The sequence below is a fragment of the Ixodes scapularis genome, unplaced genomic scaffold (assembly GCF_016920785.2).
Source record: "Ixodes scapularis isolate PalLabHiFi unplaced genomic scaffold, ASM1692078v2 PGA_scaffold3__209_contigs__length_174095766, whole genome shotgun sequence".
Classification (NCBI taxonomy): domain Eukaryota; kingdom Metazoa; phylum Arthropoda; class Arachnida; order Ixodida; family Ixodidae; genus Ixodes; species Ixodes scapularis.
In genome coordinates, this window is record NW_024609868.1 from 125443872 (window position 1) to 125648823 (window position 204952).

Genomic DNA, 204952 nt, shown 5'->3' on the forward strand with positions numbered 1-204952 from the left:
AGAGCTCCTTCCAACTCGGAGTTTGCTCTTCAGTCAGTCTCGAAGCAGTTCGTGACCGGAGAGAAATGCGAGTCGAAAGAAGGAGCCAATTGTTTAGCTTCAAAGCTTCAATGGTTTTATGTTTCACACTTTATTTTTATTGTATATTTGTTGTGATTGAACCTGGCAAATAAATGCTTTTGACAAAAAACCCACTTCGCCAAGGTAGATACGGTGTCCGAGTGCGTTAGCGCAAAACAGCACGGAGCACGCGGAATAAACGCCAGTGCTGCAAAACCCAGAGGCCAGACCTTTAGCCCGTTTCGATATGGATGGCCATCGTACCAGTGTGCGGTCGTGTAATTACGACTGTCTGATGTATGTTAAAACCTCGGGTTAGCAGTCGTATTGCACTGGAAGACTACGTACCTACGGAAAGACACAGTTGAATTTATTTCAAGGGAGGGCCGACCTCTGGCTGTCTAAATATCAAAGCATTATATTTGCTTTCATCTAGCAAAAGAAAAAAAAAAAAAGAGGCCGAAAGCTTAATTTAATTACAGCTGTGTTTGAAGTATCGCTTTTTTAGTATTTAAATGAAATCGACTAATACATTCACTAATACGCAAATAAATATGAAACACTCAATGTATTCAAAATGCGCGCTTAAAATTATCGTATTTGAAATAGTGCCCATGCTTGCATGATAGCTAAACAAATATAAATGGTACGCACGAGTCACTCCAGTGTTCACTTTTCGAAAGAATGAACCTCAGTGCCAGATCCCTGCAAGAGCGCTTCCATGCTCTTTCGCAATCCGCTTCTCGGGAGTGCCTTTTCCACCCCACAACGGGACTGTTGAAGCCATGGACGATAGTTCTGGTTTAGGTATATCGAGCGTCAGATGGTCTACGTCGCTCGTGTGCTACAGGTGAATATCAGCAACCAGAGAGAAGGTGAGGGGGCCACCATTGCCATACCCTCATCCTCACGACTATTCGGCAAAAAGTAGAGATGCTGCGAACTTCTTTCGAACTTGACATTCGAAGCTTCAACCAAGGTTTTCGAAAGGTGTGATATCTTTTTTAACTTTCGAACTTAACCCGTTGAAAAGTTGAACGGTTTTTTAGCTTTTGTTCTTTTTAACGTTCGAATGTGTCGCGCTAAGAAATTCGCTACTTGGAAGCTTTCGAACATGCGAAGGTGGAAAGTCCAATGTTTGTTTCTTTGTTCGAACAAAGTTCGAACAAGCTTTACTTTTCGGGTAAAGGGTTTTTCAGCAACAAATGATCGTCCAGCGCCCCACTTGAACTCGGTGCTGGCCAGTTGTAGCGGTCGTCGATCTCGCCAACTTTTTCGCCGATTTTCCAAGTTCGAGCTCCCATATCAGCTATAGACGCTTTGCAGCAGCTGTGCATGGACGCCGCCATAACTGACCTTCAGTTTTTGTTTCCTCTTATTCCGTTTATTTCACTTCATCATTACCATAGCAGGCCAGGTTATTGCCATATTACATTCAACCGCGTCCTTTTCTAAAGCATCGGCCTTTGTAGAGGATCGTCAACTACCATTTAAGTTGCTCGGCATATCGGTAAGACAAGAGAAGGTCAGCAAAGGCGGCTATAATTTGGCGCGTGCGTAAAACGTCCATATACCTTGAGCAGAACCCCCCCCCCCCTTCCCCCCTTCCCAAATTTCTAAATAACGAGCAGTACCGTAACTACCACTGTACTTAAAAGGAACGAGTAGCTACGTCAAAATTGAAGTGTGCAACGTTTCTGACTGGTTGTTTTTGCCCTTTTTGCAATTTTTGGAAAAACTGCAGAGTTCAATCTTTGTTCATGAGAGTCGGAGACTTTAAACTTAAATTCGAAATTTTTGCACTTTTCGAACATGAATCTCACAGAAATGAATAATCTTGGAATATTTCGGCCTTGACCTGTAAAGAAATTTGGAAATATCAAAGCCAATCATCTTTGACATTTTCGATTTCGAACTTCAACCGGGTTCAAAAGTTTAGAATTTTTCAAAATCGAGCCTGAACAAAGTTTGAAATCTTAAAACGTTCTTGAACTCGAACCTCTGAAGGTTTGTGGCTTTCCTAGCACAGAGTCTAGCTCCTTCTAGAGGAATGCTACGCACTCAGATTGCGATAGAAGCTCCGTGATCGTTGGACCAGGGATACGTCTATCTTTCGCCACGTCATCAAGCTCCCGGCCCCGGTCTCGTACCCACGCACAGAAAGCGGGTTCAGGTGTAAATAGGACGTGTGCCTGGAAATGCGCCGATTCTCACGCGCATTAAACTGCTCTAGTGTGGCATAAAGTCACTGGATCTTGGGAAAGTAACGCCAAGCTCCCCGTGTGGTCGCCATCTTGGTCCGTGAAATCAGCAATTTCTCCTTGGCCCCTCCGTTCTTGGTGAGCCGATCTAGATCCGCTGGTGACGGGTAGCTTTATGGAGGGGTTTTTTGTATACCGAGATTATGCTAACCAAACACCGGTGAAACAAGCGTGCACCGTCGTACCACCACCAGATGCAGTGTCGGTGCTTGGAGGCAGTGAAAAATAAGTTTACCGTATTCAAATACGCAAGAAGAACAATATAATTGTAAGAGATCCATGGAGATGGGCATGAATAATAAGTTAACTGCAAACAGAGTGCCAAAGACTCTTATATTGGCGAGGAACGCCTCCAGTACGATGATGCTTCATGGTAATCTTGGCGCGACTGGTTTAGAACGACCCACTGGAAGCTTCGAAGATTTCAATGGACCAAGATGGCGATTTCCATGGCAACGTAGACCGATTAGCCAATCGCCTTGCTACGTTTGGGTAGTCTGTATGTTAGTATCTGTTTGTGTCCGTCTAGCATGTATGGAAGGCAATGGCGCTACTTTCCCAGGATCCAGTGACTTTAGTGTGGCATAGGTAAAAAAATACTTTTTATTGTTGTTGTTTAGTGTGTAAATACTACGTGCAGTTGAGAACGAACGCCTCCCACCTGCTCCGGCTATACTCCGTTTCACCTAATGTTGTACCGCAGACAAGGCTAGAAGCGCGAGCTCATAGCGTTGGGAGCTACTCTTAACGCACGAGAGCTTGTGCCGCCGAGATGTGCCCTATAGCAAAGAGCTCGCGCTTGTAGCTTTTCCTGCAGTACATCATAAGGTGAAACAGATTATATAGCAAAAGCACCACGAACATCTGCGCACTCAGCGGTTTAAGAGGGATTCAACCGCTCGTCACTCAATGGGCAAATTTCGCTACACAAACCCGAGTTTCAGGAATGCACGATAGTACTCATTCTTTCGGAGGTTACTTATGATAACGTAATGAAGGTTGTACGGCCCTTGCATTTTTCTTTTAGAGCGCTGGAGATATTTAATAAAATCCAGAAACATGACCGTTTTCACTGTATTTACCGCGTTTTGAGGCATTTTTGAAAATAAAATTATTTAGAAGAAAAACGGGACAAAACGCTTGGCCGTACGTAGTAGGGGTGCCTCTAATAATAATTTTAAGACCATGACAAGAAAGAACAATATGGTTGTATTTGCGTATTTGTGTAAATAAAATCACCCTGTTAATTTTATTTCCAACTTGTTGAACAAGATGGCGACACTAGTACTAAATGCCTCAAACCGGAAATTTTCTTGCTGTTGCTGTTGTTTTTCTCTCGAGCTTGAATTCAACCGCCATGTCTCGTTGCTCGTGGATCGGTAGCACGTGTAGCGAAAGCTTGCGCTGTAAAGCTCACTGATCGTCGATTCAATCCACCGCCTCTGCCCGTTTCAATCTGGATGAGCATCGTACCGGCGTGCTGTCATGTATCTCTATAGCGTGATGCACGTTAAAGTCGTTAGACAAGCAGCGGTAGACTACGCTGTCTTTCATCTCCAACGAAAACACCAGACGCCCTCGGGGCTGACTAACTTCCCGCTGTCTAAACATACACACAACAGAATTACAATTGATGGCTCCGTTGGTCGGCACTTTTTGAATGTTGCAAAAAAGTGTAACGAGTCATCAGCAGACTCCTAGCGAAAGGTCTGATAAGGCTCTGAAGGCGATGCTTTTGTTGAGTCTATTCTTTTGTGTGTGTGTGTGAGGGGGGGGGGAGGGAAGAAACAGATTCGCGCCCCGGCTGGACGTGCTCCGTATGGGCTCCGCTTCCACCTGGTTATAGCTTTGTACCATCGCAACCACACCAATCGAATTGATACCAAAGTGTTCCTAACGTCACCAGGACCACATCGGTGCCAACATCTTCGCCCATCGATACCGGGTACGTGAATCACCACCGAATTATGACCAGCCACGCCGGCACTCCTCGCTAAGCCTAACGTCGCCTTCGCCTGGCGAGGTGGCCGCCGGCTCGACGTCAGCCCTTACTGACAGAGGCAGCAACCACCTGCGCATGTGCGGTTCGCTCCACTCAGCGCACCGACATGAGCGCGTACCAACCAGCTGAAGAAGCGGGAACTTCAAACTCTCCGCCGCCGCCTACCACCAACTCGCCGCCGCAGCAGCTCCCAACTTCTCCGACTTACACCTCCATTCTAATCACGCCAACGCGTGTCGAATACATGGTTGAAGGGGACGAAATCGATCCCGACATCCTACGTGAACCTGAATGGAAGACAATTCGCTCCCGCATCGCACCAACAACCGCTACTTCAGCCACTACCACACCCGCTGCTGAACCCACCAAGCCCCAACAAAAACGCCGACAACATCGCAAGAAACCTACCACCCCGCCAGAAGACCCGCTCCCCCCTGATGACTTCAAGGTTGTCATTCGTCCTCAGGGCGGTCTGGACCTCACCACAACTAATGCAGCCCAGTTAGCCGACTGCATCTTGCACCAAGCCAAGATAACAGACTTTGCTCAAGACCAAGTACGCATAAACACCCGTTCAAACTTCATCGTTGTGAGTACCCCCGATGAACGCAGAGCCCAACAATACATGGACCTCAATGCAATCACCTGGAACGCTACCCACTACCCCGTCCAAAGCCACATACCCCCACCCAGCATCACCACGCCAGGAGCAATATTCCAGATCCCAGCTGAAGACTCCGAAACACTAATCATGGAAAGCCTCACGCGTCATAATCCCACCATAACAGTCCTCGACGCCCGTCGCATCAAAGACACAGGCATCGTGCAAGTCCTCTTTTTGGGGCCGCATGTACCCTTCTAGGTGCGGTACCGTGCGGTTATTCTTCGTTGCTACACCTACAAAAGGAAGACCGAAGCATGCATGGCCTGTTGGTCAGCTGGCCGCAGGCGAGACGTCTGCCCCAAACCCTCACCGATACCCCACTGTACAATTTGTGGTACACTGGGCCCCACACCAAATCATCCATGCCAGCCTCGCTGCATCCTCCGTGGACAAGATCACCTGACAGGTGCAGCGGGATGTCCTAAATGCTTCCAGCCTCGCCGCACCCTACCGAAAACCCTACCCAACATACCCCCCTTCACCCCCGAGACCGGACCTGACCGCAACACCACAACCTTCACCACACCCGGACTCACCTACAGCCAAGCCGCTCAGGGCCAGGTGCGCGCAGCTCTGCTCCCAAATCCTCCAATTCACCCACCCCCACCCCCGCCCTCCACATGGCAGGACGAAATGCGCCAAATGCGCCAGGAAATGCAGCAATTGCGTAACACTATCACCCTCCTTCGCGCAGACAATGAGCGTCTACAAGCGGAAAACTGTCTCCTTAAACAGCAACTCCAAACCTCCCACAACCCTCCAGCCCCGTCACCCGATCAGCTAACCACCTCCCCCCCCGAATAAGAAACGGGCACTGCCCGCCAATACTGACCCTCCCCCCACATCCTCAGGCAACACAGAAATAGCCACCCTACGCGCCGAAATAGAAACGGCTTTCGATAACCACCGCCAACACACCTCTGCCCAAATCAGTGCAATCCAGGAATCGGTACATTCCCTACATCAAGAAGTCCTATAATGGATGCACCTTGCCGTTCCAGCTACCACACCCCTACCAATAACCCACGAAAATGACCCGGACCTCTAACCCACAATACATCTGGCAATGGGACTGCCGCGGTTTTCGAACTAAAAGAGCCAACCTCCAGGCACACATTGCATCCATACCCAACCCCCCCCCCCCCCCCCCGAATCCTCATAGCACTACAGGAAACATACCACTCACCCAAGCTCAAAGACTATGCATCTCACTCCCTACCGGATTTCCCCCAGATAGCCACCCCTGTACATCGCAATTTTGCCACCCAGCGCCTAACTTTCGCCTCACCGATCCCACATGTACCCCCCACACTCCACCTTCCCAAATCCCCTGTTACACGCCTGCATGTTCTTAATATCTATAGCCCCCCTAAATCCAAACACATATCCTTCAAATACATCTTCCAGCAGGCACTTGCTTTCACTAAACGTGACCCACTCCTAATTGTAGGTGACTTCAACGCCCCTAACATACAGTGGGGCTACTCTTACACTACTCGCAAAGGCCACCTACTCTCTGAACTTAAACACTCCCCGAACCTCACCCTCCACACCAACCCTTCCTCCGCCACACGCATTGGCAACAGTGCCCAGCGCGATACCACTCCCGACCTCACCTTTAGCACCGGACGACGCACCCTTCACACATCCACAACACCACACACACTTGGCAGCGATCACTACATCATCAGCACGTGTCTTACCCTCAAAGGCATCTCCACAACCCCCCTCCCCCCTTCCACCACCAACACACACAGATTGGGATCTATTCCGTACCGAATGCCCACTCCCACCCACCACCACCTGTGACTCCGACCTTGAACAATGGACGACCCACCTTCTCTCATCTAAACATATTGCAACCAAAACTATCGACCCTCCTCCCCCAGCGGAATATGTAGATACCCACCTCCGTAACCTCTGGGAGGCCTACACAAGCCTAGAGCAGCGCTGGCGGAAACATAGACACCTACGCAACCTTCGCCTCAAACTACAAACTCTCCGCACTAAGATCGAGACGCACGCACTCACATTAGCTAGGAACAACTGGAACAATATTTGCGACGAAATGCGAGGCCAGCTCTCCACTAAGAAGGTTTGGCACATCCTCCGTGCCCTACTCGACCCGCGCACTACTAAGACCCAATCCCGCCACCAAACCACACAAATTATAGCGGAGACTCAGCTCTCACCCACCGCCCTATGCGACGCCGTCCGCTCCATATACATCCCACCTCCATCATCACACACTGTTGGTCCTCCACAATACACTGGCAACCCCAACCCAGAGCTCGACACCCCCATCACCTTTGCAGAACTACAAGCAGCGGTGCAAGCCCTCAAACGCAACACTACACCAGGACATGACAACATCACAAACACCCTCTTACGTCACCTCAATGAGGAGGTCCTAGAACACCTTGTACAGCTCTTCAACCAACATTGGCTTAATCACACCCTTCCCTCCACCTGGAAACACTCCAACATCACCCTTATCCCCAAACCTGGAAAAAAAACCTCCATACACAACCTTCGCCCCATCTCGCTCACCTCCTCTCTCGGCAAACTTCTCGAACACGTCCTGCAGAATCGCGTCAATGCGCACCTTGAATACACACAAACCTACCCACCGAATATGATCGGCTTTCGACCCAACTTATCCACGCAAGACGCCCTTATACAGTATCATCATGATTTCCACCAAAACCCCCGGTAACGAGATCACACCTCTATACTCTCACTAGACCTCTAAAAAGCCTTTGACAATATCTCACACCATAGCATCCTTCAGGCAATCTCATCCCAAAACCTAGGCCTACACTTCTACCACTATATCTATAACTTTCTCGCACAACATACCGCTACCATCCGTTTGGGCCATGTCCAGTCTGATTCTTTCCACGTGCCAGACCGCGGAACGCCACAAGGAGCGGTCCGCTCGCCCATGCTCTTTAACCTCACCCTAATCCCACTTGCCCGTACTCTCCTCACTATCGCCCCACTACGCAGCACACTGTACGCAGATGACATTGCCCTTTGGGTCCACTCTGAATCCGACCAACAGAATGAAGCAATACTTCAACACGGCCTCAACCAAGTCCTACATCACATCGAACTTTTGGAGCTCCAATGCTCCCCACACAAATTCGCTCTCCTCATCTTTACGCCACCTCGTCACAAACCCCTCCAAACCCCCCCCCCTCCAACTTTTTATATACTCTGACCCAATACCACACACACAAGTTCGACTTTTAGGCCTCACCCTCACACACAACAGATCACCCGCACCCACCCTCCAACACGTAAAGAAATATGTTACCCAAACCTCACACCTCATTAGAAGGATCGCCACTAAACACCACGGCATCAAGGAACAGGACCGCCTCCGACTCGTCCACAGTTTTCTACTCAACCGTATCCTATACCCGCTACCCTACCTTAACCTTACACCAACCCAACTCGACTCCCTTGATGCGCTCCTCAGGAAGACATATAGACATGCTCTCCTACTCCCCCCTCACGCCCCAACGCACCGCCTGCTCGACCTCGGCATACACAACACAATACGCGAACACCTAGACGCCCACCACATGTCCCAACTCACCCGCCTCGCATCCTCGCCCACAGGGCGCATTCTTAACACTATAAACATACTCCCCCCCACCATCCCAATCCCCCCACTCCCCATTCCACCGCACATACGTAACCGCATCCGAGTCCACCCAATCCCTCGCCACATGCACCCAACTTTCCATAAAGCCCGGCGACTAGCACGAGCCAACATCCACGCCAAACTATACCCACCATCACCATGCACACTATATACTGATGCCACACCCTACCCTCAGAAACCTGCACACTGTGTAACTGTTCTCGGCCAACATTTACCACCAAACGTCACGGCGGCCACCATCCTCACTACGAACACAACCACGGCGGAGGAAGCGGCCATTGCCCTTGCGCTCGCTCAGAGCCCCACCCCCCAAATCGTCCTATCTGATTCTCAGCAGGCCATCCGCAATTTGATTCGCGGCAATACCTTCCCCATGGCCTTCCAAATTCTCCCCAACAACCCTCCATCCGACACCGTGACCCTGCTGTGGACACCAGCCCACACAGGCGCTAATGAGATGGTGCACGATCGTGCTCGCGAACTTAAAGGGGCACTCAAGTGCTTTTTGGAGAAGCTTGTTTTTGGAAGCATATTGTTTGTTGGGCTTCAGTCAATAAAAATGACCAGTTCTAAATGGCAAGGCGCCCAAGTAAACTCACAGCAATAGAAATACACAGGCACTATATCCTCTTGCGGGGTCCATCCCGTGTCGCCACCACCTCCATAGAATTCGACCAATAGAAATAGCGAACTGCGAAAAGATTGCTAAAGTTATTATTATTGCTCTTTTTAGGCACATGCACATTATATTTTGACAACAACGTCAAATCTTTGGCTGTAGGTGACGTAATACAGCTATTATTGTTTGAAAAAGAGCGAACTACGTTTTCTCCTCGCCTTGTTACGCGGGAGTGATGTGCCCACGCGGCTCCGTCGTGGAAAGCGCGTGGCTCGCAGCTTATCTCGCCGCGAGAACGATAAGGAAGAGGATCTTCTTCCCGAGGCTCCTTTGTGTGTTAGCAAAAGATCCAATTTTAGCTGAAAAGAATGTCAAGTAAAGATGCCTTTTTACTGGGTAACTTGTATGTGCATTGCAGGAATAAGAGCAAGAATTCCTAATTAGTGTTCGAGTCTTCCTAGCCAATTTGGCTCCGAGAACACAGCACTTGGCTAGGCTTTACATGAAAACAATCTGTCCATGCTCGTGTTCTCCAGTCTTTCCCTTCGTCTGTATCTAGTGGCGTTGTTCCAAAAATAATGTGTTATTCACAAAATCCGTCAAGTCGGTAAAAAAAATTATCTTGAAAAAACGTGCTTTTTCTCAAAGGTTATGGGAAACTCTCAAAGTGCCTTGGATTCGCCTCAATGGCTCGTAGCATCCACAGCAGTCGGTTGTTAGGTGACACGGAGTATAGCAGTAAGTGCTCAAAGGCGCCAAGAAGATGGCAGCCAATGAAAACTCCCAATGTTCTCGCTGAAACATGAAAATCGATAATGACATTGAACTGGACAAAAATAAGTTGTCATCTGGTTCTAACGCCTAACATTACATTTGGGCGAAGAACGACTGCTGGGCAATGCATTGTTTAGCGCTTTTATTTTTTTAAAGGGAGGGGTACCGAAACCCGGAGTAGGTGTCGCTGGCAAAGTGACCTCTAATTGCCTTGACCATGCAGGAGGGCAGTGGTCGCCTGTTCTTCTGTCCAAGTCTCCGCCACAGCCAAAGCACACACTGCCTATAGGCAGCGAACCGGATGCGCCTGAAACAATGTCCACATTTATTGAATGTAAGGAACACCCACCAGCCATACACCTGAGGCAATGACCAGACTAATCAGATGTAATAAGCAATATTCGCTACTCTGAAATCTACACCTCTCTTGTGATTGTTTCCCCGCGGAAAAACCATCATATATTATGGTTCTTTTTTATGTTTACTTTCGCTGTGCATGTGATGTATTTGCAAACAAACAAATGATCGGCACAACTAACTATACACCAACTCATGTTTATAAACAAACTGGAGCGCCCCTAGCAGACGCCACCGGCGCCGCGCATGCGCAATGGAGTGTGGGCAAGAAGCTCGCCTTTGCCCATAAACAAACCATTGAAATGCAATGTTGCCGGCGCCTGTGTGACTCCCCTTGTATTTTTTTTTTGCGTTAGAATAGTTGACTACGTTTTCCTTGCAATGTCTGACTACTTGAGCAGCCTCAAGAACCGACGAGAGACAGTAGTCCAACTCTGACTCCATGTCAGACTATAAAACCACGTAACATCTATTGTCCCGTCAGCCAGAAGAATAATTTCCCCGAAATTCAACCGGCAGTTGACTCCCATTGGACCATTGACTGTCGCCAAGGGAAAGCGGAGGCGAAGAGGGGGGGTTTAACACTGGCCCGAGGGATACACGCGCGATGAAGTGTCCCTACAGCGTGCAATTCGCGTAACGAGTGTCGATGAAACGTCAGCGTCGACAATACGTGTCCAGGAAAAGTTGTCCATGAAACGTGTTTCCATGAGATGTTGGAAGAACAAGAAAATCAGCATTCTACCGGCAGTTGTATGATTTCAGACAACCAATGGGAGGCGATCGTCGGTAGAATTTCGAAAAATTATTCTCCCAGCTGCCGGGAGAATAGACGCTGTCATAAAGCTACCCGTCCTTATCCTTGGCCCGCGGCTTGGGAGGCATGGGCATGGAACCAAAAACGCACGGCAAACAAGAAAAAACCAGACACGCAAAGCGAAAAACATTCAAAAGCAGTTGAACGCTAATGATGATTTCTATTCAAAGCTATCACGCCGCTTCAATGCGTGCGCCAGAAAAACGGGGGCCGAGGCAGAACAGCAAGTTTCGCGACCGGTAACACGAAGTTGTACTCACTCAAGATAACTTTCAGGGCGCCAAAAATACACAAGGACAAGATACAAGAAAGGAGACGTGAACAAGGCGCACTCGCAACTGGGATATCGAGGGAGCTGCACGAGGCCTTCGAAATAAAAGAAAAGGGCAAGGACTGCATCAGTGACACGTCTGTGTCACTATCGGCAAAAGAACACACTTTTCTACGAAGGGGGCTACACCGGACGTAGTATGACTGTGTAGTATGACTGTGTAGTATGACTGTGTAGTATGACTGTGTAGTATGACTGTGTAGTATGACTGTGTAGTATGACTGTGTAGTATGACTGTGTAGTATGACTGTGTAGTATGACTGTGTAGTATGACTGTGTAGTATGACTGTGTTGTTTTCCATGAGTATATAAGAGAGTGGTTTTTTCATAAACGCCAGTTGCGAGTGCGCCTTGTTCACGTCTCCTTTCTTGTATCTTGTCCTTGTGTATTTTTGGCGCCCTGAAAGTTATCATGAACCAACTAGCCCAGATTGCCATTCTAATTGTACTCACTCGTTCGAGGTTGCCCCCATGTTTCTTTCACCATAGTGGCGCATGTTCAACAAGGCCAGCTGTAGCACATCCGGATCGAGGCACAGCCCCTCGAAATCCGGGTGGCTTGTCACGCAGCTCTGCCGGCCCTGCTGCTTGCGAACGCGGCCGGGTAGTCACGGCAGCAGACACACTCTGCGACGGTTTCCATCGGCACGCAGCAACTGCATTGGCACCTTAAAACAGAAAACCAGCATCAGCTATACATATGAGAGGTATAATAAACAGCTCATCACCTACCAGTTGGTGTTCCCAAGCCGCTGGGTTGCGTCGTCGGTTTCGTCGTCTTCCTCCGGTGTCGACATTGAGCATCGCGAACAGTCGTCCGAGTCCGTCGCGTTCGAGGCATCGGCGTCGCGCGTAGGAGCGGCGTCGTAGGAGATTGAGCTGATATCTGCCGTCCGCCGAAGAATTTCCACCTCCAACGGTGTTAGATTTGGCAGGTCCATCTCCGCACGACGCAAGACCCGAAGTAAACAAAATGAGTCCCAACGAGAATCCATCAAATACGCGCACATTCGGAAGATCACTCCGCCGGTTCGAAGGATCAATCCGCCGGGAAGCCGTCACTCGTGATTGGATGGCGCACGCCCTTCCCTGCTGCCTTCCCGTCCGACAGCGCCCCTGACGGCGTGCGCCTAGGCGCAGAACAGCGATCTTTGATTGGATTTTTAATAGGGAAATCGGCCGCCCTTGAATGTAATTTTGGGATTTCTAGGATGCTTAGAGCCCGCAGATTGAGTTATGACAATAAATAGACGACCTCAGAATCCACTTGAGTGCCCCTTTAAAGGAGCTGTGCAACGATATCCAATTGTAATGTTTCTCACTTGACACGACCTTACTGGCACTAGTGGGACTCAAGGATACTCACACGCAACGCCATTGGCCAAGGAACTCCATTGTTGCGGTGTAATTTCAAGGACAAAAGCGATCATTTTTATTCAATCTCTCCTTTGCAAAATTTTATGACGTAACTCGGGGATCGCAGTACACCGAAGTGACGATATTTGAATGCGGTTCATAGATTGGACCCGAGCATTGCGTGGGCACTCGACTTGGGCTCGTGATAATTGCTAGCTCGAGAAGCATTCGGGTAGTGACCCGTGTCCAATCGCTGCAACGACGACAACAGCCGAGCCATAACAATATCTGGAACTCAGCGCGTGTCCTGCGCTTTGCCAACCCCAGCGCGTGGCTATGATCAACACTGGCGGCATATAATCCGCTCCAGATCACGTGGCCGCTTGTTCTGGCTGCGAGTTGAGGGGGCGAACGCTGCTCGTTTTTCTTTAATTTTTTTCTGGGACTACTATTGCGTTGGGTGAAAAACGAACGCGTGTTTCATAGGTCATTAACGTTAGGGATCCGTTTTAAGCGGTATTTGCGCAAAGTACAAAAATTGTTGCATAGCTCCTTTAACGACCGAGCCACCGTTTCAACTGCGCCTACACGCGATGCCCCTGCAGGTAAGCCTACCTCCCTCCTGCAATACAGGGATATTACCCTACACTACCGCCTCCTCCGCCACCAATACCCACCTCCGCACCCCCACCTATCCCAAGAGGCAGCACACATGCTGCGCCTCTTACAAACACACAGTTTCCCCCACCGAACACAACTAATACACACTCACCCACACCTCTTTACCCTCCCCCGCCTGTCCTGCCTGCGGGCACTCGACACTCACTACCATTCCCTTTGCGAATGCCCCGCAGACCCATACCCCCCTCTTCCCTCCCCTCACCTCTGGGAGCAGATGTTGCGCGACCCGGAGGAGTCAGCCCAAGTCCTGACCACCTCCCGGGCCCTGCATGGGGATCGCGGCGGCCCTCTGGGCCACCACCACCCCCAATACCTGATCCCGAAAGAATGATAAAGTTTCCTCCTCCTCCTCCTCCTTTTGTGTGGGTGCAATGTTAGCGCGCGTGGTCAAACGCTTCCATACGCTACAAGCGTTGCTCGTAAGCACGGTGCACAGTGCAGGGTTGAAGATAGATATCCTAATATGTAGGGTGCCTCAAAGTCATTCTGCTTAGGGTGATGCCACCCTTTGTAGTACCCGATGGCGACCGACAGCACGCGCTCACGGGTAGAATACAAATAAATCGACGAAAACGAAATGTCGCCATAGCACAGTCAGCGCCACAAATGTGTGCCAGGACACGCTTTTTCACGCGTTTCTGAACAAAAGAAAAAGAAAAATAAAAGTGTGGGACAAAATGGCCAGATGTCTCCGCCCTAAGCAAAGCGCACATGAAGGCACCTAGCTACTAATATGTATTCGGAAATTTAAAAAAATAGCTGAATGAGTTGCAAAGAAGGCTGAAATAGTTATTCCGAACAACATTTATTTTATGAAACATTATTCCAGATATTTTCATTCTCCGTAGACCTTGTTTTGTGGCTAGTGGATATGAAAAAAAAGAAGCATGATTTCTATTATTTTGAAAAATTACAATATGTTTTCTTAACCAACAAACAGGTGCTTACTCTGAGATGCAAATTAAATTTTGATGTTAGCGTTTTGGCGCCCGAAACAATTTGTTTTTGTAAATTTAACACTTCTCGTTTTGCGGATTACTAAGAAAACCAAACGGGCCATCAATAGGTAGAAAATACGTTTCTACCTAAAGGTGAAGCGTACGTTTCTTTCTTTCTTTTTTTTAGTTGCCTTTGAATTTTTAGACAAAATCAAATAAACCACTAAATAAATTTAGTGTCTTCATAAATAACCACGGGCGACGGCGGTTCACTATGCTATTGTCCGTTATGAACACCTCTTTCAACAGTGATCGTACTATGTCACGGTGGAATGAAGCGCTGCTACCTTACCTGTCTGGGTATGTTTATACAGCCTAAAACGTAGTCTGCCTCAACGGGCGACTTGTCTCCCAGCTGTAGGTGAGCAATTTAGCCACTGCAGTACAACCGGTAGTCTGGGGTCTTTAACGTGCACCACGCAGTAGTGATACACGACCGCACGCCCGTACGATCGGGCGTGCGGTCGTGTAACAGACGTGTTCCAGACCGAAACGGGCAGGGGTGGGGATTGAACCCAGGATCCCTGGGTTATACAGCACGAGCTTTCGCTTCACGTGCTCCGAGCTGGTGTGCTCCAGAGCCGTATATGTAGGGAGTTTGGCCATTCGTAGGGAAGTCTAGGAGACAAATGAGGAGGCGCCATTGGCCGAAAGCGGGCTGGGCGTGTTCCAGGGCGTCTTCAGAAATTCGAATGTGACCAACCAGAAGCCGGAAATATTATCCTGGCGGAGGTCGCGAGAAACAAACCTTATAACTGCATCGGAGTGTCTCTCGATGACTGAAAATATGGTGCACGTGATGTTTCAATCACGCTCATCCAAAATGACGGTGGAAGAGTGCGGCTAGCAGAACGATCGACATAATCCTTACGCCAAGCGGCGAGGGCCGGGAATCTGCCGTCCGAGCGGTCACACTCTGGCCGAGCAAAACAGAGTTCAGTGGCGCATTCGTTTCTTACATCTTTCTGCACCATTATGATCAAAACAACAAGTGCACCTTATTTTCAACCACGAAGAGTTACTACACCACACTGTTACGTGCTTATTAAAACCATATACGAACATATACCTTTGATCAGAACTGTTTCTCGCTACCACCGCTAGAGGATTCATTTCGGTTTCTGGTTGGTCAAGGGGGCATGCCAAGCCCTCTTTCCGAGTCAGGCGCACGCCCTGGCTCTACCCGCAGCTCCCATTGACCAAAATCTCCGAATATGCGGCTCTGGTGTGCTCTAGCCCACTCGGCCACCGAATCTTTTTCGTTTCTTTATTGCACGTGGCCACCGATCCCTTCTTATCTGTCTGAACTAAAGCCCTTTGATGTGTTTGCGTTTGTCTAACAAACGGCGTTAAATGCGCCAGTGCACGAGGCCCGTGTCTCGAGCGGCCCTTGGAAGCGAATGGCGGCGGAGAACCCGCTCGTGGCACGTGTCTTATGCGTTTCCACAACAACTAATGGTTGGCGGTACTTGTAAGCGTTAATTTTATCAAATGAAATTGGTCTGCACTTGCCGGGCAGCTCCTTCAACTTTTAGAATTTTCCAGGATAACTCGAGCGCAACATGGCTTTGTGTATTTGAGTGGTTCTTTTTCGCTGACAGATAGACAGACGGGCAATGTCCTTTCTCGCCATACCCGTTGCCAATCTTGTCAGCTGCTGTGCACTTGGCGCCCGATTGTGGACGAGTAGTAGAGCCGCGCCACTCGCTTGGACAAAGAACTCATTGGTACAGTTCACGGGTGGGAAACTGTTGCTTCTTGTTGCTTTTGACTCGACGCGCAGATGTGTGGACCTCTTCTAATGAGCTATGCTTAGGGTCGGCACTCTGTTCCCCAATATTGCTGTGGGCGCCGCCATTTTGGTGTTGTACAAAGCAGACGCAACTGTCGATCGTCATGATTAAAAAGTGCGACTTCCTCGGCATTTGATTTGGTGTTAGGGAGCTCATGTATTGCTTTGCTCCGTCAAGAAGCGTTTAAACATTTGTGGAGGACGTAAAAGCGTTTCCTCTGATTTCAGATTTATTTTCACATAACTGGCAGTCATGATTTTAAGCCACAATATAGACAAGTGTCGCTAACCTGAAGCGTAGCTTATTTCTTTCCAAAAAACGCTTCTAGGCCGCCGCCATGTTGCTGATGCTGATGTGGCTGGTGCGACTTTCGCGCCCTCTATCAGCTAGAAATTTTCTGCCACTTTTTTGGACTGTGAGGACCCGCTCAGCGTGGTTCTCTACCTACGTTTTGCGGTTTTGCATTCGACGTTTTCTCGACCATCTGGAAAGTTTCCACTTAATTTTGTTTATGCTTTCCGCGTACCCTTTCTCTGTTATCTTCCATTGTGAGAAATAAGGCTAGTAAGTGCCTGCCATTCAAGTTTTTCTGCTTTACATTCACGGGAAACGAAGGAGGTGAAGGACGTCGAACGACCCTCGATGCGATTTGGCAAACATTGTTCTCCCCCCTCTTACAGATAATTCACGTAGAATCCTCAGTCGTCTCCAAAAATAGTTTTCCGGGTTGGGGTGGGAAACGGGTCAGTAGCGTTCGTTCCTTTGCCTTGGTGGGGTTGTGAAAAAAAGAAGCTCTCCCCCAAACACTTGACCCAAAACGAAGTCATCTCGGATTCCGTCCGGTCGTCAAGATCTGACTGTCGTCGACTGTGACTGTGTATTTGAAATCTTTCTCAAATAAATTCTTTTCGGATAACGCTGCATCCTGTGGTACGTACGATATATTGTTCGATTGTTAACACTTCCTCAATTGTATGTCCGTGTCCTGTCCATCGGTAAGCACGTTTTTTGGCAGCGTTTTTGGCTTTCGGCCCTCTTCTGTTGCAATTTATTTTTGACAGCAAAGCGCTTTGTCGTTTCACATGCGGCAAATCCCGCGGCGCCTTCAAAGCTTGTCGTAAGAAAAAAAAAAAAAAACTCCAATCGCATTCGTTCGGTTGCGCGCGTACCCAACAAAAATATTTTACAGTTTTTTTTTTTTTTTGCTTTTTTGTTTTTTTCAAATGTGGTACAATGCTTTCTCAATGTCCTCCGGAAAATACATGTACCATGAAACACAAAATATAGCGGGAAAATACGAGAATTCAGCCGCCAGCAGCGTTTGAAACTGCGCCTATTGAAATCACAGTCCACTCGGTGAGGGTTAGGAGGGACGCCGGTGAGAGTCTAGCCTCAAACTCAGTGACTGGGCTCAGTGACTGGGCTCAGTGACTGGGCTCGAAAACGGTTTGTTGCCCCTGGGGTCGAGTGTTTTTTGGAAAGGTGTATCATGGCGGAACAGCGCAGCACTTAGCTTGATTTCAGACGCCATGTTCTATATATAGTGCACTAAATAAGCTACACTTCAGAGTAACGACACTTGTTCATATTGTGGCTTAAAATTATGGTTGCCAGTTATCTGAAGATTTATTTGAAATCACAGGAAACGCTTTTCCGACTTCCACAAATGTTTAAACAGTTCGCGACAGAGCAAAGCAATATTATATGAGCATACTAACACCGAATCTAATGCTGAGGAAGTCGCACTTTTGAATCATGTCGATCGGCAGTTGCGTCTGCTCTGCGCAAGCACCAAAATTTCGGCGCCGACAACAATGTTGGGGAACAGAAGGCCGATACTCTAATCCTAGCACATTTAGTAGGGAGTTTTAGTAGATCGTTTTCAAAGGCCCGCTACCGTTACGAGCGCGCGCTTCAGAGCATGCATCGAAGTGGCAGCCCGAGCTCCCGCTACGATTAGCGTGGCCTGAAAACACGATCTACTAAAACTCTCTAGTGGCTCTAGTTCTTCCCAGAAGTGGCGCGCGGCACGGGTCTCGAGCATTTTCACAAAAATGACTGGCGCCACTTTTCTCAGGATAGATGCATCTATCCAGAGAAGTGGCGCCAGTCATTTTTCTCAGGATAGATGGGCTTTACTCCACACATCCTGGGAGCGGGTTTGCAAACCAGTATTCAGACAGAAGTGCGAAACTGCCACTTTATTTCTTTTTTGTTTACTGGCTTCAAATTATAACTAAATTTTTTTTTTTTTTTTAAGGCAACGTTTGCGTGTTAAATGTGGTGGTCCAAACGACCGCAACGCCGCACCATGTGCTTTCTATAATTTCGAACGTGGACGGAATTTCAAATCTATTCGAAAATCAGAGCTTATTCTACGTTTTGTACGCCACTTTAATCTACGTATGTACTCACTCGCATCTCGCGCCGCCTGTTGGCCGCTTTCTGCAGTGGCGGACGCAGAGAGAAGAAGGTTAAGCTCGAGATCGGCAGCGAACAGCCCGTGGCCCGAGCCCACCTCGAGCGCCCGACCTGCATGCGCAGCTGCGAACATGCAACTCGTTTGTTCCGGAAAAATTCTGCGCCATCCATGAGGAAAAGGGTACAAATAAATAGCGGTTGAAATAAATAGCTTAAGGCACCTTATTGCAACGAGCTCAAAACTGCGGCATTTATTTTATCGCTTAGATCCGTCCTCGCTTTATCGTCCTGCTTTGTGTTTATACACTGATTTCCGTGGCTGCCGTACTACATTGGTTCGTAATTCCCACAGCCCAAATCCGGGCTTCAGCGCAGACTGTGAAAGTCTGCTCTAGCGATTCAAGTGCAACCATCGGGGCTAGCGAATGCGATTTCCGAGGGACACGTTCGAGAATATATGGTTTAGCGCTTGTCAATCAACTGGCAGAGGCTATGCACTATTCAACCGTAGGCTGAGACTGCAGTCAATGATATAAGTTCGAGAGCTCGTTATCGGGTTTTTGAAACGTTCTTCAACAGAACAAAGTAGTCGCGGTGAAAAGACACTTCTTGCAGCCAGGGGTGCTATGTCGCGCTTTCTGGACTCCCAGGAGACTAGGGAGAAGGAAGTGACGTCAACGACACAGCAAACGCAGATTGGGTGTTGATTTCGTTTTCTTCTGTCAACATCCAATCTGCGTTTGCTGTGTCGTTGACCTCACTTCCTTCTCCCTAGTCTCCTGGGAGTCCAAAAAGCGCAACATAGCACCCCAGGAGCAAGGGCTAGCTAGCTCTATTAGTTTGTCTGTATTCTCAGCCAGAAAAGTATATAAAGAGAATTTGGTCAATGGAAGGAGCGGAGATTCAGGGCGTTCAGCAGACGCAAATAGAAGGCTGGACATGCTGTCTTGGCCAGCCGAAATCCGCAAAGAATCCCATAGCGGTGTTAGCGAGAAACATTTTGAATAACGGCGCAAGACTTTAATGTAGTAACTCTTTACGGCTGAAAATACGGTGCACGTGATGTTTCAATTATGATCATGCAAAAAGTTGGAAGAAACGAATGTGACGCTCGAACCAGAGAGTTATTATAATGTACGCTAGAGGTTCAACTGGCGCTAGTGTGCTGCTGCAAATTGAAGCAGACAGCAACCAGTCCGAAATTGACTTCCGGGAATGCATTTCTCTGGGAAAAAGCGAGTGCATTTTCTCTCTGTGCTCGATTATAAGGGCAAATATCACGAATAATTCGTACGTACTAGACACATTGGAACATTTCTCAGTCACGCAGACAAAATAATTGGTCACTTACGGAGTTTTTATTTTGAATTCGTGGCCTGAAAAACGGTGCTAAAACCGCTTCGTACGTGTATTTATGGCAGTGTTGTACGGAACGGCGTTCCAAGGAACGGCGTTCCTGGAACGCGTTCCTTTTAGGAGGAACGAAGGAACGCTGCCGTTCCATTTGGCATCGCCGGAACTGGAACGGGAACGCGTTACATTTCTACTGGAACGGAAAGAGTAACGGCGTTCCATTTTTTCGTCCAGTGGGGTAATTTTTTTTTTGTTTCGAACAGGCAAATTTTGAAAGTACAAAAACAATATCCTTACAAAGAGCAGGATCTCGTTACCTTTTTGGCTACTAATCTTGTGGATTATTTTGTGTGGTCCTCGATTGCTAACAGTTTCAGGTGCAGGAGAGCTGTTGGTAATTGATTCTTTTTTGAGTGCCCGAAACCGCGGTACAAAAAGCAAGGTTTTTAGTCGTAGGAAAAGACAAAGAGGGTTGTTTCAAGCTCAGCTACTTTCTTTGGTTACATGAATCCTCATACACCCAAAAACCTAAGGTCGACTACAGCCACTTGTGAACTTCTATAACGAGACCTACAGTTACAACAAGATCACAGACTGCCAGACATCGAACGCACCCTTGTATCCCGAACATTTTTCACTTAAACGATACACAAAACAAGTAACCATTATTTCATCTCTTGTCCAACCCCACCTTCAAAATGAACGACAAATCAAACCTTACAAAGAAGTATTTGTAGTTTTTAAGACTGACCTTCCAAAAGCCCTACCCTCTCCTCGTCTTGCTCGTCTTGCGGACAGCAACATCGAGAAGCAACTGTTATTAAGTTCGAACAAGGGACTTTGCTCATATGAAACGTGTGAGGTTGCTGTAAAACGCTCGTACAATGTTGGGTAAAAGTACATTCGGCTCGTCTGAATTGTCCACTACAAACATGAATATGGTTAAAAACTGAGATTTTTAACTTGAATATATCAACAAATGAAACCCTGCCTCCGCATGTTTTCTTCTCCTGTTGCCCTTCTATAACGACATACAAACTCGTATGTTGACTACAAATGGGATAGATAAAAAAGAACTCTGCTTGAATAAATTAAATATAGTAATTAGCAAAATACAACTGTAACTTATATGTCACGATACGTTCCATTTTTCAACTGTAACGGGAACGAGTTCCTTTTTTACAGATGTAACTTGTAACGGGAACGCGTTCCAAAATTCAGAAGGAACGAGGAACGAGGTTTCGTTCCTTTTTTGCGGGAACGTGTACAACACTGATTTATGGTGCACTGTCGGACACTGTTAGCGCGAACACGGCGTCGGCGCTTTCTAGCATCGGGGATATAAGTGCCAAACGAACGAAGGACATCTGGAAAACCAAAAGAGACGGCAAGAACTTCGCAGTAGCACTTGATGAGTAACTCCTTGTGTAAGCACACAGACAATCAAAATAAATTGAAAACCACGGAATAAAGTCCGATTTCAATTAAATAAGTACTGCTTTATTCCGTCTACTCATGTGCGAAGATGCTTGTTCTGGGTTCAAAGCGTCACCCGCACGCTCCAAATCTTTCCAAATAGGGAGAAACCAGAGAACAGGTGCCCGATAGAAGCTGCCCGACATAGGAAATAATAAAAAGACACACCTTTTGTGGCCAACGCACTTTATTTTTTATGTTCAAATGTTTTTTAACCGATCGTAAAGATGCGCACGACGGAGTCATTTTCATATAATGACAGGACGGGCATATTAGCAATATATATGCGCCACCGGAATGCTAGCGAAGCTTGAACACACTCTGGATTCCTTTCCTTCGTTAATTTGCTTAGAATCGTCGCTCGTTTTTACATACCTGCCGCGGAACAGAGGTTTGGGCCTGAAATATAGCGAAGTAACTTCGTTCAGCGGTAAAGAAAAATGCTGTAACTAAAGCGATTACACTTTCACAATACCAATAAAGGTACATACTATTCGGTACGACAGAAATAACAAAACTTATTCATGTTGTTTTCCGGCGAAGAGGCAAAACGCACGCGCGTTTTCCCATAGGAATGCATAGGAGCACCGCAAAAGCAGACTGGTTGCTGTCTGCTTCAATTTGCCTCCCGGAAGTCGCATAGACACTAGCGCCAGTTGAACCTCTAGCGCACATTATAATAACTCTACGGCTCGAACTCTGTTGTGCTCGGAAAGACACCGACCACTTGATCGGCAGATGCCGGGCCCTCGGCGCCTGGCGTACGGATTGCGCGCCGTCATCTAAGCATCACGTGCATTATATTTTCAGTCACCCAGAGTGACTCCGACGTACTTATCTATTTTGTTTCAGGCGTACACCGCCAGGGTAATATTCGCGGCTTCTGGTGAGCCGCATACGAATTTCTGAACGTGAGTGCATTAATCAATGACTTCGCGCATATACTTCGTTTCAGCTTAAGTTGAGACACAACCAACACTACCAGCAAATGGGACCAATCAAGCAGCATCAAAAACGAAAGTCACTGGGCCTTTTATTGTTCATGATTGGTTCAGCAATAATACGACACATTCAGAAACATGACGCACACTATGATGGTTCGCTTTTGACGCTGTCTGATTGGTCCCATCACCTCGTAGCGTCGGCTGCGTCTGGACGTAAGATGAAACGAAGTAAAGAATTGCGTAAAAGATTGTACTTTAAAAAGTGTACCTTTTTTTTAGCCCCGGGAAGAACGTGTAACCAGTAACGTAACTACGTTACCCGTTACTTGAAATAAGTAAAGCGAGTACGATACCCATTACTGTTTTGAAAAAGTAACTAGTACGTTACTACGTTTCTGAAAAAGTAACGCGATACCGGTAATGACGTTACTTAAAACGCTTTGACGCCAAGACTGTGCGTACCGCACATCGGGGCCTTTGAGGCATGCTTTTAAGCGCGCGGCCGGGTAATTCCGTGAACGACGGGCGCGCACTTAAATCGCGACGAGACGAAAGCGCCGCATTTCGGAAGCGCTGCACAATGGAGCCACCGCCACTGGAGAGTTTCTTCAGAGACCCTAATCTAAAAATGTTGGCATATATCATTTTCGCTTGGCACGAAAACAGAGCCCTAACATGGTGATTCATGAGGCGCTGTAAAACCTTAGGCGAAAATTGTGAATCACGTAGCAGATTCTTCAGGTTTATAAAAAAGGTGCAAACTTGGGGTAAGCCCGTACCTAAATTCTCCTTTTACTTCGCCCTTACGGATTAAACCGGTGCGCACACAATGGGGGGTTTCGCTCGCTTCCCCACTCTCCCGCGCCTCTTTTGAATCATCTCCATGACATCAAATCAGGTGACATTGTCACACAATACGGTCTCACCTTTGGCGTAGCAAAGTAACCATTGCTTTAAAATTTGGTAGAGCGTTGGGCTTGAAATCTTTGTATGCTTACGTCCATTTTCAATGGAGAACGTTCGGTACTTCGCTTTTCCTTTTCAATTATCTGTTTTTTCCCCTGAAGGTGGCTATGCGTTTCTGACTGTTTTTGGCGGCTCCCCGTCACGCTTTCCTCGGCGATCCTAACCATAAAAGACATTCTGGGCTAAAATTAAAATAATTTGCCTATCTCTAATGCCCGTGTCCCACTAGAGCGATAGATAGAGACAAAAGACAGCGACGAGCCTCAAACCCATGCAGCATGCTCGCAATGGCACCTTTGGCAGGCGTTAAGTCGTTCGGTGCTCGTGAAGTAAGCACGAGCGATTGCATACCTGCCAAAGCCACCCTCGCGTGCATGATGCTCGTGTATGAGCATAGCCTCTTTTATTCTACAAAGCCTCTCAAATCGCGAAAGACTCTGGTTTGAGGTTTGTCGTTGTCTTTTGTTTCTGTATGTCGCTCTAGTGGGACACGAACATAAGAGATTCCCGAAATCAGGATGTCGTAGCGTAGACAGCCTGGACACAATAAAAGCAGTACACGATAAAAGCGCCAAATGTTCCTCATCAGCGTCTCGAACCTCTCCGAAGCTATTGCAGAATTCACACCACGGGACGCACGGCTTTCCCTCCGCTCTTATCTCGAAGAGGTGAGTGAACGGGAAGGACGAACAATGAAAGCGTGGGAGGAAAAAAAAGAGAAAGGAAACCAAGTATCCAAGCACGCCGGCCTCTGCCATCGATTCGGCCCCGCTTGGGAAGCGGCTTTTGTTTTCTTCCCGATAATGATACGCTGTTCGTGCTGTTCGGTCAAAAGGAACGAACGGAGTCCCAATTGCCCTGTTAACAGGCCCCGCCGTACGGTGTCCCCTGGCTCGTGAAAGGCGGGCACCCCTCGGACCCTGTCTTTTTCTCTCACACCGCTAGTGTCGAAAACAACACTTGCCTGGGTGGCAGCTAGTTTTTTGGAAAGGAAAATGCGCGGAGGTGCTGTGCCGTCTTTAATGATCCCGTTTCGGGGGACGCCGATCACAGACGTCTGATAACGAACCATCCCACCCGAGACACCACAGATGTGGTGTCTCGGGTGCACCTAAAAATATTCAGACACAAAATAAAAAAAAAAAGAAAAGAAAACTCTTTGCATCAAAGCAGCTGCAAAGCAATGGCCGAGGCGCATTCTGGGACATTTGCGGGCCAGAAGGGACATCTCTACACTTCTAGCAAAGCAGTTTCGATTCAGAAGGTACCGGACAAGCGTCAGACGGAAACACTTTATATGCATTCTTCGATAAGACCGGAAGCCATCCTCAAGCAGGTCTAAAATTGTTCAACCATTTTAACCAGGACAATATAAAGTATAAAAAAAAAAAAACGCTTGAAGGGCACGGTTTGATAAAAGGGGAGAAAATGAGCAGTGACTCTCAACTTCTCAAGCAAGAAAGCCACCATTATAAAGTTCAAATGTGATGTAGTCGGTCACCAGGTGTCAATAAAATTAACTTTCTTTTTTGGTTTTTAAATACTGATGGCTGGAGACGCGTTATATCTGCCTTTGTTGTTGTCGACTGTGCTTCCAGAACTTCTCTTGCCATAATTTATGGCCCCTTCTAATTACCTTGGTATCTTGGAAGTTCAGGTGCCAAAGACTATCCCCGCAATGAACGTGAAGGCGTTGGTTCTCCAGTCGTTGAGCGGGCAGTCAGGCCATGCTCGCGCATTTCTTTTTCACACAACGTACTGCCAGACTGTCGCATGAAAACGGAACTTTATTTACAACGACCGTGGCGAATTCTACAAACTTCGCATCAAATAAACGCCTTCATCATGCGGCAAAATATACATCGATGAGACACTATTGGATAATGCATTTAGTAATTACCAAACACAAATTGTTACTAAAGTAACTAAGGCTGGAGTATCTACACAGTAATAGTTATACCTGGTTTTCCTTGAGAGCAAAATAACTGAGCATGATGTTACTATCCATAATGGCATCTCAGATCACAAACGCGTTTTACTGTGTATAAAACAGGCTTTGCCAAGAAAGCAAGCGAAGAGGTTCCCTGACTATTAAAGTCAGAGATTTTTGCAGGTCAAATGATGTAAGCATTCTAGAGCGCTTGGGAAAATCTTTGTAATCATTCAATGGGGTGACGGACGTCGATACACTGTGGAACCAATTTAAAGACATAGTTAACTTTTGCCTCCAACATTTACTTCGAAGCCGGACAAAGGAATAAAACAGCGAAGTATATGGATTAATCGAGCAATGACTCAATTAAAACGAAAAATAAGACATAGAAGGAAGAACAAATAAACAACAAAAACCGAGATCTCAAGCTTTTCATTTATCCTCAAGGATAAGTTGGCCGCCGCTCGGGAACATTATTAATCAGACACTAACTCAATTTATGGAATTCCCACCCCAGTCGTTTTGGCGCCTCCTTGCTCCATCGCACAAAATAATCAGCAATTCGTCGTCGATACAAAAAAAAAAAAAAGATTAGCGACTATAAAGAGGTTTCTGAGAGGTATAACGTGTACTTCCATTTTGTGTCTGTTTCTCCGGGATGATCTTTCTCTCTCACACACAGCAGAGGCGTACAGTGCGTAGCCATCAGCCATGGAAAACATTATTTTATCAGAACATGGATTTTTTTTCACTCCTAAATAATATTGATACAAAAATATCTGCTGCCGCCACGTTGATTCTTGAGGAAATTCGTTATTATGGCTCCCAGTAGTTATATTGCCGCCCGCGTTGCCGAGCGAGCGCGTTGCCGAATGCTAACCGTGCTTTGCTATCACGCGAAGGCTCTGGGTTCGATTCTCAGGGTAGGGACTCCTCTATTATTTATCCTTTCAACTTGATATTCTTGTAAGTTCGATAACCTTCTCGTCTGATCGAGTTACGAATGTTCTACGCACCGAACGTTTGTACGCCGAAGGTTCCAGAAACCCACGCGGGTACAAAAGGTGCTCCGCGTGGCGGTTCGGGATCAGTCTCGCCCCAGCGTTTGATCCTGCTGTTACTCCGACTTCTACTCCCGCAACGCTGTGTTGCTATCTTCTGTTCAATTTTTGTTTTGGGCACAAGTTTACCCCATATAACGTCTCAGTTTCCTCAGTTACTTTTTGTTTCGTCACCTCGGCATTCGTTACAATATATAACAAAGCATGGTGCATGCAGACTCTCAGCACTTTTTCGCGAGGTGAACATTCCCGAAACCCCTGTTCACCCTGGGAAAACAACGATATACTATTTAGACATGCGCAAGTTACTCAAAAAAGTAATTGATTTAAGTTGCTGAGTGTTAGCCCCAAAAGTAATTTGAGTAGACTAGAAGTTACTGAAATGAAAAGTAATTGAGTAAATTACTAATTACCATAAAAAGTAGCGAGTTACTTTTAAAATTACTTCTATATTTTTTATTCTAACAAGGAATTACATAGGTTTTGATCCGTTAGCGAAATTCTGCTACCCGAATATAAAGCGGCTCGTGTTTTCAGAGAAATGCTTTACTGGCTGGTTCTGCTTCGGCATGCCTAATTGTTTTGTACTTCTTTTTCTTTTTGGTCAGTGACGTACTGCGAATGTGTCATTTCTCCTCAGAGGCTTATCCCTCCCTGAGCTTGATTTTGCAGACAGTGTTTGCTTGTTTACAGTGTTGCGTAAAGTACCTCTAAAGATTACTTGGAAGTACAAAATGAATGAGAGGGTATGTACTTCAAGTGAAGCAGTAAATACGCCAGGTGCAATGTTCTTGAGGTAAAGTGTTATAAATACAACGTGCTTTAAAACTAAACTAGAAGTACTTTTTTTTTTTTTAGAGCGCAGCTCTTAGGGGCCCGTTCCCGGCTTGAGCGGCGTCGCCGTCGCCGTCGGCGTCGCCGTCGGCGTAACCAAGGTCATCCCAAGGTCACTTGACCCCCAAGGTCATCCCAAGGTCACGTGACCCCAAGGTCACCCCAAGGTCACGTGACCCCTCCCCAAGGGGCATCGGGGTCACGTGACCCCAAGGTCACCCCAAGGTCACGTGACCCCTTTCTCAGGGTCACGTGACACCCAAAGTCACGTGGCTCCCCAAGTCACGTGACCCCCGGGGTCACGTGACCCCGATGACGTCATCAGTGACGTAACTGATAACGTCACCGGCATCCGCATCGTCATCATCACTGATGACGTCACCGGCATCCACATCGTCATTGTCATCATCACTGATGACGTCATCAGTGACGTCACTGATGACGTCACCGGCATCCGCATCGTCATCGTCATCATCACTGATGACGCCACCGGCATCCGCATCGTCATCGTCATCATCGCTGATGACGTCACCGGCATCCGCATCGTCATCGTCATCATCGCTGATGACGTCACCGGCATCCACATCGTCATCGTCATCATCGCTGATGACGTCATCAGTGACGTCACTGATAACGTCACTGGCATCCGCATCGTCATCGTCATCATCACTGATGACGTCACCGGCATCCGCATCGTCATCGTCATCATCGCTGATGACGTCACTGGCATCCACATCGTCATCATCGCTGATGAGGTCATCAGTGACGTCACTGATAACGTCAATGGCATCCGCATCGTCATCGTCATCATCACTTATGACGTCACCGGCATCCGCATCGTCATCGTCATCATCACTGATGACGTCACCGGCATCCGCATCGTCATCGTCATCATCGCTGATGACGTCATCAGTGACGTCACTGATGACGTCGGCGGCATCCGCATCGTCATCGTCATCATCACTGATAACGTCACCGGCATCCGCATCGTCATTGTCATCATCACTGATGACGTCATCGGTATCCGCATCGTCATCGTTACTGATGACGTCATCGGCATCGTCATCGTCACGTGACCCCCCTAGGTCACGTGACCCCCACCCAAGGTCACTTGACCCCCCCCAGTACCCTTCCCTCCTCCTCCTCAAGAGCTGCGCTCCAATTCGGCGTTACAGGGAGTTGTAAACGGCTTTCACTTTTTTAACACGAGCTTCCGGAATACCTTTTAATTTCCTATAAAGCGTTTTTTTTAAACTTTGCTTTAGCGAAAATCGGAGGTGCATCAGTTCTTTTTTGTTTTCTTTTTTTTTTTGCGGAAAGGGCGGCAAATTCGGAGGTGCATCGTCTTTCTTTTTTTTTTTTTTTGGGGGGGGGGGGGTGACGGCAAGTAATATATGTCGCTAGGGAATAATTCTTTTATTGTCGCTGACGAATTATTTAACACAAGGAACTTATAAGGCGCTTATTTGTATCGGTCTTATAGCCGCATTATTTCACTCAGAGAAATGACCAGATGATGTCTCGAAAGACAGTAATAACTGTACTGGAGCACCAGATGAGCTTGAAAGCAGGTGCTGCATTTTGTTATCTCCTTTGAGTTAGGATGCAGTGTGTAGACCTATTGTAGCAAGAAAGAGTTGCTACGTTGGGGAGAAGCTTGGATAAGCCATTTCTTCACATGCCTCAAGTCTCCTAGAGCTTCGGGACACATATAAACGCCAGTCTTCGGCACTAATCCCGCAGTTATTCGGCCTCATTTGCGACGTGTCTGTCCGATCCCTGCGCCTCGTTGCAGGATTGTTGCAGTAGGGTGCTCGTGAAAATTTAAGGGAGTTTCGGACCGTTCAAACTACTGCCCTTCTCTCCCCCCTTGCATACGCCAGATGTTTCAACCTCTTTGCAAATATCAACTAATCTTCCAAACCTATCTCTTTTTGTGCAGGAACGCGTTTATAAGCAAGCCTACAAAGGGGGGATCGGTGGCCGAGTGGTCTAGCGCATTCTGTGTCCGGCACTCAGCGAGTTCGGACGCAAGAATGGCTCGCTCCGATAGAGCGGAGATAACGGCCCTTTCGGGCCGCGGTTTTGTTGCTGACGACGTGTCCCAGGATTATCAGATTGTGACGCCTGCCCTACCAAGGGGCGTTGCTTTTTCAAACACCCTGTTCCTTCACTGTGACATCGCCGGACGGCCGTATAGGATTGCGGACTTCAAGACAGGACTCGAGACCACAGGTGTGCTGCAGGACCTGAAGGCATGTGGACCGTACCAGATGAACCACTTCTGGGCGGTCACATTCCACCCCTTGGCCTCGAAGCGCAAGCTACTGGAGGCAAAGGAGCTCCAAGTTAAGGGTAGGCGTTGCCTTGTTCTGGATCCAAACAGAGCCGAAGTGCGACTGAAACTTCATTGGCTGCCCACTGAAGTCCCAGACGACCTCGTTCGGAAGGCACTCGAGCCGCTCGGAAAGGTGGAAGGTGTTGAAAGGGAGACCTGGCGCAAAGAAGGCTTCAGCGGCGTTGAGACGACCACAAGAAGAGTGCGCCTCATACTCAAGGACGGCGTGACGACAGAACGACTGCCCCACCAGCTGCGGATTCTCAACGCCAACACGCTTGTCATCGTCCCAGGTAGGGCACCTATGTGCTTGCGCTGCCGGAGGAATGGGCATGTTCGTCAAGACTGTCGGGCGCCGCGCTGTGATTCGTGTCGACGATTTGGCCACCTCAAAGAGGACTCCGTGCAAACCTACGCAACAGTCACCAACGTGGAGCCCGAGGATCCCAACTCTGAACTTTTAATGGACGAGGTTGAGGCCGAGGCGACTGTGGGAGAAACAAAGTCCACGGACGCTGCACCCGCTCAGAGGCCATCCTCAAGCACTGAGGAATCAAGCGACATGTATCCGCCGCTCACCGTGCCTTTTACGGAAGCAGCTTCGACAGGGGTGACGAAGGAAAGCAAAACCATCGATTTCCACCTGATGCAGGCAGCGGAGGATACCAAGTCATCGCTGACGAAGCGCGGCTGAGACAACGGACAGATTGACGAAACTACTATGGACGTTATAGAGGGAACCACTGGAAAGCGACCCCTGGACCTGACAGAGAGTGAATACACCGAGGGCGAGGACGACTCAGACGCGCCACTCCAGCGTCCGCCATGGCAACCGGTAAAAGCCAGAAAAAGTCGCACCATCAAAGCCCGAGGACTAACAGATGACCGATGTTAGCCCAACTCACTGTAGGTTATATTCTTGATTGCCTCAGTCCTTTTTAAAGCTCACATTATTTCTCAGCGATGTATAAGCTGAAAGTTGTAACGCTAAATTGCGTTAGCTTGATTGTCCAAAGGCGCAAGCAATGGGTCCTGAATACCCTCCTCAAAGAACGAGCGGATGTTGCGCTCCTGCAGGAAACGAAGCTCACGCCCGGACATGTAGAGCACGGAACTAAATTCTTTGAGCGCCTTTTTCACTTCCGGCACTCTAACGCTATCTCACATAGCGCTGGCACAGCGGTTCTAATTCGCAAAGATAAGGAAATTTCGGTGTTTCCAGAATGGGAAACTGATCGCAGCGGCAGAGTATGCTCAGTGGATTTGCTGTGCCACGGCGATGTGCTGCGGGTCGTATCAGTGCACGCTCCGAATGATCCGGCAGAAAGAAAGGTCTATTTCGACAACTTAGCGCAGTACTGCACACACCGGCCAAGGTGATAGTGGGCGGCGACTTTAATTGCATTTTAAATGCAAAAGATTCCTCGCAGGGCCTGAGGCAGGACTCGAGTATGGCGGTGCTTCGGAAATTCCTTACAGTGCATGACTTGCAAGATGCTACTGGGGCGGTAAACGTCCCCGATCCCGGCTATACGCACTGGCAAGGAAACTGTCATTCGCGTTTAGACCGGGTTTACGGGTCGAGTGACATAGCAAAGGTGGCTGCAGCTTATCACGTTAAACCGCTGGCCTTTTCCTACCACGCATTGGTCGCCGTGCGGTTCGGAAAGAGAGCACTAACGAGACAGGAGCCTTGCTGGCAATCGTGGAAACTTAACGAAAGTCTGCTTGACGATGACGAGGTGGTCAAGGAAGTGAAAGGGCTTATCAAAAATGGAACCGAGAAACAAGCAATGAATGCCGTGGATTGGGAACTGTTAAAAGAGGAGATTAAAATGAAGCTGATATCAGTCGGGCCGGAAAAGGCGAGAAAAAAAAAGAGCGGAAAAGAAACTTCTATCGGATACTTTAAGAACGCTTATTCACGCCGAAAATCAGACTCCGCGATCTTTTGGAGACGACATAAAAGAATGCAAGTGTAGGCTACTATCTAAGATAGAGGAAGAATACAGAGGTCCAATGATTAGGTGTAGAATGCAAACACTAGAGCGAGACGAAGAGCCTACGAAAGTGTTTAAAACGAAAGAACGTGAATGAGTAACAAAAAATAAAATCACGGCCCTAAGAGTTGGGGAAGTTCTTCTTACTCGCCAAAAAGATATCGAACGAGAACTCGTCAAATTTTATGAGGAGCTATTTAAAGGAAAGCGAAATTCCAATGACCATCTACAAAAAAGTTCCTTAAAATGATGCCGCAAGTAAAAAAATTCAGTATCAGAATTGGTAAATCAAGATATCACAGTTGAAGAAGTAATCGAAGCAATTAAAGAATTAGCACCTCGTAAGTCACCAGGCGTGGACGGGCTTGGAGGCGGCATTCTACAAAACATGTTCAGAGCAAATAGCGCCGATCCTGTGCGAGGTCTACGCAGATATTTTGAAAAGACAACTACTCCCACCCTCCATGAGACAGTCGGTAATGGTGTTAATACCAAAGAAAATAAGCTCCGACAATATTCGATCGGCCGATGACTATCGGCCAATAAGTTTGCTAACGGTTGATTACAAAATCCTCGCCAAGATACTAAGCAAGCGCCTCAAAAGCGCCCTGCAAACGGTCGTAGGGGAGCACCAAACGTACGGGTTTAAAGGGAGGACGATTGGCTCAAATCTACATATAATGCGTATGATCGCGGAAACTGCAGAAGCAATGCAAATGCCGATAGCTGCGCTGCAAGTCGATTTAAAAAAGGCATTTTACAAGGTATCACACTCGTTTTTATTCTCATTGCAAGAGCACTGCGGTGTAAGGGAGCGACTATTGAAGTATGTAAAGATATGCTACAAGGATATAAGGACGCGCCTCTTAGTAAACGGTCGTAAAACCACGTCAATCCCAGTCTTTTCATCGGTCAGACAGGGGTGTCCGATGTCACCAACACTTTTCGTTTTGTACTTGAAGCCTCTCTGTAGGGCAGTTCTTAGTGACGTTAATATACGAGGGGCCGGCCTGGCGGTGTCGCATGTCAAACTTTTAGCCTACGCAGATGATGTGAGCGTAGTATGTACATCGCAGCCAGAACTATACGGCTTGCACTCCGGCACATACAAGAGTTCTGTAGTGTGTCGGGGGCCGAAATGAACACGAAAAAATTCTCAGGGTCGTGGCTGGGGCCATGGATGTCCACGCCCGACTTATGCATGGGAATTCCATGGACTGTCTCGTTGTCAAATTACTTAGGGGTCAGCCTTGACCGCACAAAGTTAGGCAGCGGCGAAGGTGGCACGAGGCTACAGGCCGTTAGAGCGAAAGCTCGGAGTGGCACGGAAGAAATATCTCTCTCTTAAATCGAAGTTATGTTTGTAATGCTGTTTTCTTCTCTTGTGCATGGTACTCGGCACGTGTTGTGCCTTGTCATAACAGTGAAGTGCAAAAAATTCAAAGAGTATATGCGACTTTCGTGTGGAATTCTTGTTTTGAAAGAACGCGCCGCACCAATCTTTTTATCAGCCCCCCCAAAGGCGGGCTAGGGCTAATTAATTTTGACATTAAGTTGAAAGTTCATCGGTTTCTGCTTTTCCGAGACGAGGAAGCCCCAATATCCGCCGCAGTACTGCGCTCGCTAGGAGGGCGTTATCTCTCTTCGTGGATGGACGTCAACGTTGATGATGATGCAGTAAAGAAGACACCCGTTCTGCGATACTATAAAGAGATAGCAGAAGCGGTGAAGTATTTTGAAAATAGATATTCAATGGAATACTTAAGTAAAGTGACAGGGAAACGTTTGTACTGGGACACGATTGACCTAGTTATGCCGCCGCCCCTCTACCGATCTGGCTTTACTGCAGAAGCGAACGGATCCCATGTCTTCAAGCGGCTGAGGAGGTACCCTATCCGGCAGGGAATTAAAGACTTTTTTTATAAGGTTTCACATGGAAGTGTTACCAGTGAAAACCTGGAAGGAAAAGAAAGGTTTTTTCCTCCCATAGGGAACAAACTGTGCCATTTGCCCCTTTGCCGAGACGCTGCAGCACACGTTCTTGTATTGCACGAATGCCGAATTATTCTGGGCCCAGCTGCGAGCGGAAGCAGGAACTCCTTTATATCCTACATGGTGTAGCATGAAGTTTCTAGATGTCGGGAAGCAACAGCATAGCCTCAGCCTTGAAATATTAGCTCTAATTGGATTACACGCGATTTGGAGTTCTCGTACAGATCACACTCTGGTAAGAGAAGGTGGTCAACCCGCATGGAGGAATTTGATTCAAGGAATTAACTATGTCACCTCTTTAGTTAAGGAGATAGAGTTCCCTGAGAGCGACTTTTGGGAAACTCTTAAATGCCGATTAAAAATAACGAGATGACCACATAACAAGTCACTGAAAACAAGTGCGGTGTTACTATTGTCGGTTGTTGTTATTCTTTGGCCCTCTGTTGAAGTGTACTGACCATGCAAGTGTATGTGACTGTGAATGTATTCGGAACTGTTACACCTCATGGGGCAGTCGCAAGCCGCCGACACACCCATTTTTTTTTTTTACTTTGTAAAGAAATGAATCTTATCCAATAAAAAAAAAAGAAGAAAAAAAAAGCCGAGTGGTCTAGCGCACACCAGCTCGGAGCACGTGGCGCGAAAGCTCGCGCTGCAGAACCCAGGGATCCTGCGTTCGAGCCCCTCCCCTGCCCGTTTCGATCTGGATGAGCATCGTACCGGCGTGGCGGTCGTGTATCACTACTGCGTGATGCACGTTAAAGACCCCAGGCTAGCGGCTGTACCGCACTGGCTAAATTTCTCATCTACAGCTGGGAGACTTGTCGCCCCTGTGAGGCAGACCAAGTTCTAGGCTGTATAAACACACACACAACCCAATTTTTTTAGCAAGCCTACAACTAAAATTCGAAAGTAATTTGTAATTGGAGTACTAGTTACCGAAATAAAAGTGGGAAGATGAGTCGCGACTCGTGCTATCTCTACGGAAGACGCGAGAGACGGTTCGTGCCGGGCAAAAGGTCCGCAAAGACGAGCACGGCAGGTCGACAACAACAATGAGAGAGTGTCTCTGGCGAGTCATTGACCAGCGTCCCCCAAACTCCCTCTCGAAAGACGGATACAAAGTGAACACAGCGAGCTGAAGAGCGGCGCTCTGCTCGGCTGCATAAGGTTCCCCCGAGGTGTGGCACGGAAAGAGGCCCCGAAAAGACCGCAAGCTCGGGCTCCAGTCCCCTACTCTTCATTGAACCCCAAAACAACACCTCCTAAATAAGGAAGCCTAAGTGCTTTCTTGCGTCACTAAAGGAGGCAACCATAGGCCAGAGATTGGACCTCAAGTGCTGCGTCAGCTCACTTATTGGAGTTCGCGTCCAATCAGTGGGGTACTGTGGCCTTCTTTAGGGCCGGTTGCACCAACGCCGCTTACCTTAACCCAAAGCGGCACTTTCCTAAGCCGGCTTAGCGCCTTAAACCGACCTCAGGTAAGCACGGGTTTAAATTCCGATTGCACCAACGTTAAGCCGGCTTTACAGACGCGTCCCTAGCTAAACGCTGAATTTGCCTAAGGAATGTAGGGACAAACAGAGCGAACTAGGAAACGCTCAGAGGGACGAATACGATTGGCGGAAAGAAATCACGTGATGTAAAAAAAAAAAAAAGAAAAACTGCCGCTGTAGGCGTCGTAGGCGTCTGCTTTTCGCTGTATTTCTTCGGTGAGTAACGCATTAAAGGTCTCCAAATTTAATTATTTTCTCGCTTTACTTTCAAAAACAGGAGTCAGAGCTTTAAGTAAACAGGTATGCACTTTACATCTGTGATTGTGTGTTTAGTGTCGGTTGATAACAGAATATCTTGACAGTAACAGTAGTTTTCGTGCTCACATTTTGATCGGGGGCCCCAAATCTCACTGAACGCGAGAAGGACGCTCTACTCGCTACATCGCTGAAGACAAAACATCGTCGAGAATAAGTTGGCAGGTAAGAGGACTACTAAAATCAAGTCATGCCCGAGACCGATGAAGTTCAAAACAGTGACGAGCTCGCCACGGCAGCTGCGAAAATGCCTAGAAATCGTCGAATAGAAGTCGTCAAGAGATCGTCGCGAGGTCCTTGCATCGACCGTACTCGTTTCTATCAGAAAGGTGACAGAACGGCACTGTACCGTCGTTGAACATCCGTTGCAGCCTCAAACAGACTTCAGTTTCACTGTCGAGTTCACAAAAAAACAAGAAGTTAATTTTTTACTCGATGTGTCGCGCCGCAGGCACAGATTACTTGTCAACTTTATAAATGCCCCAGTACGCCAATATCCTGAAAACGGCAACCACGGTGAGCGGTTTGAGCAGCCTTAGGATCCCCAAACCAATAACTAAAACCCGAGTCGTTTGGTTAGCGTATAATCGAAGAACGCACAAGACAAATTACACAAGACTTTCCCTGTAACTTCTTTGTGACCTCGGCTGCATTTATTGCAAATTGAAAAAGGGTGAGAGACGGTAGCTAGGCTGTTGGCGTACAGGAACAAGCTAAAACATTCACAATCGGGAAAAGTTTGAGCTTTCTCGATCACTGAAGCTCTTGGATTATTGCCACGCTCGTCGGCGAGCGACCGCGCGCGTGACCGAGTGGTTAGCGTGCTTGACTGTCGCGCAGAAAGTCTGGGTTCGATTCCAGTCTATGGAATGATCTTTTATTTGTTCTTTCAACATTGCGTTCTCGTGTGTTCGAGAACATTCTCGTATGATCGAGTTCCGAATGTTCCAGTCGCCGAACAATCTAGGCCGATTGTTCCAGAACCCAACGCGCGTACATAAATGACTCCGCCTCCTGATCTGCAAGCAGTTTCGCACCAGCGCTCGACTCTGCTGTCTCGCCGACCTCGACGCTCGCGACGCTTTGTTATTATTTTCTATTCCCCTTCTTGTTTTCGGCACAAGTTCGCCACATTAAACGTTTATTTCTTCCTGTTTATTTATTGTCATTCTGGTCACCACCCGTGACATTATGAACTTGAAACTCTCCAATGTATGTCATGTCAAAAGGTGGTTTGAACTAGTCGGAATAAAGTTCTTGTCGTTGCTTATTCTTATGGCTTTAAACATAAAGGATCGCCCTTTATTGAAAGCTTCATGCTGTGTTTTTATTTTCATATTTGTCTTTCTCACTGTTGCCTTTATTTGTGAATTACCAACTCACCCAAGTTACCATTTCATAAAAAACACATTTGTTGAACTATGGAAATATGTACATGTCTAGTGTATATGTAATTAAAGAGATTTGATTGTCCATAAAAGTTACAGACACTTATATAAACAATTATGTAAGCTTCCTTTGATGGTTTGTCTTATTGCACACTCTTGAAGTGAGTTATACGAACTACACAATTGAAATTCTACTTATCAGGCAATTTTCTAGATAACACTGTAGGTCTCGCTTACAACATATTGCTTGGTCAGTCATAGGCACCCAATAGATTGAAATATAAGCTAACAACCCCCAACACTTTCTTCAACACAGTTTTTGTTTAACAGCTATTGATGAGTAGCTTCATGAATTTATTTTTCCACGGCCCAGGTTAGCGGTCTCTAAGGTTTGTTCACTTGATTTTTACCGTGAGTAGCAAGTCTTGCACAGAATGCAGCTCGTACAAATTCAGTATAGTTTCATTACGGGAAAGGGCAATTCAGGCTAAGCCACCAAATATCAGAAACACCTAAGCACAGTGAGATATTACCTAGGGAAACTTAATGTGCTTAATGTCAGTGTTGCATCTGTAATATGAATTGAAGTAACTCCTGTCTTTTCAGTAAATTTTACATGACCTAGTTCTGTAAGCATCTATATGTTTGCACCATGTTAGGATTACATTTTCATGTGTAAATAATTTTGAATAATTTTAAGTGATCACACTTTTTATTTCAAAAATGAATCTACAATCTGTGGTCGATGACCATCCCATAATGGTTCTGCTTGCCTCCAGACGGTTAGTGCCGTCTGGAGGCAAGTTGGGTCACCAGATAAAAAACTTTGCTGTAAAAGTACCGTCTAAGACCAATGACTGACTACAATCTGAGAATGATGACCATCCCGTGGTAATTCTCAGCACTTCAGGGCCGTCTGGAGGCATTTGGGTCACCAGATAGAAAACTTTGTTGTAAAAGTACCGTCTAAGACCAATGACTGACTACAATCGGATCATGACAACCATCCCGTAGTAATTCTCAGCATTTTAGTGCCGTCTGGAGGCAAGTTCGGTCACCAGATAGAACACTTTGTTGTAAAAGTACCGTCTAAGACCAATGACTGACTACAATCGGAGCATGACAACCATCCCGTGGTAATTCTCGGCACTTCAGTGCCTTCTGGAGGCAAGTTGGGTCACCAGATAGAAAACTTTGTTGTAAAAGTGCCGTCTAAGACCAATGACTGACTACAATCGGAGCATGACAACCATCCCGTGGTAATTCTCAGCACTTCAGTGCCTTCTGGAGGCAAGTTGGGTGATCATATAGAAAACTTTGTTGTAAAAGTACCGTCTAAGACCAATGACTGACTACAATCGGAGCATGACAACCATCCCCTCGTAATTCTCAGCACTTCGGTGCTGTCTGGAGGCAAGTTGGGTAACAAAATAGAAAACTTTGTTGTAAAAGTACCGTCTAAGACCAATGACTGATTACAATCTGAGGATGACGACCATCCCGTAATAATTCTCAGCACTTCAGTGCCATCTGGAGGCAAGTTGGGTCACAAAATATAAACCTTTGTTGTAGCACCATCTAAGACCAATGATTGACTACAACCTGAGGATAACGACCATGCCGTGGTAGTTTTTATCACTTTAGTGCTGTCTGGAGGGACGTTGGGTCACCAGATAGAAATCTTTGTCGCAACAGCATTGTCAAAGACCAATGATTGACTATGATTTCGGGACGACGACGATCACGTGATAGTCCTCATCATTTCAGTGCTCTCTGGAGGTCCCCCAATGCCCTGCGGATGTGTCTCAGCACCTTCCAAAACGATGCTACAAGAATGGTAAAATCATGTCCAGCCTCTAGAGGCACTTAACACGACTATACTGATCTTTTCTCTCACTGTGGCAGTTGCAACTATCTATAGGGAAGAGGTTACAGGTTCCGAAAATCACTGGCCTAAAACAAAAACTTGTCTCATTGAAAGAGAACACCATTCAGAAATGGCAAAGCACAATCTAGCATCCATGATCTCTGGTGGGAGCAGTAAATCTGTCAATAATAAACTGAAGAAAAAAAGAGGAAAAACCTTAAATACAAGGGTGATTAAGAATGATTCATGCCTGTAGATCTTATTTAGATAAAAATGTTTCAAAACCCAAGCCTGCCATGAATTATGACATGCGAAAAGCCTTGGCTGATTCTCAAATTATTTATCATATCGTTTACTGCCACTCGCCTATCCGGCAGAATGAGCTCACAAGCATGCTCATTGCCGTCATCAGTCATCAACATGCACGGGCATAAGCTCCGTTATGGCTGACACTTGTGGATCCTTCATATAACTTCTGTACCCTTTCAAACACACACTTTTTGCAACAAAACTTTTCCATGATATTGCCACGCATCGTGCTGTGTCAAGCCGCGAGCTGCGTAATGTTATCTATCCTCCTTTATGCGCGCGCCATGAGTGCGCGCTTTTCGTTCATACGCTTATCGAGACGCTGCTCTCGAAACAGCACGTTGTTATCCGAAGATTCTAGAAAGTTCGATGAGCGGGTAAAAAGATAGCAGCCGGCCGACCGCTTCTATTATTATTCTCTTCGCCGACTACCGCCCACACTCGCCTCCCGCCGGTCTTTCTTTTCGGAGGGCACAAGTTCGCCCAATAAACCCTTCGTTTATGTTCCTTCAAGTTGTCCGAGTGACTTCGCCACGTGACAACTGGTGGAGGTGCGGGGTATAGGCACCTTCCATGTACCGCACCCCTCCTGGAAGCCGCGACTCTAGCCCAAAGCGCACCCCTCCCATCGATATCAGCCCGGTGCACCGGAGTAGCCGCCGGAAGCAGGGCCTGGTCCCGGAGTTCGGACGCCTCCCGGATCCAGCGAGAACGCGGGCCAAGTCGGCGGACAGCATCATGCAGGCACCCGCAACCCCAGCGCCAATTGTGCTACAGCAGCAGAGGGAGCCTCCACTCTTCCGCGGGTCGCCATGTGAAGATCCCGAGGACTGGCTGGAAACATTTGAACGTGTCGCCCAGTTCAACAGGTGGGATAACGAGGCCAAGTTGCGAAATGTCTTCTCTTCCCTTGAAAAGGCGGCGCGCACGTGGCTTGAAAACCGCGAGAGCTCCTTTGCGACGTGGGAAGCCTTCAAGTCCCAGTTTCTTCAAGCATTCACCACGGTTCTGCGGAAAGAACAGGCAGAGCTGCTCCTTCAAGTGCGCGTGCAACACCCCAATGAGCGTGTGATCGTCTTCGTTGAAGAGATGACCCGATTGTTTCGACGTGCCGACCCCAACATACCCGAGGACAAGAAATTACGATATTTAATGAAGGGCGTAAAAGAAAACCTGTTCGCGGGATTGGTCCGGAACCCCCCAACCACCGTCGCAGATTTTGTCGCCGAAGCCAGCACGATGGAGAAAACCCTTGACACGCGTGCAAGGCAGTACGAACGTCCTACACATGTACTGGCGACGAACTACACCAACGTGAGCACCATCAGCCCTGCAGCCTTGCGGGATACCATACGGGAGGTGGTACGCGAGGAGCTAAAAAAACTTCTTCCGCAAGTGGCCCAACCTCAGGTGTCTTCCCTCACCGATATGATCCGGGAAGAAGTAGAGCAGGCATTGGGTACGTCGACGCCGCCGGTACCGCACTCACAGCCGAATGTTGCAACCTACACCCCTGATCCGAGAAGCCCGCCCAGCCCTCGTCGAGAGCCATTCACGCCTGCATTTCGTCGCCCACCGCAAGCCAATCACCACCCCGCCGTCGTACAACACCCTGGACCAAGGAAAACAGACGTTTGGAGAACTGTTGATCGCCGCCCACTCTGCTATCACTGTGGCGAAGCCGGACACGTTTACCGCCGCTGCCCGTACATACAGCTAGGCCTCCGTGGCTTTCCCGCCGATGCTCCTCGACCACAGCCTGGTCAAAGACCCCGAGACATCGAGGACTATTTGGCCCTGTCTGAACGCACACCCAGGCGCCTCTCCCGATCGCCCTCGCCACGCCCATCTGCCTCACCAAACCGTCGTCCGTACGCCGGAACTGAGCGAGGGAGGTCGCCAAGCCCCCGCAGGGGAAACTGAAGACAGCAACCTCTGGAGGTGGGGCTGCTGAATGTCGAGGAACCGAAGACCCTCCAACGACGCAACGACGCAGCCGTGACCGCACGTCCCGACGCAGCTACGACGCGACGGGCCGACGACATCGCAAGATGACAACCCCCACGGCCGACTTACAAGTATCGATCGATGGACACGACGTAACCGCCCTCGTCGACACAGGCGCCGATTATTCTGTCATCAGCCGACGTCTCGCGACTCAGTTGAAGAAGGTTACGACAGAATGGAACGGTCCACTCATTCGCACAGCCGGAGGCCACCTAGTGTTGCCGAGCGGAAGGTGCACGTCAAGGGTTTCAATACGCGGACATACGTACCTCACGACGTTCGTCATCCTAGAACAGTGCTCCCGCGATCTCATACTAGGAATGGACTTCTTGACCGATTACGGCGCCATAATTGACCTACCATCCAAGTCTGTCAGCTTTTCCACGGACCATGCCCTACCGTCGGACAAGAAATGTGAATACCGCTCCACACTCAGGCTTCTCGAAGAGCACGTAACCCTGCCGCCGTATTCCAGTCGGCTAATCGCTGTTGGAACCGACTCGTCCGATGATGTCGAGGGAGTTGCAGAAGGCAACCGAAGTCTGTTCCTTGACAGAGGGATATCCGTTGCCAGAGGCGTCGTCCAGCTTCACAAAGGACAGGCACACGTCCTACTCACTAGCTTCAGCCCGGAGTTTCAGCACCTCAACACGGGCACAGCACTGGCTTTTCTCGAGGGCATTACCGAAGCCAGCAGTGCTCTCAATATCGTGGCTTCGACACCGAAAGTCCCAAGTCCCGAAAATACAGACACCTCTTTCGACATCAACACCACCCTTCTCGAACGACAGCAAGACGAGCTACGACGCTTGCTGATTCGCTACCGAGACTGTTTCTCTTCCTCGTCAAAGATTCGGCAGACCCCCATTGCAAAACACCGCATTGTTACGGAAGAGGGAACGCGGCCTACGCGTCAGTCGCCATACCGAGTGTCACCGAAAGAACGTAGCGCAATTCGACAGCACGTAAAGGAAATGCTGGACGATAACATTATACAACCGTCCAAAAGCCCTTGGGCATCGCCGGTGGTACTCGTGAAGAAGAAGGACGGCACACTAAGATTCTGCGTCGACTATTGCCGACTCAACAAGGTCACAAAGAAAGACGTTTACCCTCTCCCGCGGATCGACGACACCCTGGACCGCCTTTGTCACGCAAAGTACTTTTCGTCCATGCACCTGAAGTTTGGTTATTGGCAAATTGAGGTTGACGAGAGAGATAGAGAGAAGACCGCCTTCGTCACCCCAGACGGGCTCTACGAGTTCAAGGTCATGCCGTTTGGGTTATGCTCCGCACCGGCAACATTCCAACGCGTCATGGATACCGTGCTCGCACACCTCAAATGCCAGATGTGTCTCGTCTACCTGGATGACGTCGTGGTGTTTGCCCCGACCTTCGAGGAACACCTCCAAAGGCTTGAGACGGTACTCCAGGCGATTAAATCTTCAGGGTTGACCCTCAAGTCGGAAAAATGCCGCTTCGCCTACGAGGAGCTAAAGTTCCTGGGCCATATCGTGAACAGTGATGGTGTTCTACCAGACCCGGAAAAGACTGCTGCTGTCGCCGAATTTCCGCAGCCCACCGACAAGAAAGCCGTGCGCCAATTCCTTGGATTATGTGCTTACTACCGGAGATTCGTCGAAGGCTTCTCATGCATTACAGAGCCTCTCACGCGGTTGACGAAGGACGCCGTACATTTCACCTGGGGCCAAGAACAAGAAGCTGCGTTCCGAGAGCTTTAACGACGCCTTCAGTGTCCACCCGTGCTTGCGCACTTCGACGAAACCGCCGACACTGAAATACACACAGGTGCAAGCAATGTCGGCTTGGGCGCCGCGCTGGTCCAGAAACAGGGCAGTCGTGAAGGAGTTATCGCGTACGCAAGCCGTTCCTTAACAAAGGCAGAAGGAAACTACTCGCCAACGGAAAAGGAATGCCTCGCCATTGTGTGGGCAACTTCGAAGTTTCGCCCCTACATCTACGGCAGACCCTTTAGGGTAGTAACCGACCATCACGCTCTTTGCTGGCTCGCTGGCTTGAAAGACCCTGCCGGCCGTCTCGCGAGGTGGAGCCTCCGGCTTCAAGAATTTGATATTACCGTGGCGTATAAATCCGGACGAAAGCACTCCGACCATAGAGTAATATAGTAAACGTAAAGAGAGGACACAGGAGCCGATTCGCGGCCCAGATAGTGCGTTTCATACCCTCCGCTACGTGGCGCTTTTCTGCAATTTGGTTAAAATCAATTAAAACTCTTTCTGTGAAAAGTATTTATTTTTTAAATGGCAATGCTTTAAAATTGTTTAAAGTACTTAAAACGGCTAAATAGTTTAAATCAAATACGTCACAAAAACCACGTGATGAATGGCGCCTGCCATGGCCTGCCTGCCTGCACGCCGTCGCCTCTGCATCATTCTGCATGGCCTCTGCTCGTCCCTGCGTCGTTCGTCTGTACCGTGCGTGCCGTCCATCTGTGCTTTCTGCTGCATCATGTTCGGTCGACTTTGCATCAATCAAGGTGACGCATGACCGCCCGCGTGCTCGCATGCTCGGCGTGAATCCGTGGAGCCGATCGGTTCGAGCTTCTCGCGCTGTTGTTTCTGCCGGGCTGTCTGGCTGCACTTGAACGTGTGTGCATGTTGATTTTCGATGAGATTGTTTTAAAAAAAAGAATTTAACTTACGACCCTGCACACGACATTGTCCATGGGTTTACAGATGACGGTGTTGAACGAACCTCTAACATTGCAGATAGAGCCTTGGTTGTTATGCTGTCTGAAATTTCCAGGAGGTGCGCTTAGCCCCTTGCCTACACTGTTGTGCACTCTGCAACAATGTCTTCTGTTTAACGCAGTCTCCTCATTTCTCACATTCGGGAGCTTAAAGGGGCGGTGCAACGATATTCAATGGGAATGTTTTTCACTGTACACGAGCTTACTGGCACTAGTGGGACTCAAGGATACTCGCACGCAACGCCACTGACCAAGAAACTCCTTTGTTGCGCTGTAAGTTCGAGGACAAAACCGAGTGTTTTCATTCAATCTCCTTCGGAAAACCTGATGACGCAGCTGGACGGTAGCAGTACCACCCAGTGAGGATATTTGAATACGGCTCATAGATTGGACCCGAGCATGGCGTGGACACTCGATTTGGGCTCGTGATAATCGTTATCTCGAGAAACATTCGGGTAGTATCCTGTGTCCAATCGCTACAATGACGGCAACAGCTGAACCATAACAATGTCTGGAACTCAGCGCTTGTCCTGTGCCTTGCCAACCCCAGCGCATGGCTATGATCAACATTGGCGGCATATAATCGGCTCCAGATCACGGGGCCGCTTGTTCTGGCTGCGAGTTGAGGGGGTGAACTCTGCTCGTTTTTCTTTATTTTTTTTCTGCGACTTCGATTGAGTGTGGTGAAAACGAACGGGTATTTCACAGATCATTAACGTCAGGGATTCGTTCTAAGCGGTATTTGCGCAAAATACAAATATCAGTGCATCGCCCCTTTAAGACTGTTGGCTTTACAGTAAAGGCTGTGGTCTGTGGTTAGGGGGCTTCAAACGTAAGCTTGGTGTGTGTGGTGATAAGCCATTTCTTGAAGTTAACAATGAACACGTTTAATGTGTCTTTGATGTTACACACCTTCCCAAAACAACCAAGAGCGATCTCCATGCCCACAAACTTTGCATTGGAAATGAGGTCATTGAGCGGTCTTCTATTGTTGAACTTTATTGTTCTATCCATGAGATGAGCTTGCAATTGGCTCCGAAACTTACTGACAGACACATTTTTTCAAGAACCTTTCTGTAGCATGGAAGAAAATTGTGCCCCACAGGTACTGAGTGCCTCACTCTTTCTTGCAATCATATCCCTTGTTTATGCCAAGGAACTTTCTGAGGCATCCATGGCTACAGCCTATTTCTGTGATAGGATGTGCATACTTTTCGATTGTCTAAATAGCTCAACAATTCAAGAAGACAGGGCAGAAGTTGCGTCGTGCCATTTTGAAGGGAGAATCTGAAATACTTGATTTTGTCCACCAATAACTCGGATGGATTTCAGCATGGCAGTTCCAAAGTAGGAGGCAGCCATAAGCCATCATTGGGTGGCAGGCTACTATAAAAAGTGTCGTCATGCTCTGGGATGAGCTTTCAAGCAGCCATGACTTTAAGTTCTTACTTACACGACGCCTGCAGTAAGACACACTTGAGAACGTTTTTGGAGCTATATACGACAAATGCTGGGCTGCAACATAAACCCAAATGTGGATCAGTTCACCTCAGGACTAAAACACCCCTGGATAAAGAAACTGTTCAAACTGTCGGACAATGAAAACGTAAAGGATGACAAGGCTGACCTCCTAAAGGAGTTGCAAATATCTTCGCACCATGAAGGTTTAATTTCAGACATTGAGCAATGTCTTGCAATTGATAACTTCCCGCCCCTAGAGGATATTTCTGAGTTGGCATCAGACATCTGTTTTAACATAATTGATGACTCGTCCACTTTTTTTTATTACGTTTGGGGCTATTTGATCAAGCTTTTACTTGAACAGACAACTTACAGCTGTGGCTGTTCTCAGCTGCTATCGGATGAGTCTAATAACTTGACCAGGCCTCACCAGTACTGTATTGTTCCTAAAGCGCACCACGTGCCTGGAAAATTCTTCGGGAACTTAGTAGTACCATCAAAGGCTGCCTTTCATTTCATTCAGCAACTAGAAAATCACTTTCTTCCCATAATAGAGTGTGACACATGTTCGAGGAGTCTGTGGTTTTAGCCTTTGCCCAGAGGAGTACCACAAAGGGTTTTTAAAATTGTTTTGCAGAATACGCTTGTGTTGACATGTTTGATTTCTTAACCGAAATTTGGACAAAGTTTGGTTGCACTCTTCAGTGGCTAGAAAGAACGAGACAGGTTTAACTGTTAATAGTGTATTAACAGAGGCGTTTGCCAAACCAAAAAAAAAGTGCTTATTAAGTGGGCGGTGCAGCTTGCTCTCCAAATATTTGTTTCCCCGTTTTCCTGCGAATGAGTATCACGGCTCCCTAACAAAAATATTTGTCCACTTTCTACAAAATTTTGATAGAAAATAGTGTATAGAGGATAAAAATATTTGAAAGATAATATATCCACTTTTGTATCCACTGTCCATAGTTTTTTAGCCGCTTTTTTCTGAAGCCATATTTCTTTTCTGAACAATTTCGGGGAATGTTTAGGGACGTTGAATCTTGTCAGATTTCGAATAGAGTTCTCATTGTTTGGTAATGGCTCGCCCGCAGTGAGTTTGAGGCTATGCAAATTGGTCTTTGCTTTATATTTGCCGGAAATCGGGAATTTGTACTATCCGGCGTGTGCTTCGCACTGATATTATACACTTATGACTGGTAATGATAGCAATGTCTTATTTATTTTTGCACTTACTTCCCGTACCCGGGTCGGCGTGAAAGTGAATGTATCATACAGCATGTTCTCCGTGGAAAGGTTTTGTTAACTTGGTTCCGCTAAGAATCTATTACGAAGTGTACAATATGCCGAAGTCCTTCATATTCATTTATTTTTGTGAGTATCGATCTCTTTCGTATAAAACATACAGAGCTTCTGAAGTAAATCATGTATACATGAATGTGGTCCAATAAAATGTGTTCGAATCACTTACTGTTGTAGACCCCAAAATGCTCCAACAGCCAGGAGTCAATGCTGCGATTGTATAACTTCAATGCTTTACAATAGAAAAAGAACAAGAAATATGTATATACTTATGCTTTGTGAAGTAAGTTGAAATATTGTTTGACACATTTTGCACGGACTCTATCGTAAAAAATAAAGCAAAAATGCGTCAGTATTAAAAAAAAAAACAGCGGTTTTGGGAGTCAAGGAGCTCCCGAGAGCCGAGCGAGGCGGGGAGGAAAGAGAGAGAGAAGGGTACCGGAGAAGCGGAGCAGAAACGCCTAAACCGAAACCGAAACTAACTTGACCGGAAACGGAATCAGATTATACTTAATACCGCCCGCTAGGAGCGCTACCTGTCACTGGTCTATCTGGGCCGCTGGGGCCTATGGCAGTGTCCGCTCTTTACCTTGTGTATATTACTCTATGCTCCGACGCCGACTGTCTTTCGCGCGCGCCGGTGGGCTCTGCAGCAACAGAGATAGACAATGACGAGGATTTTCTCGGCACACTCAGCGCAGCTGACTTCGCCGTACAGCAACGTGCTGACCCGGAACTGCGCGACCTTATCGACTATCTGCAAGGCCGAGGCACCGAAGTTCGTAGACCATTCACACATGGTCTATCGACGTTTTGTGTGCATAATGGCGTCCTAGTTAAAAAGAACTTCAGTCCTACACGTACAGAGTACCTCCTGGTCGTCCCTTCAGACCTACGCAATGAAATTTTTGAGGCATGTCACGACGACCCAACATCGGGACACCTGGGACAAGCGCGTACTCTTGCGAGGATCTGAGCACGCTACTACTGGCCACGGCTTGCGTCCGATGCTGCCAATTATGTCCGCACCTACCGAGAGTGCCAACGCAGGAAAACGCCGCCAGCGAAGCCCGCGGGCCTTCTCAAGCCGATTGAGCCACCCTCCAAACCGTTTGAGCAAGTTGGAATGGACCTGCCTGGCCCCTTCCCTACGTCGGAATCTGGCAACAAGTGGATAGTTGTCGCAACGGACTATCTCACCCGATTCGCAGAAACGAAACCCCTGCCCACTGGCAGTGCCATGGAGGTAGCCCGATGTTTCGTTCACGAGATTCTTCTCCGACATGGCGCACCTGCGGTACTCATCACTGACAGAGGAACTGCTTTTACAGCTGAGCTGATGCAACAAATTCTGCACTACAGCAACACGAGCCACCGCAGAACGACAGCGTACCACCCTCAGACAAATGGCCTGACGGAGCGCGTCAACAAAACCCTCGCGGACATGCTGTCAATGTATGTGGATGTGCAACACAAGACGTGGGACGACATCCTACCATACGTCACTTTCGCTTACAATACGGCGGTCCAAGAGACTACGCAGACGACTCCGTTCCAGCTGGTTTACGGCCGACAGCCCACCACCATGCTCGACACAATGTTACCTCACGTCGAAGACGAAGACTTGAACAGTGATGTCGACTCGTTCTTACAACGGGCGGAAGAGGCGCGCCAGCTTGCCCGTCTCCGCATCAAGGACCAACAGCGACTCGACGCCAGGCGCTACAATCTACGACGCCGCGACACGGAATACAAGCCCGGAGACCAGGTCTGGGTCTGGACGCCTGTTCGTCGACGGGGACTCAGCGAGAAGCTACTGCGGCGTTACTTCGGACCCTACAAGGTCGTCCGCCGCATTGGCGAACTAGATTACGAGGTCGTCCCCGATGGAATTCAGAGTTCACAACGACGCCGCTCCCGACCCGACGTGGTTCATGTTGTTCGCCTGAAACCTTACTACGCAAGATAGAGGACTAATTGTTTCCTTCCTAGATTTGTATTCCTTTTTTTTAGTAATGGTGTAGCATCGGACCGATGCTACTTTCAGGGGGGGATTATGCCACGCATCGTGCTGTGTCAAGCCGCGAGCTGGGTAATGTTATCTATCCTCCTTTACGCGCGCGCCATGAGTGCGCGCTTTTCCTTCATAAGCTTATCGAGACGCTGCTTTCGAAACAGCACGTTGTTATCCGAAGATTCTAGAAAGTTCGATGAGCGGGTAAAAAGATAGCAGCCGGCCGACCGCTTCTATTATTATTCTCTTCGCCGACAACCGCCCACACTCGCCTCCCGCCGGTCTTTCTTTTCGGAGGGCCCAATAAACCCTTCGTTTATGTTCCTTCAAGTTGTCCGAGTGACTTCGCCACGTGACAATATACTATGCACAAAGTTTTTGATAGATATTGGCACCAGACACCCGTTCAGACCACGGAAACAATGACTCCTCCACTTGTGGATAGACACATAGATATTTATTTCGGCTCAGGAGAGCCGCGTACAGATTACAGATGGGGCAGCCATTCTTTCTTGCACCACTGCCACAACTACCACAAAGTCACAACTGCCTGCACAGCAGTGACCGTGTAGACAGCAACCTTGTACGAAAAGGGCTGACAAGACAGAGTGACCAACTCTAGGTGCAAGATAACAGAAGTGCTAATAATTTTTTAATCACTGTCGTATAACATGAATTCTTTTTAGCGCCTATATTCTGGCTCCAACCGTACATATATCTCGATTTCTTTATTTCATGAGCCAATTTTGGTAACTGAATACATATACCAAGGCATCCTTGTATGATCATATCCACTACATATGCAATTTATATCTTTCTATAGATTCAAACTTATCTACTTTGACTTTATTATGATCATAAACGTCAAAATCAAATGGGTTGGTTAATCTTCAGAGTGTGTTGAGTCACTCAGCTATGAAATTAGATGGTTTCTGTCACCGCTGTAGAGGGCAAACCTTCCATATGTAGCACGACTGCTAACTTAGGGTTTTAACATGCAACTTTCAAACCTGACCTTCCGATCTTCTTTGTACTAGATGAGTGATTATGGTTCTGCTAGCCCGTGGGCCACGGGTTGCCGACCCCTTACCTAATAAATTATTCTCCCAAATATATAATTAAGATGCCCAAATCAGCCTTCATGAACATTTTGTGTCTTTGCTAATTATGCAAATCACTTTCGTAAGCAATTTGACAATCAAAAGTTTGAATAAGCAAGGCATGACTCTTGGGCTAGTGCCGAGCTATTAGCCAAGAATAATTTAAGCACGAATATCTACTGAAATGCGAACTGCAGCCAAAATACTAAAATAATAACTTTATTACAGGTATATGAGGAAGGTAGTTTGAGGTGGCCCGGGGCGGGCCACCTCTCACAAACAATAGGTCGGCTCCTTAGTTTAGGTAATCATGTCCTTCAATATATTCCATTTCATTATAAGTGTTAAATCGAATTTTTATCTCTGGGGCATGCTTTGTTGCAATGCGCAAGTGTTGTGTGGTGAAGTAGGTATCATGAAAACACCCTATACTCGGCGACAACTTTTCTTGGCAATGCAGTGAAGAGGAGGAGAGCCCGCGCACAGCTTTATTCAGCGCTCAAAATGAGAGAGGGAACGCGTGCCTGCGCCCTCCACTGCATTGCCAAAAAAAGTTGTGGGCCAGTGTAGGGGGTTTTCATCATGCCTACTTCACCACACAACACTTGTGAATTGCAACAAAGCACATTCCATTGGTGAAAATTATATTTAATTTTAATAATGAAATTAAATATATTGAAGGACCTGATCACCTAACGATTGTTAGCTTCTACGATACTGAACAGCATATGGTAACATGTGTACCGAGAGGCCCATGGCATGTATGCTGTGGCACAGTACACTGACCACAGGGTGAATATGATCCTGGTACGGTGTGGTTCTAGGTACACATATGAATGCTGAATTCATTATTGTACCATTCAAGACGGTATTCTACATTAGCATATTTCCCACACTCGTCACTTTTACTAGAGGCTTGTAGGTATGAGTAAAATGCTGTAACTATAGGTTTGGCTTGTGCCACATTGAACTTTGTATATGCAGTTTGGCACTCATGCCATCACCTATTGACAACAATATGTCTCACGTGCTTCTAAGCCCAGTATGAACCCGATTTTCACTTTCACAGCTTTCACATATTTCCTAGTTCCAATAAACTAATGGATTCTCCTAAGAGTTGCTGACTACTCTGTTGAAAATACAAAGAAAACACCTATGGTATTCCTAACATTATTTTTACTATATGGTTAGGGAATTGGTAACAGCTACAGGAAGAGACCGAGACAAACAACTGATAGCCTAGAGACAAGCAAAACACCACCAATAGGTGAAACACCTATAAAAACTGAAGTAAGCACTTACAATGTTGACAATCTAGTGCTCCATCCCAGTTGTTTCCTGTTTTTCTTTAACGTTCCTATCTCCAGTGAAACACTTATCAATATGAAAAGTAAATAGTTATTTATGGCAGCAGTTTAGGTAGAAGCGGGTGAATGCCAAGTTTTGAAAAGTGGCTCTAGGCAAGTATGTGATTCAGATATACGAAACTCCAAGTAATCAAAGAACACGGATCCAGAAGAAAAAAACAGAGAACGGAGGAGACACTGACCAATGATTACTAGAATATATTGATAGGAGTAGACGCCTTCATAAAGAGAATTGTCGACTTCATCCAGACTGATATGTTTTGTGCTGCTCTGCTTGTCTGTGGGGTACTGCACCAACAAACAATTTTCATCTTGCTTGAAATGCATCAAAAATTACTTTACTACAACCAAGTCCAAACTTTTGCGCATCTCATCGTTAGACGGCATTGTAGACCATAGTAACTTCAACCTCATACAAGTTGTTACAGAGGGGCTGTTGGTAACCACCATCAAGAATACCCTAGAACTGGGGTGAAACAATCTGTGCGCATGTATGTTTATGCGAGTGTAGGGGAAAGGCGGCACTTCTAGACTGCCTAGGGTGGCAAAGTGTTAAGTCCCCACTTCCTTTTTGCAAATATGAGACTAGCCCAACTTGGACTTCTGGTCTATGAATTACAAAATGAGATTAGGGACAGTGACACTAGTGCAAATGATGTACCAGACCACTCGCACAAATGAATTGTAGGAGAATACAACTGCAGAAGCTGCCCCATTATACATGAGTACCGTAAAATGTATTACTTATAAAAAAGCTAGTTGTGAAATTAATAACTAAAGGTAAAAATGATTCTCTACAATACAGAGCATCCACTTCTTGACCAGAAAACTTGTCAAAGGATGATGTTGCTCATGATGCCCATCCAGCATTTTGAAGCCATGCCTAGGAGCACTTAGGCTTGTTGTAAACACACAGTTGATGAGAATGGTCTTAGTGTTGCTCTTATCAGAGCCTGCAAGGCGACTGTTCGGTTGGCATAGCTAGGAAAACACACCAATGCCTTACAGCAGTGGTTCTTAAAGGGGGGTCCGCGGACCCTTTGGGGACCGCGAAGGCATTCTAGGGGTCCGCGAAGCCCAGCCTCATCAGTCAAGCCCGGAAATAAAAGTCCTCTTTTCTCTTTGAGAAGAAATTTTCCAATTTTCGGGTGCGTTTTCTCGTGTATATGTCAATAAGAGTAGTTTACGTCACATTAGCTCTTAGTTATAGCTTTTTACTAAATCACTATCATAATTGACCTGTAATTTCCCTTCCTTACACCACGAAGGGGTTCCTCTATCATCTTTGCCCATCCACAAGGGGTCTGTGAAACATCAGTGGCTGAGAACCACTGCCTTACAGCTACAGATCCACAGGAAGTACTGCTTCGATCAGTTCAAGCACCATGTTATGAAGAATTGCTGTTGCCACAATGCCGGAAAGTGCAGTGTCCAGTTGTCAGGCTGAACTTGAAATCAGGAAAACAACATTTCAGTACATCCTACTGCCGTTCCATAAGGTGGATATGTCTATGTATGGATACAGACAGCCACTGGTGTAGCAGGAATTGTATTCGGGGGGGGGGGGGGGCGTTCTTTCATATTTGCGTATAGTAGTCAATGTACTGTACGACTGACGGATACAGGCACAGCCGTCCCGAACCTTCGGGTGGTAGTCCTTCAATATTTGTCTTGCTTTACTAACAAAAAAAAAAAAAAGGAAAGAGTGATGATTTCAGGGAGGGGGTTTGGGGGGGGGGGGGGGAGGCAGGTTTGACCTTTCAAACTACCCCCCTGCCTGTGCCACTGCACACAGCATTTTAAGCATACAAAATGGGAGCGCATAGTTGAAGGGATGTTCAACAAAACTTTAATGCATGTGATGGTCACAGTATGCAGCTGTTCAAGGGGGGTCTTAACCACCAATATTAAGATGCAAACATGAGCCCTGTCTTTCCTCCTTTAGGCAATCGTCTCTGGTGCTGCAACTAGTGTCATGATGTCGTGTAAGCAAGCGAAGCCTTCATTTCATAGGAAAAGACCAAACCTGATCTCTTTCAACACCTGCCTTACAAGCCAATTTGTTAAAAACAATGCTCCTATCCAGCGATTTGGATACTGTGCCAGAATGCTTCCGATCAACAGCTGGTGGACCAACTATTTTTTGCACAGTGCACCTACCGCAACTGAGATCGACATGTTCTACCGATGGTGACTGCATAGAAAGGGGTGTGCAGTCACCACAGAAATGACACCTTTAAAAGGCTTGATTGTGGCAAACCCTTTGGTGATGGAACTACGTATATTTCGTTTTAGTGAAGGGGAAAGAAGTTATAACTACCAATACACCAAAGCGATACTACTGGTAGATACCTTGATGAACGTACAAACTGTCAATTTTTGAACACGCAAAGGTCACCCAGAACCGTTTTTGTTTTCTTTAATTTTCTGCTGATAGAGAACCAGAAGCTCGTTCGCGAGTGATAATAGGCGCATCTGGAGTTCATACAAATAGACGGCGGCAGACTTCGAAGTACGAAAACTCCCACTAGTACATCACATCATGCCGATGAGAACGGTCGTCTCTTCGCATCACCGGCCCCAGCCTGCCCCAATACAGCGCTGAAGGAATTTCGCATTGTAGTCGTTACGGTTTGTCGTCGCCAAAATATTCCTAGAAAGCGCGATCACCAGAAAACTTGCGGTTATGGAACGATACAGTTTTCTGAAGCCAAGATTGTACTCGCGAGACAAGGAAAATTCACTGAAGATTGTCTCGAAACTCAGAAAACGAAAAAAAAATGGAATTTTTGCCATTTTATTATTTAAAAGAGCCGCAATCCGATGCAAACGGCAGAGGTGTCGACAATCAGCTGATCGCCGAGATCATGTACTGCCACTATTCAACGCGCTGATCGAATTGAAGGATATTCGTTGCAAGCAGAAATAAACAAAGTGGTAAATAACAATACGTTACAGTTATGCGAAAATCAGAAAGTATATACGAATAAGCTCGTTGACAGAATAACCAACGGCAAGACAAACGTGAGCCCCAAAGCTCCGTACGTATCCCAGTTAGGGCTAACACGCATTGAGAGTGGAGAGCCAACTTGAAAAGAGGCATAGATAAACACTTCACGCGACAATATTTTGCATCCTTGTCACAATCGAAGGTCATTCTGTCGAAACTCTCACGCTGTTGTAGCCTAAAACACTTTGTACAACCAATTTTGTCCACCGCGTCGACCGCCACAAACCAGCCTCTATGTTTTAAATCCAGGATTAAGAAACAACCAAAAACTAAGCGCCCAATGTTGAGCGCTTACGATAAGCGTAGTTTAGTGCTAGGTTTAGCGATAAGCGATTTTGGTGCAACCGAACGAAACCAAAACTTAGCTTAGGTTCCCGGCTAAGCTCCGCTTTGCGCTAAGCGGCGTTGGTGCAACCGGCCCATAGTGACGCAGGAAAATTCAGCACTTCGGCTTTCTTATCTAAGAGGTGTTGCTCAAAGCCTCTCTGCGGATGCGCGCGGAGGGCGAGTAAGCGCGGACGAAATGTGAAAAAGGAGAGGGGGCAAGGATGGGAGGCCGTTAAAAGGCGTAATTGGAAACACCAACGCTTTCGTCGTGCGGCCTTGCCACTTTCTTTATTGCGACCTTTGCTTGATATATTGCACCTATACATTAGCCGTCCATGTTAGGATGTATACGCGCTGGAGACGGCGTAAACCTCAAAAAGCGCAAACATTAAAGCGTGGCGCGAGAAACCATCATCTTTCGCATCACGGACGATCTGAGGGTGTCAGAGGTGAAGCTCCCTTTCCTGCTAGGATGACTTCGCAAACAAGGTGAGTAAGGCGGCTCGGAAGGGTCACCGAAGAAAAAACTGGCGGTTCCTTTCCGTGTTCTGTAAATAAATTGCTGTGGCGATAGCCGAGGCGCTGCCCACTCTGCTGCACTCATCGAGGGGCTTTATGCTGCACACAGTTACGCTGCCCTGTATAAATGATGCGGGCGTTACACTTAGCAAACATTAGTGAGTTTTAGTGAGGAATTGTGGTAGACCGTTTCCGCCGCCCGCTAAGCACACGGGTAGTGCTCCGTAATCCGCCACGAGACTTTGAACTATGCAGACAAGGCTGGCAGCGAGCATGCGCAGCTGCGGCGTTTTCTTCCCGGATACCGTAGCGGAGGAGAAAAACGGTTTACTACAATTCCCTAATATTACGTATACGAGCGAATGCAAGTGCTGTGCGTTAGCGTTGCGTTCTCCACGCTGCGCATGCGCGAAGTCGCCATCCGTCAATTCAAGGCCACAGTTTGGGCTCCGAGCACGCGTACTGTGGAACACGCAACGCTAACGCAAACGCGCAGGGCTTGCGTTTTCTCGTATACGCAATACTAAAACTCACCGGTGTTAATGTGCGACTTAACGTTACACTATTACGTAACGTGAGATTGCGCCGTATCATAACGTGGCCACGTGACGTCACGTCATTGTGTGTCGGAAATATTTCCAGCTAAACTTAGCGGGAAAATTGCGACGTCATGTGTGATTCCCCACTAAATCTAGCGAATAAAAATTTCTGCAAAATTTAAGCGGGCCACGACGGACACACAAACACAAACCGCAAGATTCACCACAAATCCAATATTAGGTATCGCGTACACACACCGTGAGCATTAAATGAAACTTCCGCGTCCTGGGCGGTCGTTGGCTTCAAAACTCGTGCTCCTGGGCCCCGAACCTCCAGCTGACCTGGGGCACGGCGTATAGGAGTGGTCACAGACGACTGCCTAGGTCTCTCGAGCCTGACCAGGGGCCAGCGGCCTTTGCGTAGCTAGAACGTGGCAGTAGCGGCCTTGTCACGGGCTGCCGGTGGGCCCCCGCACGTCACAATGTCCATCCGGACGGATTGTCCGACGAACCGGGACGTTCCATTCGACATCTCTCCAGAGAGAGGCACTCTGTGACCCGACCGAACGGTGTGACCAAGCACGAATGAAAAACAAGTGAGGACCGTAAAGGCCCGTTCACACTCTTGCGACCTCTTAAACCTAGGTTCCTTAAAACTTCTTAAACCAGCGAACACACTGGCGCCATCTATTGGGAAGCAGTGTAAACTCGGCGGTCCGGCATATTTTGTTTTATTTCTCGCGCATTATCCTTTCTTTCTTGGCTCGAAAAACTTTTGTCAATGTTATAAACGAGCCTTTCTATGGTTATTACGCACATTTGACCTCGGAAATCCCGCAAAACCTTCGCTCTTGTGAAATGCAGTTCCAGGGTCACCGCATAGATGGCGCCACAATACCAGTGTGTTCCCTCATTCTAAAAACATTTAAGAAGTTTTAAGAGATCCTCGTCTCTCTCAGTCGTACTCGGTCGTACTCGGTCGCAAGAGTGTGAACGGGCCTTAATTCGGCCTCGGTAAGGATAATCATATTCGGGCCCGTCACATCTTTGCTACGTTGTACGAGATGATTAATGGCTCGGGAACCATATTAAACTTCTTCGGAGCAACTCGGAGCAATTTGAGGCGAAAGGTCCGGTTTAACGAACGCCAAAAAAAAAAAAAAGGGACAGATAGAAAACGCAGAAAAAAAAAAAACGGATGCGTTTGATACGTGTTTTTGTCTGTTTTACGCTAATTGCACAGCCCAGAATGTTTAGCCAATGGTCTATTTTTCTTTTAGAGCGCAGCTCTTAGGCGCCCGCTCCCGGCTTGTGCGGCTTCGCCGTGGTCGCCGGCGTAGCCGCGCGTTGCATTATGGGACGTTCGCCATAATGACGTCGCACGTGACGTCATGTGTGACGTCACGAGGGTCATGAGTGACGCCACAAAGGTCACGACTGAAGGTCACGACCTTCACGAGGCCTTCACGAGTGACGTCCCAAGGGTCGTCAGGAGAGAGGAGGGAGGGAGGGGGAGGAGGATGGAGAAGGGGAGAGGGAGGAGGAGGGGAGGAGGAGCAGAGGGTACGAAGGAGGAGAGGGTACGGAGGAGGAGGGGTATACCCTCGTCTCCGTATCCTCCCCCTCCTCCTCAAGAGCTGCACTTTAACTTTTTAGAGCGCAGCTCTTAGGGGCCCGTTCCCGGCTTGAGCGGCGTCGCCGTCGCCGTCGGCGTCGCCGTCGGCGTAACCGCAACCCTCGTAACCCTCGTGAGGGTTACGAGGGTTACGAGGGTTAATCTCATGAGGGTTACCCTCACGAGGATCACGAGGGCCACGAGGGTTACTTACCCTCGTAACCCTCACGAGGGTTACGAGGGTTAGTTACCCTCAAAAGGGTTACCTTCACGAGGGTTACCCTCACGAGGGTTACTTACCCTTGTAACCCTCACGAGGGTTACGAGGGTTAGTAACCCTCGTGAGGGTAACCCTCGTGAAGGTAACCCTTTTGAGGGTTACGAGGGTTAGTAACCCTCGTGAGGGTAACCTTCACGAGGGTTACCCTCACGAGGGTCACGAGGGTTATGAGAGTTACCCTCACGAGGGTTACTCACCCTCGTAACCCTCACGAGGGTTACGAGGGTTAGTTACCCTCACGAGGGTCACGAGGGTTATGAGAGTTACCCTTACGAGGGTCACGAGAGTTACCCTCACGAGGGTCACGAGAGTTGCCCTCACAAGGGTTACTAGGGTTACCCTCACGAGGGTCACGATGGTTACCCAGGTCGTGACCCCCCCTGGGGTCACGTGACCTCGGGGGGTATCCCCAGGTCACGTGACCCCCCGTTGACGTCATAGGCACTGATGACGTCGTCAGTGACGTCACTGATGACGTCACCGGCATCCGCATCGTCATCATCACTGATGACGTCATTAGTGACGTCACTGATGACGTCACCGGCATCCGCATCGTCATCATCATCACTGATGGCGTCATCAGTGACGCTACTGATGACGTCATCGGTATCGTCACGTGGCCCCAGGTCACGTGACCCCCCGACGTCACGTGACGCCCCAAGGTCACGTGACTCCCACAAGGTCACGTGACCCACAAGGTCACGTGACCCCCCGCCCCCGAGGTCACTTGACCCACCCCCCAGTACCCTTCCCTCCTCCTCCTCAAGAGCTGCGCTCTAATTCGGCGTTACAGGGAGTTGTAAACGGCTTTCATTTTTTTTTTAGCTGCATTTTAATTTTTTTTTAGCTCACAATTGATCACTACTGTTGACTCCCGTTCCAACGTAAGCTTTTAATTTAATTCTCAAGCACCATGAATTGTGTGCTGCACACTTTGCATAAATTCGACCTCTCCCAGGGCCACCGGATAGCGTGGGAAGCTAAAGTAACTTGTTTGTTTCCTCAGAAAGAATATTGCCTGGCAACAGAGAACTAAACCGTGCGCTCTTCGAAGGGCAAGCACGACGGGAAGTTGGGATTTATTGACGAGAAATTTGTCACTGGAACCAAAGTGGACTAGCTGGTAGTGCCTAGTGATTCCGTGAAATCACAAAAAATATTTTTCTTGTTATTCGTCTTTCATAGACCTCTTGAAAACCTGCGTCGTCAGTACCAGCACTGGGCACCCACAGGCGTGCAAAACGAGGGGGAAGCCAAGTATGCTATGCCCCCCCCCCCCTCCTTTCCTTAATGGGGGTGCAAATTCAGTAATGTTTTACTTGTGTTGTGTTACAGAAGAACTTTGCATGAATTTTCACCCCTCTCAAGTTATTAGGGAAAGCCACAACTTCTTTACCCCCCCCCTCCCCTTTTCACCCCGCTGTGCACGCCCATGCGCGCACCTACGTTTGCAAGCGCATAAAATACAAAGATGCACACACAGACACAGAACAAAGTGACTCCCTGCTTCCAACTCTGTCGAGCACAAAGAGAGGGAAACTCGCAAAAGCAGGCCGACGCCGGAGAGGAGATCAAAGCGGGCTTTCTGTTTTCGAGCCGCCAGAGCAAGTAGAAACGAAACCGTTGTCCGAGGTGTCACTCTCACTCACACACGTGAGGCAACTACCGAGGCGAGCCGCAGAGAGCACGTACGCCCGCGTGAGCGAAATGGACGGCGGTCAGCGACGCCGATCGTCCGGGCGCCTGGGGCAGACAACGGGGACGACCCACGCCCTCGCCCGTGCCCAGACGGAGAGCGAGAGAGACACTGCGGAGGGTTGGGAGAGACCACATGCGGATAACTAACGACCCTACAAATAGTAAAAATACAAAAAAAAAAAGAAATTGCGTGGCTTTTTTAAACAGAATTTATAATCTTCGTAGTAAAACAACCCTTCTTGCGAAATGCCAGGGCTTGCAATAAACACACAAAATGTACGCACAAAATTTCTGTGTAAATCTAAAGAAAAACGCGAAGTTAAAAAAAAAAATAGTTGGCCGGGGGGGACTATATAAATGCTCTTATGCTCGAAATTTTATACGACCCCGAAAGGTACTTCACTCGGCGCATTTCTGCCAGCGTAAACATAATATTTATGAGAAGAACAAAGAATAGGAGGGCAGAATAGTTGCAGAACGCGTTCGCTGGTTTTTCCCCTCTAAGTTTTGTTAATTCCTGTAAATATAAAAGGGGGAGAGACAAATTTTTTACAAAAATGTTACTATGCGATTCCATATGACGACATGGTAGGAGCTGAGATCTTTATTTAACAGAAGAAAAAAAGGAAACCTTCCTTGTAGTCTTTTCGACATCATTTCTTCGAAAATGATGGCCGCTCAGTGCACCATGTCGTCTTTTGTTTTAAGGGCAAGTTCAACGAGAAATAATTATTTGCATTATCTTACAAAGTTTCCAAAGTTGATACAGAGACAAAAAGAATTGAGGGTTCGCTGCCTAAAGTAATTTTATTGATTTTTATCGCAACGCACTCCGTACTGAACAACTGGTCGTTGTGGCCTAGCATATCAACATAAGAACAAAATCAAGTCGCACCGTTTATCACAGTGGTCATATCCCCGACATTTCTCAATCTGAACAAAAAGCGTAATTATCAACTCCACTTCTAAAAAAAAAAAAAAAAATAGGTTTTGGTTATTTTTTGCAGATCAATTTCGGTGTACTCATATTGGGGCAAAGAATCGCAACTCCAGACCAACGCTCGCAATCTCGCGGACGAACGAACCACCAGAGGAGCGGGGAGGTGGCGGAGTTGGTGGCAGGGACTGTCGGCCTTGGTGCTGCTGTTTTAGTCGGCGTGTTCGTGCATCATGCAGTATTCACGGAAAAAGCGAGTGCGGTAAAAAAGAAGTTGTCGTGGTCCGCTTCGCAAACGCGTTGCAGAAGGGAATCGGGATGTCTCATTTCATTAGGAACTTTCGTAGACCGCATAGGCCGTGGACTTCGAGTCTTGCTGTCGCCAACACAATCTGTATTCAAGTTGAAGACAAAAGCTCCGACAAGTAGTGCAAAGCTTTCGCGTAGGATCCACGAGAACTTTATTCTTTCCAGAAAATAAGACAGAACTGCTCGCGCAACGGTGTATCGAGCGATATACATCGGAAATGGGCTCGCATTTTATGCGCCGAAACGCCGTGACAAGAAACATGACAGATTTCTCTAAGCACTTCCAAACCCAGGTTGGGCTGAAATACTCCAAAATATACTTGAAAATACAAATACTGGGATACATGAAAATGGTAGCTAATATACTGATACTAAAATATATCTGTAAAAATGTATCGTGATACGCATCGGAAAAACATTTTAAAAAAGGCAAAAAGTCTTCAGAAATACAAATAGAGGAGTACATTTTACGGAGGGCAGAAATACAAATACTGAAATACTGATATTGCAATACATTTTTCAAATTTGTTTGAGACGCCAACTGAGATGAAGCTTGAAGTTTGAAGTGGAAGTTTTTGATCCCGAAATTACTTTCCCGTGGGCTTGGCACTTCGCCTTGAAGGTAGTGGTTCCTGTGGAAGAGGAGTCTTCAGTGGGCTCAAAAAAACATTTCATCAAGGATTGGCCGCGGTCCCTTCCCTTACATCCTGTCTGTCTGACTGGTGATGCGAAAAAACTTAGACCTCTGAATAAATTCCATGTCAACCAAAATCGCATCAAAACATCACGACGCTCCTGTCTAGTAAGGGCGCCCCTGTCAACAGTGATCATATGACGTCACGGTGCAATGAACTGGTATTCTTGTATCTGTAGGTGTGGCCTTGAACATGAAACTTTATTCACGCTGCTGTATGAAAGGACAATACGTACTTTCGTTGTAGGTGACCTCATTGAAGATCGTGCAAACAGTGTCATTTGGAATTTTCGACAATAGTGGACCACCTGAAGCATTCGGGAAAACGTCTTATCTTTCGTTACGGTTGAAGAAAAAAAAGAACAAAAAAACGATACGGTGGCATTGCTGTTGTGACGGTTCTTCCTGCCGACCCGGCGGCGCTATGACGCATGGATGGCAGTCCTCAAGTTTCGCCTAATGTAGTAGTGTCATCTAAACAGTGTTGCCAGATTGGGCTATATGTAGCCAAATTGGGCTACATTTTTTTTTTAGTTGGCGTCAAATTTTTGTGGTTGGCTATGTGGCTATTTTGGGCTATTTCTAAGAATGCGGCGAACTTTTGTCGAACCTCAAGTTCGACGTCGAACTTTGAGGTTCGGTTAGTTAATTTTCGAACTTTTAATCAGTTTTGAAAAAAAGAATTGTTTTCTTTTGGCTGGTCGAGAGGAGAGAGAGGAAGAAGAAAGGCTTCAAACTTCTACAAACTTCGGGGTTTTCACAATGCGCTGTGAAGCAATGCTTGCAGAGTTCAAGCGGTCTCCCTACAGTGCAGTGGAGCAAACCAAACATATTGCACTATTACCACAGGCCCGGTAGCGTGCCCATTGCGAGAATCCTTAGGCACGTACCCAAGTTTGTAAAAATGAGAAGTCCGCAGTTTTACCGCGAAACAATTGACTACCTTCCAGTCGTTGTCCACCCCAAGAAAGGACAACACAGTCAAAAATAGCGTGAACATGAATAGGTGACACTAATATTCTTCACAAAGCAAAAGAGACGGGTGGGATATTGGTAAGGACCTGAGATATTGGGGTTCTGGGTTGAAACACCCAGTGTTCTGACTGTTCTGCTTCTGTATTTTGTTCTTTTACTGTATGATCATATCTCCCGGGCTTCACAATAAAGCTGTCTGTGTGTTTTGTACATCTGAAAACCTACGAAGGAAGGTCCAGGTTTGTACGGATTTTCATTCTTTCGAAGCTTTTCGTGAAAAATTCACAAGTAACATAATGTACGCAAAAGGCGGTGCATCTGAGACTTGAAACATAGATTGTAACGTGTATTGTATGAGTGTCAGAAATTGTCAATATAAGGCTTAAAAATCATTGTTTTTAGTCTTGGCTATTTTGGGCTATATTTTTTTTACGGCTTTGGCTATATTTGGGCTATACCTCCCAGTCATTTGGCGGTTTTTCGGTCGGACCATCTGGCAACACTGCATCTAAACAGAGATCCTCGTGGGTTGCGATCTGAGATGTCCGACACACGCGCACATTTGCGAGCTCTCCGAGAAACAGCGCGCACTCGAGACGGGTCGAAGGTGTACAAAGTCTGGGTCGGCGCAACAGGGCCACATCAGACCTCCTTCCTTGGTTTCAAATCACCAGAGCAGCGGGTCCCGTTCACGTCGATCGACTGATGACTTACCCTTGAGCCGTGCAATATTGTGGGCGCAGGCGCATTCGGATATGTGTTGAACTTCACTGCGTGAGGCATCCTACTATATTTCAAGTCAACCACCGCCACGCTCGTGCTGCAGCGGACTGTGCCTCAGCTTTGCCGGCTCGGTGTATTGTGTGCACTAAGGCAAGAGAGACGGTTAGTAGTGGGCATTGGATGCCAGTAGACAATGACTTATGAAATCCCTACCCAGAGACCTGCGCAGAAGGTGCTCACATTCAACTAAAGGCACGCTACCCGGTTCGAGTACCCGACTACGCGACACTTCTCAGAAGAAAAAAAATTGTTTGGAGAATCGGAAGGGATTTTGGTCAGCATAGTAATAATTCCCCAGAATTTCCTTAACCCTAGTGTCCTTAGAAGTAAAAGACAACCGCATCTCCACGTGGTGAATGATGTTGGTTGGTGCGAAGCTCTGGTGGTGCTTGTCTGCGTAGACAAGCACCACCAGGGCTTCGTTCATTTTCATCCATGTCACGCTGCGGTCAAATGCTCAAATGCACATATAACCACGTTCCATACCACACATTCTCTTTCTGACATGGATGAAAACGAACGAAAGGCTCAGCATGCTGCGGCTCACCGTATACGCAGACAAGCACCACCAGAGCTTCGCCCCAATCAATATCATTCACCACGTGGAGATGCGTTTTTTTTTTTGCCATATGGGAGCACGTGCTCACGTGCTCGTGAGCACGTGAGCTCACGAGCAGGAGAACGTGCACCCGAAGGCGGATGGACATACGGACATGGCTAGCCCCAACGTTACTAAAACAATCAGTTGGGAAACTCGCCGTCGAAACCTGGGCCGCTGGCGTCCACCGAGACCGAGCTAAATACGACAACTGCGCCACTCTTTATCATTTGTCTGTACTGGGGTCACATTGAGCTTTTAGAAAGCATGCTTTTGTGTAAAAACAAACAGAAAAGACTCTTTTTGTATGAATTTTTTTGGAGATTAGCACAAAATGAAGGGCACGTGATGTTTTTTTAATCTTTAGTTTGCAGGGTTTCGCGGAACAACTAATATTGTTTTTATACAACCATGCCTCAGCGGTGCTTTCAGGTAGCGCGTGCCGACCTAGGTACATTTTAACTTCGGTAGAAATTCGCGGCGCGTCCGCTGGGGAGACGGGGGTGGCGCCCCTGTAATCTTTTCCGCTGTATCTGTTTAGGCGCGAAAATGGCCGATTAAAGCCAAAATAGAAGTAACGTGCAGTTCCTCGAGTGGCCGCTGCGGGAGAAATGGCGGCGTTGTGTTCGCCATTAGCTTGGTTCTGGAGGACAGATCGGGGCCACTTTTGCAGAGCAGTCTCTAAGGCAGTTTCCCAACTGAGTGGTTATAGCAACGTTGGCTAGCCCCTAAGGAGCTTCGCCCCTAAACATGACCGCATCTCCACGTGGTGAATGATGTTGATTGGGGCGAAGCTCTGGTGGTGCTTGTCTGTGTAGACGCTGAGCCGCAGCATGCCGAGCCTTTCGTTTGTTGTCATCCGAGTCAGAAAGAGAATGTGTGGTGTGTAACGTGGTTATATACGCTATTGAGCATTTCACCTCAAGGCCCTCTCGTCTATAAACGTTGAGCCAATGCATGCAAAGTTTAACGCGATTATATACGCATTTGACCGCAGTGCCCTCTCCTGTATAGACGTTGAGCGGCTACATGCAACGTTTCATTCATGACATCCCCAGCTCTTGAGTTACTACCACATCTCAGAGCCCCCTACTCGTCCCGCAGTCGTGGGCGAGAGGTTAAGGCGCTGGACTAGAAATCGATTGGGGTCTCCCCGTACAGGTCAAATGCAGTCGACTGCGCAAACATTTTTTTTTCATCATTTCTTTGCCCTACACGATAACGTGAGCTCGCGAGTACGATCACGAGCACGAACACCAGCAAGATCAATGTGAGCACGGACACCGGACAGACATGGCTAGACCTTAAAAAGCTTCGCCCAGCTAAAGAAAAAAAAACAAAAAAGACGTTCGGACTTTTTTTTGTGTTGGGGGGGGGGGGGAGGTATTTTTTAAGAAATGTAAGGAAATACGTTTCATCCTGACTGTATCGCAATGCAAGGAAACATTCCAAATGTATTCCGATAGAGGAATACAGATACTGGCAAAAAAATGTACTGCGATACAGAGATACAGATACGAAATGTATTTCTGAAATACTATTGCAATACATTTGTATCGCGATACTGCCCAACCCTGCTTCCAAAAGACTGACTACGCGTACGTGCTTTCAGTTAGTTAGAAAGGCTAACATAGGACATTTAAGCGCGTCTGTGTGCCGATCGTGAGGTGTGCTTAGAACGGGCAGTTTTGGCGAGGCCGGTCTCGACAATGCGAATAACACGGCATACAGGTGTAGCATACCATATATTTGAATATTTTTGTTGACACTGCAATATACAAAAACCCCAAACAGGCCGATGGCGTTATTATGCAGTTCTTGCATAGCGTTATCGCAGGCCTCCGTGAGCACGGCAACGCTCCAGGCGAGCGCTGAAAATCATGCTTCAAAGGTGCAGTGCGAACCTATGGTCGCAATGCCTCACGTACGGTAGCCTGCAGCTGCGCTGTGCTAGAGATGCCTATTAGTAAAAATTATACAGGTTGATCACGTGTTCCAATGCACTAAAAGTGCAAAACTGTGGAGTGGGCTCACTGCACGCCTTTGAGCGACGCTGCCTCTGACTAAAAGAAGTCAATAATGTGAATGCTGCAGTACGGGTTCTTTCGTTGCTCGGTCACCTTGCGCCGTCCGGATTGCCAGGTCCGGATTAGGTGACGGATTTCGTTGTGGGAAGCTGGGCGGGTCTTGCCGGAGACGAAGCTGCTTTTCTTGGCCGTCGACGGCTAATTCGGTTGAATTTGGGGATTGCTTTTTAATAAACAATTTAATACTTTACAGCGAATGAAAATACAAAGGGAAATAATACTGCAAAATGATAACTTCCCTGTGCGGGGTTGGGAAGGAGGTGGGCGGGTGTTAGCTTACCCAAGCTCGGGAGTTGGCTGGCTCGTGGGATTACGTCCCGATTACGGGGGCAGAAGTCCCTCGGAATCCCCCGACCTGACTCGATTACGGAGCGACAGCTCTCGAGCCCCAGCACAAACTAAACTCACTCACTGAGTTTCCCATCAAAGTCACTCGTTGGTCCGTCCACGTTTAGTGGACCGGCGAATCCTCGACGCGTCGTGAGACATGCGTTTCCCACTGCCAACCAATCGGCTCACTTTCTCCCCACGTGGCAATTGCTTATATTCCCGGGTGGGAACCCACGGTCTGCGTACATTTCATAATCAAAGGTCGGGCTGGTTCAGATGCAAGGAAAACCATTTCTCGCAAGGCGAAGCGGACAACCGACCCCATTTGTGGATAGCGCCGACTAAGTGAGCTATCCCGTAATTCATTCTGCCAGACGCGGTCTGACGTTGCCGTTCTGCCGCGGCCTCCCCGCACTCGGGCGAGGAAGACTGAACCGATGTAAACGCGCCGTGTAAACAGCGCCGGCCAGAGCCACTGCGTTCAGGTGGTGGTGGTGGTATAACTTTATTTTCCCGGCCCGGAACGTACGCTCCGATTCTCTCGGCAGAAAGCGCGCGTTCCGAACCTCGCGTCGTAAAGTACGCCTGTCTCTCGAAGTCGCCCGCCAAGGGAAGTGCTTACAACAACGCTTTCCCCCCAGCCAAATCTCCCTGGTGCTAATGGGCCACCCGCGGAGCCCTCGTCGATCCTTACAGCTGGTCTATCAAAACTTGACGGTCACCATGCCCGGCTCACATTTTAGAGCACTGGTGGCTAGGCACAGTGCAAATACCACAATATTTTCCCCGTCCACAAAACTATTTTGCCGCACACAATGATGTGACCGGCGCCCAAAACACACTCGCCCTTCCTGCCCTGGACTGAGAGCCCCGACCGGGACTCGTCGGTGTCCTAACCTTTTGAAAAATAAAGTTATACCACCACCACCACCACCTTCCACAAAGCATGACAAGTTTCAGTAATGTTTCCACAGCATCTAAAAAAACATCACGCTGTTTTTCCTAACGTATGTCAACATCTCGGTCCATTGCGAGACACTCCTGTCCCGATCGTTCCGCATGTGTAGCCAAAGAAATTAATTTAAGCCCACTGGCCAGCGTCAGCGAGCAAGCGGGCGAAAAATTTATCCCCGACCCTTCCGCCATCTTGGAACTACCGCCGCGCCATCTATAGGGCGTTGGAGTTACGAATAGGGGACGCTTGAATTCCGCCTGTCTACGTGCTTCCCGATGCGCACAGCGATCGTGCACGACCAGGCACGTCCGATGTACTCCGCAAAGCAGGAGCGACTGCCCTATCCGTTACAGGTCCCCGTCGGAAGCCAACAATAAGGACGCGTCATTAGCAGAGAAGGGCCGCCCGAGAAGAAAAAGTGCGTCGAAGGCAGTTGGTAACTGCCGAGCAGCGCGCGCAAAGTGAGGGACGTCTGACTGAACGCCAAGCAGACACACACGGTAGAGGGACCGGTCGATGCCTGCCCCGGAGCGCCGAGGGGTGCTTCGCCGGTAGGCACGAAAATTATGCGGGAAACCCGACGACACTCTGGGCACGCAGTGTCTGAGGCCACTCGGGAGAACCGCGGCTGCTGTAGCTCGGGGAGGGTGCTTGAATACGGACGGCGTCGACACAATGATTCTATTAGAGTTAGGCTAAACAGAGAGCGGGCTTCTTTTCTCTGTGTGTATTCAGTCATGTATTCCTTGTTGATTTTTACAGCGAAAGCTGTCATGGAGCTCTTTCCACCACTGTAAATAACATCAATAGTAAATGTTGTAGAAACCAAAAAAAAAACAAAAAAAAAAAACATTCGTAACAAAGTAGAACAAGTAAAATACTTTCGGATCAAAGCAGATGTTCATTCTGCTCCCGGGAGAACGGGTCGCCAAGATCATCGTTCAGGCCAACCTAGTATTCAAGGTGGCGTACGGAGTGAACTTTTACAAACTCGGCAGCCACCGCAGAATTAAGCTGGAAACAAATACTTTACTAGGGGAACCGCAGGACTCTCCCCGATAATAAAATCGAAGAAGTCGACGAAGAACTGCGGAAACACGCTTGACGGCAGCAGCGGTACAGTCTTCGCATCCGCGACCCCGTCAACCACACCGCATTGCGAGGCGTCGCTTGGTCACGTGCTCTGGTGGTGGGAGGAGGAGGGCGGGAGAGAGAGGTGTCGCAGAATCAACCACTCCACCAGGGAAGCGTTTGGTGCGGCCATCGTTCTGTCTAATAAAAACGAGGAGAGGGGCTTACGTTCGCCCCCACTAAATTATTTGGTGGAAAACCTATTCAGCGAGGCGAGAAGACGTACCGACGCCTTTAAGAAGCTGTGCATGGGCGTCGCCATGACAGACCTTCAGTTTTTGTTTCCTTCTATTTAGTTTACCTCACTTCTTGATTAACATTGCAGGACAGTTTAATGCCACATTAGATTCTACTGTGTCCTTCTCTTCAGCAATGGCCTTTTGGGAGGTTCGTAAATACCCGTTTCAGCGGGATCTCGGTAAGACAAGGTTAGAAACGGCGGATGTAATCTGGCGCGAGTTTAAAGCGTCTATGTCGGGACTTCTCAAGTGCTCAAAACCTAAAGAGCTGCACAAGGCGGTGCCGATGTCATCTGTCGACGACATCGCGATTCAGCAAGAATATAACTTTAGGTTCAAACCCATGGACATTCCACCTTGGCAGGGCAATCGCGGAACTCTTCAGATGGAAGATGGACAAAACGGCGCGGATATTTCCCCAGATACTTCCGTGGGACCGGATCGCGGTGAAGCCGAATCGCCCCATTCCGTGCAAGATGGACGCAGCACGCAGCCCCCCCCCCCCCCCCCCCCTCCAAAAAAAAAGATTTTTTTTACTTCTCTATTTAATCGATACTGCGGTTCTCACTTGAAAGCCTTTGCAGGAGTGCAAGTTCTAATAATAATATATACATAAGGAATACACAATCGCAATTTGGCCTAAACATATACCTGATCAAGAGTGTTAACAAAACTGGTGAGTGATGAAAGCGTGATAATTTCACTTGACTGGGAAATCTTGAATTCGCCGGACTAAAAATGAATATTTGAAAACATTATGCTTAAATCTGTATTGCTGAATTGATCTGATGTGGTTGATCCTTGCCGATCCGGTCGATGAAAAGACGATTTATTGTTCAATGCAAATATTAAACTTGCCGTAAATAAAGGAATACATAGGTTTTAATATATTAAATTTTGCCATAAATTCCAAAGTGGTCATGAAAACTTTTGTAAGCACGTGCGCCCGAAAAATCCAGTTTCTAAATGCGTTGAATATGAACTTAATAGCTTGTTTTTGGGCGCGTTCAAGTATGCTTATCTCGTCTGCTGTGTGGGAAAACCAGAAAACGTTAGCGTACTCCAGCATTGGTCTAATTAGTCTTTTATATGCAATCGTTTTTGTCTCGGTATCTGCAAATTAAGCGTAGGCCTAAGTGTAAGAAGTTTACATCTAACCTCTTTCACAATTTGTTCAATATGTTGATTTCAAGTCAATTTTTCATTAAACGCAATGCCGAGGTTTTTATAGCATTGTACATTTTTTTAAATATTTTTCCGTTTACAGTGTAATTAAGATGCAGGGGATTTTTTTAAAGTTATGGTCATTGCTATTGTTTTCTCACATTTTGTTTGCAGTTATTGTTATCATTTATTTCCAGAGTGACATTTGGTCTCCTTGGAATCATTAATATCTCTCTAAGTTACAATTAAATGTTATAATTAATTATCATTATTTTATCATTTCCGATCGGTTAGACCATTTTTTTATTTTCAATAGTGCATTACCCAGATTTATTTGACTTTGGAGGGGGTTGTTAGTATTTCAGAGTGAATGACACTGTCATCTGCAAATTGCTTGATTGGTACTTGTACGTCTTTTGAGATATCATTCACAAAGGTAAGAATAAATAGTGGACCAAGTACTGACCCTTGGGGTACCCTCGAAGTGAAAGGAAGGTGAGTCAAGGATATACCATTCATTTCGACATTCTTACTGGGTTCGCTAGGATAAATAGACAGCAACCCATTTTATTAGTAGGTCATTTTTAAAAACAAAATCGAAGATATCTTGATAAGAAGTTTGGGATATGAAACGCGATCAAAAGCTTAATAAAAATCTAGAAATATAACATCTGTTTGCCCCCGTTTTCTTATTATAGTAGCAAATGAGTGCACGACTTTTGCTAACTCAGTGACAGTCGAGAAAAACTTTTTGAAGTCCCTCTCGACTGTCGCCGAATCGAGAGGAAACAGGCAGGATAAACGAACGGAAACCCCGGCCAGGAGAACGAGATTCTACTACACGGACGCGGCATACGCAGGAGATGATGGCGAAATTCGAGTGGCGAAAACCTGGCACTCTCCGAGCATGTAAGTCACGGAAGCCAGGTTTGACGGCAAGAAGATATTGACCACGGAGGAGGCGGGAGTGGTTTCGTTGCTGGAGGGCCATCAGAGACGCTGATCGAAGCGCAGAGAAGGACTTAACCCTGAGAATATTTGCAGAATCGCAGCACGTGGTAAGAACGCGCAGAACCTATCAAGAAATTAACCACACCACCCAGTAGATCTTCCGACTGGCCGCCAAACTCGTCAGGATAAGTAACGTAAAGACCTATAGAATAGATCCCAGGCCATGCAGGCATCGCCGGACACGAGGCAGACGACCGAGCTGCCACCGAGGAGCTATCGCGCTCCATTCCTCGAGGGAACAACGGCATCGACGGCGCTGCTGGACACGGCGGCGCAAACGGGATGGGAGATCTATCCGAGGAATGCATGCCGTCCAAGGGAGGTTTCCGAAGGTTTTAAACCGTAGGAATTCGAAGACTTGGAGCAGGAGTGGCAATAACATCCGTCCCTCTATTTAATGGGACGACGCCAAACATTTCAGAAATAACATCGAGCACTTTCAGCGGAAACAGAACTCATGCCCTTGCTGCGAGGCAGACGTAGAAGCTGACGAAAGACACGCCCCGTGGGAACGTGCAACTTTCTCAGAAGAACGAGCTGTGACTCTCGACGCGCTCGAACTGAAGGACAGGCCTCCCACACTCGATGCCTGGTTCCAACCGGTAGGGGAAGGACAGAAAAGACGGTCTTGGACAACCTACTCTCCTTCCTGCGAGAGTTCGGCACGGGGTCCTAATCTGAACACATGGCGAAAAAGTCGACGAGATATCTGGAGACCGTGATTGTCCAACGCCGGACACGAGGGCCATTCATAGCCGCCGGGTTTCTCTCCGACGTTTTCGTCAAGTACCCAGATTAAAGCGCCTGGATATGCACATATAGAGTTGCCCTCTCTCTACACCCGCATTTGCTTCCACTTCCCCCCCCCCTCTTTTTACCTGAGCATACCGTACATTAGATCATTAGCGCAAGTATCTCCCGGCCTCTTCCTCTCTACAGGGGAACAAGTCCAGGCAATGTTCGTTGACTTTGATATTCACTACCACCTTGTAAAAAACCAATAAAATGTTTTTTCACTCATTCTTTCTATTTTGTCCAGAACGCTTGGGTTTACGCACGGTGCTTGAAAGCGGCGCCAATGCCCAACGACTTAGCCATGACGTATCGCAGCTGTCGCTGTGACTGTACTGTGGATTAACACAGAACTGCGGAATTTTGTTTTAAAAGGGCGCGTTTCGTTTATATTTCTTTTAAGAAAAGGGACATGAAGAACGAATGCAACAGCATCTCGTTATTCTAGAATCGACTCTGTTCGCTGACGCAATGGCTCAATGCGACAGGCACAGTTCGAAAAGCGTCTACACAAAAGCTGGCATGTGACACATCGTCTCAGAGATCTGCACGTAAGGACCGAAGGTTCAAATATGATTATGTTTGAACATTAACAACACCTGTAAACAAAAATAAAATCACGGGACGAAAATTCGGCCATTTAACTTACGATGCAGAACACATAGCGAAACGTATATCTAAGCAAAAAATGCTATACTTCGTTTCAGCGCAAGTACATACGCACCCTACGCTACGCGCTAATGGGGCGAATCAAGTAGCGTCAATCGCGAATGTCACGGCGTCTTTTCTGCTTATGACTTATTCAGCGATGAAAGAACATGTGCGAATGACATGACGAAATCTATGATGGTGCCCTTTTGACGCTGCCTGAATGGTCCCATCAGCATGTAGCATCGGCTGCGTCTAAACTTAAGATGAAACGAAGTATAACGCAGTGGTTCTTAACCAATGATGTTTTGCAGACCCCATGTAGATCGGCGGAGATGATGGAGGACCCCGTTTGTGGTGAGGGGAAGGAAAATTTATATGTCAATTATAACGATTTAAAGAGGTGAATATAACTAAGGGCTGGTGCAAAGTAGATTTCTCTTATTGACATACATACGAGAAAACTCACCCGAAAATTGGAACATTTCTTCCCAGTCTGATAAAAGACACAACCTCTGTTGCCGGGCCTGACTGCTGAAGCAGGGCTTCGCAGACCCATAGATTGCCTTCGCGGACCCCAAAGGGTCCACTGATTTCAATTTGAGAACTGCTGATATAGTGCAACAAAACGATCTTAAAGGTACCCTAAGAACTACAATGAGACAATTTTTATCCGAGATATTTTCCACGGATTATATGGTCACCTTATATTCACTGACGGGACAAAGAGCGTAGGGCGACTATCTCGGATGCTCTTCCTCTAGGACGCGCTCGTCACCATTTTTCGTGCTTTCGCTGCGCGTGCACACTTGAGCCTCACGAAGCGCCGAAGCGTTACCAAAGGTAGGAAGTTCTCACTAAAGGCGGAACAGCTGGAAAACCTCCCTGCCGTTGCTGCCCTATCATGGACTATATATAGCACAAAATACACGCCTTATAACACGCGGGCGGGAAGCACCAAAGCGCCGACAAAACGAGCGTCGTAAAACCAGATTTGAGACGGGTACAGTAATGGCGTACCACACGAAGCAAAACACTAACAGCGCTTACAGACGTGCCAATCTCACGCTTGAGCGTCCCAATCCGCGACAAAAGGACACACTAGCTGAATATTGCTCTGGTCCTCATACAACTGCCTTGTCACTGGTGGACAAACAGTAGATGGTTTGTCATCAGTTGGGGAGGAACAAATACGGACATTTCGAATTTCAGTCTCCATATATTTTTTAAAGGTTTATGGGCGGCATTTTGCAGAAATATTGAGCTCGTGGGCTGTCGTAGCCGCTGCGGAAAAACCCTCCTCTCCGCTCTTGGTGCGAGGCCAGGGAAGTCGGGTTTTTCGTTGGCTGCGCAGCGCGGTGAGAGAAAAGAGGGCAGCCCCGGCATCTCGCCAGTAGCGACTCGACGAAAGAAGAGTCTTCCGTGTCGTCTGCTTCACACACTTGTTAATGTGAAAGCATTAACTGTCCCATGGTGCGAGCCGAAGTTATCAGCTTTGAAGCCGCGCCAAACGGCACCTTAAATCCCTTCTCCAAGTGATGCCAGCTCCCAGCTTTGAAACCACGCGAAAAGCCTAGACAACGACACCTAGTTTCCCTGATCCCAAAGGAGTGGAGTAAAGCTGATGGATTTCGGCTTCGGGCCCATATCCTGGCGCGCGTCGTAGTTTCAGGGAACATGGCTGCCATTGGCAGCTGCGCATCAGTTTCAACGACCGCCACCCCATTGCGCTTCATGTCCGTCAGCGCGGCGGTAACACGAGCCGTCCAAGTTCAGAGCGGCGAGGAGAGGGCGCGCTCTGCCGTCGACGCCAATATTCCGCAGACGAAATAAGGGAGCGGAAGAACGACGTTCATGCTTTCGCATTCACAACTCATAAGAAGTGCTTAGGTGTACCTCGAGACGTTTTTTCAAACATAACTCGCGTTATGCGAAATACCACTTTGGCAGTACCCAGTTGCTACGAGTAAGGAATGATTGGATGGTTTTAGAAACTTCAAACCGCGCTTCACTTCACGGATCGCCGGTACTGGTGGCGGTCGTCAGTGGCATCCACGACTCCAACCACGACGGCTATGAGAATTGACCACGTCACACGTCCGTCCTGAGGTACGTGGCAGCACCACTCCACCCGCATTGCGCGACCGTGCTACAGCTATCGCCGTTCAATTCTTCGCATATTGTGGCGAAAAATACGACATTTCCTTTTCTCCCGAGTGCATGGACCTTTTGTTTTGTTTACAAACACATAATAATAATAATAATAATAATAATAATAATAATAATAATAATAATAATAATAATAATAATAATAATAATAATAATAATTATTATTATTATTATTATTATTATTTATTTATTTTTTTTGCATACATGCCGCCTTTTGACTTCCGAACGACTTCAAGTTACTCCTTTTCGACTTGCATTCCGAGATTGTTCATGTAACAATTGATGGGAAACCCAAGTGCTAAATAATCCCCGACTTTGGAGATTTAGCAAGGTAAATCTGCTGCGTTATTCAACCTATAAATGGTGATCGGTCATCTCACGAAAGTATTAAAACATTCCCGACAAATATGTCGCTAAGAAGTCCTTTAACTAAGCACCAGGATAATTTGTTATTAAATAATTCATGGATGTTGCAAAGAGCGGTGTTATAGTGGGAATCGTTTGTCCTCACCCGACGCGGAGGTTCGCGAGGACGCAAAATTCCGCAGCGCCTCGTTGCCGCACGTACCGGGATAGGGTCATTTGATACGCGCTAACAAGGGGGACCTTCTCTCCTCTGCCTCCGATAAAAGCGGCTGCCCAAAGCGGCGAAAGCCTCAAGGCCTATCCAGACAGGACACTTCAGAAATCGTGAGGCGACATGACTCCGGCAAAAATCGTAAAAGTTGAAGCGTCGGTAGTCCGATGTCTGTTTGAACAAAACCAAATTAAATTCACGATTTTCCTCCTCGCTTCCTCCGCTTCTCGGTGACCTCGGTGCTCGTCAGACATGACGTCAGACGCCACCTGCCAATGGTGTCCATCTGTTCTGCCGGGCTCTCGTATATTTGGACGTGTTTCAAAATTTACTCCATCTTATTCCAGGCTAAGGGTTTTGTACAGCCGCCGGCCATATGAGCTCCCCCGGCCGAACGCCGACCGGAGCAGCGAAAATTCCGCATGCGGCGCTTCGAGCGTTGCCGCGTTCTGGGAGCCGGGCTATTGGGACCAAACCATTCCGTTATCGAAGGGGTGGACGCAGGAATTAATAGCATTCCGCGTTTTGGAACGTGAATCTGAAGCACGGCCGATTACAATCCCGCTTGCGGTTGTAGGTAAACAAAGACGGCTTATCGAAATTCTTCACAGCATAATATCTCTGACGTGTTTTATGCTGCTTTTTTTAGTTGCAAAACCGGTTTTTTATTTGAAATATTTCCTACCCGAAGATTAATCCTACGCACAAGCCTTTACAATTGAAAACGAGCGTGTTGGTTAATAGATACAAAACTTGAAAGTATAAAACAGAGAGGACGAGGACGGGAACCGGACATCTCTCGAAACAGCGAGAGATATCCGGTTCCCGTCCTCGTCCTCTCTATTTTATACTTTCAAGTTTTGCACAAGCCTTTCGTTCAATTTTTCTTAAACTTAGACTACACAATGACAAGTGATCTTGAAATAATTTATTTAATTTATACGAATGTGCTATAGATAACAAAAAAAAATTGTGTCGAAGCAGAATAAAGATTCAGGGACTTTTCATGAACCCGTTTTATCAAGGAGACTCCACTGTTCTGCGCTACGTAGCGTGTTGCTTCGCCAAGGGTACTGAGAACGTCTCGCAAGCGTTTGGGAAGAGAGTCATATAAAGTTGGGCACAGGTCTCGGCCCTCTGTCAGCTTGTCCCATTCTTCGCGGACGGCCTCCCAAAGTTCCTCTTGAGAAGCGTGGTGCAGATGACGCTTCGAGAGATTCCTTTTCATAATTCCCCAGAAGTTTTCAATTATGTTTAAGTCCGGGGACCTTGACGGGCCTCGGAAGATGGGAAATACACAGATCCTCGAGCGTTTTCTTGACATGTCTCGACGTGTGCACTGGGCAGTTGTCCTGCTGCAAAATGAAGAGTCCGTCCGGAAATGGCCCATTCAAAAGAAATGGCAGCACGTCGCGACCTATGATTTCGCCGTACTTATCTGCAGTCAACCTTCCGTCAACTTTAACCAGGGGGCCAAGTCCCTGGCAAGTGGCGGCGCACCAAACACTACCAGAGGAGCGCCCGCTCCGTTCGACCGGCAGTGTGTATTCGGCGTCGTGGCTGTGAAGTAAAAAACATAGGAATTAGCCGCAATAATATTGTCCCATAGTTATCAAAAACAGCGAAAGAACATACTATAAAACTCCACCGTAACTCAAACATATGTTTGATCGTTGCTTTGGTAGTCTTTCGTGCTTTGCTTTTACGTTCCGGAGACATCGGTTAAGGACACAATCTTTAGTATAAACTAAGGCACATAAAATAATGCTTTCATGAATTTAGACATTATTTAGATCGACTTAAGAACTGATAAGAACAATGTCGCAATAAATTTTGTTCGCTTTCAGCAGCTCCCACTGATAACCAACGGTTTATGCTTTTTGTTTAGTTCAGTCTCTGATATGATTGGGTATTTTCTGAGGGTATTATGTTAACGAGATCTCGCCGCCTCAAGTCCGGCTGCCAAACACGCCGTTGCTGGTCCCATACAGTACAAAAGGTGCACTCGTAGGTGAACACGATCATCTTCCAACGATCTAGTGTCCATGTGAAATGCTCCCGGGCAAACTCAAGACGCAGTCGCTTGTGCCTAAATGCCAAAAATGGTTTCTGGCGTGCCACGCGCGAACGAAGTCCAGCTCGTCGGAGTCTTCTTCTTATGGTCTTTTCGCTCACCCGAAGTCCGAGCTCCTGCTGTGTCTCCTTAATTGTGATTGTAGGTTTGTCAACCACAGCTGCAATTATCCACTGATCCTCATCTGGAGTTGTAGATGATGACCGACGTGCGTGTGGTGCATCGTTAATGCGGCCTTCGTCACGGAAAGCGCGGACAATCCGAGTGACGGTATTCACATCGCAACCAATTTTCGAAGCAATGTCTTGCCTGCTTTGTCCAATTTCAGCAAGCGCGATTATTTTATGTCTTGTCTCCTGCGGAACACGTGACATGGCACTGCAACTTTGTGGCAACCGGAATAATGCTTCGCCTTTTATACCCCAACACACGTCTAAAATAGGCTATTGACACGGAACGTGAATCGTAAGCGACCAGTAGGGTTGCACCTTTTATTTAAATTCATTGTGAATCATCTCAATGATCAGAGCCAACCGTGCTTATCTGTGACAATGGCACCAAAATTGCACGACGATATTCAGATGCTCAGGGGTGTGTAAAGTCCGGCCGAAGTGACACGGTCTTTTGTGTTTACAAAAAAAATAAAAAATCAAGAAACCAAATTTTTGCTTTTAGGGGGGACGAGTTGCATGCTCTAAGAAAATAAAATGGAAACATTTGATGCGGTAGGCATGATAATATTTTTATGCACATCGTGATTACCTAAGTATTTCATATTAAGCCCAATTATTACCGCTTCCCCCCTCTTCCATATCGATCAGATGATGGCCGTCACGTGCTGCTATTGCGACACCTTCACTACACGATGACTTTGCAGATGGCTTCCTGTTCAGCCCTTCTCGCTTGCCAAAGAATCATTGTTGTCTCATGCCCAATATCAAATCAAACATAGGTTTTTTTCTTCTTCATTTGTATGCATTTATCGAACACTGCTACTTCATCTACCCTAAAGCAAGCTCCAGTTTGTCAGCAGTTATAACATCATCCCCGAACACTTGGAGCCAACACCCGAAGGCGGCAATTCTAATCGGCCATGCTTTTGTGATTCATCATTCACGCTTCTAAAGGCTGGAATCCCGATAAAAGCTATGCGTCCACCCCTTTGTTACCGGAATGGTTTGGTACCAATAGCCCGGCTCCCAAAACACGGCAACGCTCGCCGCGCCGCGTGCGGGATTTTCGCTGATTCGGTCGGCGTTCAGCCGGGGGAGCTCATATGGCCGGCGACTGTACGTTTGTGTTCAAAAACCTACCCGCGTCGAGCGTCGCTCTATTTGTGTTATTACATGACACGACCCGCCGGAGTTGCTCGGATCTATTTGGGTAAGATTTTGAACACAGCCCTTCCCTTTCCCGTTTTCGGGACCTGAAGAGCAGCGGAGGTCTTCAGGTGATTATCCGACAGCCAGCAGAGCTTGTGAGTGGCTTTCCGGACCCACGTGATGAGCATGCTCAAGGCCCCCATGGAGGACATGGGCGAAATTTGACAATAAAAACTAGCCCCCCCCCCCCTTTTTTTCTGGCAAAAGAAAAAAACAATAAGAAAAAACGGATGGAAGCGGATTGCCGTACAACTTATGACAGAGCCGTGTCGCCTCACAATTCTTGTTGGGACAGGCCTTCACACGAGGAGCAAGAGTTCTTGGCATCCGCTTTCCTCCGATCTTGCGAGTACGGGCATGTAAGCGAGTAGGGACAAACCGATATGTCTCCTGCGCTAAAAGGAAACCCAGATTAGTGAGTAAGCGGACCTCGCTATTCGCGTCCCCAGCTCGACGCTCGCCCTCCCGCGGCGGAAACGGGAAGCGGTCTAGTGAGGGTCTCCGATTTTTCCGCTCAGCGGGCACGGCGGAACTGCTCGCGATCATGGCTCGCGAAATGTCATTTCCGAATGCAAACAACACTCTTCACTGTCCCAACATAGTGCTGCTGAGGGTGTGGGATTATACCTTAGTGGAGAATTTTAGTGTTGCGCATAAAATGCGCATAGAAGGCAACGCAAGTGGTGTGCGTTTGCGTTAGAGTTGCGTGCCCCACGTTGTGCGTTCGCCTTATTGCCATGCGTGACCTAAGACCGCAATTGTGGGCTCCGCGCACGCGCAGTGTGGAACAAGCAAAGCTGACGCGAACATGTAGAGCTTCCGTTCGCTCGTATACGCAATACTAAAACTCACTACTGTATCGATGTTTATTATTGCGGCATCATTACCAGTTCGGTGTTATGTCCTACAGTGTCCAGCGTATGTCCATTCAGCCCAAAAGCTCCGAACGATGTACCGGGCGCTCGCGTTGGTAGCGCGAGCACTTCATCGCTTGGTCACGTGGCTATCTTGTATAGCGCAATACGATACATCCCCCCCCCCTGTTTTTATTTTTTATTTTTTTTATAAAAATGTTTTGCGATCACGTTAGTTAAAAAAAAAAAAAAAAAAAGAGAGAACACATTAAGGCACTTGATTAAAGTTACAGCCATAGTGTAGTCGCATAGGAGGCCTTGTTTGCCGCTGGGGTCTTCGTGGAGGATATTGCGAACGCCTGCTTAAAGGCACTAAAGCATGGCCCGGTGATGCCACCGACGGTAAGTCTGTATGAGTTTCCTCGTCCGGGGTGTCATCTTGCAGTGTATTCGGTCTGAAAGGCTCGCTGGTCGGTGGCAGATGTTGCCTGTTCCTCCGAATAACCCTGCCGTCCTCGGTAAAACTTGGTACGACCTCGGGCGTGTCTTGGCGACGACTTTTGCCTTCTTAGACCACCATCTTTTTTTGACTTTGACGACCTGACCCTCTTCCAATTGCGGAAGTGGACCTCTGGAATACTCGGTCTGGACGTGCTTCTGCACCTTCAAACCTGGCTGGTCACCGAAGTCCGGAAGACTTGACCTCAACCTTCGTCCTTGCAGCAGCTCCCCTGGCGAACGTCCGTCTTCTAGTGGGGTTGATCTATAACTCAGCAAACCCAGCCAAAAATCTTCTCGGCTTTCTTTTGTCTTCTCGAGGATCCGCTTCACAACCTGCACGCATTTCTCTGATAAACCGTTTGACCGAGGGAACTCCGGGCTTGACGTTATGTGTCTGAAGTCATACTTGCGAGCAAATAAGGTGAACTCTTGAGTTCAGAACTGGGGTCCATTGTCACTGCATACTTCGACTGGGATGCCGTATCTCGCAAATATGGCCGCCATCTTCTTAATGACTGTGCTTGACGACGTGTCGTTTAGTTCCTCCACTTCTGAAAAGTTGGAAAGAGCATCATATACGGATAAGTATGATTTTCCTCCGTACTGAAACAGATCAACGCCAACCCTGTACCACGGAAATTCCGGTGTCGGGCTCAAGATAAGGGGTTCTCTTGGCTGACTGTACGCGTAGCGTCTGCATATCCCACACTGTTTTATCAGAAATGTAACATCTGCGTTAATACCTGGCCAAAATACGAATCTACGTGCTCTCGCTTTGCACTTATTTAGGTCCATGTGACCTTGATAAATTCTCTTCAACATCTCGGGTCGCATGGCCTCGGGAACGACAACTTTTGTGCCTTTCATCAGAATACCCTTCACCACTGACAGCTCGCCTTCAAAAGGCTTTAGTTTTCCTTCTACTCTCGTGCCGTTGCTGACGCTTTGTATTACGGTGCGTAAATACGGGTCCTTAGCGGTTCCCTCGGCAATGCTCTTCATTGTGGCAGCGCTGACAAAGGCTGTTACTACACTCACGGCGTGCACTTCGACCTCGTCCTCGCTTGTTGTGTCATCACCTGACTTGTCATTCGTGGCCCTCGAGAGCATGTCAGCCAAAAGGAGCTGTTTCCCTGGAAGAAATTCCATAACGAAGTCATATTTTAGCAACCGCAGAAAAAACCTTTGCAATCTGGGTGGCATTTCTCCAATTGCCTTCTGAGCGATTGCAATCAATGGCCGATGATCTGTTTCCAAAATTACCTTGCGGCCATAAACAAAGTAGTGAAACTTTTGACACCCAAAGGTCACTGCTAGAGCCTCCTTTTCAGTTTGCGAGTAACGCTGCTCGGCTGAAGTTAACGTCCGCGATGCGTACGCCACGGGGCGCCAGTTGTCGCCATGACGCTGTAAAAGAAATGATCCCAGACCATTCATTGATGCATCCGACGTTACCTTCGTTTCTTTACGCGGATCAAACATTGCAAGAAGTAGTTCTTTGCTTAGGCATTCGCATATGCCTTGCCACTCTTTGGTGCGGTTAGGAGTCCATTCAAAGACAGCGTCGTGCTTAATTAAGCTTCGCAACAGAGGCATTCTCTCGGCCAACGAGGGAAGGTACTGGAAAAATAATGGGCTACACCCAACAGCCTCCGCACGCCTAGCTTGTCGGATAGAATCGGCATCAGTTTCATAGACTCGATATGTTCCCGGTTTGGCTTTATTCCTTCCTGAGATATTGTATCGCCCAGAAATTCAATTTCCGACACTCCGATTTTACACTTCTCTGGATTAAAAGTTAGTCCTGCTTGCTTGGCGGCTTCAAGCACACCTTTTAGTCGTTGGTCGTGCTCCGTCCTGGACGTTCCCCACACCAAGATATCATCAACGTACACGTGAACACCGGGCAGAGAGTCAAAAATCTCGTTACCTCTGATGCGGACGAGATTCCGAAAGGCAGTCTTAGGAACCTGTACCGTCCAAAAGGAGTAGCGAACGTACAGATTCTCGATGTTTCTTCATCAAGAGGGATTTGGTGGAAGCCAGCCTTCGCGTCCAGCCGGCTGAACACTTTCGCTACTGATAATTCGGCTTCTATATCTTCGCGTCTCGGCATTTCGTAGTGCTCCCGCTTAATGCACGCATTGATCATTCTTGGATCCAAACAAACTCTAAGTTTTCCGTCTTTTTTTTTTTGACAATCACGAGCGGACTTACCCAGTCCGTTGGCTCGTTAACTTTTGTTATTATGGCAGCCTGCTCCATTCTCTTCAGCTCGTCGCGCAGCTGTTCTCGTAAGGCCAGAGGAACGCGTCGAGCCGTGTGGTTAGCTGGGGTTGCGCCGTCGCGTAGCACCATCTTGTATCGGCGTTGTACACACCCTGTGCCTTTAAACAGGTCGCTAAATTCCTCCAGCATTTGCTCAGAGCTGTTCGGTGTTACAGAGGCCACGTTACGGGCGACCAGCCCAAGACTTTCGCTTGCCTGGAGACTTAGTAGCGCCTGACGTCCTTTCTTTACGACGAAGAAACCGAGGCTGCAGCATCGGCCATCGAAGGTCACCTGCTGGTTGATGACAACCATGTGTTTGATCACACCTCCGCTGTAGGACCGCAAGATGGAACCGCTCTGGCGAAGGGGAGCCCTGCCCTTAATCTTCCTGTAGACTGAGTAGGGAAGGAGGTTCGCTTGGGATCCCGTATCAACTTTTAACACCACTTCTTCGCCGGCAATGACTGCCTTCACAGTCCAGTCTCGCTGGCTCCTGAGGCTGTCAACTTGTAGGTCGAGAATTTCGAAGTCGTCGTCTTCGTCTTTCAATTCACTGACTTCCGACGCTTTTTTACAGCAGGCTGCGAAGTGGTTTTTCGCTTGACATGCCCTGCAGGTCTTCCCGTAGGCGGGACAGCTACGTGGCTTGTGCTCCAGGCCGCACCTGGAACACTTGAATTTCTTTTGTAGTTCTTTCGTTTCCGTTTCTATCTTCACAGGATATACGTGTTCCTCTTTCCGCCCCCAGGCTTCGTTTTGAAGGGCTGCTACTTCGGACGCTTTGCCCATTTGTTCGGCCTTCGCCAGCGTAAGTTGCTTGTCTCACAAGAGTTTCACCCTCAGGTGGTCGTCGTTGATTCCGATAACAACTTGGTCGCGAATTATCGACTCCGTCAGCCCTCCGAAGTTACATGAACGTGCTCGTTTCTTCACGTCTCGAAGGAACTGCTCGAAGGTCTCTCCTTCTGCCTGGATCCTTTTTCGGAACATGTACCGCTCGTAAATTTCGTTCGTTTGAGCGTCCCAGTAACTGTCGAGCTTGTTTACGACGGTCTCGTAGTTGGCGCTCTCCCCTTCGGCGAACGTGAAATTATTGAAGATCTCGATGGCATCTTCTCCCGCCAAGCTTAACAGTAGCGCAGTCTTCGCATCGTCCCTTAACGGCTTGCCGTGTGGCTCCGTTACGGTGAAGTATAGCTCCAGATTTTGCTTGAACAACTTCCAGTTCTGGCCTACGTCACCTGTCATACGAAGTGGGTCGGGGGGTTTGAGTAGGTCCATCTCTCCAGGTTGTTGCTTCTTAAGCGCTTACTTGTTGCGACGTGTCGTGGGATGGTCCGGCTACTTCTGACACCATGTATCGATGTTTATTATTGCGACATCATTGCCAGTTCGATGTTATGTCCTACAGTGTCCAGCGTGTGTCCATTCAGCCCAAAAGCTCTGAACGATGTCCCGGGCGCTCTCGTTGGTAGCGCGAGCACTTCATCGCTTCGTCACGTGGCTATCTTGTATAGCACAATACGATACAACTACTGTTTCTACGGCTTCCAACGCCAACTAATCATGCTGCAATGAGCAGACGTGCAGGCAGGTAGGCGTTCATTCGAACTGGAAAGGCTGAGATTGGCAAAACGACGGAGCGTGAAAATGAAAGTAACTAAATGTTATAAAAAAATTAACAATATAAAAAAAAGTTTGTTTTTTCTAACTTTTGGGCATATGGTCTGAGATATTGACGGCGACTTTGGAGGTTTTGCCGATTGTCAAAAGTCACGACTTTGGTAGCACAATATACCTTACCCGCAATTAATGTAATTTTACGTGAATTTCTTACATTAGCTAGAATGTTTTAATTGATTTTAGACTATTTTTATTTTATTACTTGGTAAGTAAAAATGCTGCAATTGGCAGCAGTGATGAGAATTAGTACACTTTTGATTGCCATATTTGTTCGCACGTTTGAAATCAGATCATAAGCAACAAATTATATTAATGCATAAAAATTACGTAATAAAATATCTGAATTTTAATATTATTATTATTAATACAAATCGCGACAATGTATGCCCCCAATTAACGCCAAGATCACGAAAATACGGCATTTAACCACAATAAACTTTCCAGTAAGGTATCATTTTTTTGTTTGTTTCTTTAGCATATGAAAAACTCTTGACATCGTTATCAAGATAGACAAACTGTCAAACACTGGATGTAATATAAAGTCCTATGCGCCATGCGTTGCAATAAAAAACGCACACATACTTCAGCTGTCTGACTCGGATCCCGTCTTCGAGTTGTTGCAGTGAGAACAGCTTTTGTTAATTTATACGTTTTGTGGACATATCGTATAAATTTGATTTATTCTCTTATTCTTGTGGTGGGAATAATGTTAAATCAATTAATCATCTAAATACCTAAAAAAACATTAAAAGGCCCGCAGTTCATTAGTTTTCATGACAATTATCCGAGCGAGAAAAGGCAGTGAGAACGCACAAATATCAATACTGATTTTTTCAACAACTACAAGTATCACCCTGGATGGAACATGTGTGTCACAAAATAAAGTTTCCGCGAACAACTTGTCCAACTAAATAATTACGATGTGAGCCACATCTTGAGTTATGAAAGAATCCGAATTTAAGACCTCTACCGAGAAATTGAATTCAAAATAGAGGTTGGTTTCGGTTGCGCTCCAAGATTAAAATGCGCATCCTTGCGTAAATATTACGCTAAACACCGTTCTTGTTTTCAGGGTAAAGAGGTGACTTGCACTCATAACACCCTAGCTTCCTCGTATTACCATGAATAATTTGTGTCGCCCAGTGAAGCCAGCACACTAGACAGGCTCAGCAGCGGCACGCATCTCCGACCCTCACTATAACCGCCATTTTAAAAATGAGTGGCGCCACCTATAGACTCCGTGCAACGCGACCGGCGCGCCGCCGCGTGGCCGTCAGAGAAGACGGTTGACGTGAATCCGAGCAGACGACGCTTCGCCGCCGCCATTCCAATCCGGCCGCCGCGGTTCGCTCCTGCGTCGTTAACGCGCTGTTAATTCGTGTCATGAATTGTTGCGTGGTCGGTTGTACCAACAGGTACACATCGCGCCCCACGGGGACGGCGTTTCACCGTTTTTCAACTCGTCCGTGCTTCGTCGGGCAGCGGCAGCAGTGGATCACGGCCGTGCGACGAAAGAAGTAAGTTGGGTTTCCGGGTTCCCGCGCGATCGTGTCTGCGGTGTCTGCTGTCGCTCTCTCTGCCGTCTCGCGTTCTGTGGTTTTGTTTCTCATGTGTTACTAGGGTTCCCGCGCGATCGTGTCTGCTGTCGCTCTCTCTGCCGTCTCGCGTTCTGCGGTGTTGTTTTTCTTGTGTTACTAGGGTTCCCGCGCGATCGTGTCTGCTGTCGCTGTCTTTGCCGTCTCGCGTTCTGCGGTTTTGTTTTTCTTGTGTTACTAGGGTTCCCGCGCGATCGTGTCTGCTCTTTGCCGTCTCGCGTTCTGCGGTCTTGTTTTTCTTGTGTCACTAACGTCTGTATATTTCAGTGCCGACGGAACAGACTGGAAGCCCACTCGGCACACGAAGATATGCAGCGTCTATTTCGTTGGAGGTGCGCCGTCCAAGGATGTGTCTTCACCGTCGTACGTGCCGACGATATTTCCGGACGTGTATCTTAAGCGGTCCGTGCTTCCGGAAGATAAGGCTGTACGCTATGAGGGGTGAGAACTCCGCGAAATAGGCACTTTCTTTTTTAACTAGCATTTTGGGTGTTGGACAATGTCTGGTGGTCGCGGCTCCACAGAGAGTTCCGAAAATTGACACAGAAATAGGGCGGGGGTCGCCGGACGGCACTCGGAAGCTTTCAGAGGTTGCGGTCCCACAAAGTTCCCGCACAGCTTGGCTTGCACGAGAGTTCGCTCAAGAAAAGAACAGCTCAGTGAGCTCGCGCAAACGAGGTAGCCAAGAGCGCACCATGAGTGGTGGATAGTTCTAAATAGCAGTGCATGTAGCCATTCTTGGAGCAATGAAACGTACAAAGTGTACAGCAAAAAGACAAATTTGCATGCGGAACAGAAATCGAGTCTGTTCCTCTTAAGAGATTTGTTGAAGTCTTTGTTTTGGTATTTTGCCGGTGCCCATCTGGGAGAGAGGGGGAGGGGGGGGGGGAGCATATTCATATATTCATGATACCTGTTGGCTGTAAACGAGATGACGAGATTGCACCAACCTAAAGCAGGGGGGCTATGTTGCACGTTTCTGACTCCCAGGAGCCTAGGGAGAAGGAAGTGACGTCAACGACACAGCAAACGCAGATTGGATGTTGACAGAAGAAAACAAAATCAACATCCAATCTGCATTTGCTGCGTTGTTGACGTCACTTCCTTCTACCTAGTCTTCTGGGAGTCCAAAGCGTGCAACATAGCCCCCTGTTCTACTGCCGCACTTCAGTCTGCGCGTGCTACGTCAGTTTGAGGCAGGCATTGCTGCTTACAACTGTTTGAAAACTTACGTCAGTTGCACCCACCCCCACCCTAATTAGACTGAGAGGTTTTCTCATTCAATGTCAGCCCGCACAGTGATTGATCGGGGAAGTGACGGTGTGAATTTTTCTTTTGAGAATGTAGAAGCGGAGGACGGCCGCAACAGCTGTTGCGAATCTCGCCCACTCCTCAACATCCTCGCCGAACGTGCCGCAAGCTGCACCACCTACGGCCACCATGGACGTGCCAGCTTCTCTAGCACCAGCAGTCACACCCCCGCTGGAGGAACCTGAAGGCACCGATGAGAATAATGAACCCAGAGAGCTGCAAGGACTTGAGGTAGATTCTCCTGTACTACCGTAAGATACCAAGCAAGTGCCCACTCAAGATTTGGAGATTATTGAAAAAAACCGTAGGATGGGTGCTTCTCAGGTTTGAAAGCTAAAAGGCAGAACAGACATATTGTCACGAATGACAAATGATAAAGTAGTAAGTAACTCCGTTGTCGTTTGTCGCATCGCCATAATTTTTTGGAATTTTGGGATGCTTAGGGCAAGTTATCACCAAGAACAAACAATCTCAGTATCCTCTTTAGTACACATTTAAGGCCGGTTCACACATTTCCGTTTGACTGCACTGTGTAGCGCTGCGCTACGCTGCGTTGAGCAGTGCATTGCCTCCCCACGGCCTGCTATGATAACCGAGCATCCGGCAATGCATGAGCACATCCACGCCAGCCTGCGACTCCTTGCGTCGAGTTAATGAGGAGCAGAAAGCGAACCCACTCGCGGGAGGTTCGCCTCTGCCGGGAATGCAGGTACAAGTACATCGCAGCAGACCCTTGTGCTATATAGGCCCAGCTCGCGTAATTGTCTGAATGAGCAATGTAACCCCAAACGCACTCAAAGAATAGATCTCTCAGCACATCAGACAAGTTTGGCGTGGTCGACATCGACTTGTGCTCAGCTGCGGCCATCTTGCAAGATGAGCGGATGGGAGCAGCGATGCAGGGCACCGAGCTTTTCCATCACAGAGCTGTCTGGGCAAGTCGCTTGCTATTGGCTAACTCAAAGAGCTTCTTTATGGTTTTCTATTGGTTGTTGACTGCGCACGACTGTGTTTGGATGCACGTCAATTTTTCTAGCACAAGTTGACGCAGCAGAGAACAGCACACCGCAGTGAAGTGCTAATGTGTCAAGCAGCCTCTACTGCCTCCTTTAAAAAGCGCATCGCCCGATGCAACACAAAACAAAACCAAGTAAAACAAAATAATGGTGCACTGAAAAGTAATCTGGAACAGGAAACATTTACAGTCCTATTGAGCGTAAAACAGCTTGGGAAAAACAATGTTGACCACCTCGGGCGGCAAATGGCCACAAGAAAAAAGCTGTGTTTTGTCAGGCGCCACTTCGTAGCTGAAGTCACCCAGGCGGTGAAGAACCTTGTAGGGCCCAATGCCCGCTGCTGTCTTCTCCCAATTAAAAAAAAACCTGCGATGGTAGTTCCCTTCTCGTTCGCCACAATAAATCTTCATTCAGTTTCACATAGTTTTTCAGGGATGCTGTCGCCGTAGGTGACCCTTGTGAGGGCCTTCGTGTCTTGGTGTGACTGGTTAGGGCTTTTTGAAGTGGCGTATAACTGGTGTTCTAGGTTAAGATAAAGCTAGAAAACACCTTGTTCTCTTTTTGGAAAATTGTAACATGCCATCAATTTTATGCAGGTCTCAACTCAGACTCAACAGACATCGCAAGCCCAGAGCGAAGGGGTCCTGCTGATTGCCTGCACCCTGTTCGCCGGTGCATGCGAGGCATCCACGCAGGTTGCGTTCATTGCATCTGAACTACCTGCAACAGCCGATGCAAGTGTCACAGCATTGTGTCTGGAGGACCACCAGCCTAGGGGTTTCTATGGCTACCAGTCCTTGGCAGACAAAGAAAAGGACGATGCTCTCAGAGACCTCACTGGAGTGACCATCACGGTGTTCCTGGCTCTGTTGAGCCTCTTACCACGGGTAAATATTAGATCTGCCTCCAAATTAGATCAATGAGGGCATATTCACAGGTTGCTCAATTTAAATTGGACAGAAAGATAGATATGGGGCTGATGTCCTGCTTGTTCATCTAAAGCCGCAGCATTATTATATTTCAACGTTTTGCCTTAAAAGTTTCAGTTTTCTTTTTAGTTTTTTTTTTTTGTTGTGGATAATGGATTGCACAAATGCGTACAAGATGTCTAATAATGATAAACAAAATATACACCGACCAAATCCTCGTTTAAAGGCGAAACCCTACTTTCGAGACCTGCTCGGTCTCTTCTTCAGGGGTTGACTGCGGCTATGGCCAATGAGGAGCAGTATTCTGTTTTCTTCTTCTTCTACGACAGTGTCTATCGTTTTGCATCGGTGAGGTGGCGAAGTCCATTCACGTAGCCGGTCGGCAGAGTGCCGAGGGATCTATTTACGTTTTCTGGCGTCGTTTGTATGTGCCAGGATTCAAGAAAGAGTCTATGTCTGGGATTCGTCTCAACAGCCAGGATGCTGGTGTTGGCAAAGTCATTTCTGCGGTCCTTGACGTCGCAGTGCTCAGCTACGGCGCTTCGTTCATGGTCGAACTTTCGGACATCGTTCTTATGCTGGCGGATTCTCTCCTGAAAGTTCTTCGTTTCCCCGATGTATGTGACCGGGCAGTCCTCGCAGGGAATTTTATAAATGGACGCCTTGTGCTTTTTCCTTAGGCGGGCGATCCTTTGGACGGGGCATGAGTCTTCCAAGCGCAGACAGCGGCTTGTGGGCCACCTGGATCCCCTCTTTGGGCAGTACATGCGCCAGCGCCTCGCTTGTACCTTTTATGTAGGGAATGCTGATGCGTGAGGTAGGACGGCTCCGTGTACTTGCTGGGAGTTGCAGGTGTCGGCGATCCCGGGCTTGATGACGTGCAATGCGGCGGATGAAGCTGCTTGTATAACCGTTACGTTGTAGATCGGCGAAGATGGTGTGTTCCTCTTTTTTACGGTCAGCTTCGGATGAGCAGATATTTTTTGACCTGGATAAGAACGTTCTGAGCACTGATGCCTTGTGACAGGCTGGGTGATTGGAATGGAAATGGAGATAACGTCCAGTATGTGTCTGTTTTCTGTAGGCAGAAAACTGAAGGTCTTCATTTTGTCTGCTGACGAGCACGTCAAGGAAAGGTAAGGTATTGTCCTTTTCATGCTCCACGGTGAATTGTGTAGACGTTTCAATGGAGTTGAGGTAGGTAAGGAACGTGTCCACTTCTGACGTTTTTAGGATGCGAAAGCAATCATCTATGTACCTCAAGAACACCTTGGGGGCGCCAAGGTGCCCCCAAGGTGTTCTTTTAGTTTTGTGAAAGGACTGTAGCGCCTTTTCCTCGATAGCTTCCATACATAGGTTCGCTGTTGTGACGGAAATGGAGGCACCCATTGCAGTTCCACTGGACTGTTTGAAGAATTCTCCCTTGAAACTAAAATAGGTGCTGCTTAGGCAGAACTCAAGCAGGCGGCAGAGTTTCTCTACGCTAAGTTCTGTCCTTTCGCTCAGGGATTGGTCTTTCTCGAGGGTGTTCTTGGCCGTGGCGACAGCCAGGGGAACCGGGACGCTTGTGAATAGCGAGATGACGTCGAAGGATACGAGACTTTCATCAGTGGTCACCTTCAACGTCGAAATCTGTTCCACAAAGTCGTTGAAATTTCGTATATAGGTCGTCGTTTTGACCACGAGAGGCGAAAGAGTCTGGTGAAGGTAGTTCGTATATAGGTCGTCGTGGTCAAAACGACGACCTATATACGAGGTGATTGCTTTCGCATCCTAAAAACGTCAGAAGCGGACACGTTCCTTACCTTCCTCAACTCCATTGAAACGTCTACACAATTCACCGTGGAGCATGAAAAGGACAATACCTTACCTTTCCTTGACGTGCTCGTCAGAAGACAAAATGAAGAGCTTCAGATTTCTGTCTACAGAAAACAGACACATACTGGACGTTACCTCCATTTCCATTCCAATCACCCAGCCTGTCACAAGGCATCAGTGGTCAGAACGTTCTTATCCAGGTCAAAAAATATCTGCTCATCCGAAGCTGACCGTAAAAAAGAGGAACACACCATCTTCGCCGACCTACAACGTAACGGTTATACAAGCAGCTTCATCCGCCGCATTGCACTTCATCAAGCCCGGGATCGCCGACACCTGCAACTCCCAACAAGTATACGGAGCCGTCCTACCTCACGCATCAGCATTCCCTACATAAAAGGTACAAGCGAGGCGCTGGCGCATGTACTGCCCAAAGAGGAGATCCAGGTGGCCCACAAGCCGCTGTCTACGCTTGGAAGACTCATGCCCCGTCCAAAGGATCGCCCGCCTAAGGAAAAAGCACAAGGCGTCCATTTATAAAAATTCCCTGCGAGGACTGCCCGGTCGCATACATCGGGGAAACGAAGAACTTTCAGGAGGGAATCCGCCAGCATAAGAACGATGTCCGAAAGTTCGACCATGAACGAAGCGCCGTAGCTGAGCACTGCGACGTCAAGGACCACAGAATTGACTTTGCCAACACCAGCATCCTGGCTGTTGAGACGAATCCCAGACATAGACCTTTTATTGAACCCTGGCACATACAAACGACGCCAGGAAACATAAATAGATCCCTCGGCACTCTGCCGACCGGCTACGTGAACGGACTTAGCCACCACACCGATGCAAAACGATAGAGACTGCCGTAGAAGAAGAAGAAAACAGAATACTGCTCCTCAACGGCCATAGCGGCAGTCAACCCCCAAAGAAGAGACCGAGCAGGTCTCGAAAAGTGGGGTTTCGCCTTTAAACGAGGATTTGGTTGGTGTTTATTTTATTTTTCATTATTGTTGCTCCCCAACCAGAGAGACTTCTCTCAAATGTTCACCTTCAAGATGTCTAATGCGCTAGAGCTTTGTTTCAATTTTAACACACCGTGGAATTCGTCAAAGCATATGGTACTGCAGCATGGTAGATTCCCCCTCGTTTTTACAGGCATTGTCTGCTAACGCGATTTTAGCCCCCTCAGTGCAAGCCAATTGAGATATCGATCTCAACTGACACAAAAAAAAAATGAGTTCCTCGTCTGACAATATTTAAAGTTTGTGATGGAGAAAATCTTTTAGCATTGATACTTTAGGACCATGTTCTTAATAGGAGAACACACGTTTAAACTCAAACATTAAAAAATGCTGATTGTATAAGATGCACAAAAATATTAGGTGCTGGAGAAAATCAGCCTTCGGAAAGCCTTTATTTCACCAGACGATAGCCAGGAAATGGAGTCCGTTCTTGCTGGGTTCAAATGCTGGCTTCATACGTACAACCATTAAACTTTTGATGAGGTAGGACATGGCGGTGCAGTGAGATCAGGTGTGTGCTTAAAACATTTCACAATGCACTTTCATGGGCACGAAAGGTATACTTTTTTGGTGCTCCGGCCGCTAGGTTATTTTTACCCATAGCATGGTCCTCGGGTATCAATGTGGCATTTTTTTTTTATGAAAACAGGCTTTGAGTTTGGAATGCTGGTCTCAGGAAAGTTTTGCGAAAGCGACTGAACCTCGGGCGTGTCGGATAGGTTTGGATCCAAGAAGCCAGGAGTGTGAGCTCCCCTGGTCTCGGACGTATTCAAGCCTAAAAAGATTTCGACAGTGGACAAGGTTATCAACTGCATCAAGGTTGTCAGTGTTTGGATCTGTGGTTCGAGAATGAATGAGAAACATCTCTGAATTGATACAGGAGGAGGCCTGGGTACATTCTGGTGGTTTCGAGCTTGCATTTGACAATGCGGTTGCACTATGTACCACGGGTACAATCCTAAACATCATTGTCAACAGCGACATTCAGATAAATGTTTGTATGAGACACGAAACGGCACTGCACAGGAGTGTTTGTATCAATGTGCCAGATGCACTGGGCCGGAGGAGCTGGCAATAGTCTCCTGCGAAAATAAGGAGGTGGCAATCGTCCGACGCAAAATCAACAAACTTGGGAAGGACGTCTACCCACGCCAAAGTATCGCCTGCTTGTGTTTTGACATTACCGTAGAATACCACACATCTGCCCATTCCACATTAAGCGCCCATATCCAAATTTTTAAGATCTGAGGAAATATGCACAGTACATTTATATGTAAAATTGATGACCGGATAAGCGCCCACCCCCATTTTTTCGTTATTATCTCTATATTTTGAGTGGGCGCTTGCCCGGTATTTTATGGTAGAGGGTTTGCAGACATGCGTTATACACCTAAAACACCAAATAAGCTGAACATTCGTTGTAAAAGTTTTCAAGTTTTTGATTTGCTCAGAACCAAAAAGCTTTCAAGGTTAGTTTCATCACTGCTGTAAATGTTGTGCTCACAAAATATTTTTCTTTTACAGGTGCGTGGCGAGAGATACTTGGACCTGGCAGTGGACAGCAAGCTTCTGCTGTTTCTCATGAAGATGAAGCATGGCCTCACGTTCTCTGCGTTAGGAGTTTTATTCAGCATTCATCGGAGTGGCGCGTCGCGCATTTTCTATGCCACTCTGGACGTCCTGTATGTCAGCACTCGAGGGTGGATCCAGTGGTTTTCGAGGGATGTTGTACAAGCGTCAATGCCTCCCTCCTTCCGCTTCAACTATCCCACTTGTAGGGTTATTGTGGACTGTTCGGAAGTCCGAATCGAGAAACCAGGTAAAGTCGCAGACAGGGTAAACTGCTGGAGCAACTACAAGAGTGACTTTACACTGAAATTTCTAGTTGGGATCACACCGTCGGTGTACATAACATTCATTTCGGATGTGTTTGGTGGCAGGTCAAGCGACACATACATCATCGCCAACTCTGGATTGATTAGCCTGCTGGAACCGGGGGATATGGTGATGGCGGACAAAAGTTTTCCTCATATAAAGTGTGACTTGGAAAGTAAGGACGTCACACTTGTCATGCCATCATTCGCAAAAACCAACCAGCAGTTCACTGAGGCGGAGCTGAAAGAGACCTACAAGGTTGCATCTCACCGCATTCATGTCGAGAGATGCATTCAGCGCATCAAGAGTTTTGCGATCTTAAGTGAAAGGCTAACACCAGAACTCAGATTTCACATTGACAAGATAGTACATGTGTGCAGCACACTGGCCAACCTACAAGGTCCTGTCATAAAAACTGTGTGAGTGCTTTGAACAGAAATAAATGTTTGGAGACATGTTTTTATTTTTCCTGTATTCTGCAGGCATGCGCGCATTTCATTCCATAAATAATTAAAAAAAAGATTAACAAATCAACACTGCTGGAGTTTAACACAGATACAATTGAAAACGAGCGTGTTGGTTAATAGATACAAAACTTTAAAGTATAAAAACAGTGAGGACGGGGACAGGACATCTTTCATTTAGCAAAAACACAGAATAGCACAATGATAAAACCGCCCCCCAAAGGTTTCAACGTTCTCAAAGAGGGAAAGGAGATAATTGTTATAACGTATAATTGTTAGGACGGGGACAGTGTCCTGTCCCCGTCCTCACTGTTTTTATACTTTAAAGTTTTGTATTTAACACAGACTTTGGCGCCTCTGCACAGCTGGGAAGTAGTGCCTAAAAAAAACCACTCTAATTTCGGCACAACTTTCTTCAGGAAGGAGTCATTCCTTCTCACTTCTACACATTCTGACCCCTTTGGCGAATACACATAAAAGTCGCATATCCTCACACCTAAGACATACATGCTTATTTGTACTTGTGTGTAGTAAACATGACTTTCCTGTAGTCGTAGCTTTTCTCCTTCGTAGTAGAGATAGTCCACATTGATATCCTTACTATGGGAAGGAGCTGAGCTAGTTGGTTTGACGTTTTGGAGGTTGATATCCCTGTTGACTACAGGCTTGGCCTCGCATCTGGAAGGGCATTTTATTTCTAGGAGTCGGATCTCCCCGTCTTCTTCTACCAAGCCGTCAGGGCTGCAGCACAGCCATGGCTGTGGGGCACAGACAACAAGTCCTACTTGGATAACCTTGTGTTTCTCCAACGACTCGTACTCCCTCCGGGCTTCAGGTTCTTTTTCAATGCCATAAGCACATGCAGCACTCTTGAACGACCGCGGTGTTGCAAGGTCTTTCGCCAGGGTTTCAAAGTCTGCAGTTCGTATTTTGATTCGGTGAGCCTTGGAGCTGGCAGAAATTCTTGCTGCCCTCTCATGGTGCCACTGTGGGCAAGCACTCTGCAGCATCGTGTACTTTGCAATGTCCTTGCACTCATCTTAGCTCACCATAACCTGAAGAAGGATATTGTCGCATACCTCTTCGCATGAAATGTTTTGTGCTCCAAATATTACCTCGGGTCCAAGTTTTGGTAAAAGCTTGTCGAGACCTGCGAGGTTCTCCTTCACTTGCGCTTCTTGCCGAAGCATAATGCCCAGAGGGCAGTTCGAGTCAACGATCGAAGCTGGTACTGGTTGTCCCCGCAGTTTGCCATCTGGTAGTTTCGGAGCGTACATCTCGGAAAACGGAACACCCTTGTTGTAGATGCCCAGCTGCTTGGCTGATGGCCTCTTCCACACGTTCGTGATGGACGTCTTTGTCGACGTGTCCTCCTTGTTCACGTATGCCACAACTGCTGCTGCATGCTGGCACTGGCCGCATGTGCCACCTCTACAGGTGCAGTGAGCTTCCACGATTCTCCTGCTGTTGTCCAGCTAATGACAAAAGGAAACCATAGATGTAACACTACTTAATGGCCAGTCAAATTTATTGAACATTGTCATTATGAAGATTATCAGCCCTACACCTTATTCTCTCAACCACAGCAACAAAAAAACATTTTCACAAAATATACGTCAGAAGTGCGCAGGAATTTATTTTAGTTGGGACGACCAACGTGGAATGAGATGAGTGAGACAACTGTACTACAAATGCAGGCACATTTATCCCGTTAATGTCCCCCCCCTCGCGAAAACAGTTTGAGGAGACCGTTTCTGCTACTGGTCAGACGCTCGATCCTATTTCAGCCAGCGGTGAATGATCCCTCTTTTATATTAAAGGCGAGAACGCATTTTGTAATGAGCTTGGGTCTAGCAATTGGTAGCAGTGACAGAAATGGTTTCCAAAAATCACCGCCAAAGTCTCACAGGCGCTGCCGAAATTTCCTGAACGAATGAAGGTTGGAGGCTTTGGTAACCGTAGCAGTCGTTCACAAAATTTTGTTATCGCGGCTCTCTGGGTGCTCAATACAATCGAGCTAGCTACGACAAAGAGATGGCGTGTAAACAAACTACTTCCAGAAAAGATAAAGGCAGGATAAGCAAAGAGAGAGATCGTTACACAGAGCAACGAAGTGAAGCGAAACATTGCGCAAACTCGACGCCGTGCGAATTGCCATAATCGGAAGCAGTAAACACAGCATCTCTACGATCTAATCTAGGCGATCGGCAACCCCGGATAACTCCAAGATTCTGAAGGATGGACGGTTAGTAAATACGCACAAAGTACTTTCTGAGCACTGAATAACGGCAACTTACTTTGATTGTTATGGAGTAGGCTTCTTGGGAGACGCTTGCCTGTCGCACACACCTCGCATTCAGGACCGACGACGCAGTCGATACTCTCTCGTTTACATCGAAGACATGTCCACTTTCATGCAGTTTTTCGCCCTTCTTTGTAGTGGAATCGCGAAATAGGGAGTCAGCTAGGATGTCTCTAAAACCGGCCCGAAAAACCAAGCCTCCGACCGCGGAAGCTTGCGTCGCCATAGCTTCCAGGTGTACGAAGCCGTCTGCAGGCTGCCGGACAACTCTCGCAATCTAGCACCGGCTCCGCCGCTAGCGGCGCCACGCGCGTTTTTTAAAGCGCCCCCTATAGTTCCCGCACGGAGTGTATAGTAAGTTGGAGTCGCGAATAAGGGGAAGGTATGCTGGACGTCTAAATTCCCTCCCTCCGACGCGGGCACTCGTCGTCGCTCGAGCGCTTACGCTGCCCATGGGCGATTCTCCGGGCGAGGCAGCAATCATCTACGGAGAGGCAGCAAAGTGCTAGTATGTGCCTCCCGCCGAAAGAGAACCTTGATCTATTAGGGTCGATGTCGCGTATTCAGGGCACAACGCGATGCAAATGTGCCTGTGAATCAGAGGAGACAGGAACAGGGAGCGTTGACAGCCGCAATCATTCTTCCACTCCCCTGTTTTACGCAGCCACACGCACGTGGAGGTACGCTGCACTCCGCGTTCTCTGTCGTAAACAACCCGTCCCGTGCCTGTCACAGCTAAGGTCTTACACTACTATCTCTGCGAGAGTCCACTGACACAGATGAGAGGCGCAGAAACGAGACATCGCTCGGTGTCCCATTTCGGTCGCAGTTCAGACGAACTGGCGGCGTTCGAATTGTCATGAGATATTCGGAACAGCCCGCAAAAAAGACGAGGACAACGAGAGTAGAGCACAGGACAAGCGCTGACTATCAACTGAAGTTTTATTAAAAACGGCTCAAACAAGAAAACACCACAAAGTCAACCAACGCCGAAACCACCAATGACGTGTCGCTCACCAAGCATCTATAAAATCGATTTCTTTTTTGTGAAGATAAACCGAAGGCCGGCTGACGCAGTGCCCCGAGCCAACTTTTCTGATAGCATGCGCCTCCAGCACCTTTCTTTGCTCTTTTGTTCGCCCCCTGCCAATGATTATGGTATCTTTGAAGACGGGGTGAGACAAGCAGTCTCTGCAGTGTATGTATACGTGTCCTCCTGTCATTGACCGCATTCTCTCATTGATCGTGGATTGTGTGGTGAGTGCCATCTATAAAATCCCGTTGTCATGCGGTCGGGTCTATGTAGGACAATCGGGACGCTGCGTCAATAAGAGAATGCGTGAACATGCCCTTTCCCTGCAGTCGATGACAGGAGGACACTTATACGTACAGTGCTAATCACACTTGTCTATAACGCGCGAGCGTGCGGCTTTCTCCGGGGAGCGCAAGACTGGTGGCATTTGCGGAAACTAAGCTAGCCACGTGGCGCAACATGGAACGGCCCTCTCAAGGGGTGTCCTGCCCACTCTATCAGCTACCGGCGAACGCGGAAGGATGCTCGCACGCTTTTTACAAACATCATTGCTCGAACAATAAACACGCTAAAGCATGAAGGCGTATCAACGATGTCATCATCAAAAAACAAAAATATCATAAAGCGCTTTACTTTTATCGCTTATCAAGCTGATGGAGTGGGCAGGACACCCCGCTCGCTCGCGCGTTTTAGACAAGTGTGATTAGCACTGTACACTACCGAGACTGTTTGTGTCACCCCGCCTTCAACGATACCATAATCATTGGCAGGGGGCAAACAAAAGTGCAAAGAGAGGTGCTGGAGGTGCATGCAATCGAAAAAGCTGGCTCGGGGCACTGCTTAAGCCAGCCTTCGGTATATCCTAACAAAAAAGAGATCGATTTTATAGATGCATGGTGAGCGATACGCCATTGGTTGTTTCGCCGTTGGTTGGCTGTGTGGTGTTTTCTTGTTTGAGCTGTTTTTAATAAAACTTCATTTGGTAGTCAGCGCTTATCCTGTGATCTACTGTCGTTGTTCTCGTCTTTTTTGCGCTCTGCTCCCAATTCCTCAAGTCATGAACCAACTTACCTTCATCGCCACCTTAATTCGATTGTCAGCTTGTTGGCGGCTAAAGTGGTTCCGCTCAATGTGGAGGGATGACAGGGAAAAAAACGGAGTAAGAGGGTTTTTATGCGACCCAATTGTACGTGTCCAATTGTGGTCTCCCGTTCCATAGACGAAATGTTAAGGCTTTAAATTATTTTTTTTATAGAAGATGCTGATACAAAATATATAGAGGCCTTAATCACGCGCAAGATTGAGCCGCATTGCCGTCCTTCTCTTGTTTTACCGAAATGCCGAGCCACTGAAGCGGGCATTGATAAACCTCCACAAAGGCCTATGCTGGGGAGAAGGGCATGAATATAAAATGGCCATAATCTGTCCTTCTGTCGCAATGATGAAGTGAATCGAAGGGAAAAGGAGGAAACAAAAACTGAATGTCGGTTAAGGCGGCGCCCATGCGCAGCTGCCTGAAAGCATCTATACGCTCTGTAATCGTCAAGCGTCTAACTTCAGCAATTTGATTTGTCACATGGTCGTGCTGTTCTTTCTCTTTCTCTCTTTATTTACTTAGTAGCTCTTATTTTTGAGTTGATGACTGCTTTGGCTGCTCTTATAGGACAGGGTGGCTTTCTCGAACAGTTTTGAACTGTTGTCATCTTTCACTTTTCTCTCTATTCTTTTATGGACAGGAATTGACAATCATAAATCTGAACTATGGTTCTTAACTTCCGCCGTCGGCGGAGCCAGTCGCCACGTTTCTGTGATCAACCAACGCCAAAAGCTAAGCTGACGATAAATCGCTGAGACGCAGACGGCCGCTGAAAACAGTCGGGAGAGTTCACCGGCAATGCCACAGACGGCTTGTCGGAATTGGAACGACGGTCCTTGAAAGCTCCACTGAGAAGCCCACTTTTGACGACGTTTGAATATCCATCACGACTTCCGCGCAGGTCTCAGCTAGTGCTACACAGACTCCGATTGGAGTTGGCGTTTAACCGACACTTTCTGCGCCGCGTAAAAAGAAGAAACAACCCCAATCGCCCAATCTGCGACGTTTCAGAAACCGTGAGTCACCTCATCTCTGAATGCTTCATCTACGCCGCGGAAGGAGAAGACTTCCAAAGGGCAGTCCAGAGCCCCGACACCAAACCCTTTTCCAGTGACTAAGTGTTGGGCTCATTGCAGTGCGCAGATCATTCAGTGAGAGCCACGAAAGCGCTTGTTTAATTCCTACAGGACACCCGCCTAATGCAATCGCTATAGGAAAAGTGGGACTTGCAATTTGAGCTGATTCGACCTCTCAACCCCTCATCCCTTCATTTGTTCCTCCTCATAGACATTACCTCATCCCCCCTTTCTATTCCTTCATGCCTCCCTCTGTGCAAAATAGCCACCTAGGAAAAAAATCCAGGCTCACCTCTCTGCCCTTCAATCATCATTGTTAACAAAAAAGTGAATTGGTGTGTGTTCTATATATCTACGCGAAAATGTTTAAAACGTTCTTGGTCATACGCTGAACCAGTGTCTGCGAGATAGAGGGTTGTTGCAGTGCTCGCACTCTGGGACATCCTCTCCACGCAAGATGTGCCCTTGGTGCGACGGGTGTGACCAATCTGTAGCCCGCACAGGAACACCTTGTAGATGCGTTCCCGACGCCTGGCACTCTCCCGTTCAGTTAAAAAATAGTCCTTATTCTACTGAAGCTGCCACTTTGCTCGGATGCGGCACTTCAAAAGGGATGGTAGCTTGTGTACGGTGTTTTATATATATCTACTTGTCTCTCATTAGCAGAAGTTGCAGTGCAATCCGCTTTTTCATTTGCCGGGGTGCCGACGTGACTTGGGACCCAGCAGGAAATGATACCTGTGTGGTTGTCTGAAGCAGAGATATCCTCATTTTGTGGTTCTAGAACAAGTGGGTTTGTGGTGCGCTTTAGTAATGTAAGTGTTCTTAATGATCTTAGAAAATTTGTTTAAACAGCTAAGTGGCAAAGCCTCTTTTAGTTACATAATCAAAAGCATACAAGAGCTCACAGAGCTCTGCTGTTAGTATAGTAACTGTACTGTTAATTCTCCTGACCCGCTTCACAGATGGCCCTTTCATAGCGCAGCCATGAATCGAGTCCGTTTTAGTCCCGTATATGTCATGGCTTTTGTACTGTTCATAGTGAGCATCGAGTTAATTCCGGCTTCTTTACTTCACTCTGTGTATCTCTATTGGGATGTTCGGTGAGTCTGAGCTCGCGATAAAGCCAAAATGTGTTCGTTTTTTTTTATTTGTAAACAAGATGTTATATAATTACACTTATTCAGACGGGGGTCCCAAAGTTTTCAATGAAAACTATTGAAGGGACCCCTTGGTAATAAAGGGTTAGTCAGCGATCAAGATGGCACAATTATTAATAAAATAAAACAAAAAATCGGAGAAAAACAAAACAAAAACGAAACATGCTTGCGGTATGTGCAGAATCAAAATAGAAAACCAACTGAAAAGAGAAAGAAGAGAAGCTAGAAGGTCAAGGAAAAAGGAAGGGACAATATCAGTGTGTGTTTGTGTGTGTGTGATTGTGGGATTGTGCGAAAGGTGTGCGTAGGAGAAAAGAATGAATCGAGGGGGGGGGGGGGCATGGAAATTGTTGCTGAATCATGCTGATAGCATGTGTGCACGCATGGCTTGTTTAAAGATGTAAAATGATGACATGGGAGTAAGGCTGCGTGGTAGGGAGTTCCACGTTTTAGTAGCAATGTAAATGAAGGTGAGCGCGCTATAATTAATTCGTATGTATGGTACAGACAGTAACGCTTGGTAATCTGAACGCAGAGGATACATGACATCTTCATGAGTAAAACTAATTCAAGAGCATGTTATTTGATTGGTGATGAACTTAAATGTTAATAATGCTATACGATAATCGAGGCACTCATGAAATGTTAAAATGTTAAGGAAGCGGTATGCAAAATGAGCACTTTTGCGCCTATTAACAAACTGCAGTGCTCGTAGTGCTGTGTTCTGGGCAATTTCTACGGGGTTTAAAGTTGTTTCATATGCCAATTCATTAATGGATAACCCGTACGAAATGTAAGTATGCATACCGCTATGATAAAGCATTTAGAAGATTCATAAGGAAAATATGTGCCTTTGTTTATATAGATTTGGTATATTTCGATATATCTTGTTAGTGGTGTGATTTACGTGTTGATGCCACGTTAAATGATTGTCAAGTGTTACTCCTAAACTTATAGTATGGTGCACTCGAGTTAGGTTCATACTTGCAAACGAAAGCTGAGGTGTGTTTTAAATTAGTCTGTTTTTCGGGGCAAAAATTATGTAGTTTGTTTTCGCTATATTGGGAACTAATTTTTTATAGGTTAGCAATCTAGCTAGATTTTTTAAAGTGTTACTAGCTTTTATGTATAGTTCTGTAACGCTTGCATTATATATAAAAATGTTTGTATCGTCGGCATTAAAAACAATTTTTGTTTGTAAATAGGCTGCCAGGTTAATAATATATGTATATTAAAAAAAAGAAAGGGACCTAATATTGAGCCTTGCGGAACACCGACGGTAATAGGTTTAGTTGTTCAAATAGTGCCAGCTAAAGTGACAAATTGACAGCTGTTAGATAACTTTCGATTAGATTGAGAGCAAAACCACAAATTCCGTAAGCACTTACTTTTTGTAGTAAAAGTTCATGATTAACAAGGTCAAACGCATTTGTTAGGTCTACAAAGATGCCCATCGTTACTAACTTCAATTTAATGTTTTGCTTTGTTTTCTCTAACCTATTTAATAACGCGAATTCTGTTGAATTCCCTTTAAAAAAGTCATATTGTGAAGGAGTGATAAAATTATTTTGAGAAAAGAACAGGTTCAGCCGCTTTAGAAGTAGTTTTTCAATCACTTTTGTAATAACAGGAAGTAAGGTGATTGGTCGAGAGTTCTCTGGTTTTAGTTTGTCTCCTTTTTTAAATATTGGAATCGCTTTTGCTATTTTTAGTGAGTCAGAGTAAGAGCTAGCCGTGAAGATTTTGTTGATAATATCAGCCAAAGGCTGCGCAAAGATGGAACCACATTTTTTTTATTATTATCGCCTGTATTCCGTCGCACCCCGACGACGAAGTATTTTGTATCGTGTTAATTGTATTATGAACTTCTTCTGGATCGACAGGGTAAAGTAAAAAAGTAGTGTCAATACGAGCTATGTTTGGTGTGCCAGTGGATAGATTTGTGCATGAAAAATATTGTATGTTTGTAATGATATTTGTAAAGTAGTCGTTGAGCGTGTGAGAAATTTCTTGTTTGTCGTAATTATGCCTTGATCGGTGCTTAAGGCTGATACAGTTTGTTCAGTAGTGCTCATATTTAGTGCAGAGTTAATTATTTGCTAGGTTTCTTTGGGATCCTTACTGGCACTATAAAGTTTACTAAAAATACTACTGTTTAGCTACGTTAACTAATCTCTTTAAACACACATTATACGATTTGTACTTAGATTGAAGGCTTATATTGAATGGATTGCGTTTTAGTTTTTTAAGATGGCAATCCCACAGAACTATAGCCGCTAAGCATTGAACTACTGGAAGCTTTGAATATAACCTTACAAACCATCTGAACACTGATTCCACAATTCAAAATAAAGAAAAACTGATGTTTTATTTTGGAATGTTCCGCTTTCAAGGTTATCCCGAGTAGGTTGCTTATGAACGGAGCGAACTCTGACAAAATGCATAAACCCCAGCGTAAGTCTCGTACTTTCAAGGGGTGGCTAATTAACCTGTAGTACCAGAGAGGTGCTAACGGCAACAGCAGAGAATAGCTGTCCGTGGTGGAGTATGAGATCCAACATATTTATGACTGATGCACGGGCAGAGCAATACACAATGCTACCAAAGTCAAGAAGTGAACGAACTGCACGGTAGGTGCGTAGTGGACAAAATATGTCTGAAACCCTTGATACTTGTAATAAAAGCTAAAGTATATTCAGTGATTTAAAACATTTTAGTTTTGGGTGCCTAATATGTGAATGAAAATTCGATTTTGAATCGAATATCAGACCCAAATACTTGTGTTCACTTTTTGCGGCAATTGGTATTTAACACATATTTAAGGAAGGTCCTTGAAAAACACTATACGGGCGAGAGGAACACTCGCGGCTTATTTTTTCAAAGAAAATACAAACCATTTGTGTCAGCCAGTTTGTGTTAATTGTTGACTGAAAGCTGGACCCGACTTTCACATATCGATGGATTACAAGACAAAACAAGAATTTGAATGTCATCTACGTATACAGAATATTATTAGGGGGGAGGTATCGAACGGGCAATTGAATTTATATATAGTTACAATGAGAAGGTGTACGCTAAGAACACCTCCCTGAGGAACTTCATTTTTTTGCAATAAATCCCTGGAAATGGTGGTTCCTAACATTACGAGAATACGGCGTTGAAAGTAACTCTGAATAGTACATAGAATTTGACGTCGAACACCGAGGTTTTTACAAATTCTCTAATATTTCAAAATGCCAAACTATATCATACGCCTCTTCAAACTAAAAGAAACAACAACAACAGGAAAACAGTGTTGTCTATTTACAAATTACCCCGCACATTAGACTCAAATTGAGCTAGGTTATGAAGTTCGGATCGAGCTGAGCGGAAACCGCACTGATACTTGTCTAACAGTTGTTTTTTTGGCAGATCATCTTCTCCAGAGTTTTCCAGAAACAAGTGGTTAGTGGTATCGGTCTATAACTGGAAGCACACAAAGAATCTTTGTTTTTGCTTGAGCAACTGTAAGACGATAACTACGTTCCAAGACGACGGAAACTGACTTTTCTACCAAACTCAATTGAACAAACACAAAATGATTTCGAACGCCGAGGTATGTAAATGGCAGACATTGCATAGTGGGTGACATCAAGGCCAGGCGCCGTATGCCTGGAACAGTGCAATAGTGCCTCAAGCTCATGTAATGTAAATGGTGCATTATACGGACCTTGATTGCCGCCTGAGGTACTTAGAAGTTTTTGTTTTTATCGGCATGAAGTTTATATTGAATGAACGATGATATATAATGATCAGTGCTTTGAGACACTCAAAATACTCTCCTACTCCTGCTAGGTTAGATTTTCGCTCAATACTTTCATGACAGATTCCGTGTCTGCAGTAAAATCCCGAGAAATGCCCCACCCCGAAAAGATAGCCACCACTATTTTTGGCTTGATTTGCTGTTTTTTAAACACCGAAGTATAGCCCACTTCTAGTAATCGTACTCTTGGGATCAAAGATGGCCTCGGCGTAAATGCGGCTACTTCACTATTGGGGGGTATAAGCGAACCTTCCTGACTGGAAGGTTCGCTTATATCCCCCCCTATTTGCTTCATTGCCCCTCACCACCATAACAAGATTGGAAGGAACACGACCTATAAATAGCAATTTCTTAAGACGCACTTTTCTTGATTGTGCAACGAAAGTTAGCCCAGTCCATAATTTCAGCCGATTGGCTCTTGATGTTAGGTGGGCAGTCTCTCGGGATACAGTCAAAAAGGGGGTAGAGTATGCAAGGTAGCAGCCCTTGACCTTATGCACACGGTCCCAGAACCGCCTTGCACGATGCACAACTGTTTATGAAAGATGTGTATCATTTGAAGAAACCTCGTTTAGACTACCTGCAAATAGACCGGGTGTGAGATTTCATTATCTTAAAGGTGATGTGATAAGCTTGCGCAGGGTATCGCCGGAAAATTCCCCACGTTTTGTTCCTTTATCTGCAATGCGACAGTACTTATTCCACCGTGGTTTTGGTTGCTTTGGGATGTGTTGATGTCATAGGTATGGCACTGATTGAAACTTTTGAAATATGCATGGTGATAAGTTCAGTTACGCAATCAATGGAGAGCTGATGAAGAAATGTATAGGCTAACAGAGATGCTTCCTTCAAATATGGTCAGTTTGCTGCGTCAAACTTCCAGCAGGGAGTTCGTGTTCGAAGTGCGACAGGGCGACGAATGCGACTTAAAATTAAAAGAAAATTGTCCCTTTCATATTGATTACGATTGACTTGCAATAAGAAGATGGGAAACAATGTTGGGTCACCAAACGAGCGTTCAATGAAGGTGAATGAGTGTGTTTGAGTGCTGAAATATCTAGCGTCTGATTTGTTGTTGAGCGAGCATAAATCCGTAGAAGAAATTACTCGTTCAATCACACATAGTGTTATGAGCGTTAAAACCTCCAAATAATAGAACTGGTTGTGGGAGCTGGTCATAGAGGCACAGAGATGATAGGTTTGGTCCGGTAATTTCTGGCAGACACGTACAAGTTACTAAAAAAAAGTAACTAATTTAGGTTACTGAGTATTGGCCTCACAAGTAATCTGAGTAAAGTAGAAATTACTCAAATGGAAAGTAATTGAGTAAATTACTAACTACTGTCACAAACTAGCGAGTTACTTTTAAAGTTACTTTTAGATTCCTTTTACTAACAAGAAAAAACATACATGTTTTGATTCGTTAACGAAATTCTGGTAGACAAATATAAAGCGGCTTGTGTTTTCACATAAATGCTTTAATAGCTAGTTCCGCTTCAGTATAATTCATTGTTACCTGCGCATTTCTACTTTGAGGTTTAGCAATGCATGAGCTTGATTTGGCGGACAGTGTTTGCTTGTTAAGAGCGTAGCGTAAAGTACATCTAGAAGTACTTGAAGTGAAGTACAAAGTGAATTAGAGTTTATGTTCTTCAAGTATCTTAAGTACACCGGGTGCAATGTACTTGAAATAAAGTACCATACATACAACATACTTGGTCTTTCAAAGTAAAGTACAAATACTCTTTAACACAATCTTTCATGATGCCCTTTCATACCGTATTTGTTTTTACTTATTTCATCTGCTATGTATTGCTTCAGGAATAATCAGGAGAGCATCAGTTTTTTTTTTCGGAAATGGCGGCAAATCTTGTATAAAGTCAAGTCCTCACAAAGTAGTTCGTTTACTCTCGCTCACGAACTATTTAACAAAATACACCGATAAGACAATCTATTCTTATCGGTTTTGTAGCCGCCATTTCTTCACTCAGAGAAATGACCAGATGACGTCTCGAAAGACGACAGCGCGTTTTCACATAAGGATACGCCATTTTTTATTTCCGAATTTGGGGAATGGACTTTAAAGTCGTGAATTTTACTTTCTTCAGAGATTACCGGAAAAAAATACTTCAGGAAAGTGCAAGTAAATTCTCAGAGAATGTACTTCAAGTACTGTACAAGTATTCTGATTCTACTTGAAGTAGTACTTTATGTACCATGTCCTCAAGTTTTGAAAACTTAAGTCAAGTTTTCAAAACTTGATAGTTTGTTTTGTGCCCAGTATAGCTCTGTATCATCGGACTGATGACATGCACTCGTACACTGGCTTGTACTCGCAACGCTTTCATCATTGACCTCCATCACGTCGATGCACTGACTCTTCGTCCTCAACATTTACAGCACGCAAACTAACCAACGGTGCAGCGATAAAGAGCTAGTGGAACTGAAACTTCGTTTTCTACGATCGCTCGTATAAAGAGCAGAATAAAAATTTAAAAAAATAAAATAAAATGAAGTTTTAGGCACGGTCGCGGAGAGCACGACGAGTGAAACTCACGTGACTCCCGGCGAACCCACTTTTAGTGACGTAGGTCGATGCCTCCCTTCTGACCACCCCGACCCCTTGAGGTACACTGTTACGTCACAGTGCACTGGCGGGAACTTTGGATTGGGCCTCCGTACTTCTATTTTTTATAAAAAAAACTCCGGAACTCTATAGTGAAACAATTTTGGTGTAATATCCTGATATGCCATTTCAACGCTTAGCACGAAAAAAAAATTTGGGGGGGGGGGGGGGGGGGCGTGTCAGTGGCTCTTTAAGACCTACAAACCGCAGACATTAAATTATGGGACGAACACCCGCCGTATTTCTCAATGGCGGCTACTCTCCACTGCCCCGGCTTGCTTGACCCTTACGAGCTGGGCACGTTTTAATACACCCTGGGGTGTTTACCCGCATCGTTCCTCGTCTCAAGGACGTTGCAATTTTCTCCCGGAGCTGCAATACGCGCCTCTGATTTCCTTACTCCAAGGCCATCACTCCAGGATTGCACGTCTGTCGGATGTGTCGTATCTGGCCGGTCTGCGGACGTATCACTTCTAGAATCAGGTCCCGAGTGTCTCATTGAATGACCGGTTTGTCGTGTCGCGTTGAAGCGCTGCGCCGCTGCTCGCAGTAGGAAGCTTTAACCCGTGTTCGGTTGACAGCAGCGCAGATGGGTGAGTCCTCCCTTCTTTTTACGCTACCTCGAAACGGGCAGGAGATATACGCAAACATGTCTAAAGATAAAAGTACCGCGCCAACAGGTCCCAGGTGACCTTTTGTTATATGAATGTCTGGTAAACTGGAAGTTTACTTATTTATTCGAGTACCTTCATGGCCCGATGGACATAATTGGAGGGGCGTTACGCCAGAAAATAGTGATACAAAAAGGAATACTTGACAGTTATTAGTATTCGAGTCCCAATAGTCCGACAAACAGAAACAGTTGACACCGACAAGCCTCAAACACGTGCAGCATGCAAGCGAAGGTACCTTTGGTAGGCTTGCAACCTCTCGGTGCTCATAAAGCAAGCACGAGTGATTGCAAGCCTGCCAAAAGTACCTTTGCGAGCATGCTATACGAGCTTGAAACTTGTCGCTGTCGGTTGTTGGTTTTTGTCGCTCTAGTGGTACTGGAGCACAATCGCTCAGGTGATGCGCTGAGCACATCATCCCACACCCTGAACAATCTAATCGGTGATCACGGTTTTCTGCACGACACGAAGACGGCCAACCACGGCGTAAAAATATGGAAAGTTCTAAGCGAATGACAATGCTAAGAATACTGCGAGGTTCGAAAATTGCCATTGCGCAGGGACAATATGCAAGTTAAACCTCATGTTCATTGCTCCTGCGAATGTCGCATTTTTTTTAGCCCCTAAACGTATTCTGAGCTTCGTAAGTGGATGGGATACTCGTCTATTGTTCGCCGTGATTGGCTGCCTGCGCGTTCTGCAGGGAAGTGGACTGGCGTACCTTTTTAATAGTGTATGTATGTCGCACGGAGGCGATTTTATTTAGATTGGAACACTGGAACCTTCTGTGATGGCGGTACCGCGATGTGAGAATCGCAAGCCCTAGCTCCTGGATGATGTGCTTCACGATAAACGTGATTGCCAACACCTTGCTGACATGAAAAAATAAAGTAAGGTTGTGAGACATACAGCTCGTACATGGAAAAACTAGATTTCCTTACGCGTACAGAACAGTACAGAACAGCACTATCAGCCTGGTAGTGCTGTTCTGCTTCGATCATCTAGATGACAGCACTTTTGATGTAAAGTCACTTGATAAAGTTCATGCTTTCAAGTACTGCCAACCTTGTCGTGGAAGCGCGTAAGACACGTGCCACGAGCGGGTGCTACGCCACTATTCGCTTCCAAGGGCCGCTTTAGTGACACTAAATAAGCTACGCTTCAGAGTAAGGACGCTTGGCCATATTGTGTCTTAGAATCATGGTTGCCAAGCTTTATGAAAGCTTCATGAAGCTTTATCTGAAATATTAGAAAACGCTTTTCTATCCTCCACAAATGTTTAAACAGTTCGCAACGAAGGAAAGCAATATCACATGAGCTTTCTGACACCGAATCGAATGCTGATAAAGTCGCACTTCTTAATCATGACGATCGGCAGTTGCTTCTGCTCTGCACAAGCACCAAAATGGCAGCGCCCACAACAATGTCCGGGAACGGACTGGCTGATACTTTAAGCGCAGCTAATGTTGTGGCTCTAGGCCGTTTAATAAATAAAAATAATTGGGGTTGTGTGGATATTTATACCACGTGTAGTTGGTCAGCCGTTTCAAAGTTGCGACGAGTCACTCGCTGTAGATGAGCAATTTAGCCAGTGCGGTACAACCGCTTCTAGCCTGGGGTTTTTAACGTGCACCACGCAGTAGTGATATACGAAAGCACGCCGGTACAATGCTCATCCAGATCGAAACAGGCAGGGGTGGGGATGATTGAACCCTGGATCTCTGGGTGCTGCAGCGCGAGCTTCGGCTCCACGTGATCTGGCCTTGTGTGCGCTAGCCCACTCAATCACCGATCTTCTACCCCCCCCCCCCCCCCTTCCCCGCTCATTTCAGTGCTTCCCCTCAGCGTTGTAGGAGTTACCGAAAACAAGTAACGAAATACGTGACTCGTTATTCGGAAAGAAAAGTAACCCTTTAACGATCTACGTTACCTCAAAATGAATGGAACGCGTTAACGTTACCGATAAAATTAACGCACGGTACATTTACGTTACTTTTTTCAATTATGAATGGACCGATCTCACCAGCCAGTTCGAATACGCCACCGCGGGTGTATCTCGAAACAACCCATTCTTATTTGAACCCTTCTCGTTTTAAGCCATTCGCAAAACGCCCTTCTCGTTTTAACCTTTCGCGTTTCGACCCTTTCTTATTTATACCCGTCTCATTTGAACCCATTCTCATTTGAACCCCTCTCGTCTGAACCCATTCGCAAAACGCCCTTCGCGTTTTAACCTTTCGCGTTTCGACCCTTTCTCATTTGAACCCGTTGTCATTTGAACACCGTAGTGAGGTATAGAAAAAAGGAAAAACAGTTGAAGGATGAAGGTTGAAGATGAAGCGAAGGGGCACCATCTCTTGCATAGCACATGAAACAATTTTCCCTATGCCTGCGTGCCACCCCGAGTCTGTTGACGTAGCTGCGTGGTCACATGGTGACGTGGTTTCAAAAGTGCTAGCGCAGATTCGGTACTTCATCTCTCTTCTTCCGCTGTATGTTGTTAAGACGTCGTGTGGAGCGGATGGATCCTTGTGCTAGTCGTGTGTTATTGCTTGTAAAGGCCAATTCGGGTGGTCATTTTCCCTGAAAAAAAGTTTTCCCATATATTCGGCAAGGGCGTTCGCGTGGTCAAAGGCTGGTGGGTGCAAGCTTTTCGGGTTGCGCTTCTCAGGCGTGTACCGGCAATTCACCAGCAGAAGTTTTCCCGAGCTCCAAGAGGTCGGGCAGCTTGTCTGCCAGACTGTATCCGGTATCGTCACATCCGAATCGGGATAGGGAACCAAACGAAATATTGCTCGCTGAGGCGGCAAATAGCGGGTTTGAGTGCCAAACGAAGCCATCGAGACAGGCACCCTTTTGTGCTCTGAGACAAGATAGCAAAAACAACGAAGAGAAAGATAAGTTATGTTTCAAAGAAAGTAAACATTTTTGGAAGAATTTATCCAGCCTGAGCAAGGTATGTTTGCCCTGAGACACGGGTTGCATCATATATCACTTTATTTTACAACTCTGTAATAGCAAGTTGTTACACCGCTGAAAAAAAAAGTATGCGTAGTGATGCAGTTTGAAACTTGAACACGCATTACAATTTCAAGGAGGGTGGGTGCAATGAGAAGACTGAGGATTCCAAAAAAGGTACTAGAGAGTTTTAGTAGATCGTTGCGATACCCCCGATAGCCCCAATAACGATGCTATGCATGCGCAAGGGAGGCGGTGGCGGAGTATCGGGTATCGTTATCGGAGTCTTGGGAACGATCTACTAAATCTCTCTACTAACATTAAACAGAATATGGAAAGCGACGCTGGCAAGCCTCCGTGGCAACAGTTAATCGAAAATCCAAACGAAGTTTAATAAAATTTGACGCGCGTGCGGGCAGCACCACACTGATTTATACATCTGCCCTTTCATTGATTTTATATTTAATATTCTGTCAGCTGTACGGACTGTGGTAATGCCAATATTTTGAAAAGTTTTGTGGAGCCGCTTCTGTTTACACACATCTCAAAGAGTCGTAATTTATGTTGTTGGCGTATGCAGCGTGCTCATGGTACCATAGAATGATCGAAGAAGAAGTTAACAGAGCTCACTCGCCACCCAGTCAAATAAAAACGCCAGTTCATTGTGCTTTGCATTCGGGTGGAGAGGGTCACGTGATGCGCCGCTGGCGCGTTTTTGGTCACCGGTGCCACAGGCAAGGGCTCGAAGGCAATTAATTACCCGAATTCGCCATAAATACCGCAGAAAGATGGCGAGATCATGATGTTGGATTAATTTGGGTTCGAAATGAGAGAGGTTAAAATCAGAACAGTCTTTCTGACAATGGTCAAAACCAGAAAGTATGTTTTGAGAAAATTTGAAATGAGAAAGGTTAAAATGAGAAAAGTCGTTTTGAGAAGGGTCAAAACCCGAAAGTTTGTTTTGAGAACGGTTTAAATGAGATAGGGAGAAACGCGAAAGTTGTTTTGCGCTGGGTTGAAATGAGAAGCTAAAAACGAGAAGGTAGAAATGCGAACGGGTTCAAATGAGAACCACCCCGGCCGTCTGCCTCCTGTGCACTAAAGTTATGACGGCGTCACGCATGCGCCGAACGCTTAGTGAGATCGGTCTATTAACGTTTTACGCTTTTGTCGGTGCACATATGACTAAGCGCAATAATTTAAGTAACATTATGTTCCTGAAAAACCTGAACATAATTATTTTATCTTTCTTAGGGTTTCACCTAAACAGTCACAAAAAAAAACGCAAAGAAAACACAAAAAGATTCACGTAAATTGGCGACAAAAGCAGAACAAAAAAATTGAAGTGTAATTTTTCGAAGTTTTGGGAAGAAGTAACGAGTAACGTAACTACGTTACCAATTACTGTTTTAAGAATGTAACGAGTACGTTACTGCGTTACCGGAAGAAGTGACGCGTTAGCGGTAACGCCGTTATATGTAACGCGTTACCACCAACAATGGCGCCCGCTATAGGTCGTGAAAGTTTCGGCTATGAGGGGGGTGGTTTCGACTAATGTCACTCTATACTGAGGAGGTACCGCCAAGCTTCTTTTCCCTCGCGAAATCCTCACCCTTTCCTCCTCTCCACAATTCTCACACGCTTCCGTTTCGACGCTAGCGCCGCCTAGGGCGGCGCTAGCGTTGGCTCGGCAGGTTGCCGCTGGAAATGCTGCGAGATTGCGTGTTTCTTGATTGTTTTTAGCTTGCACGGTTCTGTTTTCTCCAGAGTTTAGTTTGCGATCTCAACGCTATATTTACCTCTGGGTATGTCTTGTTATTGCCTCACGTTTAGCGCGAGCACGTCTTCGGGTGTGCGTTAGATTACGCTGCTAGTTTTGCGTATACTCGGATCGTTTGGTTGTTCGGGATCGTATGCTATGTTTCGCTGTATGAACATTTATTCAACAAAGTTTAACTTCTTAACAGATACCCATAACATCATTCCTCCGTGGTCGGACATTTGAGCGATAGGGCGAAGGTGATAAGAGGCAATTAGTGCGCGCTACTCAAGTTGGAATGCGAGGCGCATTCCAACTAGCGCGATATTTCAAAACCGCGTTCTCGCGCTGTGGACAGACATTGGCCTTGTTGCTGATTGTTTATACGTTTCACGTTAGGGACCAGCAAAGTGAAAGCTTGCTACACTCAGTGCCTCCCGGCTGGCATGGGAGCTGGTGCAGTGCGGGCACCGTTTTTCTAGGCTGCGTGATCGCGCTCGTAGCTTTTGCCTCGTGCGCAGGTGCGGCGAAATGAAGCATAGTTGTCCATAAATAGCTTGCAGCAGTTATCAGATCGGTGAAACGTCTGCAGCAACCACCATTGTGCACCGTAACGAAACGGAAACTACAGATTTTATTTTGTAAACATGTGCGAGTAGGGTACTGAAGGCTGATGACTTCAGCTTGCTATTAATTGCGTAATTATACATACCAAAGGGGTTATGAGGATATTTAAGCATTAGTATTTTCATAAATGGATTTTTCAGTATACTGGTGAATGATGTCAGCGCAAACCTTAGGGACGGAATTTTATCATTCACTTGTTAGTGATGGAATTAGTCTCCAACTGGAAGATTGACATAGCTTTAGATAGGCTATATGTAAACAATACAGTCCCCTACTGCACATACATGCTCTAGGGCCAACATTCCAACATTCCATCGGAAAGCTCAATGCAAACCACGAGTCATTTATTAGCACTATATGCATTTTGACAGTATACAAAACGAGGAACAGATCTAACACACAAAAATTGTTCTTTCACCTGATTTGGCTCGCCGCAGCTAGCGTACCGGCACTTCTGCGCCCACATTTCTGACTATGCATGCGAAAAATCGGCCTATGGATTTCGCTCTTTCTTTATTTTTAAGACACCAGTGTATTTCGGGTTATTGTCTCTTGCGGAAGCTAGAAGTGGCGACCAAACGGAGAAAGAAAATACGAACAGGCAACACTACTAAAACAGAAAAGATTTCGAATTCTACTTATTATGCACGCGCGCATACTCGCGACGTTAAAGCGGCCTTCAAACATACCTCGCACGTATGATAAAATAGAGTGTAATATTGGAACATATAGTAAACAATACTCTCTTAGGAACTTCAACTTACGTCACACAGCCTGGACGTGGGTTTGAATACAAAATCCTACCTTCGGACTTGCGACAACCAAACCTTTTTTCTTTTCTTGTTTCGTTCCCCACGTGGAACCCCGAACAGCTTTTTCTCCCGTTCCTTGCTTGTTCGAGTAGCCCACAGCGCAACAACACGTCATGTCGGCGGTCACATATCGTTATCATGGAAAACAAATTTTCCTAACGCGCAAACGTAAACTATGCAGAGAACTTGGTGCGTCGCAAGCGCCGATGGCAGAGCCAGCCTCAAAGTCCGTGAGACGGGGGGCACGAATGCCGTACGGAAGTCGCAACCCGAAACCCATGGGCCGCTCGGCCAATGAGATATAGTGGAGAGGAAGATTTTCACGTGGGGGAGACGGATTTTGTAAAGGGCGAGAAGGTTTCGGCGCAGGAATTTTAGAACAATGAATGGCGTTACCTTCCCAGTATAGAGTGACCTTAGTTTCAACACGCTGTATACATATGATATACCGTGAGAGATAACGGCATATTTGTCTCAATAGCAGTTTTTTTTTTTTTTTTAACTGAACGGTAGCTGTGGAATAATTCAGTAACTCGCAACGCATCTCTGATTGAAAAGTTCCAGCCTAGGGACATATTTAAAAAGTAAATATTTAGACCTTAGGAAATTAATTACCTTGCTGATTATCACTGCGCACTCTTTACCCAACGTACGCCGCGGTCGATAACGTTTACGTAAAGGAATCGTTAATTTTGTTTTAATTTTAGATTAAGCCAAAATAATCTGAATCGTTGATGAAACACCTTAGCCATGGTGAACCATCTGACTTCCTTCTCTACACGAGACACAGCTTGGCCGACCAAAATCTAAAATACTAGGCGTTCTGTTTTAAGTAAAAAAATTGCAACACTCGGCGAAACAGTTTCCTGTCATTATGAGAAGCAAGGCGACCCAGAATGCAAATTTTTTTTCGCAGCAGCCTAATAATGGCCTCACGACTAGTTGTTCTCAGCATAGATGAGGGCGTTAGTACTGTTTTGCGCAAACTCAGCAGCTTTATTTTCCTTTTTTTTTTTTGAAAGATTATCTTTTTTGTTGCGACGTCACAGATTTGAACAAAACGGGGAGTCACCAAAACATCTCGTCACCAATAGAGCCGCTTTATCCTTCTAGTGCCCGCTTGAAATTTCGCTTTTTTTGCACAAGTGCTGGAGAAATTACGACAGTCATGTTTCGCGCCACTTTGGTGTCGCAAGCTCTGACATGTGAACTGCTTTTTTCTCCGTAATCCCCGAGCACGCCGTCGTTTGTATACTGTTAACGTAAATTTGAATCTCTAGACGTGTAAACCTGTAGAGGTGTCCCACCCCAAAATGGGTTCATTTTTCACGCTAAGTCGCGCGTGAGGTCTCGTGTAAAACTAACAAATTTCAACGCGGGTACATTGTTGCGCGCTTACACGTCTAAGGATGCGCACTTTACACAACGTTTTGTGCTTAGTCCCCGCAGGAATTCGCCACCAAGCGCTGACACCGTATTTATTACGCGTACGGACGACAGTGGGAGCGAATGCATAAAGTACTGTCTTTACCTACCTTCCAGTTCAGCCGACGTCCTCATGCCGACTACTTTTCACCGAGACCGGATAATATTCCAAGGAGGAAGACACTTTGCGTGTGCGTTTCTCACCGGCTTATTTCGGTTATTTACTTCTGCGCATGTGCTTATGTTTTCAGCATTTCTTATTTCGCTCAAGTAGTTTGACAAGACATATTCGTAACTCCAGCGTGCTCTAGGTTACGCCACTCTCGACAAACATGGCGGCTGTAGACAGGTTATGCCGTGCCACGTCTGAACCCAACGCATAATGTTTTGGTTTAAGAAGGCAAGTACCGGCTTCGAAGTGGTTCGTCCCAATTTTCAATGATTACATTCAAAACCTGCGTCGGCGGTGGGTGTCTTGGCTTAAGCCACCTTCCAGAGGCTGTCTTCGTTGTGGAACCGGTGGAAGGACCACCAACTGTCCTACCGCACTGAAAAACGTTAATAACGCACAATGTCTGGCTCACGCCGTCACGTAGGTTGCCTTCAGAGCGACCTGAGCAACGCTGTGATACGACGGTAATGTCTGAAACACCGAGAAAACTGTTCGTCTCTACACAACCTGAGAAGCAATGCCAACAGCACCTAATTCGTTATGCCATTATGAGTCACGTCTTTGCCTTCGTCTTCATCCTGCTGCCGTTTTGGTCTCTATAGGCACAGCCAATGTGACTCCCTTCACTTGACTTCGACGTTCGTCGCGACAGCTACTGAAAACATGTAATCACAAAAGTCACAAAACTCAACCAGAATTTTCGAGAAGACCGGTTCGGGCCGGTTTGGTGTCTTCCCTCTAAGTGTCCTCTGTTTTCCTGGAGTGTCAAATCTTCTATTTCATGCGGAATACGAAACAAAAATGCCCTTCCGACGGAAGGTTATAACTCGAGGTGCATATATTCACGGGATCCTGGAAAAGTAGTGCCATCGCCTTCCTAGCCTACTAGCAGGACAAAGAACGTTACTAACATACAGACGACTAACACCCTGCAAGGCAATTGGCTGAAAGGTTTTCGTGCTCATGGCCCTCGCCATTTTGGTACTTTCTACTTTTTGAAGCCTTGAAAGGGTCGTTCTAAACCAGTCGTGCCAAGATTGTTATGGAGCGACATCATACTGAAAGCGTTCTTCCCCAATGAAAGCGCTTTTGGCACTGTGTATGTAATCAACTTATAAATCATGCTGATCTCCACAGGTCTCTTACAATGATATCTCTCTTACGTAATGACTCAAACCTCCGACACCGTATGCAGTGACGGTACGAAGATGTAGGCTTGTTTCGCTGGTAAAAGTGTTTTTACCGACATGATTAAGTCTACCATTTTTTTTTTCATGAGCAGTCTGGTGCGTGCAAAAGCCGAGCACTCCAAAGATGCACATGACACCCTCAAGAAGCTTATAAGTTTCATCACGCTGACATTTAACTAAAAAATGGCCGATTGGCGTTATGTGAAAACACCCTAAACAAAAAAGCTATCAAGAAAGCTACCTGTCACCAGAGAATGTAGACGTATATCGGCTCGCAAAGAATAGAGAAGTTAAGGAGAAATTGCTCATTTCATGAACCAAAATTGCGACCATATAGAGACCTTGGCGCTACTTTCCCAGTAGCCAGTTACTTTAGGCCTAAGTATACTCCATTTAAGCTTTGCAGAGACTATAGAACTCCGCATTCAGCATGAGGTCGCTGGCTTCCGCCGTGCTTTGGTTGCGCGTGTCTGCGCGTTCACATTTGTGTTAGCAAGTGCAGGAAGCTCGCGCTGAAGGCGAAACTTCTATTCTCAGCTAAAGGGTGAACTGAGTATAGAAAGAGCTGTCTCAAAAGAACACTGACAGGATATTTATGCTCGCCAAGGTTTTTGTTTGTACATGACATATGAGAGCCAATTGCCAAAGGCACAGTTTGCGGCGCGAAATTTGTTTTCTTTCCCCCTGAAAACCGCCGATCGAGAACTGTCTGGTTTGAGTCGCGCTCACACTCTTCTCCATGGTCACGTGCCGTTTTTTATGGTTTAGACACAACCACCACAAATAATCAAAGTCGTGGATCATCGAAGGCTCACACTCCATATTAAAATGGAAAAAATAATGAAACCCATTTTTTGTGGCTTCCAAAACACTGCAAATACGTCGACTAAAAAAAAAACATATGTTGCCCAGCCAATGACTTTTGGTAATTTTCTCCTCCTCTATATTTCTTCTTCATCTACAATCCAGTTTCGGTTATGGTTTCGCGCAGTTGCGTTTTTTCACTTTATTAAAAACATACGTGACGCTGCAGCAAAATATGAATTGAGTCGTTTTCTTAGACCATAATAGATGGCCTCGCCAAAAAATGAACATTGTTTGGGGGTGTAAGGGGGTGTCAGTGTCCTTTTAATGCTCGGGAGCTCGCGTATGTCATTTTTTTGTCTCAACGAGAACAGTACAACGCACCTCCCCGTGTTTTGAGAGCGTTTCACCTTCAATAACACTTGGGTGTCTTGTGAGCACGCGTAGTCAATGAAATACGGAAGCAAACGAACACGTGCCGGAGGCGAACTCTTTGCCACCTTGCAGTGCTTGCCACGTTGTGTAAGGCTAAAAGATCTCCCGGTGATTTGAACGCTGCTGTCGTTTCAGTCACTCGGGCGTGAAGGCGTTCAGACATTTGCGTCAGTTATGTCCGCAGCAACCGAAGCGTCGGGAACGATCCCGATCGGGACACTGGGAGAACCGTAATTGATTATGGTTTGACGAAACTTCTCGCGTTGCCTGCCACGTTGTTTACGGCAAACACCTATACTGGCTACCTTGATATTACTGTCGTCTCGGTTGTTCCCCACGCAATCGAGGCAACTGTCTGAAGCAGGTTGGACGCTGTGCTCCAGTCTCCGCTGGAGGGCACAGAAGCCGGAGACCTGGAGCAGTCCTGCGGTCGAGTGCGAGTTGAAATTTTTGTGCCAAGCACCGACACCCTCGGTCGTTATTAGGACTTCGTCGAGACTCGGTGTAAGTCGGACCGCAGCCAGCCCTACGATGAGATCGAGCCAACCAAGCAACGCCAAAAGTGGACCGTCATGTCGCTTGTCATCTTTGAGTGTCTGCCGTCAAAGTCGAAACCAATCAGGCATAGAAAAAAGCGCAGGATTAGACGGTGACAGCAGAGGCGCCAAGGCGACGAGCGCCGGGAGGATACACTTTTGCCGCTTCCATCGAATCGGTTTGCTGTGAAATCGAAACGGAGTCAAGTTTAACTTATCCCGCGCCCCAGGTAAGAGCCGGGGCACCGCCGCCTGGAAGATTCAAAGCCTGTGCATTTCGACGCCATCACGGTGAGATCGGCCGCAGACAAATTGGACGAGAGTGCTGCGTCAGCGTTTGGCTCGGTTTTATGTCCAGTTTATGATGAGATTTAAAAGCCAGCTCCGGTCAATAGGCCCTTCAAAAAGTACGCCCTCTTATAATCGATCTGAGAATACTGCAAAGTGGCATGCGCGAAGGACGCAATAAAAATGGCGATCGATGGCCTTATTTCAAAACTCGAAGTACCTCATCGCGACGTAACGCCACGTTATGCATTGTGGGAGTGAGCGGGAAGCAAAATACACACGCGCTCCGCTCCTGGCTCACAGGTCCCCAGAATGCCAAGCGCGCGCAGTGACTGATTAATGGAAATAGTCAATTGTATGTAGTCTATTGAAAGTGAGTATTATATAATTTATATACTTGTCAACTTGTTGGTGTTTCTTGTGCACGCCACTTTGCAGTATCTTAAAATCGACCGTAAGAGGGCGTAATTTTTGAAGGTGTCTATATTGAAAATTTCGATATTGTAGATAATCTTATTGTGAAAAGCGTCTTGGAACAAACCCTACGCCATTGGTTTCATTAAAAGTAACGCTGTGGCTAGTGTTACGTCCGGACGGAGCACTGAAACGCGTATACCTAACCCCCCCCCCCCCCCCCCGCTCTCCCCTCCCCTCTCTCCCCCGTGAACCTAGGGAAGGCGGAGATTTGGACGTAACTTGGGTTACGTCGGACGTAACGATAGACACTTCGTAAAAGTAAAACATTTTTTGTTTAATCGTGATATAGCCATAATTGACTTTTCTGGAAACTCCAGTGCGAACAGGGAGCGCTCCGTCGCATTATGGGAACTGTGAGGGTGTTGTGCCCTTTAGCTAAGCCAAGTCTAGCCTAGTCGAGCTCCTTACATGGAAGGGGCGAAAGCCACCGACCGAACTGCAACACTATTCGTAATCCACTCATGCACCCAGGCGAGCTAACGCTCTTCGAACGTTGCAGCAAACTGCGTTGATTTTTTCTTTTTTATTGGCGCAGAAAAATTGATTATACAAACTAGCGTAACTGTTTCCAGTAGCAAAATAAAAAGAAATAAATAAAGATCTAGGATGCGCAAGTGATACCTCACTTTTTTGGGGGGTCGCCCATTAGGCGAGGCTCACCATAAACCTCGTCCTGCAATGTTCGGGATAAAATCACTTGCAGCTACGAGAATACGCTCAACAGAAACGTGAGGAACGGTATCTCACCTCATGTGGGCAACGCAGCGAAGCACAGGGCGCTGCAAAGATTGCCGTCTGCTGTACACAGGGACCCAACGCGAGCGTAGGCAACGTGGATCTCACTGGCGGTACGGCGGTAGTAGCAGACGACGAAGCAGCGAACCTTGCTCTTCCCATCATGCCTCACACGCGCCAATTGAGGGCGCGAGAGACTTTCCAGGAAGGTCCATTGCGAAAGCGAAATCGAAACTTGGGCAAAGGCGAGCAACATTTTACACCCAACGTCAAAAGTGGCGGACACCACGTCCTTGCTCACGTGCAATACGAGGTGTTGCGCGATCTACCATGCGGACTTGCGCTGCGAATACCTTGTCTGCACCACGTCGATCCTGCTGCAAGAGACAAGTTTTCGGAAAATTAGTCGGCGTTTATGGAAGGCGACGCGTAGTAAAGTGCACATATGTCCTGACGAGTCTGAGGGAGAGAATATCGCCAGCAGCTTCGCTCGCACTGTGCCGAAACGATGCAATGTTTGCGCTTGCTAGGACAGCATAGAATGCACATACTTTCATGGTAAAATATGTACTCGGATCTGACGACATTGCACACATAAGTTTTTGACTGTTTTGGAAGGCTGCGAAGATCGAGGGCACGGCCTCAGGTTTTTTTTAAACCACGCGCGCTTTGTTGAGGAGCTATACTCCGTTTCACTTTCAGTTCGAGCGAAGCCGAAGGTACAAGCGCGAGCATGCGGCCCTGAACAGCGCTTGCACTGCACGAGCGCGCGTGCTTGGCAGGAACGCTGAAAGCCCGGGGCTCGCTCTTGTAGCCTCTGCTACGCTCACATCTAAAATCTCAAGGCTCGTGTGTAGCATTCTGGCAGGATGTCATCTGAACAGATCACTATAAGGGCCGTTGGCGACTTCCTGGGTGGTCCAATCGGTGTACGGCGTCCGTCTCAACTTCGCGGCGCTCACTGTCGGTAGTGAAATTGATTGAAAACAACTTCTGGGCTGTTCTGCGTATCCCGAGAGCAGTCAGCGACACTACGCCGTGAGCCACGTCTGCACCCTTTAGCCATCGCAAACACGAATTGAAGATAAAAATGCGCACCTCGGCCAGAAAAAAAAAAAAAAAGACTAGACAAACCGAACACTAGCGGACTGCGCGACGTGTCTCCGAGCAGTGTCTCCTCCGAGTTGCAGATCACGTGACTCTGCACCGAACGCGCTGCTTGCGCCGCCTATAGGCTTTGCATAGAAAAGAAATTACAAAGAAACAATACTGCTCCCCAACTTTAGATATTACAAAAACGGGAGAAGAGGAAGCTCTCGGAGTAAGCAGACGTGTGCACGCAAAGCTCCTGCTCCCGCCTGCTAAGCCTGACGAAGAATTCTGTGGTGGCCGGCAAGGCCGTCATGGCATGCCCACCAGAAACGGACCTCAAGCTTGAGGAAACAAATGATGCTACCATCACCACCTACACCACCGCCCACCCCGTAAACGCATATAGAGAAAGGAACACCAGGAGGGACTCAAGACTCCCGGACCACCTCTACTCAATGGAGATGGACAATGAGAATGGCGACGACGACAAACTCGCTAGGATTGCAACAGGCACCCATTGCTACCGGCATATACCAGGAAACAAGGTTGACTTCTTTAAGGTCAGTCACAAAAATGCACAATACCTTATTGAATGTCTCAACCACGCCGCGGGCATTAAGGAATGCATGAGCAACCTCCCGATCATCACAATGGCCATGTAACTACTTCAAGCCCTCGACCTGGAAACGCTGCGCCGATTCACCGAACACAGGACTGAAGGAGAAAACTTTTTACAAAAGGGATCTTCCAGAGACCAACCAGCAGAACTGTCTACATTTGACCCTAACACAGCGATGCAAATGGCTAGTGTGCCTACACTAAAAGAAACTGATGGCGTGGTGATGACAATACAGAGTTCTGAATCGCCCTTGAAGATCCAAGGAGATGAAGACAGCTCACAGCTGGCGTCGAAAAGAAAGAAGCAAAAAGACACCAGTGTGCTTTCTCAAGAACTGCTTCAAAAAGAACAGGTAAGAGAAAGAACCGACATTACGACAGGCAACGACCTGACTCCAAAGACGCTGTCACAAGCAGTCCTTATTAAACTAACCTGCAAACGTGACGTGAAGAAAGCTCTTACCGAAGCATATTAAAGGCGCAGCCCACACGACGGGCGTGACGTCATGAAAAAACATTGCTATCAAATACAATAAAAAAGCCCACATTATCGCACTGGTCACTAAAGTCAAAGAGAAGGCAGAACGACTTACACAGATCACCGAAATCGGCACTCCAGACGGAGCTCTGAAGGTGCAGGCACTGCAAGCACAAGCCCTCAACCAATGTAAAAGGGTCGCATACTTCAGATACGCAAAAAATGACACCAACGAGACTATTTTCCCAGAGCTCGAATGCAGGACTCGTAACATTCTGGGATTACGCATCGTAGGACCCATCAGGTCCACAGCCATCCTCACGTTCGAAAGTAACACGAGACCGCAGTACATCAGATACTGCGGAGTAACCTGTAAGGTCTACGAGTACAGACCAAGACCGATGCTGTGCCTAAATAGCCGCGCGATTGGGAACAAAGCTGACATTTGCCCCAGCTAAACCCGCCGCTGCGTAGAATGTGAAAATGCACACAAAGAAGGCGAAAACTGCGGAATGTCGCCGGAATGCTACGACTGCAAAAGTCGTCACACTGCGATGGACGGTAAATTCCCGAAACAAGCGATTCCGCCGCCCAGAAAGAAGATCCAGCGAGCGAAAAAGTCACAAACAAAACGCGAAATCTAACAGTTTAACACAGCTGAACATATCTGGCCTCTGCTACCGTACACTAGCGATTCCGACACGACAACGCCCGGGGCGTCGGGCAAGCCATGGACAATGTTAGTGGCCGGTACTTCGGAGGGAGGCAGAAGTTCATAATCGTTTAATCGTTTATTTCACCATAAGATTTTTATGGTGGCGATCAGGGACAAAGAGCTGTAGAAAGCAGCTTGACGAGGTCCCCGACCGCCTACAAGCAGCAGAGCAGCGTGATACTCACAGTATAAAATACATACAGAGCACAAGCTATAGAAAGGATAGCAGAAAAGACCTTCGTCATCACACACTTTGTTAAGGCTGATTCACAGGACTGTTAACTTTTTGTCACTTTCTAGTTTTTGAAAAGAAGAAAAAAAGAAACGTGATACAATCGCGACATAACTAATAAAAAACAGGAGAAAAGGATTTATGCACACGATCGACATCAAACAGAAGGGTCCGAATATCCTTGACAGATAATTTCTCCCAATCGAAGTTTTGTTCGGGAAATAAATTTAATAATTTCGGAATAGTGTATCGGAGCATTTGTGTACCTTAGTTCGTTCTGGGAGTGACCACCTCCCAACAGCTCGCAGAACCAGTGGGATAAGGATGAACATATTGGGCAAGGCGTCCAAGGCTCACTAGAAAGCTAGTATTTCTAATTTCTTCCACTTTTAGACTAGTGGAAAGTCTGTAGTCGTAGAGAGAATATATACTAATAATGTGGAACTTCTTGAATAGATTGGCTGTAGGATGACCAAAATCTACATTCGCGACTGCCCTCATGGCTTTTTTTTTGCAAAAAATTTATTTTATCAAGATTTGTTAATGTCGTCTTACCCCAGACTAGGTGGCCGTAAATTAAATGGGAATAGAACAAGGAGTTATATATTAATAATCTAACATTTGTTGGCAGTACATAGCGGTTGCGGTTTAGGATACCGACTATCTGTGATAACTTCGAGGTAACATAATTGATGTGATCGTCCCAAGACATATTCTCGGAAAAAGTGACACCAAGCAGTTTAAAAGCATTGACGATCTCAATCCTGGTTGAGTTTATTACAATATGTTTGGTGATATTTACAAGTTTGCTCTTGGGACGAAAAAGCACAGCTTTTGTCTTTGCAACGTTTATTTGTAGCGAATTGATGCGGCTCCAGACGTTCAACTTAGAAAGCGCCAGGTTTGCCGATTCGAACAGCAGATAAACGTTTTCCGCAGTGAAAAGTAAAGTGGTGTCGTCGGCGTAGTTTACAAACTTTGCTTCGGAAGTAATGTTAACAATATCATTTACAAATATATTAAAAAGAAAAGGACCCAATATACTACCTTGTGGGACACCAGAAACGATCGGTTTTGTAGTTGAGGAGTGCCCATCAATACAAACAAACTGCATTCGGTGTGCCAGGTAGGATTTTATTAACTTCAGTGCGTGCCCTCGAATACCGTAGGTGTCTAGTTTTTCAATTAAAATTTTATGACTTAGGCAATCAAATACCTTCGTGAAGTCTACGAAGATACCAAGAACCATCTTCTTTTCCTCGAAGCTTTGAAGTATGTGTTCTTTCTGAACAAGCAGAGCAGATTCCGTTGACTTTTGTTTTATGAAACCAAACTGTGAGGCTGTTATTAAGTTATACTTATTAGAAAAGTTAATTAGTCTTATATGAAGCAGTTTCTCGAGTATCTTCGAAAACACAGGTAGTATAGAAATTGGCCTATAGTTTCCCATATCGTTAACACTCCCTTTTTTATGTAGGACGGACACCTTTGCTATCTGCTTACGTTTAGGAAATACACCTGTGGTAATACAAAGATTAAATATATGGGTTAGTACCGGCGCCAACGCATGAACAACATGCTTCACTGGCCTTATCTGTATGCCATCCGCATCACAACTACCACTATTTTTTAGTTGCAAAACTACAGAAATTAATTCGGCGTCAACGACTGGCTCTAAAAATATTGAGTTATTATTTCTGGTGTTACGAAACAGGGAAGAATTTACGGTGTTAGTTTTATCTGCAATACTTATGAAATGTTCATTAAAGGCGTTCGCTAACGCATGCCCAGTTAGTTCAGCACCGTCATTGACAATCTTAACAATAGAGCCGCGGGAGCAATTTCGACCTAAGAGGGCGTTCAATTCTTTCCATATGACATCGGCATGACCCTGCGCTGCTTTGAACACGTTAAAATGATAGCTTTGTCTAGCTCGCCGCAACTCTTTTGTCAAGCTGTTGCGATATGTTTTGAAGACTCTTAGATCGTTTTGATCTCTGGACTTCGCAAATCTGGCATATAACACATTTTTCGTACGAATTTTACAATGCAGTTCGGGCGTAACCCACGGTTTTTTAATGCGTTTAGAAGTTTTCATAGATTTGAGGGGAAAGTGTGTCAAATATTGCTCAGAAAACAATTCCTTAAAATATTGTAGGCCTCTTCGGCGGTATCCTGGTTGAGTACGCTATCCCAATTTATATCTGATAGAGCGGTTAAAAAATGGTCTAGTCCATCAAGTGTTATTTTTTGGAACATTATACACTGCTTCTTATTTGCCTCACGTTTCATATATTTATCAGAAATAAATATTGGGAGGTGGTCGCTAAGATCGCAACATACAACACCAGCTTTTATATGCTCTGTCGAGCGATTTGATATGAACAAGTCTATTAGTGTTTTGGATTGGCAGGTAACTCGCGTGGGGCTGTTGATAACGTTTCTGCATCCGCCAGTATTAATTAAAGTCGTAAATGTGCGTTTAACAGTAGTGTCCGTACACATATCAATGTTAAAGTCCCCACCACAGGTAATATTATACTTTCCTCCATTGACGAATATTAAGAAGGATTCAAAGAACTCAAAGAAGGTTTCAAGACTGCCACTAGGGTGTCGGTATATAACATCAAAAATATTATCTTTACTACGAACACAAAGCATCTCGTAATCCTGTGTGACGCAGCTGAAATCTTTTATTAATTCACAGCGAGAGTCTTTGGTCAGGATGGCCACACCGCCACCACGCTTCTCTGAGCGATTGACGTAAAAAGAACGATACGACGGCAGTTTCAAAACATCAGCTTCATCCGTGTACCAAGTTTCGGTAAGCATTATAACATCAAAATAAAAACCAAATTGATCGAAAAGCAACTCAAGGTCAACAGCTTTGTTTTTGGCTGACTGAGTATTTAAATGAAAACAAGTCACGCATGACATTAAATCTTCACCGAGATAGCTTTTCACGTTTTGCGGTAGAAAAAAGGCGCTTTCGGTCATTCACCCCAAAAAGGACAAAGAGAAAAAAACAGTAAGAGATATTCACAGAATCCTATCAAGGTCGGCAGCATCCGAGATTTTAAGCGCCCTCTCGCCGTCTTGTTTCCTGATAAACACCTTATCATTCCGGTGCCAGACGTATTGATAGTTATTTCACTTTGCCCATTCTTTAGCCGCCCACAAAAGGGCCTTACTCTGTCTCGTCAAGTTTTCTTGGAAGAAAACGTTGCTTCTACTACGCCTGAGTTCTCCTTTTTTGTCAAGCCACCGGTCGCGAGTGGTCTGCTGTGCGAAACGCACAATTACGCCTGGATTTCTATCTTGCTTTGCCGGGAGCCTGTGTATATTTACGATATCGCCGTCAGTCAGTTCTGGAAGGTTTAGTCTTGCTCCAATTTCATTAACATGAACCAAGAGGTTCTCTTCTTTAGCTACAGGAATCCCATAGATTTCGAGGTTGGGTCGCCTACTGCGCCATTCCATAACGCTTAGATCGCGTTTTAACTGTTCAATTTTCTCGCCGGTTTTTAGTCGTTCAAGAGATTCAAGACGCTTTTTCACTGCCTTTGTTTCATTGTCCTGATCGTTAATATGCTCGAGAATCTTGTCGTACTTATCAGATAGCATCTGCATTGACGTTTCGATTCCGGTCACGGTTTCTTTTAGACTCATTAGACTGTCTAGTTTGGCGTTGATGGTTACCAATAGTGTAGGCATGTCGACCACTTCTCCCTTTCTACCGGATGGGCCTCCTCTTTGTTTTACTCTCTGGCAAGTAGAACATTGCCAACTTTTCCACGCGCTTGCGCTTTTAGACTTGAAGGCTACGGCTGTGACGCCTGGGCACGCACCAAGATGGTAAAAAGAGTCACATTCACAGCACGTAATAGAAACTTCTACGTCGGATAACACCTCTTTACATACAATGCAGATTGAATCTAGAGGCATTCTAGCACATCAACAAATCAAAGAAGTTTGCTTGGCAGCAGCAGCGGCGTAAATAAACAATAATTGGCCCAGATCCCACACTAACCTGTAAAGGTCAGATGAAATCGTAAGCGGTGTGCCACGAGCCGCTGCCGCTGCCAAATGGTCCTGCAGAGTCGCTGGTCTTGCTTTTATAGCTGCCAGTCCTTCTGGTCTGGCAACTCGTGCAGCGTGTTTGCAGCTCCTCCTGGTACGTAGGCTTGATGACTCGGCGAAGCCGCCTCGACGACGAGCTGTTCGTAGCACAGTCACTGTAAAGGTCAGATGAAATCGTAAGCGGTGTGCCACGAGCCGCTGCCGCTGCCAAATGGTCCTGCAGAGTCGCTGGTCTTGCTTTTATAGCTGCTAGTCCTTGTGGTCTGGCAACTCGTGCAGCGTGTTTGCAGCTCCTCCTGGCACGTAGGCTTGATGACTCGGCGAAGCCGCCTCGACGACGAGCTGTTTGTAGCAGAGTCACTGTAAAGGTGAGATGAAATCGTAAGCGGTGTGCCACGAGCCGCTGCCGCTGCCAAAGTGTACCTCCAATAAAAGGGAACGCGACCCTTTTCTGACATCATCAAGGCAGAAAGAGAACGAATAGATGAAACACTACGATCTCTTGAAGACAAGATGACAGACATCTACGCAAAGATTACGGGCCTATATTCAAAGGCATGACGGGACTCATCAAGACTTTCAATTCCAGAGCATAACTATGCGAAAGGCGAAAGCTGCAACAAGAAACGAAGGCCTCCGTGGACCTTCAGTGGAGCTGCAACGGCATCCGTTCCAAAACAGCTGAACTAAAACTAAGAACCGAAAGAGCGGGTAAGATCGTTCCTCTTGCCCTACCAGACAAAAAATCAATACTCAGAACATCAACATTATTGGGTACAAAGTATACCAGATACCGACAATCCTAAATCATCAAAAAGGACAAGACAGTCCTAACGGGACAGCTACTATTCTAGTCGAGGACAGTGTCCCACAAACGCACATCAACACGGCGCATATTTGTGACGAACACCAAGAAATTGTAGCAGCACGGCTACACACCGTCAAGGGAAGACTCATACTAGCCTGGGTCTATATCAGACTACAGAAGAAGGAAGGCGAAATTATGAATTGGCTACAAACCTAATCAAAGAACGAAAATGCGATAAGGAAGTCATCGTGGAAGGTGATTTTAGCGCCAAGAACACTATCTGGGGCTGTCGATATAACAACGTAAGAGGAAAAAAACATAGCAGAATAGGCAAAAACCGCTACTCTGAGACTTCTCAACAACCCGCATATACCCACCCGCATCGGACAAACATCAAGACAGAGTTACATCTCACCAAACCTCACTTGGGCTTCAAGTAACGTCAGGACGTGGTGGACCGTCCTACCCGACAGTATGGGAAGCAGCCATCTTCCCATCCAGATTAAACTGACGGCGGAAAGACACTCAGACGCCAGGAGACAGTCAAAATTCATCAAATGAGACAAGTTCCGCAAGGCATTTAGTGACCTCGCGGACGACGGTGAGCTAGGCCTCCGAATCACGGAAGCCCTCCGAAGTGCCACAGAAATTCATCAAATTAAATCAGACGACGCCGACTCAGACCTTCACCTGCTTAACCTCTGGACTAGTCGTCTTCAAGTCCAACAGCACTACAGAAAGAACAAAAAAGACTGGCGATTCCGATTTAAATTCAACGCGGCGACGGCGAAAGCCAAGAGATACACCAACTAGCTCAAGAGATCTCGGTGGCGCAAACACTGTGACGCTTTTAACACCAAGGGAGGAGCAACCAAGATAGACCTTTCGCGCCTTTGGGGGCAAAAAAAAAAGAAGGCCAAATGCAGCACCGAAAACCTCGCTCTCAAATTGTGCATAACCGAGCAAAAGTTAGCTCAAATAGCGAGCGATTATTTCTTCCCACAACCACCAAATCTCAAAGACATTCCCGCAGACAGACCGGAGTACCATGATAAGATGCACATGGATGCTTCGTTCAACATGGGAAAACTACTAGAAGCATTGCACGCAGCCAAGAACTCCACACCTGGCCCTGACCATATCACGGTTGTCGCCTTACGCAACTTACCTGAAGCGGGAAAAGAGCAGTTACTTCGGTACATCAACAAAGTATGGGAGACCGGGGGGACACCGGCGGGGTGGGAGCACTCTACCGTGATACCTATCCCCAAAGGAGGCAAGCCAATCGATTCGATACAAAACCTGCGACCGATATCCCTCACTTTTAATTTGTGTGAGCCAACCGCACGTATGATTCTGGCTAGAATAACGTGGCAGCTAGAATACAAGAAACAAGCAGACGGCGAAGAACCGGCCTTTACCTTCATACAAACGGGGTTCCGGCCCGGTCTTGCAACCGTCGACAGTATCACCCTTATTCACTGGGACATACTGGCAAGACCGCCGAACATGTACCCAAGGACAATAGTTGCAGTCGATATAAGAAAAGATATTCGATACCGTGCCCCACGATGCAGTGGTGCAAGGCGCCATCAATTGGGGCCTTAAAGGCTGCTGTCCAAGATTTATAAAGTCGTTCTTGGAAGACCGGACGTACGAAGTCGTAGTTGGGGAAGAGCATGCACCAAAAGAGAACGTAATTGGAGTACCACAAGGAGCAGTGTTATTACCAATGCTTTTTAACATGGTGATGGCAGACTAATATTTTGCACTAGAGAAGGTTGAATGTCTGGGACATTCCATTTATGCAGGCGACATTACTATCTGGTCAAACGAACGGGACGTAGAAGACAAAAAAAGATCCTGCAAGAAGACCTGGACACAATCTACTCTTTCCTACAAAGGGTGGGAATGAGGCTCTTCCCAGACAAGACAAATTGTGTTACCGTTTCAAATAAGAGAGGCAGGAAAGAGAACGGAACCTGCGGCAAAATTCATATAAGTGTCAGCGGCACCCGCATACAAAGAACCGACTCTGTCAAAATACTGGCAGTAACCTTTCAAGAGGATGGAAAAACAAGCAAATGGTATCGTGGAATTAAGAACCTCTAGAAAGCTACACTGGGGAAAATCAAATTTGTTACGAGCAGGTTGTGGGGAGCGCGAAGGCACACACTAAAAAAACTAGTCAGAGCCTAGCTAGTAGGAAGAACCACCTACGGAATTAATCCCATTGCCTCAACAGTGAGCAGCGGAACGGCCTAGAGGTACTTAACCCTATGGTGATAAGAGTCGTCACCGGTTACCGAAATGCGCCAATATAAAACTGAAAACAATTGCCGGAATGAACTGTCTCAGAGATATTGCTCAAGAAGATAAAATAAGCCAAACACGTAAGCTGCAGAAAACTACAGCTGGCAGGAACATCCTGATGAAATTGGACATTGAGTGCCCGGACACACCTACCTCGATCCCGCCGCCACCGTGGGAGGGTGAGACAGTCGTGAACACGATGCCTTTACCATAGAACGTAAGCAAAGAGCAAATGGGGAGAAGAAAACCAGCAGCTAGGAAACAGAGCTATGACCTGCAAAAACTTCTTGAAGACCCCAAGGTAGATATATATTACACCGATGCATCAAAAGTGGAGCCTCAAGTCGCCATTGCAGCACACAGATTCAGGGACCAATTCACGGTCACAAGAACGCTACCACAAATAACGGGAGTAAAACAAGCGGAATTAATGACCATCCAGCTGGCCATCGAAACCGCAGCTTTCAGCCCACGCAAGAAAAACATCTACACAGACGCCAAGAAGGCTTTCTAGGAGTATCGTAAACCCTCGAGCAGAAGTAAGACGGTGCAAACCGTTAAAGCTACTGCAGGCATATACAGAAGCGAAGGAAGTCAAATAACCATGAGGTGGGATCCCGGGGCATTAGGAAATACCCGGAAACGACGCCGCGGACGTTGCCGCGCGAGTGTCCCTTCCTCCTCATCAATTGCCCGGTCTTGACACTGACAGCGACGACGTACAAAAATTTAACACTGGATCTTCAATCCAACCGGAAGCAGAAGAAAAAGTCGACCCCTTGGCGCTCAAGGCTGTCGAACGCCAGGTATGCGGCGAGCGGCTCGGGAGCCTCCTCCGAGAAGACCCGCATCCCCTCCCAGCGGATAACTACACCCGTTGGGAGAAAATATGCCTTAGAAGATTACGCACACATACAGCAATGATTCCCAAACACACAGCCATTTTCAAGAAAAGCAGACTAGCAACGAAACACCAAGAGACAAAATTTCAGGACTCACAAGCAGGACCCTCGACCCCACCCAGGAACGAGAGCCTCTTTGAATACTGCGAGGAGACCGCCTCGGAGATCCACATCTTCTGGGACTGTCCCCGCACTCAAGAGGCGAGACGGAAAGCTCTAGAAGCATTATCACATCAAATGCGACCGAATGGCCTTGAAGAATGGGTCCTGCCTATTGGATCCCCCGAGCATCGCAAGACAACCCTCGATTCCCTTCTCACATAAGGGAAAAAAGCCACTCACAATTCATAAAAAGAAAATAATAAAAAAAACAAGACATAAACTTATTTGGTTAAAGAAGATGACTTCAGTCAAGATCGGTGAGCGTAAATCACCCTTTAATAATTATAATAAAGACATTTTCAAACTTGCCAAACAAAACGGAAGTACATGGTTGACTGCGTCGGACGTCACCCGCTTAATTAGCAATTTTTTTTTTACTCGGTGCGACACAGACTTTGTTGGCCAATTTAATAAACTTGCAGTTGGTATTACGTTATAATAATTCACCGCCAGTCGTTCCAGATGGAACTAAATAGGACCGTACTGTTTTTTTCACTACTGAAAATGAAGCCGAGTTGCCCTTTTATAAAAGGGGCCCCAGTGTTTCGGGTCCCCCCAAGAGCTGGGGGCGTCGCACAGAACTTGCGCAGATCTTCTGCGCACGCACAGTGTGGTTCCCCAAGATACTCGGGTGACCAAAGCGTTGGATTACCCGAGTGTCTGTTATGAAACTCTCTAATCTAAGGACTGTAAAGGCCGGTTCTCACATACAGCGCAGCGCTCATGTAGCGCTGCTTACGTGGCGTAAGCTACTTATCGTCTGCCATGAGCAACAGTTTTGACGGTGCGATAAAAAACTGGTAAAGGCTGCCGTCAGCACGCGCTTAGCGCGAGGTCAGCGCTGTGTTTGTAACACTCCGCTGCATGTGTGAATAGGCCTTAAGTGTTATAAAACTCTCTAATCTAAGGAGTCTAAGGACGCTAGACGTCGGTCTTGGGTTCAAGTTTAATTATATAAGAAGCAACGCCCATACTTAACATATCCCAGAACGTCTAATGCAGGGTCACTGGCAAGGTTACGTGACCTGGGGAAACCCTTTAGAAGCAAACATCAAATTGCTAAGACGACTTTCCATAGCACACTAAGCGACCGCCTAAAGAGAAGTCCCAAAGAATATTGGAAGTTGGTAAAGAGCAACAAGAAGGATCAAGTTCCAATCCCGTCTATTGATGTATCTGGTCAGACCCTGCACGACGACCAGGGAAGGCAACAAGTTTCAGTAGCTATTTCCAGTCAGTCTTTTCTTCGCCTGGCTCTGATGATTGTTCCGCTACGTCCCCTACCGCTACCCTGAGACACTATATGGAGGAACTTATGTTCAATTGTAATGGTCTTGTTAAACTTTTACAATCACTTAACCCCGAATGATCGTCCGGTCCTGATGACATCCTAAATAGGGTCCTCAGAGAACGCTCAAGTGTGATCGCTATCTTTTCGTGTCTTGTTCACTAAATCACTCTCAGACAGTCTTTGCCTTGCGATTGGAAAGAAGCACATGTAGTGCCGTTCATAAAAACGATCCCGAAGACAAAGTAGAAAAGTATATGCCTATCTCTCTCCTTAGCACGCCCTCCAAACTAATGGAGCATATCATTAACACCAGCATTGTAAAATATTTAAACCAAAAAAATTGTTCTACCCCTTTCCACTTTCCAACACGCTTTTCGCCCGCGATTATCTTTTACAACCCAGACAGTGGAGTTTTACCATGAATTGGCATATGCATAAGACAAAGGCCTTCAGACAGATTGTGCTCTTCTTGACGTTCGGAAGGCCTTTCAACTTGTACCACACAAATATATTCTCCATAAATTATCAGCCCTCAAAATATATTCTCACACTTTTGGATTGCTCGTTGACTATTTAAGTTGTAGAAGCCAAGCAGTGGTAATTAAGGGCAAATTGTCCAATTTTACCCTAGTTACTTCCGGTTTTCCCCCTCGGACCACTTTTATTTTTGATATTTATTAATGACATTGTTGAAAACGTCTCATCCTCTATACGGTTGTATGCAGATGAATGCGTAATTCACCGCTCGGTAAGTTTTCCCGAAGACTGTGTTGCCCTCCAGGTGGACATCGATCGTATCGCGAGTTGGTGTTCCACTTGGGGGATGGAACTGAACGTGGCGAAAAGTCACTTCGTGAGGTTCACGAGGAGAAAAAACCAGTCATTTTTACGTACAACGTAAACAGTATCGATATCAACCTATCACTGCATATAAAATACCTGGGCGTTTACTTCTTTCATAATCTCTCGTGGAATCACCATATAGGATATATGACTGCGCAGGCAAACCGGATGTTAGCATTCATCAAGCGCAACTTTGAAGATTATCCACGCCCGAAGTAAAAAATACACTTTACCTCACAAACATCAGACCGATTCTTGAATACGCCTCCGAGTTCTGGGACCCTTACCAACAGTACCTTATAAATAGCATAGATAGTATTCAGAACACAGCTGCTAGGTTCTGGCGCCAAAGTGTGACTGCCTTAAAAGATGAACTCCAAGTGGCAGCCTCTCCATACTACTCGCCGTCTAAGCCTTCGTTTAAAACTTCTACATGTGATTCATTATGAACTCTCTGGCATTGATAAAGGAACGTATTTACTTGAACTACACTTCATTTCCTTGAGACGAGATCACTCGAGGAAAATCAGGCCTTTCTCATCCAAAACTGACATTTTCAAACATTCTTTCTTCCCGAGCACCATTCAGCACTGGAATGAATTACCGTATGAATTAGCCTTGGAAAACAATAACCCCAATTTGTTTTAAGCTTTGCTTTGCCTTTAGCTCTGAATATGGGCTTTTTTCTTTCTGCTAACTCTGGTTTAGTGTGTACTTGTGTTTCAATGTGCGCGTTTCACTGTTACGTTTCTTGTTGCGCTGGTTTCCGGTGATCTGTGCCTAGCTGCAGGCTAGCGTGCTTTTTACTGATGTGCTGTGGCGTCATTTGCTTTTCTTCTGTTTCGCCCCTCCCCCACTATAATGCCCTCACGGGCGCTGTGGGGTACCTGAATTAAATAAACAAATAAATAAATCGCTGAGTTGGCGCAGCAGGATGTGATGACGTTACGTAAAGGTAATGGAGGCTGTTCCCATGCTTTGATTATTCTAGATCAGGGGTCTCAAAAACGCGGCCCGCAGCTCTCTGGGATACGGCCTGCCAGCATCCCACGGCTGCGAGCCCCCGTTCCCATGCCTCGAGCGCTACATGCGCCGTATAATTTCATGCTGGTCGAATCATTAGCGCTCTAAAGGAGCTGTGCTCATGTAAACTGCTGACACATTTTGCATTATTTTGTGTTCGTCGGGACTGAGTATTGCTTCGTTTAAATGTTTGCATCTCAGCCCTTTTTCGCGTAAATCAACTGGAACGACAATACCATGGACTACTAGGCTGCAAGCGCAAGGTTTCTGCTTAAGGTAGTACCAACAACTTTAAAAACAAAATAGTCCTTAGTTATTTTATACTGCAGGAGTTTAGTCTGCCAGAACATGGCGGCATTGTTACCCACCGTAAAGCCTAGTTCACATGCAGCGGTTTTGGCCCTAGAGCGGCGCGATTTCTGCCGTCGCGGCGCTCGTGCCGCAGAATTGCTGGTGCTGGCCAGAGCGCCGCGACGGCAGAAATCGCGCCGCTCTAGGGCCAAAACCGCTGCATGTGAACTAGGCTTAAAAGAGCAATTTAGCCAGTGCAGTACGACTGCTAGCCAGGGGTCTTTAACGTGCACCACGTAGTAGTGATAAACGACCGCACGCCGGTACGATGCTCATTCAGATGGAAGCGGGCAGGGGTGGGAATTGAACCCAGGATCCGTGGGTTCTGCAACGCGAGCTTTTGCTCCACATGCTCCGAGCTGGTGTGAGCTAGCCCACTCGACCACCGAACCCCCCTGCCAGCCAACTACTTCAAAATATACAAACAAATTAGCCGTTAGCTTTTATGCAGCAGGAGTTTAGTCTGCCAGATCATGGCGACATTGTTACCCACTGCAGATAAGCAATTTAGCCATTGCAGTACGACTGCTAGCCTTGGGTCTTTAACGTGCACCACGCAGTGGTGATGCACAACCGCACGTCGGTACGATGCTCACCCAGATCGATACGGGCAGGGGTGGTGTTTGAACACAGGATCCTTGGGTTCTGCAACGCGAACTTTCACTCCACGTGCTCCGAGCTGGTGTGCGCAAGCCCACTCAGCCACCGATCCCCCCAGCTACTTTACTGGGGGGTGCAGGGTACTCCATGAGAATACATCGAAAAAGACGACAACGAAGGTCCGCTCAAACGCGCTATACGGTGGCCGCTGTACCCTATTTGCATCCGCGATCCCGTTAACCGTACCGCATTCATTGGCGTCACCTGCTCACGTGTTCTGACGGAGAGAGGGCGAGTGTGGGAGGAGAAGGGTCGCCAAAAAGCTTTCAGCCTTTCCACTCTGGTGAAGAAGAAAGACCAGCGAAGCTGTACTATGGTGAGAATGAAGTAATGCCCGGCCGCAAGTCGGCAAGGCAAAGTGGAAAGTCTAGAAAGGTTGCCCCCATCTATGAGCAATGGCGGCAACCAGGCAACCGGAAAGCCAGTTGTCTGGTTGCCGCCGTCGCTCATATATGGCTTTAGCTGTCCGGAGTGTTGTGTCGACTTTTATTTGCTGGCGGACACGATCCTGGGGAAACTAGCCCTTAAAAGCTCCGCTTAATAAACCACTCTACTAGGGGAGGATTCGGCACGGCCGTCGTTCCACTCTTATAGGTGGTATTTGTAGGGTGCACGCTGTAAGGTACTTTTTAGGTGGGAACACGCAACACAACGAACGCTGCGACGCGATCAATGAGATAGCGTCCAACTGGCGTGCGCCCGAGTAGCCAGTGTCGACAGCGTCTCCACCAACCAGAGTGCGCAACTGAGATAAAAAGGAACAAATGAAAATGAAAGAGTGTCTTGTTGCCATGGCACCCGGTTGCTGGCACTTTCCGCGCGTAGCGTCTCATCTGATTTCGGTTGATGCTGGCTTCAACAACTCTTGAGAGATCTCCGCTTCAACGCTTTAATTAAACTGTCTCGTCGCCATTGAGGGCCGAAACTAGGGTCAACGACGAGGCTGTGGGCGCAGCGCAATGCCAAGTTCTACGCGACTCGTTGCACCTCAAAAACGGCTTTAAAGACAATCATCCGTCAGATTGCTGGCGCCTCGGCCGGGATTCCAATCCGCCATCTCAGGATCCTCATAGGCCGACGCTTTGCCTTGAAGCGTTTCGGACAGTAAAGAACATATTAAAAATATTTCGTAGAATGTTCACAAAAGGTATGCGTCGCTAGTTGAAGCCTGTGCCGTGGCGTCGAGCACGGATCGAGCATGTCCCCGTAGGGCCCACTATCCGCGGCCTTCAATTTACGAAAGAGCCTATTAGGGTCTTTTCGTTGATCGTAGGCCGCGGATAGGGGGCCCCGTTGAGCAGCACGCCTTAAGAAAAGTGCACCGTCGGCGTCGTCTCTTTTCAAGGTCGGTTCCTCGCGGTGGTCCTGTTAGTGCACCTGTGGGCCTCGGCGGCGGTGGCGAGGTACGAGCCAACCTGGGAGTCTCTGGACGCCCGTCCGCTGCCGGCCTGGTACGACCAGGCCAAGGTGGGCATTTTCCTGCACTGGGGCGTCTACTCCGTGCCCGGCTACGTATCCGAGTGGTTCTGGTGGTACTGGATGGACCAGGGCTCCCCCACCAACAAGAAGGTGCCCCAGTTCATGAAGGACAACTATCCCCCGGGATTCACGTACCCGGCCTTCGCCAAGGACTTCACATGCGAGTTCTTCGACCCCAAGGAATGGGCCCGCATCTTCGAAGACTCGGGCGCACGGTACGCTTATTTCTGGACAGTAACACGAGAGGACTTTCGCGGCAAAGCCGTTATTGGCAAGATTTCACAGCAGATCGCTGTATGTGTATAGTGTGGCCCGCCATATTTAGCGGGAAATAACAGTGACAGTTGACGCTGTTTCGCGAAGGGGGCTTGCCCCGGGCACAAATGTATGACGGCAAAACGCACGTTCTCCCGCTACATTGAGCGGGACATAACCTAGCATGGTAAGTAACACGCCGAGCTCCTAATGTAACCTCCAGGATGCCATACGTGCGTTCCCAGACAAAGAAGTTATTTTGCGTCCTACGGGATTTGTCTTCACGACAAAATACAGGTGGTTTTAAGTTTGTTTACGGCATTCACAAACAATAAATTACCATACACGGCTACTTTTTTATATAAAATGAACTGGACTAATATGTTGATTCAATTATATTTCAGACTTCTTGTGTTGTTAGCGGCTAAGATAGGGGACTAATAATCTGGCACTTTTAAATTTTGGCAAAGTTCAGTTTCGAATTATTTCATTTATATGGCCCGCAGAGCTACACATTGAGCAGACACGTGAGAAAAATAAAAATTGTCCGTTCCTTGCTGTGTGTTTCAAATGAAGGGAGGTGACAGCCTGGTCGCTGTATCACCTCTATTAGAAATTATACTCTCGATTAGTAAGCTTTAGAATAGAAGCCCCCAATGTTTTGAGTCTCCAAAGAATCTTGGGGCCTCGCACTGCGCTTGCGCGCAACTTCTGCGCCTGCGCAGTACGATGACGCACACTCCTTGGAGCTTGGAATAGATTTTAGCGCTCAAAAACAAGGACAAAAAGACGAGAATCAGACACCACAGCGCGTTGATTCTCGTCTTTTTGTCCTTGTTTTTGAGCGCTAAAATTTAATCAAAGTTCCTAAGCTAGCTAGTCCAACCATCTACTCTACTCCTTGGAGGACGCAAAACACCAGGGGAATATTTATTTATCACCATTTAAGTTTGGCAAGGGCACAACGATTATATTCTCACGCGACGTTATTTCCGCGCTAAATTAGTGGGAAATTCTGCAGTGACGTGACATCCTGTAACGCAACACTGTGACGTCACGTAATTGTGACGTCACATCGTTATATGGCATCACATTGTCTTATACCGTAACAATTTTTTTCGCATGTCTAGCGGAGACGTTATTCCGATGAATGTAACTGGGAAACGCTTCACGTGTCGTCACAGTGTCATGTGACGTCATATGACGTAAGACATTCCTCGCTAAATTGAGCGAGAAAATACCTACGCTAAATTTACGGGGAAAAAGCTTCGCGTGGCGTCACAGTGTCAGGTGAGACTGTGATTCCCTGCTAAATATTGTCACGAATGAGAAATTATGAGATGAAGAATAACTAAAGAAACTAAACGTTTAATGAGGCGAACTTGCGCCCAAAAGAAAAGAAAAGTAAAATAGCGTCGCAGGCGTCGATGTCGGCAAAACAGCAGGATCGATCGCTGGAGCGAGACTGACTCTTCTAGCCTTGCGGAGTCCCTTATGTACCCTCGTGGGTTTCTGGATCATCCGGCGTAGAACTTTCGGTACGTAGAATATTTGGAACTCGATCAGACGAAAATGTTCTCAAACTTACGAGAAGGCCAAATCGAAAGAATAAATAAAAGGACAGTCCGCTGACTGGAATTGAACCTACAGCTCCCGCGCGAAAGTCAAGCGTGGTAATCACTCGGCCATGCACGCGCTTGTTCGCCAACGCGCGTGGCAATATAGTGCGTCACTCTGTACACAGACGGCGATCCGCTGCGAAACCACCATTGTGCAACCTCGCCAATAACTTCTGTTGCAGTGAAAACCTAATGTCAGCACATTTTTTTTAATTTTTTTATTATCTCGCTTGATATGAGCAACATTGTATGGCGACTCGTGCCGTGCACAGGGCCGTAGATATAGATAAGGTAAATATATTAAATATATCTCACAGAGAGACGAAGACGGAGAGAAGATCGCAGGACGAGCGCTCAACTAAGAACTGTGCTTTTATTGACAAATAAATTCCTGAAGAGAAAAATCTATAAAAAGCAAAATTAACTGTCAAAGGTGACGTATGCAATCGCACGTTCACACTTAGCAATAAAATCAACTTCTTTTAGTGCAAAACAATTGAGGGCTGACTGACGCAGCACCGCTCCAGCACCTCTCCTGCCACTTTATCGCTGCCCCTATAAATGATGCAAGACTTTTTTTTGGAAGAAGTTTTGGACAACATACTCACCAAAAGTAACTAAACTAGCTTCAGAAAGTATTTAGAGTCGTAATCAAGTTACTTTCAGCACAAAATATCTTGAGTAGATCACAAATGCTTAGAAATGAAATTCAATTAACTTCGAAAGTACTTCCGCATCTCTTGATACCGTAATAATAAAAAAAGGTATTAGGTCTGCTTTTAATATTTCCTTATTTTCTTCTTTTTTTTTTTGTTTTGTGGATGTTGGTATTTTGAGCTCGTATGTTCGTGTCTTGTTTTTCTTTTTTTTTTGTGTTCAGTCATTTGCGGTCCAAGTTCGCTACGGTTCAGCTTTTCCTTGGGGTGTGCGGATTCCTATTCCCGAAAAATATTCTAGCGACACATTTCGAGCGCTAAAACATGTCATTGGAGTTGATCATTACTAGATAATAAAAGAAAAAAAAACCCAGTAGGATAGATTAGCAAACACTCTCCGTCAAATGTATTTACAAAAAACCAAAAAGTATACCGAATGTATTTGAAATACAGTTTTTCAATTAGCGCATTTGAGATAGGCTCAAGACTCTATGGACGTCAGGGTGACACAGGCATCCCGACAATGAATATGTAAATGTCATCCTGTCGCTGACCGCAGTGGCAGGTCATGCTGGCGCATTCCTTGATATGACAGATCGACCTGTTTGGCCGATGTGAACCCGGCCGCACAACAAAGGAATTTTGCAAACAAACAACGCCCATGGCGCAGTCCAGAGACTTATTTGCGTGTTTGACAGCACTTAGAAGCCTATCTGTGGTATAATTTATTCGCGAATACAAGCGGTACATTAAAATGTTGCGTCACCCGCTTTAGGTTGTGTGATGCCTTGTGCAAGTGTTGGGTGACCTGTATTCTCGACACCACGCAGGTTGGCACAACTATGGCCGCGAATATATAAAGTAACCAAACATAGGCTTCCGTGTGCTGTCAAACACTCAAAGATGTTTGTGGACTGCGCCGTCGTCTTTGTTTGCATAATCCCTTTGTCACGCGACCAGGTTCACATTGGCCAAACAGGCTGATGCGTCAATGAACGGATTCGCGAGCAATACCTGTCGGTAAACGACGGGCGAACACTTAATTGTTATCGGGACTGCATATATGTCACCCTAACGTAGTACATAATGCTTGCATCATTGGTAGGGGCCACGATAACGTAGCAATAGAGGTGCTGGAAGCATATGCAATAGAAAAGGCGTGCCACTGGAACTGCGTAAGCCAGGCCTCAATTTTTTGCACTAAAAGGAAGTTTATCTTATTTATGCGTTTGAACACTGGCGTCACCTTATAAAGTACATTTCACTTCTTGTGTTGTTTTTTTGCTGCTTGAGCCGATTTTTTATTACAAGACGAGTGTTTATTTTAGCGCTCGTCTTGTGTTATTCTCTCCGTCTACGTTTTTTTGTGGCCCCTATAGACCAGTGTCCGCGCCAATTCCGGGGCGCCGCCATGTTTATCTACGCTCGCGCCACCACGCGGAAAGAACTGGCAGGCAGGGAGGGGGGGCTGCGTTGGCGGCGTTGCTTTGGGTAGCTGGATGCGGCAGGCTGTCCGAATGCACCGACACATCGTGAAAGATGTCTTCACCAGAAGCTTCTGCGGCCCGTTCTTCAACAGGCAAGATGTCGTGAACATTCGAGAACCCATCTCGATTAAGGAAAATAAGGGAAAACCTTTCTTGTTAGATGTTCTCGGTGTCTGCTGACCCTTGACATCCGCGTTTCAGTCCGGCTTCATTGCGTAGTAAATATTTCGCTACCGCTTTTTTGTAGCTTTCAAATGCTTGATTGTTGGCTTCTTGTATACGACATTACATTCGTGGCACGTTTGAGACCAATTTTCGCGATCTGCTTGCCTTTCTGCGGCAGCGCGGCTCTGCCGAGCCGAAATAAGTGGGAGGCGTTCACTTGATCGAACGCAGTTTTAGCGAATGAAAACGAGACCACGACGTTTCATCGAATGACTAGCGAATGGGTTTAGTTACATAGACAGCTCGGATTAGCTTTCTTTTGTAATGTGGCGCCTTGTCTGCAGCTGCGAAGCGGCGTAAACGAGGGCTCCGAGTATGTTAGCACGCGTCCCGCGTCCCGTCCCCCCCCCCCCCCCCACCCCCCCACCCCCACCCACACACACACACTGCGAGCGTCTGGGTTCGAAACTATTAATTGCCAGTTCTAAAGGATGGTACTTACTTGAAGTGGGAGCTGGAATTCTACGAGGTACCAGGAGACACTTACTATCGGGCAACGAAGCACGGTGCCTGTGGGGGCGGAGTCTAGGAACGCTACTGATTAATATTGTGACAGGCGATCAGTTATGATAGCAGACGAAACTTCGACTCGTTTGTTCAGAAGTTCGCGGTGATATTTTATTAGCCCTCGTTACAGCACACCATGGATCTTGGGCAGTGAAATTCACATCACGCAGGCTCGTCCGTCGTAGTCAAATGAGCGCAGTCGACGATGAGGTGTAATGAGCTACTAAGCTTCACAAGGAAAATGCGCGTGAGAAAGAGTTTTGAGGAAGTCCAAAACACCGATCCAGCAGACGCACGTACGTACGTTTACTCCGGACTTCATGAACCCGACGGCGCAAGATCAAAGAGCACCGCCGCCATCGCCACCCGCTTTTCTCTGCACTTTGCGCGACGACGGCGCTGCAACGGAGGGCACTCGCCTCGGCGTTAACAATCCGCGAAATAGATTAATTTCCCACTCTTGAAGCCATTCCAAATGATAAATGAAAATACCTCGGCGTTGTTGAACATCTGACGACACAACCAACACAACTGTGCCGCTGGCTGCGTGAGCCTGACACAAATGTGCCGAGCGCCTGCTCGGCACCGTTGTTGCTCGTGAAGGCCTGCTTATTTGTAGTTGAGACGATGATTCCACATCTTTCGTGGTGCTTGCAATAACTTCGAAGAGCAGGGGAACCTTCTCACGAGGACGTTGAAGACACTCAACACCGGAGCCACCAAAGCAATCGCACAAACCGTCGCCATGTTTGCTTCTTCGTCACTCGCGGCGCGGTCAACTCGTCGCGAGATGTTTTCTGGCTCGGCTAGATGAAAACCAACAACGGCAAAGTGGCGTATGGACACACGGCTCTCACATTACGGGCACTATACTCACATACCGCGGTAAACAGGACCGATGCCGGCGAAACGGCAGTCGGCACACCAGCGAAGAAGCCCTCAACAGGAACCGGCGGCGCAGGCCGACGCAGCCCCCCCTCCCCGTGAGCGTCTCGGTTCGAGATCATTGTTCGCTTTTGCTCCTTGCGGACGAGGCTAAAAAGAGCACTTCCGGACAAAGGTCTATACACCTCATCCATAGTCATGAACCAGCTCGCCTACATCGCCACTTTAATTAGTTCCGTATATAAACTTCGCTCGTTAGGAGAATCTAGGAAATGTCTACATCAACACTGCCACCGTTGCCCCGCCACCCCGTATTTCACAAGCGGTAATATTGCGAACAAAATATAGGCCAAACGTTCGATATTCCGCCTCCGCGATTAAAGCAAGGAAATCTAGCGTGAAATGACTGAAAACTGCATAAAATAACTTACATCGTGAGTCGATAGATGCACGCTTCATTCCTTTATTCCACCTTTAAATAAGGCCTTATCCCAAACTTAAGTTCGTCATCTTTTCTGACGCCAGTGCCACTGAACTCGTGAAACACACAATTGAAACCGAAAGTTGGCGGGGCGCGCCAATTTGACTTCGGCGACAAAAGTACGGCGTCATTGTCGCGAGAATGCAATCAAGGCGCTCTGTTAGCTTTGTCCCCCACTTTGTCTTTAATGAGTTTAGAGCCCCAAGAGTTAGTAATTTCAGCTCCAGTGAAAATGAAACTCGGAAATCAACGGATATTTGCATTTTATCTACGGATTGAGGTTGACCAAATTGGCCCAGATGGAATGTTTAGAATCCACGTTCAGACAATAACGCCCCCTGTATTTTTGTGGTAGCTATCATAATTATCAGGCCACTTTCGCAAATTACTGCACGTAACGCTGTGCGCGTCGCATTTTGGGAAACAGCAAGCCATGGAGGGGGAGTGCACTGGTTTCTGTGTAGATAGAAGCGAAGAGGTTGCGAGACTACACGCAAAGCATGAACCATTCGATGGCCGTTGGCAGAAAACACTGAGACGCAGAGGAATGCAACGGTCGTATGTCTTGTGGGGCGAACGAATTAAGTTTGAGTAGGGTACGTTGTTGGGCTAGTTGGTTCATCTTACGTAAACATATAAAATACCCCGAAAAAGACAAGCACAAGAAGTATACAGGACAAGCGACAACTTTCAACTAGGTTTACTGAGAAAAAGCGAAGCATATATACACACCACAGGCGAAGCAGCAACACATAAAGGTTGATCAATTTAGTAGCCGATCATTGAAAAACGGAAATTAATTTCTATGCAGCACAATAGAAGTGTCGCTAACACATGCCGCCCCTCTTCTTTTTGTTTATAAAGAATGCCTCCAATAGCTCACGAGTGACCGTCTCATGGCTTCTCCCTAGAATTCTTATCTGCTGAAGTCACGGACCACAGCATCACGTGTTGGAATGTATAGGGAAATGCGAGCCATATTTATTTTGTGCTGATAGTGCGAGCTCCCGTGCTCGGTCATTCATGCGCCGCCCCGTCTGGCCGATGTATACCTACAGCAACTCAGTGGGATTTCGTAGACCACACCCACTGCGCAGTGTACGTGAGGGGTAACGTGTTTCTTATCACATAGCCTCTTTGCCTTCTCATCAAAAATGCGGGAGCACAACCTAGCCCACTTTTTTGGGGCAGAGAACACCACCGGAACATCGTACTTGCTTGCAACGTTCTTCAGATAGTGAGCAACTTTGTGGATGTACGAAATAACTTCTGGTCTTCTTGTTCTCTGCCTCGTTGGGACCTTTCTTTTAAACTCCTTCATTTTTTGTAGGGCGGTCGCCCGTGGTGTGTATATAAGCTTTGCCTTTCCTCAGTAAAACTAGTTGAAAGTTAGGGCTTGTCTTGTATACTTCTTGTCCTTTTCTTTTTTGCTCTATTTTATATGTTTAGCAAAGTTTTGCAGAGCACGCGGAAGCTTAAGCTTTTTTGGAAGTCTCATTGTTGGATTTATGGTCGACTCTTGTTACAGGTATGTTGTTCTCACTTCCAAGCACCACGAAGGCTACACTCTTTGGCCCTCTAACGCGAGTTTTAACTGGAACTCCATGGACATTGGACCGAAAAGAGATTTAGTGGGTAGGTATATTTATTCCTGTGCTCCAAAAATGAATGAGCGTTTTATACGTAACGATAGATTACGTTGTTTTTTTTTTTGTCGAAAACATGAGTTTGTGGAAATATGGCTGGTGGCATAGCCCCCTATAAGTGGTAAAAATACTGCGCCTTCGACGCCAGAGCAGGCCGCCAAATGGCGGGGAGGGCAGAATGATAAAAGGGCGGTAGCGCCCTTAGATTCTTGGACACTTCTTAAAAAACAAAACGACGTACATTTCGTTTTAGAGCGCAGCTCTTAGGCGCCCGTTTCCGGCTTGAGCGGCGTCACCGTTGCTGACGCCGTCGGCGTCCGCGTCGTCGTCGGCGTCGACATATCCGCGCGTAGCATTATGAGAAACTTCCCATCCCTTACAAAAATGTCCTATGGTCGGTTACAGAAAATTCTTTGTGTGGTCGGCATTAGCTATTTGGCCCAATTGGCTATAGAATTTTTTATTGTTGTCTGTAGTATTTTTATGGTCGCCTTTATGGGCCTCTTTAGTTTTGTCTCTGCTCCCATCACTGTCCAGCCATAGCGCTTTTTAGCCTTTTTAATAGCTGATAAAAAACTTGTATATAGCTTATTCAACAGCTTTCTTAGCCCGACATGCTATAGCTGTCTATAGATCTTCCTTTGGTTACTTTAGCGATCTATATATTTTTCTTTGGTTGCTTTATCCATTTCTAGCTTCTTACGTGTCCTGGGTCGTCCTGTGGCTCTCTATAGACCAACTCATGTTTACAAACAAACCCGAGCGCCCCTAGCGGACAGCACCGGCGCCGCGCATTCGCGATGGAGTGTGGGCAAGAAGCTCGCCGTCGCCCAGAAACAAACCATTGAAATGCGAGGTTGTCGGCGTCAATATGAGACCCCCTGCCCTTTTCTGCGTTCGAATTGTTGATTCTACGTCTTCCTGGGAACGTCTGACTACTTGAGCGGCCTCAGCGAAATGACCAAGGCTCGTTACATTGCAAAAGGTCGCGTGAATAATGTTACATGCGGCGATTCATGCCGCGTGGACGCCGCAGAATGCACGTTAAGCGTGTTTCACATGCAGCGGATTTGGCCCTAGAGCGGCGCGATTTCTGCCGTCGCGGCGCTCTGGCCAGCACCAGCGGTTGAGCGGTACGACCGCCGCGACGGCAGAAATCGCGCCGCTCTAGTGCCAAAATCACTTCATGTGAAACACGCTTTAGAGCCTGATTCGCATGATGAGATTTCACTCTCAATTTTCAGTCGCGACGTCACTCGGGCTGCAAAAGCGTGAACCGTAGCTGAGATGGTCGACGTCAACACTGAACATCGCAAGCAGAATCGGACCAAATGAATCAGGCATAACAAGTTTGTGATGGCCACTGGTAACAATCAACAACATCTCCTTGTATCTACTGTTTACCTTGAGCCTGCTTACCAACCTTCAAACCTAAGTCTTTTGAGGCATGCACTTATTCGTTATCGCAAGTACCGGGCCAACATTTGGTTTACGGGCCGATGTCGTCTAAAAGAGCAGACGACAAGCAGAAGCGTTTGAAAGAGCAGACGACATTTCGAACGATCAGGCGGCCGTTTGAACTTGAAGACGAACTGAACGTAGTCCACAGGTGGTCCGTACAACTTGACGGTTTTCCGGCGTTCATGTTGGAACAAAACAAATAAATCTGATGGACACAATATCCGTGAATTCAACTCAAAGTGCTTCCCGCCTAAGCAATCGTGGTCCGACGGCGTCTGGTTTTCCCTTTTCACGGCACATATCAACGTTCTCGGACGAACCGAGCACATGAAAACTGACCTTCAAACCTTCTCGACTCTTCTGGCACAGCCCCAGTCGCGGCCTTTTGACGAGAAGGCAGGTTTTTTTTCTGTTTCCTTTCAAAACAACGCAGGAATACAAGTCTTACATGGGGACTTCCGCCCACAGCCCCAGACCGGAAGTGCGCCTGACGCGCCACCACCGCGCCGTGACGTAACAGAGTTGAGTTCGAGTGTAGCTTGCACGCTATAGCTGCCTATGGCTTTTCTTTTGATGCCTTTAGCGATTTATATGGTCAGTTCCTCCGACTTTTGAACACTGTTACCTGGTAGATGCACGTACATCACTGAACACACAGAATACACAAAACACAACCAGACCACCCCCCACCAACAGCAGCAACGCAGCGACACTGAACCCCCACCCCCTCTCTACGTACGCTAGGTTCGCACTAGCTCTATAAATAGGCAGTCTTATTTTAGAATACGACTTTTCCGGTGACTGCCATCATTTGTCGTATAAACACGGAGAGGCGGAGCAGAGATGACTCGTACTTAATACATTATTTGTAATTTTCTCTTGGAATTGCCCCTAATACCCTGAGCAACGAAAATCCAGATCATTAGGCTAATTAACTAAAATTTAATATTTATCTATTTAATAAGTTTGATGAATCATGTTGACAATGCAGTGTTGAAATGTAGTACACTAATGCTGAACGTTGTAATCAAGCTATTGCATTATTGCTGTGTTCAGTGCCAGTGTAATCTATTTTCAGTTTTTGGGTAATAAATGATTTAATTGTTGCATAAATATTTCAATGAATTTTTCATACAAACAATATCACTGGTTTTAAAGAAGCGTTGCAACAGCAGACAACATACCTTGGGTCATGCGTTGTCATCGGTATAACAGAAATTTAGTATTGTTTTAATTTTCTAACCTGGAGCGTTTTTCCTATAAAAAGTAAGTGCCGGGAGTGATAAACACCCACAAACCATGACTGGTATCGCAGCGGACGACTAAAATTCGACTGTCTTCAGTGACATAATGCAACCGCTTGAAAACATCAAGTTGCCCAAGTGAGAAAGTTAAAAAGTCCGTCTTGAGAGTTTTAGTAGATCGTTTAGTCATTCCCGCAACTCCATACGCAGTCCGTTATGGCCTCCGCTGTATTTACCGTAGTAGTGAGACCGCTCTAGGTGACGGCAACCAAGCCCTCAAGATACCTTCACCGCCTAACATGTTCACGGCGGCCGCGGAGGTTTTTAGACTCAGGGCCATAAATTTTTTTGTAGACGAGTAAAGACAATTTATTGGTTCCCAGTTTTTAGAATCGTGGCGATAGAATTTTTCATAAGCGGCTTAAGAAAATTCATTGCCGCCCAGTCTTTAGTCACAGGGCCATATATTTTTCTATGGCTGACTGCAGTTGCATTTATGGATTTCTATGGCCGACCATGGAGGGTCATAGGAAGTCATAATCTGCCATAGAATTTTCCTAGACGGCCACAAACCATTTTTGCACGGGATAATGCAACGCGCGGGTCTCACTCGTGACCCGCGCGTTGCATTATGAGACGTTTCCCATAATGACGTCACGAGGGTCACGAGAGTTACAAGTGACGTCACGACGGCCACGAGCGACGTTATTAGTGGAAACGTCTAATAATGCAACGCGCGGGTCACGATGGTCACGAGTGACGTTACCAGGGTCCCAGCGACGTCACGAGGTTTCCCAGTGACGCAACTAGTGACCCGCGCGTTCCATCACGGGACGTTTCGCATAATGACGTAACCCATGACGTGACGCGTGACGTCACCAGGGTTGGGAGGGACACAAGTGACATCACGATGGTCACGAGTGCTACGAGTGACGTCACCGTCACTCGTGAAGGTCACGACCTTTAAGTGACATTCACTCATGAAAGTCACGACCTTCACAAGGCCTTCACGAGTGACGTCACGAGGGTCACTAGGGCATGAGGAGAGAGGGGGAGGAGGGCTGAGGAGGGGGGGAGAGGGAGGAGGAGGGAGAGGAGGAGAAAATGAGGAGGGGGAGGGGAAGGAGGAGGAAAGTAGGAGGGGAGGAGGAGAGGGTACGGAAAAGGGGGAGGGGCATACCCTCCTTCAGTACCCTCCCCGCCTGTTCATCAAGAGCTGCGCTCTGATTCGGCATTACCGGGAGTTGTAAAAATCTTAATTTTTTTAAACTTTTACTTCCGACGTACCCTTATTTCTCAGTCCCTTACAGCATCCTCATACAATACTTCCTAGAATCAAGGCCGGAGCTCTCCTCCCGTGACGTCACCGTTGGAGGTAATCGGGTCAGGCCGGGCTAGCATGGTGCAGCTGTAGCCTCCACCGTGGTATGGAAAAACTAGCAATATGAGGCGTTGCGGCAAAACGGGGAGCTAGGTCTCGGTAGAAAGCAAAATCTTCAGTCAGTCGCGCAAGCAGCTGGGGCTACATGCAATGATTAACCAACCGTAATGGACTGATGTAGACCAGATAAATTAATGCACTTACCTGGTTGTTACTGTAGCGTATTTTGTTTTGACCCATATTTCTCATATTTCTCGAATTTATTTGCCGCCTGCAATTGCTTAGAAAGAAAAACTACGGCAAGTTCATTCGGCTATTAACGTTAGGGAGTGATCTTGAATAGTATCTAGCGAAAGTAGAAAAATCGTTTCACGGCGCCCTTAAAGTAACCCACGTTCATTCTTTTTACCGTCTGGCTTCATTTAGTAGCGCGAAAAAGGTAATTTCGGTTTCTCTGGGAGCTTCCATCTCAATTCTATGAATATGTCACAATAGGTAACGAAAATTGCGAAAATCGAAGAAATAACAGTCATGTTGGACGAAGGCGGCACAACCCTATCTTTGAACTCGCAAGAAGAAAAAATGTGGCTTTGTCGTCTTCTCCCAAGATGATAAATCTTTCTTCAATCTTGTTCCCCACCAACACAATCTTCTTCTACTCGTAGGTAACCATTTTGAAAATTATTGTTGTCTGCGCAAGACGCCCACGTAGACTGGAGTCTATGGGCGAAGCCAGAGCGCCGGATATCGTTCCAACAGCGGCACCATAATGACGTCACGCACGCAAATGAACAGATGACATCTGACGTCCGATATTATGCCCTGATAATTGAAAGCTGGCCGACCTCGTCGACCTCTCGCCGGTCTACCGCCAACTATTACATCAGGTCAGCTTCTAGGTTTCGAACGGTACACTGACACCGTATACGTTGTTTGTGCTACCGTATGTCGTGCTACAGAGGAGAGTTTGTGAAGAATCGTTTCCAACTTGGACCGGTCAGGCTGCAGCTTGATGCTATCATCGAAGGATGAGCTGCGAATACGTTCTCGCTTCGACCAGAGAAGTGCTGTTCTGCTAGCAGAAAAAAGACGAGAAGGCTGAAAATATACGCGAAGGTTACTGCTGAGGAAAATTGCGAAAAAGAAAACTATAAAAAAAAAAAAGAGCTCGCTCTGGCCGGTCGCGGCAAACACCGAAATATTGCGTCCTATGGCAAGCCTTCAAAATAAGCAACCTGAAAAGGAATGTGCAGATGGTGAACTTGTCACGCGCGCGCGTTTCTCCTACCAACTGTTTTCGCGAACTTCCACGTTTGAATCCCGTTGGGTTATATAAGTGTATGTTGCTTAACTCGATTTTTTATTATAATTATAATCATATATTCAGGTTCCACAACCGTATTCTACAGTGAATGCAAGCCGCGACGGGACAAGCAGCATAGTTTCGAGGGCTACCAAACGACACAATGCTTGGATCTGTATGAAACCGAAAGTGTACCGCGATCACGTGATGTTTTGGCGTACAATTAATATAAGAACGCCACTGAATAGCTGCATGGTTTCATTCCTCCCAATTTATTGTTTTGAAGATTAAAGTTGAATATATGTCGAACCCTCTTACATAGTTATCATGACGTTTTTTTTTTTTTTTTTTTTTTTTTGCTAATGTTGCCAAGGGGTGTCGCACGTCGTTTCAACAAGTAAAAAGAAAAAAAAAAAAGTGATTTCGAGACATTTTTATAAAATGCAGATGCAATATTTCGGCGTCACACTTCGAAATCCACGTCTCTATGATTTCATGAGTATAAGAAAATTAAGGACCGGCAGATACATTTTCTTTTCATGACAACTTTAAGTTGTATATAATAAAAATACAAAAAAATGACAGGCAACCATACAATGTCATATATAAAAAGAAGCATTTATTAGAAAGAAAATAGAATATAATTTTCAGTTTTTCATTACAATTAGTTTCAACTGAAATGTGGCCGCCGTCATTCCTACTCCTGCCAAATGTTCATGATTTATCCCGCTAACGCAAATATGGTTCCTATCGTTTGTTTCCTCAAACACTGACTCAGCCGAATTCCTTCTGCTACTGTCTTGTTTGTGCATGGACCGTACAATATAAGCAGATTTAACCAGCCTTCTGCACGTGACTGGAAAAGTAATCCATTACAATTACTCTCGCTTTAAAAGTATTCAATTATATTACTCGATTATTTTGGAAGGAAAATATTTCGCCATTACTTGGAAAACTAACCATTACTTTTTCGCTTTATTCAGATTCTCAAAAGGACACATTTTCCTCCAGGTTTGAAAACGGGTATTTCGTACTCCATTACTGGATTATAATCACTGAATTATGAACCACTTATCTTTTTAATTCACCAATATTTCTCTATCACCCTCATGTGGAACGCAGGGTTTGAGAATTATTGTGTTGAAATCTTGTAGACACAAAGGGTGACTATTAAAGATAAGAGGGAAAAATAGTGACGGTAAAAAGTAATTGTAGTACTTCCAAAAATAATCGGATTACTCTTGTGATTCCTTTCTATTAAATTTATTCAAGGAAATACAAAATTACTACGAGAAGTAATCCATTACAAATAATGTGATTACTTGATAACCAGTACCGTATAAGTCTGGATTTAACCTCCCAAAAGTAGCAAAACAGCGCAATATACTTTGCGCAACAAATACCCGTTTTTCTTTTTTTTTTTTCTTTCTCTCTCCATTACAAAACACAGGTGAGCTGGCGAACGCCATCCAGTCCAAGAACAATCTCGTCTTCGGCTTATATTATTCCTTATTTGAGTGGTTCAATCCTCTCTACCGGCTGGACAAGAGCAACAACTTTACGACGGATTTCTTTGTGAAGGTAAGCAATATTGCGCTATACACCCACATTTTCCCTTCTTTTATCTTTGAAGAATGCAGCCTTGTCGCATTCGGAACGAAGTCGTTAAAAATAATATTATAGTTTTTACGAGCGCATTTCAGTATTGCGCAAAGTGTGCAACTTACTCGCGATAGTCCGATAAGCCTCGGTACGAAAGAAATTATATTGGATTTAAAATGCTATAATATTTAAAATTCAGTCGACAGCTTGCCTGCTCAGAAATACATCTCGTCTAACTTATTTAGAGAGCTTGCCCAGTGCACGCATCTAACACGCAGAGTAAATAAGGGCTATGCTTCTTCAGTTTCCGAGGTTATGATGATTTTTTTTTTATGATCACTCTTTCTGAGTCGAGCCCAAACAACGTCCGGTCAATACTCTTGACCTTGGAGGGCCGGCTGATCCGGCCCGTCGACCGTATGGGACTATAGGTGACTGTCCACCCTGAACGACCCCACAAGTTATACGCGGGCGAACGGATCAGCAAGTTTCGCTCCCAATTCCAGACGAAAACGATGCCGGAGTTGTTCGATCTGGTCAATCGATATAAGCCTGAGGTGGTTTGGTCAGACGGCTATGCGGCGGGACCAGCGGACTACTGGAAAAGCCGGGAGTTCCTCGCCTGGCTCTACAATGACAGGTGTGTTGACACGGATGAAACAGTTGGTCAACCAGCTTGTCTACTATAAAGAAAGATTTTTTTAACGTAGAGCCAATTTGTTACACAGTGAATAAATTTGTGCACAAAGTGTGGCACTATTGGCACGATGAAGCGATCATCGGTTTATCCTGCTATTTTCTCTGGTCAATAATCTAGCTGGTGAAATATAGGTTTCGTCAATAACCTCTCATAGGAAAAAACAACAATATCGTGTTTGCATTAACTACATTGTGCAGTCTATATGTTTTTATTTTCTGCCAGGAAAACTTTATTATTGCGACTCTCTCAATACATTTTGGACTTGTCACCTCAGCTTTAAAATTTGGCTGCTGCCGTAAATTTTTGGTAGTGCCACACATTTTTTTTTTAAATATTTAGAAAGAATCATGCTGTTTGGGTAACCAGTTATGCTACGGCTTAGTGTCAAGACGTTAAGTGTACATAGCTTTCGTTTATTTGGGACCACCCAGACATTTTGCCCCTCTTGCAGTTACGATATAAATCTGTTACCAAGTCCGAAATATTTTTGGCTGGAATAGTCTACAGTGACTGGAAGTTCTAAGCCTGTTTAAAGGGCATTTAACCAATCTTAGTTGTAGCCGAACGCTTCTTTGGTAATGGGCCATTCACAAGGCAGCGTTCAATTGCGTTTGATCCACGTTTTTCAGGTTAAAAGCGCTAAAAACAATGGACAAGTAAAAGAAACAAACAACACAAAGCGAACAGAAACTTACAACTGAAGTTTGTTCTCGGAAAACTCACACATGACGACGCCACCTTTCTCACATCACAAGTGTGAGAAAGGTAGCGTAGAATGCAAGTTATCGACAACATCGGCGACTCCTTGGATCAGTATTCACCCTTCAAACAAATCACGGACGTCCAGATCACTCCCGTTCATGTATCTGAATGTCTCAGAAACGTATCCAGAAATATGATCAAACGCTATATTGTGAAATGGGTCTTCAAACTTTTCCGTTGTCTTTGTTACCTTGTATTGCTTTGTGCCCCTGGCGTTTCACTCCAACGCTTTGCTCATCTCGCGCGGCCTTCTGTCGCCATTGAAACCCGGCAGAGCATCTCCCCGGAACCAATCGTATGCGGTTGTGTAGCGCAGTTGGTGGCACAGCAAAGTCTTAACTGAGCTACCGTTGCATTTCTGGGCTTCGCCAGGCCGTACCGATGGTGCACAAGCGAGTGACGCAGCGGCACTGATCAAGGACGGCCACTTAAATTAGCTCTTGCCAGCGCACGCAATTTGCACTCAAGTCTACGGTTCCGTGACCGCAAACTCGGCAAGGAACGGTCGCGCGGACATTTTTTTAGTGTGGTAATAGTTTATTTTTTAAAAGGAAGAGAATGCAAGTGCACAGTCCTAGGAAGGGCCATGTTCGTCCTCTTGTTTATAGGGAAAAGGGAGGGGGGGTGTATAACGGATATTGACGGTGTCGCATTGTGCAGCCCAGTTAAGGACACGGTGGTCACCAACGACCGCTGGGGCAACGATTGCGTCTGCAAGCACGGGGGATACTTCACCTGCGATAATCGCTACAACCCCGGTAAGATAAAGACGACGATCATCCCCCCTAGAAGACCGCTTGTTACAAGGCTTGCTGCGCCCTATTTGTTTTTACCAGGATTGCCGGATTGCCTCCAGCCTGTGGACACATGCTAGATTCTGGAATGTCCGTGCTTCCACGAGAAGCACCTGTGAAACAAGTTACAGCAATTTACGGACCTAATAATAATAGGGACATTTAGCAAACCGTTACCGTGTTTCCTCGCGCACCGCACTACCGGAGCCTTTGAAGCATGCTCACTGCCAACGCTAAGGCTTACTTTGACGATGAATCTGTTCTTGACCTCGCGAATTGCCAAGGCCGATTGGCAAGGTTGTGAATCGCAAGAATGGACTTCTTGAAGAGTTCTAGAAGTGAGGAGACCCTCCTTCAACAGCGGTGAAAGCAGCAAGTGCGACTGGCGTTCGGAACGCGAACCGCCTTCCACGCCAACCGTAGTTTACTTTTTTGCGCTTAGCGTCGTCTTTAAGCGACACACGGTCCATTGGCTTTCCAAATACTTCATTTTAAAGCAGATGTACGGGCATTTTTCTTTGGCAGAAAAAAAAGGTAAGATAAATTGGGCATCTACAGCGGCCTCGTCTAATGCGGCCCGAAGGAACCAAGAAGACAACAATAACAACAACAGCAATCTATCGTGGTACTATGCATACAATTGAGTGTCCAGTTATGGTATAAACGGTGTGCTAACGCTTTAATCTTTTTTTATCTGGGCGGTAGTTTGAACCACCTATACCATATTTTAACAACGTTGCCAAAGCTACTGTAGTCAATGATAGCATCAGAATGGCAGGGAGGAGTTTCAGTTGACCCGCCTCCAACGCGCGCTCGCCAAATTCGATAAAGCTTTGGCGTCTCTTGAGCCTCGAGCGTGCACCCGAAGCCGAAGCACGACGTAAGGCAACAAGCACGTGCTGGAGGCGTTCAAAAGGTATGGCATGCCGTTCCCGCCTTATCAGTGACTATGAGTCCACAGGGTCGCGCCAGTAACCTCAACAGCGTTATGCACAACGTTCTCCATATCACACATGCCTGGCATTGACGTCACATCTGCTGTCATTGTAATGGTGTTCTTTTTTTTCGGTCAGTATGTCCCTTCTGTGTTTCGTTTTTTTTTTTTTTTTCTGTAGGAAACAGCAAGTACTAATGGCCACCAACGTGGTGAAATTACGGCACGCGTGAAGGTGGTTTTCGAACATACTCGGTGACAGAATAGCGCACCGCTCTGCCATTTTATAGCGTATAGTATATGAAATATTTCGTTGGTCTTCAACACAGGCGTCCTCCAGCCGCACAAGTGGGAAAACTGCATGACGGTCGACCAAAACTCCTGGGGCTATCGAAGGAACGCCAGTCTCTCAGACTTTCTTACGACTAAGAAGCTCATCGCTACGCTCGTTGAGACGATAAGGTTTGCTTTTTATTTGTACCCTCCATCAGACTTTGTTGCAACGTAAAGATTAATGTCGCCGTTGTCATGAATCGTCTTTGCGTTTTTACGAAAGGCTTCGCCGTATGAAATCAGTAAATAAATAAAAATCTTTATGAGTCTGGAGAGATGTCACCTCTCCATCTTGCGTTTACTACACTGTCGGTAGTCTGTGTTATTGATTTTGCTCGTTCGTCCTCGTGCTTTCTCTCATCAGTTGCGGCGGCAACATCCTCATCAACATCGGACCAACGCACGACGGCAGAATCGCGCCCATTTTCCAGGAGAGGTTGGCTCAGCTCGGCAGCTGGCTCAGGTTGAACGGAGAAGCCGTCTACGGTTCCAAAGCGTGGAAGTGCCAGAACGACAGCCTCGCCAAAAATGTCTGGTAAGAGCGGAACTCCGGCCAGTACGCTTTACACTGAATTAATTTGAGTTGATCTAAGTCATGTTCTACGACCCAGCTGGCATTTGGTATAGCCGCTCATGGCGCCCTTCGATGACGCTACATTGTGCTCAAAGTTTAGAGTGTAAGCCTGGTTCTTTAGTGCCATTCAGAGTAGGGGAAAAGTATCATTCTAACTGTGATGCTCCCTCTTTGGTTGTTAACTCGTTTAACGTATGCAAGGCGTTTTACCAAAGACTAGCTGGGAATATAGAAAAATACCAGTCAGAATGTAAAAGAAATGTATATATATATATTTATATGAGATCTAGGTCTCGAACTTGGCGAATATCGATGTACGAAGTAAAAGTAATTATTGGCCATTCTTATACCGAAACTTTACTAACAAACTTTTTACACAGTCGGCTATTGTGACATATTTTAATTAGAGACTTAGCCATCGTCGAAATGTGCTATAGCAGCTGTCAGACGCTGGACAATTAAAATTCTTCTCGGCACTATTCAATGGCAAAGCTAGGATGTTCGTATCTCGCCACGTCGAAATTAAGGGAGGAAATGCGTCGGAAGCTGGGCGTTCAAGAACGCGACAAAGTGCGGTGCACCTCTCGCACGACCACGTGAATTTTATGGTATATTCGGCTGGTCGTTTTCTTGTGCTCCAATCTTCTGAATCTAATCTGAGAAATCCGGAAGGGCCTCTTCAGATCCGAGCTAGGGGAACGGTGCGCCAGCCGAATGATCGGCAACTTTTCTGAGCGGCTACCAAAGGTGTAAAGGTGGGTAATGAGGAGTGGTAAATACTGTGCGCGGACATCTGAAATACCGAGTGAAAGATCGCGAAAGAGCGCGACAGAACACGAAAGAAAGAAACCAATGTTGCCAACTGAAGGACGACAGTCGGAATGGTAATCGCAAAGACTGAAAACTCTTAGCAATATAAAAATTGATAATTTAACGTTGAAAACTAAATTCTGAGCTATTTTAACGCCCATAAAATGTAATATACTCATTACGCTGCAAGCTGTGTCGTCTGTTTCGTCCTCTTGTGTGTTTCTTTCGTTTTAATTCAATGTAGATTACCAACACGCTCAAATCTATAACTTTCCTTCTGTCGAAATCTCGGGAATTTGGTGGTTACGCGCTTTCGTTTTCCCGGGGCGCGGATATCAAAACCATAGCGCGAAGCTCCTTACCTGGTTTAGTTTTGTGTTGACGCGATGCCATACGCCTGCGCGCTATGCAAAAAGAAGGCTTCGAAAGGAATGTGAATATCTTTCCACCGGTAAGTACCTGGATTGTTGAAGTTCATTAAGATGCTCTAATGATAACCATATTCGTGAAATCGAAGGCAGTTAAAAACCTCCAAAGGTCTGTCTTCATGCTCTGCCGCTTGTGGCAGCCAGAATGCATGGGAAAAAGGCGGACCTTTTCCTCTATAGTTAGCAGATATGAACTCTAAGGCGGCCACAGCGCCTACACGGAACCGGGTACCGGGGGCAGCTTCCGGAACCATTCCAAAGCCATGACGCATGGTACCGCCCAATATGAAGGGTTTAGCCGTCGGATATCTTTCGTCCTGCCATTCAACACCGCTGCATGTTGCACCACTTACATGGCCGCAACATGACCGCATACTTGCAGGAAAGATGGCAGCCGTCAAGGTGGAAGCTAGCTTCTACAGCGAAAGTCCAAACTCAAGCGCCGAGCACCTCTTGCACTTACAGCACAGCACAGCACAGCGGGACCGCTGCGGTATCGAAGCGCGGTGGCGTCCGGCGCTAAGCATCTCGGCCGCATAGGCTCCTTTCTCCTTTATCCCGGCAGCGTAAGCGACAGGATTCACGGGAACTGTCCTCTAGTACACGCTCCCACCACTCCCACCACTAAACTCTATGACAATAGAATGCTTACACAAATCCCTGCATGCAACACTGCCCAGGTTGCGTCATAGGACCTCATTTGCTATGGAGAGGGATGGCATGATTTCGATATCGATTGACGCGTTGACGAAGTTCTGCATCTAAGCACTGCATCAAAATAAAGTCAGCGCTCGCTTGCATTACGCCCATTCGTCCTCGTGAGATCACCCGTTAAAACACGAACCTCGAGCGGCGGTAAGGACCGAGCCTAGACTTAGCATGGAGCAGCGTCCCGGCCGCGTCCCATACCTCTCAGGTGGCCTGGTTACCACTCCAGAATGCAGTATGACCCTCCCGGCTCATGGATCATTTAAAAAGCCATGGACATTGAGATGATGAACACGAGATAATCACCCCAGTACACTTATTTTTCTTCCTTTGTTTACCTGCGCACAAACTTTTATACCTCGAGAGCCCCAAAAACTTGTCCAGCATTTTATCCGTATTGGTGAAGACCATAAATTTAAGGAACGTCACATATTCGAAAACGCGTGCACTGTACGTGGTCGTGACGGGATGTCGTGAATGGAGGTTGGGAAATTGAAACCGAAACGGTGACCCAAAGGTAAACAATATACTTTGCGCGAAACTACGCCGCTAGGGTTACTTCGATTTTGCAAAAGGTATATTTGCTGTTTCGCGCTTCCCCACTCCGTAAATGCCGGCACCGGACGTTTATTTTGGTTCTGTTTAAAACTAACGGGCGAAGTTTTGCAGATGCTGGGCGGCCGCGTGCTGAAATACACTTTTTCTGCTCGTTCGCAGTCATTCACCTATGAACATTTTCTAAACTTTGTGCAAAACGTCGCAGCTGCCTTTGAGAACAAGTGGAATTGTTTACGATAGCGCAGCAGTGCAGGAAAAGGCACAACTCGTCGAACGCACGTCTCGATGTTAGGCCCCGTGGTCAAAGGACATACCTTGGTACGCAAAGCGCCGTGTCTCTGAGCTTTCGCACACTTAAAGGAGCGATACAACAATTTTTGTAATTTGCGCAAATGCAGCTTAAAACGGATCCCTAACGTTAATGACCTATGAAACACGCGTTCGTTTTTCACCCCACGCAATAGAAGTCCCAGAAAAAAATTAAAGAAAAACGAGCACCATTCACCCTTTCAACTCGCAGCCAGAACAAGCGGCCACGTGATCTGGAGCCGATTATATGCCGCCAGTGTTGATCATAGCCGCGCGCTGGGGTTGGCAAAGCGCAGGACACGCCCCGAGTTCCAGACATTGTTATGGCTCGGCTGTTGTCGTCGTTGCAGTGATTGGACACAGGACACTACCCGAATGCTTCTCGAGCTAGTAATTGTCACGAGCCCAAATCGAGTGCCCACGCAATGCTCGGGTCCAATCTATGAACCGCATTCAAATATCGTCACTTGGGTGTACTGCGATCCCCACGTTACGTCATCAAATTTTGCAAAGGAGAGATTGAATGAAAATGATCGCTTTTGTCCTTGAAATTACACCGCAACAAAGGAGTTTCTTGGCTAGTGGCGTTGCGTCCCAGGTTGCCAGTAAGCTCGTGTCAAGTGAAAAATATTCCAATTGGATATCGTTGCACCGCTCCTTTAAGCGTCGATCGAATATCGACGCCGTGTGAATGTGTTAACCCTTTCAGAAGGCTTCACGCGTGCAGCGTGCGTGAAAGTGTATTCGTCTTTGGAGCATCGTTTTACTTTACTCTGATGACTATATTTGCAACTTTCTGCATTCGCAAGCCAGAATCAAGGTTTATTCAGTCGCAATAAAACAGAGATCGAAAAGGGTGGTTGGGGGGGGGGGGGGGGGGGGGGGGGGAGGGGAGACAGCGGTTCTTTTTTGCCTTCCAGATATTTATTTTCAGCAGTATAATTAGTAAAAGGAAACGGGACCCTTTCTTCTCCCCTTCCACCACGTCCCGATCACTTCCTACACCCCTGAACGCCAGTGCTCAAAAGCAGCCATGAGATGTGAACCCACAGTTAACTGCTTAAAGGAGCGGTGCAACGATAATCAATTGGAATGTTTTTCATTTTACACGTGCTTACTGGCGCTAGTGGGACTCAAAGATACTCGCACGCAACGCCAGTGGCCAAGAAACTTTTTTGTTGCTGTGTAATTTCAAGGACAAAGGCGATCATTTGCCTTCAATCTCTTCTTCGAAAAATTTGATGACGTAACGTGGGGATCACAGTACACCTCAATGACGATATCTGAATGCGGTTCATATATTGGACCCGAGCATTGCGTGGGCACTTGATTTGGCTCGTGATAATTACTAGCTCGAGAAGCATTCGGGTAGTGGCCCGTGTCCAATCGCTGCAACGATGACAATAGCAGAGCCATAACAATGTCCGGAACCCAGCGCATGTCTTGTGCTTAGCCAACCCCAGCACGTGGCTATGATTCACATTGGCGCCATATAATCGGCTCCAGATCACGTGGCCGCTTGGTTTGGCTGCGAGCTGAGGAGGTAAACGCTGCTCGTTTTTCTTTATTTTTTTCTGGGACTTCTATTGCGTGGGGTGAAAAACGAACGCGTGTTTGATAGGTCGTTAACGGCAGAGATCCCTTCTAAGCGGTATTAGCGCAAAGTACAAACAATTGTTGCATCGCCCCTTTAAGGGAAGGAAGTTACGCCAGAATCTTGGTTTCATTGGGCCAGCTTTGATGCTCTCGCTTTGTGCACCGAACTATTCATCAAAATACCCCGACAGGTGAGCCTTTTACTGGAAATACTGACTGCATCGTACCCCCCCCCCCCCTTTGCTTCCAGCCTCAGCTTGACACCAACATAATAGGTGGTCAAAATATTTGGATCAACTTCATCTTTATCTCTGCGGTGACGGTAACGCCACTCGTTCAGACGCCGCAAACATCGACACCGACCCTGACTCGGCTCCCTTACTGAAAATCTCCATCCAGATACGAATCACAGATGGATTATGCCAAGCAAAAACTGAGAATATTGCCTTGTACCGCGACCGCAACATGAACTCCACACAATCGTTGTTGGAGTCCCCCAGACGCTCCGCTCGGAACACATCAAGCCGTATGCAATCTTATCCGTCTTTGTTTCACCTGCGTCAACCCCCCCCCCCCTCCTCTTTCCCCTGGAGCATGCAATGATCTCACCATACTCAATCGCTCGCTACTCTCTGGCCACACAGAGCCATCCTCCTCAAGACCCCCCATGAAAGCACAGCAAAACGACTCGCCCAAGTCGGCGACATCCCAGTTAATAATCAGATCAACCTATTCACGACCTACCTTTCGCACAACTTAACCCACACAAAGGCGTTAACATGGTGTCAAAATGGATCTCTCCTTGGATGAATAGACCGATCTCACTAAACCTTCGGCGCATACGTGACGACGCCATAACTTTAGTTCACGGGAGGCCGACGGCCACGTATGCGAGGGCTCGCGCCGTCTCGTGCTTTACACACGCAGAGCTCCAGCAATGTTGTTGGGCGTGCAAAAAGGATAAAGTTCCTTGGATGCATTGCGGTAGCGGTGGCGTAGTCAAACTGGCTGGTGAGGTCAGTCTATGAATGGGCTCGCTAGAAAGTTGTCAAGCCACCATCATCACAGTAAGAATGACGGAGGCTACCGATACAGTCATCATAATCTTCGAAGGCACCGGAATCTCTAACACCGTCCTCTTCCTACGAGCAGCATACAGGTACCGCTTTCATCAACCAACAACCATAAAATGCGAACGCTGCAGAGCCAACAAGCCCCGCGATCTCAACTGCCCCGAGTCTTCTACTTTCTAACGATGCCCCACGTGCACCACTTCTCTACACCAACAGCAAGTCCCCATCCATGCACCCCTTGGGGCTACCCTTGCAGTGGTGAACACCCATCATTTGATCCAGAATGCCAAGTCCAACGAAAAAACGGACAAAACAGCATCAAGGCAGCCTACGACCAGCGACTCCATCTCGGTAAAACCCTGTCGAGAGTCACACCACGGTCGTCATCGTCCCCCATGAAAGGCTTTCATAAGCATCGGGTGGCACCGACGCACACTGCACAAGTCCTGATGACATGCACAAAAAAAGAGACGCTCCCATCTCCCTAACAGTCAGGGCAACCGCAGCAAATTATCCAAAGCCAAACGTCGACGCCCGCGGCAACACCAAACCTCCCCCGTACGGCGGAATCGGGACGCCGATCTCCACCACCCAACCCCGCGGCACACCAACCGAGTCAGCATACCACCCAATGGTGACATCTCCGTCTGGCCACCCTACCATATCCATCCAAAGATATTACAACATAGGTTTCAGCATCGCCGCCGGCGACTACGCTACCGCCAGCATACTCCCCGAGAACAGTCCCACCGCTGACGCCACCAGGTACTCCACCTCCACCACCTGCTCTCCTCGCCACTCTTCCACCGCCCATTACTCTTTCCTTCCCCCCCCCCCCCCCGGTAAATATCTCCCTATTATGAGCAACGCTTTGACCCCCCATTTACTTAGTTAGTTGAGCGGTCAACAGACCGCTCAACTAACCTAGCGGATGATAAACCTGTAAAACGTGCTGTCCGAAACATTAAGTAGAGTCGACTCCTTAGTTTCCCAGATTGACGAGCTCACGAAGGCGGTAACTTCTTTTGAGAAGACCTTACTCGCGCTCACATCGACACCCACGACTATGCAGGCCCAGTCCCGATTCTTTCAAAAAACGATTGCGCCGAGCCAACAAAACAGCGCCCCCTTTCCGCAACCACCACCCCGACCGTACAATAACACCGTAATGGTCAAAGATACTGCATTCCTGCTCATACAATAAAACTGCCGGAGCATTAATTATATCCAATCGCACTCCCCTTCAACAATGGCTTCTAACTCTGGATTCTAGGCCCTATATTCTGCTTCTCCAGGAAACAAGTCGCGCGGTAAATGTCCCAGGCTACTGAATCGTAGGCGCCAACCCTAACGAGGCCCCCCAGGTCTTCAAAACACATCCGACGAGGTCTCAAGTACGAGCCGCTGGATATCCCCTCGACACTTTCACATAATATAGTGGCATGTGTTTATTATCCGTCCCCAAAACATGAACCCATCCGTTTTCTCAATTTTTACAACCTCCCTTTTGTTTATTTAAGCACCTCTTTGACTTTGCTGCGGAGTTGACATCCACGTACGAAGTCCTCCTGGGCGGAAATTTTAATGCACCGAATATTATCTGAGAATAGATCGGTCAACACTCCGCACAAAGAGAGTTTTATATTTTTTACATTTCACAGCACCACTTTACCATTTTGAACAACTCTGACACCCGACAAGATTGTTGGCGATTCAAATGGTCGCCAACAATCCCTTTTGCCGGACTTGACATTTCTCCAGGGCCAAATCGAAGTCACCGAGTTCCACACCCAGGAGATACTCTTCAGAAATCATGTTGTCCTTTCTATTACACTTAACACCTCAATACTCCCCCGAAAAGTCATAATTAAGCACAGTATCTGGAACGCCTCTCCGAGAACCAGTCGGACCCTTAGAACGCCTGGATATGCTCAAAAAATCACGCTCAAGAAGAAACCGCTAAAACACACACAACGCCGGCACACAACGTGGTCTTTACCTGATGCGCCTCCGGAGACTGCGAAAACGTATTCCAAAACGCATCAGTCAAAAGCCTCCTAATCACTAACTTTGAGAACAATCAGGCAACCTCAACACGGACATATGGGCTGGCTTGCTAGAAACAGCGTCTCAGGTTAGACTGGGTGAAAGAAAGCACTGCAAAAACCAGCGTACGAGCTGAGCAGGACTCAAGCCGTGTCTCAAGGTGGTCGTTCGCCCAAGCCTTTGCAGTGCTTTCTTTTACCCGGTCTCAGCTGAGACGCTGTTCTAGCGAGCCAGCCCATTAATCACTTCAACGTCTCAGATATCGAACTGGAATCATGTGTGTGACCAAATAAAATCGTAGCTCCTCCGAATATCCACATGGATCCTAGTACAATAGAGAGATGACAAAATTACTTACAAAATTATTGAAATTGCATTACTAATTACTTTTCTGAAAACTGCAAAAATGTTATTAAATTACATTTCAAATTACCACAGACTAAAAGTAGTGACATTACATTACAATTAATTTCCAAAAGAAATTAAATTAATTACATTACTTTTCAATATCTTGAGGCAGTAAGTTGTGCTAATTTTTATTTCCAGTATATGTACCAAAACTTAGATGTTCCTGTTTACATCGGAACAGCCATACTGAACAGTTGTTTTGCGGGCGCACACGACATAAGTGTTAAACATAATGAATAGCTTCTTTAGATGTCACTCAAAAACAACCGACTTAATCAATTCACTGTTCATTCAACGCTGAAGGGTCTTAGTTAAAGGGTGAAATGTTTCCGGCATCCTTATTTTTAAGTAGTTATAGTCCGTGTCAGGATGTTACGTCGGGTCATGGGAGCTTGTTCTTAAAAAAAGTCGTCACGCGGAACGTTTCCCTTCCGCCTGAGACGCAATCTCGACCTATTTTCTCAGAAGCACTAGTTCTAGTATTACCGGTCATTCCACCCAAGGGGTACTGTTCTAAAACACTCGAAGAGCCCAGGTTATTGCGCGCTGTCGCACCAAGGGCCGAATATTCGCCAGGCCGAAGCGTCGAAAGTTGAGAAAAGGGATGAAAAGGGATGGCGCGAGCTTCCTTAGATGTGTACTTTCCCAACAAACTCGTGGCGATATCTGCTCGAAGTCTTTATTACCGAATAAACCAGTCTTTTCTCACTACAAAAAGCACATTTACTTAACAAGGCCAAGGATCCGCACGAAAGGTTCTGGGGCTTTGACAAGGCATTTGGGAGTAACTATTTATTCCGATCGTGTGTTGTTCACAATATTTGAAGCTTAGAGTTTGAACTTCCTTGACGAAGGAGAAACAAGGCTGGGGACCTGTTTGTCTTATAATTCTTTCAGGTTTTAAAATGTGTTACCCCAATGGTGATGTGCCGTTCGCTCTGTAGAATATAAGCCATTCATCCCCAAACTGACAGTGCGGTAGAAGCTACGTGCTCGTTGGAACAGTCGTATGTCTATATTTCGCCACGTAACCACGCTCACGTTCATACTCAAGCGCAGAGAAAGGGACGGGTCAGTTGATCAAAAGAAGGTGGTTGGTTGGTCCTATTGAGCTCGTAGCTCCCACCCCACTGTCAGCTTAGGAATGAACGAAGCATAGTATTGTAGTGATGACGTGACGCCCTGAATCTGTTTTGCCTGGAGTTCCTGAGCCGTCGTCTTCCAGCAATGTCTTCACAGATGAGCATTTTCTCCTTCGCTTTCCCAGTCCGCCTTCGTGCGCATGTCGCGTCTATGTACGAGGCTTTGTGCTCAGATTACCGTCATTTATTTGCTCTGATGCCTCGTTCACAACAATTCACCATGAAAAATATATTTAATTTTTTTGTTAATCTTGCAAACAAAATTTTTCAATTGGGACAAGTCATTTCAAAAGTAATGAGTAATTTTCTCGAAATTACTGCCTGAAAGTAATTTATTATGTTGCTGAAGTAAGAACCTAGAAAAGTAATTAATTACACTATTCATTACCATGAAAAGTAACTTTTTAACTGTAATTCCATTACAGTAATGTAATTACTGCCATCTCTGTCACGATTCCGGCTAGGTTTCTACCCACCTACCCTACCCACTATAGTTACATATCTCCCCGTTCAAGGCTCTACGCAGATGACTCAGACACTACAGGATTTGCTCATTTCGACACCACCTGTGTAAAACTACCCACTCTACACAGGCCCTGAAAATGTCTGGCTTGGGTCGTACCTTCACCCTAGATATGAACTGGCCTAAACAGTTTAAACAAAACAAAACAAAATACAAGCTCCCGGAGGGGATGGAGTGGCATTAACGCTACTTCGCAGCCTTCCCAGTATGCAAAAAGTACAACCTATAGATCATATCAATATACACTGGTCGGAGGACACATCCCAAGAGTTGAAATCCTGTATTGTCACCATCTAACTCTCTTTTTTATTACATATGTTTTTCTTATCCGATAGCTACAGCAAGTTATCAGTTAATATTTTCGCAGGCACCCATGGTATCTACAAAAGAAAAGCGCTAGCCTCATTAACTTCATTTTACCGCGCTACCACTCTCATCCGGCGTTTTGAACCCGGATCTACTACTTTTTTTTAAGGCGACAAGGGTGAGAAGTTACAAAATATCTAGAATTTATCACACTTGGGGGGGGGGGGGGTATTACCTTCACGGTTTGCTTTCCAGGGTATTTCCATTCTCACAAACAATGACCAGATAATCCAGTTTGCTCTCTTTACAGAAACTGTTCCAATAATTCCACAAGATTGCAAGTCCCGCTCAGCACTCTTCTTTTCCACATTTCTATCTTTCCATTTCTTTTTTGACAGCTGTACCTCCCCCTCCTTTACTCTTCCACCATGCCGTCCTCCTTTTTCCCACTTACTATATATTCCTGTAAGCAATGATGAAAAGGCGCGCTGAAGAAGCTAAGTCTCCTAGTGAAACATCGGCACGCCGTTTTGAGGTGTATCAGAAGGTCCCTCCGCATTACTCTGCCTGCTTCGCTCCCCTCGTTGTTTTGTTTAGATATCACCATGATACTTCAACCGGGAAAGCTCCCCTCCCTCAGCAACCTTCATTCCGTTTTCTTAACCTTTTAAGTGGGACAAACAATGAAGTGGATGAGTCCTCAACAGTTACCGGGACCATCTGGAAGTCATCTCGGTCTTCCCACATAAACAAATGAAACTCCTCCCTCAAATATTAACCCAGAACCCGTTTATCCTCCTTCTGCATACCTTTTTATTACCACCCTTTGTTCAGGTGCAAGTCCTTGTCACTATTGACCTTTGTAAAATATTCGATTACGTCGGCCACGAGCACTTATTCGTTTTAGTTCGAAAAACAAGCTACGGACACAGTCACACATACATCTTCAGATTTTTCGAAAATCGCAAAGCCAGCGTTTGTAAACCTGATGAGACGTCCCAATCAATTACACTCCCACGCGGCGCCCCTGCAAGAGGCGGTGCTTTTCCCTACCCTATTTCACCTCAGCGCGCCCAGCTGGCTGGTCGCCTCTTACAAATTCCTCAGCGGTCACACCTCTTCTACGCGGACGACCTAACTCTATGGTGCACCCACGCGTCACCTGCAGCAGGGACTGGACATCATAAGTGAACACCTCGCACATCCGGCCCGGCCAAATCAGGACTCCTTTTAGAGCGCAGCTCTTAGGGGCCCGTTTTCGGTTTGAGCGCCGTCGGCGTAACCGCGAGGTCACATGGCACCCCAAGGTCACGTGGCCACACCCCGAGGTCACGTGACCCCCCTGACGTCACACGACTCCTCGAGGTCACGTGACCCCCCGAAATCACGTGACCCCCCTCAGTTAACGTAGCCCTACCCCGAGGTCACGTGACCACCCTCAGGTGACGTGACCCCCCTCACGTCAGACGACCCTCCCTAACGTCACGTGACCTCAAAGAGTCGTTTATCCCTCAGTACCCTTCCATCCTCCTCCTCAAGAGCTGCGCTCTAATCCGGCGTTACAGGGACTTGTAAACGGCTTTCATTTTGGCACATACAAAGTATCAGCGCTATGTTAATCTTAACATATCTCTACCCATTAGTCAACACCCCATTCCGAGAGCCTCATCATGTTAGGCGTACAATCACAGGAGAGGGCAGACCACGCCAACGCCATTTCTGATAAAACATGTCACACGGTTACTTGACTGGTACGCAGGGTGGTCATAAAGCACACGGGCCTCTATGAAAAGCAAGCGAGTCCACTAGTTCATGCATTACCTCTTAATAACATTCTCTATTCTATACTATATTTTACTCTCACACAACTCACCAAACTCTGACTCGCGTAGAGCACCCTATACAAGGCTTCCTTGAACTTTTCTACCTCCACCAACAGCCAGAAACTCTACGAAATGGGATTATTTCTCCCTCTGACCTCTCTTCTGCACCTACATCTAAAGCCCTTCTATCCTGGGAAAAGTGACGTCATTCATTGTTGTGGAAATGCTCGAGACACGTGCCGCACGCCACTTCTGGGAAGAACGTGGCGTCTCTGAAACCTAGCTTAGCTCAGTGCTGCGCTGTGTCGCCATGATGTTCCCAAGGGCTGCAGGCTGCACGTACCCCATGCATTGACCCACCTTGCGCTGCTTTTAAAACATGAAGGAGCTTTACCTACGTCGGGATTGACAATTCGCAACTTCCAGCGATGGTGGTACTGCGCTGTGAGAATCGCGCTCCCTAGCTCCTGGATGATTGGCGTCATAATAAAGGGGCTTGCCCACACCTTCCTGACTTAGAAAAATAAATTAAGGCTCTAATATTCCTCGTATATAGGAAAACTACAATTATTCACGCGTCGCAGACCCAGCCTCGTACTGCTGTTCTACGACGATCATCCAGATGTCAGCCATTTTCATAGGCGCCAGTGCGCCCCTGGAGGTCATGAATGTTGCGAATAGCACCCTCTTTGAGAAAACCATAGTGTATGTGGATCCTGGAGCAGGCAGAACTTTCTCCCATTGACCTGCCCTTACAACCCAACCCCTACTCTCAAACCTGCGCTTTGCCATTCTACCTCACCGTATGTCCTTGGACATTGACGATGAACGCGGGAGGGCGCAAGCTAGCTTTAACAAGCCATCCTTTCACAGACAAACCATAGCTTATGCTAATGCGTCTGTCTCCGAGACGAGATCCACGCCGCAATCGCCAATCCCCCATGTTCACACCAGCAGTTCATACGGCAGTCCCTCCCCACCCACCCCCACTGTCCTCTCACTAGAATTGGTTCACATCCTACATGCTAGCAAATATTTGTCCATCTGCCATGCACATCAGTTTACACGCTCTATACGAACTTCCAGGCTGCCATTCGCGGCCTGCTGCCAGAGCAAGATCCCCTCAGATCTCCAAGCAGAACGAAAATAAAAAGCGTGAAAGACATGGACAAGAGGAAGATTACACAAGACAGGCGCTCACCCGCAACTAACGTTTTAATTCGGAAGATGATGATTTTTATCGACCGCGACCTGACTTGGAACTCCCAGTTGGCTCGTCTTCACGCCAAATAGTCATCACTTACTAACCATGGACGGTTCATAAGTGGCACGACCGGGGGAGCTACAACAAGTGCACTTCTCTGCCTCTATAGCACCTTGTTTGTTGGCATTCTTCGTTACTGCCTTCCTGTACTACATGGCCTCAGTCCGACTAACATGAAAAAGCTCCAGTCACTTCAAGCACAGGCACTCCGAGTATCTCTTGGCGTTCCAAAATGCACATCCACCACAGATACAATAGCAGAATCCCGCAGTCTCTCCATAATATCTCTTCGAACCCAGGAGACGCTCCGGAATCATATGCGACATCTGGCACGGCATAAGACCCACCATCTCGAACATCTCCGAAAGATGCTTTTACAACCGTATTGCCCAAGTGATCCTTGATCACAAGCACGTTCTCCCAACATCTTTTAGAGCGCAGCTCTTAGGGGCCCGTTTCCGGCTTAAGCGGCGTCGGCGTCGGCGTCGGCGTCGGCGTCGCCGTCGGCGTAACCGCGCGGTGCATTGTGGGTAAATTTCCCCGCTAAATCTAGCGGAAAAATTTCCCCGCTAGATTTAGCGGAAAAAATTCCCCGCTAAAACTAGCGGAAAATTTTCCCCGCTAAATCTAGCGGAAAAATTTCTCCGCTAAATCTAGCGGAAAACATTTCCCGCTAAATGTAGCGGAAACATTTTCCCGCTAAATCTAGCGGGAAAAATTCCCCGCTAAATCTAGCGGTAAAATTTCCCCGCTAAATCTAGCGGAAAAATTTCCCCGCGAAATCTAGCGGGAAAAATTCTTCGCTAAACCTAGCGGAAAAATTTCCCCACTAAATCTAGCGGAATTTTCCCCGCTAGATTTAGCGGAAAAATTCCCCGCTAAATCTAGCGGAAAATATTTCCCGCTAAATCTAGCGAAAAAATTTCCCGCTAAATCTAGCGGAAAAATTTTCCCGCTAAATCTAGCGGTAAAATTTCCCCGCTACATCTAGCGGAATATGTCAACTTCTTTTTTATCTAGTTCTCTTGATTGTTCTGTTTGGTTTTATTATATATTCAACAGCGGCAAACAGGATGGAAGTGAAGTAGCCTGATGCCTTGAGCCGTGATATTTGCGCGTCAAAGTTCTCCCTTGCTGAATGAATGCAAGACTTTTTCAGGGCAGCGCTCAAACAACTAGATAAAATGCCCCTTTTGACAAGTTTTGAGTGTGGAGATTTTACTGGAGGTATTAGTTTTTTAGATCTAGGTGAATACATCCAACATACGTGGTAATTTGAAAGGTAAGTCGCATATCAAGAAATTGGAGGTTGTTGTAGTTGGAGATTCCTGGGTGAAGTTCAGCCCTTGGGCTTTACCTAGAAATATATTTTTAATGGTTTTAATGTCGTTTCCGTCAGGTATTTTTGTCATGAGCACAAGATAGTCGTCAACGTATCTGAATATGCGTGCGGCTGGCTAGGGTGTCAAACCCTGGAATATACCCCTGTCACACTTTGAAAGAAAAATGTCACACAAAATGGGAGCCACGCATGACCCAATGCAGGTTCTTTCCTTCTGCAAGTTTCCCCCGAAAATGTGACAAACGTCGAGCAGAAATAAGATTTCAAAACCTCGAGGAAAGATGCGACCTGTATGCCACAGGTGTTCTGAAAACCAAGGGCTCCATTAGAGTTGATGAATTCTCTGACGGTTTCAAACGATTCTTTGTGTGGTATTGAATAAAATAAGCCTTCAACATCTAGAGAAAACCCATACAGTGTTCGGGTTGAATTGTCTGTCAGGTACTGAATTACTACTTCTGAGTTGGATAGGAAGAAGGTGTCATCAATTTTGAGGACGGACAAAGGACGCAGAAGGTACGGCGACATGTCACCCTGCCAAGATCCTTTCTCAGTTACAATTACGTGAAAAGGGCGTCCTTCCTTATGGGTCTTGGCCCATAAGGAAGGCCCATAAAAAAAAGAAGCTTCCAATTCGTTCCCTTTAGACGCGATGATTTGTTTTCTTAGCGTTTCAAATCCAGCGTGTGGCACAGTTGAACAGCCTTGACCTTAACAAGTTTCGATTTGAGGTCAAATAAGCGGTTGAAGGTTTTTTTTCCAAGGGCACCTCCGCCTTTTCCAGGTGATGTCCTGAGGCGCCACAACGAATCCTCTCTTTTTGCCGGACGTTAACAGAATTTTATTGTTAGGATGAATGTGATCCACAAAGTCTGATAGTTTCATTTCGCTTGCGTGATTAGGATTCACCTTAGTAATACATCAACGCAGTCATCGATGCATCGGGACCTATTATTTTCTGGAGCTTTCGCCGCGGTGTCGTTAACGGTATATAACATGTAAGCGCTCTGCCTTTTGGGCATTGTACAGAATTTCGGACCCTTCTCAAGTACCTTGCCTAGGTGTGCAGGAAGTGATGTATTCCACAGCAGGGTGACAGACTCGCCTTGGCGTGCCTTGTTTTGAGTCCGGAGAAGTTTCAGGGCCGGGATGTAGGACCACCAGAGTAAATCATTCATCTGGCTTGCTGAACGCATACAGTGGATGTACCTTGACCACTGGGCACTGTTAGAACACCCACAGCCAGCTAGAACCTTGAGGCACACGCGATAAGTCGTACCTGTCTCCACATCTTGGAACGAACGATCTTACATACCCTCTTGGCATGATGCGTTCAACGTTTTCCGTAGCCGAACAGTCCGTTGATGTCTTGGGGATCTACATGGTGTCGGATGGCGAAGGAGTAGGACCTCGACTTGCATAATGAGACGGCGATTAAATTAATGTAAAAAGAAACAGGGTCCAACATAGAACATATTGAAGACTTATTTTATGCAATACAACACAGAAAATTGTTTGGAAGCGTCAGCGAATGCGTCGACTCTAATGGCACCCATGCTTTCAGAACACCTGTTGCACGCCGGTCGCATCTTTCTTAGAGCTTTTGAAGTTTTATTTGTGTTCAACGTTTGTCGCGTTTTCAGGAAAGGCTTACATACAGAAGAAAGATATCACCATTGGGCCATGCGTAGCTCCCATTTTGTGTGACATTTTTCTTTCGAAGTGTGACAGGGGCATCTTCCAGGGTTTGACCTCCTATGCAGTCGCCCGCATATTCAGGTAAACGTTGACAACTAGTTCGTGCACATGACAAAAATACCTGACGCAAACGCCATCAACGCCAAGAAAAATATATTTCTAGGTCAGGCACAAGGGCTGAACTTCACCCACAAAACTCCGACTAACAACATCCTCCAATTTCTTAATATGTGACTTACCTTTCAAAATGACCACGTATGTTGGATGTATTCGCCTGGATCTATGAAACGAATATTTTAGTATGAATCTGCACTCTCACAGCTTGTCAAAAGAGGGATTGTGTCTGGTTGTTTGAGCGCCGCTCTGAAAAAGTCTTGCAATCATTCAGCAAGGGAGTGCTTTGACGCGCAAGTATCACGGCTCAAGACGTCAGGCTACCGCCTTACATCCTGTCTGGCGTTGTTGAATGCTTGATAAAAATAAACAGAACAAGCAAGAGAAGTAGAGAAAAAATAAGTCGACAGGCGGTCGTCCCTTATATCCTTAATATAGCTCGTAACTTTAAGAGAATTGCCTCCAAACACGATGTGCCGGTTGCGTTTTCAGCCCTCGAGAAGCTAAAAAAGCTCTGCCCCAGAGTCAACACCCCGTGCACAAAGCCTGACGAATGCGGTATTAGACACTGCCACAAATACGTCAACTGTTGCAGCGGGGTAGTGTATTTGATCCCGTTCACCTGTGGGAAGGTTTATGTGGGACACTCGGGAAGATGAATCAACGTAAGGCTCAGAGAACATGCGCTATCTCTAAAATACTATTCGTCTAGGCATCTCGCTCGATATCTGAGGGACTGTGGATGCGCTTCGCTGCTGTCCAGCACAAGGATTCTCAGGAGGCGTCCTCAGAAACAAACTCGCGAAAGTTTTGAGGCTGAAGCCATTGCGACCGAAGGAAACGCCTGCATTAGTGCTCCATCGGTGACTTCGTCACCACAATAATCGAAGTACATGAAATCTTTTTCTTAACTATTTAAAAATTTTCTTTACCTTTCTACTTTCTCTCTCTTTAATATTTTTCTCACTGTTACTTTAATCATGCCCACCATTTCCTTTCGTTTTTACTATATTAATTTTTCACCTTTCTTTAATTTTCAATCTCTTCAGATCCTTTCGCGCCTTCAAAATATGAGTGGCTTTTAACGTTAAGGTTTTTTACTTTTTCGTTCCTTTTATCTTCCGAATTAAAACGTCAGTGGCGAGTAAGCGCATGCCATCTGGAGTCTTCCTCTTGTCCTTGTCTTTCACGCATTTTATTTTCGTAATGTTTAACCAACTAAGCCAACAAATTATTTTGCTCCAAGCAGACCTCCAAGGCCGTTCTACACACACTTCAACCATTCTCGGTCACCATTTGAATGGTCCCAGGCACGGTGGAAGAAATACATTTAGGTGATGACTTTGGCCGCTCTTCCCGCGGCGAGCGAGCGACCAGATCGTGTTCGGAGCTAAACCTCGAACCAGGACTAGTTAGTTCCGCGCGGCCGCGGAGGGCGCTGAGGTAAGAGGTCTCTCCTCGGCCGCCACTGTTTCGGCGTAGTAGCGTGCTCGCCTTTTTCGCGGTGTGGTGGCGGTGTGGTGGCGGTGTGGTGGCGGTGTGTTGCGAGTGGCTGGCCTCGTGTTTTGCTTTGGTGCTGTGTCGATCACAGGTGCCACCATCATGCACGAAGTTGAACCTTAACCCGGAGAAGAAGACCAAGATCGAAGAAAAAAGAGCTAGAACACAGATTTACGGACTCTGACGACTTGACGGTGGCGTGGCAGCGGTGAGGTACAACAAGAAGCGATGAGCGAGGGGATGCGGGACCACCGCTGGGAGAAACAATCGGAGCGGTCGGTTTGGGAGGGACCAGATACTTGGGCGCCATCTATCCCCGAGCGAGTGAAGCGCTCGGTGCGCCGAACATAATGTGATCGCCGCGTCGGATGGAGGGTCATCACCTAAATGTTTCTTCCACCACGGTTAAATGTCATCAGGGATTGCAGGTAATAAGCTGGTCCACCAACTCGCCCGCGAAATGCATATCCGGGCACCTGTGATCACCTAGCCTAGCCCTCCCCCCCCCCCCCCGACCAGCGATGAGGCTTTAATTTCAAACGCTCTATCTTATATCACTATAAACAGCTCTATAACTTTCAGCAACGCCTACCTCGGTCTCATCATAACCTTAATGTGACGCAAACCCATACCCTTAGAAAGTTACAGACAAATACCCTTCTAACTCCCGCTAGGCTCTATCACTTTCGATGCCGTTCCGATCCCTCCTGCCCTAACCTTCCCTCCCTAAACACCAATATCAAACATTGCCTGCTAGAGTGCCCGGTTGCCCCTATCCACCCGATTTCTCCCTTACCCCCTCCCACTTCCTGGGGTGCCTGGCTACCGTCTGGAGAACTTTTTCCCACACATGACGGTTTTGCGGTGTGAGTGTTTGTCATAAAAAAAAAAAAATAATAATCGGCGTTTATCGCGGCTTAGATTGAAGGAAGTAAGGCACGGGCATCGAATGCCTCAACCTCCGGAGAACATGCGATTGACCCGACTACTCGGAAAGCGTTCCGATACCGAGGCAGAAGCCAACCGACCAATGGGCGTTGCTCCCCAAGAAAGCAGCGTCGCCGAGTGTGCAGTGGGGGCTGCGTTTCGCGTGAACACACACGATAAAGGTATCGATAAGGTTTTCCAAGGATTTGATTTAGCCGGTACTAGGGTTCTTTTTCAAGGTGTCTTTGTGTATGCCAAAAACACTTGCGTATTTATTTTCCCTGATCCCATTAGCCTGCTAGCTATGGCGTTCCACTTATCACACAGTCAGTTTCCGTGGTAGAGAGAGATCGCTTTTTTTGCCCTTAAAACCGCATCGCTAGACCGCGCTACCTCAGCCACTTCTCACTGATAGAGCTGATTGAAGGGAGATCGATACCTGATACTTCGACTGCATGTCAGGGTAGTATAAATGTTGTCATAATCTGGTGTGAGTATAGAGCACTTTCGTGCGAGAATGATTCTGCATTCGCCCTCCCTGTGGCTCCATGGAAAAGGCGACAACCGCAATGTTTTTTTGTTTTTTTTTTACAAGGGCGAGCAGAAAAAATAAACGCGGTTATTCCACCCGCATCAATAAACTACATATTACACATAGCAGTCTTTTACACATTAATTAAAATTAGTAACCAATTACGAATACGTTTATCCTGGGTTAAAAAGTATTCGATTAGATCAGTTGATTACCTTAGCAGAAATAAATCAGTCGTTCCTGGGTAAAAAAAAAAAAAAGTTGCTTTTCCGATTATTTTAAATTTTCAAAACGACAGATATTTCTCTGGGTTTGACAACGGTTAGTTTTTCGTACAGTTAATTATCGGAGTATAATAACCGAATCATAATATTCTCATTTGTTGAATCTAGCAATTTTGGTAGACCATCTTGCTTTCCGATACTTGGTCCGAAGATGGGAAAAGTTTACGGAAAGAGCCATTAGAAACGGGAGGGGAAAGAGTAACGGTTACAAGTAATTCTAGTAGTTACAAAATAATCAAATTGCTCTTGCGATTACCTTTCTAATAGATATAACCCAACTTTTAAGGCAATTACTCGTAAAAATGATATATTACAAGTTACTTCGTTACTTGTAATCTGGTAATTGTGCGCAACTTATTACGAGACATTTAATTATTTGTAAGAAGTAGCGCACAAGTCTGGTAGAAAGCTACAGATTTGTCAGAATATGATGCTAGCGATGATGATAGAATGCAAAATTTTGAGAACATTGCGTTATCTGGATCAAAAGGTAAAAGTAACGATCATTTGTTTATGAGCCAATGGTGGGTACGATGCTCATCTAAATAGAAACGGGGAAAAGTACGAATTTAACCCACGGATACTAGGTTCAATCCCCACCCCTGCGAGTTACGATTTCGGTGAGCATTTTACCGACGTGCGGTCGTGTATAACTTCTGCGTGGTGGACGTTAAAAGATTCAGGCTAGCAGTTGTACTGAACTGGTAAAACTTCTCCTCTCAGCTGAGTCGCCAGACACCAATGAAGGCTCAATAATTTCCGCCTGTACAAACATACATACAACACATTTTTATTATGTCCGTCTAAGCCTAATTTTGTCAAGAAACATAAATAAACAAATATCGTGGGCGTCTGCACCTTTATTTCAGTGGAACAGACTTGTCATTAAGAAATATGATATTATTTTCTTTCCTGCTGGGGAACCTCGTTGTACTAAAATAAATGTCACAAGCGCCCACGATATGATGTCATGTTTCTATGAAATTACGCTTTTGGAGCACATCGACTCAAAAATAAATTTTTCTCGTTCCTTTTCATTTTTTTTGTTCCAGGTAATGTATGGATTGCTAGCAAACTTTCACGTCCCATCTCCATCGGCGATGTCATGTTCTGAGAAAGTTGCAGCATTCATCAATCTGTAGTTTATTTATGAGGATCGTAGACCCGTGTTATGTTTTGTCGGTCCAACCAGGTATACCGAATTTATTATGTGTCTTTCAAAATGTTCTACACTGCAAAAAAAAAAAAAAGAAAGAAGCCAGCGCATCTATTTTGGTGGGCACGCTAAAGTATCCATTTCAGTCTACAGCAAAACCTAGGGAATGACCAGGCAGAAAAAAAATGAAAATATGTTTATTAAAAAAGGAATTAGCTTGGTACCACCGGGGTTGGGGAGAGATACTGGAAATGTATCCCTGAATACAAAAACTGAGATACATATATTTTGAGGTCAAAATACAGATCCTGAGTTACGTTTGTCTTTCATGTAACGGGATGTCCCTAAGATACTTTTGCAAAAAAGGGCAAAAACGTGTCCCGGAATATAGATACAGATACACATTGAAATACCTCTTTCCCGAAGGTGGTTATTCTCTGCAAACACATGTTATAATGATGCAGTGCATGTCAAACAACTTCATTTGTATAGCAAGTATAAAATATGGCATGAAATAGAAACATTTGAATTATCAAGCAATAAAGATGCTTATTTCACCAGGAAATGCATTTCCAAACTTCGGAAGTGAACTTAACTACATTCAGCATGAATGGCTTTTCAAATAACTTATCATCAAGGTAGCGACAATTCGGTCGCCGTTCCAGACTAGCGAAAGAAAAAAGCCTCCCTACCGCCGCCAGAACTTCCACCTCAACTCAAACGCGAAATGGCATATAACGTGGTTGTGTCTTATATTTCACCAAATGCTAAGGCTTCAAACTCCCACGGAGTTTTTTTTTTTTTTTTGGCAAGCCATGAAACGTGTTATTCGCAAGTGATAATAACTGCAGTCCCATATCTCATTGGACACGAATGCGAATCCAAACATACGTCCACGGATTGACTGTTGACGAGCGCATACGTCTGAGTGACGCAGTGCTCACGTCCAGTGCGTGAGCTGGGGTCGGCCGATGTGCTTTTTTACCGCGGATGTATCGCAGTGAAAAGGCGGAGAGCTTTCGAAGGAAAGGGGGTACGAAATAGTCCGCCATATTTTCGCGATTTCGTCCCGAAAAACAGGCTCTAGACTTTCTAACCTCTTTCTTTTGGCCCATTAAACGATATGCGATTATAAAATTACAATATAAAATCATTTATCCCAGCCCATCAAGCCCTTCACTCTTTACACTTTAGCGAGCGATCGCTGGAAGGAAAACAAGACAGGAGGCGACTAAAGTGGAAAGAGTTGATCGAACATTGAGACATCTTTACGTGTGGTCGTTAAGGTAACGAAGGACTTCTGCATTCACAGAGGTCTGCTCTGGTCTGGTTAAAGACGGGGAATTACCGTCTCCGAGGTCGTAAATGGCGTGAAAGTCGTCTGCCCGAAATGAGCCCTGTTTCGCGTCATTTCCGGTTTGGAACATTGTGATTTTTAGTTTTGCCGGGTAACTTGAAATAGGGGGGGGGGGGGGGGGGGGGGGGGGCGAGTGTGCGTAGCGAATTGTTGAACCCACGGAATCTACAGTAAATTAAAAACCAGGAAAAAAATGACTACTGGCCATTCTTTGAACCACTTTTTTTAATTTTGGTGATTCCTTTGCGCAATATGCAAGGCAATTTCTCGCCCCCCCCCCCTCCCCCCCTAAAACAGACACCTCCCCCACCCTTTTTTTTAGAAGATGTTATGTGGCGGTTTCATATGAATATTGGATCCCTCGCACCAGTCAATTCACATCAACTGTATCGAGATATCTAAGCCCGGCAATTTATTGCGATACAGTCGATACATCGTACAAGTATTTAATCACTGAAATACAAATACGTTTCTCAAATGTGTCCCGATACGGAGATACAGATACTCAAAACTATCTCTAAGATATGATCGTGAAACATTTGTATCGCGATACTGCCGAGTCCGGGACCGCACACACCTCATATCCCAGTAAAATTGTCTTCTGGGCTGTCTTTTTCGCCGTTATAATAAGGTCGCAGCGCATCTTCCTTTTCGTGTTGTGCTGGGAATTAATCATGCTTGAATTCTCAAGATTGTATTGCAACTTTATATGAGCGAAACCGTCTTTGCTCACGCAGGTATACTCAAGGGCAGCTGGACGACGGCACCAAAGCGGTCTACGTCTTCGTCCTTGAGTGGCCGCGGGGAAGTGAGCTCCGCCTGGGATCTCTGCATATCAACGCGGACACAGAGATAACCATGCTGGGAGTGGAGTCGCAGACTGTTACTGTTGTCTCGTCCAGCGAAACGGAGCTGCGTCTGAAACTGCCGGCCCTCACGCCTGACCTGTTGCCGTCGGCCTGGGCCTGGGTTCTTAGGGTGACGGGAACCGCCGATTGTAACGCTTAAAGAGTGTTACTCGGACGTTTCAATGGACCTTTTTACGTCAAAACGACACGATGCGGTGAAAGCTTGAACTAAAGTCGGCGTTTAAAAGGGGAGTAGTGTTTAGTCGCCTGCCCCCTCTGGGACTGATTTGTTCCCATCTTGCTTACAACTGTCGAAGATGAGGCAGGAGTGGTAGCACAACTTTCCTTCCGGACGCCGATCCTAGTTCGAGTTTTGGCCGATACGTGAGGAGGACCTCCACATGCGCAAAACTCTACTTGTAGAAGGTCCATACTCCTACTCGAGGTGCCAGGCTTATGATCTCAAGCGTGTCAGTACTTTTCTTTTTTTATTACTCTCTCTCTCTCTCTTTCTCTCTTGGACACACTTTTTGGTAGAGCAGTACCATATAAGCCAGTGCTGATGCTTGTGGGTAATTTGCGATATGACGTGAATCTTTGCATAAATGTCTTTGTGGAGAAGGGCTGGAATCTGTTCATTTTTTCTTTGAGTTGGTTTTGTGGTTTGGCGACTGCAGTGCTCTCTGGAGGCAAGCGGGTAGCTCCCGTCATTTGGCCTCCACGATTTATGGCGGTACAGGTTTTCCTCCTGATGTTTCAAACTTTCAACTCACCGAGAAAAACTGTTGTGCAAGAAGATTGACAAGTGTTTCACGCTGCGTGCTTGCGTTCGCTACAGCATCAGTGAGCAAATGCTCAAGGCAGCGCATAGCAGCCGTGCTCGACGGTCAGACAATGGAAGTACGCCTTTTCGCGCAGATTGTACTCGCTGATTTAGAGTCAGTGATAGGCCTTCCAGAGCACGGAAACTGACAAGCTTCATCTGAGAACCGCACACTGACGCTCAAATTTATCCCTATATGTGCCGCCATTTTCGACCCTTGCTCAGCACACTGTACTTACTACGCATGGCCTCCGAGACTCTTAGGCCGTGTTCCAAAATTTACTCGATCTTACTCCAGGGCAAGGGTTTTATACCCTTGGCGTTCTAAAACCTACCCGCGTCCAGCGTTTTTCAATCTGTGCTGTCACGTCATACGATCCGCCGGAGTAACTCGGATCCATTTGGGTAAGATTTGGAACACAGCCTTAGCGTGCGATGTTCTTCTACGATTATTACTGGGAGACAGACATAGATAAAGCAATTGCTCTAGGCTGTTCCCGCTGCTTGGTTGCGCTTGCTACAGGGACTTAACTCATCATAATCAAGCTTGCTCGGCTAATTGCCCCCGCAGGGGGCACCTGTGAAAACAGGTGTTTGGAGAGTGGCGTCTCCACGGACCCCGAGCTCCGCAGGGGGCGCCTGCACCTTAGGTGCTAGGTGCTTGGTGAGTAGCGTCACCACGGACCCCAGCCGCGTGGGCCACCATACCCGCACGCAGGGGGCACCTACTTTAGTAGGTGCTTGGTGAGTGGCGTCACTACGAACCCCGAGCCATGTGGGTTCGCCCACCCACGTCTGGCTGTGCGTGGCGTACCCGTGTCCGGGGAAAAGGGGACCCTGGTGGTTGAGCTGAGCCCGGGGTATGTTTGGACCCTTCGGGGCCCCCTGGGCGAGGCAATACACTGCTTCGACCCCTGCTTCTCGTAGACGGGTGTCCTGGCTTGGCCCGACCAGGATGATTCAGTCAGTCGCCTCTTCTACCCTCTTCTTCCTTCTTTCACTTTTCCTTCCACCTCTTTCTCTTTTCTTCTGCACTCTCTTCCTTCCTTTTTCACCTTCTTAGGCGGCAAGGGCTAACCTTGAGTGGAAACAGGTCCTGTCCCTGCATCCACACTCGGTTATAGTGCCCGGGCAGCACTGGTAGAGTAATTGTGTCAGCCAAGCCTTTCTTGTTATGGCACATTACCTACCCCCTCGTTGGGCTCCGTGGTGGGCGGTGCACCCGGGCACTGAAATTCCTTCCCATCTTTAGGGGTTCTCGTACTAAACCAACTGATCGGGCCCTGAAAAGGACCCGCACCGAAGTCCTTGACATTCCGACTAAGACTCCTGATCTTTTTAAATTCTCAAAGTTTCTTGTTTTGCACGCTGAGGGTGAAAAGCCACTGGCTAAACTTTCTCCATTTCTAGTATCTAAAGTGCTTGAAAGTATTATTGGTGCGAACTTTAGCGCCAAAAAGATGGCATCAGGCGACCTCCTTGTTGAGGTGAATACAAAGAAACAAAGTGAATCACTCCTAGCCCTAAACTCTGTCTCAGACTATAAGGTCAGTGTGACCCCTCACCGAAAGTTGAACACCGTCCAAGGGGTCATCTCTGAAGATGACTTGCTCGACTTGACAGATACAGAGCTAGTTGAGGGTCTCTCCGGACAGGGAGTGGTTGCAGCACGACGCATCACCATCCGTCGCGACGGCATAGAACGTAAAACCAGGCATGTCATTCTGACCTTTGACTCCACGACTCTACCCACTAATGTTAAGGCAGGCTACCTTCAGTGCCGTGTCCGGCCTTATGTGCCGAACCCTCAGCGCTGCTTTAAGTGCCAAAGGTTCGGCCATGGATCGCGCAACTGTCGGGGCAGCGAGACCTGTGCCAAATGCTCTAGTAAGGAGCACGTCGCTGATGTGTGTGAGAACGAAGCTCAGTGCACAAACTGTAAAGGAAAACACCCAGCATACTCCCGATCTTGCCCGTTATGGAAGGAAGAAAAAGAAATTCTCACCTTGAAGGTTAATGAAAACATTTCCTACATTGATGCCAAAAAGCGTTTTGCCTTTGTTTCCAAAGGCTCGTATGCCCAGGTCGTACATAGGGGACCGGTACGGCCAATGGTTTCGACTGGAACACAGACGTCTACGGACGATCTGCGCCTCCCGTCGAGGTCTCCTGCACCCTCGGGAGCGGTGCCAGTGACACCGCTTTCGAATCGTAAGGTGGATGCTGCCTCCTCAGCATCCACCTCAGGGCAGGGGCTGACCCCCCCTGCTCCACCTGGCCCTTCGGCCCCTAAGGGCCGAGGCCTACCCCCTCGCACCTCTGCTCCCCAGAGGAAGCCCGGGGAGTCGCCGAAGCAGACGACCTCCAAGGGTCAACTGCCGGCGGCAACAGACGAGCTCATGGACGTAAGTGGGCCCAGGTCCGAGGAGGATACTCCCCTCTCAGGATCGGAGTCGTCTCTTTCTGTTGCCAGTGACCCCACTTGTAAACAGAAAGATCCTCCTAAAAAGCAGAGTACCCCACGTGTAAAAATAGATTTTAAACCTTAACGGATCTCCCTTTTAGGTCACTTTTATATATATATATATATTTATTTATTTTTTTCGTTTAAATGGCAAAAAACTATAGTATTATGCAGTGGAATTGCCGTGGTCTTTTCCCTAATATTGATGACATAAATTTTTTTCTTGATGAGCTTCGACCTGTCGCTATATGCCTACAGGAGACTCATCTCAAGGACACACAAACAAATGTTCTACGTCGTCATCAGGTTTTTAGAAAGGACCGTGCATCCCATAGCAACTCCTCTGGTGGAGTAGCTGTGGTTGTGCAGAGTGGTATTGCCTGTACTTCTGTTCCTCTCACAACCTCTCTAGAAGCAGTGGCAGTTCGTATTCTTCTTGACCGCCTTATTACGCTTGTTTCACTTTACTTGCCACCAAATATTCCACTGCATTTACATGACCTGCATGGACTTGTAGCGCAGCTTCCGCAACCTTTTTTAATCTTGGGGGATTTTAACGCCCACCACCCCATGTGGGGTAGTGCTCGCCAAGACTCCCGTGGTGGTGTCATTGAAAGATTTTTATTGTCATCCGGCCTTTGCCTTTTAAATGGACATGATCCTACATTTTTCAGTGCAGCTCATAATACTTTCACTTCCATCGATTTGTCTCTTTCATCCCCAACTTTACTTCCCTGTTTTTCTTGGAAGGTTTTAGATAACCCTTTTGGGAGTGACCATTTTCCTGTCTTTTTAGAAAGTACTGTAGCACCTCCATCACTTTCAACACGTATCCCCAGGTGGAAATTAGACAAAGCTGACTGGGCTCTTTTTGCATTGGAAGCAGTGCTTGACCCAGCTGAACTTTTAGCTATGACTCCGGAAAATGCCACCTTGTACGTTACGGACCGTATCATAAATGCTGCTTCAGCCTCTATTCCACAAACATCTGAAAATCTTCCTAAGCGCTGCAAGCCTTGGTGGACCAAAGACTGTTCTGTTACGCTTAAACGTCAGAACAGGGCCTGGGGCACTTCCTGCCACTACCCAACTGTCTGGAACAAGATAGAGTTTAAAAAATGTAAAGCAAAGGCTCGTTGGACAAGGAAACGAGCTAAGAAAAGCTCATGGATGAAATATGTTTCCAAGGTGAACAGTTTTGTCACTACTAAAGAGGTGTGGGACCGAGTGAGAAAAATTCGGGGTAACTACCTCTTTTTTAGGACGCCTCTTTTTCCCTCGGCTTCGCCAACCTTGAAAGGCCAGGCAAATGTTCTTGCGGAACATTTTTGTAAAGTGTCTAGCTCATCTAATTATTCGGCAAAATTTAAGAAGTTCAAAGCTGTAGCAGAAAAGCAGCCAATTGCTATGTCAGGATCAGACACTCTTGTATACAACCAGCCTTTCACAATGTGCGAACTCGAGGTGGCCCTTGGGTCAAAAAAGCAGTCGGCACCTGGTCCTGACAAAATCCACTATGAAATGTTGCGGCACTTGTCTCCTGAATCTCTAGGCCATTTGTTAACCTTTTTTAATCATTTGTGGATGGCTTCTGCCTTTCCTCAGTGCTGGAAGCGGGCACATATAATTCCTCTCCTAAAACCCGGTAAAGACTCTACTCTACCAGCAAGTTATCGTCCCATTACAATGACCAGTTGCCTTGGGAAAACTTATGAAAAACTAATAAATAGACGATTAGTACACTTTTTGGAGACTGAGGGAATTTTAGATCCCAATCAGTGTGGGTTTAGAATGGGGCGATCAACATTGGATCATCTTGTTCGCCTGGAAACTTTCATACGTGAAGCTTTTGTTCATCGACAGCACTGTGTTTCAGTATTTTTTGACCTAGAGAAAGCTTATGATACTACCTGGCGTTACGGGATTCTAAAGGACTTATACACACATGGTGTCCGTGGCCGCATGTTGCGCTGCATAAGGGAGTTTTTGACTAACCGAACTTTTCAGGTTAGGTTTGGTTCCACACTTTCGGATGTTTTTCCTCAGGAGAATGGCGTCCCTCAGGGGGCTGTATTGAGCGTCACTTTGTTTGTGGTAAAGATAAACAGCCTTGCTGCAGTGATACCTCCATCAGTTTCATATTCATTATATGTAGATGATGTGCAGATTTCCTTTTCGTCCTGCAATCTCTCAAGTTGCGAGCGCCAGCTTCAAATCTCAATAAACAAAATGAGCAATTGGGCCGATGAAAATGGTTTTAAGTTTTCATCTGAAAAAACTGTGTGTGTGCCCTTTTCACTACGTCGTGGTCTGGTGCTTGATCCTTGTTTGCAGCTCTATAGCGCTGCGATACCTGTAAAATACGAGCACAAATTTTTAGGGGTTATTTTCGACAAGAAACTTACCTTTCTGGCTCACGTCAAGGAGCTGAAGCAGAAATGCTTGCGGTCGTCTAACATTCTCAAAGTACTTTCACACACATCATGGGGGTCTGACAGGCGATGTCTCATCCGATTGTACAACTCACTGGTCCGTTCCCGTCTGGACTATGGTGCAATTGTGTACGGATCAGCACGGCAATCTGTCTTGAAAATGCTGGATCCGGTCCATCACCTTGGCCTTCGACTTGCCACAGGAGCATTTCGGACATCGCCTGTTTTGAGCCTGTATGTAGATACACATCAAATGTCACTAGAGAAGCGCAGACATTATCTTAGCTTGTGTTATGGGTACAAAGTGAAATCTGATCCTATGCATCCATCAAATAATTCGGTTCACACCTCCATGTTTTTGCGACTTTTTGAAAACAAACCTAGCATAATACGCCCATTAAGCTTCCGGCTTCAGAGCATTTCTTCCTCCCTGCAGCTGGCTCTTCCTGAAAGTAACTTGATTAAGGAAACACAAACTGTTGCCCCTTGGAAGGCAGTAAGATTGTCATGTGACTGGTCGCTTACAAAATATAACAAAAGGTCAGTTAACCATCAGGTTCTCCTCAAGGAATTTTTTGCAGTACAAGAGAAATATCAAGACTATGTGCAATTTTTTACCGACGGGGCCAAAAGCCCGTCTTTCGTAGGTTCTGCAGTATATTCGGAACACTTTAGTAGAGCGAAACGTATTGACTGTGTTGCAAGTATTTTCACTGCTGAGCTTTATGCTGTGCTCATGGCGCTTGAACACATCATAGAAGACCGTGTGAGGAAGGCTATTTTGTTCGTAGATTTCCAGAGTGCTCTACTGGCTTTATGTTCTCTTACCGTTACGAAGAATCGCCTCGTTCAACAAGCGCGTGTCCAAATGAATCGCGCTCTCCTACTTGGCCTTGATATAAAACTATGCTGGGTGCCAAGCCATGTAGGTATTCCAGGTAATGAGGCAGCAGATAGATTGGCTGCCTCTGTTAATGGTGGCCTAAAGGCATCGGTCGGCCTACCTTATGAGGATTTTAAACCAGTTATTAAAAAATCAATTTATGAACTTTGGGAGTTGGAATGGAATCAAGAAACAGACAATAAACTACACAATATCAAACCTTGTTTAGGATTATGGGAGAGTTCCCACCAGAGGAACCGGTTCCACGAGGTCTTGATGTGCCGCTTGCGTATTGGTCACACTCGTTTAACGCATCTATATTTACTTTGTAATGATAATACCCCGCGCTGTGAGCATTGTGGCAAAACGTTGACTGTCCTACATATTCTGTGGCACTGTAGGTACTTGGATCAAAAACGACAAGTATGTTTTTCCACTATTTTCAAATCCCATCTTCCATTTCACCCAAAATTTTTGCTAGGAAATGAACCTCTTGTACCTTTTAGTAAAGTTTTGGAATTTCTTAAAATAACAGGCTATCTACACCTGTTATAACCCCTCCTTTTTCACCATGTTTTTTATTTTCAGATAATTCCTTATTGACTATAACTTTTATACTTACCTGAAATTCATATCCATATCTTTTACACGATTCATGTTCATACTTTTATTGTATCACCAGCTACTATAGCTCTGTCTTCTCCTTAACCCTTTTCCTGCAATAGTGTATGCACCTGGCGCATTTTGGCCTAGTTGCTCTCGCGCCATAAGACTCCAGTCAATCAATCAATCGGCTAATTGCCCGGATAAAAGGACACGCGTTTGCCCGAATTAAGGTGGGTTTACACAGAAACATTTGGTTAAGTTTTTTTGCTTTACATAATGATCTTTACGTTAGTCAACGGGACATGCCTGCTTCGTGTTTCACGCCCAAAGCTAGTCCCTAAATTGTTTACCACTTTTCATACGGGGCACAGATGTCGCGTTGACTAAGGGTTGTAAGCAGACGTAAGCTCCGTAACATGATGCAACATAAGCAAGCTGCGTTGTGTGAAAGGGCCTTTTATTGCAGACATGTACAATTTACAAAATAAAAAGAAATAATTTAGGTAAATATCTAAGTATCGGCCTCAAAAATAATTTGAGTAGAGTAGAAATTGCTCGAATGTAATGTGACTAAATAAACACTAACTACCGTAAAAAGGTATTGAATTGTTTTTCAAATCACGTTTTATGTTTTTATGGTAAGAAGAAATTACACAGATATTTATCCATTTGCGAGACCCCGCTAACCAAATATAAAGTAATTTCCTGGTGTGCTTTCACCATAATGCTTGAATAGCTGATTCTGCTTGTGCGTGCCTTATTGGTTTTACTTTTTTTAGCAATGATATACCGCGGATGTATCATTTCTACCTTAAGGTTTTGCACTGCCTCTTGATCTTGAAGACAGCGTTTGCTTCTTTATTATATATTTTATTTAAAACTTTGGTGGAATTCCCAGAGTTTTTCGAGCCATTTTCGAATCTTAAAAGACCTGCATAGTTTTCAGAGGAGAGGCGATGTGTACAATTACAGCTTTGGTTTGACGCTTTGCACGGAATTTTTCATGTAAAGCAGAAACCACAGGATCCACACATGAACAAATTAGTGACACTTGTTGGCCTGTTGCAAAAAAAAAAAAGAAGTTCCAAAACACTTGACCGACCTGGGGCCCTAAACTCGCCAAACAGAAAGTTTGAGCCTAAAGTTTGCGGAGCACGCCGATGGGACGCTGGCGACCAAAGCGCCAAGCCATCGTCATGATAGTCCAATAGGAGCGCTCCGTGAACTTTGGCGCTAACTTTGTGTTTGGCAAGTTTAGAGCCCCACTACTAACCCTTCTGGTTTCATTTACAAATTGGTTAAATCGAAGTCCCTCACAATATTCGAAAACGTTGAATACAGAGATAATCAGTTACTAATGACTGGCCGGTAATTAACCTAAAGAGCGTCATGAAGATTAAAATCGCCACCCAAAACAACATGACCCGGTGCCACAACAAACAAAGCCTTTTACAATGAAAGAAGAGGCTGATCCGTACTCGATGGAGGTCTGTAAAACGATCAACTGTTAAAATTTCATCTTGAGAAAGAAAAATTCTACAAAACACTGATTCGCTCAACAGACCGGTAGTGTTTACGGTAGCTCCATGCAAGTTCTGATTCACAAGTAAAAATACACCACCACGTTAACCATCTCTATCGTTTCGATATACTGAAAAGTTGGAAGCTTTAGTGTTAAGAATAGTCGAGTCGAGCCATGATTCAGTTGCGATAAGAACGTCTGACGCGGTTACTGAGAGAAGACTTTTAAGATGATCTTACTTATTTCGACAAATTACAAAGTTGATCTTATCAACTGAGGTTGTTAGCGTCCGAGAATTGATTTGTAATGGCTATCGACGGCATTCCATAACATAATGCTTTCGTCATACGTATACGACATCTTTACAATTGAGAGTATAAAATCTTCGTTAATGAGAAGATTTTTAACTTTAGCGAAGTCTAGCAGTTTTGTTTTGTTCCATATGCACTCTCGGTAAAAAATGCTCACTAAAATGGGCAAATAATTTATTTTATTTTTTTTTTTTTGGGGGGGGGGGAGGGAGGCGGGGCTTTGAAAGAAAAGGTCTTGCTTTGTTTTGAACAACATAAACTTAACAAATATAGATATGTTACTTTGTGAACAGAAGTCACCTAATCTATGAGCACGCTCTACAGCACTGGCTCGAAGACGTAATCGAAACAATCACGAGACAGCTTTACTATATTCTGTTTCTGAAACTAGCACCATCATCAGTTAAACAACTAGCCTACACTACACTCGTAAGATCGCAACTTGAATACGCGTCATCCATCTGGTCCCCTTGGCAACATTCATTGATAACAAAGATAGAGGCACTTCAAAATCGCGCAATCAGATTCATTTTTTCAGATTATTCACGAGACACCAGCATCACTTCTTTACGAATGAAAGCTAACCTTGATCTCTTCTCAACCAGAAGGAAATTATCACGCCTTTCTCTTTTTCACAAGATTTACTATCCTAACCATGACATCAGAACTTCACTATTATCCCCAGCCACTCGTATATTTCCTCGCATTGATAACGTCTGTAAAGTTCGTCCAATTTTCGCATCGTCAGTTTCGTTTCTTTACTCCACCTTGCCATTCACAATAACGGACTGGAATAGCCTGCCTAACAGTATCGTGACCCAGACAGATTATAATACTTTCATATCCCAACTGACCATCCATCTGCATTTACACTAATAGCAAAGTCAACTCGTGTTTATAGAAATGTTTTATTTGGGTATTTTTCTGTTTCATCAGCTGTTTTTCCATAAAAATGTTTTAAGTGTGTGTGTTTTTTTTCTTCTGTTTTTGCTATAACAATGTTTTCCAGCAAGTAACCAACTTTTTTGTTTGTTCCTTTATATGTTTCTTCAGCAGTTACACCCACCTTGTGTAATGCCAGCGATGGCCTTCAAGGTTTTAATAAATGATGATGATAGATCAATCTCCGAGTCGGGAACACAACAAAAAAAATCAAATTACTTCTACACTGATTTTCAAGGTTATCTTGCTGCACGGAAATATATGGCACTTGCTTCGTCAATATCAACACTATACGCAGGTCCTTTCATAGTGCCTTCAGTGTGGCTAGGTCAGCTTCCATATAATTGATTTCTGGCGATTAAAAGATTCCAATTTCTTATCCACCGTCTTGTGATTCGTTTACACGTTTCTAAGTTCTGCTATAAGCGTTAGCTGTCTCTGCTGAAGCTGAGGTAGAACGGATAACGCTGCCATCATCTCTTTAATTTGACTTTACATGAAGGGACCGGGGATGGTTTCCACATCGCCAGATGCTAGTAGCAGCATTGTGATTACGGACCGAGCCAAAGCCAAGAGGCTGGTTCAGACATGTACAACGAGCGCGATGCGTTCGTTGCAACCAGAGCGACCGGAACGACCGCTCTGCGCCGCGCGTACACACACTCTGCAACCGCTGTAACAAGCGCCGCCGGTCGGCAGCACGGCGACCGCTTCTACGCCGCCGTCAGCTGTTTCAGCGGTGCCCCTAAAAAAGGGGCGCACTGCCACTCAATACCGTAACAGAATATAGACAGACAGATTTCTATAGCCTAAAGCTTTATTAATATTTTTTTTCATGATAGGCTTGCAGGGTACAGTGGATAAAAAAAAGAAAAGAAAAAGATGCAGTACGCCGTCTTGGACGATCACGACTCTAATACACGACTTTGCTAATAGACAAATCTCGCCACACGCCTTTTCTACGATTATAAAAGATGATGTAACCTTATCAGCGATATAGCAACGTAGAAATATGATTTCGTGATCAGATAGACGTTGCGAGCGTTCAGGATAGCTAACACTAATCACTTTTCTCCGGTGATGAAAACGCGTAAAAAGTCGCCATTTCTTCGTTTACCCTGAGACTGTTTTTTTTTCAAGAGCAGAAGTAACAGAAAAAAAACTTTCTGTTACTTCTGCTCTTCAAAAAAAAAAAAAAACCAGTCTCAGGGTAAACGACGAAATGGTTGACTTCCACCAGCTAGCCTGTACTTTGACTCTTTTCTCGTAAAAAGTCGCATCCTTTATAAGGTACGCGCCAGTAATACCTTGAACTTGAGCACACGCATGAAATGCGCCAAATAAGGAATCCGGGCGATGTTCGAGGACAAAAATGCTTAGAGAGCACAACTGTTGTCGAAGTAAACAAACACGACGGCACGAGCGTTTCTGCTGTCTTGAGAGTGCCGCCACGACAACGCCGCACGACTATAGGTGGATCTTGCGTTCTAATTCGTGCTGGGTTATCATAGCGACACACGACGAAAATTCACAGTCAAGGATAGCGCTTTTACGCCGAACGATGAGCTTCCACCACGCCGTCTACGTCGACGATCACCACCGACGCCATGTTTGCAGAGAGAAGGAGCCGGCCCGCGACCGGCATGCAACGCGCGCGACCCATTCTCCTTGACCTGTGATTGGTCTGTCGTTGCGGTTGTTTCGGTTGTTTGCAGCGCAGCGGGGCAAGTTCGGCTCGCTCCAACACCTTGCGTCGGAAACGACACGCGCGTGCGTCCCTCCGTCGCTATGGCAACTGACGGTTGCAGACACTTGCAACGGTCGTTTCGGTTTTTCCGGTCGTTCCGGTCGCTACGGACGCATGTGTGTGAACGGGCCTTAACACATAAGCGCTTTTTCACACAAGCAGATTCACACGCCTTTATCCCTATTATGGCAAGGCACCGACAAAACGAGTGAATCTGAGCTACAACAAGTGTAAACATAACGTGAGGGATCATAGGAGAAGAAAAAAAACGGATGAGCATAGCACACCTGTCGGCGCCTAGCCCCATCGATGAGCCGCCGTGCACCCCTCTTGAATCCTCGTCTCCGACGATAAGGTCACCTGTTGCCAGATGAGTTGTTGATCGACGGTGAAGCTTGACGGCGCTCGATCTCCCGAAAGTGATTCTGTCGTCGGGGCGCACATAGCGGGGCATGTATCCTTCCTTGTTTCAACGAAGTCACGCGGGCTATTGACTGCACCGGTTCCACACGTAAGTGCCGTGATCTGGAGCAAAATACACGAATGAGCATTTCGCGGGCTTGTCGGCGAGTCAAGTAACTTTGTCTGGCTCAAGCAAAGGGGTGATGAAAGACACCTTCCAAGATGACGGATATTGGCCTCCCGACCACACTCGGTCGAATATATGCAAAATGAGTTCGAACGTCAAAAGATAAAGGTGGCATAGTATAGTACAGGGCTAGGAGCCGTATGCTTGGGACTATGCAGTACTGCCTCGAGTTTATGTAGTGTAAATGGTTCATTATAAGGTTCTCAGTTCCGCCTGGGGTACTTACATATTCTTTTATCGGCATGGAGTGTATTCCGAATGAAAGGCGTCGTATATTAATCAGAGCTTCAGACCGACTCAAAACGCCCTCCTAGTAGATTAGCTTGGTACTCAATACTTTCAGGCCAGATTTCGTGTCTAGTTAAAATAGGGATTACTACTATGTACGGTAGCAGTCCTTGATATTATGCAATCGGTTCCATAGCTCCTTGAACGGTACACTACTATTTATGGCAAATGTGTATCTTCTGAAGCAATCTCGTTTGAACTGCATGTGAATAGACCGCGCAAAATTTCGTTATCTCAAAGGTGATGCGAATAGTTTGTGTAGGGTATCGGCGGAAAATTCCCCACGCTTTGTTCTGCTTCTTTTTTTTTTTTTTTTTTTGCTGGTCGGCAGTTGCTATTACATTATGGTTTCGGTTTTTTGGGAAGATGTGTTGATGTGATGGGTATGGCAATGATTGAGGTTTCCAAAATATGCATGGTGATATGTTCAGTCATGCAATCAATGGAGAGATCACGAAGAGTTTTACAAGCTAAAAAAAACGCATTTCCACGTGGTGAATGATGTTGACTGGGGCAACTCTGGTGGTGCTTGTCTGCGTAGACGCTGAGCCGCAACATGCCGAGCCTTTCGTTCATTTTCATCCACGTCACGCTGCGGTGAAATGCTCAAATGCGTATATAACCACGTTCCATACCACACATTCTCTTTCTGACATGGATGAAAACGAACGAAAGGCGCGGCATGGTGCGGCTCACCGCCTACGCAGACAAGCACCACCAGAGCTTCGCCCCAATGAACATTACTCACCACGTGGAGATGCGGTTTATTTTTGCCCTACACGAGCACGTGAGCGCGTGAGCTCACGACCGGGAGCACGTGCATCCGACGGCGGACGGACATACGGACATGGCTAGCCCCTAAGGAGCTCGCCCCTAAAAAATGCTCGCTTTGCTGTGAAACTTTTAGTGGGGTGTTCGTGTTGGAATAGCCGCGTCCCACTAGAGCGACAGACAGCAACAAACGACAGCGACACACGACAAAGAGCGACAGACGACACCGACAGACAGCCTGTTTGTCGAAGTCCACCGTTCCACCTGGCGGACACGACGCAGAACACGGGAGCAAGGAAACTTGTTTCCTAGTGGGACTGGAGTTGTCAACAAAACACTTCGAAATACACAGACAAACAGAATCTGGCTACGCGGTTTTCGTGTTTTGCTCTTTGGGCATAAAACGCGCCGAGAAACACGGTGAAAGTGAAGACGATTACTTTATTTCTTTGTTATAGCTTCAGCTTTTCTTCATTTGCCGTTGGCGACTTTCCGCAAAGAGTCATGACAATCGACACCAAACTTTTTCCGAACTAGAATGCCCGAATAGTTCGTTTTTTTTTTTTTTTTTTTTTTTTTGGGGGGGGGGGGGGGGGTGGGGGTGGGGCGTCCACGGGATTGCACGTCGATTTTTAGGGTGTTTATAACTTCATATTTGAATGATCGAGGGCAGGCGTTTTTTGGTGGACAATACGGCGTCCCGATTATCACAGAACCTGATGACAAGTCTTTCGTCAGCCGTAATGGCTTGCCGCGGACTCCTACTTCGTGGTGAGCGGTCTTACTTTGGTCAGTCCTCGCACATGGGTGTATCCATCCTGATGCAGGTGCGTAGACTTCAGCGTCTTGAAGCGCCACCTCGCGCACCAAGTTTTCACGGGCAAAACCAGCCACAGCTAATTCCCTTTCGCAACACGACCGCCCGGCGCCAGCCAGCAAGCCGCGCCTGCGACCGCTACGTGCAATCGAGTAACCGGAACTGCGAGGACGAGGAGTGGCCAGAGTGGCCGCCAAGGACTTCTCGTTCCGGGAGGAAGGCTAGAAGGGTGGGAGGGGGGGGAAGCCATCGGGCTTCACAGACGCGCCTCGGTGTTTCCTCGGCTGAGGAGCTCCTCCAGACATAGAGATCATACATACTAACTCTAGAGGAAAGGGTCCGCCATTTTCCCATGCATTCTGGCTGCCGCAAGCGGCGGAGCATGCAGGCAGACCCTCGGGGTCCCACATGGTTACCAACAGCCTTCGATTTCACAAATATATCATCAGAGCAGTGTCATGAACTTCAACAATCCACGAAATTACCGGTGGAGAGATATTCGCGTTCCTTTCGAAGCTTTCTTTTTGCATAGCACGCAGATGTACGGCCTCCCGTCAACACTACACTAAACCAGATATCCGGCTTCGGTTATCTGGTTTAGTTTCGTACTTCCGGGCGCGGGTGGCCGCAGGGGGGGGGGGGGGGGGGAGGAGGGAAAGGGAACGCGGCGCAAAGCGGAGGCTGCCATATTAAAACCGCTTACGTTGCCAGCATAGGTTTTGCAGCGGAGAAGTTGCGGCCATATACGGCGGACTGAGTTTTACTTTCTTTTTCGTTTTGGAAAGAGACTGTATTGTTGTGTTACATAAGTCCTCCTGCATACAGACAACGAAGTTTAATTATATTTGTCTTGTTTACTCGGTTTGAAACCCTAAAAACAGGTTTTTGACAACTTATTGCTTCCATAATTTTTGGAGTACGCAAGGCAGTTATCTCGCTATTCTGGTTTCGGCTACGAAAGCAAGGCAAAACGCTCGTAGTTCCCGCCCTCAGTACACTTTGGACACCTTCCACACTTTGACACCAGATAACTGGATGAACAAGGATTTAGATTTACTTCAGAGGTCACTTTCGCCGCTTCCTCACCGTCGAGCAGCCGGATCAGCTGGCGGCAAGCCGCGGATGAAAGGCTTGAGCATCAACAGCCTACAGTCACTACAACAGCCCAAGTGCACTCAGTGCCGATGCGGGCGACGCGGGCTTCTGTCAACCCAGGGGCGGCCGCCTACCCCCCAAACGGTCGACCCCCCCCCCCCCCCTTCTTGGAGGGCGATTTGACATGGGTGGATCCCCCGAAATAAAACCAACTACCGGCCTGCCAGGTGGTAGGAAGCTCGGTACTCAAGGACGAGGGTTCGAAATAGGGTAGGTCGCACCTTAGCAGGCGCACACACTTGGAGAACCACTCCGTCACTTCAACCGAGACTGCAGTCCGCGGCGGCGGTTTCAAAGCACGGCTTAGAACCAAAAGTCGGCGCAGCGGCGCACATCTAGGGGCCGTCGGCGCAGTGTGGTTCTGCGGCGGTTAAAAGAAAAGGCGCAACCGGAGTCCTGTTTGTTTAGATTTTCCCTCCCCACCTCCTGCCCCACCCAAAAAAACAAAAAACAAAAAAAAACGGAGTTTTGGATCCGCCCCTGGGTCAACCGGTAGCCCAGCACAAACCGTGAACGTTCCAGCTCTTCGTCATAACGCTGTTGCAGAAAGCAGGGTAAAATACAACTACACGTACCAACGAATCAAATGCACTGTTATCGTAAATATTGGCTTGTGATTGCGCCTTTGTAGATCATCTTATTCGTTTTGCTGGAGACGCAACCGACGGGCATAACAAAATCGTTTGCGTATTCCGCATACCTCGCAAAAGCACTTACCCAGTCACCTTGCGAAAAGCGCGAAACACGGAGTCCGCACCGCCCTGACTTACCAGTCTTTTACCTGCTTTAGAGCAGTTTGTACCTGCTAGAAGGTATGTCTAGTGAAACGGCAACTTGAAACTAGGGGCCATGCCAGAGAGAAAAGAGACAAAGTAGGGAAAGCATGCTCGTTCTCCAATTTCCGAACTCTCAAGTGATTGTACCGTAATAAATTCACCAACACCTCTTTCCAAAATAAATTTAAAAAAACGCTATGTTCACTACGTAAAAAATGGTCTCAGTTCATGCATCCGAGTGATTGTACCATAATAAATTCCCCAACACCTCTTTCCAAAATAAATAAGAAAAACGCTGTGTTCACTACGTAAAAAATGGTCTCAGTTCATGCATCCGTAGGCAGGTAGGAAACGTTGCCCTAATTTATTCACACCGCATGACGAGCGCAACAAATTCACACGAGATTTACAAGAAAATATCAGTGGTGACTTATGTTTCCCTGAACTTCTGTATGACCGGTCGTTTGCAGGACCGAATCATCTACTCGGGCGGTGTGCGTCGCTGTGCAAACGCTAACAACACGAAGCATAAAAACGGCAGGTCTATGTCAAGAATCCGGAGTCCATTGTTCAATTAAAACGACGTAATTTTGTTGAAAACGCCCGCAACTTTTTACTCACGGTATGTGTCGAGAATCTTCCACATTTTGAAACGGAACGAAGGAAGATTTACTTTTAAAAGCGCTCGCTGCGTCCTCCCGGACCAGCTGGACCGGATCAGCTGACGACGACGGAACTGAACCCGTTGAATTTCAACGCCACAATAACCAATTTGCGCTTCGTGTTAGTATGGGCTTCTACCTCCAAGCGCCGCACCACACACCACAAACGTTTCAACTCTTTGTCGCATCGCCGTATTGCACCAAACCTATCTCTCGAGATCGCCGAAGTCAACGGAGCGCTGTCGTGAACCTTGGCTTGTGGTTGCGCACTCGTGGACCCTGTGACTCCCTTCGCTTTCAAAGCACACACGACGATTACGAATGATACTTTCCGTCTTCCGGGACCATCACAGGGGCACTTCTCCGGTCACGTTTTCGCTACATGTGCTCGCAAACCGCGTCATACGTGAACAAACCGAAGCAATACCGGCGCCATGTTGAACGAGCGTTGTTGCTAGATTTTTTCCGACCAAACAAAAAGAACGAAAGCAAACCGGCTCTAGCTTCCAGCGTACATCGGCGTTGCGCCGTGGCCAGATTTTCTCCGTCAGCTCTAACTTAAAGACGACCTACAGATGCAGCAACACTGGTATCAAGTTTTAACATGGCGGCCCCCACGGAGCGCCGTAAATTCTGAGGAGGGTGCATTGGAAGCGGCGGCACCTTCCCCCCCCCCCCCCCCCCCCCCCCCTTGGGTGGCCGCGCCCGGAAATACGAAACCGCGCAACTACTAGATTTTCGAGATTTCGACAGAAGGGAAGTTAATGCAGCGTAATGAGTATGCTGCTTTTTATATACCTTAGAATAGCTCAGAATTTAGTTTGCAACGTTAAATTATCACTGTTTATAATGCTCAGAGTTTTCCGTCTTCGCGATTACCATTGCGACTGTCGTCCTTCAGCTGGCAACATTGGTTTCTTTCTCTCGTGTTCTGTCGCTCTCTTTCGTGATCTTTCACTCGGGACCAACGTTACTAAAACACTCAGTTGGGAAACTCCCATAGAGACAGCTTTGAAAAAGAGGCCCCAATCTGTCTCCGAGCACCGAGCTAATGACGAACACAACGCCACCATTTCTCCCGCAGCGGCCACTCGAGGAACTGCACGTGACTTAGCGAAAGAGGTTACAGGGGTGCCACCCCTGTCTCCCCGGCGGACGCGCGCGTCGAACTATCGAAGTTAAAATGCACCTAGGTCGGGACGCGCTACCTGAAAAGACCGCTGAGGCATGGTTGTATAAAAACAATTAATTGTGCCGCAAAACCCTGCAAACTAAAGATTTGAAAAACATAACGCGCCCCTCTTTTTGTACTAAACTCCAATAAATTTCATACAAAAAGAGTCTTTTCCCTTTGTTTTTACGCAAAAACAGGCTTTCAAAAAGCTCAAGGTGAGCACAGTACAGACAAACGATAAAGAGTGGCGCTGTTGTCGTATTTAGCTCGGTCTCGGTGGACGCACGCCAGCGGCCCAGGTTTCGACGGCGAGTTTCCCACCTGAGTGTTCTAGTAACGTTGCTCGGGACCCAGGATGTCGGCGCGCGGGATTTGCCACTCCTCCTCACCCACCTTTACCCCCCTGCCTCCAGAACACTACCTCCACTCGAGGAAACTCGAGGAGACGTGAAAGGCGTCTGGTTACGAGGTTGTAGTAAAAAACGAAGTTGAAAACAATATTGTGGTGTAAATTATGAACATATTAGTTCATTTTATTTCAAGGGACACATTTTATTAGCATTCAATTGGGAGCCTGCAAGATTTCTGCTTCACAGCGCGCATGTTTTATGCGTTGCGGCCGGTTTTCGGACAAACAGCCACAAGCGTTTTCCAGTCTAGCAACGGTGGCGGCCGCTCTCCAGCTTTAACACGTTTGCAAGAAAGGCTCCTGTGCGCTGCCATTTTGAGCGGTGCTGGCGCCCCGTACCGTTTCCGCCATGCTGGGGTGCGCCAGGGGCACGTCACTGGGGTGCGCGATGACAAGATGGTGCCGTTTGCTGCATCGCCGATGGCTTACGTTAGCGGCACACTTACACTCTCGGAACGCAGGAGGAGGTATCCACACAGAATCGTAGCGTCACATATTGTAGGACTTTCAAGGTTGGAGCTGACTTTATAACGATCGCAGCCTCTGTTCCTGCATGTTGTGGAAGCCAGAGCTGCCGCGAGCGCAGCCATCGTTGATGCAAAGGCCATGCGACTTTTGGCGCATTCTGAAGAGAGTGCCTTGAGACTTTAGATCTTTCTGAAAATTTTCGATTTGTTACCGCTTTAGGCATTTTATTTAATTGTCCTTGCTATTTCGCTGTCGAAGACGACACGCGTACGTTTTATAATTATTTTTTTTTAATTTCTTTCTGCGCTCAGTGGTGTACGCTTCGGCGAGAGACGCTTGGCAACATTGTACGACAACCAGCGAACGTCCTGGCTGGAGAGTAGGTCCGCCTCACCTTGGCGCGCGGTTCGAGGTTAAGCCGGGATCCCACTTGCAAAGGTGTATAGCTCCTTCGGAGCAGAGTACCGCAATCTACAACGCCGTCTCTCGGCGACTAGCGGCGAACGCCCGGAGGTTCCAACTCCGGTCAGAAATGCATGGGGAACGTGAGAAAATCGTTGTTTCTTCAATGTTGTGGAGATGTACGGAACGACAATAGTTTTTGACATAATAAAGGAACATTTTAGAATAATTTGCGCCGAGTTGTGTGCCAATTGAGGACTTAATTTTTGTAAAAAAATTGCATGAGCGGCATCGTGCAGCAGACGACACGGCGACGTCACACCATTCACGTAACCCGCTCCGGCCAACCCGAAAAGCCCATCTCCGCTGCGAGCAAAAATCGTCTGCTTCAAACGCCATTGCCTTGGAAATTGCCTTCTCAAAAATTCCACACGCATCCGATATTATGAAAACTTTGATAAAGTGTTTAGTGCTTTACCGACTTCACGACAGACTAGTTTCGAAAAGTGTCAGCCCGGCGTTTATTTTTTAATCAGCCGTGTTGAGTCGATCTCCATGTATTCTCCCATAGGGCGGGCCGCCTGAGTACCACGTGATTCGTGCCGAGCTGCTTTGTCGGCCATGTTGTCGGCGAAGCACGCGGACCAAAGGATTGTGCTACTCTGCTCCGTAGGAGCTATATAGTGCTCTAGCTTTTGCGTCGTAGAGGCAGCTGTAGCTCGCTACCGTCGTTCCTCTCTGCGTCTCGCCCGTTCTTCGCCGTCTCACCTCGTCTCACCGCTTATCTGCTTCGCTGTCACCGCCTAGAACGAGCATTTTCACCCTTCCTCTTTCTTCAGAGTCCTACTAGAGTGCCTTGCCCTACAACGATGTCGTTCGACGAAGGTGACAAGAAGGGGCGAGTGGGTCCACGAAAAAGGGGAGCTTGTTCGTCGTTCTCCTAACAACTCCCCGAAAGAAGCTAAAATTGACGCGTAGAAGAGTCTGCACCAAGTATAAGCGCCAGCCGCATGTCCGCCCACGAGTGCTGGGACAACGGTAAACCCAAGTGGAAGAAAACAGACTCCGAGAAGAATCAGGGCATCCACGCTACAGGTGTGTAAGCAATTTCTATATTCGGGCAGAATAGCGCAACGGGTTCGCAAAATAACATGACAGGACGTGTGTACTAAGTAACTCTGCAAGGGGCTTTGCTGTGGCCACCTGCAGCTAGTCAAGCACGTTACTGTCGAGGCCGTAGGTGGGCAGTGACGGTGAATTGTCGCTATCTTTTGTGCCGACATCGACAACTGTGCCGACATCGACAATTTACTTTGCGTGTTGTGCTATTTCCAAGCGAAAATTACGCTGCGAACATTCTGGTTGCGCCACACTACCTTAGCCTCCGGCCCCTTTCTTGGGATTAGAGAGGCAACCTGGACCTATAAAGAAAAACGCGACGCACGAAACTGACACTAGTGCACGTAGAAGTTACGCTAAGTAGAAGTTTCGACTATGTCAATTAGACCTAGCACCTCATCTCCTTGTGTGCTAATCTTTTGAAGAAAATAAATCTTGTGCAGGTTTAATTGACTACCAGCTCTCATTTCTTAATTGTAACCTCCTAAGAAATTCCATCATGTGAACATGAGACGTGCTGGAGTCCAGTTGTTGACAGATGCCTTTTTTTAGGTGTCCATGTTAGTGTGCAACCATTGTCATTTATTTGCGAGGTTAACCAGCGCATTGTACTGGCATGATTAAGCTGGCACAAATTTAATATGGGTAGAAGTATACATCATTGATTTGAAAAGTTGTGTGTCTACAATATGACTGTTGTTGATGATCACATTAAGCTACTCCAGTATTTTCCATGCATATCAAGAAACAGCACAGGTATGACATCACTTGTTTCACATTTATTTCTTGCAGTTAAGTGTCGAACAACAAATAGTACCGCATAAGTTGTGGTATGATTTGTTTTTCTTTCTGCGTTTCTCTGTACATCTCAACTCATGGATGCTGTCACAGGATATTCTTCGGCCTTTCATTGCAGGAGGGGGCACTGGTGTCGCACCCGCTGAACCGCTGAACAATGAGCCCGTCCCTCCATCTTGTGGGGGCACTGGTGTCCCACATGGCAATGCGGCTGCCAAGCCCGTACAACAGTGGCAGCGCCCGCGCTGGTTGGCCGGTGCTCTCAATGCTGCCAGCCGCCATTCCCTAAGCCACAGTGAACGAGCATGACGACTGGCATCATGCCTGGTAAAAGTTTTTGATTGCATTTGCTACGTACCCATGATTGTTAGTTGCTACTTGATCACACAGCTTCCAGTGTTTTTTTTTATAAAAAAATCTGTCTATGCTCTTCCGTTTATTATTTCGATTTTGGCATACTGTCTCGTAGGAACGCTAAAAACTGTGACAATGAGCCACATTTTCATGAATGCGACTTGTTAGGGGTGCCACGTAGGAACACAGTAATTCCTTGCGTCTGGATATTGACATGTTTATTGACGAATACACCGTACGTGTGCCCGAGGGCCAACAAGGTCCGAGATAACAGCGCTGTTTCTTTTGACGGTATCGCCATTTGGAGTCTGCCCTGCCGCTACTGACAGTATCACGAAAAGGAAAGGGCCAGAACAAGGAAGGAAAACTTTCATGTTTACCAACAGTTGGCATTTAACATTTCTGTAATGAGGTCGTTGTGACAGTTTCTACCAGTTCTCCGGTGTCTTCAATGTGCCTGTAACACTCGGCGTCAATGTGTTGTGCTTGTCTAGATTCCCCTGCCTCACCGCTGCTGGACTGGGGTGGCATCATGGAGGTTGCGGTTGCTGCGCCACCAATCAAGCCGCCACCTCCTCTACCTCCTCAGCCGCCGCGTGTGGTTGTCCGAGTGAAGACAACTAAAAGCCGCACCAACTGGAGGAGCTGCACCTGCTGCAGGTGGAGCTACGTCAGTGTCAGGTTGCCTATTAACAGACGCAGGCCCAGGTTTTCCATCAGCAGCAGCGTAACAAGCTGGTTCGAGCTTGAGCTGCTTCAGCTCAACAAACTAATCAAGCTGCAACAACTGCTTGTTCTCGGGGCCCAGCCACAACAGTAGGCTGATTTATTCGATTTGTTTCATCTTCCTCTTTAGTAATTACAATGTTTTACATTCTCTTTTGTGTTTAAGAATGCTTTATTAAAGTCTGTAACTTGCTTCATTTTATCCCTGACCTGAAGTTGTTACAAGTATTGACCGTATCTCGTTCGTTAAAGCCTAGCATTTTTTTAAAACTTGTTTCTCGATTTGCTATTTGTAGCGAAGGTTTTATGCAAAAGGGCAGTTACATCAGCTTTAAATCTATTCTTTTAAAACTTAAAAAGTAACCGAGTATTTTTTTTCTTACTAATTACATTGTCTGTATGTTTAGACAACGAGAAGTTAGTCAGCCCGTGAGCAACTTATCTCCACTGTAGACGAGATATTCAACCAGTGTCGTACCACAGCTATCCTGGGGTCTTTAACTTAAATCACAGTAGTGATACACAACCGCATGCTGTTACAATGTTCATCCACATCGATACAGGCAGAGGCAGAGATTGAACTCAAGATTCCTATGTTCAGCTGTGCGAGCTTTCACTCCACGTGCTCCAAGCTGTGATCCGTTAATGCAGTCGACCACCGATCCCCTTGATGGAAATTAGGAATCTGTTTGAATGTACAGCCAGGTGTTTCCTAAACATTGCCACTGTTATTTATGTAATGTCTCTTTTATTATTGTGTAGTCCATGTGCAGCCTCGCTCATTAAATGCTGTTGTCACAGAGTTTTGTCATAGTTTTCATTGAGTTAAGACGTCTCATTTCCTGTCCAGGGGTTTGTGCCTCGCAATCCTCTATGAACTTGCACCGCCTACCAGAGTAAAGTCGACACCACATTGACGAGGCTTCACCACTGCCTTTTCATTGCGGAGGTGGCGCCGTGTCACAGAGCTTTTGGTTGCTTGTCCAAAGATCCCCAGGTGATCAAAATTAATCCTCAGTTTCTGCTGGGGCGTGCCAGATGCCTGTCGTTGGTTTGGCACGTAAAACCCCCAAATTTTACTTCACTGCCTTTTCACTGCACACTACTACAGTGCCGACGTAGCAATTGGGGCCCAAGTTTGCAGCTGACCACACAGTGATACAGTAATTGAGCAGCGGTTCCAGCTAAACCCTGGTACGGTGCTCACCTCATTCATGCTCGCATTCAGTAATACGTAGTGTGATGCCATCAGTTTGAGTGCATGGGCCCTGGATGCTTGTGTAAGTGACTTTTAGGTAGGACACCCTTGACTGCCTAACATCCGAAGGTGTCCTCACAAGGAATTGCTGCGCTATTGTAATATTTATTCTAACCGAAAACTCTTCATGTGGAGTCACAGCTGCAAGACATCATTTCAGACATTTTCATGTATAAATTTATTTCGAACAAATGTGCACAGAGCAACCCGCTGAAAAGTCTCGAGTCTGAACACGGCAAAATTTTGAGTTATTTTAATGTAATTACCTGAAGCTTCTCACTTTTTTTGTATCCTGCTACCCCCTGCTTTGTGTGATGACAAATATTGAATTGTTCTCGAGCAAAATGTTTCCACAACAAAGAGGGCAAGTTGGTCTTGCTTTTGGAAGATTGATAAAACAGCAACCACCAGCATAGTTTCAAACACTATCGTCCAGGGGGAACCTGAGTAGAACAAAGACATTGCAACAATCTGTGGTGACCGATTAGCTGAGAAACCAGCGGATTTGTTTCGGTTCAAATTAGAAAGTGTGTGGCCATAGTATAAGGTTGATTTGTTTCTGGCCCGATTGTATTTTGAGCTTTAACATGGCCAGTGACTTGATTCTTCGGTGACCTAAGCTAAAAAGGACATGCTCTGCATTCAGTTCCTACTGGAAATACCACACAACGAGTTGAGCCCGCAGCCATGCCCCGTTGAGTGTGTCCACGGGGTCTGGAGTCGATGGGAGAGGAGACTGCCTTCAACATCGTTAGTGGGGGGTGGGACTGGTAGAGCGGGAAGTGGCTCGTTCTGCAGGTGGGCCAAGTTTTGCAGTGCAAGTCCACCAGTGATCATCACAGCTGACCATTCAGGCTTGTGCTGCTAGCACATGTCGAGCGAGGCACGGAAAGTGCCTAGGCCCGCTGCACTGAGTTCCTAGTCCAGAAGTGGGCCTTTTGGTACCTACATAAGACAAAAATGAAGAACAGTACAGCACAATTATTGTTTGAATAGAAAATGTGGGACTAGTTTGTGGAGTTGTGTATGTCCGATTAATGCTCAGACTACCGTTTTCGATAGAAAGTGCTGTGTATGATAACACTCTTCTTCAGATGTACACACACAGCTTTTTGTCGTGAGTGGATAATGTCCCTTCGCGCACATCTTAGGCTTCAGAAAGTCCCTTTTAGATGGCTGGAGGCATCAGTCCGATTCGGGTGGTGTGCTGTACGATATGGACTTTGGTACTAGTTGTATTTTCAGTACGCTCTGCTGCTTGCCGAAGGATGTGAACCTGCGAATGGTGTGGTATCGGCGTATGTTTCCTCCATTATTGTATATTTCTGTGGACTCGTAAGCCGCGGTCTCATTTAAGCAACAAACGCCAAGAACCAACAACCAACCAACCTCAATGAACAACAAATGTTATTGAGCAGTGGCTGTTCGCCGTGCAGTTTGGTTTACACGACACAAGCACATGCAGACACAAAAACTGTTTACATATGGGACTGTTGTAGTTAACAATTGCACAGACAACTTAGTGAATGCCACCAAATGAATGCTTTCGTGTGTATGTAGAAAGTAAACATTCGCTCATTATTTTCAATTTTAATTTTATTTTATTTTAAGTTTTCATGCCTGAGAATCTGACGATCAAAAAATGAAAGCCGTTTACAATTCCCTGTAACGCCGGTTAGAGCGCAGCTCTTGAGGAGGATGGAAGCGTACTGAGGGATAGGTGACTCGAGGTCACGTGACCTCAAAGGGGGTCACGTGACTTCAGGGGGTCACGTGACCTCCGGGGGTCAGACCCCCAGAAGTCACGTGACCCCCTGAAGACACGTGACCCCCTTGAGGTCACGTGACCCCCTTAGGTCACGTGATCTCCTTAGGTCACGTGACCCCCTGAGGTCACCTGACCCCTTGAGGTCACGTGACGCCCAAAAGTCACGTGACCGCATTGAGGTCACGTGACCCCCTAAGGTCACGTCACCCCCTGAAGTCACGTGACTTCTGGGGATCACGTGACCCCCTAAGGTCATGTGACCCTTCAGGTCACGTGACCCCCTGAGGTCACGTGACCTCATGGGGTCACGTGACCTCAGGGGTTCACGTGACCTTTGGGGGTCACGTGACCTGAAGGGTCACATGACCTTAGGGGGTCACGTGACCTCAAGGGGTCAGGTGACCTCAGGGAGTCACGTGACCTAAGGAGATCACGTGACCTAAGGGGGTCACGTGACTTCAGGGGGTCACATGACTTCTGGGGGTCACGTGACTTCTGGGGGTCACGTGACCTCGGGGGTCACGTGACCTAAGGGGTCACGTGACCTCGGGGTGTCACGTGACCTGGGTGGGTCACGTGACCTCGGGGGGTCACGTGACCTCGCGGTTACGCCGACGCCGACGGCGACGCCGACGCCGCTCAAGCCGGAAACGGGCCCCTAAGAGCTGCGGTCTAAAAATGAAAGCCGTTTACAACTCCCTGTAACGCGGAATTAGAGCGCAGCTCTTGAGGAGGAGGAGGGAAGGGTACTGGGGGGGTGGGTCAAGTGACCTCGGGGGGCAGGGGGTCACGTGACCTTGCGGCGTCACGTGACGATGCAGATGACGTCATCAGTGACGTCACTGATGACGCCATCAGTGATGATGATGATGATGACGATGCCGGTGACGTCATCAGTGGCTATGACGGCAACGGGGGGTCACGTAACCTCGGGGGGTATCCCCAGGTCACGCGACCCCGGGGGGGGTCACGTGACCTGGGTAACCATCGTGACCCTCGTGAGGGTAACCCTAGTAACCTTCGTGAAGGTAACTCTCGTGACCCTCGTGAGGGTAACTCTCATAACCCTCGTGACCCTCGTGAGGGTAACCCTCGTGAAGGTAACCCTTTTGAGGGTAACTAACCCCCGTAACCCTCGTGAGGGTTACGAGGGTAAGTAACCCTCGTGAGGGTAACCCTCGTGAAGGTAACCCTTTTGAGGGTTACTTACCCTCGTAACCCTCACGAGGGTTACGAGGGTTAGTTACCCTCAAAAGGGTTAGTAACCCTCACGAGGGTTACTTACCCTCGTAACTTTAACCCTTTTGAGGGTAACTAACCCTCGTAACCCTCGTGAGGGTAACGAGGGTAAGTAACCCTCGTGGCCCTCGTGATCCTCGTGAGGGTAACCCTCATGAGATTAACCCTCGTAACCCTCACGAGGGTTACGAGGGTTGCGGTTACGCCGACGCCGACGCCGACGCCGACGCCCCTCAAGCCGGGAACGGGCCCCTAAGAGCTGCGCTCTAAAAGGTTCATCTGGGATGAGACTGTGTCGCAACACACATCGTCTCATCCCACATTCACTGGAAATGTGCTTTGGTCATGATCATTCTTGCAAGGACGGTGCGTTTGGGCAGCTACTATCATTGTGCTCGGTAACCCGATCGGGAGTTCTTTTTATTTTAACGTATTTCTGTGCTCTCACAAGAGTCGGCAACCATTTAATGACATTTTTTTTCTTCGTAAGAACGGGACTACGTTCACGCTCGGTCGTGCAAACTGTCGCCGGATACAGATTTGTTTTAAAGTTTTGATTGATATCGTTACGTCAGAG

At 46.7% G+C, this 204952-nt stretch overlaps 3 protein-coding genes and 1 pseudogene across 3 annotated transcripts; 3 read left to right on the top strand and 1 right to left on the bottom strand.

The window, feature by feature from the left end:
* The first annotated feature begins 86145 nt into the window (after positions 1-86145).
* On the top strand, positions 86146-93220 carry LOC120842217. The gene is made up of 3 exons (XM_040213242.1): positions 86146-86347; positions 87729-88019; positions 92426-93220. The coding sequence occupies exons 1-3, from the start codon at positions 86246-86248 to the stop codon at positions 93197-93199; spliced, it is 1167 nt and encodes a 388-aa protein (XP_040069176.1). The 5' UTR covers positions 86146-86245; the 3' UTR covers positions 93200-93220.
* Positions 93221-93236: 16 nt separating this feature from the next.
* On the bottom strand, positions 93237-97652 carry LOC120842208 (annotated as a pseudogene).
* Positions 97653-106850: 9198 nt separating this feature from the next.
* LOC121837285 (alpha-L-fucosidase-like) lies at positions 106851-151157 on the top strand. The gene is made up of 5 exons (XM_042292871.1): positions 106851-106928; positions 136138-136486; positions 143915-144021; positions 150872-151002; positions 151125-151157. Exons 1-5 carry the CDS (start codon positions 106925-106927, stop codon positions 151155-151157), a joined length of 624 nt encoding a protein of 207 aa, XP_042148805.1. The 5' UTR covers positions 106851-106924.
* Positions 150877-178493, top strand: LOC8029518 (alpha-L-fucosidase). Its single transcript, XM_040213218.3, has 6 exons — positions 150877-151002; positions 151530-151663; positions 153146-153243; positions 154543-154675; positions 154911-155081; positions 177762-178493. Exons 2-6 carry the CDS (start codon positions 151539-151541, stop codon positions 178030-178032), a joined length of 798 nt encoding a protein of 265 aa, XP_040069152.3. The 5' UTR covers positions 150877-151002; positions 151530-151538; the 3' UTR covers positions 178033-178493.
* Positions 178494-204952: the final 26459 nt, after the last annotated feature.

Coding starts and splice junctions, on each gene's coding strand:
- LOC120842217 (XM_040213242.1), top strand. CDS start 86,246: ATGGACGTGCCAGCTTCTCTAGCACCAGCAGTCACACCCCCGCTGGAG. Junction 86,348..87,728: donor GAGAGCTGCAAGGACTTGAG/GTAGATTCTCCT, acceptor AATTTTATGCAG/GTCTCAACTCAGACTCAACA. Junction 88,020..92,425: donor TGTTGAGCCTCTTACCACGG/GTAAATATTAGA, acceptor TTTCTTTTACAG/GTGCGTGGCGAGAGATACTT.
- LOC8029518 (XM_040213218.3), top strand. CDS start 151,539: ATGCCGGAGTTGTTCGATCTGGTCAATCGATATAAGCCTGAGGTGGTT. Junction 153,244..154,542: donor CGATAATCGCTACAACCCCG/GTAAGATAAAGA, acceptor TCTTCAACACAG/GCGTCCTCCAGCCGCACAAG. Junction 154,676..154,910: donor ACGCTCGTTGAGACGATAAG/GTTTGCTTTTTA, acceptor TTCTCTCATCAG/TTGCGGCGGCAACATCCTCA.
- LOC121837285 (XM_042292871.1), top strand. Junction 136,487..143,914: donor TTCGAAGACTCGGGCGCACG/GTACGCTTATTT, acceptor CTCTTGTTACAG/GTATGTTGTTCTCACTTCCA. Junction 151,003..151,124: donor CGACGGATTTCTTTGTGAAG/GTAAGCAATATT, acceptor AGCGCATTTCAG/TATTGCGCAAAGTGTGCAAC.